The sequence below is a fragment of the Mycena indigotica genome, assembly GCF_014461135.1.
Source record: "Mycena indigotica strain 171206Taipei chromosome Unknown Mind.scaff0009, whole genome shotgun sequence".
In the NCBI taxonomy this organism is placed as follows: Eukaryota; Fungi; Basidiomycota; class Agaricomycetes; order Agaricales; family Mycenaceae; genus Mycena; species Mycena indigotica.
This window is the reverse complement of record NW_023503008.1, coordinates 2106986-2372868: the sequence shown is the minus strand read 5'-3', so window position 1 is coordinate 2372868 and position 265883 is coordinate 2106986. Positions and strand designations below refer to the sequence as shown.

Here is a 265883-nt window from a genome sequence, read left to right as displayed (position 1 = left end):
AAAACAAGGGAAAAGCTGGGGGACGGCGAGTTTGCCTCAAAAGGCGTGCCGACCAGCTTTGGAGGCGAGGCAGGCGCGCGCCCGGCCGGCGCGGCCATACGATTTGCGAGGGGTCGAGCAGCACGCCCGTCCAGCCAGTAGTCGGTAGTTCGCCGTGAGTTGCCAGAGTCAGAAAGTAAGCCGCCGGCATAAGATTTGAAGGAGTGGTGGTTTGGCGTTGCCGTTTGGGCCGGAAAGGGTGCGGTTAGCCTGGCTAGGTCGCCGCTGAGCGCTGGGCATCGCTCGAGAGAAGCAGCCAATTGGTTCGAACCGGGCCAGACTCACCGCTTGGCCCCGGCAGCCCTTGTCGCCACGCCATTTCTCTCCCACCCACAAGTTTCCCGTTCTCCTCCATCTCCACCCCTACACGACGTTCGAGGCGGGCACACCGCTTGTGGAAGGCTGTCGAGTGCAGAAGATCGGGATGAGGGGCAAGAAGAAGCGAGTCACGAGTGTGTGACGACACGCGAAAAGAAGGTGAGCGATATTATTCCATACAACATGTACTGATGTCTATTCAACAAGGCGGATTTACTGACTTGTCATCCAATCCATTTCCTCCATCCTAACTAACAAATAAACCTGAAGGTAAGTCATCGTTGACTTGGATTCAATCTCGCTTACCTCGTTGCCAGATGAATACAGTGTTATACTCTGCGCTTGTCGGAGTTGTCTGCGCTAGCCTCGTTTCGTTCCACACCAGGCCCGCAAGCAACACTACATGCTAGTAAGCATGTTGTTCTTCAATTCATATAAGTCTGGTTTACCTTGCCTTCACTTCCAGGTCGGCTGCGGTGTTCCCGCATTCAGAGTTGACTTGCACGTTGTTCAGTTGTATTTGCAGCGTTATACTGACTCCATTTGCAGATCTAACATACCTCAGCTCAGGCCCGCAAGCGACTTGGTTGTACTGTTTGCGCTCACCTTTACAGCTCAAATAAGTGAGCGCAAATGAGCTCGCAAGATCTCTCGTCGCCGTCAATAGCCGACATCGAGAGCCTTTGAAACAAATAAGTAAGTATGCCAACTCGTTGTTGCTGTTCGTGCTCACCGTTGTTGCTCAACCAGGCGAGCGTCCGGAACGCGCAAGTATGCCTTATCAAAACAGTCAGTCTATATTCTCCAACTAAACGACACTAAACTGACCTGTATACAGTCGGTATTGCTTCCGGTGCAAAAGCCCGGTGTTGCAAAAACAGCGCCAACTAATTGGCCTAGCATTGGTGTCGTTGGCGCGCGCTGCGTTTGTCGAACATGTCGTTCTCGGCGAGTTCGTTGTCGTTGGCAGCAGGGAACAAAGTCCCATGGTCGTTGGCGGGGAAACAGTGAGCGCGCGAGTTGTGCTTTGCTTTGGCCTTGCTGGGCCTTGCTGCATTCAAGTTTCTGCCGCTCAAAACACGCCAGCCGGTTCCATCGTCCCGCCTACCGCTCGCAAACGTGAGTCATGCACCCATTTTCCCCATTCAGATACACTAACGCTAGTCGCAGAGCAGCGTTGCCGTCGCTGCCCAAGACTGCGCTGCCTGCAGCCGCCCGCATTCTTGCCGTTCATGTAAGCATTTTGCTCGTATCCCGTCTTGATGACTGATTTGACCAGTTAGTCGTTGTTGCGAGCGTTGGCAGTCGACACAGCCGTTGTTAATGACAAGGAGGACGCTGGGGCATGGGTTGGCGTTAACACGTTGTCTGTCCCGAGTTGCTGCTGCTGTTGCCGCGAAAGACGCGCCGGCCCTAGCCGCTTGGCCAGTTTTGGAGGCGACCGGGAAAACCGGGAAGTCCTGCACCATGCCGGCCCAGGCCGTAGTCAGTACTTTGTCGTGAGTTGCCAGAGAGGAAGGGGAAGCCGAGTAGGCGCCGGCGTGGTGGTTAAAAGCTGCCGTTTGGGCTGGAGAGGGTGCGGTCAGCCGGGCCAGGTCGCCGCTGAACGCTGGGTGTGGCTTGGAAGAAGCAGTCAACTGGGCCGGACTCACCGCTTGGATACCCCGGCCCGGGCCCGGCAGCCCTTGTCGCCATTTCTCTCCTATCTCCCCACAGTTTCCCGTTCTCCTCCATCTCCACCGCTAGCTGATGTTTGAGGCGCGCGGAAGCCTGTCGTGGTCAAAGAGGCCGCCTGCACGAGCATGAGGGACAAGAAGAAGCGATGCGAGTCACGAGCATGTGACGGCACGCGCAAAGAAGGTGAGCGATATTTATTCAACTTCTACCAAATACAACAAGTACTTCAGTTTACTGACTCGTCGTCCAATCTCCTCACTGGCACATGAAACTGAAGGTAAGTTGTCGTTGACTTGGATTCAATGTTGCTTACCTCGTTGTCAGATGAATACAGCGTGCTTGTCGGAGTTGTCCTCGTTTCGTCCCGCACCGAGCCCGCAAGCAGCACAGTAAGTCTTCATATCTTCACTTCCAGGTCGGGCGGCGGCGCGTCTGCGCAAACTTGAATTCCCGCATTCTGTTGACCGACACGTTGGTCAGTTCTATTTGCAGCGTCATATCCACTTACTGACTTGATTTGCAGCTCTAACATACCTCAACTCAAGCCCGAAGCGAAGCAATTCATTGGAGTTGCTTGTGCTGTTTGCGCACACCTTTACAGCTCAAACAAGTGTGCGCAAACGAGCTTGCAAGGTCTCCCTCGTCGTTCATAGCCGGCATTGAAAGCCTTTTAAACAAATGAGTAAGTATACTAACTCGTTGTTGCTGTTCGTGCTCACCGGTTGCGGCTCAGCCAGGCGAGCGTGAATCTAAAACAAATCAGTAAGTGACTGAACTTGTTGCTGGTGTTCGCGCGCTCACTGTTGCCACTGAACCAGGCGCGCGAATGCGAATGCAAACAATTGGCAACAACGAGCCCTTCTACGCTCAGTGCCGGAAAATGGATGGGGCCGGGCCGGCGGCCCGAGGTGGCGGTGGTTGATAGAATAACGATCCTTCGTGGGCTGCTCTGCGTCCCCGCGAATGAGCCAGGTCGTGGCCGCGCCGGGGCGGCGCGCTGATGTTCGCGAGGGGACCCGGGGGCCGGGCCGGCGCCGGCGGGCAGACCGAGGACATATGATTGCAAACAGGACTACGACAAGAGCGCTACTCAAGGCGCATACTCAACGCCGGCCGCCTTCATTAGATCCACGACTTCCACATCTAGAAAAACTCAGCCAGTGATTGGACAGGGCCGGGGCAGGCACTCACGGTCCTCCGTGTTCTGCATGCGGTGCACAAACGCACAGCTGACGCCCGGGCCGAGGACGAAGTCGCCGCCATTCTGGGACACCTTCCCCGCCTTGAACGCGAGCGCCGGGTACGCGAGGTAGCCCGTCTGCAATATTTTAAATAATAATGATCACATATGTAATCTGCTTACCTTGATGCTGTTGAGCGTGTTGTGCAGACGCGACAGCTTCAGGTAGCCCGGCCGCGCCTTGTCTTTGGGCGTGACCTTGAGGTTGTCCACGAGCCCGAGATGCGTGTACAGCGCGTCGGGTCCGCGTGAGATCGCGCCCGCCCAACCTGCGACAGTCAGCGTGGGTTATGTAAGACCGGTGATGGACCTGTCATTTCTGCGCGCAGATGAGCCCAACTCGCAGACGACTGCTGCTGCTACACACCGTGGTATGCCTGGATGGCCGCCCAGTCGCCGCACCCGATCAGCACAATCCGGGTGCCCGCAGCAGCAAGCGCCGCCCCGGGGGACCTGCGCCAGGTCTTCAACGTACATCTATCTTATCAGCACCATTGGGTGGGGTTCAGAGGACACACCTTGCAGGACTGACAGAGGTTCGCTAATGAGGCATGTGTCTAACTGGCACTCACCCCGCAGAAGAAATGGCCTGCCCACCATTAAGCTCAACAACGAGAGAGGCCGCATACGCACGGATGAACACCACGACCGTCTTCTGCTCCGCAAAGAGCGAGCCGAACGTGACCTTGTTCCCGCCGCCGTCAAACACCTCAAACTTGGCCGCCGCCTCGCGTCGCGGGTCCAGCGTCTCTGCCTGCATCGGAGTGTCCGTCAGAGTCGCACACGCGTGGGAGCGAATCAGGCACGTCATGTGACGGCGTCTAATTTAATTCTTTGCTACCTTCTGTCACGTCATGTAAAGTCCCCGACAAAAAACCTTTTCCATTTGTATTTTTCTATGTATCAGAGCAGTGCAATAGACACTACACAAGCTTAGCTCGATGCTATAGGCACCCAGTGATTTGAGGATTTGGTGAAGGCTACACTTTTCCGCCCTCGAAAAAGTGAAATGTGCATGGGAAAGCTGTTCGGCACGGCCCGGCATTGTCTCTCAGTCGCAAACAGAGCTCAGAACGGTTAAAAAGTTGTCGAATGACTCCAATTATGTATTCTTGGTCCCAGATCGTTCAAGGGCAGTGGGGACATGCCGGACATGATGCGGGGATGTACCATCACCCATCACGCCAGAGAAATCAGCCCTCAAAGATCTGGTGCCATTTAACCAGGCGGGTTTAGTGTTGCCGCGAGTTCGAAGTTGACTCGGCGACGAGTCGAGCGCAACTCGACTCGTTCCTAATTTGGAACGAGTTAACTCGACTTGTTGATGGCTCGTCATCGCGTCACCCCACATCACTGTCAACATACTGGCTGGGGGCCAGCCTGCAGGTCCTGCCTCTCCCTCACAATAGCCACCAAAATTCATGTCTACACATCAACTTATGCCAATCTCAGCCCTCTTTGCCCCACTGACCTGGCACCAGCCTTGCTCATAAATGACATTGGATTATTTGGATGCCCAGTCTTAGTCTACCATGCCTGGGTCTTGGCCGATCAGCAGCCAAGCCAAGTCAACTCGCGAGTTGGCTGATGAGCCATCAACTCGAGTTGAACTCAAACTCGACTCGCGGCAACACTAGGCGGGTTGCGCATGCTTATCAGTTGCTTCTCAAACTAACCAAAATTCCTGGTTTTCTTGCTGTTAAAGCCTTACTGACCCCATTGGGGTAGATTTACTTAGTCAATCTCTCCGTACACCTATTCCTACAAGAAAAAATGGTATCTCCAGCATCTTTGACTGAGCTTTTCATCACTATGTTATTTGACATCATTGGCCAATGTAAGGCCCATAACATGCAAATTGGCTGCTGAAAATTTGCAAAGCTGCTTGAGAGACCCTTGCCTTGAGTATACACCACAAATTATTGGAACTCTGAGGCTTATAGGCCACCACTGAGCCATTCCAAGGTGACAATCAGTAAATGTACGTCATCAGATATAATCATGCGCAACATCTCTGATCAATTTGCACCAGATGTTCGTGAGCAGCCTTTTCCATCACCCCTCCCATCAAAAACTACCCCGGCAACGTCAAGCGTCTGTTCCGGCAAGCTTTGCTCGCCTGCTGCTCACGAACGTCTGGAATCGAGACTACCAATTATGCTATCTATGCACGATTAATAATTGCCGAACCTAAGGTTTGGCTCTATAGAATCATGTTGAAACCAGCCCCCCATATCGGGAATGGCTGTGCATTTCTATAACCCTTTTGGGACGAGCCACGTCATATCACGTGGTGCTGGCGGCAGCTGGCCACGGTCTTCCCTGGCTTATTATGTAAGGTTCAGCACCTGCCGCTTGCGGCCTTATCCCTCCTCATATTAATATCACTCATGATGGCCCGAGGGACCCGTCGATGAGATGAATACTTTTTTACTGCATATGCTGCTTGACGAGGGTTGAGCCCATAGCGATATGCGTCTCGATAACGATTGCAGTGTCGAAAGAAGTGCCAAATAGTGTCAATAGAAATTGCGTCAAGACACTCGGGCACCAATTTTTTTGGCAGTCGGAAATGAGCCGTCAGCCTGTTCACGGAAACCTGATGAAAATTGATTAGAGACAACATCAAAATACTCACGACGCCATTGGTCCGAGATCCGACCCTGGGAAAGTGAAACAAGCGTGGGAAAATTAAGATTGGAGGCATAAAACGTCGTATTTTGGGCGCCTGAGTTCAACAAAAATAGTCAAAAAATCTACAAAATATTTCCCAGCCTTGACGGCTGGGAGCACTGTACCATCTACCCGAACACGTCCTCGCTGTACCGGCCCTCCTTCCGCAACGTCGCGAGCCACGCCTCCGGATCAGAAACGCCGCCGACCTGCTCCGCAATGCTCATCAGGCTATGCCGCACGCCCTGCCCGACCCGGGTCGCCGAGCCGCAGACATACACGTGCCCCCCGTGCACAGGGTCGACCCAGACCTTCAGCGCGTCACGCGTAAGCAGCTGCTGGGCGAACCGGCGGCGCGTCCTCCTCCTCCGAATACACCGCCTCAAGCAGGACGGTGCTGTCCGCGGGCGAACCCGGCGACAAGCGCGCGCAAGCGGGACATGTCGTGGTAGCTCGTGCCGTAGTAAAGCCGGAAGGGCGCGGTCTCGGTGACCTTGTAGCCTTGTGCGCGCCGATGTTCCTATAGAAATCAGTAGCTATTCAAGCAGCAAGGAATCCAGCCCCACCAAAAACCCAAGGAAGGCCGAGATGCCTGTCCCGGCGGCAACCATCGTGATGGGGACCGTCGGGTCGTCGGGGAGATGGAAGGTCTCCTGCGACGCCCAGGGCCGTGCCCAAACCGCATGTCCGACCGCGATGCGTTTCAAGAAACTCGAGCACAGTCCAGCATGGTCGTGGGCCACAACCCGAGGGTCTTCCACGCCAACACACAACTTGGCCACGTGCGCGTTCACCCGAGGACTGCTCGCAATCGAATAGCGACGGGGCTGGGTCGCCCGGAGGACGACCAGCAGACGCGGGAGAGTAAGCACCTGCGAGAGAATGGGATAATTCGCCATGAGCGCGCTGAAGTTCCGATTCTTCTGCGCAAAGGTCGGGGCATCAGCAACCCCAACAGCCGTCAACTCGTCGCGAGTCGCCTTGAACTTAGGTTCGTCAGCCGGAAGGAAAGAGGCCAGCACCTGCAGCGAGCCTTACCCTCCCGCATCCACCTCAACGCTTTACTCACCCATCGCAAAGGCTCGCAGCTCGCTAAGGCTCGCGAGGGCTCTGGTTATATACCCTCAAGTCTTACGTTACAGAAAAAAAAAATCATCTTTTTCAAGGTACGCGACGCTACAACGCGTAAAATACGGGTGTATCTCCTCTGGCATCGCGAGATACGCGTAAACGACGCGTCCAAACGCGTAAAAAACGCGTATCCCCGTGTGCACTTCCCGATCCCGATCCCCACCACCAACTCCATCCCCGTCAAACCAGCCCAGTCGCCGTCCCAACCAACTCCACCATCCCCGCGTTGCAGAACAGCGCCATTTGTCGATGTCCTTGCTGTCCCGCCAGACCACGAAGCTCCCGCAGAATGGGTGTCGCGGAGGGCAAGGAGTTGTTTGTCGGGGGGAAGAGTTGTCCAAACCCGCACCAGGGGCTGTTGGCAGACAGCGGGGCAAGTTGTAGGCCAAATACTGCCAACCACTCCCGCCATAGTTCCGCCCGACTCGATCCCTTTCCCGGGTTGCAGCCTTCGCCGTGAACACCGCCGTTGTTGCCAAACCACGACTGGGTTGGTGATGGAGACCGACCTCCCGCGCAGAATGGGTGTCGGGGGAGGCACCAGCAGACAGTACCGAGGGCGTTGCTGGAGGGTCCAAAGCCGCGTCAGGGCTCTCTCGCTCGCTCGCAACGCTGCCAGACCCCTCGATCACTGCCCACGACAGCCAAGATTGACGCGTTAAGGGAGCATCGGCAGTGTCGGAGGGAAGTCTCGCCCAGTTCAAGCATGCAACGCCAAGCCAACGGGTCCATCGAGGTCGGTAGTGGAGAACTAGCAGCTGATGGCGTTTGGGGGAAGGAGGTAGCGCAGAGGTCGGCTGATAGCGCTCGCGCAAGCAACTGCAAGTGTGGTACGGACAACCCGTTCTGGCAGCAGACAGAGGACTGGGGAGGCGGCAAGGTCGCGAGGACTTGGCGCAGGCGTGGTTGGCGATTTTGCATGGTGCTAAGATGAAAGCTCTTGCTGGCCGGTTCAGGCACGTGCCGCCGGGTCGGCACCGCGGGCTCGAAACTGGCACGGAGACAATGCAGGAAGGGCGTCCAAAGTGCGTGTCCGTTGCTCTTACTCGCTAGTGTTGAATCCGAGCAGGAAAGGATCGTTGCAGAGGTGTTTTAGGAAAAGAATGGTCGCGGAGTCACGTTTTGGTGAGGTTCCCGAGACAGCGCTGTCGCACAGGACTGCAAGTTGGTGAGGCCGACCCGCCTTAACGCGTTGACGAGATCGAGGCCGACTGATAGCGCCAGTTGCGCTGGTCGAAACGACAAGGCAGGCATAGTACCGTAGAGCTCTTCCCAGCCACGTGCCGCGCCAGACGTGCGTTTGGTTAAGGTTGGCGCACAGTCAACGGGCGCGTTTGTCGTTGCTAATGGCGTTGTAGACGGCGGTCAACGGCCAGTTGGGCGCGTGGACACCCGTTCTGGCAGCAGACAGAGGGCTGTGGAGGCGGCGGGATCGAGGGACTTGGCGCTGGTGTGGTTGGCGCATTGCGCATGGTGGTAAGAAGGAAGTGGTGGGTGGCCGGTTCGGGCACGTGCCGCCCGGCGGATGGCCCCGGAGGGGCTGAGGTCAAGCCCGCTCGCGTCATTGTCGAAGTCGGGCATGGGGCGCATCGGGCGGGGTTGGGGTCAACCGGTGACGACAGCGCGCTGGCGCGGTGGGCGAATTTGCTATGGTCGCAAGAGCGGCTGTTTGATCTGGCCACGTGCCGCCGGGCGGATGGCTCCGGTCAAGACCGGGCTCGCGCCGTAGGGCCGGCATGGTCGACGGGGATGCAGGCACGTGCCGCAGACGCCTTGGGAAGACGGCAGGCGTTGGAGCCAACATGGAGGGACAGAGCGGTCGCGCCGTTGGCGCGTTGGGTGTGGTAGTGGGATGAAGAAGCGCGGGGGCGGGGAGGTGCCGCCAGCGGAGGCCCAAGTCGGCCAGAGTAGAGCCCGTCGTGGTGGGAAATTGGGATGGACTGCAATAGTTTGGGCATTGGGAAACAAAAAGACTTGGGTGAAAACTCACAAGGGTGTAGAGTTGGCAGCGCACTGCTGCCAATGTTTGCGTTGAAAGTCCTCCCGTATGTTTGCCTCTGGCGGCAAAATCCTGGAAAAAAATGACCTCTTAAATCGTGTTTTTTGAGGTCCAAATGACACCCCCAAAATTATCGGATAATCGGGTGATCGCATCAAAAATCGGTGATGCGGGCGGTTTGGAGCGCAAACGAGGGCGCGACGCATTGGGCACACTAATATCAATGTCAGTAATGGCACAATGGAGGAGAGGGACAAGGGCTCACCATAGTGAAAGACCACAGGAGGATACCAGCGTTGATGGCGCCTGCGGCGCCAGATGCGGGGACAGCGGAGCGGGGTTGGCGAAGGCAACAGACACAAGAGGGAAGCCAGGGAGCAGAGCCCTGGCTCCGAGGCGTTGAAGTCCAGAGGGACGCTGGGCCTCCGGCCACAAAATCCTGGCGCAAAAGTGAGTTTTGATAAGGCAAAAAGTGGGCCGAAAAATGCTTACGTAATCAGCAATTGATCCATCATTTTCAGTGGAATTGCAGGCGCGATGAGGAGTGCAATATGGTAGGGACACTGATATCAACGTTGGTAATCTTGCAATGAACAGGAAGGACTAGAACTCACCAGAATTACAGTGCGCATGACGATCTTGGTATTGATGCTCTGATTGATGTGCAGCGGTGGTCGGCATTGAGCTGGCGAAGGCAACGGACACAAGAGGGAAGCCAGGGAGCAGAGCCCTGGCTCCGTGGCGTTGAAGCCTAGAGGGACGCTGGGCCTTCGGCCGTCAAAATCCTGGCACAAACGTGAGTTTTTAAGGCAAAAAAGTGGGTCGATATACGCTTACGTAATCACCAATCGAGCCATCATTTTACGCCGATTTTCAGCGAGACTATCACGTTCTGCAAAACAAGTTAGTACATGAGCGAGATTCAGCAGAGACAACACTCACTAATGTTGTGCCTCGGGCGTAAGCCCATGCCAGTGCCATGTGTCCGGAGGATGGTCTGCCGACGCCAGGGACTAAGGCCGTGTGCGTGAAGGACTTGGCAGTAAAACGGCGGGAGGTGAGAGGGAGTCCGATGTGTTGGGCAGCAACGGGCCAAGAAAGACGTGTGTCGAAAGCATCAGCTCCACTGATGCCTTGACACCGGCGCAACGCAGAAGAGCTGATAGTGAAACGGCCCAACGGGAGGTCCTGCGTCGCTGGGTCAGCGCAAGAGTGACATGAATAAGGCAATACATACATGTGAAGGACCACGCCAGACCGGGCATAAGTGCCCAAGTGTTTGTCATCTTGGAGAGAGCAGCGGTGGATGGTAGCGCAACGAGAACAGCACTACAAACAGTATGTGTCAGCAAAAAATTGAGAAACAAATGACGGTGCAAACCTGTTCGCCGCAAGACCGGGAGCCGCAGGCAGGCGTCGGGTTAATGTGACGCAAAATGCTGGAAGCTTCAGGCCTTCAGTCAGCCTGAGCAAGCAGAAAACAACAAGAAGGGCACACACCTTGTTGCGAGCGAAGAATGTGGTGGTGGTGACGCGGGAAGACATGTCTGGGGAGCGACTGGGGTAGGCCGTGGACATCCCTGAAGGGGCACTGCTGCACCAGTGACGAAGAGTGGTCAAGAAGAGCACTACAAACAGTATATGTCAGCGAAAATTGGGGAAGAAGATAATGTGCAAACCTTGGTCAACGTCAAGGCCGGGAGCAGCTGCAGGCAGGAGTCGAGCGAATGTTGGCAAGTCAACGCGACACAGAATGTCGTCCCACATGTTGTGATGAAAGCTTCGCGTCCACAGTCAGCCTGCGCAAGCGGAAAATGGCAAACAGGGAGCACACCTTGTGTTCAGCTGGGAGCGGTGGTGGTGGAGTCAAGACAAGAGGCGGCTTATAGGTCCTTGGGCTGCCAGTCACGGCGAGGGGAAGACAAGACGTGGTGGTGGAGGAGTGAAGAAAAGAGAGGATGCGTGACTTTTGTTGACACGCCCGACGCGTCGCCGACGAGACGGAGGGAAAAAACACGGCATGTAACAGATGTCACATCAGGTCGCCGGTGTCGACCAGGAACATAACATCAGTGGAAAATCAAATCCACTGACATCGGGAGAGAGCACAAGCATCGGCGGAGCATTAGGCGAAGAAATAAGCGGCCGAGCCTGAAACAGACGTCGGCTATGGCCATGGCAGATGTGGTAACATCAAGTGATACCGGCTGCTCAGATTTTCAAACGCTTCTTGGTCTAGCCGCTGCCGGTCGCTGTGCCTGTTTTTCCACAGGCTGTTCATGCCTTTTGTTTTGAACAGTGGCCCCATTTTTTTTCAGGTGCAGTTCATGGGTAATGCACACGGAAGCGTCACCAAACGTCATACTGAATATTTTTTGTACTTTCTGGACGTTCTGAGAGGTGATTCAGCACACGAAAGATAGCATCCCGATAAGGCAACAGTACCAACAACTGCTGGTTTCCCTCTAGTTCAGCCCCGATCGCCCAATTCCGAGCGTGGGAACTAATGTTCGGTTTCAATAAATGTTATCCACGCCTTCATCGCAGCTATCCCTTGCATCCAACTCACTCCTTTCCTCTTGTAAATGAGAAACAAGATAACTCTCTGCTGGAGTCGAATTTGCTCTGATTACCACAGAGGCAAGCACACATGATAGGAATGATGGCCCCAAACGCATGCCCGCGAGGATCGGATGGCCAGACCGCGGCCGCCAGCACAATTTGCTTGGAACGGGAAATACGCGAAATCGCGTATTTGCATCTCAACAAACTGTTCGGCGGTGTGCTTGCCCGCAGTAACGTCACTTGACAGCTGGAAATTTTCATGTGAACTTTTTGTTTGTTGATTCCGTCGCGACGTGAACATGCTTACAAGTGCGCCGCTCGCTTATCCTGCCTATATAAGACCTGGCTTGTGTCGAACAACACAGCACTCCTTCTTTCCCTCTCCCTCCATCCTTCCCCTTGCAACCCCACTGCTGCCCCTGCCCTCGCATCGACATTGGCTTAACGTTCTTTCATTATTGTCGTCTATCAATCTACAACTCATTCTACACACTTGCTCGTCGTCCATTGCTCGTCGCTACGCTGCTCACTCTCAATGTCAACACCATTCCAGCCGTCGATGGAATTGCCGCGCTCATCGTTGCAAACACTCCGCATTGAGGTCAGATTTCCATTCGGGCACTTGATTTGGATACTGACCATGTCTCCCAGCTTGAAGCCTGTGCGCTCGTCGTCGTCTATCGTGACAGGCGCTGTGCGTCGTAGTTATCATCCATTCTGATGCAATCCGCAATCTCACCTTATCCACAAGATTTGGGGCCAATGACCCGTCGTTGTCGTTACAGCGCCAAGCCAGTCGCGAGCTCGGGAGAGGATTTCAGCGTCCTCTGAGATCGGTGAGTTGTGTTGTTTCCTGGGTTGGGGAAACAAAACTGACAGGCTCATAGTCATATTGCGCTTGCTGCCGAAAGTTTTATGACTGCCGTTGGAAGGGCTGAGCAAGAGAGACGAGGGTGCGAGTAATTTTTGATGTTTCTGATCATCTTGGTGAGTCGTTGCGTTCAATTCGGGGGGGATTTGACATCTTGGTTAGTTTTCCCTGCAACTCACCAGCGAGGCCGCTTGGTTCGACGCGTTGGCCGAAATTGAAGTGGTGTCAGCGGCTTCACCACTGACGCGTCGCTCCTGCCGGCTTGCCTCTAGCGCACCCTGTCTGCGTTGCGGAACAGTCGCTTGGGCGAGCTCGTGGCTGTTGCGGTCTTGGTCTTTGTCAAACTTCCCCCCAAATAGATGTCAAATAACAACTCACCTTGTTGTAGCCGACGTTGGGCTCGCACGCGATCCTCCCAGTTGTTGACGACAAGCATGTCGTGGGCGAAGAACTCGTTATCAACCGAGTTATATTTCGACAGCCAGTCGGGGGCTCGCTCGGCAGTTGAAGAGGCCAAGCGCGCGGGAGTTGTGATCGCGGAGGCCAAATTTGAGCTGTTTAATGGTAAGTTTATTGGCAAAAACGAGACACTCGGCTCACTTTTTCCAGCCAATCACTAGTTTCTTCCATATTCGGCGCGACCGAACTGCTTAATGGTGAGTTTCCTTGTAAAATAAAGGCATAACTGACCGTTTTAGGCCCGCCTTCCCCACAAACTCGAGCGCTCTGTAAGTCAGGGTGAGCTCGGCAGCTTCCGAGCAGCGAGTTCGCCGCCTCAGCTGAAAAGCGTGCCGAGCCGCACGGTTTTAGAGGCCGACTCGGCACTGCTCATAGCGGAATGTGTCGCGTGGGCGTTATTCCGAAACCAAACTCGAGTTGGGTAATAGGCCCTCGTATTCCCGTCTTGATGATTGACTGATATCCTAGTTTGTCGTCGTTGCGCGAGAAGATCGCTGGTGTTGACAGTCGACCCAGTCGTGGTCAGAAAACAAGGGAAAAGCTGGGGGGGACGGCGAGTTTGCCTCAAAAGGCGTGCCGACCAGCTTTGGAGGCGAGGCAAGCGCGCCGGCCGGCGCGGCCATACGATTTGCGAGGGGTCGAGCAGCACGCCGTCCAGCCAGTAGTCGGTAGTTCGCCGTGAGTTGCCAGAGTCAGAAAGTAAGCCGCCGGCATAAGATTTGAAGGAGTGGTGGTTTGGCGTTGCCGTTTGGGCCGGAAAGGGTGCGGTTAGCCTGGCTAGGTCGCCGCTGAGCGCTGGGCATCGCTCGAGAGAAGCAGCCAATTGGTTCGAACCGGGCCAGACTCACCGCTTGGCCCCGGCAGCCCTTGTCGCCACGCCATTTCTCTCCCACCCACAAGTTTCCCGTTCTCCTCCATCTCCACCCCTACACGACGTTCGAGGCGGGCACACCGCTTGTGGAAGGCTGTCGAGTGCAGAAGATCGGGATGAGGGGCAAGAAGAAGCGAGTCACGAGTGTGTGACGACACGCGCAAAGAAGGTGAGCGATATTATTCCATACAACATGTACTGATGTCTATTCAACAAGGCGGATTTACTGACTTGTCATCCAATCCATTTCCTCCATCCTAACTAACAAATAAACCTGAAGGTAAGTCATCGTTGACTTGGATTCAATCTCGCTTACCTCGTTGCCAGATGAATACAGTGTTATACTCTGCGCTTGTCGGAGTTGTCTGCGCTAGCCTCGTTTCGTTCCACACCAGGCCCGCAAGCAACACTACATGCTAGTAAGCATGTTGTTCTTCAATTCATATAAGTCTGGTTTACCTTGCCTTCACTTCCAGGTCGGCTGCGGTGTTCCCGCATTCAGAGTTGACTTGCACGTTGTTCAGTTGTATTTGCAGCGTTATACTGACTCCATTTGCAGATCTAACATACCTCAGCTCAGGCCCGCAAGCGACTTGGTTGTACTGTTTGCGCTCACCTTTACAGCTCAAATAAGTGAGCGCAAATGAGCTCGCAAGATCTCTCGTCGCCGTCAATAGCCGACATCGAGAGCCTTTGAAACAAATAAGTAAGTATGCCAACTCGTTGTTGCTGTTCGTGCTCACCGTTGTTGCTCAACCAGGCGAGCGTCCGGAACGCGCAAGTATGCCTTATCAAAACAGTCAGTCTATATTCTCCAACTAAACGAAACTAAACTGACCTGTATACAGTCGGTATTGCTTCCGGTGCAAAAGCCCAGGTGTTGCAAAAAACAGCGCCAACTAATTGGCCTAGCATTGGTGTCGTTGGCGCGCGCTGCGTTTGTCGAACATGTCGTTCTCGGCGAGTTCGTTGTCGTTGGCAGCAGGGAACAAAGTCCCATGGTCGTTGGCGGGGAAACAGTGAGCGCGAGTTGTGCTTTGCTTTGGCCTTGCTGGGCCTTGCTGCATTCAAGTTTCTGCCGCTCAAAACACGCCAGCCGGTTCCATCGTCCCGCCTACCGCCGCAAACGTGAGTCATGCACCCATTTTCCCCATTCAGATACACTAACGCTAGTCGCAGAGCAGCGTTGCCGTCGCTGCCCAAGACTGCGCTGCCTGCAGCCGCCCGCATTCTTGCCGTTCATGTAAGCATTTTGCTCGTATCCCGTCTTGATGACTGATTTGACCAGTTAGTCGTTGTTGCGGCGTTGGCAGTCGACACAGCCGTTGTTAATGACAAGGAGGACGCTGGGGCATGGGTTGGCGTTAACACGTTGTCTGTCCCGAGTTGCTGCTGCTGTTGCCGCGAAAGACGCGCCGGCCCTAGCCGCTTGGCCAGTTTTGGAGGCGACCGGGAAAACCGGGAAGTCCTGCACCATGCCGGCCCAGGCCGTAGTCAGTACTTTGTCGTGAGTTGCCAGAGAGGAAGGGGAAGCCGGTAGGCGCCGGCGTGGTGGTTAAAAGCTGCCGTTTGGGCTGGAGAGGGTGCGGTCAGCCGGGCCAGGTCGCCGCTGAACGCTGGGTGTGGCTTGGAAGAAGCAGTCAACTGGGCCGGACTCACCGCTTGGATACCCGGCCCGGGCCCGCAGCCCTTGTCGCCATTTCTCTCCTATCTCCCCACAGTTTCCCGTTCTCCTCCATCTCCACCGCTAGCTGATGTTTGAGGCGCAGGGAAGCCTGTCGTGGTCAAAGAGGCCGCCTGCACGAGCATGAGGGACAAGAAGAAGCGATGCGAGTCACGAGCATGTGACGGCACGCGAAGAAGAAGGTGAGCGATATTTATTCAACTTCTACCAAATACAACAAGTACTTCAGTTTACTGACTCGTCGTCCAATCTCCTCACTGGCACATGAAACTGAAGGTAAGTTGTCGTTGACTTGGATTCAATGTTGCTTACCTCGTTGTCAGATGAATACAGCGTGCTTGTCGGAGTTGTCCTCGTTTCGTCCCCCACCGAGCCCGCAAGCAGCACAGTAAGTCTTCATATCTTCACTTCCAGGTCGGGCGGCGGCGCTGCTCTGCGCAACTTGAATTCCCGCATTCTGTTGACCGACACGTTGGTCAGTTCTATTTGCAGCGTCATATCCACTTACTGACTTGATTTGCAGCTCTAACATACCTCAACTCAAGCCCGCAAGCGAAGCAATTCATTGGAGTTGCTTGTGCTGTTTGCGCACACCTTTACAGCTCAAACAAGTGTGCGCAAACGAGCTTGCAAGGTCTCCCTCGTCGTTCATAGCCGGCATTGAAAGCCTTTTAAACAAATGAGTAAGTATACTAACTCGTTGTTGCTGTTCGTGCTCACCGGTTGCGGCTCAGCCAGGCGACGCGTGAATCTAAAACAAATCAGTAAGTGACTGAACTTGTTGCTGGTGTTCGCGCGCTCACTGTTGCCACTGAACCAGGCGCGCGCGCGAATGCGAATGCAAACAATTGGCAACAACGAGCCCTTCTACGCTCAGTGCCGGAAAATGGATGGGGCCGGGGCCGGCGGCCCGAGCGTGGCGGTGGTTGATAGAATAACGATCCTTCGTGGCTGCTCTGCGTCCCCGCGAATGAGCCAGGTCGTGGCCGCGCTCGGGGCGGCGCCTGATGTTCGCGAGGGGACCCGGGGGCCGGGCCGGCGCCGGCGGGCAGACCGAGGACATATGATTGCAAACAGGACTACGACAAGAGCGCTACTCAAGGCGCATACTCAACGCCGGCCGCCTTCATTAGATCCACGACTTCCACATCTAGAAAAACTCAGCCAGTGATTGGACAGGGCCGGGGCAGGCACTCACGGTCCTCCGTGTTCTGCATGCGGTGCACAAACGCACAGCTGACGCCCGGGCCGAGGACGAAGTCGCCGCCATTCTGGGACACCTTCCCCGCCTTGAACGCGAGCGCCGGGTGCGCGAGGTAGCCCGTCTGCAATATTTTAAATAATAATGATCACATATGTAATCTGCTTACCTTGATGCTGTTGAGCGTGTTGTGCAGACGCGACAGCTTCAGGTAGCCCGGCCGCGCCTTGTCTTTGGGCGTGACCTTGAGGTTGTCCACGAGCCCGAGATGCGTGTACAGCGCGCGTCGGGTCCGCTGAGATCGCGCCCGCCCAACCTGCGACAGTCAGCGTGGGTTATGTAAGACCGGTGATGGACCTGTCATTTCTGCGCGCAGATGAGCCCAACTCGCAGACGACTGCTGCTGCTACACACCGTGGTATGCCTGGATGGCCGCCCAGTCGCCGCACCCGATCAGCACAATCCGGGTGCCCGCAGCAGCAAGCGCCGCCGCGGGACCTGCGCCAGGTCTTCAACGTACATCTATCTTATCAGCACCATTGGGTGGGGTTCAGAGGACACACCTTGCAGGACTGACAGAGGTTCGCTAATGAGGCATGTGTCTAACTGGCACTCACCCCGCAGAAGAAATGGCCTGCCCACCATTAAGCTCAACAACGAGAGAGGCCGCATACGCACGGATGAACACCACGACCGTCTTCTGCTCCGCAAAAAGAGCGAGCCGAACGTGACCTTGTTCCCGCCCGCCAAACACCTCAAACTTGGCCGCCGCCTCGGCGTCGGTCCGGTCCAGCGTCTCTGCCTGCATCGGAGTGTCCGTCAGAGTCGCACACGCGTGGGAGCGAATCAGGCACGTCATGTGACGGCGTCTAATTTAATTCTTTGCTACCTTCTGTCACGTCATGTAAAGTCCCCGACAAAAAACCTTTTCCATTTGTATTTTTCTATGTATCAGAGCAGTGCAATAGACACTACACAAGCTTAGCTCGATGCTATAGGCACCCAGTGATTTGAGGATTTGGTGAAGGCTACACTTTTCCGCCCTCGAAAAAGTGAAATGTGCATGGGAAAGCTGTTCGGCACGGCCCGGCATTGTCTCTCAGTCGCAAACAGAGCTCAGAACGGTTAAAAAGTTGTTGAATGACTCCAATTATGTATTCTTGGTCCCAGATCGTTCAAGGGCAGTGGGGACATGCCGGACATGATGCGGGGATGTACCATCACCCATCACGCCAGAGAAATCAGCCCTCAAAGATCTGGTGCCATTTAACCAGGCGGGTTTAGTGTTGCCGCGAGTTCGAGTTGACTCGGCGACGAGTCGAGCGCAACTCGACTCGTTCCTAATTTGGAACGAGTTAACTCGACTTGTTGATGGCTCGTCATCGCGTCACCCCACATCACTGTCAACATACTGGCTGGGGGCCAGCCTGCAGGTCCTGCCTCTCCCTCACAATAGCCACCAAAATTCATGTCTACACATCAACTTATGCCAATCTCAGCCCTCTTTGCCCCACTGACCTGGCACCAGCCTTGCTCATAAATGACATTGGATTATTTGGATGCCCAGTCTTAGTCTACCATGCCTGGGTCTTCGGCCGATCAGCAGCCAAGCCAAGTCAACTCGCGAGTTGGCTGATGAGCCATCAACTCGAGTTGAACTCAAACTCGACTCGCGGCAACACTAGGCGGGTTGCGCATGCTTATCAGTTGCTTCTCAAACTAACCAAAATTCCTGGTTTTCTTGCTGTTAAAGCCTTACTGACCCCATTGGGGTAGATTTACTTAGTCAATCTCTCCGTACACCTATTCCTACAAGAAAAAATGGTATCTCCAGCATCTTTGACTGAGCTTTTCATCACTATGTTATTTGACATCATTGGCCAATGTAAGGCCCATAACATGCAAATTGGCTGCTGAAAATTTGCAAAGCTGCTTGAGAGACCCTTGCCTTGAGTATACACCACAAATTATTGGAACTCTGAGGCTTATAGGCCACCACTGAGCCATTCCAAGGTGACAATCAGTAAATGTACGTCATCAGATATAATCATGCGCAACATCTCTGATCAATTTGCACCAGATGTTCGTGAGCAGCCTTTTCCATCACCCCTCCCATCAAAAACTACCCCGGCAACGTCAAGCGTCTGTTCCGGCAAGCTTTGCTCGCCTGCTGCTCACGAACGTCTGGAATCGAGACTACCAATTATGCTATCTATGCACGATTAATAATTGCCGAACCTAAGGTTTGGCTCTATAGAATCATGTTGAAACCAGCCCCCCCATATCGGGAATGGCTGTGCATTTCTATAACCCTTTTGGGACGAGCCACGTCATATCACGTGGTGCTGGCGGCAGCTGGCCACGGTCTTCCCTGGCTTATTATGTAAGGTTCAGCACCTGCCGCTTGCGGCCTTATCCCTCCTCATATTAATATCACTCATGATGGCCCGAGGGACCCGTCGATGAGATGAATACTTTTTACTGCATATGCTGCTTGACGAGGGTTGAGCCCATAGCGATATGCGTCTCGATAACGATTGCAGTGTCGAAAGAAGTGCCAAATAGTGTCAATAGAAATTGCGTCAAGACACTCGGGCACCAATTTTTTTTGGCAGTCGGAAATGAGCCGTCAGCCTGTTCAGGGAAACCTGATGAAAATTGATTAGAGACAACATCAAAATACTCACGACGCCATTGGTCCGAGATCCGACCCTGGGAAAGTGAAACAAGCGTGGGAAAATTAAGATTGGAGGCATAAAACGTCGTATTTTGGGCGCCTGAGTTCAACAAAAATAGTCAAAAAATCTACAAAATATTTCCCAGCCTTGACGGCTGGGAGCACTGTACCATCTACCCGAACACGTCCTCGCTGTACCGGCCCTCCTTCCGCAACGTCGCGAGCCACGCCTCCCGGATCAGAAGCCCGCCCGACCTGCTCCGCAATGCTCATCAGGCTATGCCGCACGCCCTGCCCGACCCGGGTCGCCGAGCCGCAGACATACACGTGCCCCCCGTTGCACAGGTCGACCCAGACCTTCAGCGCGTCACGCGTAAGCAGCTGCTGGGCGAACCGGCGCGGCGTCCTCCTCCGAATACACCGCCTCAAGCAGGACGGTGCTGTCCGGGGCGAACCCGGCGACAAGCGCGCAAGCGGGACATGTCGTGGTAGCTCGTGCCGTAGTAAAGCCGGAAGGGCGCGGTCTCGGTGACCTTGTAGCCTTGTGCGCGCCGATGTTCCTATAGAAATCAGTAGCTATTCAAGCAGCAAGGAATCCAGCCCCACCAAAAACCCAAGGAAGGCCGAGATGCCTGTCCCGGCGGCAACCATCGTGATGGGGACCGTCGGGTCGTCGGGGAGATGGAAGGTCTCCTGCGACGCCCGCGGCCGTGCCCAAACCGCATGTCCGACCGCGATGCGTTTCAAGAAACTCGAGCACAGTCCAGCATGGTCGTGGGCCACAACCCGAGGGTCTTCCACGCCAACACACAACTTGGCCACGTGCGCGTTCACCCGAGGACTGCTCGCAATCGAATAGCGACGGGGGGCTGGGTCGCCCGGAGGACGACCAGCAGACGCGGGAGAGTAAGCACCTGCGAGAGAATGGGATAATTCGCCATGAGCGCTGAAGTTCCGATTCTTCTGCGCAAAGGTCGGGGCATCAGCAACCCCAACAGCCGTCAACTCGTCGCGAGTCGCCTTGAACTTAGGTTCGTCAGCCGGAAGGAAAGAGGCCAGCACCTGCAGCGAGCCTTACCCTCCCGCATCCACCTCAACGCTTTACTCACCCATCGCAAAGGCTCGCAGCTCGCTAAGGCTCGCGCGAGGGCTCTGGTTATATACCCTCAAGTCTTACGTTACAGAAAAAAAAAATCATCTTTTTCAAGGTACGCGACGCTACAACGCGTAAAATACGGGTGTATCTCCTCTGGCATCGCGAGATACGCGTAAACGACGCCGTCAAACGCGTAAAAAAGCGTATCCCCGTGTGCACTTCCCGATCCCGATCCCCACCACCAACTCCATCCCCGTCAAACCAGCCCAGTCGCCGTCCCAACCAACTCCACCATCCCCCGCGTTGCAGAACAGCGCCATTTGTCGATGTCCTTGCTGTCCCGCCAGACCACGAAGCTCCCGCAGAATGGGTGTCGCGGAGGGCAAGGAGTTGTTTGTCGGGGGAAGAGTTGTCCAAACCCGCACCAGGGGCTGTTGGCGGACAGCGGGGCAAGTTGTAGGCCAAATACTGCCAACCACTCCCGCCATAGTTCCGCCCGACTCGATCCCTTTCCCGGGTTGCAGCCTTCGCCGTGAACACCGCCGTTGTTGCCAAACCACGACTGGGTTGGTGATGGAGACCGACCTCCCGCGCAGAATGGGTGTCGCGGGGAGGCACCAGCAGACAGTACCGAGGGCGTTGCTGGAGGGTCCAAAGCCGCGTCAGGGCTCTCTCGCTCGCTCGCAACGCTGCCAGACCCCTCGATCACTGCCCACGACAGCCAAGATTGACGCGTTAAGGGAGCATCGGCAGTGTCGGAGGGAAGTCTCGCCCAGTTCAAGCATGCAACGCCAAGCCAACGGGTCCATCGAGGTCGGTAGTGGAGAACTAGCAGCTGATGGCGTTTGGGGGAAGGAGGTAGCGCAGAGGTCGGCTGATAGCGCTCGCGCAAGCAACTGCAAGTGTGGTACGGACAACCCGTTCTGGCAGCAGACAGAGGACTGGGGAGGCGGCAAGGTCGCGAGGACTTGGCGCAGGCGTGGTTGGCGCATTTTTGCATGGTGCTAAGATGAAAGCTCTTGCTGGCCGGTTCAGGCACGTGCCGCCGGGTCGGCACCGCGGGCTCGAAACTGGCACGGAGACAATGCAGGAAGGGCGTCCAAAGTGCGTGTCCGTTGCTCTTACTCGCTAGTGTTGAATCCGAGCAGGAAAGGATCGTTGCAGAGGTGTTTTAGGAAAAGAATGGTCGCGGGAGTCACGTTTTGGTGAGGTTCCCGAGACAGCGCTGTCGCACAGGACTGCAAGTTGGTGAGGCCGACCCGCCTTAACGCGTTGACGAGATCGAGGCCGACTGATAGCGCCGCGTTGCGCTGGTCGAAACGACAAGGCAGGCATAGTACCGTAGAGCTCTTCCCAGCCACGTGCCGCGCCAGACGTGCGTTTGGTTAAGGTTGGCGCACAGTCAACGGGCGCGTTTGTCGTTGCTAATGGCGTTGTAGACGGCGGTCAACGGCCAGTTGGGCGCGTGGACACCCGTTCTGGCAGCAGACAGAGGGCTGTGGAGGCGGCGGGATCGAGGGACTTGACGCTGGTGTGGTTGGCGCATTGCGCATGGTGGTAAGAAGGAAGTTGTGGGTGGCCGGTTCGGGCACGTGCCGCCGGCGGATGGCCCCGGACGGGGCTAAGGTCAAGCCCGCGCTCGCGTCATTGTCGAGTCTGGCATGGGGCGCAGACCCTGCGGAAAGACGGCGGGGTTGGGGTCAACCGGTGGCGACAGCGCGCTGGCGCGGTTGGCGAATTTGCTATGGTCGCAAGAGCGGCTGTCTGATCTAGCCACGTGCCGCGGCGGATGGCTCCGGTCAAGACCGGGCTCGCGCCGTAGGCCCGGCATGGTCGACGGGGATGCAGGCACGTGCCGCAGACGCCTTGGGAAGACGGCAGGCGTTGGAGCCAACATGGAGGGACAGGGCGGTCGCGCCGTTGGCGCGTTGGGTGTGGTAGTGGGATGAAGAAGCGCGGGGCGGGGATGTGCCGCCAGCGGAGGCCAGAGTAGAGCCCGTCGTGGTGGGAAATTGGGATGGGCTGGCGGTGGAAGTGAATGGACTGCAATAGTTTGGGCATTGGGAATCAAAAAGACTTGGGTGAAAACTTACAAGGGTGTAGAGTTGGCAGCGCACTGCTGCCAATGTTTGCGTTGAAAGTCCTCCCGTATGTTTGCCTCTGGCGGCAAAATCCTGGGAAAAATGACGTCTTAAATCGTGTTTTTTGAGGTCCAAATGACGCCCCGAAATTATCGGATAATCGGGTGATCGCATCAAAATCGGTGATGCGGGCGGTTTGGAGCGCAACGAGCCGCGCGACGCATTGGGCACACTAATATCAATGTCAGTAATGGCACAATGGAGGAGAGGGACAAGAGCTCACCATAGTGAAAGACCACATGAGGATACCAGCGTTGATGCGCCTGCGGCGCCAGATGCGGGGACAGCGGAGCAGGGTTGGCGAAGGCAACGGACACAAGAGGGAAGCCAGGGAGCAGAGCCCTGGCTCCGAGGTGTTGAAGTCCAGATGGACGCTGGGCCTCCGGCCGTCAAAATCCTGGTGCAAAAGTGAGTTTTGATAAGGCAAAAAGTGGGCCGAAATATGCTTACGTAATCATCAATTGATCCATCATTTTCAGTGGAATTGCAGGCGCGATGAGGAGTGCAATATGGTAGGGACACTGATATCAACGTTGGTAATCTTGCAACGAACAGGAAGGACTAGAACTCACCAGAATCACAGTGCGCATGACGATCTTGGTATTGATGCTCTGATTGATGTGCAGCGGTGGTCGGCATTGAGCTGGCGAAGGCAACGGACACAAGAGGGAAGCCAGGGAGCAGAGCCCTGGCTCCGTGGCGTTGAAGCCTAGAGGGACGCTGGGCCTTCGGCCGTCAAAATCCTGGCACAAACGTGAGTTTTTTAAGGCAAAAAAGTGGGTCGATATACGCTTACGTAATCACCAATCGAGCCATCATTTTACGCCGATTTTCAGCGAGACTATCACGTTCTGCAAAACAAGTTAGTACATGAGCGAGATTCAGCAGAGACAACACTCACTAATGTTGTGCCTCGGGCGTAAGCCCATGCCAGTGCCATGTGTCCGGAGGATGGTCTGCCGACGCCAGGGACTAAGGCCGTGTGCGTGAAGGACTTGGCAGTAAAACGGCGGGAGGTGAGAGGGAGTCCGATGTGTTGGGCAGCAACGGGCCAAGAAAGACGTGTCGAAAGCATCAGCTCCACTGATGCCTTGACACCGGCGCAACGCAGAAGAGCTGATAGTGAAACGGCCCAACGGGAGGTCCTGCGTCGCTGGGTCAGCGCAAGAGTGACATGAATAAGGCAATACATACATGTGAAGGACCACGCCAGACCGGGCATAAGTGCCCAAGTGTTTGTCATCTTGGAGAGAGCAGCGGTGGATGGTAGCGCAACGAGAACAGCACTACAAACAGTATGTGTCAGCAAAAAATTGAGAAACAAATGACGGTGCAAACCTGTTCGCCGCAAGACCGGGAGCCGCAGGCAGGCGTCGGGTTAATGTGACGCAAAATGCTGGAAGCTTCAGGCCTTCAGTCAGCCTGAGCAAGCAGAAAACAACAAGAAGGGCACACACCTTGTTGCGAGCGAAGAATGTGGTGGTGGTGACGCGGGAAGACATGTCTGGGGAGCGACTGGGGTAGGCCGTGGACATCCCTGAAGGGGCACTGCTGCACCAGTGACGAAGAGTGGTCAAGAAGAGCACTACAAACAGTATATGTCAGCGAAAATTGGGGAAGAAGATAATGTGCAAACCTTGGTCAACGTCAAGGCCGGGAGCAGCTGCAGGCAGGAGTCGAGCGAATGTTGGCAAGTCAACGCGACACAGAATGTCGTCCCACATGTTGTGATGAAAGCTTCGCGTCCACAGTCAGCCTGCGCAAGCGGAAAATGGCAAACAGGGAGCACACCTTATGTTCAGCTGGGAGCGGTGGTGGTGGAGTCAAGACAAGAGGCGGCTTATAGGTCCTTGGGCTGCCAGTCACGGCGAGGGGAAGACAAGACGTGGTGGTGGAGGAGTGAAGAAAAGAGAGGATGCGTGACTTTTGTTGACACGCCGACGCGTCGCCGCACGAGACGGAGGGAAAAAACACGGCATGTAACAGATGTCACATCAGGTCGCCGGTGTCGACCAGGAACATAACATCAGTGGAAAATCAAATCCACTGACATCGGGGGAGAGCACAAGCATCGGCGGAGCATTAGGCGAAGAAATAAGCGCGGCCGAGCCTGAAACAGACGTCGGCTATGGCCATGGCAGATGTGGTAACATCAAGTGATACCGGCTGCTCAGATTTTCAAACGCTTCTTGGTCTAGCCGCTGCCGGTCGCTGTGCCTGTTTTTTCACAGGCTGTTCATGCCTTTTGTTTTGAACAGTGGCCCCATTTTTTTTCAGGTGCAGTTCATGGGTAATGCACACGGAAGCGTCACCAAACGTCATACTGAATATTTTTTGTACTTTCTGGACGTTCTGAGAGGTGATTCAGCACACGAAAGATAGCATCCCGATAAGGCAACAGTACCAACAACTGCTGGTTTCCCTCTAGTTCAGCCCCGATCGCCCAATTCCGAGCGTGGGAACTAATGTTCGGTTTCAATAAATGTTATCCACGCCTTCATCGCAGCTATCCCTTGCATCCAACTCACTCCTTTCCTCTTGTAAATGAGAAACAAGATAACTCTCTGCTGGAGTCGAATTTGCTCTGATTACCACAGAGGCAAGCACACATGATAGGAATGATGGCCCCAAACGCATGCCCGCGAGGATCGGATGGCCAGACCGCGGCCGCCAGCACAATTTGCTTGGAACGGGAAATACGCGAAATCGCGTATTTGCATCTCAACAAACTGTTCGGCGGTGTGCTTGCCCGCAGTAACGTCACTTGACAGCTGGAAATTTTCATGTGAACTTTTTGTTTGTTGATTCCGTCGCGACGTGAACATGCTTACAAGTGCGCCGCTCGCTTATCCTGCCTATATAAGACCTGGCTTGTGTCGAACAACACAGCACTCCTTCTTTCCCCTCTCCCTCCATCCTTCCCCTTGCAACCCCACTGCTGCCCCTGCCCTCGCATCGACATTGGCTTAACGTTCTTTCATTATTGTCGTCTATCAATCTACAACTCATTCTACACACTTGCTCGTCGTCCATTGCTCGTCGCTACGCTGCTCACTCTCAATGTCAACACCATTCCAGCCGTCGATGGAATTGCCGCTCATCGTTGCAAACACTCCGCATTGAGGTCAGATTTCCATTCGGGCACTTGATTTGGATACTGACCATGTCTCCCAGCTTGAAGCCTGTGCGCTCGTCGTCGTCTATCGTGACAGGCGCTGTGCGTCGTAGTTATCATCCATTCTGATGCAATCCGCAATCTCACCTTATCCACAAGATTTGGGGCCAATGACCCGTCGTTGTCGTTACAGCGCCAAGCCAGTCGCGAGCTCGGGAGAGGATTTCAGCGTCCTCTGAGATCGGTGAGTTGTGTTGTTTCCTGGGTTGGGGAAACAAAACTGACAGGCTCATAGTCATATTGCGCTTGCTGCCGAAAGTTTTATGACTGCCGTTGGAAGGGCTGAGCAAGAGAGACGAGGGTGCGAGTAATTTTTGATGTTTCTGATCATCTTGGTGAGTCGTTGCGTTCAATTCGGGGGGGATTTGACATCTTGGTTAGTTTTCCCTGCAACTCACCAGCGAGGCCGCTTGGTTCGACGCGTTGGCCGAAATTGAAGTGGTGTCAGCGGCTTCACCACTGACGCGTCGCTCCTGCCGGCTTGCCTCTAGCGCACCCTGTCTGCGTTGCGGAACAGTCGCTTGGGCGAGCTCGTGGCTGTTGCGGTCTTGGTCTTTGTCAAACTTCCCCCCAAATAGATGTCAAATAACAACTCACCTTGTTGTAGCCGACGTTGGGCTCGCACGCGATCCTCCCAGTTGTTGACGACAAGCATGTCGTGGGCGAAGAACTCGTTATCAACCGAGTTATATTTCGACAGCCAGTCGGGGGCTCGCTCGGCAGTTGAAGAGGCCAAGCGCGGGAGTTGTGATCGCGGAGGCCAAATTTGAGCTGTTTAATGGTAAGTTTATTGGCAAAAACGAGACACTCGGCTCACTTTTTCCAGCCAATCACTAGTTTCTTCCATATTCGGCGCGACCGAACTGCTTAATGGTGAGTTTCCTTGTAAAATAAAGGCATAACTGACCGTTTTAGGCCCGCCTTCCCCACAAACTCGAGCGCTCTGTAAGTCAGGGTGAGCTCGGCAGCTTCCGAGCAGCGAGTTCGCCGCCTCAGCTGAAAAGTGCCGAGCCGCACGGTTTTAGAGGCCGACTCGGCACTGCTCATAGCGGAATGTGTCGCGTGGGCGTTATTCCAAAACCAAACTCGAGTTGGGTAATAGGCCCTCGTATTCCCGTCTTGATGATTGACTGATATCCTAGTTTGTCGTCGTTGCGCGAGAAGATCGCTGGTGTTGACAGTCGACCCAGTCGTGGTCAGAAAACAAGGGAAAAGCTGGGGGGACGGCGAGTTTGCCTCAAAAGGCGTGCCGACCAGCTTTGGAGGCGAGGCAAGCGCGCCCGGCCGGGCGCGCGGCCATACGATTTGGCGAGGGGTCGAGCAGCACGCCGTCCAGCCAGTAGTCGGTAGTTCGCCGTGAGTTGCCAGAGTCAGAAAGTAAGCCGCCGGCATAAGATTTGAAGGAGTGGTGGTTTGGCGTTGCCGTTTGGGCCGGAAAGGGTGCGGTTAGCCTGGCTAGGTCGCCGCTGAGCGCTGGGCATCGCTCGAGAGAAGCAGCCAATTGGTTCGAACCGGGCCAGACTCACCGCTTGGCCCCGGCAGCCCTTGTCGCCACGCCATTTCTCTCCCACCCACAAGTTTCCCGTTCTCCTCCATCTCCACCCCTACACGACGTTCGAGGCGGGCACACCGCTTGTGGAAGGCTGTCGAGTGCAGAAGATCGGGATGAGGGGCAAGAAGAAGCGAGTCACGAGTGTGTGACGACACGCGCAAAAGAAGGTGAGCGATATTATTCCATACAACATGTACTGATGTCTATTCAACAAGGCGGATTTACTGACTTGTCATCCAATCCATTTCCTCCATCCTAACTAACAAATAAACCTGAAGGTAAGTCATCGTTGACTTGGATTCAATCTCGCTTACCTCGTTGCCAGATGAATACAGTGTTATACTCTGCGCTTGTCGGAGTTGTCTGCGCTAGCCTCGTTTCGTTCCACACCAGGCCCGCAAAGCAACACTACATGCTAGTAAGCATGTTGTTCTTCAATTCATATAAGTCTGGTTTACCTTGCCTTCACTTCCAGGTCGGCTGCGGTGTTCCCGCATTCAGAGTTGACTTGCACGTTGTTCAGTTGTATTTGCAGCGTTATACTGACTCCATTTGCAGATCTAACATACCTCAGCTCAGGCCCGCAAGCGACTTGGTTGTACTGTTTGCGCTCACCTTTACAGCTCAAATAAGTGAGCGCAAATGAGCTCGCAAAGATCTCTCGTCGCCGTCAATAGCCGACATCGAGAGCCTTTGAAACAAATAAGTAAGTATGCCAACTCGTTGTTGCTGTTCGTGCTCACCGTTGTTGCTCAACCAGGCGAGCGTCCGGAACGCGCAAGTATGCCTTATCAAAACAGTCAGTCTATATTCTCCAACTAAACGACACTAAACTGACCTGTATACAGTCGGTATTGCTTCCGGTGCAAAAGCCCGGTGTTGCAAAAACAGCGCCAACTAATTGGCCTAGCATTGGTGTCGTTGGCGCTGCGTTTTGTCGAACATGTCGTTCTCGGCGAGTTCGTTGTCGTTGGCAGCAGGGAACAAAGTCCCATGGTCGTTGGCGGGGAAACAGTGAGCGCGAGTTGTGCTTTGCTTTGGCCTTGCTGGGCCTTGCTGCATTCAAGTTTCTGCCGCTCAAAACACGCCAGCCGGTTCCATCGTCCCGCCTACCGCTCGCAAACGTGAGTCATGCACCCATTTTCCCCATTCAGATACACTAACGCTAGTCGCAGAGCAGCGTTGCCGTCGCTGCCCAAGACTGCGCTGCCTGCAGCCGCCCGCATTCTTGCCGTTCATGTAAGCATTTTGCTCGTATCCCGTCTTGATGACTGATTTGACCAGTTAGTCGTTGTTGCGAGCGTTGGCAGTCGACACAGCCGTTGTTAATGACAAGGAGGACGCTGGGGCATGGGTTGGCGTTAACACGTTGTCTGTCCCGAGTTGCTGCTGCTGTTGCCGCGAAAGACGCGCCGGCCCTAGCCGCTTGGCCAGTTTTGGAGGCGACCGGGAAAACCGGGGAAGTCCTGCACCATGCCGGCCCAGGCCGTAGTCAGTACTTTGTCGTGAGTTGCCAGAGAGGAAGGGGAAGCCGAGTAGGCGCCGGCGTGGTGGTTAAAAGCTGCCGTTTGGGCTGGAGAGGGTGCGGTCAGCCGGGCCAGGTCGCCGCTGAACGCTGGGTGTGGCTTGGAAGAAGCAGTCAACTGGGCCGGACTCACCGCTTGGATACCCCGGCCCGGGCCCGGCAGCCCTTGTCGCCATTTCTCTCCTATCTCCCCACAGTTTCCCGTTCTCCTCCATCTCCACCGCTAGCTGATGTTTGAGGCGCGCGGAAGCCTGTCGTGGTCAAAGAGGCCGCCTGCACGAGCATGAGGGACAAGAAGAAGCGATGCGAGTCACGAGCATGTGACGGCACGCGCAAAGAAGGTGAGCGATATTTATTCAACTTCTACCAAATACAACAAGTACTTCAGTTTACTGACTCGTCGTCCAATCTCCTCACTGGCACATGAAACTGAAGGTAAGTTGTCGTTGACTTGGATTCAATGTTGCTTACCTCGTTGTCAGATGAATACAGCGTGCTTGTCGGAGTTGTCCTCGTTTCGTCCCGCACCGAGCCCGCAAGCAGCACAGTAAGTCTTCATATCTTCACTTCCAGGTCGGCGGCGGCGCGTCTGCGCAACTTGAATTCCCGCATTCTGTTGACCGACACGTTGGTCAGTTCTATTTGCAGCGTCATATCCACTTACTGACTTGATTTGCAGCTCTAACATACCTCAACTCAAGCCCGCAAGCGAAGCAATTCATTGGAGTTGCTTGTGCTGTTTGCGCACACCTTTACAGCTCAAACAAGTGTGCGCAAACGAGCTTGCAAGGTCTCCCTCGTCGTTCATAGCCGGCATTGAAAGCCTTTTAAACAAATGAGTAAGTATACTAACTCGTTGTTGCTGTTCGTGCTCACCGGTTGCGGCTCAGCCAGGTGAGCGTGAATCTAAAACAAATCAGTAAGTGACTGAACTTGTTGCTGGTGTTCGCGCTCACTGTTGCCACTGAACCAGGCGCGCGCGGAATGCGAATGCAAACAATTGGCAACAACGAGCCCTTCTACGCTCAGTGCCGGAAAATGGATGGGGCCGGGGCGCGGCCCGAGCGTGGCGGTGGTTGATAGAATAACGATCCTTCGTGGCTGCTCTGCGTCCCCGCGAATGAGCCAGGTCGTGGCCGCGCTCGGGGGCGGCGCGCTGATGTTCGCGAGGGGACCCGGGGGCCGGGCCGGGCGCCGGCGGGCAGACCGAGGACATATGATTGCAAACAGGACTACGACAAGAGCGCTACTCAAGGCGCATACTCAACGCCCGGCCGCCTTCATTAGATCCACGACTTCCACATCTAGAAAAACTCAGCCAGTGATTGGACAGGGCCGGGGCAGGCACTCACGGTCCTCCGTGTTCTGCATGCGGTGCACAAACGCACAGCTGACGCCCGGGCCGAGGACGAAGTCGCCGCCATTCTGGGACACCTTCCCCGCCTTGAACGCGAGCGCCGGGTACGCGAGGTAGCCCGTCTGCAATATTTTAAATAATAATGATCACATATGTAATCTGCTTACCTTGATGCTGTTGAGCGTGTTGTGCAGACGCGACAGCTTCAGGTAGCCCGGCCGCGCCTTGTCTTTGGGCGTGACCTTGAGGTTGTCCACGAGCCCGAGATGCGTGTACAGCGCGCGCGTCGGGTCCGCGTAGATCGCGCCCGCCCAACCTGCGACAGTCAGCGTGGGTTATGTAAGACCGGTGATGGACCTGTCATTTCTGCGCGCAGATGAGCCCAACTCGCAGACGACTGCTGCTGCTACACACCGTGGTATGCCTGGATGGCCGCCCAGTCGCCGCACCCGATCAGCACAATCCGGGTGCCCGCAGCAGCAAGCGCCGCCGCGGGGACCTGCGCCAGGTCTTCAACGTACATCTATCTTATCAGCACCATTGGGTGGGGTTCAGAGGACACACCTTGCAGGACTGACAGAGGTTCGCTAATGAGGCATGTGTCTAACTGGCACTCACCCCGCAGAAGAAATGGCCTGCCCACCATTAAGCTCAACAACGAGAGAGGCCGCATACGCACGGATGAACACCACGACCGTCTTCTGCTCCGCAAAGAGCGAGCCGAACGTGACCTTGTTCCCGCCGCCGTCAAACACCTCAAACTTGGCCGCCGCCTCGAGCGTCGCGCGGTCCAGCGTCTCTGCCTGCATCGGAGTGTCCGTCAGAGTCGCACACGCGTGGGAGCGAATCAGGCACGTCATGTGACGGCGTCTAATTTAATTCTTTGCTACCTTCTGTCACGTCATGTAAAGTCCCCGACAAAAAACCTTTTCCATTTGTATTTTTCTATGTATCAGAGCAGTGCAATAGACAAGCTTAGCTCGATGCTATAGGCACCCAGTGATTTGAGGATTTGGTGAAGGCTACACTTTTCCGCCCTCGAAAAAGTGAAATGTGCATGGGAAAGCTGTTCGGCATGGCCCGGCATCGTCTCTCAGTCGCAAACAGAGCTCAGAACGGTTAAAAAGTTGTCGAATGACTCCAATTATGTATTCTTGGTCCCAGATCGTTCGAGGGCAGTGGGGACATGCCGGACATGATGCGGGGATGTACCGTCACCCATCACGCCAGAGAAATCAGCCCTCGAAGATCTGGTGCCATTTAACCAGGCGGGTTTAGTGTTGCCGCGAGTTCGAGTTGACTCGGCGACGAGTCGAGCGCAACTCGACTCGTTCCTAATTTGGAACGAGTTAACTCGACTTGTTGATGGCTCGTCATCGTGTCACCCCACATCACTGTCAACATACTGGCTGGGGGCCAGCCTGCAGGTCCTGCCTCTCCCTCACAATAGCCACCAAAATTCATGTCTACACATCAACTTATGCCAATCTCAGCCCTCTTTGCCCCACTGACCTGGCACCAGCCTTGCTCATAAATGACATTGGATTATTTGGATGCCCAGTCTTAGTCTACCATGCCTGGGTCTTCGGCCGATCAGCAGCCAAGCCGAGTCAACTCGCGAGTTGGCTGATGAGCCATCAACTCGAGTTGAACTCGAACTCGACTCGCGGCAACACTAGGCGGGTTGCACATGCTTATCAGTTGCTTCTCAAACTAACCAAAATTCCTGGTTTTCTTGCTGTTAAAGCCTTACTGACCCCATTGGGGTAGATTTACTTAGTCAATCTCTCCGTACACCTATTCCTACAAGAAAAAATGGTATCTCCAGCATCTTTGACTGAGCTTTTCATCACTATGTTATTTGACATCATTGGCCATTGAATGTAAGGCCCATAACATGCAACTCGCGGCCGCGCCCAAACCGCATGTCCGACCGCGATGCGTTTCAGGAAACTCGAGCACAGTCCAGCATGGTCGTGGGCTTCCACGCCAACACACAACTTGGCCACGTGCGCGTTCACCCGAGGACTGCTCGCAATCGAGTAACGACGGGGCTGGGTCGCCCGGAGAACGACCAGCAGACGCGGGAGAGTAAGCACCTGCGAGAGAATGGGATAATTCGCCATCAGAGCGCTGAAATTCCGATTCTTCTGTGCAAAGGTCGGGGCATCAGCAACCCCAACAGCCGTCAACTCGTCGCGAGTCGCCTTGAACTTGGGTTCGTCAGCCGGAAGGAAAGAGGCCAGCACCTGCAGCGAGCCTTACCCTCCCGCATCCACCTCAACGCTTTACTCACCCATCGCAAAGGCTCGCAGCTCGCTAAGGCTCGCGCGAGGGCTCTGGTTATATACCCTCAAGTCTTACGTTACAGAAAAAAAAAATCATCTTTTTCAAGGTACGCGACGCTACAACGCGTAAAATACGCGTGTATCTCCTCTGGCATCGCGAGATACGCGTAAACGACGCGTCAAACGCGTAAAAAACGCGTATCCCCGTGTGCACTTCCCGATCCCGATCCCCACCACCAACTCCATCCCCGTCAAACCAGCCCAGTCGCCGTCCCAACCAACTCCACCATCCCCCGCGTTGCAGAACAGCGCCATTTGTCGATGTCCTTGCTGTCCCGCCAGACCACGAAGCTCCCGCAGAATGGGTGTCGCGGAGGGCAAGGAGTTGTTTGTCGGGGGGGAAGAGTTGTCCAAACCCGCACCAGGGGCTGTTGGCGGACAGCGGGGCAAGTTGTAGGCCAAATACTGCCAACCACTCCCGCCATAGTTCCGCCCGACTCGATCCCTTTCCCGCGTTGCAGCCTTCGACGTGAACACCGCCGTTGTTGCCAAACCACGACTGGGTTGGTGATGGAGACCGACCTCCCGCGCAGAATGGGTGTCGCGGGGTAAGATTTTGGAGGGGAGTTGTCGAACGCGAGAGAGCGGGAGAGGGTGTTGTCGATACCCTTGTTGCCGTCACTGTAGATTCCTCGCCGACAACCGTCGCTCTCACTCCCGTTAAGGATAAACAAGGGGCCAAAGCCCGCGTCCGTTGCTCTTGCTCGCAATGTTGCGGGAAACAGACCCCTTGACAGCCAAGACTGACGCGTTAACGATGGCGAAGTCGGGAGAAATGGTGTTGCGCGACGCTTGTGAAGATGAAGGGGAGCACGCGGGCATGGGAAGCGTCGCCCGAGTCAACCCTGCGGCGCCAGCGAAACGAGCCGATAGAGGTTGGCATCAAGAAGCAGCAGCTAACGCTGCAGTTTGGTGATGGGGTTTGGGGGAACGAGTTGGCCGTGCTCGACATGTGGACAACGCTGAGGCCAGCTGAGAGCGCCGCGTTGAGCTGGTCGAAATAGAGCGGGCCATGCTCTGCCCAGCCACGTGCCGCGCCAGACGCGCGTTTGGTCAAGGTTGGCGCACAGTTCAGCAGCGTTTGTCGGTGCTAATGGCGTTGTAGACGGCGGTCAAGACGAAGCGCCGGCCAGTTGGGCGCGTGGACACCGGTTCTGGCAGCAGACAGAGGGTTGTGGAGGCGGCGGGGTCGAGGGACTTGACGCTGGTGTGGTTGGCGCATTGCGCATGGTGGTAAGAAGGAAGTTGTGGGTGGCCGGTTCGGGCACGTGCCGCCGGCGGATGGCCCCGGACGGGGCTAAGGTCAAGCCCGCGCTCGCGTCATTGTCGAGTCTGGCATGGGGCGCAGACCCTGCGGAAAGACGGCGGGGTTGGGGTCAACCGGTGGCGACAGCGCGCTGGCGCGGTTGGCGAATTTGCTATGGTCGCAAGAGCGGCTGTCTGATCTAGCCACGTGCCGCGGCGGATGGCTCCGGTCAAGACCGGGCTCGCGCCGTAGGCCCGGCATGGTCGACGGGGATGCAGGCACGTGCCGCAGACGCCTTGGGAAGACGGCAGGCGTTGGAGCCAACATGGAGGGACAGGGCGGTCGCGCCGTTGGCGCGTTGGGTGTGGTAGTGGGATGAAGAAGCGCGGGGCGGGGAGGTGCCGCCAGCGGAGGCCCAAGTCGGCCAGAGTAGAGCCCGTCGTGGTGGGAAATTGGGATGGACTGCAATAGTTTGGGCAGGCCCCGGGAAGCTTCACTCAAGGCTTGTCCGAAATTTGAGGTTTTTGAGGGCAGAAAATGGCTATTTCCTTGTCCGAATTCAAGGTTTTTCAGGCGAAAATTTTGGAATCCTTGTCCGGTTTTGAGGTTTTTGAGGCTTCTTTCTGGTCAGACTGGTCAGTTCAGTCGGCTCATGGAAAAATATTCTCAGATGAAGGCAGGCACAATGTAAACCTTGCAATCTGTGCTTATCATCGCAAAGTGAAGTCGAAATTCTGACCCAAGCATTGAATTTGGGGGTGCCATTTTCCCGCAAAATTTCCCCTTTTGGAAAGCACGTGACGACCCTTGTCCGATTTCAGGTTTTTGAGGCCCAAATCGTAAGGTTTTTGAGGCCAAAATTGCTGATTTTCTCGGACAAGGCTTTGGTGGAGCTTCCCGGGGCCTGTTTGGGCATTGGGAAACAAAAAGACTTGGGTGAAAACTCACAAGGGTGTAGTTGGCAGCGCACTGCTGCCAATGTTTGCGTTGAAAGTCCTCCCGTATGTTTGCCTCTGGCGGCAAAATCCTGGAAAAAATAACGTCTTAAATCGTGTTTTTTTGAGGTCCAAATGACGCCCCGAAATTATCGGATAATCGGGTGATCGCATCAAAAATCGGTGATGCGGGCGGTTTGGAGCGCAACGAGCGACGCGACGCATTGGGCACGCTAATATCAATGTCAGTAATGGCACAATGGAGGAGAGGGACAAGAGCTCACCATAGTGAAAGACTGCATGAGGATACCAGCGTTGATGCGCCTGCGGCGCCAGATGCGGGGACAGCAGAGCGGGGTTGGCGAAGGCAACGGACACAAGAGGGAAGCCAGGGAGCAGAGCCCTGGCTCCGAGGCGTTGAAGTCCAGAGGGACGCTGGGCCTCCGGCCGTCAAAATCCTGGTGCAAAAGTGAGTTTTGATAAGGCAAAAAGTGGGCGGAAATAGGCTTACGTAATCATCAATTGATCCACCATTTTCGGTGGAATTGATAAAGGTTCAGGCGCGACGAGGAGTGCAGGACACTGATATCAACATTGGTAATCTTGCAATGAACAGGAAGAACAAGAACTCACTAGAATCACAGCGCGCATGACGATCTTGGCATTGATGCTCTGATTGATGCGCCGTATGCAGCGGTGGTCGGCATTGAGCGGGGTTGCCCAAGGCAACGGACACAAGAGGGAAGCCAGGGAGCAGAGCCCTGGCTCCGTGGCGTTGAAGCCTAGAGGGACGCTGGGCCTTCGGCCGTCAAAATCCTGGCGCAAAAGTGAGTTTTTTAAGGCAAAAAGGTGGGTCGATATACGCTTACGTAATCACCCATTGAGCCATCATTTTACGCCGATTTTCAGCGAGACTATCGTGTTCTGCGAAACAAGTTAGTACATGAGCCAGATTCAGCGGAGACAACACTCACTAATGTTGTGCCTTGGGCGTAAGCCCAAGCCAGTGCCATGTGGACACAAGAAATGGAGGATTGCCAGGGACTAAGGCCGTGTGCGTGAAGGACTTGGCAGTAAAACGGCAGGAGGTGAGAGGCAGTCCGATGTGTTGGGCAGCAACGGGCCAAGAAAGACGTGTCGAAAGCATCAGCTCCACTGATGCCTTGACGCCGGCGCAACGCAAAAGAGCTGACAGTGAAACAGCCCAACGGGAGTCCTGCGTCGTTGGGTCAGCGCAAGAGTGACATGAATAAGGCAATACATACACGTGAAGGACCACGCCAGACGGGCATGAGTGCGGCCTAAGTCTTGGAGAGAGCAGCGGTGGATGGTAGCGCAACGAGAACAGCACTACAAACAGTATGTGTCAGCGAAAAATTGAGAAACAAATGACGGTGCAAACCTGTTCGCGGCAAGACCGGGAGCTGCAGGCAGGAGTCGGATGTTGGCAAGTTAATGTGACGCAAAATGCTGGAAGCTTGAGGCCTTCAGTCAGCCTGAGCAAGCAGAAAACAACAAGAAGGGCACACACCTTGTTGCGAGCGAAGAATGTGGTGGTGACGCGGGAAGACAAGAGGCGGCTTGTCGGGTCTTGGGCTACTGGTCAAAGCGACGAAGAGTGGTGGGGGGGAAGACAAGAGACGTGGTGGTGGAGGAGTGAAGAAAAGAGAGGATGCGTGACTTTTGTTGACACGCCGACGCGTCGCACGAGACGGAGGGAAAAAAAACACGGCATGTAACAGATGTCACATCAGGCCGGAAGCTCCGGTCGCCGGTGTCGACCAGGAACATAACATCAGTGGAAAATCAAATCCACTGACATCGGGGGAGAGCGCAAGCATCGGCGGAGCATTAGGCGAAGAAATAGCCCCGGCCGAGCCTGAAACAGACATCGGCTATGGCCATGGCAGATGTGGTAACATCAAGTGATACCGGCTGCTGAGATTTTCAAACGCTTCTTGGTCTAGCCGCTGCCGGTCACTGTGCCTGTTTTTCCACAGGCTGTTCATGCCTTTTGTTTTGAACAGTGGCCCCATTTTTTTTTCAGGTGAAGTTTGTGGGTAATGCACACGGAAGCGTCACCAAACGTCATACTCAATATTTTTTTGTACTTTCTGGACGTTCTGAGAGGTGAATCAGCACACTAAAGATGGCATCCCGATAAGGTAACAGTACCAACAACTGCTGGTTTCCCTCTAGTTCAGCCCCGATCGCCCAATTCCGAGCGTGGGAACTAATGTTCGGTTTCAATAAATGTTATCCACGCCTTCATCGCAGCTATCCCTTGCGTCCAGCCCACTGTTTTCTCGTTGTAAATACGAGACAAGATAACTCTCTGCTGGAGTCGACTTCACTCTGATTACGACAGAGGCAAGCGCATATGATAGATATCATAGCCCCAAACGCGTGCCCGCGAGGATCGGGTGGCCAGACCGCGGCCGCCAGCGCAATTTGCTTAGAACGGTGAATACGCGAAATCGCGTATTTGCATCTCAACAAACTGTTGGGCGGCGTGCATGCCCGCGCTAACGTCACTTGACAGATGGAAATTTTCATGGGAACTTTGTGTTTGTTGATTCCGCCGCGACGCGAACATGCTTACAAGTGTGCCGCTCGCTTATTCCTGCCCATATAAGACCTGACTTGTGTCGAATAACGCACAACTCCTTCTTTCCCTCTCCCTCCATCCTTCCCCTTTCAACCCCACCATTGTCCATCATCATTGGCATTGCTGCCTATTAATCTACAAGTCGTATACAACAGTCTGTCGTCCATCGCTAATGCCTCTCGTCGTCGCTCAATTCTCGCGCTTCGCTCTCAGTGTCAACGCCCGCGATGGAATCGCCGCGCTCGTCATCGCAAACACTCTGCATCGAGGTCAGTTTCCATTCGGGCACTTGATTTGGCTACTGACCATATCTTCCAGCTCACAACTGCGCTCGTCGTCGTCTACCGTGACGGGCACTGTGCGAACCCCAATCTCACCTTATCCCAAAGATTTGCGGCTCGTGTCCTTGCTGCGCTGGGCAGACTCGTCGTTGTCGTTACAGCGCCAAGCCAGTCGCGAGCTCGGGAGACGATTTCATCGTCGTCTGCGGAGATCAGTAAGTTGTGTTGTTGCCCGGCTTCAAGAAACAAAACTGACAGGCTCATAGTCATATCGTGCTTGCTGCTTTTTGATGTTTCTGATCATCTTGGTGAGTCGTTGCATTCAATGCGGGGGATTATTGACATCTTGGTCAGTTTTCCCTGCGACTCACCAGCGAGGCCGCTTGGTTCGGCGCGTTGGCCGAAATTGTAGTGGTGTCAGCGGCTTCACCACCGACGCGTCGCTCCTGCCGGCTTGCCTCTAGCGCACCCTGTCTGCGTTGCGGGACGGTCGCTTGGGCGAGCTCGTGGCTATGTCCGTTGACATTGCTGCGGTCTTGGTCTCAATCAAACTGCCCCGCAAATAACAACTCACCTTGTTGTAGCCGACGTTGGGCTCGCACGCGATCCTCCCAGTTGTTGACGACAAGCATGTCGTGGGCGAAGAACTCGTTATCAACCGAGTTATATTTCGTACAGCCAGTCGGGGGCTCGCTCGGCGGATACCGTTGCGTCAGAGGAGTTGCGATCGCGGAGGCCAAATTTGAGCTGTTTAATGGTAAGTTTATTGGCGAAAATGAGACGTTCGGCTCACTTTTTCCAGCCAAATCACTTTATTCGGCGCGACCGAACTGCTTAATGGTGAGTTTCCTTGTAAAATTCGAGCGCTCTGTAATTCGGGGTGGGCTTGGCAGCTTTCAAGCAGCGAATTCGCCGCCTCAGCTGAAAAGCGTGCCGAGCCGCACGGTTTTAGAGGCCGACTCGGCACTGCTCATAGCGGAACGTGTCGCGCAGGCGTTATTCGGAAACCAAACTAGAGTTGGGTAATAGTCAGCCTCGTATCCCGTCGTGATGATTGACTGACTTCTAGACTAGTTTGTCGTTGTTGCGCGCGGAGATCGTTGGCCCAGTTGTGGCCTGAAAACAAGGGGACGACGAGTTTGCCTCGAAAGGCGTGCCGACACCCCCAGCCGCCCGCCCAGCTTCGTTGCCGTCGCTGCCCAAGACTGCGCTGCCTGCAGCCGCCCGCGTTCTTGTCGTTCATGTAAGCATTTTGCTCGTATCCCGTCTTGATGACTGATTTGACCAGTTAGTCGTTGTTGCGAAGCGTTGGCAGTCGACACAGCCGTTGTTAATGACAAGGAGGACGCTGGGGCATGGGTTGGCGTTAACACGTTGTCTGTCCCGAGTTGCTGCTGCTGTTGCCGCGAAAGACGCGCCGGCCCTAGCCGCTTGGCCAGTTTTGGAGGCGACCGGGAAAACCGGGGAAGTCCTGCACCATGCCGGCCCAGGCCGTAGTCAGTACTTTGTCGTGAGTTGCCAGAGAGGAAGGGGAAGCCGAGTAGGCGCCGGCGTGGTGGTTAAAAGCTGCCGTTTGGGCTGGAGAGGGTGCGGTCAGCCGGGCCAGGTCGCCGCTGAACGCTGGGTGTGGCTTGGAAGAAGCAGTCAACTGGGCCGGACTCACCGCTTGGAATACCCCGGCCCGGGCCCGGCAGCCCTTGTCGCCATTTCTCTCCTATCTCCCCACAGTTTCCCGTTCTCCTCCATCTCCACCGCTAGCTGATGCTTGAGGCGCGCGGAAGCCTGGCGTGGTCAAAGAGGCCGCCTGCACGAGCATGAGGGACAAGAAGAAGCGATGCGAGTCACGAGCATGTGACGGCACGCGCAAAGAAGGTGAGCGATATTTATTCAACTTCTACCAAATACAACATGTACTTCAGTTTGCTGACTCGTCGTCCAATCTCCTCACTGGCACATGAAACTGAAGGTAAGTTGTCGTTGACTTGGATTCAATGTTGCTTACCTCGTTGTCAGATGAATACAGCGTGCTTGTCGGAGTTGTCCTCGTTTCGTCCCGCACCGAGCCCGCAAGCAGCACAGTAAGTCTTCATATCTTCACTTCCAGGTCGGCGGCGGCGCGTCTGCGCAACTTGAATTCCCGCATTCTGTTGACCGACACGTTGGTCAGTTCTATTTGCAGCGTCATATCCACTTACTGACTTCATTTGCAGATCTAACATACCTCAACTCAAGCCCGCAAGCGAAGCAATTCATTGGAGTTGCTTGTGCTGTTTGCGCACACCTTTTACAGCTAAAACAAGTGTGCGCAAACGAGCTTGCAAGGTCTCCCTCGTCGTTCATAGCCGGCATTGAAAGCCTTTTAAACAGACGAGTAAGTATATCAACTCGTTGTTGCTGTTCGTGCTCACCGGTTGCTGCTCAGCCAGGCGAGCGTGAATCTAAAACAAATCAGTAAGTGACTGAACTTGTTGCTGGTGTTCGCGCGCTCACTGTTGCCACTGAACCAGGCGCGCGCGCGAATGCAAATGCAAACAATTGGCAACAACGAGCCCTTCTACGCTCAGTGCCGGAAAATGGATGGGGCCGGGGCCGGCGGCCCGAGCGTGGCGGTGGTTGATAGAATAACGATCCTTCGTGGCTGCTCTGCGTCCCCGCGATTGAGCCAGGTCGTGGCCGCGCTCTCGGGGGCGGCGCGCTGATGTTCGCGAGGGGACCCGGGGGCCGGGCCGGCGCCGGCGGGCAGACCGAGGACATATGATTGCAAGGACTACGACAAGAGCGCTACTCAAGGCGCATAATCAACGCCGGCCGCCTTCATTAGATCCACGACTTCCACATCTAGAAAAACTCAGCCAGTGATTGGACAGGGCCGGGGCAGGCACTCACGGTCCTCCGTGTTCTGCATCCGGTGCACAAACGCACAGCGGACGCCCGGGCCGAGGACGAAGTCGCCGCCGTTCTGGGACACCTTCCCCGCCTTGAACGTCAGCGCCGGGTACGCGAGGTAGCCCGTCTGCAATATTATTAGTAAATAATGATCACATATGTAATCTGCTTACCTTGATGCTGTTGAGCGTGTTCTGCAGACGCGACAGCTTCAAATAGCCCGGCCGCGGCTTGTCTTTCGGGCGTGACCTTGAGGTTGTCGACGAGCCCGAGATGCGTGTACAGCGCGCGCGTCGGGTCCGCGTAGATCGCGCCAGCATAACCTGCGTCAGTCAGCGAGGGTTACATAAGACCGGTGATGGACCTGTCATTTCTGCGCGCAGATGAGCCCAACTCGCAGACGACTGCTGCTGCTACACACCGTGGTATGCCTGGATGGCCGCCCAGTCGCCGCATCCGATCAGCACAATCCGGGTGCCCGCAGCAGCGAGCGCCGCCGCAGGGACCTGCGCCAGGTCTTCAACGTACATCTATCTTGTCAGCACTTCACACATTGGGGTTCAGAGGACACACCTTGCAGGACTGACAGAGGTTCGCTAATGAGGCACGTGTCTAGCTTGCACTCACCCCGCAGAAGAAATGGCCTGCCCACCATTAAGCTCAACAACGAGAGAGGCCGCATACGCACGGATGAACACCACGACCGTCTTCTGCTCCGCGAACAGCGAGCCGAACGTGACCTTGTTCCCGCCGCCGTCAAACACCTCGAACTTGGCCGCCGCCTCGAGCGTCGCGCGGTCCAGCGTCTCTGCCTGCATCGGAGTGTCCGTCAGAGTCGCACACGCGTGGGAGCGAATCAGGCACGTCATGTGACGGCGTCTAATTTAATTCTTTGCTACCTTCTGTCACGTCATGTAAAGTCCCCGACAAAAAACCTTTTCCATTTGTATTTTTCTATGTATCAGAGCAGTGCAATAGACAAGCTTAGCTCGATGCTATAGGCACCCAGTGATTTGAGGATTTGGTGAAGGCTACACTTTTCCGCCCTCGAAAAAGTGAAATGTGCATGGGAAAGCTGTTCGGCATGGCCCGGCATCGTCTCTCAGTCGCAAACAGAGCTCAGAACGGTTAAAAAGTTGTCGAATGACTCCAATTATGTATTCTTGGTCCCAGATCGTTCGAGGGCAGTGGGGACATGCCGGACATGATGCGGGGATGTACCGTCACCCATCACGCCAGAGAAATCAGCCCTCGAAGATCTGGTGCCATTTAACCAGGCGGGTTTAGTGTTGCCGCGAGTTCGAAGTTGACTCGGGCGACGAGTCGAGCGCAACTCGACTCGTTCCTAATTTGGAACGAGTTAACTCGACTTGTTGATGGCTCGTCATCGTGTCACCCCACATCACTGTCAACATACTGGCTGGGGGCCAGCCTGCAGGTCCTGCCTCTCCCTCACAATAGCCACCAAAATTCATGTCTACACATCAACTTATGCCAATCTCAGCCCTCTTTGCCCCACTGACCTGGCACCAGCCTTGCTCATAAATGACATTGGATTATTTGGATGCCCAGTCTTAGTCTACCATGCCTGGGTCTTCGGCCGATCAGCAGCCAAGCCGAGTCAACTCGCGAGTTGGCTGATGAGCCATCAACTCGAGTTGAACTCGAACTCGACTCGCGGCAACACTAGGCGGGTTGCGCATGCTTATCAGTTGCTTCTCAAACTAACCAAAATTCCTGGTTTTCTTGCTGTTAAAGACTTACTGACCCCATTGGGGTAGATTTACTTAGTCAATCTCTCCGTACACCTATTCCTACAAGAAAAAATGGTATCTCCAGCATCTTTGACTGATCTTTTCATCACTATGTTATTTGACATCATTGGCCAATGTAAGGCCCATAACATGCAAATTGGCTGCTGAAAATTTGCAAAGCTGCTTGAGAGACCCTTGCCTTGAGTATACACCACAAATTATTGGAACTCTGAGGCTTATAGGCCACCACTGAGCCATTCCAAGGTGACAATCAGTAAATGTACGTCATCAGATATTGTAAGGGCAACCCCGGAGGCCTGAGATCAAGGTCCTAGCAGGGGAGGATCCAAAGCGTGAACATTGGTAAGCGAATACAAATGAAGCTGACCTAGCAGGGGAGGATCCAAAGAGAAGAAACTCTAAGGGTCCGCCTGCTAGGTAGCTGACTATATACTGCTTGTCCGTAGCTGCCGCTGTCGGGCACAGAAGGCTTGGGCAGCGTCGCAGGCGAGGTCCCAGGGCGACCGTCGGGAAGGCGTTGACGGATCGGTGATTGTGCGGGCGAGATGGAGGGCCGGACCGGAGACGGAACCGGAGTCGGACCGGAATCGGAGGCGTCTCCGAGGGGCCGAAAGGGAGGTTCCCCTGACATCACCCCCCTTTGAATGCGGCGTCCCGACGCATAGACCGGAACGGAATCGAGTCGAAGGTCGCGGAGGCGATGTGTCGTGGCTTGCCAGGGTACTTACGATAGAACTCCGCAATTTTCTCCGGGCGAAGACGCGGTCGAAGCGGACCCATTGGTCGTGCGATGCGTCGTAGCCTTTCCATCTGACGAAGTAGTTCAGCCGCTTATACCTCACCCTTGCGTCCAGGATTTCCTCTACTTCCCACTCCGGGACTCCGTCCTCGAGGTCCGGAGGGGGCTGGTCGTAGCCGGGCGCGTCCGTCGAAGGGGGTCGTCCTGAGCGAGCTCGAGCTTGACGACGGGGAAGACCGGGTGGAGCTTCGAGTAGCGCGGAGGGAGGTCGAGCTTGTAGGCACCTTTGCTGATCTCCGCGACTATCTTGAACGGTCCAAGGCGGCGATGGGAGAACTTTTCCGAGGGGCGAGTCGTCCTGATGTCAGAGGCATCCAGCCAAACACGGTCGCCAACCTTAAACTCCGGAGACGGAGTCCGTCTCCGGTCGTAGTAGCGCTTGTACTCCTCTTTGGCCTTAGTGAGCGCGGCCTTGGCTTCAGCAACACCAGTGGCGATCCGGTCGCGGAACTCGTTCACTGACTCCATGGCGGAACGGACTCCGGGTTCGAAGCCCATGCGGGGAGCCGTCCCGTGTCCGTCATGAAGGGGACCTGCTGCGTGGAGGAGTGAACGTGGTTGTTGTAGGCGAACTCCGCGGCCGGAATCAGCTCATCCCAGTCGTCCTGCTGGTAGTTGGTGAAGATCCGCAAGTACTGCTCCAGCTCCTGGTTGACGCGCTCTGTCTGACCGTCTGTCTGCGGGTGGTACGCGGTGGACGTGGCGGGCTTGATGCCGATTAGACGCCAAAGTTCTCGGGTGAAGTCCGCGATGAACTGCGAGCCGCGGTCGGAGACGTACTTCTCCGGAGTCCCATGGTGCCGCCAGACATTCCGGTAGTAGAGGCGGGCTGCCCCTACTGCATCGACCGTCGTATGACACTCCGAGAAGTGGGCGCGCTTTCCGAGGGTGTCAACGACGACCATGATCGCGTCGTACCCATGGGCTTCAGGAAGCTCTACAATGAAGTCGACGGAGACGGTATGCCAGCGTTCCGGGGGCGTTTCCGTGGGGTGCAGTTCTCCGTGGGGCAGTCTCCGGAGTGCCTTGGTGCGACAGCACAAGTCACAGGTCGCAACATACCGGCCGATATGGCGAGACATCTGAGGCCACCAGTAGTTCCGGGAGACCAACTCCAAGGTCTTGAAACGACCTGCGTGTCCGGCGACTCGGGTGTCATGGCAGAGCTCGATGATGCGTCTCCGGAGGTCCTTGTCTTTTGGTACGACGATCTTTCCTCGGAAATGGAGAAGACCGCCGGAGACGGCCCACTCGTCAGAGCGTGAGGAGCGGGGGCCTCGAGCTTGACCTTGAACCTTAAGAAGTTGCCGGGCCGCTAGTGCGACGGGCTCCTCCAGGTCAGGCTCACCGGAGAGGGCATCACGGATGTCACGGAGGAGTTCAGAGCCGGGACCGGAACGGAAACGCCCTCGAGTGCGCGGACGTGGAAGAGTTCAGGCCGCAGAAGGACGACGTCGGAGTTGTCGGAATCGACTCCGTGGTCGGGTCTCCGGGAGAGGGCGTCAGGCCGACCCATATCGCGGCCAGGCTTGTGGTGCAGCGTGAAGTCGAACCGGGAGAGGTACAGAGACCACCGGGCCTGTCTCCGGTTGAGGTGTTGCGTCTTCCTGAAGTACTCCAAATTCTTATGGTCAGTCCAAATCTCGACAGGGTGCGCGGCGCCCTCGAGGAAGTGTCTATACTCCTCGAGTGCGCGGATGATGATCGCGAGCATCTCCTTGTCGTGGATTTCGTAGTTGCGCTGGACATCATTTAAGCTTTTGGAATAGAATGCTACAGGGTGCCACTTCCCGTCCGGGGCGGATTGTGAAAGAACCGCCCCGTCGCATAATCAGAGCTGTCCGCTCGAGTCGGAAAGGCCGTGTGTCGTCCGGAATCGCCAGGACCGGTTCCGAGGTGACCGCGTCCTTGATCGCTTGGAACGCGGAGGCCTCCGCGTCGCCCCCCAAGTCCATTGCTGGTCCTTCTTGGTGAGCACGAAAAGAGGGCGTGCAAGGGTCGAGAAGTCCCGAATGAACCTGCGGTAGAAGTTAGCGAACCCGAGGAACTGCTGAATGTCCTTCTTGTTTTCCGGAGTCGGCCAAGCGGAGACGCCTGCGACCTTGACGGGGTCCATTTCGACGTGGTTGTGGGAGATGATGACTCCGAGGTACTCGATTGACGATTTTTCAAAGTCGCACTTCTCCGCTCGGAGGTACAACTTGTGCTCCGGAGTCGCCGCAAGACCTCCTGAACAATCTGCCGGTGTTTCCGGAGGTCGGAATGGGCGATCAAGATGTCGTCAAGGTAGATCATGACGTCTCCGGAGAGGATGAGGTCCTGAAAAATGTCATTCATCATCGTTTGGAACGTCGGGGGAGAGTTTGTCAGGCCGAAATACATCACCAAGGGCTCGAACAGGCCTCGGTTAGTCCGGAAAGCCGCTTTCCACTCGTCACCTTCCTTGATCCGGACGTTGTTGAAGCCCCAACGGACGTCGAGTTTGGTGAAGTAACGAGCGCCTTTGAGCCGGTTGATGAGGTCGTTGATCAGCGGAAGGGGGTACCGGTTTTTGACAGTCATCGCGTTGAGAGCACGGTAGTCCTGGACGAAGCGGAGTCCTCCGTCCTTCTTCTTGACGAAGAAGACCGGAGACGCCATCGGAGACTTGGAGGGGCGAATCCGGCCCGTTGAAAGCCCTTCCTCGATGAACGCGTCGAGCTCGCGTTGCTCGAGGGGCGAGATGGGGTACACCTTGCAGTTGGTGGGCTTAGCATCGGGGACGAGTTCAATGGCGTGGTCCCAGGCTCTCCGCTCCGGTAGCGTGTCGAAGGACTCCTTGTTGAAGACGTCCTGGAACTCCTTAGCCCAGTCCGGGATCTCGGAGGGCGGAGGGGCGGAGTTCCTGGCGAAGGCTTCGGCCAGGCGTTGCGAGACAGTACTGCCAGCGCGTATCTCCTCCGAGGGGCGGAACGAGGTGTAGAAGATGCGGTCACTATCTTCAAGCTGACCATCGTCATCGTCGTCGTCGGAGTCCGGCGTCAGATCAGGCAGGCCGGAGTCGTCACCGGAGACGGAATCGTCTCCGTCATCAGACCCAGAAAGGTCCATGGCGCAGACCGAGGGGAACGGGCCGGAGCGGAGACGCTTCTGAAGCGACCGGAGTCGCCGCAACTCAGTCCGTTCGACCCGCTCTTCCTCACGGCAGGTCGAGCAATTGCGGGGGCACCGTGTCATCTTGACCTCCTTGGTTTCCCAATTGATCTCTGGGTTATGTTTCCGCAACCAGGAATACCCCAGGATGAGGTCTTGCTTGCCAAGATGGGTGACGGCCAGCTGAACTCGTTCGGCATGGCCCTTGTAGCGCAGGACCAAGTCCGCGATCTGTTTGATGGAGCCAGCGTCATTGGGGGTGCCATCGACATTGAAAACCGGAATCGGCTGATCGAGGGTGCGGACCGGAATGCCATTCCGAGCAACATAGTTCGTGTCAATGAAGTCGGAGGTGGCACCACAGTCGACAAGCCCAGAGAGTGAGAGCTTCAGCGCTGGTGGTGGACTCGAGCTCTAACGGGAGGTGGAGGGAGTTTGCCCCAGGGGCAGCGGCAACGGTGTACTGCTTGGGCAGTTTCTTTTCCCAGGCAGTGAGGCGGCGGAGGACGATGACTGGAGTCGCGGGCGGAGTCGGAGACGGAGTCGAGACGGGGGGCAGGAGAGGGTGTGTCTTTCGTTTCGGGCTCATTGTAGGGCAAGGAACTGCATTCATCATACAAAGAGGCAAAACGATTTATAGACGCGAACGAGGGCACACCAGTCACTCGTCGCGGGGACAAAATCCTCTCCGGCCATCGACTCCGCTGCCGTCTCCGGCAGGGCAGCTGTGTCCGTGTAGCGGGCGATCAACTCCGCTAACATCTCATCACCGAGTTGTTGGATCACCTCGTCGAGGATGTCCATTGAGCGGACATCGGCGGGGAGGGGGCAATCCCGGGCGAGATGGTTTGGGTCGCCGCACCTGAAGCAGGCGCGACGAGGGGCACCCCGAGCCCTGGTGCGATCCAACTCCATAGGGACGGGAGCTGGAGGCGCCGGAGCGGGGGCGCGGGCCGCGGGTGGCACGACCGGAGCCACCGGGCGGAAGGGGGCCGGAGCCGGGATGCGGTTGACTGGAAACGGAGTCCGAATCAAACCGCCAGGCGTCTTGGGGGCGGCTGACTTGATCAGCTTGGCCCGGACCAGGGCCTCGTATTGACGGAAGGCCCGGTGCGCCCAGCTAAGGTAATCCCGGAGGTCCGGGGGGTCGTTCGAGGACGTGATTCCGTTGTTGATCAAGGGGTCAAGTCCGTGGCGGAACTTGGTCACCTTGACCAGCGCGTCTTCGAATCCGGCGAGGTCCATCAGGTCCTCGGTCGTCGGTGTACTGGTAGACATCCTTTGTGCCCATGTGATAGGCGGAAGTCTCCAGCTTGGAGAGCGTGATCTTGCTCGTTCTCCTCAACGAACCGGAGTCGAAACTCGGAAACGAACGAGCCCCAGGACGGAAACGGAAACGGGGCTTTGCTTCCGTGGCGCTCCGCCCATTGCTGAGCGGGTCCTTCTGCCATAAACGACATGGCATAGCGGACAGCCTTTTCCTCGCTCGCCTCTCCGTTGACCACGAGCCTCAGGGGCAAGGCGGGCGTAGGTGCGGACCGCGTAGAGGAACGCGCGGCCGCGCTTTCCGGTCGCCATTGAAGGTGAACGGGGGGTTTGGTCGCAAGACCAATTTTGAGGCGAGGTTGATGTCGCCAAAAAGGGCTTCGAGTCGCCCTGGACCGGAGTCGGAGTCGGAATCGACGTCTCCGGCGATGGTGTTTGGGGTCCGCCAGCATTATTAGCGGCGGCAGCGGCAGCGGAAAGCCTGGTTGGTGAGTAAAGCAAGGGCCTCAGTTAGGCTATCGATTTTCGCCTCGAGTGAGTCCAGCCGGGCGTCTGCGGTAGGAGTGACTCCGGACGGCATGACGGGTGCGGGGACCACAGGAGTAGAGGAGGAGGGGACAAGTGGCAGGGGCGGTGACGAGGGCGGAACGGACTCGTACTCCGAGCCTGAGTCAGCGCCGAACCTGGCAATCTTGTCCGGTTGATCCCGTAGAGAGTTTCTTCTGCTGTAAGGGCAACCCCGGAGGCCTGAGATCAAGGTCCTAGCAGGGGAGGATCCAAAGCGTGAACATTGGTAAGCGAATACAAATGAAGCTGACCTAGCAGGGGAGGATCCAAAGAGAAGAAACTCTAAGGGTCCGCCTGCTAGGTAGCTGACTATATACTGCTTGTCCGTAGCTGCCGCTGTCGGGCACAGAAGGCTTGGGCGGCGTCGCAGGCGAGGTCCCAGGGCGACCGTCGGGAAGGCGTTGACGGATCGGTGATTGTGCGGGCGAGATGGAGGGCCGGACCGGAGACGGAACCGGAGTCGGACCGGAATCGGAGGCGTCTCCGAGGGGCCGAAAGGGAGGTTCCCCTGACAGATATAAGCATGCGCAACATCTCTGATCAATTTGAACCAGATGTTCGTGAGCAGCCTTTTCCATCACCCCTCCCATCAAAAACTACCCCGGCAACGTCAAGCGTCTGTTCCGGCAAGCTTTGCTCGCCTGCCGCTCACGAACGTCTGGAATCGAGACTACCAATTATGCTATCTATGCACGATTAATAATTGCCGAACCTAGTGTGTCCCGGGGGTCTGCAGTCCAATTACACTGCTCTTTCACCATGGCTAACAACGACAAGCAAAGGACGACGAAGAAAGAAGGAAAAGGTAGCGACAGGCTTGAGTCACACCGGGTGTCACTCCCCTGCGATCTCAAGCGACCTTGCTGACTTGGCAGCTCACGACAGCTCACGACAGCTCACGCGCTCCCGGAGTGGCTCTAAGGTTTGGCTCTATAGAATCATGTTGAAACCAGCCCCCCCCATATCGGGAATGGCTGTGCATTTCTATAACCCTTTTGGGACGAGCCATGTCATATCACGTGGTGCTGGCGGCAGCTGGCCACGGTCTTCCCTGGCTTATTATGTAAGGTTCAGCACCTGCCGCTTGCGGCCTTATCCCTCCTCATATTAATATCACTCATGATGGCCCGAGGGACCCGTCGATGAGATGAATACTTTTTTACTGCATATGCTGCTTGACGAGGGTTGAGCCCATAGCGATATGCGTCTCGATAACGATTGCAGTGTCGAAAGAAGTGCCAAATAGTGTCAATAGAAATTGCGTCAAGACACTCGGGCACCAATTTTTTTGGCAGTCGGAAATGAGCCGTCAGCCTGTTCGCGGAAACCTGATGAAAATTGATTAGAGACAACATCAAAATACTCACGACGCCATTGGTCCGAGATCCGACCCTGGGAAAGTGAAACAAGCGTGGGAAAATTAAGATTGGAGGCATAAAACGTCGTATTTTGGGCGCCTGAGTTCAACAAAAATAGTCAAAAAATCTACAAAATATTTCCCAGCCTTGACGGCTGGGAGCACTGTACCATCTACCCGAACACGTCCTCGCTGTACCGGCCCTCCTTCCGCAACGTCGCGAGCCACGCCTCCGGATCAGAAACGCCGCCGACCTGCTCCGCAATGCTCATCAGGCTATGCCGCACGCCCTGCCCGACCCGGGTCGCCGAGCCGCAGACATACACGTGCCCCCGTTGCACAGGTCGACCCAGACCTTCAGCGCGTCACGCGTAAGCAGCTGCTGGGCGAACCGGCGCGGCGCGTCCTCCTCCGAATACACCGCCTCAAGCAGGACGGTGCTGTCCCGCGGCGAACCCGGCGACAAGCGCGCGCAAGCGGGACATGTCGTGGTAGCTCGTGCCGTAGTAAAGCCGGAAGGGCGCGGTCTCGGTGACCTTGTAGCCCTGTGCGCGCCGATGTTCCTACAGAAATCAGCGGAGGTCAAGCAGCAAGCAAATCGAGCCCCACCAAAAACCCAAGGAAGGCCGAGATGCCGGTCCCGGCGGCAACCATCGTGATGGGGACCGTCGGGTCGTCGGGGAGATGGAAGGTCTCCTGCGACGCCCGCGGCCGTGCCCAAACCGCATGTCCGACCGCGATGCGTTTCAAGAAACTCGAGCACAGTCCAGCATGGTCGTGGGCCACAACCCGAGGGTCTTCCACGCCAACACACAACTTGGCCACGTGCGCGTTCACCCGAGGACTGCTCGCAATCGAATAGCGACGGGGCTGGGTCGCCCGGAGGACGACCAGCAGACGCGGGAGAGTAAGCACCTGCGAGAGAATGGGATAATTCGCCATGAGCGCGCTGAAGTTCCGATTCTTCTGCGCAAAGGTCGGGGCATCAGCAACCCCAACAGCCGTCAACTCGTCGCGAGTCGCCTTGAACTTAGGTTCGTCAGCCGGAAGGAAAGAGGCCAAAACCTGGACACTGCTGCGCTGGAGCGGGCCAGCGAGGTCGGCGTAATAGACCAGCAATTCCCGCAGCGTGATGGGTCCGCGGCCGACGAGCAACGCCGCAAGCGACTTGGGGTTGACGCCGTCCCCTATCTCCTTGACCGAAAACGAGGCATCCGCAACAAAGTCGAGTGACACCAATAATTTCTCGACGACAGCGGGATCATTCTCAGGGAACACCTCCATATGATCCCCCTCGCGATAGCTGAACCCTTCAGGAATGTCGAACGTGATTAGGCGCATACCACGAGGAAGCGGTGTTTCCGAATCCACAAGTTCCAGGTTTTCTGCAACATTGATCTGGACAAACCCGGACACAGGTGGTTGGGCGAGGATAGAGGAAGTCGAATTGCCTTGGGCCACGAACTCCACTTGAACCTGGTCTGCGTTGTGCTCAGGCGGTTGTGTAAGGAGACTTTCCCCAGTGAGAGAGTTGCCGTGGACATCGACGCCGAAGTTGGCGGCTGTCGCAGCCCACAAACGGGTAATCCACTCCGTGAAGTGAGCATCTTGGTCACCGTTGGCGTCGCCACTGCCCTTCTCGAAAACACGGTTCCCGCCCAACGCAGCAATGTTGGCGTCAACTTTCTTGGGCTGATGACACAAGATCAGCCCGGGATCTTCTCCGAAGATAACAAGGGTTTGCTTACGAAGGCTTGGTATGTGGGTCCCCATTGAGTATTGCCCGCCCCGAACACCGAGAAATTGATTCCGGCGAAACGACTGCCATTCGCTTGCTTCATTTCTTCATCCAGCATATCCGAGAATGCCAAAGCTGCGTCTGGGGGTTCTCCATTGTAAGTGGACACGAAAATCAAAAATAGATTAGAGTCTCCATCAATAATTTCCTTGGTCTTCTCCGCGTTGGCCAGAGGCGAATCCTCTAGTCGCACAACTTGAACGTCTGTGAAGCCAAGTCGTCGAGCACGAGCAGCGACATCGCCTGCCATGCCCAAACAAGTACCGTTGTTTGAAGCATGAACAGCCCACAGACGAGGCAAAATTCTTGTCCCCACACGTGGCTGCGGAGCTTCAGTGACCTGCTCCGCTTTGGCAGCCTCTGGGATCGACGTGGTCGTTTCGAGAATAGAAAGATCGACTGAGGACGGATCAACTTGTTTGTGAAGTCGCATTCGGAAGTTGAGTGGTCGGTACAGCGAGAAGTCGGGATCGTAGATCACAGCACCTTCGGTCACATTCTCAATCTGGAAGTTGAGCACGACGCGAGAAATGACAAGCTTGATTTCCTGGAGAGCGAAGTTGAATCCAATGCAACCACGTCCACCAGATGCAAAAGGAATAAAGGCATGCTTGTGGCGTTTGCGGACTTCTTCGGTGCCCCAACGATCAGGGTTAAATGTGAGTGGGTCCTATTGGAACAGAAGCTTTAGTTGCAGTTACAATGTAACGCTCTCATCGCACCTTCCAGTGTTCGGGGTTGACCATTACGGAATGTAAAGCGACAGTAACTTGAGCGCCTTTCGGGACTAAAAATCCACCCGGCATGATCACGTCTATTGCGGAGTTAACCAGTGGCCTGGATAAGACGAAATCACATACCTTTTTGTGCTTGGCGGGTAGGTTGGAACGCAGGATTGTACAGTCGCTGGGTTTCCTTGATGAACTAAAATACCGTCAGAAATGTGAAAATGATTCGAACTCTGATGCATACCCAGTCCAGATACTCCAGTTTGTTCAATTCGTCCGCCGTTATCTCTTTATCCTTGGTTATACCAGCCGCAATTAAGGAGGCGTACAGTTTGCGCGCGTAGTAGGGGAATGTGGCCAGACAAAACCAGAGCTTGAAGTAAGGATTAGACGCGAAAATGGGACTCTTGGTGCTACATACCCATCCCAAAGCACTCGAAGTCGTGACCTGTCCAGCACCAAGGAAGGTCATCACGTTTTCGTGGACTAGAGAAACGTCCATTTTCTTGCCCTCCTCATCCGTTGCGTGCAGCTGAGAATCCATCAGATGATTTCTGGGAAGGAAGAAATAAAGCTCAGACCATGTACTCCAGAAGACTCGATGTCTCCACTGCTGCTTTGGCATACGGCATGTCAGGGGTCTCGGTATGCTCCTTCAAGGTTCGCTCCGACTCAGCGCGGACGAACTCGGACTTGACAGCTCATTAGTTTAGTTGGCCGGAATATCGAAGAAAAAAAAACGCACGAATTCGAGAGTCGCGCGTTTTTGTGCACGTGCTTCGGGATTTGGTAGTGCGCGATAGACACGACCTTTGCGGAAGAGTGTTTGCGCAAGCGCGAGATTCTCACCGATGATGTGGAAAATTCTGGCAATAGAACTGTCTGAGCTGAGAAAGGTCGCGGTCAATAAATTCCTTTTTTTTGTGAAAAAAATAACAATATAGACTTACTTGGTGACCATCCCGAAATCCATTCCAACGGCGACCTCTCCGATAGTTTGTCCAGCCACTCTCAGTCCCCACCCAAACGCATCAACACTCTGCTCTTTCTCGCAGATCCTGGAAAAGACTTTAATAAATCGAAGGTCAGCTTGCCGAACAAGCCTCACTCGTCAAAACATTTCACTAGTCGATTAGCAGTGTTGTCCATGATACGAACATAGTTCCGCATGGCCTTTGCGCCCATGGCGGTCATCATAAACTTGTGGGACGTCGACCAGGCGGGGTTTGTAGAATCGGCGGTGAAGAGCCCGTTGGGAATGCTCGACTTCAACGGGAAAAGTGGATGATTGTCGCCGACCTAATAATCCCAATAAGACGAATCACTCTAGACAGTTCGCAAATCACTTACGAGTTTACTATAATATTCGCTCTCACTTAGAACATACGAGGCACAGTCGGGGTCGTCGGTGAGGTAGACGTCCTACTTGACTATCAGAACAATCGGAGAAGACAGATAAAAACACACCTTTCCGAGGTAGCTGACATGAACGATATGGCCAAATTTGGACAGTAGCCGCTGGTAATTACCAATGAAGTCGGGATAAATCTCTCCGTAGCTGCCTATAATCGGCAGTCCACCGGTGGGACCAGGGACTGGTCGAACCTGGTTTATATGCTTAGTCATCGGAAAGGAGGAACGAAACGCAGGGCACCTTTTTGCCACTGATCAGCAACGCGACAGTTTTTTCCCCGAGGATGGCGTCCACAGTATCGAGAAGTTGGAGGTCATTCGGGATAGTCTCTGACGGTGCTGCCTTGTGAAACGAAATCGAGTTGGGCATCACGATGCTGAATTTCTGAGCTACATCGTTGCGTATTTGTTCAACAGTGTTGGTAGAGGAAACGACAATGGAGACGCCATCCGCCTCGGGCGATTTGCCATGAAGATAGAAGATAACTGAGGCCATTGGTGTTGACTCCGTCCGAGCAACGCACTATACTTAAATAGCTCGTTTGGCAGCATTGCGAAAACGTGGCCAGGCAATCCGGGCAGAGCAAGGGTGAACTGGGACATCGAAGCTGCTGAAGGGTAATGTCGATTATACCCTGCCGGCGAGAAGACGGGCAGCAAGGGAGTTTCGTCATTCTGTCTTGAAGGATAGTGGAGAAGCAAGGCGACTCGGACCGTTAGGCGACCATGAAGGTCGAGAACAAACGTCGTGTCATCGGTGTGACTAACATATTTTCTCTCGTCTTGCCCTTTCTATCCCCGACGATGCGCCTGCCCGCCCTCTCCAGCTGGACTATTTATGTCGGTCATAAGTGGTTCAAGCACTAAGACAACATGCCCTACGCTCAACCCACTTCGCTCGCTGGAAAGCCATTCGTCATTCTTGGTGCAGGCACTTTGGGTCGTCGCATCGCGTTGATGTGGCTTACCCAAGGCGAAATAGTCCACCTTTTGTGAGTGTTAAAGTCTCTCTCCCTTTGCTCGCTGACGAGAAAAAGTGACCCGAATGCCAAAGCTCTTCAAGATGCTGCTACCTTCATCGCAGAAAATATCACGGACGTAATTTCGGCTCGCGTTGAAAACGGAAAGCCCGGCACGCTCAAAACTTTCCAAGACCGTACGGCTGCCGTCGAAAATGCGTGGATCGTCGTTGAAGTTGGTGAGCTTGTCCTCGTTTTCAGGACACTTATTTTGCGCGCTAAGGGAATCCACAGTGCCAGAAATTCTTTCCCTCAAGATCGACCTTCTCGGAGAACTCGATGCTCTTCTTCCCAACGACTGCATCCTGGCGAGCAACAGTAGCTCGTACACCGGCTCGGAAATGTTTGATAAAGTCAAAAACAAAGCTAGGCTTGTCAACACGCACTATTATATGCCTCCGAACGTCTTGTCTGTGTCCTTTATTACTCCCTCCACCCATTTGACGCGCTTTAGACCTCTGGAAGTAATGCCCAATCCATACACTGACCCAGCAATTGTTTCGCTTCTATTGAAGGAAGGGGCGCGACATGGCTTACGAATGTACCACGTGTAGGTTTCCTTGACTCGCTTGTATTGCAAAGTCTCATCTCAACTTTAGACGGAAGGAGTCTGTTGGACTTCTTTTCAACCGTATCTGGGCTGCGATCAAACGCGAGGCACTCTATGTTGTTGCTCAGGACGTCGCGGGACCCACAGAAGTTGATGGCATTATGAAGGACGTGCTTGGTGTCCATCGTGGTGTCTTCGAAATGCTTGATGGTGTCGGGCTTGATGTTGCACTCGACATCGAAACACATTACGCCCAAGTTAGAGCTGGTCAGATCCCTCCCGAACCTGCCGCTCTGCTTCAGTCCATGGTAGCTAAAGGCGAGTTGGGAGTGAAGACAGGCAAAGGCTTCTACGTTCACCCGCCTCACCAGGCTATTGCTGGCAAGGACCATATCGTTTTCCTCGACATCATCAAAGGCGAGATTCGTTCGCTTTCGATTGATGGAAGAGAGGGAAAAACGCTTGTGAGCGGGCTTCGTAGCCTTCCGGATGGTGTGCAAATCGATACTCGTCCCGGAAAAGGTACATTTATGCCTCTTTTCTCGCACAATCTCAGGCTAACAATTTCTAGGACATATCTACTGGACCAACATGGGCACCAAAGCAAACGATGGATTCCTCAGCCGCTCTAACCTGGACGGCTCGGAAATTACAACGATTGTTGCGCCTGGCCAGACCCACACTCCCAAGCAACTTGTTCTTGATGTCAATGGAGAGCATTTATATTGGGCAGACCGCGAAGGTGGACGAATTCAACGTTGCTCGCTTGACGGTTCCAATCTCGAGACGCTCTATGTATCCGCCTTGACCCCTGAACAACACAGCGATCAGCGTACTTGGTGTGTTGGTATCGCCATTGACACTGAGCGTCGGCTGTTATATTGGACTCAGAAGGGCGGTTCCAAGGGTTATAAAGGCCGCATTTTCCGTGCTGCATATGATCAACTCGCGGGTGGTCAGCCAGCTATTGAAGTCCTCTTTGACGGGCTTCCCGAACCCATCGATCTGGAACTACATGGCTCATGGTTGTATTGGACTGACCGTGGCGATCCACCCTTCGGAAACAGTCTCAATCGAGCTGACGTCAGCGCCCCGTTCGACCAATCTCGTCCTCCCCGTGGACCCAGCGCAGATTTGGTCATAGCCGAACGCTTCCACGAAACGATCGGTCTGACTATTGACGACATCGGGAAAAAGGTTTGTGTATCATCGGTTCAATAACCCTGAAGACTAACGCATTGACAGGTCTACATCTCCGACCTGTTGGGCTCGTTATGGGTGACGGAGCTGGATGGCAGTAACAAGACGGCGATTTTGACAGACGCAGGAAACTTCTCTGGCATTACTTTCCATCGTAGTGCTTGATTTGTACAACGTATTGACATTGCAAACAGTATCGAGACTTTTGTTATGAGTGATCGCACAGGACCATTCCACTCCACTTCGTCTTAGACCTTCATGCTCATCCGCGCGGAAGTGGACCACGGATGTTTGGCCATGATTTAGTATAAAACGGCGTCATCCCTATGGCCTTGACCCAAACACCCACAAGACACCCCGAAATTACCATGCGATCAACCAGTCTCGCTCTTCTCATCGGCGCACTCCTCCTCCAGGCCAATGCGGCTCCCATTGATGGAGAAGGGGCAGCAGCCGACCCAGCGCCCTCTGAATCAGTACTATTGTTCAACTTTGCTGGGTTCGAGCGACCCATCCGGCTTCCTTTCAAAGGCGGAGCCCCGCCTTCCCCTCCTGCAAGCTTAAGCCTTCCATATGACCCCAGTGGAGCCACCGGAATTGCTCTCCCAGCGGTTGGAGCAGGAGGAATAGAACCAAGCCTGAGCTCCAGCGCACACAGCCGCCGCCCGAGACCAACCTTGCCGCCGCCAGTGGCCCCCAGCGCGTTGCAGTAGAGAAACACCAAGATATAGATTCGCCAACCAATTTTGCTCATTCAAGTTGTGTTTAGTCTTTGAATCAGTGTTGAAACTCAGGAATGTGGCGTTCGAGATCAATTTCTAAGATCATTCAAGTGTCCTACGTTCAAGGTGCATTTTCTATCGTGTTTACGCGTACAAAGCGGCCGCTAACAAGCGCTCGTAATCCGGAGTGCCCATCCCACCTGCAGATCGAGTCAAAACATGTGTGATTAGACAGGGAGTCAAGACTTACTGAGTGGGTCCCACCCCGCAGCTGCATCAAAGGCTTGCTAGAGGACAATCAGTCAAGTTATAAAAGGAAGAGAATGAAGTTGACCGTTGATTCGTCACAATCAAAGCCCGAGTTGTGGCCAATCTTGATATCGTTGAACGCCGAGGGATTCGCATAGATGAACGGGTTGAGGAAACCGAGGGGAGGTTTACCAGCCGCGATAAGTTGGTCGTTGACAAGAGAGATTATAGCAGCAGCACTCGGCGATGAGGCTGAAGTTCCACTGACATCACCAGTTGTTCCATCAGCTGTAATGAGGAAATTCCAGCCCTGTAGAGTGGTGAGCGTTTGGAGCGAACATTTGGACACCTTTATACTTGGAGGGACATATCGGGGTAGCCCCGTCCAGTCCGGTTAAAGTCGCCCGTGGAGTTGGCAGGAATGGTTTTGAAGAATGCAGCGACGGCCTCTGATTGGTAGGAAGGTTGAGGGAAGACATTTGAGAACCCGCCTCCAGTGAAATTCACGGCGACCTCTTTCAAGCGAGTGAGAATCGGGCTCGAAGTCTGGGAAATCGAACAAACCAGGGCTAAAGCCAATAGTCGAACCAACCGAGGTCAAATAGGGGCAAGACGCTGGGAAGACTGGGATAAAGAGGCCACAGTCGAAACCATCGTCGTGGCCGCCATTGACGCCGCCCTAAAGTGACATGAGACGAGGTAAATACGGCTGCGACTCAGATATGACGCACATCTCCCGAAGCAAATAGTACAGAGATGCCTCGAGCTGTAGCAGCAGCGTAACCATCGCAAATCTTACTGTTGTCTATTAGCTTGCGAGTCGGGAACAAAAAAGCGAGGCTTCACGTTGCCAAAGAAGGGCCGAAGTTTTCCTCGTTGTCTCCGTATCTAAAGGATGTTAGCATGAACATTAATTCATCTAGTAGAAATTTACGAGGTCGTCATGACTGTGGGTGGGAATGGGTCGCTCGCGAGGAAGGTCGTAGTGTCTAGCAATGCAGTTGGGAAGTCGAATCCGCCAACGGTGAGGAATTGCAGTGGGACTCCCGTTGCCACGCCTAGAGAGAGAGAGTTCAAAAGCGTTGAGAGATAGGATAATGAACACTAACCTGCCGTATATTCGATATCAAGCTGAGCCTCGATGCCTGCAGAGTTAGGGAACTGCACGGGTTAATTCGGAGATGAGCTGGATGCGATGCGTATTACCTGAGGGTTCGTTCCACCTGGTATGCTGTTAGCTTGTTTCGATTTTCTCGCTGTTCAACTCACCATCAATTGCCAGACGGAGGAAAGTTTGATTTGAGCCAGCTGAGTAGTCGGGACGGAACTGCTTCATGAACGCCTAGGAGAAATCTCAGAAGGCGCGCATGATAAGATAGAGAAAGATGACCTGGAGGTCGTCGATTTCAGCCCATTGCTCTTCGTATCCAGTGACAAGTAGCGCGTTGTTTTCTTGTGTTGCAGCGGTCGTGGGAATACGGTATAGAGCCTGTAAGCATGCTGGTGTGATCGAGTTGTTTGGGTCATCCGTGTTGCACTCAGTAGGAGCAGTCGCATCTCGCTTCGCGGTTCTGTCGAGTCGGATACGTTGCCCCAGACGCGTTTCGGGAACTGTGAAGGCCGTGCTTGGGTGAACGACATCGATATGGCCCACAAGTTCAGAAGGTAAGGAAATGGACAGGGTACGCGTAATTGGGGCTGCCAGATCGGTGTGTGTAAAGTTGGTGTATTTGGCGGCGAAGAGTTTATTGGCTTTGGAGACGGGCAACGCGACGGTCACCCATTCTCCGAATGGCGAAACGGCAGTAGTCTTGAGCCCATTTGCGGAGGCAAAAGAGTTGAACGCTTTCACCGTATCAGCGGAGGGTGCAACGAAAGATTTGACCTGGAACTGTTCAGTCGCGGACCTTCGATGGGACTGCATAGCACAAACCTCGTCTTGAGTGAGCCATTTCCTGAACTCGGGACTTCCTGGCGTTGAGATAGATAAGAGCTTATCGTGGAGGCCAGGAATATTGTTGGAAGTCAACCCGAAGCGGAGGGTGAGTGAGTGGCTGTCGGCAGTCGCTCCTTTGTTGGTGAATCCGGGGGGAGCAGACTTGCGATGTTCATGTTGAACTAAACTTCCGGCGGAGACAATGAGGACCAAGGAGAGAAGGCTGAAGAGACGAGGGAAGGACATGACCACCCAACGACTGCTACTCTGTCGCCAAAATGACGAGCTGAGTTTATAGAACGCAGTACATCGGGGTCTGATTTGAAGATTGGGCCCGACTCGCTTCTCGACGTATGTAAGGATTAAGAAGTCGAAGCTTGGAGCCTCGATGAATTTGCACACCGCCGATGGATTTCTGTTGCGCTCCCGTAACATTTCTAGTTGCGCAGCACTTTCAGCACAAGAACTCATTGAAACAATAGACGCCAGGATGCCCCGCCTGATTCACACAGCGGTTGCCTGTGGCCGCTCCATAGGAAAGCCCGCATGGTGAAAGGAGATTTGTGTGTTGGCGGAAATTTCCCACACTCATCGATCTCAGATCGTGACTGTGACCCCCGTGACCACGACCACCGCAATGTTAAAGGTCATCCAACTTCGCTATGGGTAGGCCACCCAACGATGCTCTTATCTAGCGCTATTGCTGCGGCTCTCTTTGCTACAACTGCTCTTGCTTTAACTCCGGCAGGCCATACACCTGATGGCAAACCCATCTACATCGCACCCAGTGGTTCGCGTGTTCAGCAGGTCAATGCTAACATGTTGGTTTTTGCACCCAATGGAAGTCTCATCCATACATTCGAGAATGTGATTCCAAAGGGAGCTAGGTCGAAACGCGCGCCGTCCATCATCAATCCTCGCCAGGATCTTAGTGCGACACAGGCCTACGCATTGCTAAACACGACGACAGACAACCTGATTCAGTCATTCAACACCACTTTCGTCGTTCCTCCTGCTCCTACCACATTCAAAAGCCAAATCATCTTCCTGAGTGCCAATATTCAGGTGTTGGATCCAACTACTGGCATTCCGTTTGGCAATCTTCGAGCTGCTCTCCAGGTCAGTAAAACCACTTATCAGTGAATCAATCAGTCATGAGTGCTTTAGTACGGAGGCAGTTGGGTCCAAGGAGGCTCATTCTGGACATTTGCCATCCAGCTCGAAATCCCCCCCGCTGGTTTCCTTCAAGTTACTCTCATCGGAGCCGATCCTACCCTTCAAGTTGGGCAGAATATTATCAGCACAATCGTCCACGATCCAGAGCTCGATAGCGAGGAACCAGGCGTCTTCTGGTACATCGCTGGCTTCCCTAACGTGCCCAATTCGACCACCCTTGAAGTCGGTTGGCAGATTCCTCCCAGCATTGTTGCCCTCGAATTGGAGGAGGAAGGCGTCTTGCAGTCGAGCGACTACCCGGCAGGTTCCTTCGTATTTGACCAAATCAATCTCAACTTGACGAATAATACACCCCCGATCTCGTGGAAAACGAGCGTTGACCCCACAACGAATGTGGACATTCAAGTTGATGTGGATGGGGCAGAGAATGGAAAAGTCTCCATTATCTTCCCGACCGATTAGACCAAATCGAAGCTCGCTTATCTCTCGATGTGCATGTTTTAGTTGTTTTAGTTAGGCGAATTCAGGTTCACGCTGAGTGAACTTCTTTTGGTCCTTGTCTCATGTACCGCAGTACTTCGTCGTGATTGAGGATTTGAAATCTGAGATCGACAAAGACGAGTTACAATCACCTTCAGCGCGAACTGGAATTAAAGGCTCGAACTTGGCCATGAGATCTGCATGAGAGGCAAGCTTCCCAACGATGCTCTTCTTTCATTGACTCCAGCGCGTTATGCTCCTGATGTTCGACCCGTCTACCTTGCATTGAGTGGTTTGCGTGTTAAACAGGACAAGACCAATATGTTGGTCTTCGCCCCCAATGGCACTGGCACTCTGATCCATACGTTGCAAAACGCAATTCCGAAGGGGGGCTTAGGGGGCTGGATCGACGTCCATCGCCAGGCGCCAGGATCTCAGCACGACCCAGGCTTACGCAGAGCTCAAGAGTCAACGCGACGAAAGACAACTCCAGTCGTTCAACAGTGACGCCACTTTTGTCGTCCCCCCTGTTCCGACGACTTTCGAAAGTCAGATCATGTACTTACTTCAGCAATATTCAGGTCTTCAACCCAACTAATGGTCTTTTTATTAGTAATCTTAGAGCTGCTCTCCAAGTGCGCTGGCTATGAATGTTTTATTTTGAAGAAACACTAACGACACATTTAGTATGGCGGTAGTTGGGAGGAAGGAACAGGCCCATCATGATTTTGGACATACTTATGCTATCCAACTTCAAATTCCGAATGATGGTTTTCTCCAGGCGGTTTCAGATGTGGCGGACCCAAGGCTGCAAGTTGGGCAAACTATTATATATTGTTCACAACGCAGAGTTTAATGTCGAGACATCTGGCGTCTTTTGGTACGAGGTCAGCCTACCAGCGATATCCGACGCTCCTACCCTCGAAATCGGTTGGGAGATTCCTCCCAGTGTCGTTGCTCTAGAGCTTGAACAACAAGGAGCCTTCCAGCCGAGTGACTACCCCGCAGGCCCCTTGGTTTTTGAGAATTTTGACCCAATCAACATCCGCATGACCAACAACTTGAATACTCCTCCGATCTCGCGGAAAACAAGTGTCGATTCCAACCCCAACGTGGAGGTCAAAGTTGAGGTAGATGGGGCAGAGAATGGTCGGGTGTCAATTGTGTTTCCGACTGATTAGACCGTATATCTCATATCGATTACCAAGGAGTTACTGTAAAGTTATTCTCTGAATTCCACAAGTACATCAAAGTGAACTTATCTTCAAACTTCGTTCAAGTTCAAGTTCTATCATCTGATTCGACAGTGACCGACGTGACGCGGCCACCACAGGCTGTGAGCACTAAGCGCACATGTGAGGCTTCATCGATGCTTCATCCCCGATTCGAAGATTGTCAACAACGCGAGCGCCGTTCAAGTTCCAAGCGTGAAATGAAGTAAAAGGCTGGAATTTTGCCATGCACGCCTCAAGCGGCTTCCAAGGATGCTCGTCTTTCGCCCTGTGGCTGTTGCTCTCTTTGCCCAAGTTGCCCTTGCTTTGACTCCGGCGGGTCATGCTCCCGATGGTAGACCCATCTACCTCGCACCTGGCGGCTCTCGTGTTCAACAGGACAATGCCAACATGCTGGTCTTCGCACCAAACGGAACTCTCATCCATAAATTCGAGAATGTTGTCCCGAAGGGAGCTTGGTCGAAGCGCGACGCCCCGTCTCATACTGTCGCCCCGCGCCAGGAACTTAGCGCATCAAGGGCCTACGCAGTAGTGAACGCAACGACAGACAACTTGATTCAGTCGTTCAATGCTTCCTTTGCTGTCCCTCCTGCTCCAACCACCTTTGAAAGCCAAATTATATTTCTTAGTGCCAATATCCAACCGGTAGACCCAACTACTGGCATTCCATTCGCCAATGTTAGAGCTGCTCTCCAGGTTCGTGCGGATAACCACTTGTCACCTTGTTCTAAATCTTGCCATAGTATGGAGGCAGTGCGATTCAAGGGGGGCCCTTCTGGACATTTGCCCTCCAGCTTGAGCTCTCGATGATGGGATTCCTGCAGTTCACCATCCCCGGTGTTGACCCGACGCTCAAGCCTGGGCAGACGGTGCTCAGCTCGATTGTTCATGACCCAGTGCTTGATGGATTGACACGACCCTTAAACCTTACGTGGTACATCGCTGGCTTCCCCAACCTGCCCGACGCGACCACGATCGAAATTGGCTGGCATGTTCCCGCTAGCATCGTTGCCCTCGAGGTCGAACAGGAGGGCGTTTTCCAGTCCAGCGACTTCCCCGCACTGCGCAGGCACTTTCATGTTTGACCACATCAAGCTCAATATGACAGAGACAGGCACCGCACCCCCCTAGAGTGGAAAACGAGCGTCGATCCTGTCACTAATGTCAAGTTCAGAGTCGATGTGGATGGGGCAGCGGATGGTCAGGTCTCGGTTGTGTTTCCAACTGATTAGATCAGATTGGTAGTTATCTTATCTTCGGTTCTGCGCAAAGTCAACTTGAACTTCCTTTGACATTCAACCAAGTCAAGATTGTCGACATCTCGGTCGCCGTACGAGTTTTGAGCGCGCGCGCATGGAGTTGCTATTAAAGGCTGAAAAACCCTCAAACCGAACAACGATGCTCTTTCGTTGTACTGCTATTGTTGCTCTCATCACTCAGACCGTTGTCGCTCTGACTCCGACGGCTCATACTCCTGATGGTCGACTTGTATACGCTGTGCCGAGTGGTTCGCGCATCAAGCAGAAGAGCACAGATATGTTGGTGTTTGCCCCAAACGGAACTCTCATCCATACTTTTCAAAATGTGATTCCCAAAGGAGCCGGGACCAAGCCATCGCTGGACAAGCGCCAGGAATTGAGCTCGACAATGGCGTCTACGTCGTTTACACCGTCAGTAGAAAATTTACTCCAATCGTTCAACACCACTTTCGTCGTCCCGCCTGCGCCAGCAACATTTGACAGCCAAATTATCTACTTTAGCTCCAGTGTTTCAGTGCTGCACCCAACAACCGGTGTGCGCTTCGGCAATGCCAAGGCTGCCATTCAGGTTAGCTAGCCATAGTCACTCCGATTATTCCAATTTCAACGCTCTTCTTCCAGTATGGTGGTAGTTGGTTGTATGGGACGGGACCGTTTTGGACCTATGCTCTCCTGGTCGAAATCCCAGATGGCCATGTCCTCCAGGCCATTACTGACGAGAAAATCACCGTTGAAGTCGGGCAAAAAATCGAGAGCACCATCTTCAGCGACGCAGAGTTCAATGAGGAGGCGCCAGGTCTCTTTTGGTATATTGCCAGCTTGCCGAGTGTGTCTAACACTACCTATCTCGAAGTCGGCTGGGAAGTTCCGCCGAGTGTTGCTGCTTTGCAGCTCGAGGAAGAAGGTGTCTTTCAGGCGAGTCATTACCCCCCGGGCCCGTTTGTCTTCGACCACATCAATTTGAATATGACCCACGATAACCCCGCGGTGTCCTGGAGCACAAGCGGGGATCTTGACACTAACGCGGCAGTCAACGTTGATGTGGATGGGGCGAAAGATGCTCGAGTCTCTCTCGTCTTCTAGTATCATTGACATTATGGAAATGAATGCCCGCAGTTTACTGTGTCTTAGCGAGAATGACAAAAATAGTCCGCCATAGCACGTGCCCGTCAACTTCATCCTCCCGACGTTCATCTCGAATTCTCAACAAATTCTCAATCATATCTGCATTTCGCCATTCAATGGTTGCGGTCCGTGCGTATAATTCGCTTTCTCTGCTCAATGCAGCAAGCGCGACGAAGCCTTCTTCGATCTGCCAACAGAATAGTGTGTTGGAACTTCGAAGCATTCATTTCACCTACTTACACTTACTTACAGCTATGCATCCGCACGTCTGAGCGGGATGCCGAAACTTCTTTTATTTGCTGTTCAGTACGCATTCGGAATTATCAGCGGGAGCCCAACGCAACAACAGCATCAGAGATTCACGCTTCCTATCTTGGAGCCATTGGAAGTTCTGGACAAACGGCACAAACGGTCCACGAGGAACTGGCTCAATCTTCGCTACACGATGCGCAGCAATGCCCTCACGAAACTCAAGGCAGCATTACCCCGCCGTGTGATGGAGATGCGGATACAGGAAGCTGGGGAGTAGGTGTGTCAATAATAAGTAGTCGTATAAGCCTCTCAGAGTCACCTCCCAAGCATCATGGTTCTCTTGCGTCTCTCTTTCGCCGCAGTTCTGCTTGCGGTCGCAATCGCGACACCAACGGAGCGGGCGGCCCTCATTGTCCATGAACATAGAGCGAAACCAGCGAAAGGCTTCACGAGTGTTGGCCCAGCCCCATCCAACGAAGAACTCACTCTCCGGATCGCACTCAAACCCAACAACATCGCTGGCTTGGAGAGTGAACTCTACGCCGTGTCAACTCCCGGCAGCTCGCGTTATGGCCAACACCTCACACCAGAACAGGTAAGTTTTGTGCATAGACCGCTAATCGTTATGGCTTGACACGTTGAATAGGTAGCTGAATTCGTCAAACCCCCAGCCGACGCGCTCTCTGCTGTCAACGCGTGGCTGAATACCAACAAGATCGTCGCGAAACCCATTTCACCCGCAGGTGATATTTTGGAATTCAAAGTCCCCGTATCCCAGGCCAACTCGCTCATCAACGCGCAATTCACGACATTCACTCATCCTGACAGCGAGGAGCCTAGCATCCGCACCCTGCAATACTCGCTGCCCGCCGACTTGTCTCCTCTGGTCTCATATGTCCACCCAACAACCAGTTTCTCGAACCCATTTGCCATTCCCAAGACGAAGGCTGTTCCCCAAAAGAACAAGCGCGACATCGACCCTTCGTGCGCTGACATCACGACCATTTCATGCGTGCTCGGCGAGTATGGCATTCCAACCACGCCAGCCACACAGAAGAATAACATCCTCGGCGTCTCTGGATATATTAACCAGTTTGCCAACTTCCTTGACCTCAAGGTTCATGACTTTCATACCGTCGTCTCAAGGCTGACAATAACTCCAGGATTTTTTGACTGAATTCCGTCCAGACATTCCTCCAACAACCAAATTCGATGTGGAGCTTCTCGACGGGGGCTCGAACACACAATTGAGATCTTTTGCGGGGGCTGAAGCGGTTTGTGATGCCCTATACCCTTAAAAATTGGTCAACTAACCATGCTGTCAGAGTCTTGATATTCAATACACTGTCGGTTGTATCACACCACATCATATTTCCAGCTAATGGAGAACTACCAGGTTGGACTCGCTACCGGCGTTCCTGTCAGATTTATCTCGGTCGGGCCGTTGAACAACGATGAGGCTGGAGGGTTCTTGGATCAAATCAATGCTTTGATCAGCGACAATTCACGGCCAACTGTGCTCACAACCTCCTATGGCTTCAACGAGGATGATCTAAGCTTCCCTGTTGCTGATGGGCTATGCAACGCTTATATGCAGCTTGGCGCCCTCGGAACGTCGATACTGTGATTTGAACCACTCCTATTATTGCCACTAATAAATTTCCTAGGTTCTCGTCTGGCGATGGAGGCGTCGCAGGAAATGAATTCGACTGCACTACATTTGTGCCCACTGCTCCTTCAGGCTGTCCCTGGGTCACCTCTGTCGGCTCTTCGCAGACGATCCTCGAAAATTTCACCAAGAACAACTTTTCTGAGATTGCTGCTGCGTTCTCTTCTGGTGGTGTGTAGGAACTCCCCATCACCATGGCTTGATATGATCTCCTTTAGGCTTTTCCAACTACTTCCCGGTCCCCGAATACCAAAAGAACGACGTTGATACGTATGTTGCGAGTCTGAACGGTCAATACAGCGGTTTGTTCAATGCCACTGGACGCGGGTAGGTCTTCGCCTCTCCGCATTCTCTTTGATTGAATCCTTGCAGATTCCCTGATGTCTCTGCTGAGGGCGTTAACTTCCTCATCATCTCCGGCAACTTTAGTGGCCTTGTCAGCGGCACCTCTGCATCGTCGCCCGTCTTTGCGTCGGTCATTTCCCTGCTCAACGACGAGCTTATCAGCGCTGGCAAGAGCCCACTCGGGTTCCTCAACCCTTTGCTATATAGTCCTGCTGGTCGCGCAGCACTGAATGATGTCAAAGAAGGCAAAAACCCCGGATGCGGAACTAGGTTTGTTTGTTCGCCCGCAGTTTATTCGTGGCTCTTATTTCTATGTAGTGGATTCAACGCGACTGCTGGCTGGGATCCAGTCACGGGGCTAGGCTCACCGAACTTCGCGAAGCTGAGGGCGGCTCTCGGTCTCGCATAACTATTGATGTTGTAGATGAAGGAAATAGCATGGCTCACGATTTTGAAGATGAAGAAAATAGCATTCCCCGATTCCCGTTCTTCACAGACAATATGATGGAGGAAGAGACTACTTTGAACCTGCAATTGGCCGGAAAGACTTCGCCACCATGGCCGCGGCCACTGGTCCGGTACGGGCCGAATGACGACGTGACATCACTTGACCCTCCGACACTCTTCCGGTACCACAACCACACCAAAGAGATGCGCGTCGTACCCACCGCACCCCACGCGATCATAGGCGGACCGCTGGAGCCAGCGTCGATGACCACTTTCACGTTGACACGGGACCGGAGGAGCGGGTAAACCTGGTTGTATAAGTAGCAACCCCAACGAAAAAGTATGGCAACCTACGAAAACAATGATCCAAGCATTGCTCATAGCTCTTGCGTCTGTAGCTATTGCGACGGCGCAGACGTGTGCTCTTCCCTCGAGCTACAAGTGGAACTCGACTGCTGCTCTTGCGACGCCAAAATCAGGCTGGGTGTCGCTCAAAGACTTTAGCCATGTACCATTCAACGGCCAGCATCTCGTTTATGGCACCAGCCACGACACCGGCTCGACATGGGGCTCTATGGGCTTCAGCACATTCAGCGATTGGAGCCAGATGGCATCTGCTACTCAGACCGGCATGTCTTCAGGCTCAGTTGCGCCGACGCTGTTCCTCTTCGCCCCGAAAAACATCTGGATCCTTGCTCACCAATGGGGTCCGACCACATTCTCTTACCGCACATCCAGCAACCCTACCAGCGTCAACGGCTGGTCAGGCGATAGCACTCTCTTCACTGGGTCCATCTCTGGCAGCGGCACTGGCCCGATTGACCAGACGCTGATTGGAGACAGCTCCAACATGTACCTGTTCTTCGCTGGCGACAATGGCAGCATCTACCGTGCCAGCATGCCCATTGGCAACTTCCCCGGTAGCTTTGGCTCGTCGTTCACCACAGTCATGAGCGGCGCCACCAACGACCTCTTCGAGGCCGTCCAGGTCTACAAGCTCAAGGGCCAGACCAAGTGGCTGATGATCGTCGAGTCTATCGGCGCCAACGGGCGCTACTTCCGCTCCTTCACCGCCACCAGTCTCAGCGGCTCATGGACAGCGGACAAGACGAGCGAGAGTAACCCATTTGCGGGCAAGGCGAACAGCGGCGCAACCTGGACGAACGATATCAGCCATGGCGACATCATTCGCGACACTGCCGACCAGACAATGGAAATCGACCCGTGCCATTTGCAGCTGTTGTACCAGGGTCGGGCTACATCTTCTGGTGGTGACTACGGTCTATTGCCATATCGACCTGCCGTGTTGACACTCACCAATCCTGGTGCAGCCAGTTGAGCTGGATGGTTGTGTCAGTAGTAAAAAATGAAATATCTTCCTGTACTTGTAGTTGCGGAGAAGTTGAAGATGTCTTGGTGGCTGAACCTGATACAGTCTGAGAACAGCAAAAAGGTAGTGCCAACATAAGTACACTAACATGTCTAAGATTGCCTAGTGTGGGCCAACATGATCCAACTATGATTCAACCATGATTCAGTTATATGTATGGATAGCATCAATAACAGATTGCTGTATGTACTATATAATGAACTAGTATTCACTGTACCACAAGCTTGGGCAGTCTTTTACAAACTAATACTTGGCCTGTGATAGACTCTAGTAGAAGGTAGTAACAAATACTCGCTTAGCACAGTGGTAGGGCCAGAAAAGGCAATAAATTGTGATTCAGCATTCTCTTGCAATCCAGTCATGCCAACTCTCTAAAAATCAGATAAACAAGTAGACTCGCTTAGCACAGTGGTAGTGCTGTAATTACATAATCAATATTAATATTCATTATAGATAACACTCATGCAACAAGAACCAAGGCACTGCAGGAGTTCGGGAATAAACGGCGCCCCTTTCGATCGATTATACACTTAAAATCCATGCACTAAAAAAGAAAAAAAATTATGCCTCTATTTGCACCCAAAAAAGATTGTTCCAAATTTGCCTGCTTATATAAGAAATAGATACTATAAACAGACTCAGTTTTGTCACCCACTTTGGGGGCAGATCAAACACCCTTTTCTAGACCAGCTTTTGCATCAAAATGGGGACCAAAAAATATGGTCCAGGGCCCTGATATATATTATATAAGTGAATATACATGAATATTTTTGGTTCTTGTTTTGATACAAAAGTTGGTTTAGAAAAGGCTGTTTGATCTGCCCCAAAACCGGTTGACAAAACTGAGTCTGTTTATAGCATCTATTTCTCATATAAGGAGGCAAATTTGGATCAATTTTTTTTGGGTGCAAATAGAGGTATAAACAATTTATTTTTTTTGGTACATTGATTTTATGTATATAATCGATTGAAACAGGCACTGTTTATTCCCAAACTCCTGCAGTGAGGGGGTGGTATGATGGCATCAATACACACACACATGATGCCAGTCAGTCCCTCTAACTGGCCTTATAAACTTTTTTGTTGATGATTTTTTGAAGTAGTCAGTAGTAGTGCGGCCTTATATTTTTATAGAGTTCCAATGTAATATAAGCTTACACATCTAACATCAGCCATCCCATTAGCCAATTACCTTATTTATTTAGTTATAGATTTATAATAGGAATGCTCAATTTCATATTTAATAATTTTAAATAGGTATCTAGATTTCATATAAAAGGCAAGTAAACACTATACAAGGCTTGTGATATTTATAGATAGTACCTAAACTTTCTTCTTTGAACTGTCTTAATGATGTTGCTTGTAATAAGTTGTAATCTGTCTATGTGACAGTGCATTTTCAACCTGTGGCTTGAATATCAGATACTGTAGTATTTTACTCAATCTGAATACCATTTTTGGCTAGATAACTATGCTGTGGGCCTCGGATGAAAAATAAATTCATTGTCAGGGGAACTGTTAAGTGCCGTGTCGACCAAAGGGACGGAGACGGAGACGGAGACGGAGACGGAGTCGAAGTCGGAAACGGAATCGAAGTCGTAGAGCACTTGGGGCGGAACACCACAGAAGGATGTTTGGGTGACCGGGGCTTCCAGTTGACCAAGACAAGACAAGAAGAGAAGAGCGGAGTCGAGACGACGCTGGGAGATAGAGACCAGCAACGTTAATTTACAAACTGAAGTATGTAGTAATACATCAAAGTATTTATAGTACGAGAAGTAACGGAAACAGAATAAGGGATAACAAAGTAAGTAACGAGATTAGAACAAAGTCAAGTAAAATAGAAGGGGAGATGCATACGAGGAATAAGGCATAGATGATTGCATAGATCATAAGTCGGGGTAATTGGAAACGCTCAGTAAATCTTCATTGCATAAAAACCAAATACCGGAAACGGATATCGGAGACGGATGCCGGAGTCGGCACGGATATAACAGTATCCCCCTCTTGCGTTTCTTGCCCACAAGAAACAGGAGCAATAGTCGTAGAGGTAGGAGTCGGAATGAGAGAGAGTCGGAGTCAGAGTTGGACTTGTGAAAATTTTGAGTCGAAAGCCGGAAAGGCCGAGATCACTGAGGAAGCTGGTGAGAACATGATAATAGCAAGGAGGATGAAAAAGGAAAGGGGTGACAAGAAGCACGTCACCGATTGACATCAATCTCTCTATCTTTACCACTTCCCACCATGTCGCCTAAACGCCAGAACGCCAAAACACCGAAGAAGGCCAAGAACCTCTTCACAAATGCGGTGGAGCAGGTCGAGGAGCTGTCGGAAACGGAGAGGGTTAGTGGCTGGGTTGGGGGGACCGATAGAGACCCCTTGGCTGACGTGTTACCATCAGGTCGTAACCGACACGTAGATGTGCGGAGGGAGCTGGAGGAATTGGAGCGCAGAGCAGAAACGCTGCGTGCGCTACTGGCGGAAACGGCTCCAAGAGCACCGTCACCGGGTGGTCGGTCGGAGTCGTATGATCCCGACGACCCGGTTGACAACGAGCCAATCGTTGAGGAATCGTCGGAGCATGGGTCCGTAGTGGCGCCGCTGCAGTGGGTTCCCAACGACGAAGAAGAGCTCATCGAAAGAGCAGCCGAGTACCATAGGAGCCGAGCCGAGCGCCAGCGAGCCGCAATGCTCAGAGGGCAAGAAGACGAGGCTGAGCCTCAAGAACAAAATCGCCGGGGCCGGGCCTTGTTGGCCAGAGATCGGGTCAGAGCCTGCCGGGAACGCGGACTCGCACCGCTGACCCTTGCCGAGACGGCTGAGGCAAATGCCCGGGTTGGCCGCCGGGTCATGCGACACGTTGAGTCATCTGCGGAGCCCGAGCCGGCTGATGTAGCCAAAGAACCCAGAAAGGCGGAAGAAACCGAGAACACCGAGAAGGCCCAGGCTGATGGGCCCGATGCAGACGGCGATGCAGAAGAAGAAAGTGAGTGCAAGTAATATTTTCGGTTATGAACCTGACCCGTTTTGGCAGAAAAATGCGCCAAGTGTGTCAAGCTGGGGAAAAAATGCGTGTGGAGCGACCCTAAAGCCCAACACAACTTGGCACGGAAGGCTTTCTTGCGATAATTGCCGCAAACTCAAGGCTCGTTGCGAGGACGGAAACCCACCGTTGCGCTTCCGCAAGGACGAGAAGGAAGCGGGTATGGTCAAAGAGAAGGGAAAGAAGAAGAAGGTTACGGGACCGTCGCGGGTACGGGTCATGGTGCCCAGAGTGGTTGAGGAGGAGGTTCCTGCGGAGACACCAGCAGAGTCGTCAGGTCTGACGCTCAGCAACGCGGGGGTTGCCTGTAAGGGCAACCCCGGAGGCCTGAGATCAAGGTCCTAGCAGGGGAGGATCCAAAGCGTGAACATTGGTAAGCGAATACAAATGAAGCTGACCTAGCAGGGGAGGATCCAAAGAGAAGAAACTCTAAGGGTCCGCCTGCTAGGGAGCTGACTATATACTGCTTGTCCGTAGCTGCCGCTGTCGGGCACAGAAGGCTTGGGCGGCGTCGCAGGCAAGGTCCCAGGGCGACCGTCGGGAGGGCGTTGACGGATCGGTGATTGTGCGGGCGAGATGGAGGGCCGGACCGGAGACGGAACCGGAGTCGGACCGGAATCGGAGGCGTCTCCGAGGGGCCGAAAGGGAGGTTCCCCTGACATCACCCCCCTTGAATGCGGCGTCCCGGCGCATAGACCGGAACGGAATCGAGTCGAAGGTCGCGGAGGCGATGTGTCGTGGCTTGCCAGGGTACTTACGATAGAACTCCGCAATTTTCTCCGGGCGAAGATGCGGTCGAAGCGGACCCATTGGTCGTCGAGATGCATCGTAGCCTTTCCATCTGACGAAGTAGTTCAGCCGCTTATACCTCACCCTTGCGTCCAGGATTTCCTCTACTTCCCACTCCGGGACTCCGTCCTCGAGGTCCGGAGGGGGCTGGTCGTAGCCGGGGCGTCCGTCGAAGGGGTCGTCCTGAGCGAGCTCGAGCTTGACGACGGGGAAGACCGGGTGGAGCTTCGAGTAGCGGAGGGAGGCGAGCTTGTAGGCACCTTTGCTGATCTCCTGGACTATCTTGAACGGTCCAAGGCGGCGATGGGAGAACTTTTCCGAGGGGCGAGTCGTCCTGATGTCAGAGGCATCCAGCCAAACACGGTCGCCAACCTTAAACTCCGGAGACGGAGTCCGTCTCCGGTCGTAGTAGCGCTTGTACTCCTCTTTGGCCTTAGTGAGCGCGGCCTTGGCTTCAGCAACACCAGTGGCGATCCGGTCGCGGAACTCGTTCACTGACTCCATGGCGGAACGGACTCCGGGTTCGAAGCCCATGCGGGGAGCCGTCCCGTGTCCGTCATGAAGGGGACCTGCTGCGTGGAGGAGTGAACGTGGTTGTTGTAGGCGAACTCCGCGGCCGGAATCAGCTCATCCCAGTCGTCCTGCTGGTAGTTGGTGAAGATCCGCAAGTACTGCTCCAGCTCCTGGTTGACGCGCTCTGTCTGACCGTCTGTCTGCGGGTGGTACGCTGGTGGACGTGGCGGGCTTGATGCCGATTAGACGCCAAAGTTCTCGGGTGAAGTCCGCGATGAACTGCGAGCCGCGGTCGGAGACGTACTTCTCCGGAGTCCCATGGTGCCGCCAGACATTCCGGTAGTAGAGGCGGGCTGCCCCTACTGCATCGACCGTCGTATGACACTCTGAGAAGTGGGCGCGCTTTCCGAGGGTGTCAACGACGACCATGATCGCGTCGTACCCATGGGCTTCGGGAAGCTCTACGATGAAGTCGACGGAGACGGTATGCCAGCGTTCCGGAGGCGTTTCCGTGGGGTGCAGTTCTCCGTGGGGCAGTCTCCGGAGTGCCTTGGTGCGACAGCACAAGTCACAGGTCGCAACATACCGGCCGATATGGCGAGACATCTGAGGCCACCAGTAGTTCCGGGAGACCAACTCCAGGGTCTTGAAACGACCTGCGTGTCCGGCGACTCGGGTGTCATGGCAGAGCTCGATGATGCGTCTCCGGAGGTCCTTGTCCTTTGGTACGACGATCTTTCCTCGGAAATGGAGAAGACCGCCGGAGACGGCCCACTCGTCAGAACGTGAGGAGCGGGGGCCTCGAGCTTGACCTTGAACCTTAAGAAGTTGCCGGGCCGCTAGTGCGACGGGCTCCTCCAGGTCAGGCTCACCGGAGAGGGCATCACGGATATCACGGAGGAGTTCAGAGCCGGGACCGGAACGGAAACGCCCTCGAGTGCGCGGACGTGGAAGAGTTCAGGCCGCAGAAGGACGACGCCGGAGTTGTCGGAATCGACTCCGTGGTCGGGTCTCCGGGAGAGGGCGTCAGGCCGACCCATATCGCGGCCAGGTTTGTGGTGCAGCGTGAAGTCGAACCGGGAGAGGTACAGAGACCACCGGGCCTGTCTCCGGTTGAGGTGTTGCGTCTTCCTGAAGTACTCCAAATTCTTATGGTCAGTCCAAATCTCGACAGGGTGCGCGCGCCCTCGAGGAAGTGTCTATATTCCTCGAGTGCGCGGATGATCGCGAGCATCTCCTTGTCGTGGATTTCGTAGTTGCGCTGGACATCATTTAAGCTTTTGGAATAGAATGCTACAGGGTGCCACTTCCCGTCCGGGGGGATTGTGAAAAGAACCGCCCCGTCGCATAATCAGAGCTGTCCGCCTCGAGTCGGAAAGGCCGTGTGTCGTCCGGAATCGCCAGGACCGGTTCCGAGGTGACCGCGTCCTTGATCGCTTGGAACGCGGAGGCCTCCGCGTCGCCCCAAGTCCATTGCTGGTCCTTCTTGGTGAGCACGAAAAGAGGGCGTGCAAGGGTCGAGAAGTCCCGAATGAACCTGCGGTAGAAGTTAGCGAACCCGAGGAACTGCTGAATGTCCTTCTTGTTTTCCGGAGTCGGCCAAGCGGAGACGCCTGCGACCTTGACGGGGTCCATTTCGACGTGGTTGTGGGAGATGATGACTCCGAGGTACTCGATTGACGATTTTTCAAGTCGCACTTCTCCGCTCGGAGGTACAACTTGTGCTCTCGGAGTCGCCGCAAGACCTCCTGAACAATCTGCCGGTGTTTCCGGAGGTCGGAATGGGCGATCAAGATGTCGTCAAGGTAGATCATGACGTCTCCGGAGAGGATGAGGTCCTGGAAAATGTCATTCATCATCGTTTGGAACGTCGCGGGAGAGTTTGTCAGGCCGAAATACATCACCAAGGGCTCGAACAGGCCTCGGTTAGTCCGGAAAGCCGCTTTCCACTCGTCACCTTCCTTGATCCGGACGTTGTTGAAGCCCCAACGGACGTCGAGTTTGGTGAAGTAACGAGCGCCTTTGAGCCGGTTGATGAGGTCGTTGATCAGCGGAAGGGGGTACCGGTTTTTGACAGTCATCGCATTGAGAGCACGGTAGTCCTGGACGAAGCGGAGTCCGCCGTCCTTCTTCTTGACGAAGAAGACCGGAGACGCCATCGGAGACTTGGAGGGGCGAATCCGGCCCGTCGAAAGCCCTTCCTCGATGAACGCGTCGAGCTCGCGTTGCTCGAGGGGCGAGATGGGGTACACCTTGCAGTTGGTGGGCTTAGCGTCGGGGACGAGTTCAATGGCGTGGTCCCAGGCTCTCCGCTCCGGTAGCGTGTCGAAGGACTCCTTGTTGAAGACGTCCTGGAACTCCTTAGCCCAGTCCGGGATCTCGGAGGGCGGAGGGGCGGAGTTCCTGGCGAAGGCTTCGGCCAGGCGTTGCGAGACAGTACTGCCAGCGCGTATCTCCTCCGAGGGGCGGAACGAGGTGTAGAAGATGCGGTCACCATCTTCAAGCTGACTATCGTCATCGTCGTCGTCGGAGTCCGGCGTCAGATCAGGCAGGCCGGAGTCGTCACCGGAGACGGAGTCGTCTCCGTCATCAGACCCAGAAAGGTCCATGGCGCAGACCGAGGGGAACGGGCCAGAGCGGAGACGCTTCTGAAGCGACCGGAGTCGCCGCAACTCGGTCCGTTCGACCCGCTCTTCCTCACGGCAGGTCGAGCAATTGCGGGGGCACCGTGTCATCTTGACCTCCTTGGTTTCCCAATTGATCTCTGGGTTATGTTTCCGCAACCAGGAATACCCCAGGATGAGGTCTTGCTTGCCAAGATGGGTGACGGCCAGCTGAACTCGTTCGGCATGGCCCTTGTAGCGCAGGACCAAGTCCGCGATCTGTTTGATGGAGCCAGCGTCATTGGGGGTGCCATCGACATTGAAAACCGGAATCGGCTGATCGAGGGTGCGGACCGGAATGCCATTCCGAGCAACATAGTTCGTGTCAATGAAGTCGGAGGTGGCACCACAGTCGACAAGCCCAGAGAGTGAGAGCTTCAGCGCGGGTGGTGGACTCGAGCTCTAACGGGAGGTGGAGGGAGTTCGCCCCAGGGGCAGCGGCAACGGTGTACTGCTTGGGCAGTTTCTTTTCCCAGGCAGTGAGGCGGCGGAGGACGATGACTGGAGTCGCGGGCGGAGTCGGAGACGGAGTCGAGACGGGGGCAGGAGAGGGTGTGTCTTTCGTTTCGGGCTCATTGTAGGGCAAGGAACTGCATTCATCATACAAAGAGGCAAAACGATTTATAGACGCGAACGAGGGCACACCAGTCACTCGTCGCGGGGACAAAATCCTCTCCGGCCATCGACTCCGCTGCCGTCTCCGGCAGGGCAGCTGTGTCCGTGTAGCGGGCGATCAACTCCGCTAACATCTCGTCACCGAGTTGTTGGATCACCTCGTCGAGGATGTCCATTGAGCGGACATCGGCGGGGGAGGGGCAATCCCGGGCGAGATGGTTTGGGTTGCCGCACCTGAAGCAGGCGCGACGAGGGGCACCCCGAGCCCTGGTGCGATCCAACTCCATAGGGACGGGAGCTGGAGGCGCCGGAGCGGGGCGCGGGCCGGGGGTGGCACGACCGGAGCCACCGGGCGGAAAGGGGCCGGAGCCGGGATGCGGTTGACCGGAAACGGAGTCCGAATCAAACCGCCAGGCGTCTTGGGGGCGGCTGACTTGATCAGCTTGGCCCGGACCAGGGCCTCGTATTGACGGAAGGCCCGGGTGCGCCAGCTAAGGTAGTCCCGGAGGTCCGGGGGTCGTTCGAGGACGTGATTCCGTTGTTGATCAGGGGGTCAAGTCCGTGGCGGAACTTGGTCACCTTGACCAACGCGTCTTGAATCCGGCGAGGTCCATCAGGTCCTCGAAGTCGTCGGTGTACTGGTAGACATCCTTTGTGCCCATGTGATAGGCGGAAGTCTCCAGTTTGGAGAGAGCATGATCTTGCTCGTTCTCCTCGACGAACCGGAGTCGAAACTCGAAACGAACGAGCCCCAGGACGGAAACGGAAACGGGGCTTTGCTTCCGTGGCGCTCCGCCCATTGCTGAGCGGGTCCTTCTGCCATAAACGACATGGCATAGCGGACAGCCTTTTCCTCGCCGCCTCTCCGTTGACCACGAAGGCCTCAGGGGCAAGGCGGGCGTAGGTGCGGACCGCGTGAGAGGAACGCGGCCCGCGTTTCCGGTCGCCGTTGAAGGTGAACGGGGGGTTTGGTCGCAAGACCAATTTTGAGGCGAGGTTGATGTCGCCAAAAAGGGCTTGGAGTCGCCCTGGACCGGAGTCGGAGTCGGAATCGACGTCTCCGGCGATGGTGTTTGGGGTCCGCCAGCATTATTAGCGGCGGCAGCGGCAGCGAAGCCTGGTTGGTGAGTAAAGCAAGGGCCTCAGTTAGGCTATCGATTTTCGCCTCGAGTGAGTCCAGCCGGGCGTCTGCGGTAGGAGTGACTCCGGACGGCATGACGGGTGCGGGGACCACAGGAGTGGAGGAGGAGGGGACAAGTGGCAGAGGCGGTGACGAGGGCGGAACGGACTCGTACTCCGAGCCTGAGTCAGCGCCGAACCTGGCAATCTTGTCCGGTTGATCCCGTAGAGAGTTTCTTCTGCTGTAAGGGCAACCCCGGAGGCCTGAGATCAAGGTCCTAGCAGGGGAGGATCCAAAGCGTGAACATTGGTAAGCGAATACAAATGAAGCTGACCTAGCAGGGGAGGATCCAAAGAGAAGAAACTCTAAGGGTCCGCCTGCTAGGGAGCTGACTATATACTGCTTGTCCGTAGCTGCCGCTGTCGGGCACAGAAGGCTTGGGCGGCGTCGCAGGCAAGGTCCCAGGGCGACCGTCGGGGAGGGCGTTGACGGATCGGTGATTGTGCGGGGCGAGATGGAGGGCCGGACCGGAGACGGAACCGGAGTCGGACCGGAATCGGAGGCGTCTCCGAGGGGCCGAAAGGGAGGTTCCCCTGACATTGCCGCCATGATGGCCAATCTTCTGATGCGTCAGCAAACTGACCACCGGCAACTCAGCCGCGTGATCATGGGTTTACAAAACCTTGGTCGCGAGCTGCGCTTCAACGTCGGCACAATCAGCTCGTCGAGTACACCCGAGCAACTGGACGAGCGCCTACAGGGGATCGACAAAACCCTGAAGCACTGGGATGTCTTCATCCAGCAAGAAGGACAGAGGTGCCGGGATGCAGACGAATCGGAGTTGGAGGACGCAGAGGGTGAGCCATACAAGGAGGAACCAGAGGAGGTCGAAGAGGATGCGATGGATGTGGACGAGGAGCCCCCGGTGAGGGTTGACAAAGGGAAGGGAAGAGCCGAGTAGCGGAGACGGAGACGCCTCGGAGACGGAAACGAGAACGACGAAGATTAGAGTCGCAATGTAAAATAGAATAGTAATTTTCCTTATCTCGATAATCCGGAACGGAGTGAGAGTGATTTGAGTGACGTTAATCCAACTTAGGCTTGTTGGGGTATTGACGATGGAAGGATTCGATATACTCTTCAGCTTCCAAGTCAGGTGCACCAACCCAAGTGAATTGTTCATCAGTATTCTCGTAACCAAGCCATTCGACCAGGTAGCGGAGTCGAGCCGGACCCTTGAAACAGCGATCAATCTTGGAGTCAACGATTTATTTGATTTCCGAAGTGTTCTTCCCCATCGACTTCAATTGCCGCAGGTGGTGGCTCTTCGCGACCAGGGAATTTGTTGGGTGTGTGGATTTCGATTTGGGAAACGTGAAAGACGGGATGAACTTGAGAAAGGGATTTCGGGAGACGGACTTGATAGGACGCAGCACTGGGCTTTCCGATGATCTTGAAGGGACCAAAATGCGTTTCCGAGAACTTCGGAGTCGGACGCTTGTGTAAGGGCAACCCCGGAGGCCTGAGATCAAGGTCCTAGCAGGGGAGGATCCAAAGAGAAGAAACTCTGAGGGTCTGCCTGCTAGGTAGCTGACTATATACTGCTTGTCCGTAGCTGCCGCTGTCGGGCACAGAAGGCTTGGGCGGCGTCGCAGGCGAGGTCCCAGGGCGACCGTCGGGAGGGCGTTGACGGATCGGTGATTGTGCGGGCGAGATGGAGGGCCGGACCGGAGTCGGAACCGGAATCGGACCGGAATTGGGCGCGTCTCCGGGCCGCAAGGGAGGTTCCCCTGACATCACCCCCCCCTTTGAATGCGGCGTCTCGACGCATAGACCGGAACAGAATCGAGTCAAAGGTCGCGGAGGCGATGTGTCGTGGCTTGCCAGGGTACTTACGATAGAACTCCGCAATTTTCTCCGGGGCGAAGATGCGGTCGAAGCGGACCCACTGGTCGTGCGATGCGTCGTAGCCTTTCCATCTGACGAAGTAGTTCAGTTGTTTATACCTCACCCTTGCGTCCAAGATTTCCTCTACTTCCCACTCCGGGACTCCGTCCTCGAGGTCCGGAGGGGGCTGGTCGTAGCCGGGGCATCCGTCGAAGGGGTCGTCCTGGGCGAGCTCGAGCTTGACGACGGGGAAGACCGGGTGGAGCTTCGAGTAGCGCGGAGGGAGGTCGAGCTTGTAGGCACCTTTGCTGATCTCCGCGACTATCGTGAATGGTCCGAGGCGGCGATGGGAGAACTTTTCCGAGGGGCGAGTCGTCCTGATGTCAGAGGCATCCAGCCAAACACGGTCGCCAACCTTAAACTCCGGAGACGGAGTGCGTCTCCGGTCGTAGTAGCGCTTGTACTCCTCTTTGGCCTTAGTGAGCGCGGCCTTGGCTTCAGCAACACCAGTGGCGATCCAGTCGCGGAACTTGTTCACCGACTCCATGGCAGAACGGACTCCGGGTTCGAAGCCCATGCGCGGGAGCCGTCCCATGTCCGTCATGAAGGGGACCTGCTGCGTGGAGGAGTGGACATGGTTGTTGTAGGCGAACTCCGCGGCCAGAATCAGCTCATCCCAGTCGTCCTGCTGATAGTTGGTGAAGATCCGCAAGTACTGCTCCAGCTCCTGGTTGACGCGTTCTGTCTGACCGTCTGTCTGCGGGTGGTACGCGGTGGACGTGGCGGGCTTGATGCCGATTAGACGCCAAAGTTCTCGGGTGAAGTCCGCGATGAACTGCGAGCCGCGGTCGGAGACGTACTTCTCCGGAGTCCCATGGTGCCGCCAGACATTCCGGTAGTAGAGGCGGGCTGCCCCTACTGCATCGACCGTCGTATGACACTCCGAGAAGTGGGCGCGCTTTCCGAGGGTGTCAACGACGACCATGATCGCGTCGTACCCATGGGCTTCAGGAAGCTCTACAATGAAGTCGACGGAGACGGTATGCCAGCGTTCCGGGGGCGTTTCCGTGGGGTGCAGTTCTCCGTGGGGCAGTCTCCGGAGTGCCTTGGTGCGACAGCACAAGTCACAGGTCGCAACATACCGGCCGATATGGCGAGACATCTGAGGCCACCAGTAGTTCCGGAAGACCAACTCCAAGGTCTTGAAACGACCTGCGTGTCTGGCGACCCGGGTGTCATGGCAGAGCTCGATGATGCGTCTCCGGAGGTCCTTGTCCTTTGGTACAACGATCTTTCCTCGGAAATGGAGAAGACCACCGGAGACGGCCCACTCGTCAGACCGTGAGGAGCGGGGGCCTTGAGCTTGACCTTGAACCTTAAGAAGTTGCCGGGCCACTAGTGCGACGGGCTCCTCCAGGTCAGGCTCACCGGAGAGGGCATCACGGATGTCGCGGAGGAGTTCAGAGCCGGGACCGGAAACAGAAACGCCCTCAAGTGCGCGGACGTGGAAGAGTTCAGGCCGCAGAAGGACGATATCGGAGTTGTCGGAATCGACTCCGTGGTTGGGTCTCCGGGAGAGGGCATCAGGTCGACCCATGTCGCGGCCAGGCTTGTGGTGCAGCGTGAAATCGAACCGGGAGAGGTATAGGGACCACCGGGCCTGTCTCCGGTTGAGGTGCTGCGTCTTCCTGAAGTACTCCAAATTCTTATGGTCAGTCCAAATCTCGACAGGGTGCGCGGCGCCCTCGAGGAAGTGTCTATACTCCTCGAGTGTGCAGATGATCGCGAGCATCTCCTTGTCGTGGATTTCGTAGTTGCGCTGGACATCATTTAAGCTTTTGGAATAGAATGCTACAGGGTGCCACTTCCCGTCCGGGGCGGATTGTGAAAGAACCGCCCCCGTCGCATAATCAGAGCTGTCCGCCTCGAGTCGGAAAGGCTGTGCATTGTCCGGAATCGCCAGTACCGGTTCCGAGGTGACCGCGTCCTTGATCGCTTGGAACGCGGAGGCTTCCGCGTCGCCCCAAGTCCGAGCCGTAGGTGGAGTTTTTTGACAAGTGTAGCTAGCTATTGCTAGTGAACAACTTGTCAAATCTGGTAGCTTTGCTCATGAGCTGAAAGTGTCACTTTGGTGACTATATTTTCAATACTTTATTTAATTACTATTGACCTTAATAGGTAGCTTATTATGATGTAATTGATGATAGTGAGGCAAAGTCATCCATGTGGAACGATTTTTGATTGGCATCAATGATTTCAATCACTACATCAAGTTACATCATTCTAGTCCTAATTGGGTTTTAGCCTTATTCACTATATACCGGGTCATCGGCCTGAAGAAAAGGAGTTAAAAGTACCATATATGGTGCCTATTAGTCATACTATTAATATAAATATTCAATTAAGTCATTATTTCAAAATTAAGTGCCAGCATTTGTCAAATGTCACTAACTATTGCTAGCCTGCTTATAGCTGGCTTTTTTGACAAGTTTTCTGCTAGCTTTAGCTAGACATTTGTCAAATTGCCCCCTCTACGGGTGCAAGTCCACTGCTGGTCCTTCTTGGTGAGCACGAAAAGAGGGCGCGCAAGGGTCGAGAAGTCCCGAATGAACCTGCGGTAGAAATTAGCGAACCCAAGGAACTGCTGAATGTCCTTCTTGTTTTCTGGAGTCGGCCGAGCGGAGACGCCTGCGACCTTGACGGGGTCCATTTCGACGTGGTTATGGGAGATGATGACTCCGAGGTACTCGATTGACGATTTTTCAAAGTCGCACTTCTCCGCTTGAAGGTACAACTTGTGCTCCCGGAGTCGCCGTAAGACCTCCTGAACAATCTGCCGGTGTTTCCGGAGGTTGGAATGGGCGATCAGGATGTCGTCAAGGTAGATCATGACGTCTCCGGAGAGGATGAGGTCCTGGAAAATGTCATTCATCATCGTTTGGAACGTCGCAGGAGAGTTTGTCAGGCCGAAATACATCACCAAGGGCTCGAACAGGCCTCGGTTAGTCCGGAAAGCCGCTTTCCACTCGTCACCTTCCTTGATCCGGACATTGTTGAAGCCCCAACGGACGTCGAGTTTGGTGAAGTAACGAGCGCCTTTGAGCCGGTTGATGAGGTCGTTGATCAGCGGAAGGGGGTACCGGTTTTTGACAGTCATCGTGTTGAGAGCACGGTAGTCCTGGACGAAGCGGAGTCCGCCATCCTTCTTCTTGACGAAGAAGACCGGAGACACCATCGGAGACTTGGAGGGGCGAATCCGGCCCGTTGAAAGCCCTTTCTTGATGAACACGTCGAGCTCGCGTTGCTCGAGGGGCGAGATGGGGTACACCTTGCAGTTGGTGGGCTTAGCGTCGGGGACGAGTTCAATGGCGTGGTCCCAGGCTCTCCGTTCCGGTAGCGTGTTGAAGGACTCCTTGTTGAAGACGTCCTGGAACTCCTTAGCCCAGTCCGGGATCTCGGAGGGCGGAGGGGCAGAGTTCCTGGCAAAGGCTTCGGCCAGGCGCTGTGAGACGGTGCTACCTGCGCGTATCTCCTCCGAGGGACAAAACGAGGTGTAGAAGATGCGGTCACCATCTTCGAGCTGGTCATCCTCGTCATCCGAGTCTGAGTCCGGTGTCAGATCAGGCAGGTCGGAATCGAGACCGGAGTCGGAATCGTCTCCGTCCTCAGGGCCAGAGAGGTCCATAGTGCAAACCGAGGGGAACGGGCCGGAGCGGAGACGTTTCTGAAGCGACCGGAGTCGCCGTAACTCGGTCTGTTCGACACGCTCCTCCTCGCGGCAGGTCGAGCAATTGCGGGGACACCGTGTCATCTTGACCTCCTTGGTTTCCCAATTGATCTCTGGGTTGTGTTTCCGCAACCAGGAGTACCCCAGGATGAGGTCTTGCTTGCCAAGATAGGTGACGGCCAGTTGAACTCGTTCGGCATGGCCTCTGTAGCGCAGGACCAAATACGACTTCGACAGTCTGGGCCCGTTCCTCTTTGGCGGCCTCATCGCCCTTTGTCAGTTATTTTTGCTATGCACTTACCCTGACTCACAACCCCCCCCAGGCATGACCGGCTTCATCGGCCTGATCATCCCGTTCGGGCAGACGATGGACCTCATCTACGCCTGCGGCGGGTGCCTGATCTTCTCGGGCTACATCGTCTACGACACGTACCTCATCAACGCCCGCCTCTCGCCCGACGAGTACATCATGGGCGCCGTCTCCCTCTACCTCGACTTTATCAACCTTTGTGCGTCCCCGTGCTCTGTGTGCCTGCTTGCCGCTGACCCATCGCAGTCCTCAGCATCCTCCGTCTCCTCAACAACTTGCAAGAGCGTTAAGACCTGCTTGTGTTTCCGTCGTCTGAATAATAAACTTTCCTGCTTTTTCACAACTGAGATCTAATAACGCTCACATATATATAAGTCGTAGCAAACAAGTGAACATAAAGATACACGGTACTCTACATTAGAACCATCTACTGGGGTTGATGCCTATCCTATTGAACGCTTCCTTGAGCCCGGTGGTGACAAAGGCGCCCAACGCGTTCGAGGCCTGCAGTTTTACGGGGCTGCCAATCAGCTCCTCACTACAGACGTGTCAGTCTGGTCCATAAGCACCAAATGGCCGGAACGCACCGGTAGCGGACTTTGCCGCCAATGACAACGTCGACGCGCAGGGTTGGCTGTGTCAAGTTTCTTGTGTCGATTTCGAATGTGGACCTAAGGAGAGAAGTTCAGATTGAAGCATCAGCGGGAGAAGATTTACGCACCACTTTATGTTTCCACGCGCCAGATACTTGACCACCCTCTCCTTCGGCACCTCCACGTCCTCCGTCGACTTGACGCCGTCCTCACTCACGACCTCTCGCGCTTGGGCAACAGTCTCCGCAGACCGCTTACTCAGCGTGCGGTAAAAGGGAATGTCGAACATGTTGAGCGGCGATGTCGAGTATTCGCGGACAGTGTGGAAGTGCTGCGCGTTGAATTCGATCGACGCAAACTCGTGTCGATCTCCACTTAGGATCACAACATTGGGGACTGAGTGGAGCGCGGCGAGAACGGCCGCCTTCTCTGCAGGATAGGCGGCCCAGGAGTCTGAGGCGGCGTCGTGGCCCCAAAGAGACGTGAATGGCACAGAGCTGATGATGAACTTGAACGAGGCGGTACTGTTTGCCTGAAGAAAATGAAAAAAAAAAAAACAGAATTACGTAAGCCAGCAATGAACGCACATGTGAGAGCCATGCGTGGAGCGCGGCGAGTTGGGTGTCTCCGAGCATTGTGGGGGACTCAACATCGCCGCCGGTGCGGTAGCGGCGCGTGTCAAGAACAAAAAATGCAACATCGGCGTAAGTAAAGGAGTAGTAATTCTGATCCTTTGGGGAGTCGAAATTAGGGTTCGCGTTGTAGATCTTGTAAGCAGAAGATGCATTAGCAAATGGTGGAGGGTCTAAGCCAGCGCCGGCAAAATTATTCCTAAACTGTGAAATGTGAGCTCAAATAATTGTGTAGCAGGATGCTTACTTCGTGGTCGTCATAAGTGTGGAAAATGGCTGGGATAAAAATCACTTAGAATTGCCGAACAATGACAACTGTCCTGGGACTCACGTAGACGTTCGTAGACTTTTCTGAAGCTTGAGCTCTGGTAATTGCGACGATAGAGACGTTGATAGGCTTGTTTGTCGTCCGCAATGCGCACAGGAACATCACTGCTGTTGACAGATAAGCATAATGTTAACTAATGGCAAGACTAAGAATCACTAGATGAAGTCACCGAGAAGGAGCAGGAACTCGGCCAGCGGAGAGGAGTCTGGTGTCGGAAAGAGATAGCGAGCTAATGCATCAAAACCTTTGATTGTGCGGCCGTGGAAGGGGACATAAGGGAAGTTGGGGGTTATGCAAGACGAAGCGACAAAGCGGAAGTGAGAGCCAGTTGATAAGCGTGCGTCAGGGAAGGTCTGAAAGCTGAAGGGACCCGAGAGAACAGTGCGATTGACGTCAGCGAGAGCGTCTGTGTGGAGATGGTTAACCCGAAGGCGGAAAGCAAGCCGAAGGGCGTACATTGATATGAAGTGTTGGGCCACAGACCGGTCAGCTTCACTGTGCTAACCCAGTCATCTTCTTCGGTAAAAGACAGGAGAGGTCCTGTTTTCCACGACAATTCATTGTCCATGCGGTACTCTCGATAGAGCAGTTGCTTGGTTTGGTTTTGTTCGGCGGAGCGTACCGATATCTTGGCCGTCGATGAGGACACAGCTCCAACACGCGAAAAGTTGAGAGCGGTGGCGGGGTCAAAGAATGGAGTGAGTACGAACTCAGCAACCATCAGGAGCATGAGTCCGGTGATAATCGCATTAGCACGAAGTTTTGAGGGGTATGAGAGCAAGATTGCACGGTATGGTCGACTTTCGGTTGTGGTGTTTGCCGGGAGGAAAGGGACGGTTGTCGCATGTGCTACAAAAAGTAGGGCGATAGCACTGAGAGCAAGTGGGGAGGGGATAACGCGCAGTAAAATGTAGCATGCTAGTCGAAAAGCAACGCCCGTTACAGAATACACAGTGGCGACAGCCTCGACTGCCATAGTCGCGTGAAGTGAGGCAGACGGAGAGACGTCAGAGTTGGTCACAGAGTGTGACGTCAAGACGCCTGAAGCAACCTGTCATATTCTTTCCTCCACCTCCAGAACGCCATAGATGACGGCGGAGCCACCGAGATACGATCCTGTTGATGCGTTTTCTACATTACGGATCGACGATTCAGAGCCAGTTCTAAGGGCTCCTTCTCGCGGACCCCCCCTTCCCAGAACACCTCGACATGCTCACACTGTACCTGCAACTCAACAAGAATATGCGGCGTATGAACCTCAGCAGCAATATGTTCAGCCAAATAACGAAGCGTATCACGCCCAGCCATACGACCCCCACCAACAGTCATATGATGGCCAGAGCTACATTTCGCAGGATTCCTATGAGACGGCCTACGAACCTTCCTATGAATCGCCAGTATCGTATGGCCCCCCACAACACCAACAGTGGCAGCCTGCTCCCCAGCAATTTAATCCATTATATGCTGCTGCATCGAATGTGCTAGGAATGGGTCCTCCACCGGGCACCCAACAGCCATATCAACCTCAACAACCACCACCACCAGGCCCATATACCCACTACGCACCGAGCCAATCATCACTTTCTTCCTCACGATCAGCCCCATACCCTCCGTCGACTTACTCGGGCAACTCTTCTTACGCACTCCCCCCTTCCAACTACCAGCCAGAACCTTCGGAATTCGACCTCCGTCCCCCGCTCAATCGTGCTGGGACTACATTCAGTGCTACGCCAACTTCGGTAAAGAGCAAAGCGGTCGATTTGAGTGCACCGCCATATACCAAGGAATACATCGACCAATACCGTCAGCGCATCAAGGCTGACCCCGATCCAGAGGCTCATTTCCTCTACGCCAAATATCTCGTTGATGCCGCCAAACATATCCGCATGAACTCCAAAGATCAGCGCTCCGCCAAAAAGTACACAGAGGTGCTTGTCCAAGAGGCCCTCAAAGTCATTCGTCGACTAGCTACCCAAGGAGACGCTTATGATGAAGCACAATTCTACCTGGCAAATTGCTATGGAACGGGTGCTCTTGGGCTCCAAGTCGACCATGAACGTGCCTACCATCTCTATCTACAAGCTGCCAAACAAAATCACGCTGCATCTTCCTACCGTGTTGCCGTCTGTAACGAGATTGGCGCGGGGACTCGCAAGGAACCGTCACGTGCCGCGTCTTTTTATCGAAAAGCCGCATCGCTGGGCGACACGCCGGCCATGTACAAGCTTGGAATGATTCTACTTCATGGGTCATTGGGAGAACCGAAGAATCCTCGAGAAGCGATCAATTGGCTGCGACGAGCAGCGGAGCAGGCTGACGAGGAAAACCCACACGCACTTCATGAGCTTGCCTTGCTGCATGAGCTCGGAGAATATGTGCCCATGGACGTTATGGCTTCGAAAAACTTGCTGACGCGGGCGGCTCATCTCGGCTACACACAGTCGCAGTTCAAACTCGGCCAATGCTATGAATACGGCAATTTAGGTTGCCCAATCGATCCTCGACGCTCAATTGCATGGTACACCAAGGCGGCAGAGAAAGGCGATCCAGAAGCTGAGCTGGCCTTGAGTGGGTGGTATTTGACTGGAAGCGAGAACGTGCTCAAACAGAGCGACTCTGAGGCTTATTTATGGGCCCGTCGTGCTGCCAATAAGGGTCTCAGTAAAGCTGAATATGCTGTTGGTTATTACGCAGAGGTGGGGATTGGTATCAAGCAGGATATTGAATTTGCCAAGCGATGGTACATGCGGGCAGCAGGTGAGTTCCTTGCAGACAGTTGAAGCGAAACTAAACGTTTCTAGCTCAGGGAAACAAACGGGCCATGAATCGACTGACGGAGATGAAGCGAATGGGCAACAAGCGGATGACTGGTGCGCGTCCAACTCGACAGCAGGCCAACAAGGAGGACTGCGTAATATCATAGCTACTTACTTATTGGAATCTTAATGTTTTGGGTGGTCGAAACTTGGTCTGTGTGACTTTCTGTGACAGACGCGTGTCGCTTGTTCGTTCCAATGTCCACAGAGGATGTTTCCCTGCTTCAGTTCATAGATCTTTCTCAGGTGCCCTCGATCGACAAAATACGCGTTTTACCAAGAGTCTTTCTAGCTGCATTGTCTCAATGAATCCACCAAACATACTTTCGCCTCCATTGTGTCTTCCAAAGCGCTGAACTCGTCGTCGAATTATTTGGAGAGCGATGAGGGCGATCCTGAACTGTTGCTCAATATCCAAGCAGGTCTTCTTTCGAGCGGCTGGTGGTCAACTCATCGCTACTAGTTCCACCAAACCGTCCGCGTGCGATCTATTGTGTTTAAGGCGACAGGCGAGCAGGCACCGAAGAAAGTGAAGCTTCTGGTCAACCGCATGGCTGTCGGGTTTGAGGATGTCGCGGAGGATGCTTCGGCTGCCCAAATATTAGAGCTTTCGGCTGACGATGTTGCCAACGGCCGGCCGACAACACTTCGCTTTGTGCGCTTCCAATCTGTGAACAGTATTCACGTCAGTCCCAGTTCTCCTCCCATTAACATCGCTCAAATTGGCTCTCAAGATCTTCATTGCCTCTAACCAAGGAGATGCTGACGAGACCAGGCTCGACGGACTCGATATTCTGGGGGTTCCAGTGGAGTTAGTACGCCTGGAATCAGTGCTTAGACTATGCTCATCCATCACCTAGAACCACCAAAGATTTGAGCGGATTGAAGAAGCAAGAGGAACACTGATCTACATTTGTACAGTACACACCAGACCAAATCTTAACGCCTATGTCGAGGAGAACGAGAGCGTGACCGACGCGATGTCCTTTCCCTTTCTCTATCGCGACTACGGCTTCGTCTTCTCGACGAGTGTCCATCCCTCCGTCTCCCAGAGTCCGCGACATCAAACACCATTGCATAACTATCGCGCGCTGGACGGTCTGCCTCTTGTCTGTACCGTCTCGTTTTCTCCAGGTCATCCCTGCCAGCAAAACCGCTCGATTTAGTTCGAGCCGGCCCACGCTTGATGTCGTTAGACCAGGAATTGTTTATCCTTGCCACTGATTGGGAGCTATCGACAACTGTCAGTATTTGACGCAAGTACAACCAAAAGAGTGCTCACAAATCCACCCAAATTCTGCGGTCGTCAACAAGGACATTCTGCATTTTAAAATATGCTTGCTCTGCGTCTTCTCTGCGGTCGAACTCGATAAAGGCGTATTGTAACGAGTCGCCAGTCCTCTTGTCTCTGATAACCTGGCAACTCATGATGACCCCAAATCTCGAAAAGATAAGCTCGAGGTCTTCGTCACGTGTGACTGGATTGAGCTTGCACACGAATAAGACGTTTTCTGGTGGTCTGACATTCGCAAAAGGCAAGTCTCCGACCATTTCCAAGGTCAGCGCCGATGCAGCAGCAGCCTTTTCGCGTCGAATGCGCTCCTCTTCCTCTTCAGGTAAAGTTGCTAGTGGATCTTCATCCTCTGCAATCCGTGTTGAGTTATCTGGAGGACGTGTAGGTGAGGATGGAGGCTGGATAAGCCCAGGCGGGTCAGGGAAAGGGTCATCTAAATAACAATAGTTAGATGGAGGTTACAGAGACTTGGTTGAACACAAACCCAGAATAACAACGTGCCGTATACGAACATCTTTGAATGGTCGACCCTCCTTGTCCGTGAAGACGTCGTTCAGTTTCTCGAGGGTGTCAAGACCTTCAACGACATGGCCGAATACAGCGTGTTTCCCATCCAGGTAGTCGATGTTGTCGGCCAGAGTAATGAAAAATTGACTCCCGCAGCCGCCTTTTGAGTGGCCTTCCAATGCAGGAGCTACAGCCATAGAGAGCGTACCTCGAGAGGTGTGTTTTAGCTTGGGTCGAATTTCGGGTTCAAAGTATCGCGTTTGCGAGCCTAAGTGCGCCCATATGGACTCCCCGCCAGTTCCCGTTGCAGTAGGGTCCCCAGCTTGGGCCAGGAAATCCTTGGAGACTACAAACGCGTCAGAAACAAGATGGCTGGCAAAAACACTGAACCATTGAAGAAAGCGTTGAGATTGTAGTAGTATACTTTGCAGAGCTTGAGAAAATTCTCCGAAGTTTTTGGGCAAGCTTCAACTTCGAGGTCGATTACCAGGTCCCCAAGACTGGTTTCGAAAAGGACCGACATCAGTGTGTGACCGCGTGTGTCACTCTGAGCCATCGCTGTCGTTCTGCTCACCGCGGGCAGCACCAAGCCAGTTGGTCTCTCCCACCACCACCTGCCGTGTTATCTGGCGTTTTCCATTCGACCTTGTTCTTCTTCCCTCTCGGCACGTCATCTGAATTCGATCTTCGCGCTCCTGGGCTGTAGAGAATCATGTCTGTCCCAGTCGAGGAGGGCAAATTGCTCGTCGACTCATTGAGCACTGTCCGGTCTCAAACCCAACAAATGAAGCGCTATCTGGTACGCCAAAATACTTTTCACCGGTCACTGAAACCTAATATTCAGCAGGAGCTTGACCAGCTCATGGACGCGCTGAAGAGTGCAAGCTTAATGCTTGCTGAACTACGCACTTCATCCCTGTCTCCAAAGCAGTACTATGAACTATGTATGTGCTGCCCGGTTACTTTGAAATTTGTTGACAATTGTTAGACATGGCGGTATTCGATGCCCTCCGCCATCTTTCTAACTACCTATACGACGCCCACACCCAGTCCCGCCATCACCTAGCGGACCTCTACGAGCTTGTACAATATGCTGGCAACATCATCCCCCGTCTCTACCTTATGATCACTGTTGGCGCCGTCTACATGTCAGTTCCAGAAGCCCCAGTGAAGGAAATCATGAAGGATATGATGGAAATGTCGAGAGGGGTCCTCCATCCTATTCGTGGCTTGTTCCTCCGCCACTACCTTAGTGGACAGACCAGAGACCATCTACCGCTCGGAAACGATGATGGGTGCGCAGTAACCTCTCGTCAATACGGCCCAACTTATCTCCTTTAGACCCTCTGGAAACCTACAAGACTCCATTTCCTTTGTCCTCACAAACTTCATCGAGATGAACAAACTCTGGGTACGACTACAACACCAAGGGCACTCAAGAGATCGCGAAAAGCGCGAAATTGAACGACGCGAATTGCGGATTCTAGTTGGAACCAATCTTGTCCGGCTCAGCCAACTTGACGGCGTTGACCTTGACATGTATCAAAACATAATACTCCCTGGAGTTCTTGAGCAAGTGGTCAATTGCAAGGATGTCATTGCGCAGGAATACTTGATGGAAGTCGTCATTCAGGTCTGTTAGGATGCTGCTTATTTTCATCCTCACTTAACTGATTAGGTCTTCACCGACGAGTTCCACTTGCACTCTCTGGGACCGTTCCTCTCTGCGACTGCCCAACTCCATCCGAAAGTCAACATCAAGCAAATAGTTATTGCGTTGATCGACCGCCTCGCTGCTTATGCTGCTCGGGAAGCAGAAAATGAGGATCCTGAAGAGACCAAGAAACAAGAGGAGGCCGCCGCTCGAAGACTTGCTGAGAAAGTCAAATCTCAAAAGGCAAGAGTGAGAGAGCACGGCAATTTTGCCAGCTCACCCACGACCGACACAAGCGAGTGGGGCCAGTCCCCAGCCAGTCCTGTTGAGTCAACGAAGGTGGCCTCTTCGGTTAGTGAAACCGTTGATGGCGAAAAGCCTGTGCCCCCCGCTCCAGATGTGCGCAAGTTCCGCGGTGTCCCAGAGGATGTCCAGCTCTTCGAGGTCTTCTGGCAGCAGGTTGTTGAGCTTATCAAGGTAGTTAATCTGCTTTTGGCTCTGTCTCAGGTTGTTGACTTCATTTCAGGCTCGTCCAGATCTATCGATACAGGACATAACAGCGCTATTTGTCTCACTGACCAATCTTTCACTGAGCTGTTACCCCGATCGACTCGAGTACGTTGATCAAGTCCTCAGTTTTGCGGCAGACAAGATCAAAGAGTATTCCGAGAGGTATGTCTGCATATAGCCAATCCACTATGGAGCAAACATTTTCATAGTCCTGATTTACATGCTCCTCAAACGACCACGAATCTCGCTGCTTTGCTAGTAGCACCAATCAACTCCTACCAATCCGTACTCACCTTGCTCGCCATTCCCAACTATGCGCCATTGTTGACAAAACAGTTATTCTCCACACGACGGTCCATAGCTCACTCCATCGTTTCGTCGGTACTCAAGAATGAGACCATCATTGAGACACCGGAGGATGTAGATGGGGTTTTGGAGTTGTGCCATGTCCTCATAAAGGACCAATCTGATTCAGCTCCCAACGGACCCAGTGTAAACGGCAACCAAGGGAATGGCAAAGACATGCGCCGACACGGTCCATATACCGTTGAGCGTGAAGAAATGGCAGAAGAACAAGGCTGGGTTGCAAGAATGGTCCACTTGTTCCGCGCAGAATCATTAGATGTTCAATTCGAGGTCATTTTTTTTTTTCTTCCGAGGGCTTACCCATCTAATATCCCCAATAGCTCCTGCAAATCGCCCGACGTCACTTTGATGCAGGCGGAGAGCGAATGCGGTTTACTTTCCCCGCGTTGATCACATCCTCCATCAAATTGTGTCGACGTTACAAGACTCGTGAACATGTCGTAGGAACTTCATCGTCCGTATGAAATAGCAGACTGACTACGTGTAGGAAGCTGACTGGGAGACGAAAGTTTCCACAATTCTCAAATTTTGTCGGCAGCTAACATTTATTCTTGCTTCCCAAGTCGATGCACCCACAATAGCCCTACGACTCTTCCTTTTGGCAGCTCAAGTAGCTGATGAATGCGGATTTGAAGACCTCACCTATGATCTCTACGTCCAAGCATTCAGCGTCTATGAGGATAACATCTCCGAGTCACGTGCGCAGCTGCAAGCCATCACGCTGGTTATTGGCACACTGGAAGGCGCAAAGGTTTTCGGCGTTGACAATTACGACACCCTTATCACCAAGGCGGTCCTCCATGCTGCGAAGCTCCTGAAAAAAAGCCATCAAAGTACGGCCGTTGGGCTCGCTAGTCATCTCTGGTGGCAAGAAAAGGCTGCCGGCGGGAGTGAGGATACGGCTGCGAAAGAGACTGAGAAAGGGGAAGAGTCCGCAGAAACCGCTAAATCAGTAGGGCGTCGCACTAATAGTTCAACACCTCGCTAATTCTCTTCCTTTAGTTCCCACACCAAGATAGCAAACGAGTGCTGGAGTGCCTACAAAAGTCACTCAGAGTAGCGGGTGCTGCAATCGAGGAGATCGTGACGGTGCAGCTCTATTGCGACACTCTGGACCACTACCTGTATTATTTGGATCGCGGAGCTCCGGCGGTGGGTCATCTTTTGGTTGGACTGTCTCCTTTCTAAGCAATTTTAGGTCGCACCCAAGTTTGTGAACAGCTTGGTCGAGCTCATCACTTCAAGCATCGACAACATCGCCTCACCCGACATCCACCCTTCCCAGCGAGCGCCGCCTGGGCTTATCGAGGGGGTCCAAACGCCAGAAATGATAACAAGGCATTTCAGAAACACTCTTGCTTACATTCAGAGGAGGAAGAATGCGGTCACGGAGGGTTCTGCAGACTCGCGATGGAACGAGGTCGATGTGACTGGGGCTTCACTCAAGATGGGCATTAACCGGTGATCACTTATTTTTTTTACTTTCCCTATAATTTGATTTTGTGTGTATCATGAACGCCCTGTTTCGAACTTGTGGTGACCGTGGTCTACCAGCCAGTCGGGTTCAATCTCGGTGATGATTCGAATTCTTGGTGACAAGTCAATGAAGAAGTAAAGTATTGGTGGTCGGCTTACTGAGTTTTCGTTGTTTCCTCCATTTCGTGGAATACGACCCAGCCTGAACGCGGCTTTCGGGTGAATAGTACTGATGTCGGATGAACATGGAGTGTCTGTGTTGATGATGAGCTCAAACTCATTGAGAAGGAATCACAAAACGAACTCGATTGCCTCGAACGGATCGGTAGGTGCCATCTGCTACCCACCGAGCCCCGTTACGCCAATACCCACTGACAAGACAACGCCGCAAACGTGCAGCGTCTCCCTGGCAGCTTTCTATCGGCAGATTGAATCGCTGCATATATTTTTTCAGTTGAGCGCGTATGGAAACCGCTCGAGACATGGCCCTGAAAGAAAGTGCGTGTGATTTGCACCAGCCTGACGAGCGGCCGTATTTTGTGAAGGCGTTATATGCTAATATTGGAATTAGTATTCTGACGTGACGCGGAGAAGGGGTGTACCGTTTAGGAGAGTAAGATGGTCCTAGAACGGACTAAGAACTAGCGGTAGATAGATGCAACGAGACTCACCCCTTCCTCAGCAGTAAATTTCCGACGCTCTAATTCTGCTAATGCGCCAGGGGCACCATCAGGAATAATGAAGACATCCTTTGACCGTCATTAGCGCTGATAGTCATTGAGCTAGAAACAGCCTACCTGGACCGCAGTCATTGCGGCGATAGTCAAAATCTCATCACCACATTTGTGCTCCTTCGAGCTGAAAAGCTAAACGAGTTAGAGTGAGACGGCTGGGAAAGGGAACAACTACATACCATCCGCGCGATGCCGACTTCGACTGGACATTCGGCTACTTGCTCTCCCATAACCGTCAAGCGACCGTCTTCTCCAATCATGCCAGCGGCGACGAGGCCCTCCAATGCACGCAGCACGCTTTCAGCAGGTGGCGCGGAAACCCACTCAAACTTCATGAGATCGTCGATTCCCAGGGACTTGAGTTGCAATATCGGCGTGGTCATGTCAGTGCGCGTTATTTCTGGTGGTGTTGCGAGCGAAAGAGTATCTGATATCGCTTTCGGGTAAAGCCGGTAGCATATGCCCGGCGACGTCCGACCGGCACGTCCTGCTCGTTGGGTGGCGGACGCTTGGGACGTAGGGACGGTTGCTAGTGACGCGAGGGCCGTCGTAGGATTATATATTCGGATTTTCACGAAGCCACTATCAACAACGAATTTTACGCCATCAATTGTGACGCTTGCCTGGAGCGAAAACTTTAGTAGGCAATTCGGGGAGACTAAAGCGAGGTCACCTCAGCAATATTAGTGGCAATGATGGCTTTTCGTGTGCCGCGATCTGCAGGTTGGAAAACTCGAAGCTGCTCATCAGTCGTTAAACCGGCATGGAGCGGTAATGGAATCAGTCGCGTCGCAGTGCGAGGTAACCTGGATAGTCATTAGCGAGAGCATGCTCATGAAAGGACAGTGACAAACGTTGGCAGAAGCTCAAGCAACTCTTCCGTACAGCGTACTATATCGTCACGTCCAGTCAAGAACACGAGAATGTCCCCTGGTCCTGACTAAAAGACCATGTTGAACGGGACTTGGCTTTGCTGGAACGAAATCTACCTGGAGATTTATATTCCAAACCACTTGAGCAGCGGTTTTGACGTAGTCTGGCGTAGGCGTGTCAAGATATGCGACCTCCACGGGGTACATTCTGCCTTCCAGACTGACTATTGTCGCTTCGTCAGGGGACGTGGATGCGGTGAAATAGTGCAAGAATGATGTAGCATCGAGCGTAGCTGAAGATACGACAATACGCAACGAGGGTCGTTTCCGACGAATCCTAGGGAATCGTAAATACTGGTCCTCGCCGTCAAGCAAAGTGAACTTTTTCAGCACACCGAGAAGGAGATCGGTGTAGATGCTTCTTTCGTGGGCCTCGTCAATCTGAAGAAAGCCGAGGTCAAGCGGTTGTGCAGCTACTGTTAATCGGCATTTACCATGATAACACTATACCGACTGAGAAGAGGGTCGACCAAAGTCTCACGAAAGAGCATTCCGTCGGTCAAGTAGAGAATTCGTGTGCGTTGTTTGTCGCTAACGTCTTCAAAGCGGATTGTGTAGCCAATCTAAAGTCGCTTGTCAACAATTACTCAAACAGAAAAAAAAAAAAAAGTGCCCACCTCGTCACCTAGTATTGAGCCGACTTCATTAGCAACACGAGAGGCAACCGAAGTTGCTGCAACACGTCGAGGTTGTGTGCACGCGATGACATTGCCATTCTGCGCCCAACCAGCTTCCATAAGATATTGAGGTAGTTCTATTGATCGCTCAAGTGAGGTCTACTATGCTCCAGCAAGCTGGACTCACGCGTAGTTTTCCCGCAGCCAGTCTGGCCAACAAGAATGACGACTCCGTGCTTCTCGATGGCATAGAGAAGTTTGTCGCCTGAACGGAGGTTGGCTGATGGGACGAGTGGACAGAAAGAGTCGAATTACGATGCTTGAATATAGGCAGTTGCTCGCGTTGCGTGTTGAGAGAAGAGGCTACTGCAATACCGTCTGAGTCCCCTGTCTCTCTGTCGAGACTACTGCCGGGCGCAAGCGTGCCAGGCTTCCAGAAAGCCATGATGGTTGGGGACAACAGAATAAAATAAGAAAAGTACAATCAAAATATTACCACCCTCTCCCTCTTGGTGCGCCTCTCCCGCCACCACGAGAGAAGCCTCTGCCTCGATCACCTCCGAATCCGCCTCGTGACCCGCCTCTGCCTCTGGGCTGGAATCCTCTTGACCCACCACCTCCCCTTCCTCTGGCTTGGAAGCCACCTCTCCCACGATCACCACCCCGAGCACCCCCACGTCCTCGACCGCGTTCTAAGTTATGCAAACTTTAGTTACCTGGCGTAGAGTAGAAACAGTAAACTCACTAGTAACACCACCGACGACTTTTGGTTTGGGCAGAAACCTCTCGATTGGTAGCAGTTTGTCGCCGCCAATGTAGACCTTGTCTCCCTTCTTGAAGCTGCTCGCGACCATTCCATCGCCCATTTTGACTGAGAAATAAACCTCATTTATTGGCCCAAGGATTTCGTCCACCTTGCCGATAACGGACTTGTTTTGCAGATAGATTGGGGCATTGAAGTAGGGCACTTTGTCGGGCATTAGAGACGAACAGAGCATCTCATCCTCAACCGCATGGATGAATGAACCCATTTCTGTTTTCATCGTCAGTTATTTGCCCTCAGATCACACAAAATAGATCACCGACCAAGGACAGTTTCTGGAGGTCCAAAATCGCGCTGTTGAAATCCCCCCCGTCCGCCGCCGCCACGCCCTGGGGTTCATGTGAGGAGAAAGAATGTCGCACTAGGAGCATACATACCACCTCCTCGACCAAACCCGCCGCCTCTTGGTGCACCGCGACTCATGATGGGCAGGAAGGAAAAAAAAATCAAATCGGGAACGTGACCTCCGTTCCGCTGCTTGCCCCTCCAAAAAAAATGGGTCGCGGTATCCTGCTAACGGCCAACCTTCCACAACTTCAGAACCTGATAAAACGGGATCCTCAGGGCTACAAAGAGGAGTTTCTACTGCAGTACAATCATTATAACTCCATTCGCCGCATCTTCGCAACAAATCCAGATGAGCAAGCTGCTCATTTTCGTGAATTGGTCAACTTCATCTCGCAGGCACGCTTGTCTATGTGCTTGTTGCGCCTCTAACTTTGCAATCAGGTCGCAACATGCTACCCGAAGGAAACTGCAGACTTTCCCTCGCAGATCTCAACGCTTCTGCTCGAAAACTACGGGATCTTGTCTCCCGACACCCGCAAGACACTTGTCCAGAACCTTGTTATGCTAAAGAATAAGGAAGTCATAACTTCCATTGAGTGTGTTGGCTTGTCCATCTACTTTAGCATGTCTTGACTTATTCGTTCTAGGCTGCTCAAGAGTCTGTTCCCGCTCTTGCCTCGGACAACTTCTTCGCAGCTCAGGGCCTTCATTCGGAAGACAATATTGTCCGATATTAAGACCGCAAATATGCGCTCCAAGAACCACAAGCTCAATCGCGCAGTCCAGGCAATGTTATTCGGGATGGTTGAGCGGGGAATGGATGGCGAGGTCATGGGTGATAAAGGCAAGCTAAGAGAATCGGCAGGGCCAACCAGCGATAAAGTGGCGCACAATGGTGAGGAGGCTATGTGGGCAGTTATTCTTACCAAGGAACTTTGGCGCAAGGGCGTCTGGTGCGTGTTTCCCATTCGATTGATGCGCCTATTCATTGTGACAGGAATGACGCTAAATCTGTGTCTATTCTCGCTCTTGGATGCTTTCATCCTGTGATCAAAGTCCAGAGCGCATCCGTTCATTTCTTTCTGGGTAGCGACGAAGAGAAAGCAGATAGCGATGATGAACAAGAACAGGTCCCTCTTTGAGTCTGCCTCAGGCTGGTTTAGTCTCATACCAACACTATAGGAAGTCGATGTCAAAGCTCTTGCTCATCGCCGCGAAATCAACAAGAAAACTCGCAGCGGAGACAGGAAGCTAAGGAAACAGCTTGAAACTGCAAAAAAGGCCCGTTGCTGTCTCTGGTCCCCAATATTATCTTATTTGCCTTCCAGAAAAAGCACCACAAATCCACGCCGACGCCGAATTTCTCCGGTCTGCAGCTACTAAATGACCCCCAAACATTTGGCGAAAAACTGTTTGACATTGTCAACAAGTACGACAAGCGCTTTTCTCTGGACCACAAGATACTGCTACTGCAATTGCTCTCCCGCGTAATGGGATCCCACAAGCTCTGCGTCCTCGGCTTTTACACCTATATCGTCAAGTACCTCACTTACCGACAACTGCGAGTCCCGGCGATTCTTGTTTCGTTGGCGCAATCGGTCCACGACTTGACCCCACCAGACGCAGTCACACCGGTCATTCGTAAACTTGCGCACGAGTTTGTGCATCCCGGAGTCGCAAGCGAGGTTATCGCTGCCGGAATTAATGCTATCCGCGAAGTCTGTCGACGTCAACCGTGGGCGATGGAGGAGGATCTTCTTGGAGATCTGGTCGAGTACAGGAAAAGCCGCGACAAGGCGGTAACCTCTGCTGCACGTGGATTGCTCCAGTTGTACCGTGAAGTGAACCCAGGGATGCTCAAACGGCGGGAACGGGTATGTCGTTTTCGAATAATATACAGTTTTGTCATCATTTTTTTTTTCGCAGGGCAAGGAGGCGAGTATGGGCATTGCAAGCGGGTCGCAACCCCTTCCATTTGGACACAGCGCCGATGCCGCAGTGGATATCGAAGGACTGGCCGTGAGTTTTGCTTATGCTACCGAACATTGTTAACAATTCTCCAGCTCCTCGAAGACCATTTACAACAACTGCGCGACGAAGAGAACGGAGATGTTGATGCTGAGGAGGACGACGAGGCGGCATGGAACGGGTGGGATGTTGACTCAGACTCAAGTGACTCCGAATCTGAAGGCTGGATCAACGTGGAAGACGACGATCAGGACCTCCATATCTCAGATAGCGAAGACGAGGACAACAAATCAACAGCAGCACCGCCAGACGGCCCAGCTCGAGTTTCCACCCTCGCGACGACCAAAATTCTTACTCCCGCAGACTTCGCTCTATTAAACGATCTGCGAATCCAAGCAGCCGCCACAGCTGTTGAAAAGGGGGGTGGGTCGCGCGCAAAAAGAAAACTCGCGACACTGGAGGCGAATAAGAAGGCAATGCAGGCTGGCGACCAGCTCGAAGACACGTTTGTCTCCGAAAACGACATCTTGGGTCCGCGCAAGAAAGCAAAGGCCGACTATGAAGAACGCATGGCTTCGATTGCAAAGGGGCGAGAAGGGCGCGAAAAGTATGGGTCTCGTAAGGGCAAGAAGAACAAAGAGGCACCAAGCAGCTCCACGAACAGAGAGAAGGCGCGAAACAAGCCCATTATGATGATTATGCATACCGCAGCGGTGAGGGGAAAGAAAAAGGCATCGCTAAGGGAAAAACAGCAAGCTCTGCGAAGAAAGGCCAAAAAATGATGTCATGATTAGTGGTTTTTATAGAGCAACTAAATTCCCCAAGTAAAAAATACAAGTCTAAATGCACTCACGCTGTGAGGAAGAGCAGTGAAAGGGTATGATACACAAAAATGGTAGCAGTAGGTAGGTCAGGATATCAAGGAAGTCAGTATAAGCTTTTCAGAATCGATTCGCACCAGCGAGAAGTTCTGGGGGAAGCCTTGGCACAGGAGGGGCTGCAGGCCGCTCCCTACCAGTCGAATCAAACATAGCGCCAACACGGTCAACAAGTCGACCACGGGCGACCTCACTCTTGCCGTTGTCCATGAAACTAGCACGGCTATATTCGGAGTAGACCGTGCCACGAGCCCCAATAGTGTCGTCCTCGTTTCCACTCGAACTTTTGTCAAACAGAAACATGGTTTTGCGACCAGCAGTGCGCTCATCGTCAGGATAGAGCGACGCGTCATCATCATCTTCCTCTTCTTCTGAATATGCTTCTCTCGTTGGCGACCTTTGGGGTGAAAATCTGACCCGACGCGTATTTGTACCTGGTCGCAGGGCTCCCGAATTGTTTCGTTCCAACGCTGCTGCATCACGCTCTCGGTTGACAGGCTGGCGGAAACGCCCCAACACACCAGTAATTTCCGGATCGTCTTCAACTTCCTCATCGCTTCCCTCTTGTACCCGGATGTTCACACTTGTTTCATCCTCATCACGGTAGCGGTCACGTGTTTGATCTGGGATTTGAATCGCGTACAGGTCGCGATAGCGCTCGACCTGGACACGCGCTGCAAGACCGGGACCCAAACCTGTATTAGGGGCAGAGCGTGATGGGATAATTGGCTGGGAAGGGAATGGGGCAGCTCTTCCGCGTTGGGTAGGTGAAATGGGGCTTCTTGCCCCTGGACTGAGGGGTAATGGGCTCAGTCGTCCGCCCGTTGACCACGGTGAAGATATAGGGCTAGGACTGACAGAGCGACTGCCGGGGTCACGTGGAATGGGACTGAGCCCTTCTTGAACACCGTTGCGGTCACGACTCATGTTTCGCAAACGAGCAATACCAGGGCCAACATCACGCGAAGGTGGAGGGCGAGGGAGGGGGCCGGTGGGCGGAGGACTCGGTGGTGGCACATCATAGTATGACAGAACATTTGGAGAAGGAGGGAGTGGTGATGCAGAACGTGACGGGACAATGAAATCCGTTGACGGGATTATATCTGTAGACCCAGAGTTTGCAGGGGAATGGACTCGTGGATTACTAGAAGTGTTGATTGGAGTGAGTAGCACAAATGGTGAACCCATTGGCGATGGTCCTGGTGACACTGATCGTGAGTTTAAGCCACTCATGGGAGGATTTGGCGACAAAGATATTGGCGCTAAATGGGTCTTGGCTTTGGATGGGCTAGACTGCTCTCCAGTCCGAGTGAGGGGAAGTGAGATCAAGAATTTGGATTTTGAGTTGCTAGCAACCAGAGGGGAAACGGGTCGGTCCATACCAGTGCTATGGCTTCTGTCATGAAGACCATCCTCATCGAAGCGGGAAGAAGTGGTGCTGATGAGAGGCGAATTTGCAGCAGAGCTATCTGGGTCGTTGGGAGTCAATAGTGAAGAAGCTGACGAGGGAGACGATGATCCGGAGGCAAAGGGCCGAGCTGGCGGCATGAGGGGTGTTTCTGCCCTACTGCCAGATGGGGGTAACGTTGTCGCAAATCTGGAAGCAATGGGGAGGTCGAATGCTTCATGCTGAGGCAATGGGGGAACTGGCTCTGGCTCAGGTGCAAGCTCGGATGTCGACTCCTTTTTGCGAAGGCTGAAAAAACGTCGCGTTTTGGCCTTTTTGCCGCTGGACGAGACATATCCATCGTCGGTCTCATAGCCAGCGCCAACATCTGCAGACCCTTTCTTAGTCTTTTTTGTTGACTTGGCCTTGGCAGGTTTGCCAGGAATATCCTCCGTGTCCGTTTCCGCATCTTTGAGCCCACCCTTTGCTGCCTTCTTTTTTCGTTTACGTTCCTCCTTGCTCAGAGGAATAAGCTCCGTGGGTTCGCTGATCGGGAAAACGACCACAGGGTCAGGTTTGGTTGGTTTCGATTTCGTCCGAACGCGCGCTTTCTTGCCCCCGTCGCTGACATAACCACCACCATCGCTATCATTGCCATTTTCGCGACGTTGTTTGCGAAGTTTGTTGAGTTTGCTGGGCGGTTGTAGGGGGGGAGCTGGGTCTGGTTGGGGAGGGAAGTGAACTTGTGGGGCCACGGCTGGGGGTGGTCTTGGGTCGGAATAGGATTCATGAGAGGTCGGCGGAGTAGAGTACGAGATAGACTCTTCAGAGGTAGGCGACAACGGTGCTCGGCTGGGTGTGTCCTATAGCCGCGTGTTCGGTTATGTAAAAAAATGTGGGGAGAATTGAGCAGATACCTCTTCAGGCTCCTCCTCGTCTTCGGCAAGGGTGTTATTGAGCATCCAGTTCGCCATTTTACTCGAACCAAGGCCAAGTTGTAGTGCTGCGTCGAGAACAGAGGCGCGCAAGGCATTCGATTCTCGGTTTACAGGCTCAGATGGTGGTTCAGCAGGAGGTGGCCGGGGCATAGCCTGGGGCCTTTGGCGCGGAAAAGTAAAATTGGGATCCATGATTGGTGAAAATGAGAGTGAGACCGTCGACCGCCTGCGACCGCGGATACGGGGGAAGGTGAGAAGGTAAAGCCAAGCAAATAAATGCCTTGATCTAGAAACGGCAACTTGTCCTCGCAACCGTGACGTCACGTACTTCAACCTGAGATTGATTCCGTCGTCCCACAAATTGATACTGTCCTACAACTACAGCTCTCCAGCAGCAATTCGTCGCGCCATCTCATATCCTGATGCCCAATGCATCAATTTGGCATCCACAACATAACCCTGTCCCGTATAAGGCACACTTCATAGAGAAAACCCAAATATGTAGGCAAACCTTGGAATCGTATTCTGCATCACCCATGAACAAAGGAAAGAAAAAAAAAGATGGTCATCCACACCTTTCAAAATTTGATCGAGTTTGGAAACCTCTACGACACGCTTGACGATAAATTCGCCTGCCTCCAATTTTTGCTCGGGAGTCTCCATTTGGTCAGGGAGGTCCACGCGCACAACAACGAGCTTCATGTTTGCATTTGTCATTCCTGTAGGCTCGAAACTTTGACGTTTCTAAGAGTATTTGGTAAGATTCTAACCTGGATCCGCCACCAGTACAGGTGTTGATTCAACCACAGAGTTGGCCTTGAAGCCTGTCTCCTCTTCGAGTTCACGGATGGCTGCTTGATCAGGTGTTTCGCCTTCGTCGATCAGACCCGCCGGCATCTCGACGATAAACTTGTCTATTGGCGGTCGATACTGCTCAATGATGATTGTACTCAGAGGGAATGCGTTTGTTTTGGAGCGTATCAAAGCAAGCACAGCGACTGCGTCGATTCCAGATGATTTCCGAGTTGTACGCTCTGCCCTATGATTCTCGTATTTGGAACGGGACTAGTATTGGAATTCGCGACATGGCTTACGACTCCCAAAGTCGCTCTTTCCCTTCCGCATCGCGATAAACAAGTTTCTTGAGGGTTATCCACTTGGCTTCAGAAGCTGACATAACCGAAGACGAGATGACTGAGGGAGTTGAAGACATTGCGCTGAAATGAGAGGAGAATCGAGTGCCAGGTAGAAGTAGGAGGATGCAAGCGCGTCGAAGCGCCATGACGTGTGGTCATGCCCCTGGCTGTCACAGGATAAAATAATAATTAGGCCATGAATTATCTACAGCGATTCACCCGTTCCTTCCAATAGTACACTTTTCACTGCTCATTCACAAAGACAGCCGCCATACCCATCCCCCTGAAAGTAGCGGTTAATTTAGGGGTACGAAAGCAAGGCCAACACTTACGAGCCAATGCACATTGAAGTGGCAAAGATTTTCTCTCCGTACTGCTTCGCGATGTTGAGACCAGTGGCGACCTGACGGGCACCAGCTACGCGTTGCAATTAGCCATCACGAACCTGAAAAGGAACGAATAACATACTGCAACCAAGGGGGTGACCGATAGCAATGGCACCACCGTGTTTGTTGACTTTCTTGTAGTCGAGGCCAAGGTGGTTGACGGAGAAGACAGCTTGCGACGCAAAGGCCTCGTTGATCTCATAGAAATCAACCTCATCCTTGGAAAGCCCAGTCTTCTCAAGAACCTGACGATTACAGTGAGAAATGAGCCTAAGATGAGACGAATATTTCAAACCTTGGGGATAGCATACGCTGGGCCAACACCCATGATCTTGGGGGGGACTCCGACGACCGCAGCGCTGACAAACTTGCCAACGATAGGCAGACCGAGTTTCTTGGCCACACTGCGACGGGCTAAGAGGACAGCGGCCGCGCCATCACTGACTTGTGAGGCATTTCCAGCATGTGTGCTGCCTTCTTTGGTGAAAGCCGGCTTGAGCTTAGCGAGACTCTCTTTTGTGACACCATCCCGGACACCGTCGTCGCTGTCGACAACAACTCTCTTCTCTTGCTCCGTCTTGGGATCTACCCATGTGACTTCGATGGGTAGAATTTCGTCCTTGAAACGACCCTCCTTCTGTGCCTTGGCGGCCTTTTGGAAAGAAGCGGCGGCGAAGGCATCCTGTTCGTCACGGCTGATCTTGTATTGGGCGGCAACATTCTCTGAGGTGATACCCATAGGAATAAGGCAGTCTGCAGCTTCCAAGTTGGATAGGACATCGTCAGAGAAGCTGGCGGGCATGACACCGGCACCATAGCCTTTGGTCATGCTCTCCACACCAGCGCCAATGCCAATGTCAATCTCGCCAGCCTTGATTTCATTCGCAATCTGGTTGATGGCAGTCAAGCCACTGCTGCATTGACGGTTGACCGTGTTGACCGCAGTGGTGTTAGGGAGACCAGCATGGAGCTTTGAAGAACTGAGATTTGTACCCTATCGAGAGCAACGAAATAATGCTTACCGCGGCCATACGAGCAGCGCTGGCTCCTCCGCCTGGTGGAAGGACATTGCCAACAGCGACATCCTCAATCAGTTTGGGGTCAAGGTTGACCGACGTGTAGACATGACGAAGAACACGGGAGAGAAGCTCCTCGGGATGCGTGTCCTTAAAACCGCCCTTTTTGCCCTGGAAAAGCGTCAACGATGGGTCTGGCAGGGATAGAGCGGCAACTACCTTGGTCAGCGCTGAGCGAATGGCCGCAACTATAACAACGTCGTCGTCGTTCTTCGAAAGGACTGCTGCTTTGGCTGAGGGACTCATGGCTAGGTGGTCTTGTGTCAGGTGGGTACGCTCGTGAGCGGTGAGGGCAAACCTTGGCAAGGGATGTCTGGGGAGTTGGGGTAAAGAGCAAGATGCGATTTTAAGTAAGTTGGATTGAAATCACAGAGGTCGGGAAGGTCAAGAGCCGGACACCGAACCTTCGGACTGTGTGAGGTAATTACTTAGGTAATCACTTCTGACTCAGCTTCGGCGACCCTCATCTCCACCAACTCGTCTCTGCTTTGACCCACATCTTCACCCCGATGGGTAATGACGGAGGCAGTATCCCCGATCGCCGAGACTTGGTTCGCAGCAAGAAGAAGGCTGAAGCTGTCGACAAGGCAAATCAGACTCGAGCTCGTTGGGGATTCTGTGCGCTCTCCAAACGTCGACTTCAAGAACCAGTTGTCTCTTGTGCCCTGGGAAAGCTCTACAACAAGGATGCCATAATCGAGTTTTTGCTGAATCGTGACGCATATGGAGATGGAGAAAACATATGTGGCCACATCCGCTCATTGAAGGTGCGTGTTATTGGTATATGTGGCACGGATGTGGACTCATTATATCCAGGATGTCAAAACTCTCGTTCTTACGCCAAACTCCGCACCTGCGGCTTCTGGCACCGACCCCACTGAACGTACTTTGTTTGTCTGTCCCTTGACTTACAAGGAAATGAACGGTCTTACGCCGTTTGTCTACCTTCGGACTTGTGGATGCGTCTTTGCTGCCGCTGGACTCAATGCGGTGCGTTCATCGCCACCAGAAAGTCAAGGGGAGCCCGAGAAAGACACTTGCCCAAATTGCGCTACCAAGTTCACCCATTCCATCGACTGCATTCCGCTCAACCCTTCCGCTGACGAAGAGGAGCGGCTTCGGGAGCTTATGGCTGCGCAACGGCTTGTTGAACCAGTCAAAAAGTCCAAGAAACGAAAAGCAGCTGCAGCCGACATAACAAGTGAACCTGTTGCTAAAAAGTCGGCGGTTCCGACCATTTCTACCGCCAGCAACTCGCTTCGCAGTACTTTGGCTCTAGAGGAGGCTAAGCGCAAGGCGAATATGAGTGATGCCGTGAAAACCTTGTATAGCTCTCAGGAGTTGGGTCGGAAGGAGACATTCATGACCAGAGGCACCTTTACTCGGGTGAGTCCATTTTTTGAGAGTCTTTTCTTAGCTGACCCCGCCTTTCCAGTATGCTTAGTAATTTGTAACTCTCTAGCTGTATTTTTGGTGAGGTGGCTCTAATGTAAGAATTAGATGTGGTGTTGCCTATATGCAAACGAGCGTGAATGAAGTCTAACAAGTCCCAAATCAACTATCAAAACATTGTCCATGCTGCCCAACCCCATATGAGAGAACCTAACCCGACTCCCAATAGTGGTGATGCTCTCCGTCGGGCATCGCTAGCAACGAGCGGGAATGTAGTCGCAAAAGCTTGAGTAGGATTCGGCGAGCCGCTAACGGTGACAGTGGCTGCCTTCGGGTTGGTGGTTGATGATATATTGCCGTTTGAACCGGCTGGAAGGATTGTGAATCGAGGCGAGGTACCATGCATGACGCCGTGGGTCGAATTCAGAAAGAGCAGAAAGTAGTCGTTTCCTGGGGGGACATCTTGTAGTAGGATGTTTATTGACTTTTGGTCACCGTCAGAGGAAGGAACTAAGCAAGATCTATTCTGAGCAAATCTTGCGTGGGCCGGGAAGACACGCACCATTCTTGGCGATCAAGGTAAGGCCGGTGGCGCTGAGTTGGGACATTTCAATGTCGAAGGAGGTTACGCCGTCTTTGGCTCCCTTGCTCCATGAGACTTGGTGAGTTTCGCCGTTAACCCATTGGTCGTTCAGAGATGGAGATGTGACGACAAAGTATCCTGCAATGCACTCGTAAGACTGAGCCGTCTACGGGTTTAGACGGCGAACCAGACGCAGGTGATAGGGCAGATGCAGCGAGTAATAAGGAAGCCGCGAGTAACTTCATCGTGGTCGTCAGAAGAGTGGTGTGTAACGGCCCGTTACATCAGTATCTACCCTTTCAACTACGATGACATGAAATGCTTGGACTCTACCCCTCTCAACCGCGCTGCTGCTTGTTCTGGCGTGAGGTCCCTCTGAGCCTCCGCCATAAGCTCGAATCTACGGCAGCTATCAGCAAAGTGGCGTGTTTGTGATTCTTTGACCACCCACCCAACGAGGAACTTTCTGACAGTGGCACTCCGCAACAAGGGTGGCGCGAAATGTAGATGAAGATGGGCAATGTCGTCTCCACTCCGCGTAGGGCGCTGATGCATTCCCATTGAATAGGCAAACATGCAGGAGAAAAGGTTGTCGTAGCGGATGGTGACTTTCGACAAAATGTCGGCGAACGCCTTCTTTTCCTCGGCCAACAGCTCTTCAACGGAGGGAATATGTCTCTTATATGGAAGTACTAAACTGTCTCAGTGGCGTTACTGCGTTGTTTCGACACTCACGGAGGATTTCAAATGGCCATGTTGCCCACCATGGAACGAGGGCCACCCAGTGGTCATTCTTGACAACAACCCTCCCATCGTCATCTCCAGCATTGACCTCGATGTGGGAATACTCGCAAAGCATGCACGGCCTCCCTGAACGACGAATTAGCATATTTCTCTTGTCACAACGGCACTGTCAACAACCTTGGGATCCTCTTGGTGCATCGGTGCTTGAGGTCTCGGTCTCCGCATAATGCGCAAGTGAAGCCAGTTCAGTCGATGGTATACTGGGTATTTCTGACAGCGACCAGACTTGACCGTGGGGATGAGGGTTTGAACATCCCATCATGGAACCTTTGTTCTACACCACCGCCACCGTTTGCAAGTTGTTTTCCAATAAGCGTCAATGAACATACCTCGAATATCTGCACGTACTTGATTCCCTCTTGCATGCTGCGTTTGACGTAGATTGCGATCCATTCCTCGATAATATGCCCAATGTCCTCCAAAGCAAGCCGCGATAGCGTCAAGTCATGTCGAGGGTGAAAGAGTATGACATCGCAACCGCCATGGACGGGCTGCGATATAAGCAGAGGGTGTGATGGAACAGGTGGCGCTGGTGCGGGAGGAGGGAGAATGGCTGCAAAGTCATTCTCGAATGTGAAGGTCTGCTCGTAGACGGGATTGGTTAGGCCACCGGATCGGGTATTTCCTGGGCATAAGTAACATTCTGGATCGTATTGCGGGAGGTTTGTTGGCTGTAGCGTCTCCGTTTGACCCAGCCAGGGTCGTTTTGCTCGATGCGGAGAAACGAGAATGTACTCATTCAGCAATGGATTGACTGCGATTGGGTCAGAGAGATTTGGCAGCGAAATAGACTGTTACATCTTCGATGAGGATGAGAAGTGGGGTCAAAGTCCATGTTTGTGGTGATTAGAGTAGGCCAGATAGCGATCTCATCGTCACGCATAATCCTGCTGACCTTCTGCTATGTCCTCATCCTCGAAACGTCGCCGCGTCGAACGTTCGCCTACGCCTACCTATAACCTCGATGACGACTACGAGCCTTATATTCCTGTGGCACAGCGTCGCAAGGAAAAGCTTGCAAAACTTACTTCTTGGACTGGACCAACAACTCAGACAACTGTGAACAAACGGCAAGAGTTGGAGGATAACGAGGATGTAGAGCGAGAAGAAGAGAGAATGCGAGAAATAGAGCGTAGAGAGCGGACGTTACTCGTCGAAGCGCAAGAGGTACTCTCAAGAAAAGCTGCTGAAGGTGTGTTGTTATAATTATATGACATCCTGTCCATCGCCTCAACTGCTTCAGACGCACAAAAAACAGAGCTAGAGAAAGCTCAAGAGGCTGACGCGGAAATTCTCGCCGCCATTAAAAGTCGCCGCAAACTCGCGTCAGACCTTGAACTGGCACGAGGCATATCATATACCGAGTCACTCAAGACGAGGCACATTTCTTGTTCGTTTCTGTTTGTTTATTTCTAACCTGTCTTCAGTTGGCGACCGCCTCGATACATCAGAGAACGGTCGTACAATGAACACGAGCGAATCCGGGAAAAGTACCATGTCATTGTGGAAGGCGAGGACGTTCCACCACCTATAGAGCGGTTTGTTGTAAGTAGGAATACTGGTAGCAACTTGTGCTTTGTTGCTCAATTGCGCTCCTAGGACATGAAGGTACCAGAACCACTCATCGAACATTTCAAGTCAAATCGCATCGTATCCCCAACTCCCATCCAATTGCAAGGCATACCTGCGGCGTAAGCAAATGAACCGTTTTTCTGTGCTCCCACCGACCTTTCAGTTTTTCAGGACGTGATTTAATCGGCATTGCCTTCACCGGTTCGGGCAAGACATTGTGCTTCTGCCTTCCCCTCATCATGATGGCACTTGAGGAGGAAACGAAGCTCCCTTTTATACGCGGCGAAGGCCCTGTTGGAGTTATCCTCTGTCCGTCACGAGAACTGGCCAACCAGACATACGAAAACGTCGTCAGTTGGTGCTCAGCTCTGGCCAAGTCTGGCAAGTACCCACAACTCAACACATTGCTCTGCATCGGCGGCATATCAATGAGGGACCAGAGTCACGTTATGAACAAAGGCCTCCATATTGTGATCGCGACACCAGGAAGACTTATCGATATGCTGGAAAAGAAAAGGTTCACATTCAACAACTGCAAGTATCTTTGCATGGACGAGGCTGACCGAATGATTGATTTGGGCTTTGAGGACGACGTTCGTAACATCATGAGCTTCTTCACAGTAAGTGCCAAACTTGTGAAAGTGGTGTTGGCTCAGCAGCAACAGGCTCAGCGACAGACATTACTATTCTCAGCTACTATGCCAAAGAAAATTCAAGACTTTGCCCAGCAGTCGTTGATACGACCGGTATTGGTCAATGTCGGACGTGCTGGTGCGGCGAATTTGGATGTTTTGCAGGTGGTGGAGTATGTCAAGCAAGAGGCTAAGATGGTCTATCTACTTGAATGCCTTCAAAAGACTGCGCCGCCCGTCATAGTCTTCAGCGAAAACAAAAATGAAGTCGACGGTCCGTGGATCACACACTTATTCCTGATTAATACTAAGCCTCGTTAGATATCCAGGAATACCTGCTTCTGAAAGGAGTCGAGGCTGTTGCGATTCATGGGTCAAAAAGTCAGCTCCCGCCAGCTCTTCCCGTCGAGTACTGACGTTCCGTAGCTCAGGAGGAACGTCAATACGCCATAAAATCCTTCAAGTCTGGCGCAAAAGATGTCATGGTTGCTTCTGGTGTCGCTTCCAAAGGACTTGACTTCAACGACATCCAACATGTTATCATCTTCACGATGCCGAAGGAAATTGAGGACTACGTTCACCAAATTGGTCGCACTGGTCGAAGCGGCAAAACCGGCATCGCCACTACATTTGTCAACATGAACACCCCAGAGCCAACACTGTTAGACCTTAAATATCTGCTTCTGGAGGCTGGGCAGAAGGTTCCTCCCTTCCTCTCCACGATCGAAGACCCTCAAGGCGGCTTCATGAAAGGATGTGCCGTTTGTGGAGGTATGCTCAAGACCATCCTCGTAGAAATAGTAAGCTCACAACACACAGGACTTGGGCACAGTGTCGTGAACTGTCCAAAGCGCGAGGATGCCCAGCGCAGATTATTAGCTAGTCACAGAGGAAACGACGACAAAGGATATTGACACTTCCTTCTCCGCTTCCCAGTCCAAAAGGTAGTTTAGATTGTGCGTTGTAAGAATGTACATTAATTTGAAGCAGGTGTGCGCTAAGTAGTTATGTTGTCGTACTCTCAGTCCCGATAAATAGTGTCACGCAACCTTGGCTGGTTTGAACTTGAACTTCCTTTGGCCAATGGGCGTCGAGACTGACTCTGGCTTGAAAGCGTACTTGTCCCGCAAGGAAGCGGGGTTATCGCCGGCTTGACCTTGGCAGATTTGCAAGAATCCGTTCCCAAATCTCCTGAAGCGCGTCTCCGCCTCATCTTTGGCTTCTGTCAAGTCTGCTCCAAACTCTTCAAAGATGTCCTGCAAAACCTTCTTGAACGCGAAGAAGTCTACGACGCGGCTGTTAGTATAGAGCCATCATTCAATAAGCGATCCTTCACCTTGTGGAGAACAATCGCTGATGCGGGTTAAGGCATTGTCATCCAAAATCTCGTCGGCGGAAAGTGAAGGATCTTGGGTCAAAAGAAGTTGGCGATGAGCAACGAGCTGATTGTGTAGGCTCCCAGTCGCGCGAACGGGTCTCGGGGGAGCAATAGTAGCGTTAGATTTCGGTGGAGCAGACACCACATTCTCGCCCTCGGACTCGGAGGAAACGACATCCACCACATTGACAACCACGGGGAGTTTGCTTTTCTTGGGGCTCCACTCGATCTCGTCGTCGTCGGCATACAACTCCTGAAGTCGTTCAGGTGGTTTCTGTGGAGCAGCATCGGCAGCATTTCGACCCTTTCGAGGTCCCTGTATTTTTTTGCCTGCCGTTGTTGATTTCGGTGTCTTCGGTTTATAGTCAACCAGGGTCTCTTTATCCTCCCGAAGGAATGTTGCAGCTTGAGGGCCGAGCTAATTGAAGATTAGGGCAAGTCAGCCGTTGCGTTGATGTTATATACCTTGAGATAGTTGTGGTGCCATTTCCCATTCTGCACCGGTTTTTCTTCCAACACGCCAAGATGGATGCATTGGTGGAATACTATATCTAGCAGCTCAGGCGGAAGGTGCCGTCCTGCAGCGTAACCGGGAAGCCTGTCGTGCTGCTTATTCTTGATGGCTGAAGCAGATGAACCTTTGTAGATACTGCGGCACTGATCTAGAGTGACTTTTTCTTGGCCACGCTCGAGTGTTTGCACCAATGAAATGACCGTTTTGACCTCTTCAGTTATGTTCGTCTGAATTCGCGATCCTTTCTCTGCACAATTATTGCACCTTCCTCGACAAAGACTGTCGTCAAAACGCTCGCCAAAATGTTGGAGAATTTGGGTGCGCCGGCAGACGGTGTTGTTGGTGCAAAAGCGGACGACGACGTTGAGATCCTGGTCTTGCCTGGTTTTGGCAGCGTGAGTCGTCTGCTGATCTTTGTGAATCATATTCCGAATGGGTTGGACGTCGCGGTATGCATAATCTGTCCAAAGGTCAACAAAACACAGTGTGCTTATGAAAACTGACGAAGAATGCATTCTGCAGGCTTCCCGTCACGGCCAGCACGACCAGTTTCTTGATAGTACCTGACCACCGTCGCGTCATCGGCAGAGCCAGGTGACTGTTAAATAATACCACTCACCCATCCATCGACTTTGGGAGGTCAAAATGAATCACAAAGCGAACTTGAGCCAAGGTGAGATGACTTCAAACTCTCAAAGCCGGATTTGACATACCATCTGGTTTGTCGATACCCATTCCTAGGTAATAAGCTCAATGGTAAATCTAGTGGATAGTCTGTCAAAGCACATACCAAATGCTATCGTAGCAACAATGATGTGCCCCTGCTTACGCTTCCATTCGTTCTGAGTCGCTTCCTTTTCTGTCTTGTCTAGTCCGGCATGAAAATGCTTCGCTTTTAGTCCTTTGGTCCTGAGCTGGTTGGCTAGCTTTTCACACCCATCTCTAGAGCGGCAGTATATGATTCCGCTTTGGTCTGGGTGCGATTGGTTGATGTATTTGGCTAACTCCTCAGCATTTGTCTTCGTGATGACGCGGTAGAAAAGGTTGGGTCGATCAAATGATTGCGCGAAGATCGCAGGCTTTTCAAGCTTCAGACCATGAAGGATGTCGGATTTGGCTCGTTCATCTGCCGTTGCCGTAAGCGCCATTATGGGAACACCAGGGAAATCTTCTCGGAGTTTGCCCAGCTCTTGATACTTGGAGAAGGATCAGTGTTGCTATCACGTTTACGAGTACTGCTTACTGCAGCCCTAAAGTCTTGACCCCATGTCGAGATGCAATGCGCCTCGTCGATTACAAAGCGAGCCAACTCTCCACGTTGATGAAGATAGGCTAGCGTGTTTTTGAGACTTTCGCTAATTTGAAGCCGTTCTGGGGAAACATAGAGGAGTGATGGCTTGTCGTTGCCATAGATTCGTGACCGAACCGCTTTGTTATCTCCTTCACGAGTCTCAGAGGTCAGACTATCCGCTATGATGCCTTTCTCTCTCAACGCCTGGACTTGATCGTTGATCAATGATAATAGAGGCGAAATGACAATTGTGACGCCCTTCGTTTTGCCACCTTGACAGACTGCTGGTAGTTGATAGCACAAGCTGAATGGAGAGGTGAGCTTGGGGCTGCAGGTCAATTCGTTTGTCGTCACCTTTTCCCGCCTCCCGTTGGCTGTAGAGTATTAGTTCGCAATTATACCTTGAGGCAGAAGAGTTACCATAAGTACGAAGACATCTGCCCCACTCATGGCAGCGTGAATCGCTTCCGACTGGTTTGGTCTAAACTTCTCCAGACCGAACAAATGAAGCTTGCTCATAATCTCTGAGGTATAAGGACTGTCCTTGATATACGAGCTTGTCTCTGCAGGTGGGCCACGGTTGCGGTCCAGCTGGGAGTTGTCTTCGAGGTCTTCCATTGTTACATCATCAACGTCAGCCCACAGTCCATCGTCGCAGTCAACATCAATTGTGGCGGTTGACGAAAAACTCGAAGCCTGTATTTCAGTGCGGGTTCTACTCGCCGATGTGCTAGCGAATGAAACAAAGGATGTTTCCTCCAGCACGATCGTTGAGCGTGAAATTGGTAAGTTGGAGGAAGACGCAGAGTTGGCTGAAGAAGGAAGATGAGGCTGGTCCCGAGCTTTGTCTGATTTCCGTGTGGCCGCCTTGACAGCAGCGATTCGGGCGTCAACAAATTTCCTATAGCCCTTGAGCAGTTGAGAATCAACCAAAAGTCAACTTTACTTGATTGCTTCGAGCAGGAAGATGTCTGCCTTCGAGTCGTCATCCTCCTCTGCATTGCGACTAGCGGAGTGGAATCTAACGATTAGATCCATGTTGCTGCGACTGTAGTCGTGAAGCCATAAGAGCATCTCTTGGAGGTGGGAGCTCGTCATCTAGGGAGATGAGGAATCTATACAAATCATTTGGACAAAACTCACAGATTCAATGTCAGTAAACCCGGTTGGGAGGCTTAGTGTAGACGCGGTGGGTGGAGAGGCGTCCACAGCTCGAGCCTTGCCCTTTCCTTTGTTGTCGTTCGACGTCGGAGGCAAGCCTTCAAAGTGGTTCTCCTTCTCTGCCTTGCGCCGCTTGGTGGGTGGCTGAGCATCGGCGGTAAGACGCGAGTCTGACGAGGAACGCTTTATAGGAGGTGACGAGATGGAATCGTTGGATATATCAATAGTTTCGCTTGAGCCACTGGGCCGAGGCGCCTTGCGATGATAACCTGACGTGGAGAAAGCGGGTAGTGCTGGCTTGAACTTTGAAGGCTAGAGGTGGATGAGATGGCGCGCCATGGGTAGCTTTATACGCACTTTGGCGGCATTGCTCATGGCCGCGACACGGACGGGTTGGGGAGTTTATTCTGAGTGAATCACATAAGCTGGTCACGCGACGTGACAGACGCGACGTGACTTTGTTGATGCCACTCTCCCTCAGACGCGATGGGTAAAGGGATATTTCCTCCTCTCTCATCCAACGATATAATCAGCTCCCTCAGCGCATGGGGGTATGACATCAACAAAGAACAGCTGCGTCATCCTACACCGGACTTCGTACAAGGTTGGCCACCAGAACAGAGACGACTATTCTGCTGATCGTTTCCAGGCGTATTCTGCGCGTGTCTCAAGCAGGTCACCGACATAGATGCAGAGGCCCTCCAGGACCCTGTGACGCGGGCGTTGAATCATACCCAACTTGTAGACAAGGTTTGCAGATGCCGCCATTCAATACTACGTCTAACTTGTCTCGAGGACCTCTACGCTACATCCCTTTCGAACCATCTTCTACTTCGCCACTTGTAAGTGACCCTGCGCTACTGACTCACTCCCTTTCATACTTGCTAGAACGCGCTTCGCCGATGCAGCGCGAGTAGATCACTTTTGCTCTCGAGACATATATATGCCTGAGCGGGAACGCACGCTCTTTGTGCTGTCCGGTTTCATCAATTTCATCAAATTCACCCAGCAATATTGCGAAGACGTCGTCAGAAAGCTACGGGACAACTCAGAAGGCATTATCGTCGAACGAGAAAAAGTTTCGAAGAAATTGAGCCAGATCACCGAAGAAATCGAACATATCAAGTGTGTGTCTTTTTTGTTTGTTTGGCTCCAACCGCTAACAATGCGCAGAGCCAAATTCGCCCTGGATGAGCCCAAATGTGTGCAATTGAGGGAAGAAAATGCTGCTATCCGAGCGCAGCTCTTTGCATCTAAAGAGATGCAAGTTCAGGCGCTGGAAGAAATCAAGAATTTGAAGATCGAAAAGGCGGACATCGTGAAGGAGAAAGTATCTAGCTGTCTCTTCTCTGTGCCTAACCTAATCTCGCTCCAGGAACTTATCAACGCAGAGATTGTCAGCATCTCAGCCTTGAACACACGGGCCCAGTCTCGCATTGTTAAGTCACCAGACCGCATCAAGCAGAAGATTTCTACGATGGGCTTTACCTTGCAACAGGATAAACAAACTGTTGCAATGCAGGAATCGAAGGCGCGAGATCTCCAAGCCAAGATCACAGCACTGACAAACATTGAGAAGGTTTTGACGGTCGCTCATTTGAGAATTTGGCTAACAATGGTGTCAAAGGACGTTCGGGGGTGCATCGAGCAACTGCAGACGATAGAGAAGGAAGTCAGATCATTGCAAGAGTCCCAAAAGGAGCTCCATCAACTCAAGGATTTGGTGGAAGGACAACAGATCCGACACAAGGAGCTGCACTTGCATCGTGAAGTTCGTAGTCTGGTTCTAGAAGCTTTCTGGGAACTTAACCAACTTTTTGCAGCGGCTGTTCAAACAGCTTTCGAACGCTCAAGAGAAGTTGGAACGCGCTCAGAGGCACGCAGAGGATCGTAAGGTAGCCAGCCAAAAAACGATTGAACGGTTGCAAGCGGAGTATGACGACATGGTTGTGGAACGGCGAGATACGGACAAGCAAGTGGAAGACATTCGAGCCCAGGCAAACGAGATTGAGGGAAAGGTTAACTGCCTATCTGTGTCAGATTTGGGGCACTAGTTAACGCCTCTTCAGATCAACGAACACCTGAAGACGAGTGAAACGGAGCTCAACCAACTACTGGCGGAGTATTGGAAGCTGCGACATAACACTGGTTCATATTCTCGATGCTTCGTTTCCAACCACTGACGTCTCTCTCTCTCTCAGATGTTTATATGCACACTTTGGCCAACAAACTAGACATGAAAGTGGATTTTATATAATGTGTACTTCTGTAACTGTAAAGCTTGTAACTTAACCCTTGCGTTGCTTTTTCCGGAGCATGCATTCATCGCAGAACCACTTCTTTCTTCCTTCTGGCGGCGCCTTAAGCGACGTACAAGATAGGTGGAACTGCAACAACTTCAGTCACGACCATAAATTGGCACTGAAAAACGCACCCATTCTCGCTGACATCGAGCGTCGTCACAAGCGATCATCTTAGGTGAGGATTCAGTGTTAAAGAGCGATACGCTGATAGTCCAACGACCAACCTCGCCGAACGACACTTGGTCGCAGTAACAGTAGCGTTTCTCGTTGGGATCGGGATTTGGAATATAGGGAGGATCTGGACGGGGCTGAGGGGAGAAACTCTCAGCCTTCTTTCTCCCCCGTTTCCGGCCTTTTTTGCGAGCTGGTTCAAGTGGTTGTGGTGTGCCACCAAGAGCTTCATCGAGGTCGGGGCTGAGCGACACGCGGGGAGGTTTTGCCCATCTTGGAATGACCAGCTCTGGCTGAAGTGGTGGGGCAAAATGGGTGCCAGGTCGAGTACCAAGCTTAATCGCATGGTCTTGTTCAGTGATCGCATGGTCAATGAGACGCACACATCGCTCGACCTATAAAGAATTCAAGTCAAATCCTATTACTTCTGTAGTACCACGGACCAGTTCAAATGCCGCTCTCGTCTGATTCACTTTCTCCTCACGAGTGTGAATCCATGTCTCAGCCAACTGAGCGATTTGGGCAAGGCCGTCACGACAAGTATGGGACGGTTCTGTTCGACGCAGTTCGATATATTTCATGAGAGAAGTGAGGAGGGTTTCGCCTTGCTCTTCGTCTTGAACGGCAAGCTCGCGTACTAGGCCATACTTTCTGGGGAGCGATGATTGGAGGTCAAATACTTCGACATGCTCATCCTTGAATGCCAGCCAAATATCGTTCTCTTTGTCGAGCAAGTCCTGTTCTGTCGTGTCCTCCACGATCGTGTCTTCGGGTGAAACCTCTACGCGTCGTCGCTTGCCCATTGTGCTGGTGTGCTGGTCACAAGTCAGAGCAAAGGCGCGTGTGTGGCTGTCCACCTGTCATTTCTTTGTCCTTGCTCTTTCCTGAATGTCGTTGTCCAAACAAGTTGAAGCGGCCTTCAGCCTAGTTGGAGTTCCCGTCGACGCATCGTTAGAAGAAGCTACAAAGGCGTACAAAACGAAAGCTCTCCGATGTCATCCAGACAAACGTCCCGACGATCCAAAAGGTTAGGCAGACCGCATAGTTTGAGCTCCAGCCTTAAATATAAAGCCACCGAGGAATTTCAAGAACTTGGAGCTGCATGGCACACTCTACAGAGGCACTACGAAAACCCCTCCCAGTTTGTTCTTTTTTTCAAATCCCACATTTAACCCTAGACGGTGTTTTTTTATTTGCGTAGGAGCTATATTCCCGATATCTCGAACGACTTCGACCCCGAGGACATGGCTGACTTTTTTGTGTACGGTGAACAAGACTGCGCAAATTCTCTTCCGGATTAATAGTTTCAAGCTTCATATTCGAGGAGTTGATTATTGGCCGATTCGCGACGCGGGGTGGTCCGCATGCCAACTAACCAATCCATCACGCTACTCACATTCAGCAGATTTCCGTCGTGCCAGGAGAACAGCTCACAGCCATCCGCCCTCTAATTTCTTTACTTTTGCCTACAACTCCAACAGTCCGGTCATCACAAGTGCTTGGGATGATAGCCAGGCAAAAAGGAATGAAGAATATCAGAAGCGGCTCAAGGAGTTTGGTAGGAAGCTTGGCGTTGGTTGATACCTTGCTGATGCTGGTCTTACATTTCCAGAGCTTCAAGTTGCAGCAGAGGAACGAGAGGTCAAGAAGAAAGCACAAGAAAAGGCTCGATTTGAACGCGAGGTGATTGAAGCTTATCATCAAGCGTTTTCCGCGGCGAGAACTGGCGACACTACAACCGTCTTGCGTCTGTTCGAACAGTACTCTCTTGATGTCAACAGCCCGGAGAATATACCAAAAAGCAAGAACAACAAATCCACAGAGAACCGAAATTTCACCACGATACTGCATGCTGCATGTCGAGCCGGCGATGAGCCCCTCGTTCTTTTTCTCCTGGATAAGGGTATTCTCCATTTTTGTCGTCTCTTTCCACTTACGCTCACGACAGGCGCGAAAACCGAGGTCATGAATGATGCCAAACTTTATCCCTTCCATATTGCGTTATCATATGGGAATGCTCCAGCGGTCAAATTACTTCTCTCACGTCGACTACACGGGAAACCTCTACCTGGCTGTCATCCTTCAAAGGCAGCTCCTGACGGTCGAACTCCACTACAATTGGCCATAGAGGGAGGGAGTAGTGAGGTGGTAGAGCTTTTAACTAAAGAAGCCACCGTTTCACAAGTGGAAAAATCCTGGAGCTTGCCTACAGCAGCCAAGTTTCATCATATCTTGACGAACAAGGCAGGTGTGATATTTTGGGAAACGGAGACTCACTGATGATGAGCAGAAAGGGTTTGTTGACCCCAACACAAGAGAGATTCTTCAAGAGGCAGCAGAGAACGAGCGTGCCGAAGCGGAGAGAGTCGCTGATGCGGAACGCGCGCGCGAGAGAAAAGAGCGCAAGCAACAAAAAAATGTAGAGCGATTAGCTCGGCGACATCAGAAGGGATTACTGGAGGCCAAAGAAAGAGAGGAAGAGCTTGCTAGAGAGCGACTGGAATTGCAACAACAGGAAAAAGTCAAAGCAGAAGAAGAGGCGGAGCATTTGCGAAAGCAAAAGCTAGCCAAGGTTGAAGAAGAGAAGCGACAAAAAGAGCAACGGCTGCAAGAACTAAAAACCCGAGCGCTTGAAGCTAAACAAGAAGCTGATCGTATCAAAGAGGAAACGGAAAAGCAGAGACAAAAGGATGAAGTAGAAGCAAGGAAACGGGAAGCCAAGCGAGCTGAGACGCTTCGGCGTCTGCAAGCCCAAGCGGAGGAACATCGTCGATTGGTATGTTCAGATGCCTGTTTCCGTTGCGGAACAAGGTAGCTGACTAATCTGCAGGCTGAGAACCAAAAGAAACTGGTTACCAAACCCACTAAACCTACCATTCTCCCAGAGGTGAGTACAAAATTGACGACAGGTTCCTAGTCACATATTGACATGGTGTTGAAGGAGTTGAAGAAACGGGCGGCACAAAGTGCAAGAGACAAAGCAAGACACCGAGAGCAAAAGTCAACGAGTAGTGTAGCTTTAAGCCCAGGATGGGGTATTGTTGAGGACGTGCAAACTTGCGCTATGACGGATGATCTGTTTAGTCCTGAGGCCATAATCTAAAGTACCGTGACTAAATGATGGGCCTCTGAGAATTCCGTGATCCAATCCTTGCCTCAAGACTTCAAGTAACGGTCCAACCGAGCTGGCCTCGACTTTCACCACGTCGTCGTGCCACTCTGTGTAACTACCATGTCCACCAACGATACCAAGGCTCGTCAACGCCCGCCAGCTCTTGACATTGAGCAATTACCTCCCCCACTACGCGCCCCACAGGTTATTATCCTTTCTCTTTTACTTCTGTCAACCGCTGATTTCTTAAAAGCCTAGCGTGTTGGTGACGCCTACGGAACAACGGTCTGAATCAGCCACCTCTGGCTCATCTTTGGCGTATTACTTTGGGATTTCCGAGTCGCCAATTCCACCCCTACCCAGTGCTCAACTCAGCACGACTCCCGACCAACTACATTCCAGCGACCCAGTCACGCCTGCCAGATCAGATCCAGCCTCGATTGACCGACGAGGCCTTGTTGGCGTTGGAGAGCTTGCAACACCTCGCTGGACACGGTCCCGTCACGCTAAGGACGAGACTGTCACTCCCCTCCTTGACTCGCTTGGAGAAGACGCAGAAGAGCTTCCAGATGTGCCAGACAGTCCTTGGACCATCGAAGCAGTTGAGTCCGACAAAGAAGAGGTCATTTTTGTTGAATTTATTCTTTGATATTTGCTCACAATGACCCAGCTTGTCCCACGCACAATTCGGGAAAGACCTTCCATGACTGAAGAGAGTGGAGGCGAGGAAATCCTTTATCCACGCAAAGCAAATATCGCAGAACTCCCACCACCTCCTACCGACCAGCCCTCCCCCCCTCCAAGCGCATTTTCCCAGCCAAAACGCGCTCGCAAACGAACTTCGGACGAGTTTGAACTCGACCAAACTGGCTCTCTTGTCTCTAAGCGGGCGGCAAAGTCGCCCAAGGAGGAAAAACCATCTGCTCGCAAACATCGCAGTTTGAATGTCACCAGCCCAAACAAACCTAAAGACCGTCGTCGCGAGAGTTCAGGACTCTCTCACAGCAGTAGTCTCAAGATCGTCTCACACAGTAGACATGCATCGACAAGCTCATCATCCTCCAACCATGCTGACAACACCCGGCGTGTCCATACAACTGACTTTTCTCATCTTCCACCTTCGCCTTCGTCGACATCCATATTAAGCTTTCTCAAACAGCCCAGTACTTCCCAGACTCCTCCTCTCGTCAGCCGAGATTCTATTCAATCCCATACATCCCCCAACGTCGCCCACTCTCTACTTCGTGGAACCCAGGAAGGCTGGTCTGGTTTGGATGATGAAGCAACCAGTGAAGCTCTTCGCAAACTCGATGGTCTCAGTGGAAAAACAGCACGTGCCCGCGCTAGCATTGGCAGCTTCACAGCTCGTTCTTCCAACAGTCGGCCAGGTACTCCAGCCAAGATAAGCACCCAATGGGAAGGCATTGGACCGATGGATCTTGGCCGGCGCGCAAGTGCATCGTCCACCAAAGAGCGGGTTGCAGTTGAAGGGGTTGATGCGAATGATTTGGTTGGGACTGCAATCAGCAGCGACGAACAGCCGCTAAGTCCCTCTGTTGTCATTGACAAAACCCCCAAGAAAGGCTCCGGCAGTGCGCGCTCTAGTTTCACTCCCAAACGTGGCTCTACCTCGTCAACTACATACGCGAGCACTCCGACAACCAGTTCGCGTGACTCGGCCACGATGTCCGTCACAACTACTGCAACCTCTGTTTCCGCCGCTTCTAGTCGTCATTCGCTTGGCAAAGCTCGTCGAAACAGCGCTGGGAGTGATGCGTCGAGTATACATTCCAGCGATGCCACCTCTCTCAAAGACCGGGTCGCATCGTTGGCTAGCAATAGTGATGCACCAGAGGAAACTGTTGTCCCCCCTGTCCCGCCGCTCCCCAAGAATTTAACGACCTATCGATCACCTACCGGTGTGACCTTTCCTTCTATTTCCCAGTCCGATGAAGAGAAACCACGAACGAGTCATGACAGCGAACGAGCACCCCCTTTTATCATTGGTCCCGGCGCATGAACCAAGTATGTCTGATTCTCGACGACGTAGCCAACCCTCCTCGGGATACTCTAGTCACGCATCTACTGGTCTGGAGCCCATACCAGCTGTAGTCAAGACACCATCAAAGAAATGGAGTTTTTCGAACGCTCTGAACATTAGGTTATCCGGCTCTCCCTCAACAGCCTCTGGGAGTCCCAAGTCTCCTCGAGCTGTGACATTCGGACAACAGCTACGCAAATCGACGTCGAAAGATCAAGCTTTATCGCCAGCTTCCGTAATCGTCGGTAATCCATGGGAGCAGCCAGCCGCCATGTCATCTGCGGCTTCGTTGACCTCAATGTCTTCTGTTGGATCGGTCCGGAGTCCCGGCCTCCATCCTCCGTCAACATCCAAGACGCCAGACCGAGGGGCAGTGACGAGTCGCACTGGCACTGATTCCAGTGCGAGCACTCATAATATGACTCAAGGCGGACCACTCAGCCCTACGTCTTCCGTCCGGAGGAATCCATCTAAACGACTCACACCATCGTCCATACCTTTTTTCCGTCGCTCGTCTTCTCAGTCTATGCAGGTTCCTATCACAGCACCGAACCCGGCGTCTCCCACTCAGTCTACCAGCTACTCTACTGTTTCAGCGCGAAGCAAAGGAGATAGTGACCACAATCCGACCTCGACTTCTACTCCTGGCAAAAAATCGTCAGTACTCTCGTTGCTCAAGTCTTCATCGCGCCGGAGCTTGCATGCCGACGCAAAGGAGGCGGCTCGAGAGATGGAGAAGATCAAAGAAGCAGAAAAGGAGAAAGAAAAGCACGCGAAACTCGAAAAACAGAAGAAGGACGATAAGGACCGCAGCGAGAGTAGAATATCTGCGTTGATGGGCAGGAAACGCGGCAAGGTACGCGTTGACCCTCCCACTACTTCCTCAACCAATCAGCTGCAGACTCTGTCATCAACGGACCCTCCAAGCCGGAAAAATAAGTCACCAGTACAATTACCTCCTCTCCAGATAGCTGCGTTGGAGCCTGTCACAGCACAACGAGTTGCTCGCCTCAAATCAACCTCCTCTGCTAGTTCCACACCTTCTTCGACACCAAGCAGTACCACGAGAACGGTTTCAAGCTCCAGAGTGACCTCGCAGACTGTCAGCTCAATGCAGAAACAATCTGATAGCTCTCTCCGTTCACGGAATCTGTTGCCTACCATTGCGGGCTCACCGTCTGTTGGCACGAACGGCGTTGCTGCTGCCAAGGAAGCAAAAGATGCACCTCCGTCTTCTCTCAGTACTTCTGTTTCCGGTCTTCCTAAGGAAACCCCGACCAAGATTCCTCGCATATCGAGTAGGACCTCGACCGTTGGTTCCCCGATGCAAAAGCCAAATGCTCGTCGAGCTAGTGCCAGCATCGCTGGAACATCTTCGTCGACAAATCCTTCACCAATCGGTACCAACGAATTTGGTGTGTTGGAATCCGAGGACGGACAGGCCAAGACTGTTTCTGGGGCGAATCGCAATGCATCGGTTAGGGCATCCCCTGCAACTGTTTCAACGTCACGTGTCCCTCGACAATCAGTTGGTCAACCGACATCCTCCTCCAGTGTACTCCGAAAATCAAACCGTGATTCCATCTCCTTTACGGGACTGAGAAAGTCGTCTACTAGTTCAATTGCAACCTCATCCACGACGCAAGCTGCCCCAGAAACAACGTCGCATCATCGATTCTCCGCTCTTTCTCCCTCACGAGGTTTAAAGCTTCTCAGTCCCAAGATTGGCCTGTCATCCAAGCATGCATCGAATTCATCCTCGACCCATAGCATACAGCAAGTTGTCAGCTCACCCTCGTCAAGTCGGCAGTCGTTGTCAACACCATCTCCTTCCCCAAGCTCCGTAGATGACGAGGAAGTGCAGGGTGATGAAGAGATGATGCATTATATTCGTCGCCAGCATGCTAAGAAGCTAGCGGCCGGGGCAAATCAAGAAGAGCTGGACGAACTGTTACAGTTCCCTGAACCTTTGCCTCCAGGAACACCTGCATCTCCTTCTGGTACGGTTGTTGCTTGTGATCTACTTTTCCCCCAAAGGCTGATGACCCTTTTAGCTATTCTCAAAGGCTCGCAGAACCAGTACCTCTCAGAATACGAGCGCAAAGAAATTCTCGACTACCCTTCTGTCTATTGCATTGGTGCAAAAAGCAACAAGAAGCCCGCCGTATTAGACAATTCGACGAATAACTATGGATACGACGACGAACGCGGAGACTACTTGGTCGTAAACCGAGATCACCTTGCCTACAGATACGAAGTCATTGACACGCTTGGGAAGGGCTCCTTTGGCCAAGTGCTACATTGTCGAGACCATTGCACAGGAGAGTCTGTTGCTATCAAGATCATTCGAAACAAGAAGCGTTTCCACCACCAGGCCATCGTGGAAATCAAAATTTTGGATAATCTTCGTAAATGGGTATGAGCTTACCTCGAATACGCCATGTCTTACTTAATGAGTTGCTAGGATCCAGAAGAAAAACATCATGTTATAAAAATGACAGAGAACTTCTACTTCCGCGGTCACCTTTGCATTGCAATGGAGCTACTTAGTATCAACCTCTACGAACTTATCAAAGCCAACGGCTTTGTTGGGTTTACGACTACATTAATTCGCCGATTCACTAGTCAGATGCTACTTTCACTTTCCCTCATGCGCCATCACCGCATTGTCCACTGTGATCTCAAACCAGAGGTGAGAAATCGATGCTTGAACTGGTCGATGATATCTGACGCTGCTATTAGAACGTGTTGCTTAGGCATCCTGCGAAGAGTGGCATTAAGGTCATCGATTTCGGCAGCAGTTGTCTTGAGCACGAGAAAAGTCAGTTCTGGGTCTTGTTGAGGTTTTTCCTGGTGCTAATGACTCGTAGTTTATACCTATATTCAAAGTCGTTTTTATCGCTCACCCGAAGTCATTCTCGGTATGAACTATCATATGGCTATCGATATGTGGAGTTTAGGCTGCATTCTGGCGGAACTGTACACTGGGTTCCCCATCTTCCCCGGGGAAAACGAACAGGAGCAGCTTTCTTGCATCATGGAGGTTCTCGGTGTGCCAGATAAGGAGTTTGTTAACCGCAGTACTCGCAAAAAACTCTTCTTTGGTAAGTATTGTCAATTGCTGCATTCATTTTTAACCATCCTGCAGACCCTAATGGCACTCCTCGAGTTGTGGTTAACTCGAAAGGGCGTCGACGACGGCCGGGATCCAAGACGCTGGCCCAAGTTTTGCGCTGCAACGACGAAGACTTTGTTGATTTTATTGCGAAGTGCCTGGTTTGGGATCCCGAACGCAGAATCAAGCCACAAGCTGCTATGCGACACCCATTCATGACGGCTGGGAAGCGTCCGAAAGCTTCACCAACTTCAACGACCCCCAAGGCAACTTCGTCGACATTGGGCAGCAGTCGCACCAAATCGCTATTAGAGACCCCGAAAAAGTCGCTAATCAGTGCTCCGACTCCCTTGACGGCAAGAACCACACGAACTACTGGGAATAGTCTTCAAACGACACCAGGAAATTCATCGCAATCTGCCACGCTTGGAAGTTCACGAACGTATCGAACAACACAAAGTCAAACTTTGTCCAACTACCACTCAAGCCGGACATTGAACGGCATTGCTGTGAGTGCTCATCGTCGGGTCACATGACAAAGACTAATCGAGTCTTGTAGACGACCGCTGGAAAATGAAGAATTTATTATTTCGGGCATTAATAACTACTCTTGTCGCATATCTGTTCCTCTTGTTGTCGTTTTACACCTCTTTCTAATTTCGCACATCGCATCTGGAACTTTTGTGTTCCCAGAGCATGTGACCGTGCGCTTGTGACGTCACTGAAATGCTTTCTGCTCTTCGAGGGACGTCCACCGAAATTTTGCAGAGATATGCCCAGTCTCCTCCTACTGTCTCTCTCAACCTTGCCTCTCTATTATCTTTCGGTCGACCGGTAATTGAATAGTCGTTCTATCAGTCGGTTCTAATCGACTTGAAAGGCAACATCAAGTTCAGTCCTTTCCTCTGTAGCTATTGCACTGGAAGAGATTCCTCGACGACTGGCAATGCGGGTTCACTCACTTCAATCACTACCATTCATTGTTGGGACCAATCCATACATTGCCAACACACTCAATGCCTATCGCGACAGCTTTCAGTTACTTGCGACGTGAGTTGTGTGCTAATTCCGTATTCTTCCCTCAGATATTTGCAGTTATCCTCCAGTGCGTTACCGTTTGGTTAGAAAGCGCCAAATCACCAGAATTTCAGGTGAAAACGCTTGAGGACAACAAACGCTTCACGCTTCAGGTAAAGCAGTCTCGAGTTGCAAAATATATCCAACAACGACCACAGCTAGAAGCGTTAGTGCAAAGGCATGCCAACGATATTCCCACGATGGCGAAAGGTTTTCTGGAGAGTGCAAAGTATATGTCGCCAACACAAATCAGCAACTTTCTTGACGGCGGTAAGGAGACGCGTGGGGCGATCCGATGCCTTTATAACGATTTTTGCAGCAATCCAGAATCGAATATCGGTGAGACTGATAGCGGAGCAGCACATCGCTGTTTCACGAGCATTAGAAGAAGCATCAACAGGCGAAATCGGCGTTGTCGACACTAATCTGAGAGTCGAGCGAATGATTCGTATGTGCGAGTCTTATGTTGCCGAGTTGTGCTCTGCCACCCTGGGCGCAAGTCCGTCGGTTGTAATTGATGGAGAGGTCGACGCAACGTTTGCGTGAGCTCCGGTGAATTTCCTCTGGCGCAGCCCGTATTGATGCAGCTAGACAGATATGTTCCCGTCCGTGGGTATTACTAATCTTCCTATGGGTTTCTTCTGACTGGATAGACCTCGAATACATGCTGACGGAAATATTAAAGAACTCGTTCCGAGCGACGGTAGAGCACCATAAAAAGGCACTGCCGCCTGTGCGGATAACGTTGGCGCCGTCTGTTTCAAGCTTTTTCTCGATAAGAATTCGAGACGAAGGCGGGGGGTGTCTCCCCCAGCGACATGGCGCGCATTTTCTCGTATGCATTCACCACCGCGAAGAGCAATGACGACGAAGATGCTGGTGGCGGACCATATGCAGCCCAGCATGTTGGAGGACTCGCTAATATTGGCGGAGACGATCCACATCTCTTCAGCGAAATAACATCCAAAGGACTGCAAACTGGGCTCGGCTCTATCGCAGGGTTGGGTTACGGCAAGTCCTCAATTCGGATCGTCCATTAGTTTCTCAATATCCATCAGGTCTTCCTATGAGTAAACTATACGCCAAGTAGGCGATTAGCGAGCGAGTTTTCATCAGCAACTAAACAGCCCTCAGGTATTTTGGCGGCTCTCTGGAGCTCGTGTCGTTGGAGGGGTGGGGTGGGTATCGTGAACAGAGTTATGCACTTGGCTAACGGGTTTGAAGGCAGCGATGTGTTTCTCAAATTACGATGTCTCTCAGACGAAGCCGGAAGCTCTGTTATCTGACTCTATTATACCGCGCCAGAAAAGCGTTGCTGTACTTGTTTGTAATGGTCCATCTCCGACTGACTGACACTTGGCTCCAAATTCCGCAACGCACGGTCGAAATCGGCCTGGGAGACCAAAACGTCGATATCCTCTGATGAAGCCAGTTCAGCGAGGTAATACTGGGCAGTTAGCGGGTGTGGATGTCCCTCCAACGGGGTGACATTCAGTTGAGCCAGTTTGGCTTCCAACGCGTCAGCTTTGCGAGACATTGCGTTCAGCATCGCATCTGAACACAGGGCGTAGAAATCCGCGCCAGTGTAGTTGAATGGACACTGCTCAGCCAGGGCTTGAAGATCTAAGGCTGGATCCAGCCTGAATTTACGAGTGAGAGCCTTGAGGATGTTGAGTTGGGCCTCATGCGTGTCGCTGACTCCGAGATATAATAAGCGGTCAAACCTTGCGACAAAGTTAGGGGAGTTAACGGGGGGTGCTACAAGGACGAACCGGCCTGGCCGAAGAAGAGCTGGGTCGAGGAGGTCGGGGCGATTTGTGGCGCCAATAACGAAGACATCAGGGCCGCCATCACTGGACATGCCATCGAGTTCCGCCAAAAGCTGGCTCACGATGCGGTCCATAACACCGCCAGAGTCGCCGTGGTTGCCTCTCTTCGGTGCAACAGAGTCGAGCTCATCAAAGAAGATGACACACGGGCGCGCATCCCTCGCTCTCTGGAAAACGCGTCGCACGTTGGCTTCTGACTCGCCAATGTACATGTTGAGCAACTCTGGTCCTTTGACCGAGAAAAAGTTGAGGGAGCACGAGGTCGCGACTGCCTTGGCCAACAATGTCTTGCCTGTGCCCGGCGGGCCATACAGCAGTATGCCTGCAACCCCCAGTGAGCGGAATTGATGATCAGACGATGGCATCACCTACCTGATCGCTTTTTTAAGCCGTCGGAAAATAGCTCTGGGTGTTCCAAGGGCAGTTGTATCGTGTCGAGAATGTCCGACTTCACAGAGGCCAGGCCACCGACATCGTCCCAAGTCACATTCGGAATCTTCGGAGCCCCTATGCTCTCTGAATGTATGGTTCGTATCTTTTCTAGAGCGCTTTCAAAGTCTTGTGCGGTCACCCCCACCCTTGCCTCGATGACCTCTTTCTCCGTAGAATTTCTAAAAACGCAAAAAAAAAAGTTAGAAAAGGGTATTAAGAACAAATTTATCCCTACGTCACGTTGGCGGCTCGCGCAACAGCACGACTCTCTGCGGTTTGGACTAGACTGGTGAGATCACTGGCCACAAGTGCCGCGGTTTCAGTAGCCAGTCGAGAGAGGGACACGTCCGGCGCCAAAGGCGTCCCCGAGAGGAGTATGCGCAGCATTTCTCGCCGTTCATCCTCATTCGGTGCCTGAAAGAGAGCGGAAGTAAATCCAGCCCCAAAAGCTCAGAATAGACCCACCTCGAAGCTGATGTCGTGTTTGAAGGAGGCTACGAGCTGTATGGGAAGCCGGTCGGATTCGTGGGTGCTGCCAAAAACCAGGGCTGGCTGACCAGCCAACCTCCAACTGCTTTGTAGATTTCCGATGCACTCCTGGAGGACGTTCACGATTGGGAGGTCTGATAACGAGGGTTAGCTATTTGAGATCAACCGACACACAACTTTTGACCTTTGCCGGGCTCCAAATTTTGGGTGGTCTGTATGAAAGCGTCGATATGCCTCAGGAACAAGATGCAAGGCGAGCATTCTTCGAGCTTTTCGAAGCGAGCCCGAAGAGTTCCTTCGGTTTTAACTTCGCTTTCGCCCACAATGTCATAGCAGTTGATCTGCGTCAACTAAGCAATCAAGTGGAGACAAGTCAAGCCGCAAACCTCCATAAAATGGATCCCCAGCGTTTCTGCAACCCACCGTGCGGTCGTATATTTACCTATACCGCTGACACCCTTGAGTAGGATGGACACATTCAGATTGTAGTCGACCGCGTCCCGCAACAGTGTCGCAGAGCATAAAGTAGAGAGTTTGGAAAACGGACTTGCTGGACCAAGCAAACACGATGTCGAGTTGAGATCGGCAAGAAGAGCAGAAGGACTTCGACGATCTGAATGCGCAACTCAATGATGATATAAACTCTATGCAGGCAGTACATACGCGGTCTGAAATACCTTCCCACAGAAGGAACACGGCAATGCTCCACCCCAGCCTGAATTAGTCGCGTCGTTGTAGGATCAACATAGCAACCAAGCTCTCCTCCAGCCAAGTCAAGATACGAGTCATGAACAGGCACGACATCGTGCTCTGTGTTGGTAATAATGAAGTAGACAACCTCGTCCGACCGCTGAGTTCTAGGTTTCCTGGTTTATTTTCTGGGCTTCACAAAGTAAAGTTGACTTACTCAGGAAATTCGTCGGTGTCCCTCCTGTTCGTCGTATCGATACCCACTGCAACTAGATCTCCTTTCTTGACTATGCGCTTTGACGCGTTGAAGTGATGTCGTAGTGCTTTCAAGAACGCGGGTTCATGCGTTTTGTCAACCGAGATCGGAGAAGCAACACGAGCAACCGTAACAGACTTGGCGGTCGGGATAGCAGGAGAACCAGAGCCGAAAGGGCTCGAGCGCAAGAGGATGGAAGGGGTTTGGCTCTTGCATATGTTGTGAAGAAGAAGCGGCGCCATTTGAACCACATTGCTAGCCTCCATGATGAAAATTCAATTGGGCGAGCCATAAGGGAGGCACACCTATGTTGTATGACAGAGTCATCCGCTAATATCCGCACGAGACGACGGTAGTTTGTACCACCGAGTTGCGCTACTGCCTGCTTTCTAGGTCAACGGCTTTCACATTCCGGGAGAACCAGCGATCACCCAGTCCCCATTTAACCCTCCGACGCGACTCAGGTCTTGAGTCTTCAGATATATAGTACAGTCGTCGTATTCTTGAGAAACTGCGTCTATTAATGGTTTGCAATCGAAGGTGTTTGACGCGTTTTGAGAGGGCAGTCCTAACGTGGCGGAGGCGAGAAATTGTTCGTCGATTTCAACAAAGTCCGGTTCGATATCGGCACTCTCTAGAGTACCCTCCGAATTGCCTAGAGTAAGGACAATTCTAGTGGTGCCTTTTTGAGCAAAGCCTTGGAGGACCGGACTGAGCATGTCGAGCCGGTAGTGCAAATTGGGTCCATCAAGGGAGAAAATATCTCCTTGACGCAGAATACGGTGCTCATTATAGAGCCAGTTCTCTAGGTCATCTGGAAGAGTCTCGTAGGCTTCATGGGACAGGGCAGAGATGAAGACTTCTGTCAAGAGGGTCATCACGTTTGTCACGCAACCTGTACTTTATTTCTTGACCGCCATGGCCACGGTCAACACTCCAGCTGCACCAGACTCTCCACGCTCTTCCCAATCGCCACCACCAACAGGAGTACAGGGTGACCTGGAGCTGGAACTGATGGGACTCGCACATGCCCTCTATAACCTTGGCACTACGGTTATCCACGACTCGACAAAGGATCGCGACAAGCCGGGAGGTGGCAAACAAGTCGGACTGCGTGTGAATGAAGTCATTGGGCATCTTTCCACCATAGAAGAGATGGCGCAAGGCATTCGCACTATGATTCCGATTCAAGTACTCATGGACATCGACAACGCTCGTAATCCCATGCAACTCACACGTGAACGACTCGAGCGCGCAGCCACAGAAAACCAATTCATAAACGGAAAAATAGTCGCCATTGACACGTATCGAAACTACCTGAATAACGCCATCGCACAATGCTTTCCCGAACTCGAGCAGGTGTTGGATAGTGAACCGACACCTACTCATCCTCCAACAATGCCTTCCGAGACGCCCCAGCGCTGACCAATGGAGACGAGCAACTTGCAGCACGACGTCCCGTGTTTGGCATAGGTTGTCGGCGTGTTTCGAGAGGCTGGCTAACATGACGGGTCATCTCCAGCGGCTTGCGGCTCTTTGGAAGCTTTATTTTGACAACTGCATGGTCTACCCTTGGTTTGGTGGTTGGTGATTGACTGGAAGTGTTGTGGCGGGAGGCAATAGGCGAGGAAGCATCTGGTTCTGGTGTCTTCATAACAAGTCGCTTGCGACGCACTGGCTCTTCTACTTCTTCTTCGACCTCAGCAAGACGTTCGAGCATAGGCGTTGCCGGTGTTCCATAGATAACTCTATGTCTCTTTCTGGAAACTGAAGTAGGAGTTGTAGGGGGAGGTGTTCTGTGTCGTGTTGTTGTGACTGAGTGGACATGTGTTCTGTTGTTGCGCAAGCCCACAATGAACTCTACTTCGTTTCGAATAGCAGTGTCCGTCCGAGTACGACTGATAGAAATACGCATCGCGATGGGAAGTTTCTCGTTGAGCGACTCTGCTACAGCAACCAAACCCGGGCGAGACATAGTCAAGAGATCTTCATGGCAGCAGAAAGGCAGCGTCGAAAGAGCAGTGATGACAACAACATCTTCAGTCAAGTCTTCGTTCTGGAGGGCTACGCGGGCTCTTGGTTTTTCGGGAGGCGTATCTACAACTGGATCTGGATCTGGTCTACCATGACGGACGGGTTTCTGGATTGGAGAGTTGGCGAGCTGGCGAGACTTGACTCGGGATAGCAGACGATGGAATGGGTTTGAGTTTGTGCCTGGCGGGCTGTGGGATAGGCTGCGCGACTTGCTGACTTTCGGCATGGCAAAACAGAAGAAAAGGGGAATAGCGTGACTGCCTACAATATAGATCGAGAAAAGTAAGTTACTTGCTACGTCTTCACTTTCTTGTCCTTTTTCTTCTTCTCTGGTTTACCCTCCTAAGTAATGTTGAGCTTGAAATATTGAGCGAGTAACTGTTATGCTTACTGGTGCGGCTGCAATGGCTTCTGCTTTTGCAGCTTTTTTCAAAGCTTTCTTTTCCTCCTTGGAAAGTTTGACCTTTTTCGGGGCAGGCTCCTCTTCCCCATCAACTTCCATAGCTTCACTCTTTCGTTTCTTCTCCTTCTTTTTCTTGGGCGAGGGCTCCAAAGTTGTCAAGGGCATTGGCTCGTCGTCATCTTCTTCGTCTTCAAGCGCTAAATCCTGCAACACCTTGCGCATCGCATCGGCATTTTTGGACGGCGCGGCGCCGGTCTCGAAGAAGTTAAGCCTCTCCTCAACTTGCTCCCGCAGAGCCTCGCCAAATTTGGGCGTTGGGTTGTCCGAGTAGCAGTCTATACGAGATGCGATCGAACACTTGTTAGCCAGGAACCGTGAAATCCGCCCCTTGTGCTTAGGGCCAGCGCGTCCGATGAAAGTTGAATGGTATATAAGGCCATACTACACAATCTTGAGTCAATACTTTGAAGCCACAAGGAAAGATGAAGTACCTTGGGAGTATTTCCTTTGGTTTTGAGGGCACGGAATAGAGCCTTTTCTGCACCGAGAATTTGAACCGTGCTAGCAGGGTACTTGCTCAGATTCGTGAGACTACCAGCGTGGCTGATGAGACGAGCACCGATTCGCTCGCCCAACAAAGCGGTCAAGCTTGGGGCCACAACGTTCATTTTCTCGGACAAGTACGACACTAGTGACTTGCGGTATTCGGATATGGACACAACACGAGTGGCGAATGCAGAAATGTTGAGCATGTCGATGTCGGAGAGAGAAGACCCCATTGACCCACGCGCGGCGTCGAGAATATTTTGTGCTCTTGTTGAGTCGTCGTCGAGAATTGCGGCGAGCTCGGGAAGTTTTTCTTCGTCCAGGGTATCCTTGTCGCCAATGAGTTGAGCAACGCGCGCGTACTGGTGGTTGTCTGGTACAATTCTGACGAGCTCGGGGAAGTGGTAGCCATACCATTCCCGCATCCGCATCGAGAATAAGTTGACGTCCTTGTCGAGCTGGTCGAGGAGGGCAATGGCCTGGATGATCATGTTGTCCACGCGATTCACGTTGAATTTTAGCTTTGACCGAGAGTACGAGTGCCCCAAACCAAGCTGGGCCTTGGTCAAGTCGTCCTCCTGTAACCCTTGCAAAAGTTTCGAGGCATGGAGCCGAATTCCGCGAATGATTTCCTGGGCCTCCTCCGAAGCGTCGCAGTTCACATTCACCCCATCCTTGATGCTTTTTCCAAGAGTAGGATCCGAGATAGCCAGCAAAACGGGTGTTTTTTTGGATGTTTTCGAAAGCGACAGCTCAAGGACGGATTTGAGGTGGTCATTCAGAATGCCTTCAAACGATATCAGTTGAGCTGGTGAGATACACCAAGTCCCCACCACACACCTTCCGAGACATCATTGGCATTCTCCAGTGCCTGAGCAGCGCTCTTGAACGGCAAGAAACTGACGAGCTCAACGATTTTGTTGAACTTTGCCAAGTCAGAGATGGATTGCTGGACAGCAGCGGAGCGTGCAGCAATATCGTCCGTGAGTTTTGTTTGGAAGACAGCATAGCCCGACGCAGACTCGAAGAGCGCGTGGGTTATCCGAGCCATGGCCGTGAATCCACAAAAGTTTTAAGTTACATAATAATGTCACATGCTATCTAAGGGAAAGGACGCCGCTGCGAGTTGCTCCTTCTAAACGAGCGGTCTTGGTCTTCTTGGTCTCTGAAGTAGTATCCCAAATACGCCAAAATTTGAGGCTTTCGTCTCCTGCCCCAGTAACAACCATGTCCCCTCCAGGCGATATAGCGCTGTAGAGAACGCGCGAGTCATGGGCATCTCGAATTTCGGCAACCTTTTCAAGACTAGGGTAGGACCAGACTCCGATGGCATTAGTAGGATAGCCGTGGGTGCTCAAAAGTTCCTTTTTATGTGGTGAAAAGTGGAGACTCGTGATTTGAGACGGTGTCGTGACTGTGTGAAGACGTGCACCCGTCGTGCTATTCCAAACGTTGATAGTCGCATCGTTGGTACCTCCGCCTGAAGCCAAAAGGTTGGGCTGCCACGGGGACCACGCGAGCGCCTGGCAAAGTCAGTAATACGATAACACAGAAAATATTGAACTCACCTTGACGGCCGCAGTATGGTTTCTCTTGGTCCATTTGGCATTGCCTGTGGCAACAGTGTCTCCTCCAACCGGCGTATCGCCCACTCTCCCATCCCAAATGTTGACCACATTGTCGTTTCCGCCACTGGCAATTAGTTCACCATCTTTCCTCCATTGCAGACCACAGACTTCGCCATTATGGCCCAACAACTCCATGACTTTATGCCTCGGGACACGGACATCGTGGTGCCAAACGCTCCCATCTCCACATCCAGAGCTCAGTAAATGGCTGTACCAAGAAAGAACGGCGATTTGGGCCTGATGGCCAGCCATAGTCCGCAGCTTAACGCCCCTCTCAACATCCCACAGCTCGACTTCTCCGGTTCCAAGTCCTATACCGAGAAAGGCGCCGTCCGCTGAGAAGTTAACACTGCTGACATAAGTGCCACTCGGTGCTTCGCCCATTTGCACAACAGCCCCGGTGTCTGCCTTCCAGATATACGTGCTGGTGTCGAGAGAAACCGCAACGCAATTGAGAGACGACCAGCTGACTAAGTTGAGGTAAAAGTCGTCGACAAGACCTGGAGCATCGAGGACTCGTTCAGGCTGTGTCGAAATTTTCCGCGTCTTATTCGTGGTTGAGCCAGTAGAGGTGGCAAGCGACCCCGGTCGGTTGGCATATAGCGGACGAGCAAACTCGCGTTGGAGGGCAAGAGTTGTGTCTGATGAGGCGGTTGGAGGAGGGAGATGGTATCCAAGAATGCGACGGTTGAGAGGTACACCAGTCGCTTCCACAAGTCGCGCTGTGTGACCAGGCGAAGCAGATTTGGTATTGAGTGCCATAGGGTCAAGTGTTTCGAGGTTGTGTTCACGGGATGTGATAAAGCGGTCGCGGTCAGCCACGTTTTTCTGCAGACAATCAGATTTTGTGAGCTTGACGTCAAAAGGAACATAACACACAATGGCAGGAGTGGAGCGTGACCGTTTAACTTCAGCAGGCTTCGAGATGGGAGGCGGCACATAGTCGAGAACGACTACATCGATTCTGCTCTCGACGCCACCCTTGCGGATTACCCCGCTGCTGGCTTGTCGTTGGAAAGCATCTGTCACTGGAATCGAAGAACTGGAGCGTTTGACGGGGCTGTCGAGTGTGACTCCGTTTAATGCAGAGGCGAGAGAGGGTGTCAGCGGGGTCTTCACTTCAGAGCGGACCCGGCGACGAGAGGGTGTTTTGAATGCGGACATGGTAGCGCGAAGAGAAATGTGTGACACTATTGTGACTTGGCGCGAAACAAACGTAACGTGACTTGAACGTGATCGCCTCGACGTGACTAAGCTACCACCAAGCCCAAGACTCAACTACCCGTTCTATCCGCTGCCTCTCTAGTCCATCGTTGGTCAACCGAACACGTACTATTTTGTCTGTCCGTCGCTTGAGTCGCACTTCGTCACCATCTTCACCCTCTTCATTAGCCCAATCTATCCAACGCTCTTTCCATCCAGAGTCTTGCTCAGTGGGTTTGGGTGCATGGAGAACCTTGGGCTCCTCTTCTGCCGTCTGTTCGACCATATTGTCCCACCTCCTAGGTCTGAAGTTCTTGAATTTAACGTGCTCTTCCTCTTCTCCTCGCTTCCTTTTAACACCCGAGCCACTGGGTTTGACGGTGTTGCTCTCATCGTCACTCGTATTACCTGCCGCAAGTCGTACCCGCCATCTGAGTTCCCGCGCAACAGTGGCTGCATCTTTGACGCGGTCTGACGGTATTTGCTCTCGAACCTCCTTCTTAGCTTGCTCCGTCCCACGCTCGAGAATACGAACTTCGGACACCAGAAATTCAGCCAACGCGAGCAATGAGCTCAGTACTCGAGATGGATAAGAAACATTTGGACCCTTCAAGTCTCGCAGATACTTGTCCCCAACATACCAACAGAGCCTGATGCTAGTGAGTATGACCAAAAAAAGATTGATTCATGGATCGCACTTGGTGAATAAAGGAAATCGGAATTTCTTGGGGACGTGGGTGGCTATTTCGATTTTCCGGATGTTCAACTCTGCGAAACCGATGAGAAAGAAAGACAAAAAGATAGGTTTTTTGACCTACGCATTGATGCAGCATATGAATGTAAGAAGTTACCCCCAAAGACGATAGTGTCTACAGGAGTAAAGACAGCGTGAATCCAGCCACTGCCAATGGGTCAACTTGGACGAGATAGGCATAGACGAAAGGAACCTGGGTATGATCATTGTGTTACCCGCTGTTAACACGACTTTGACGACCTCATCGACCATATCGCCCAGCCAAGTGTTCTGGAGCTCAGTCCCAGACCATTTCTCATATGCCGCCAGGTTTGCCGGGGTTGGTTTGATGAAATAGAAGACCTAATCATGCGTCATTGGCATTCTCTGAAAAACGAATGGGATCACTTTAGAGCCACTAAGAATGTGGTAGTACACAGACGACCCAGCAAAGTCTATGTGCCAATCCTAGAAAGAGAGCGTCAGAGGTTATTGGCAAAGATGGTGTTACACACCGTCCAGGCATTTTTAACGCCCATCAGACAATATAGCTGGACTTTGGGATAAGGGTGGCCTTTTCCTTTTCGTGTGCTGGGCCAGAAATTATCAACCCAGTCCAAGTCTCGAACAAGTTTGGGAGGGAGAACGAGGTTCCCTAATTCCGTGCCAGAGACTTCGAGCGAAATGACGTTATATATCTTCTCGCGCGCTGAAGGTTCTAGTTCGACATAGTCTGCCCATTTCCCGAGATTCCACCCAGGCGAGGCTGACTGTGTCGCAACATCTAATTTCCGATATTGGATGGGAGTAGAGTTTAGTGGACAACTCACCGACGACTTCAACTGGGACGTCTTCGCCAACCAGCTGAGCAACATCTTCAACCGACAGGCCTTCATCGGGCATTTTCATTCCCAGACCATCAGGTTTCTCGATCAGTATTGGCTCCGTCATGGCGGTATCGTCTTCTTCAAGCCAGTCCAAATTCACGTCTGCACCTTCCATTCGCTTGAACTGGTCGGCCTTGAATTTTTTGTTATCCAGCATTCGTTGCCAACGTTCAGGATCCGCATTCAGCCCGAGACTCAAATTTGCGTAGTCCTGATAATTGCGCTTCCGGTCTGACCTCCTTGTCGGTGCCTTGAAAGTGATAGTCCGCGTTGAATCTTGGCCCAAACAGGTTTTACAGAACCTATAGTTGTGTCAGTTGGGCAACGAACCGATGTCGAGGCTACTCACCACTTGTCGATTTTGTCCATGCTCAACGTTTTGTCTTCCTCTCCTGCGACTGCACATCGCCAATGATACCAGTCCTTGCACACGTCGCAACATATCCTGGGCGTCGTCAAGGGATGAAAGTGTGGCCTAAAGCTACTTACCAGTTCTCCTTCTCGAACTGGTTGAATGTGGCGCGCGATTCAGAGGTGCAACCTGGACAGCTGTCAGTTGGACCAGTCTTTGGCTCTGGCGCTGGTTCTGGTGTGGATGGGGAGGAGGATAAAGGTGAAGAGCCGGAAGCCCGTGTAGTTGTCGCAGTGTTGCGGGTAGAACGGCGGCGCGCACGAGCCATTACAAGAAGTATGATAAAGGTGAGAAGCGAGTCAACCTTGATCTCTAAAATTCGTATATGTATTACATGACACCTGTACATTTTTATTCCTTCTTCACTTTTCGCTCAACTCAGCAACGCCAGGTAAAACCTTGCCCTCCAACAACTCTAGACTGGCTCCACCACCCGTGCTCACGTGGCTCAGCTTTTCTTCTACACCATGCTGAGCGACAAGCGTCGCAGTGTCACCACCACCAACAATAACAACCGCCCCATTCTTAGCAGCGTCGATATTCGCCTCTAGAAGAGACGTGGAGCCTTCAGCAAAAGCAGGGAATTCGAACACGCCAGGAGGTCTGCAGTTTTTCGGTGAGTTCAAAAAACCCCCAAGTTACCGTCAAGACTCTCACCCATTCCAAAGAATTGTTTTGGCTTCCAAAACAGTTGTGCGGAAAAAGTTCTCGACTTTTCGGACCGACGTCGAGGCCTAGCCAGCCATCCGGAATACCTTCGGCATCTGTGGCATTCCCCGTCTAGATCTTGCGTTGACGGATATGAAAAAGCAAATACAGCACAAACAAACCTTGGCATTCTTGTCAAACTTATCAGCGGTGATGTGGTCAATTGGGAAAACCAGCTTGACGTTGTTCTTCTTTGCCTTTTCAATGAGCCCGGCGACTTTCTCGGACCCAGGTGCATCGAACAGAGAGTTGCCAATCTTGGAAGCGACAGTTGGACGCTTGGAGTAAGAAAACGAGGCGTATTGTGCTTACAGACATGTTGTCCAACGTCTTCTTGAAAGTGTACACCATGCCGCCACAAATGATGAGTGAGTTGACCTGGAGGGAAGGTAAGCAACGTGAAAGCTGGGGAATCAAGAAAAACGAGCCTTATCGAGCATGTTATCGATGAGTTGGATCTTGTCTGACACTTTGGCCCCACCAAGGATGGCGAGGAATGGACGGTCGGGGCTTTCGAGGGCTTTGGCGAAAAATTCCAGCTCCTTTTTGACGAGGAAACCAGCAGCTCTCTGGGGCAGCTTGATACCGACCATACTCGAGTGTGCTCTGTGGGCAGTACCGAAAGCGTCGTTGACATAAACATCGCCCAGCCGAGTAAGCCCCTCCCTAAACTCCGCAACCTTGGTGGGGTCAGCTTTCGTCTTCGTCCCGTCCTTGTTCTTGACAGAGCCCTCTTCCTCAATGTGGAAACGCAGATTCTCAAGGAGAATGATTGTGCCGTTGGATGCAGAGTTGACCGCTTTTTCAACTTCTGGGCCGACGCAGTCGGGAAGGAAGGTCACAGACGAGCCAATTAACTTCTCGAGTTCTGCAGCAACCGGCTTGAGCGAGTACTTCTCAACAACCTTGCCGTCTGGCCGACCCAAGTGGGACATGAGAGTGACGACAGAAGCGCCTGAAAGTAGCTAAGGATGATGGTCTGGTCGTATGCAGTGGATCTGACCATTTTTGAGCGCGTATTGGATTGTGGGGAGAGCTGCGACAATGCGCTATCGATGCCTCCGTTAGTTACGATGAAGGGCGATTTCGCAGGCAAACTTACCGCCGGATTAGTAATTTTCCCATCTTGCTGAGGCACGTTGAAGTCGACGCGGATGAGGACGCGCTTGCCATTGAGATCCAGCTCACTTATCGAAAGCTTGTTCGCGAGGGACATGGCAAGTTACAGGAAGGTTACGTGGTGTGACAACTTAGTTTTGGCTTCGTCTTGACCCCATCGTCTTTCCTTCCTATGGCCAGTCCAGCTGAGCCTGAAGGCCCTCCCAACACTCTTGGTCTTGATTTCGAGCAGAAGACGCAAGAAACTGAAGTGAAGAAGGACGATCTACTTGACAAGGAGAAGAAGAAACCATATGTCAATCCAGAACGCGTCAAGACTGGTGGTCCCCAACGCGTATGTGCCTTTCTTCAACGAACCACTGTTTACCCAACCGAATCTCTAGGACAAAATCACGGAGGAGGAACTCTCTGAGCGAATGGCTCGAATGCGGGAACAGAACGAAAAGATCAAGCAACGAAGATTGGTAGGTAACTATGTTTTGTCCAATCGTTGTCTCACCAGCAACCTCCAGGACGTACAAGCAGATGAAGAGGCATTCAAGAAGACCCAAGAGAGCGAGCGTGTTAGACTAGCTCAGATACGAAAGATCCAAGACGGTGCGAAATTGAGGCTGCCCTCAACCTGACCATACCAACACAAGTCCAGGCGTAGACCGCACGCGAGAGCAGAATGCTAAACGCAAACTTGACAAGATGCAGAACAGAGAATGGGACTCGGGCAAGCCGGTTGGCGGAGGCGATTCGAAGCAAAAGGCAGCAGCCAAAGTGGAGAGTCAGGCCCCGAAGGAGTCAACAGACCAAGTCACGGAAGAAGGGACTAAAGAAGAAACAACTAAATCGAGCTCTCCAAATGATTCAGGTAATTGGACTCGTGGTGGCGGACCTCGAGGATCATCAACTCGTGGACGTGGTCGTGGTCGTGGAAGAGGCATCTCGAGTCCGAAGTCGTCTCCGAAAGAAGAAACAAAAGCAGCAGCAGCAGAAACGAAGGCCGACTAGTCGTATGTATTATTTGTTATGCTTCATCTACTACATTTCCTGTACCGATACCACACACACAACTTTGTGTCACCTCCTCACAATCGTACGTTTGCCTTGCATTGACACTGGGAGACGCGTTGGCGAAACAGATGCGGTAGGAGTGGATTTCTTTCGAATGACCAATGGAGCAACCACCAGTGACTCTGTCTTGGTCAGGGATAGTCGATTGAGTTGACGCAAAACGGGTTTAGGAAGCCGTGATGCTTTAGTAGGGGTGACTGTTTGGAAAGAGGAATCGGGGTGTTCGACCAGCGACCAGGACTCTTGATCGTTATCCTCGCTTTCTGTCACCCTGGTAGGTGGAAACTCGTCGTGCTCCTCCTCGATTCTTCCTAGAGGTCCTAGATGTGTCGAACAAAGACTGTGTTTGGAAAATGAGGGAACCACATTGGCAATAGCGAGTTCACGAGGCCGTTGACGGGGCTTGGATAGGAAGTCGTCGTCCTGCTGGAAGGCAGCGAGGTTTTCCTTCGGCTGATGGATGTGTTGCTTGAGACCAGATTTACTGCGAGAATACCCTTGTTTTGTCGACGGAGGTATGTTAGAATCTATCTGGCCCAATGCCACACGATTTGGCTTATGAGGAAGTCGTTTGAACAGTCGTGAGCCATTCGATACTGTCGCTAGCTCGGACTTGAACGACTCGCTGGCTAATGGGGAGAGTGGTACAGCACTAACGTCGGTCTCGACCTGTGTTGACGGTTCAGTAGGACATGAAATCCCGCTCAGAGTGTCTTGTTGTGGCGGTTCAACAGTTGGAAGTGAAGCACGCCTTCTTGCGGAAATAAGTTCGTCGACAGCTTTCTGGCGGTCAGGAGGTAGCGGCTCGTGAATGCTGGAGATGCTAGACACAGAGGGCGTTACGGTTCCCACTTGCGAGCTTTCAAGGGCGAGCTGCTTCCAGTACTTTGCAATCTTCTTGATATCGCGAAGTTCTCTCCTCGCTTTGAGCGTCATGCTGAGAGATGCTCGGTATTCCTCCTGTGTGCGTGGGCCAGTAACGCTTGGGATAATAGTTGACCAGGGACTACCAGGAATGGCGGCAGCATCTTTGATCGCATCGACCAAGGCAGCGTCAGGGTCAACACCGGCGCGCAAAGCAGCATGAGCGTCGCCAAGTACTCGTTGATGAAGACCAATGTTGATCATGAGATTCAGAAAGCGTTCGTATTTGGCCAGTTTGTTGAGTGTCTCTTCCATTTCGAGTCTGTCTTTCTGGATCTGTCGCTGGAGAAGGGAGTTTTGATAAAGCTGAGTAAACAGATCTGCGTGAATAGTATCGAGCTGAACACGAAATTGTTGTCTTTCGGTTTGGCAGATGGCGAGGTCATTTTGTAGCCGAGTATTGGTCGTCTGAAGCTCGAAAATGGTGTTAGACGTGTCGGCGGGAGTTGGATATAGGAAGGTTTGTGGACAGGCAGTTGCGAACAAGGCGGTTTGTGCCGCATCAAGAGATTTTGGCCGGTGTAGGGTGTTGTCCCATGATGTGGGCGTGGGGTTAGGAATGGCAGAATCTGACTTGGTGCGCCTGTGGAGGAAGCGGAAGAAACGCATTTGTGTCGCGTCACACCGTGACAAGCTTATGGCAAACACTACTGTTGCAGGCGCGCTTTCGATTCACGGTCAAAATCCACAGGTAAACGCGTCTCTCCTTGTACTGATTTGATTGAACTTTATAGTTTCTAGTCGAAACCGTGATTAGGAATCGTATCTGGGAGTCAGTCTTTTGGAAAGAGCACTGTTTTGCGCTTACGGCTGAAACGCTCATCGACAAAGCTATCGAGCTCAAGTTTATTGGCGGCGTCTATGGAAACCAACGGCCGACCGAATTCCTCTGTCTTCTTCTAAAATTACTCCAAATTCAACCGGAGAAAGAAATTCTGGTTGAATATCTGCGTGCAGACGAGTTCAAGTTTGTGGAACTTTGTTTTCACGGATGCTGGCTGACTTGAACAGGTATCTTCGTGCCCTGGCAGCATTCTACATCCGGATGACATTCCGAGCTGTCGACGTCTATGAGTTGTTGGAACCTTTACTGAAAGACTATCGCAAGTTGCGGTATCGGAATATGGGTGAGTATATTCACTGTTTTACTCGGTTGCTGACTTATATATGAGCATCAGCGGGCTACTCGTTAACATACATCGACGAATTCGTTGACCAGCTGCTCACTGAAGAACGCGTCTGCGACATCATACTTCCCAGAATGACCAAACGCGGTATTCTGGAGGAGAACGGTGAAATAGGCCCTCGTCAGAGCAGATTGCTGGACGCGTTAGAAGGAAAGAGCGAGCACGGGAGTTATCGCAGTCGGAGCGAAAGCAGAAGCCGTAGTCGAAGTCGCACACCACAGTCAGATGCTGGCTCTCGCTTCGTTTCTCGCTCACCGTCTCGCTCAAGGTCGCCTTCCCTGCCGAGATTTCGCTCACGAAGTCGTAGCATCTCGCCTGATCGTATGGAGCTTGAGTAGTCTACTTCATTTTCTCTTTGTCCTACCGGAGAACGATTGATTTTTCCACACGCCAAGTTGTTCCCCAAGCAATCTCCACCTCTCCTGCACGAACGGCATCTTTTCCGCCAATGTAAGGGTTCCCTTGGAGAGGTACCCTCTATTTCTGAAGTTGCCATACCACACTGGTAAAACGTGAGCTAACTTTTGCAAAAAAAGCAATACCACAATCACCAATGTCTTCCCGACGTGTGGGCGCAGCTTCTATCCGGTCGGTGCGCCCTTTCACGCAATCACGAAGGGCCAATCTGTTGTAGTATTTGCAGACGACTTTACCACCATTCTTCTCAATGGCAGTTATGGCGCTCTTGGATGCACGGGAGGGGGTAATGTAGATGGGTGTTTTAAACATTTGTAGGCCCTAGGCTGTTTTGAGAGTCACGAAAAACTTTGGTTCCGCAGAGCTTACGTCTCCTAGCACCTTGATTCCATCGTGAACGTCATGCACACACCCGCTCAGAAGAAGTTCACGAGCAGTTATTGGTTTTTCGGGTGAAGAAGAAAGTCGGCCTTGGTCTATCCATTGTTGTATTCTGTCCAGATTGACAACTGCCCATTGCTTCTCATTCCTAAAACGTTCAGTTTCAGTAAGAGGATTCACCTCTGAACGACATACCGGTTCACAAAGCCGCGTTTAGGAAACAGCTTCGTTATGGGGGTTTGACCACCCTCGAATCCAGGGCGAATGCCAGGCCCTGAACGCGACTTTTGACCATTTGCTCCGCGTCCAGCTGTTCCGCCATAGCCTGACCCTTGACCGCGTCCCACACGTTTGGGCTATAAAAGAAAGAATCAGGAATGGAAATAGGTCGAAATATGGAGCAAAAACATTTTGCTGGGATCCACGTTGAGGCTTGAGATTGCGTAGGCTTATGCGGGAGACAATCCGGGTCGAAGACATTTCTGCGAGTGACGCGCTGTGACTGAGACTGGTATGGCTTTCCGACCACTGATTGCAGTTTTTGGCACAACTGGCGTTGGAAAATCCAACCTTGCAATCGAACTTGCCCTTCACTTGGCGCGTTCTCCCCATAGGAAGGGAGCGCGGATTATCAATGCCGACGCGATGCAAGTTTATGCCGGTCTTGATGTCCTAACAAACAAAGTCTCCGAAACAGAACAGCAGGGCATCCCTCATCTTCTGATGGGATTCAAGCAACCAGGAGAGCAGTATGTTGTAGGGCAATGGGTCAAAGACGCGATTGACGCGGTCAGTTAGCGGTTAAACCGTCCGTCTGTTAGCCAACCGCTTCAGATCGACGAAGCCCACCGAAATCAAGAAATACCTATTGTCGTTGGTGGAACTTCATACTGGATGCAACATCTCATGTTCCCTGATCGACTTTCTGGCATGCAACGCGGCGAGACCCCACCCATGTCGGAAAGCATCATCGCCTCCCTTGCGACTCTTCCCCCTGAACTTTTGAACTTGTTCAACTCTCTACCCCCGCAACCGCCAGATGCTGCTTTGGATCCTGACGGGGCCTCTGCCCTACATGCTCTACTAAAGCATCTAGATCCACAAATTGCAGCTCGTTGGCACTGGAAGGATACTCGCAAAGTCTTTCGGAGTTTATCTATCCTCAAGGAAACGGGTCGTCGACCCAGTGAAATAGTCAATGAGCAATCAGAAAACGTATTGAAATCGAGGTTTGTTCAATTGTCAGGTCACTCGGACTCAGATTAAACCCTTTTCAGATATAACACTCTTTGCTTTTGGTTATACGCTGAGCCGTCAGCCCTCCATCCACGATTGGACGAACGGGTTGATCAGATGTTGGGCGTGCGTTTACTGCTTGTAGCTTTCTATCGCCTCTGACTAGTCATCAGAAAGGGCTTTTGGATGAGGTTCGCAGTCTCCAAAGCCTTTCAGAGGCAGACTATACTCTAGGCATCTACCAGTCCATCGGTAAGTCGAATAAAGATGACGCTCTGTTTATTGAATCAAATGTCAGGTTATAGAGAATTTCACCAGTACCTCTCCACGGAAACCCCGACCGACAAATTATTCAAAGAAGCAGTGGAAAACATGAAAGTCTCAACGTGGCAATACGCTAAACGGCAAATATCTTGGATTAAGAACAAACTTCTTCCGGCCGTCCGCGCTGCTGACGTTCCCACTTATCTTCTCGATGCAACTGGTAAGAGCATCATTCCTATCGGAGGCCTGAACTACTATTGATTATTAGACCTGGACGAGAATTGGACAGTTAACGTTCGAGAGCTCGCTGTGTCGATCACTGACAGTGAGCCTGCAAATAGGAACTGGATGGTTAACACAGTACCCATAGAATTCCTCCGCCACATCGAGCTTCCAAACCCATCAATATTGTCCCAGCTTGCGGCAACGATGCTATTTGGTAGTGACAAGCCTGTAGCGTGCGTTCACAGTCGCCTAAATTCTCGTCATCAACCCAGTTCCGCAGACCTACGGCTGTGTTGAACGCGCAGCGCAAGATCATCTGTGAAACATGCACAACTGATTCGACGAGGCCAATAATGATTGACGAAGATCGTATGACTGCTCACCAACAAGCTCGAACTCATAGGCGCCTAGCTCGCAGAATGACGCCTGAGCAACATCGCGCGGCTCAATATAGTAAACGAGCAGCAAGACACCCTCCAGCTGAGTCAGCGGTCAAGGGAGAATCGGAAGAAAGCCCGATGTCGTTATTTGCGTAGCCTTTTCGATGCAAATTCTAACATTAAGTGTCGTGAATAATACTAAAAGTCCATGGATACAATTATTCGGCCATTTGACGGAATTTGTCCTGAATCTCGGTATACAAAGCATCCAACTTCTGCACGATGGGCTCCTTCCCTTGTGACGGGGACTGGTCAACAAAGATGAGACCAAAATCTAGGCAAAAAAAACTGGAATAAACACACCTCGAACTTCATCTGCGAAAGTTTGAACATCAGATCGCTAGCACCCTCCTTAATCTTTGCAAATGTGATGTCTCCTTGACTCTGACTAACGGCACGGATGGCTGCGTCGTGGAAACCGACGAAGCATTTCAACATGCCACTAGTTTTGTAGAAGGGGCAGTATCGGTCGTACTCGCTCATGCCATTCTGTTGCAAAAAGTCGTCTTTGAGCATACGAGCGACTTCAAGAGTGATCTTGTCGTTTTCTCCAAGGGCACTCTTTCCTACAAGCTGAACAATCTCCGCCAAATCCTCCTCTTTCTGTAGGATTTCTTTCGTCTTCATCCGTAATTCGATGAAGCCTTCAGCGTTGTTCTCGTAATAGGGCTCCAGCACCTTCATGTACTTGGAGTACGAGAGAGACCAGTTGACAGAGGGGAAATGTTTGCGTTGCGCAAGTTTCTTGTCAAGACCCCAGAACACCTGCACAATACCGAGGGTAGCAGACGTTACAGGATCCGAAAAGTCTCCACCCGGCGGCGAGACACTGGAAAGACGAGCATGAATAGGATGAAATAAGCGATTAAAATGGACTCACGCTCCAACGATAGAGACAGTTCCCTGTCTAGCAGGATTACCGAGGCAGACAACTTTGCCTGCGCGTTCATAGAAACTGGCAAGTTTCGTGCTGAGGTATGCAGGGTATCCAGAGTCTGCTGGCATTTCGGCCAAACGACCTGAGATTTCGCGAAGAGCTTCAGCCCATCGAGAGGTAGAATCAGCCATCATCGAGACATTGCTGCCCTGGTCACGGAAGTATTCGGACAAAGTAATGCCAGTATAAATTGAGGCCTCTCGAGCAGCCACGGGCATATTGGAGGTGTTGGCAACCAAGGTTGTACGCTTCATGATAGGTTCTTTGCGATCTCCGACCTCCATCGTCAGTGTAGGGAAATCAGCCAAAACTTCAGCCATCTGGAATGATTTAGCACAGTCAAGGAGGTAGATAACTGTAGACCTCGTTTCCACGTTCGCCACAACCGACATAGACGATGATGTCGCTATTTGAATACTTGGAAAGAGCTTGCGAGATGACTGTTTTGCCGCATCCGAAAGCACCGGGGATAGCAGTCGTACCACCCTGGACACATCTGTGCTGGCTCGTGGTCAAATCATAGCTATTCAGAAGGCGACATACGGAAACAGAGCATCGAGGATGCGCTGGCCAGTTAGCAGAGGGTAGTCAGCTGTTTGCTTCTCCGTCACTGGTCGCGGAGCTCGAACAGGCCACAATTGCATTAAGGTGTGTTTAGTCGTCTTGCCCTCGAATTCGGTCTCAAGTACCACATCCTAGAGAGTTTGAGTACAAGAGACCAAACGGAAGGAAAGATCTCACGTTGACGGCGTAGCTACCTTTCTCCGCAATGTGTGTGATGGTCCCAAGAGCGCGCGGTGACAGCATAATCTTGTGGTTGTCGACAAGAGAGTTCTCATAGACACCGCCGAAAATGTCTCCACCAGTTATATGATCACCAACCTGCCACAGGATTCAGCGATGTGAAGAGGGGCTTGAATGGCCCACCTTGAACCCGGCAGGCTTGAAGTCCCATTGGATCTCTCGGTCAAGGGCGTCAGTATTGATTCCACGCGGAATATATATCGATTTCGAGCGCTCTTGGATAGACTGCACATCGTCAGCACAGGACATGAGCTTGATGTCATTCAGCCTACTCGTAGGGGTCGTTGAATACCGTCGACGATGTTACCCATGAGGCCTTCTCTTTGTCAGTTGGGTATGCGGTTGGTTAGCTGATTGACACACCTGGACCAAGCTCAACACTGAGCGGTTTGCCCGTTCGCAGTACAGGGTCTCCAACAGTAACGCCGGAAGTCTCCTCATAGACCTGGATCGTGGCTTTATCTGCTTCTATCCGAATAACCTCTTTAATGGGTGAGCGACGATTATAAATCGAGCAAGGAGCACTGACCGCCAACGAGCTCATCGTGCCCAACTCGGACAAGTTCATACATAGCCGCTCCGACCATATTTTCGGCGACAACAACAGGGCCAGAGACACCATAAACTTGGCCGAACAGACTCTCCCGCTCTTCATCTCGAATCTTGGCTAGGTCCCGCTTTGCGTTCTGAAGTCCGCCTGCCATGATGAGATTGAGGGTTAACCGTGTGACGCGCGTCACGCGAAGTAACGCGAATACGCGTCTCCCTCGACCCCCACTCTTCTTATAAACCAGAATCGCCGAACTCTCCCTTCAAGAACCATGCCACCCAAAGCGTCAGTCAGCCTTGCTGCCACTATCTCTTTGCTCACACAAAGTAGCGACTGGGAAAAGTACGAGAAGAAAGCTGACGAGAAAGATGAAGAGAAAATCATTGCGCTCGACGATAGCGACATACAAATTCTCAAGACATACGTATGCGTCTCCTACTAGGTGCTAATACTTTGCTTATGGCCTCAGGGACAAGGGCCTTACGCGGCCAAACTGAAGACGGTTGAAACAGACATTAAAGACGTGCAGAAACGGATAAACGAGCGACTCGGAATCAAAGAGTCAGACACAGGTCTCTCGTCGCCAAACCTCTGGGATCTGGCAGCAGACCGAGCACGTGAAGAGCCACCTCTTCAAGTTGCTCGTTGTACCAAGATAATTCCTGTGGATTCCGCTGCTGCTGAAGCGGCAAAGGCTGTCAACCCACTTGGGGCTCTCCAGGGTCAGAAAGGCGCGGACGAACAAGATAAATACGTCATCAACATTAAGCAAATCGCGAAATTCGTTGTTGGTCTCGGTGATCGTGTAGCTTCGTCTGATATCGAGGAAGGGATGCGGGTAGGGTATGTGCCTTTAAATGCACTCGCTCAGCAACTACTCACTTGCGCTCAGTGTCGACCGCGTCAAATATCAAATACAGATTCCCCTCCCTCCGAAGATCGACGCGTCGGTAACCATGATGCAGGTAGAGGAGAAGCCCGACGTGACATACTCAGATGTAGGAGGGTGCAAAGAGCAGATTGAAAAACTGCGGGAAGTAGTGGAAACCCCTCTCCTTTCTGTGCGTGTCTCTTGTTCAACATCGAGGTTCGACTAATGCCCATGGCCAGCCGGAGCGTTTCGTCAACCTTGGTATTGACCCGCCAAAAGGCGTGTTGTTATATGGACCTCCTGGGACTGGGAAGACATTGTGTGCGCGTGCTGTTGCCAATAGGACAGACGCGACATTCATCCGTGTTATTGGCTCTGAACTGGTCCAGAAATATGTTGGTGAGGGTGCTCGAATGGTGCGAGAACTTTTCGAAATGGCCCGGAGCAAGAAGGCTTGCATTATTTTCTTCGACGAAGTCGACGCGATTGGGGGCGCTCGATTTGATGATGGCGCTGGTGGTGACAACGAAGTCCAGAGAACGATGTTAGAACTAATCAACCAACTCGACGGTTTCGACCCAAGAGGCAACATCAAGGTGCTTATGGCTACCAATCGGTATGTGGGCCTCTGAAAGTTCACTTTTGATATTCGTTGACATTCCTCAAGTCCTGACACACTAGACCCTGCTCTTTTGCGACCAGGGCGTATAGACCGTCGTGTCGAGTTTTCGCTACCAGATGCCGATGGCCGTGCTCATATTCTGAGAATCCATGCTAGAAGGTTTGCATGTCCTTGTCTTTTGATTGTTAATCTTAACTTGGCTCAGTATGAGTGTTGAACGCGACATTCGGTTTGACCTTATTGCCCGACTGTGTCAAGGCACAACAGGTGCAGAACTGCGGTCGGTTGCTACTGAGGTATCTTATTTTACCCTATTCGATCGAGACTCTAACAATGTTTATCTAGGCTGGAATGTTTGCCATTCGCGCTCGACGAAAGGTTGCCTCTGAGCGCGACTTCCTTGACGCTGTCAATAAGGTCGTCAAGGAGGGGACGAAATTCTCCAGCACGTGAGACCCAGTTTCTTCCTTCTGCTGAATCTCCATTGACTTGTGCCCCAGGCCCTTATACCAAGTTTACAACTAGAGTACATTGTAATAATACAAACGTTTTTCGAGCCATGACACGTGACGCGTCCGAGATGGTCAACGCTGACTTCATTGACGCTATAGCCGATATCAGTCGCGAGCTTGAAGACCTTTACGACGCCAAACCAGACTTCCCAAGCCGAGTATGGTCGCATTTCTCGTCGATCTTCGCGTCAAAAGACGCGTTCTCTGAAATACCTAGCATTCATGCGATCAACCCAATCCACACCGACAGAAAACTCGTCAAAGGTGGGTTGCATTCTCTCATTCCAAAACTGATTTATTCTAGGTCGTTTCATGATCCAAGACACAAGTCCTTCTCCAGAAATGTACCTCGCCCATCGCAGTGAGGGCAAATGTGGGGGCTGGGGCCTTGCTGACGATATCCCAAACTCGGGTGGCGAGATTTTAGAAGAGACGCGTCTCGATTTACGCGAGAATGTCGTTGTTTGGGCAGTCCAAATCCCACATGAAAGTGACTGGGTCGGCACAGAGATCGACGGGCCAAACAGCAAGTTCAAGTTTCTGGTATTATGTAATTCACGTCTAACTCTTCCAATAGCTACTCACTTTACCGAGCCCCATGTTCCTGAGACTCATCCGCACAAATTCCCCACACGAGCAAGACATCTTGGGGTCCAAGTCAAGGTAAATCAACGCTTGTAGCCCGATTCACGACCACAACATTTGTGCAGATCTACGACACCATTCGGGGGGAGTCCCTCAAGTCCACAGAGATTTATACGCTCGTTGGAATCTACACAATGGAACAGTAGGTTTTTGTTTCTTTTTCCTATGCTTGCGCTTACTTTCGTCGAGAATGACCGGGGAACTAGATGCTCCAGGCCCAATCTTGGTTCCAACTCTACACGTCCTCTTCTTTCAACCACTAACAACTACTCTTGTGCCCCGTACGTTTCCATACTACACCGATCTTTCAAAATCGGAGGCTCTGCGCGAAGAACTCATCGCCTGGATCTCAAAAGAATCGCTCGGCGGCGACAAGCACGTTGCCGAGTGGGTCTTGTTGGCCACAATAGCACGAGTGTATGGTTGATTTCTCTTCAAGGTTTCTCTAATTTATTGACCATCTCAAAGGCAATCTAGGTCGCCTCCATTACTGCCTCCTTCACTAACGATCTCAAAATTCCCTTCTCCTTCTGGGGAGTTCAAAACCCCAAAGCTGTTAGCAGTTTTGTCGCAACTCTTCCCGATGGTAGACGCGCTCCCTCTTTCTCTGGACACCATCAATCACTCCTCCTTCTCGCCTGAATCGAAGAATGAAGACTTGCACAGTGGCCGCCTCCAGCTCCCACGTGGCAGTATTTGTGTTGTAACCGAAGGAGGTGTCACAGAAGGAGGTATCGTCGAGCGGGGCGTCATGAACATCCGTGCGCTTCAAGTCGCCATGACCTCTCAGACCTTGGATTATGTCTTCCCGTTCAGTCGGTTCTCCTTCGAGACTGATATTGCGTTTCTCGTGCTCGCAGAAGGAAGAAAGAGCACATTCTTCCAGGTGTGTCCATTCAAGTTTCCCTGTTGTGCGAATGCTTTTCTGGATGGAGCATAGACACATAGCACTGTGCCTCTCCAACATGACACATCGAGCAACCTTTATGGCCCTGCCGAATCGATCAATCTGCCCAGTCTCCAGAAACTGGCTCTCTTCAGACAACTCGTGGGAGGGGCCAAAATCGGCAATGTGACTGTTGAGCAGGCGGTTGCTGAGGTAAATTCGTCTTGGGCCATCAAACTACAGTCTCATGCGATGCAGCATATCCAAGAGGATTTTGTCTCAGAGAGGAAAGCGACAAGTGCTACTGCAGAGACAGTGACTTCTGAGGATCTCATCCATCGCATGACAGTCGCTAGGTGAGCGCTCTTAATAAAAACAGCTAATTCGTTGACTTCGAATCCAGGTTGATAGCAATGTCGATGCACCAAACTACAATATCCCTCGACGTTTGGAAGCGTGTCAAATGGTTGGAAGCAGCGAGAAAAGCACGTCTGGATGTCATAGGAGAACCTAAAACCAGCTAACTCGTTTATGGTCTACCGAGTTGATTCTTGTCGGCTTCCATCCAACCACTCGCAAGCTCGTTCACGACTTGCTTTAAAACCGCGTGAACCGTGTCAGTTTCCTGTCCCGTTGCTTCAAGATAATACTTGATCTTGGGTTCAGTGCCGCTAGTTCTTTAACGGCGGTCAGACATAGTTTCAACGGCATGAAACGCTAACCGGATAGTAAGAACGATTTTAGTGTCATTCGCAGAAGCCCTAAACTGGACCATATGGCCTGATGAGAGCGGCAACGACGGCTCGTAGCTGGGCGGGTTTGTGCTGTCGTATCCAGTTGTCAGATCGACCACACTGGTTACCTTCAATCCAGCGATTGTTGGAGGGTATGAGCGACCAGTATCTGTCTGTCCAAACATTTCAGACATCCAGGTCAAACGAAAAAAAGTTCAGTAACCTCGAAGTTGCGAAGGCGCTTGAATATCTTGTCGATTATAGTGGGGTTTCGACAGACAAAGTAGCTGTTGCTTGTCTAGAAACATTCAAGTTTCAAGGGAAAAACCGCAAATCAGAATTATGTACCTGGAAGTACCCGTATGTTTGGTAGAGCTCTTGCAGATACGAGGACACAGTTTTCCCTTGACTTTCAAGAAGAACAGCCAGTTCAGCGAACGCCATCTATTGAATTCAACAAGATGTTGTTGGTCAAGCTGTTCAAGGCGTACAGTGGCTGCGACGCCATCCTTGTCCCTTATTCGAGAGCCAAACATGAAACCAATGGCTTCCTCGTACCCCATAGGCACTTCGTAGCCCTGGTCCACCAGATTCAAGGCTGTATTGCCAATAAACTTGAAGCCTGGTAGAGTGTTACATACCAGTGGCAGCGATAACGACGAGATAAGCTGACCAGTCAAGCATTCAACAAATTTAAAACCCTCTATTTGAGCCATTTTTTCAAGCATCTTGCTAGAAACCGTGGATGCTACCATAGCAAGCTTTGACAGGGGCTTATTCTCAGCTTTATAACGGTCCAAGGCTTGGGCAGCGAAGAGAGTCCCAAGCTGATCACCAGTGAAGATGATCCAATCGCCATTTCTGGTCAACCCGTCAATACAATTAGATAAGATTAGATCTGATCAACCTGCGTTCAGCTGCACAGAATCGATCCGAGTCAGGATCTTGGGAAAGGACATAGTTCGCTTGCTGGGTATCAGCAGTCTTAATAGCGAGATCTAATGCGCCTACGGAGGATCAGTTGACGTCATGAAGCAATGAATAATATACCTTTCTCCTCCGGATTTGGAAAGGTAACGGAAGGAAAGTCTGGATCAGGACGCTGCTGTTCGTGGACCGGAGCATATGGATGGAACCCAAAGATCTCGAACGCTCGAGAAACAAAGGCGTCACTAACTCCATGCAATGACGTGTTGACGAATTTCAGTTTTGAAGCCTGGTTCAAAGTTCTGGCGATGATTAGATAGCTTTGACTGGAGAACACAAGGGTTGAAGTACTTGGTCAGGTTCAGTGTGAATAAATTTGTGAAATATTGATTCTTCATGTCTTCAGTGCAGTCCACGCAAAGAGAGGACGAGTCAAGCTGGTCGTTCAACCATGTCTTGGGCACCAAATTGACTGCGATCGCTGCTGATATTCCTTTGTCATGGGGTCCAATGATCTGTGGCGCTGAGAACAAGCGTTAAGGGATTCGCAGCAGAACGCACTTGAACCGCATTCTCCCAGTAGACCTATGGAAATGATGTGATTCTAAGCTACGAAAAAAGGCGAACAGTTCTAACCTTGTAACCGTTGTCATCCTAGCCACATATCAGCAAGTTGAGCCTACAACCAGGTAAGGCACTACCTTAGGGTTGTGGGACGCCGTTATCATAACGCCACACGACGCATTCAAAGCCTAGGAGGGTGAGGGACGCATCTACTACCTTGGTTGGCATACTTGAACGCTGAATGGGACCAGTGGCGTATGTACAAGGCCTCTGTGAAGGTAAACTTTGAATCCAGAGTTGATGAACACGGAAGCAGTCAGCTTGGCCCATCGTTCCGAGTTGTGTCTGTGATCGTGGCCAATGACAATTCCTCGTGTCGGAGCTTGATCAATGGTGGCCCGTACATATTCACAAAGGCCCTGTTGGTGGTTCAAATTGGTTCACTCGGCGAAAAAAGAGCATACTTGAGACGCTTGGATGACGATGATATCTATGACCCAGTCAAACTTTGCAAGACATAAGTGGAACAGATATTCCAGACCATTCATGCAGGCCCATCCAGCCGCCATTCTTCCGCGGAGACCTACGCATAGTTCAGAATCAACCATCGGCCCCACCCAACGACTGACCCGCGGTTCCAAATTCAATACGGGTCCGCAACCTGCGCTCCAGTTCCTTGGTATTTTTTTCACGCACTAGTTCCTCGATTTCAGCACGGGTATCAGGATTCTGAGACGGTTGGACGATTTGCCTATGCACTATCAGGTTTATTTACCTGATCCAGCCGCAACCATTCAGCAGCGAGCAGCTCAATGGTCGACATGGTTGAACACGGAGTTGCGCCGGATTACGTCAGAGTTGATGTAAATAGGGGCTCTCGCTATTTTTCTATGATACATGATACTTCGCCTCTATGGACATTGCGTTCAAAGCACTCTTTCAACGAGTCCCAATCCTTCACTTTCCAGCCTCTCTCTGATGGGATCGCATATCTCCTTTGAGTATGGAGCATGGACACCCGGAGTTTTCAGTATCCCATCAAGGACAAGTTGAGTCGCAATTCCACACGGAAGACCGACTGTTAATGCCATCGCCGAATGACCTCCAGGGGTCCCATATGCTTCCAAGGTTGATGTGAGGGTTTGCTGGACACGAAGACGTTAGTGTGAAGCAGAAGATGGGTTTGTTACGCGTTACCTTGGAACCGTCCGCCCATTCGACGATGAACTTGTGCTGAAGCATAACAAGATCTCGCTCCCCCGCTTCATACTTCATCAACCCTTCCAGTCGAGCACAGAGGGTATCGAGCAAGTTGCCACTACGTATGACCACTTTCTCGGCCGAGAACAAGCCGATCCAGCGTAGCCCGGAAATGATCCTCTCGCTCTCAAATTCATTTGGGAAGGAGCAAAGCTGCTTGATTTGGGAGACAAGGGAGCTTTATTTATGATCAGCATCGGCAAGCACAAAAAAGTTCACATCCCATACCTCTCGCTACTATCGCTTGCCCCGCAAGCCTTTTGTGTAGCCGTCTTCCAGTCAATACCATCCACAAGCCAGTCTCGAGTTTCGCTGTTGAGCCATCCGAGCTTGACCAGAGCTGCGATGAACTCAGGGAAGCCTTGATAGCGCAAAGTGCCCCGAACAACCGTCTCAGCCTCTGGTATGTTGTAGAATTGTTGGAAAGGAAGAGAGTCTCGGTTTGGATATGCGACAAAGGCGAATGCAGGAGAGATGAAGTAAGGTTTTGCGTGTGACATCAACTCTTCTCCAGGAATATGGGTCGCTGCTCCAGATGACAAAAATGAGGCCGAATTGAGTAGAGCCAGGAGGACTCCTCGTGATGACCAAGAAAATTTATATCCAAGCGGATTGCCTGATGCTTCTGGCGCCGGGAGTCCACCACAGTAGGAAAGGAAATGCTTGATCTTGCCCCCCTTCGCATGTACCTCCTCGATGGTCTTGACCGCATAGAGATGATCAATACCGGGATCTAAGCCGACCTCGTTGAGAACGATAATACCGGCTTCACGCGCTGCAGCATCCAATTCCCTCATCGCAGGCGAAACATAAGATGTGGTAACGACGTTGGTCTTGCCCTTGATGGCAGCTTTGATAACTGCTGCATGGTGAGTGTAGGGGATAAGGGAGATAACTAGGTCATGGGCGGCAACGGCTGCTTCTAGAGCGGCAGCGTCATTGACATCGAGGGAAATGGCAGTGGTAGACGGTAAATTTTGGCTGAAAGCTTGGGCCGTTGCAAGGGTACGACATGCTTATGGGACATCAGCCAAGAGAAATAAAAATGGTTTGAACACTGACCTACGGTGAGGTGATTAGAAGGGTCCCTCGTCAGGTATTCGGCACAGGGCAGTGCAACAAAGCCTTTAACAGTTTGAGTAGATGAATCAAGAGTTCACTAGATATATACCTGAACCCAAGAGCAAGATTTTGTGGCTCTTTCCGTTGGTTTGAGCTTCCTTAGCGGCACGACCAAAGACTGGTCTGACATCTTTGCCCTCTTCCAAGATCGCCCGCCCGAATTCAGGCAGGGTAAACGCAGCAGAGTGAACAGCGCGATTATAATAACGAGTGCCTTGCACGTCTCGAATAGGCTTCCGCAAATCTCGAGAAGCGTCCTTAGTCGCAATCACGAAGCCGATCTGGCCAGAAGGGTAGGTGGGAATGGTAGTGTAGGCATATTCGCAGACGGGGAAGAGGCTTTTGACCGTCTTGTGATTTTGGGTGATGAGTGGTAGATGAAGCCAGAGGCATTCACCCTATGAGAAGTGAGCCGAAATACTTGGGAGAGGGAGGTACTGACTTGCGTCGAGATACTCCCGCCATCAGAGAGAGCACCATGAAGCAATTCAAAGTACGGTTTTTGGAAGAGGGCTTCAGCGGGGCCCACAGGGTCGGACGAATCGGTGACGATCACATCGTAGGAAGCTTTGTTCTCTTCCAGAAATTTGAATCCATCGCCGATAAAGACAGTCACTCGGGGATCGGAGAGTAGTGACGACATGTGAGGAAGGTATTGCTTGGAGACGCGAACGACTGCCTACTATAACATGAGCACGATTTCTCTTGCAACACTTCAACGGCTCACCTCATCGATATCGCAAAGAACAACTTTCTGAACGGAGGAGTGCTTGAGTACTTCGCGGACCACGCCTCCATCACCTCCGCCGATAACTAGGACATTTTTGGGGTTAGGATGGCTTGCGAGAGGAAGGTGCGCAATCATTTCTTGATAACTGTCGCTCAGTGAGTTCCAACTGAGTTTCTTGCTCAAACCTTACGAAAATTCATCGCGCTCAGTGCACTGGATGACACCATCGAGAACCAAAACGTTTCCATAAGTTTCCGATTCAAATACGAGTACATCTTGATAAGCGGATTTTTCGACGTGCAAGACTTTGACGACACGAAGGGTCATGGCTTGCCCTGGCCATTGCGAAGAGATTTCCCGAAACCAGCCATCTGGAAGAATGAGCTCAGGGAGAGACGCAAACGTCTACCAACCTCGAATCGCAGGGTGGCTCAAAGGCGCCATCGATGTTGAGAGGAAAAAAAAAGTTGCGGTCACGCGTGGGATCTAATTACATCACACCTACATCTACGCGTTTATTATTGAGCTGTGTTCATTTTGTCGACTCCGTCACCCAGAACTTGCAACTTGGCAACCCAGTCTCCGAGTGTTGTGGCCAGTGTCCCAATTTGCTCCCTCGACAGTACTCTGGGCTGAACCCACGTGATCTGGGCCTTTTGGTCTACCTGATCCAACGAGCCTCTAATCAGCTTCAAGCTAAGCGCTTTCATCACTAGATGCTCGACTTCATCCAAAGGTAGCCGCGTCTCTTCTGCGATCGTCTGGAAAGACATGGTACGATCATTCGCCGCTCGCTTGAAAACGCTTTCAATGAGAGCCATCAGACAGATCTTTTGTCGCAAGAACGCGTAGTTGCTTTGAAGGATCGGCTGTCAACGATGAGTTAAGGAATCCCTGTTAGAGCTAATCCACAAACCTCCTTGGGAAATAATGGCGCCAGAGCTTCAAACTTACCAATGTTACCTTCATTAAAGGTGAAGAGCAGTTTTTTTATCCACTCGTGAGGTGTTTTGTCGAGAGAGTCAAGTATTGGGTGCATGAGCTGTTCAACCAGGTGAGAAACGATAGGTTTATAAACGATGAGCAGTAACGCACAAGCTCTCCGAAATTGTAGATGGTATCACCAAGGAAAGCAGAGATGGCAAGATCGTGGGCACGAGCTAACCGATCCTCAGAGGTCAAGTCCGTTTCCAGATTGGGCACGCAGGCAAGGTAAAGCAAAGAGTGTCGATAGTATGGCGCGTATTCGCCTTTCGCCTTTTGGCTGTGAGTTTACCTCAGAATCCATGTTGGATAAATATACCTTATAATAGTCGCCTGCGACCTGGTAATAGGCAGCGTTCACGCCATTGTCCACATCCTCCAATCGGTCTAACACGCTCCACGCCTTATCCATGTCTGCCTTGGTCCCTTCCAAGTCTCCGTAGAGAAGTTTTGCGCGGGCAATCGTAGCTAGAAGGAGAACATGGGCCTCTTCGGATTTTGAAGGTGCAGCAGTTATGCGGGATAGTAAGGAAGTGAGAAAATTAAGGTGTGTTTGAGGATCTAGACAGACGCATCGGATGACCGAAGAGTGAAAAAAGTAGGCACATACTGTCGATTTCTTTCGAAACTCGTACTCCCATCTCTACCAGACGAAGTGGATTGATCTTGGTCTCAAAGTCGCGCACGAACGACTCGAAGACATCGACACGATATGGCTTAGACGCTGGATGGTCGAGAAAAGTGAAAAGCTTGAGAGTCAATTGGTGCCATAGCCTATGGGATAACTTGTTGAGCCACAAAGCAGGTACAGATGAGCAAACCAACTTCTTATTGTAGAGCACTCGAAAGTCGTCGAAGAAGGGATGAAGTTCGGACGGTGTGGCTGAGGTAGCGGTCGCAATAAATTCATCCAGATTGAGCTTGTAGGGCTTTGGGTCGACAGACATGGCGGAAGACATTGCGCGTTAGTATGTGACGACGCGCGTACTGTCCCGTGACCACCATAAGTCTTCCACCCAGAAATTTGACTATAATTCTATAATAATAGTACAGACTCAAGATAGCTAACCATGAGCATTAGTCTCAGCTACCGGTTTTGATACTGCAGGCAATGTGCGTGCCGCGACATCACTTAGCGGTGGTAACCGTATCTTGAGTGAGGGTGTCGTTTGTGTTGAAGTTGAAGGGACCTTTCTGGGGCTGGACAGTTTCTTGCCCGATGACCCTTTCTCGGTTCGACTCTTCTTGGGTTCGTCCAACTCGACAATATCATCCTCAGAAGACTCATCTTCGCGCTCTTTCCGCTTTTTCCCGCGCTTTGGCTCGTGTTGGTTTCCGCCTCTGTGTGACGCGCGGCGTATCGACCGACCACGAGAGCTTGTTGCGGCCTATTCCAACTCATTAAGGGCCGCGCGAGGTTACTAACAAGTTACCTTATGGGAAAACACATTGGGCTCTTTTTCTTCTAGCTTGATCCGGACAGAGGGTTGGGAACTGAACGGATCGTCTAAACTGCTAGAGGAAGTATGTCGCTGTGAGCCGTTGATATCATGTTTCCGCTTGGCCGTAGATGTCTTGGAACCCGCGTCCACCGAAGAGGCAGGAGTAAAGCTTTGACCATTTGTAGCACCAGAAGAAGAAGAGGATGTGGCGGGCTTTTGGCTGCTTATAAATGCAACACAGAGCAGTGGGACAAGTGCAGACCTTCAGAGTGTCAGGTCTCGATGATCGACTCGTGGAGGCAACGGTATCGTCTGTATGACTTGCAGGCTCGGAATCATGGTGCCTTGTTCCTCGCTGGAAATTGCAAAGCATCTAAGAAGGGTGAGCAGAAAAAATTGGGTTCATGGTGTACGCACTTGGGCTACCCGTAATTGCTCCTCTTCGGCCGTTCTTGGAGGGTTGTCATCACATTCATCAAGCGAACTTAGCGAAGTAAGTGGTGATGACATCTCCGAGGGCGACTCATTGCCATCCGTTCTGAATCTCGTTAGGAAAGCGGGGCACAAGTCCAACGTCGGACACGCACTTGGTTGCAGCTTTACTGCTAACCTTATTCCAGAAATCGAGGATCACGATTCTTTCAGGGACCCTATACTTTCGACCGTTGATGTAGACCTCTTCAACCTGCACATTCTTGACTCGACTGGTTGAGGGTTGAGCATGAATGATTTCAATGTTGCCGTTGTTGGACTGCCTCGGTTTCGTTATATCGATGGGAGCAGCGGTTTTCGGAATGCGGAGCTTGGGAAGCTATGAACGAGTTCGCATTCGAGTTAATTTCAAGGAAAACGTCACGCACAAGGATTTTCTGAACGTGGTTTGGGCACATCCACTTCTTGTTTATCGGGGGCATCGTGGGTAATGGGGGATCAAGACAGTCAAGATGCCAATGAAGGTCACAGTAGTCGCATGATACGATGGATTTCCACAATTCGTTATTGGCAACAGTAGCAGCCGCTCTCTGTGGCCGAGAACTGGTGGGTGGTGGCGGTACCAGGGCTGTTGGAAGAGAGGAAGTTCCACACTTGAAGCAGAGAACGGGGCCCCCATTTTTATCACGCAGTCTTTGAGAATCTCGATCGTCGACGAGGCCGAAACGGCTACCGGACCAGTTGGTAAGAACAATACTGATGATGAGATACGTACTTTAGTCGAGGTTGCCTGACCACGGAAGTGTCAACATAACTGCCCTTGGGACCAGTTCCCACTATTGAGTTTAGAGGGGGGCAAACGCTAAACATCCAACCGCACCGTCTTTAAAAAATGATCGAAGGTCTTCTGGCAGTTGAAACTCCGTAGGAAAAGAGGCCTGAAGCTGACTGATGAGTGGCGAAAAGAGGCCAGGAGGTGGTTTCCGTGGAGGATGCTGACACGTCACGTTAGCGAATGGTAAGAGTCGGGCGATATGGACAGCACCTTGCGGATGACACAAGCTGGGCAGAACCAACGACTATCTCCTTCATCAATATGGTCCATGGGTGGATTGAGACACCAGAGGTGAAAGGCACGAGGGCAGCCGTCACAATAGACGAGTGCCCCATGTGAGCGACATGAAGAGCAATGGTCATCGTTGTTGATCTGAGGGGGTATTCAGGTGTCTTGTCAGCACCGAGAAAGTATTGTTACGCACTTGGGGGGTCGGGAGTGGCATGCAAAGACATGGTCCTTGGTTCCTCCTTCACCCTGACTGCCGGCTCAATCTCTCTGCCTTTCCCTTTTTCCCTAAGACGAGTCTTGTCTGTCGCAGCAATACCTGCGTCAACCGCGGGTAGTGAATTCGAACGGGATGGGGAGGTATCGTCATCGACGACCATGATGTATGGCTCTGATACAGGTAGAGACGGTTCTGGCACCTCGCCAGAGACCGCCCCGTTATGGTTACGAGCAGAAGCGCGTTGCGCACGACCTGAGACAGCACTGCGAGATGACAGGTTGGATTTTGTCGTGAAATAGTTGAGTAATACGCACCTGCGCTTGCCTTTCAAGGCTTCCTCCTGGGCGACAATAGTACCGTGAACAATACCAGAGTATGTTGAGCCAGGGTCTGTTGGATGAAGATACGAGTAAACTGGTTTCTTGGGGTCGCGTTTGTGAGGCTGCTGGACGGAGAGAATTGAAGGGGGGCCTGGCAAGATTTCGGTGGCTAGAGAAGGATCGCCGTCGAGATGAGAGGGTTGGTGGACAGGAACTCCTGGTAAGAGATATGCAGCCTGAGCCATGCTGGTGGAAGCCATGCAGAAGCCAAGAATCTGTCTCGATGGTCGTTCAGAACAAGGAAATCCGATACCCCACTAAACACAACTCAAAACGTTCAGACAGCAACAATTCATTTCCTCTATCGACTCTGGGGACAATCTTGGACTACAACGTCAATCATGAACTTGCTCGTTGAACGAGAAGATGCAATTTTCTGGGGGGCACAGCTTCCACAACACAGTAACCCTTGTACCATGCCTAAAAAATCAGTAATAGAGGTCCAAAGTCCTAAGAGAAACGCCCACACGCTTTTCTCAGAGCTCTCCGAGACCCAAACTAAACCTCGTGGGTGTTGGACTTCGGTGGTGAAAACCGGTCTTTGCAGATGTGCTCTACGCCCATGTCGCTTGAGATTTGATTTGGATGAGACTCTGAGCCATTCAGACGAGCTTGAGCCGACATTCCGGCGACAAAGACAGAGTAGTGAAAGCAACCAATAAGGACAGAGGATAGGATCGCGGAACGTCGGTTCATGGTTTGTGCTAGCCACCAGGAGTTGCGCAGCAAACATTCTTCCAGTATATGGTTGTTTAGCATCATAAAATCCTTGCGAATTGTGCTTCAGCGAGGTAGTGGCCTCCGCAGAGCTCCGAGTTTGAAGTCAAGTACAGATTGTGTTCACATGACACGACTTGCCTCAAACTGCCACCAAATGAAAATATGTATGGTTCATCCTGACCTTGGAATAGGTACGCAGTGGTATTTCCGCTATCGCCAGTCAGTTCAAATAGTTTCAGGCGGCGCTGAGCGACTTGTCGTTGACGCTGCAATCGGCCTTCAACGACGAGGTCATTCTGTCGTCTTTTACACTTCACACCATGATCCCAACCGATGTTTTATTGAGACAAAGAATGGCCAGCTCCAGGTTAATCATATTCGCCCTCCTTTTCCCCCGTTCCTTGAAAGGAAAACTCCATATCCTCTTCGCCCACGCAAGACAACTGCATTTAACTTTGCATCTCCTCGCGCCTTGGGCACCACAATACGACGTCTATTTCGTCGATCAACTCTCAACATGTGTTCCATTTCTTCGTTTCTTTGGTCGGGCACCAGTCGTGTTTTATTGTCACTTTCCAGACAAACTGCTGGCGGAAGGAGAATTTGTCGAAGGAAACCTCAGACGAGGTCGCACAAGCCTGTTGAAACGCATCTACCGCTATCCCATGGACTGGTTTGAGGAAGTCACGACGCGTAAAACCAACTATCAGACTGACTACTCATACTGAAGGTCTCCAGGACAGGCCGACGTCATTCTATCCAATTCCAAATTCACCGCTCGCGTTTTCAAGTCTTATTTTACATCAATCAAGCAAACCCCGACAACCGTATACCCTGGAATCAATATCTCCGCGTATGAGCAAGAGTTCGACACATCGAAACCAGACATTGCCGCCATTGTGTCGTGAGTATTGCTTGTCTCCCTGCAGTCTTGCTCAACTTTATGAAAGGGATCAACTAACCTTGCTATCACTGAATCGCTTTGAGAAGAAAAAAAACATAGCATTAGCTGTGGAATCCTTCGCTCAGCTGAGACAAGCAACCCAAACAACCAAACTGGGTACGATACGTCTCGTTCTTGGGGGTCTGTTTTGTACTTTCTCCTTCATTTGCGTTGATCAACTGCATCAAGGTGGTTACGATCCACGACTAGAAGACAATGTACAGACTCTGTCGTCTCTTGTGGCACTCACTATCGCGCACACCCTTACGTTCAACGTCATCACTCCCTCAACTTCCTCTATTCAACTTCCTCACTTTGACGGCGCTTGTTCAAACGCTGATATCTTGTTTCTCCTCAATTTTTCCGATGAACAACGAACGGCTCTCCTGACTGCCCCGTCGACACGCGTTCTCCTCTATACTCCATCCAACGAACATTTCGGCATAGTCCCTGTCGAGGCTATGTGTTGTGGCCTTCCTGTGCTTGCTTGCGACAGTGGGGGTCCAACAGAAAGTATTGTAGATGCCCCTCCTGCAGAAAAGACTGGTTGGCTGCGGCCACCAGATGCGGACAAGTGGGCCAGAAGCCTGTCGGAAATTCTTGCTCTCAGTGAAGAGGAGCGTGTTCAGCTGAATCGGAGAGCCAAACGGAGAGCACGCGACGTATTTGGCATGGAGACAATGGCATCACAACTGGAAGTTGCTCTCGAGGAAGCGGTGACGATCGGACCTCCTAGTCTGCGCATAGTATGGATGTCTCTTTGCGTATTGCTACTCGCACTTGTAATCGCTGTTAAGTTTTGAGCTGAATAAAATACGCGTGTTATCAAATCTCGGTCTTCGCTCTGGAATTGATCCTTGATGCCATCACTCCTTACCTCCAACCAATTGGCATCGCGTTCTTCGTCAACGACGTTGACGCTGTCGAGCCATGCTTCGTATAGTCGCGTCTGCTTCTCGTCCAACTCGACTTGCTGTAGCAAGTCCGTAGTCCCTATGCCTGTCTTCACCACTCTCTTATTTCCTCAGACCGTAGGAATATCGCATCCACATCCGCTCGTCAGGCCGACATCACCCTTACCGTCGACGGTAAAGAGGTGACTGTACCGCAAGGTGTGTCTTCTTTCTTCGCAAGAAGCCTCCTCCTAAGTATTTTCAAGGCTCCGCTCTCATACAGGCCTGTGAAGCGGCTGGATCACCAATACCCAGGTTAGTCCCCGTCGCGTTTTCTTCGACGAGGTTTGCTTATTTCCTCCAGATTCTGCTACCATGATAGGTTCGCATTCAAAATATTCGAATCTGTAGCCTAACTCTTCCTAGGCTCGCTATAGCTGGCAATTGCCGGTGGGTCTTGAGGCTAACCCACCACTCATTCTCCAATCTAATGACCTGATGATAGCATGTGCCTCGTCGAGGTACAACGCTCACCAAAACCCGTTGCGTCATGGCTCGTTCTCTCCCTTTTTTGGTGTCGAGTTTTTTTTACTCTTCCTCCAGTGCGGCACCTGCCATGAACGGTCAAGTGGTTTTCACCAACACCCCGCTTGTCCACGAGGCCCGTGAAGGAGTAATGGAATTTCTTCTCGCCAACCATCCCCTCGACTGCCCCATTTGCGACCAAGGTGGCGAATGCGATCTACAAGACCAGTCCATTCGTTATGGTTCCGACCGCACTCGTTTCCATGAGATAACAGGCAAGCGCGCCGTCTCGAATAAAGACTTGGGGCCCATCGTCAAGACCTCTATGAATCGCTGCATCCAATGCACTCGTTGTGTCCGCTTCGCTAATGAAGTCGCTGGGGTTGAAGATTTGGGTACAACTGGTCGCGGAAACGATCTGCAAATTGGTATGTATGTGGAGAAAATGATGGATTCCGAGCTTTCTGGCAATGTCATCGACCTTTGCCCAGTCGGAGCATTGACGAGCAAGCCCTATGCTTTCCAAGCGCGACCGTGGGAATTAAAGAACACGGAGAGCATTGATGTTCTCGATGCTGTTGGCAGCAACATTCGTGTTGACTCTCGTGGCGTTCAAGTCATGCGAATCCAGCCACGCACCAATGACAATGTCAACGAAGAATGGATTAGTGACAAAACTCGTTATGCTTACGATGGCCTGCGCACACAGCGGCTCACAACACCTCTCGTGAAAGGCCCCGACAACCGCTTCGTTGCTGCGTCTTGGCCTGACGCCCTTTCCGCCATTGCTGACGGCCTCAAACGTACTGGCGCATCAGGTAACGAGATTAAAGCTGTTGCTGGCCATCTAGCAGATACCGAAAGTCTTGTGGTCTTGAAGGACTTGGTCAATCGGCTCGGCTCGGACAACCTTGCAAGTGACTTAGCGGACAAATCTGGTGACGCTCCACCAGTTCACGGTGTTGACATCAAGTCGAATTATTCTTTCAATAGCAGCATTCCGGGTTTAGAAAGTGCTGATGCCATTCTTCTTGTCGGCACCAACCCTAGACATGAAGCGGCCGTCCTCAACTCACGGATACGCAAGAGCTGGTTACACTCAGAGCTCGTGGTTGGAATGGTTGGGCCCCGTGCCGATACCACATATGCATACGAACATCTAGGTGAAGACGCCAAAGCCCTGCAGAAATTCCTTGGTGGCAAGACCAATGGCGACTTCGCTGAACGCTGGGCGAAAGCCGAGCGACCAATGATTATCGTTGGAAGCGCGATTGGAGAGCATGTCGATGGAGAAGCTGTCTTCAGTATGCTTGCTCAGTATATCCAGTCTGCGGGAACTCGTTTGGTTCGTGACGATTGGAATGGATTCAACGTTCTACAAAGGGTGCGTATTACCGCAAGTTGTGCCTTTATTTTTTTTCATGAGTTATAGGTGGCCTCCCGACCTGCTGCATACGAAATTGGCTTCGTCCCGTCCCGTGCTGCCGCGTCTACCACTCCTAAATTCATATATTTGCTCAATGCCGATGAAATTGACCCTGCATCTATCCCGGCAGATGCGTTTGTCGTCTACCAGGGACATCACGGTGACCGTGGAGCCGCTTTGGCTGATGTCTGTCTACCTGGCGCAGCTTATACCGAGAAAGGCGCCACTTGGGTGAACACCGAAGGCCGTAGCCAACTTGGACGCGCCGCAGTCCCTCCTCCTGGTGCGGCACGTGACGACTGGAAGATTGTCCGCGCGTTGGCTGAGGTTGTCGGCGTTGATCTGCCATATGATGATGTTGTAAGCGTCAGGGATCGGATGTGGGCGATTTCTCCTTCGTTGGTGAGATGGGATGCGTTGGAGGAGACCTCGTTGCCGGTCGCCAAGGCAGGCCTCGCTTCTCTAGCGGGAAAGAAGAAAGCGGCCACTGGACAAAAATTAGAGCTGCCCATCACGAATTTCTACCAAACGGACGTCGTTTCCCGAGCGTATGTCTATTCCCTTCAACATTTCCGATTTGTGCTAATAACGCGACAGTTCGGTGACTATGGCCCAGTGCACACGAGCATTTGTGACACGGGAAAGTGAGCCATTAGCAAAGGGCGCCGTAGAAATGCATGCATAGCACTTGGTGAATTAGAACAAAACTATTTTTATACCAAGTCCCAATATGGTTGCTAAGAGATACAGACGAAAAGATATGTGTCGCAGGTAGAGTAGAATATGAAGCAAAACTGCTGTTCACTGTTGAGCAGACCGAGCCGTCTGACGAGATTTAACCCCAAATAGTAATTTGGGAACTGCTGCTTCGTCAGGTTCGAAATCAGGGTGTTCGGGCGGGAGTTGTGAGTTTGGGTTAGGTGGTACACCATAATGGGGGTTTGGAAAGTCACGACGGATCCCTCGGCTGTTTATGGACTGTTAACAGTGCTTGCGGAAGCATAGAAAGACATACAAGACATAAGTCATTGTCGGTTTTTCCTCGCGCAACACAGATTCCGAGGTCACAATGACTTCATCGTCTGGTCCGATGGGAGTTGCGAGGAATGGATTATCAGGCGAGTCTCTGAAGGTAAGATTTGGCGCCGGTTTGGACGGTGGGGTGGTCGGCGGTGATGCAAAATGAGATTTGGTGGTTGGTGTGTGGGGAGGAGATTCAAGTTGTTTAGTGAACGGTTCTTGTTTACGCGTGAAAAGGAGGAGTGAATTGGATTTGGAGGGACCCTGGAGCCAAAAGGACTCTTCAGACTCGGCATCTCTGACTCTCTTTGCTCGAGCTCTGGTACTGTTTTCGTCTTCTTCGTCGGAGGTGAATGAGCCACCTTCGACGTCATTGACCCTTTTGCGTTTATGGGTAGTTCGAGGAGGAGTCGGTAATGATACCGATATCTGGTGATGTGGGAATCGTCCCGCCATAATGTTCTATGTATCGCTTGAGTAAGTAAGGAGTGCAAGAGTAGAGAGGGAAGTAGGTGTCACGATGTCACATCAGCACATGATCGCGAGTGTGCCTACCCTGAACCACGATGAATCTTCTCGCAGACGCGACGAACATAATCAGTGATGCAGTATTCTCTGGGGCCTGGCTGTATCCTATACTAGGCATTCTATTCTCGCTGTCGCACGCGTCGATCGCCCATAGTCTTGCGCCGTTGATTCTCAAATTCCTGCTTACTGCTTTTTCCATCACGACTGCAGCCTTCTTCTTCACCTATTTGCCTCTGGTCGCATTCTGCGCGATGTTGGGTCCGTTTGCGTTTGCTGCTGCCGCAACAATGGTGCTGGGTGAAGCATACGTCCTCACTATGTTCGTGTGTCGGGCCTTCTTCCTTGACCAGGCGCAAGAACAACTATGCTGGTACCTTCCTTTGATTACATCCGATATTACTCATACCGCCTAGTCAACGCAGTTTTCCGGATCAAGGGTATTCCCCTCGTCCATGTCGAACGAAAGAGCCGTAGTCGCGGTTTGCTCAAGTCACTCAGCAAACCACTCCGTCGTTTCAGCCGAGAAGGAATCCTTCGGTATATCGTGTCCCTTCCGTTAAATCTGGTTCCGGGTCTGGGAACCATTTTGTTCCTGCTGTACAATGGTATCCAGCTTCCAACATTCCTCAATTCCAGTCTAAAACTTTCCCTCAACAGGCGCCAAGTCTGGCCCGGCATTCCATTCGCACTATTTCCAGTCCAAATCCATGGGTCCCGCCGCTCGCGACGCCTTCGTTACACGTCGAAAAGGATCGTATTTAGCGTAGGTGCTTCTGCACCTATCATTTCTGTATGCTACTTGTTGTCCAGGTTTGGAACATCCGCTCTAGCATTAGGCCTTATTCCTGTCATCGGACCCGTGTTCACCCTATCTTCAACTGTTGGGGCTGCCTTGTGGGCTTGTGAGATGGAGATGGAACGCACGAAGGAAATAAGAACCGATGACAACAAATTGTAAAGTATATTCGAAGCTTACGAATCCTCTACAAGCCTCAGCGTGGCAACACTTTCGACATGAGCGGTCTGGGGAAACAAGTCAAAGCCTCTCAGGCTCTCCAAGACATATTTCCCGCGTCCTGCCTCTCTGTTCTCGTTCAGGATCATGCCAACATCTCTGGCCTGTGTGTGGACGTTGCAGCTGACATAAACAACTGTGCGAGCTCTGAAGGCCAGCAGTTGTTTGATGAAAGGCTCGTCGCAACCCTTCCGTGGGGGGTCGATAATCACGACCGTGTCTTGTGGAGGGAAATCACCAACAGCCGAAAATATGTCTTTAGCGTCGCCCGCACGGAAAGAGATCTTGCTAGCAGGTATAGAATTGAGGGTGACCGCATTACGTGTTGCAGCACGAATGGAGTCGGCTGATAGTTCTATACCGGCAACGGTTTCAAAGTGTGGAGAAAGTGATATGGCAAAGAGCCCGGCACCACAATAGGCGTCTACCAGATGGGTTGGCTTGTAGGTCTTGTCTGCGAAAATTTGTGCCTCGACGTAAGATGTGAGCGATGGAAGAACTGAGTTGTTGTTCTGGAAAAAGGAGCTCGCAGGATATTCGAACAGCAATGACCCGACTCTCTCGCGGATTGTTCCCCTGTGGTCTGTAACACACACATGCTTGTCAAGGTCTGTAGCCAAAGAGTCGACCACCGAATCAGCGGAGGGTATTGGAAGGGAATCACGAAGGATGAGTGATACGCCCTTTTTGTAATTATACAGGTTTCTTTGAGCCACATATATCAGCCGTTACGACTTGTGGTGGTCGACTGAGTACGAACCTGACGGCGTTTGCCCGAACTTCTGGTAACGCTTGACGGATTGTAGGCGATGCAATCTGGCAGTCTTCAATATCGACAACTCTCTGGCTGCCGGCTTCGTTCATTCCGATCCTGAACCAGTCGGGCTTGTCGATATCATTTTGGGGATTGTTTGGATCATTCCGTTGCTTTTTCGTGGGCGCCTCGAAGTGAGGGGTAATTTTGGTGCGGTATTCGTATTGCAACGGAGAGGGAAGCGTGGATCCTATGGGGGGTAGTGCTGTTTGCGGGAGTTCTACGATAGAATAAACTTCAGTGTCGAAGATCGACAAAAAAACGCACTGGAGAATTTTTGGTAAGCTTTCACTACCACATCCCGTTTGAGTTCAAGTTGTGTATCATAGGAAAGCATCTAAAAATTGAAGGCTAGGCTAGACTTGGAATTACGACTTACCTGATATTGACAACCCCCACAGCGTCCAAAATACTGGCACTTTACACGACTGTCGTCCCGCAGCTCTGAATTTGGTTTCACGAGCTCGATGAAGTCACCAAACGAGTGCAAACGGGCGTTCCGATAGATTTTTAGCCGCACAATTTCGCCTGGAAGTGAGAAGGGAACCACAATAACCCATGGTCGTGAGCTATCTACAGCTGTCGCAAGTGCAGAGCCTGCCGCATTTATATGAGCGGAAGAAGAAGTAATTTTAACGTATGAGCATACCAGTCGAACTCAATGCAACAATTTGTACTTGAAGCTCTTGGTGGAATTCGAACGGAGAGTCGCGTTCAGTTCCTTGCTCTAATGCATCGTCGACATACTGCTCCCCAAGAACTTCCTTTATCTCCTGCCAGAGGACATCTTCGTTGGAACACGGTTCCGGAAGTGAGTTACGCTGGTCTTTGCGATGCTGTCGTTTGGAGTTCTTCTTCGCAGCCTTCTTTTCTGGGGGATTTAATTTCTGTTTCTTGGCCGGAGGACCGTCGATGTCGGCCATTTTGAAGGCTGGGAGTATAATCCGAGGCGGATATCGATGGTAGAGACGACGAAGCACGAAAAAGCAGGCTGGAGTGCGTGACATGATCATGATAAAGCTCGATTTTTGGTGGCACGTGGAAGGCAATGGGATATTGCCCTGAATATGCGAGTATTTTGTCAGATTCTGAGTCTTTCACCCACCTTCCACGCTCTGCAGTTTTTCTTCTTGGAGGAAACATTTACAGTCCAATAATATGCCAACGGATCAATGATGGTGGGTTCCCCACACTCGGCCCGCACTCACCGAATCCACTGAAAGGTTTCTCCCCGATAGCATTTGGCAGTGCTGTAATGACGCATAGACCGCGCCAATGAGTAGAGCTCGTTCACGATGAGCACAAATTATTGCCATTTTTTTTGGCAATCGTAAACGAGTTTACCAGTTGCCAACCAAGAGACTGATCCCCGCACGTGACTAAAAGGTTGCGAATATCAGACAACTACGTGTCGACAAAATCTGAGGGCTCTCAAAAGGCGCCTGTTTGAGCCCGGGATTGCTCGCGGAGAAACATGGGCCGCTCGATACAATTACGTTCACGGTGTGTGAATGTGCTAAGCAGACACGCCTAAACCACCTGTCTCCTCTTGTCATGGCTCGCATTGAGGAAGGTTCGTCGATGTTGCCAGACGAAGGGACTTCTGCCGGCCCTCCCAAAAAGCGGAGACAAGTTAAGAATGCGTGCACGAAGTGTCAGAAAGCCAGCAAAGGTTGCGATGATTCGCGGCCATGCAGGTCAGTCTCGCTAAACAAGAAAATGGACTGGTATTGATCTCCTGCAGACGCTGTGTGAGATATGGGTTTGTGTCTTCCTTTGTTCCTTGAATAGGTCTTATTGGTGCTAGGTTCGGTATCGAGGAATGTGTTGATTCTCCTGTAAGTCATTTTAACTTTGACGGTTCAAGTACCAGCTAACTAGTTGCAGAGAAAGGAACGTAAGAAGGGTGCCAAACGTGGTCCTTATAAGAAGCGGAATGCAATAGGTTTTGCAGGTCTGCCCAGCTCAATTCAGGGTGCTAATGGATCCAGTAATTCCACTGCCAGGCGTGGCCACAGAAGAAAGTGCGATCGGTTTCGCCTATTCAACTTTCTACGCTGGCCCGAATGACCCAACGCCAACGACTCAAACGAGCCAGGACGCTTGCTATCCAACATATTACCCTCAATCGATCATGGAGCCCTTGCACAACCCTCTAGCTATTCCACAACCAACGTTTCCCGTCGCTCCTCCGCCAAACATTCATGCTTTCAATCCGTATGGTCTGCCTTACATGAAGCCTCCAGCGCCACCTCAGTTGTTGCCCCCGCCTCCCGTCGATTACACGCTACTCGACAATGGCGAATCAGTTCGAGATGGTCAAATCCACTAGCTGTGAGATCGGCTGGGTGGTAGAAGGCAGACCATACCGCGCTGCCAAGTCTGGCGATACTTTTTGGAGTTGGCCCATAACAATCTAGATGGGCGGGCGAGTGGAGTCAGCGCCGTGGTACAGGGAGAATGTTTCAACAGTGGGTCAGGGAGAAGGAAAAGTAAGTATGATTACCGTATTGTCTACATTAGTACAGGCCGAATAACAAGTTAAAACCATCGTCAACAACCGTCTGCAGCACTTGCTGTGCGTAGATCGAGAAACAAGATCAAGTTGGTTCCGCTGCCACAAATCAACGGATCATAATTTGATGTCAAGACTTGACTCCGTCTCCAATGCAATTCATCGACGGCAGCATCCTCGAAGGAGGAGGCCAGATTTTGAGAAATGCAACAAGTCTATCTGCTCTTCTGGGAAAGCCGATCACAATCCAAAAAATACGCCAAGGACGACGCCCACCGGGTTTGAAAACTCAACATCGCACTGGACTCGAGCTTGCTGCCCGAATCTCCTCTGCCCACATAGTTGGGGTTGCCAATGGGGCAGAAACCATAGAATTCAGCCCTGGAGAAATTATACCTGGAGATTATCATGCTGTCGGTTGAAGTTAATCCTCGTCTTTTTCCTTTCGCGCTCAATCGCATTGTGGAAATAGGACCCACAGACTGCTGGAGCTTCGGCTCTTTTACTTCAAATAGCCCTCCCCCTGCTGCTCTTTGGTTCGAAATCATCGACCCTCACGCTTAAGGGTGGCACAAATGCCACAGGCGCCCCTCAGATAGACTACATCCAACATGTTTTCCTCCCATTTGCCAAGCGTCATTTTGGGCTTACGGTCGAGCTCAATCTGCGCCGAAGAGGCTACTTTCCTAAGTATTGCTCCACCGGCAGCCATACAAGATTCCAGCTGACCTTGCACCAGAGGTGGAGGGGAAATCCACGTCACTGTCAATCCTTCGCATCGTCTGAAAGCGGCCAGTGTCATGGAACGAGGAAGCGTGACTTCTATTCAAGGGATTGCTCATGTTGCTGGACTTCCTTCTCACCTTGCTGACAAGATGCGGGATTCCGCCATCGAACGGCTGAGTCGACAAGGCTTCGTTTCAGACTCTATACCTATCCAAATCCGAGGCACTCGGGAAAGAAATGATAATACCGTGGGCGGAGGCAGTGGAATTGTGCTCTGGGCTGAGCTGTCCGGTGGGGGTATCATTGGTTTGAAGTTGCTCGTCTTTGCCAAGCTCGAGTCTAACATCGACTACTCAGGAGGAAGCGCTGTCGGAAGCAAGCAAAAGGATGCTGCTACGGTAGGCTCAGAAGCTGCTGAAGAGTTAATTCGAGGCTTGGACAACGGTGGAGTTGTCGATGAGTACCTGCAAGACCAAATTGTGATATTGATGGCCCTTGCCAGCCCAGAGAATTCTTCAGAGATCCAATGCGGCACAGGTGGTCTCAGTTTGCATACACGGCGCGTATTTTATATTACTAGATGACAAATATGTAGGAGCTAATGAGCGACAGAACGGCCATTTGGGTCGCAGAACAACTAACAAACGCAAAATTCAACGTTTCGGTTGAAGCGGGCCAAACAGTCATCCGCTGTAAAGGAATAGGATACTCAGCCAGTACCGAATAAATATGATATATGCCTCTGTACAAATGATAAGGTCGTGACTCCTTCTCACCGATTCCACGAAAGTAGCGACATGTCTCCAAGACGCCTATTTTTGCCAGTCAGAACTGTGTTCAAGATCCAAGTGCAGTCTTCTTACCTCGGCTTGATGAGATGGCGGGCAGTGCCTGCGATGGCAAGCAGAACGAAGAGGGACGCTGCTGCGACGTACGCCCACCCCAAGAAAGCATTCTTCCCGCCTATCCACGACACCGTAGAAATGACGATGGACTTGGTGCCCTTGTAGGGTGTGACAGGGAAATCTAGACATACCAGTCAGTGTCCGCAGAAAAGACTTAGAATCAACGGACTAAGACCGATTATGATTCGATAAGTGCCTGAGGTCATTTTGTCTTTGTCATTTCGGCCATACAGCTTGGTGAATGTCGGGAGACCCGCAGTTCGCATCCAGTTCTGGAATCGTTCGTCCGTCTTGAGGTTTGGGAAATTGGACTCGTTGTAAGTGGTCCCGTAACGTAACACCCAGTTAGGAGGAGGGACGAGCTCATCATAGGATTTGTAAACTCCTGCCTTGACGGGGTCTTCCGTATATTTCTTGGCTTCTCCGGGCCAAGCAATCCCATTGGCGTGGAAAGGATAACTTGGAGCATCATTCTCGCCAGGGTTGAGCAGAACAGGGTCGGAGAAGGTGTCCGTTGTAGAGATCAGAAAACATTCGGATGCGGGGAAGGCAACACACCATTGAACATCGAGTTGGCAATAAGACCACAGGGATAGATGGCCGTCCCATCTCGACTCGCAAGGGGTTTGCAATCGCCGCTCTCCAAAGAGCTGGCGGTAACATGTTTGCCCTTGAGCTGGTCCGAGTTCAAGCTCTTGACATAGCGACGATGGTTTTGGTAGAAATTCGTGAGTTTGTAGTAGAAGAATATGGAGGGTTCGATGGTTGCAGGTACATTGAATTCGATGATGCACTGCTTCTTGGCGGATAGGTCGGTAACAGTGTCGTTACTTGTGTTATCGAGAAACGCATAAGTTGGCGCAGCAACTGACTTCTTTGAGTCTGCAGAACGGAGGTTATAGTTGAATCGATTCGACGGCATTGTGGAAAATGAAAGCGTTGAATTGGATTCAGAGGGAGTGAGCCGTTCGCAGTCAGTGTAGTCAAAGGTCATCTCGGAGACGAGGGAGGAACCCCATATGAGGAGACCGCCAATTGGCGCAAAGAGAATTCCGACAATAAATAGGGTGGGGAGGACGGTTTTCGGGGTGAGGATCGGCTGCCATGCTTTCAATCGCTGCTGTTTGAAGGCCGTATCTAAGAGGGTCAGTCTAATGCGGTTGTTCAAGGGAGAAGATACGTACTGGCCGGTCTCCGCCAACCACCCTTCTCCTTCTTGTTCTCGTCGTCACTGGATTTGCGGTTAAAGAGTCCCATAATGACGGCGTAAAGGAAGTCACAGTGTTCTGGTCACGAGCAGATTCGTGTTTCTTGCGAATTGCTTTGGAATGTAGATTTCTTGACCATGGACTCTGTGGTCCGTATCGCCCGTCTTGCCTCCGACCTTGCTTTGGAAGTTCAGCCCTCCCTTTCCCCATCACCCAACGTGGTCCCCATTGCTGCCAACGCCGACCCCACTTCTGCGTTGGTTTCACACAGTCGAAATTCATCTCTTGTCTCTCTGACTACCACAGTGACCCCCAAACTCGTGGCCCAACTTATCCTTCATCTATCCCAACTTGCAGACGCTCCAATTGTCTTACATCTTCGAGCAACTGACCTTTCTGACGTTCTTCTACTCCGCCCTGCTGCCCCGTATTTCATCCTCTCGTGGTCTTCACAGCAGGCTCACGACAACGCCCTTCTTTCCTCTCGCCTGGCTCGTGCAGAACATAGACTCGTCGTCCATGTCTATAACTCTGGCTTTCCGATTGAGGACGAGCTCCCTGAAGAGAAAGTCCTTCCATTTGTCGTAGCCCCCGTCATAAACGGGGTTCCGAAGGGCAAAACCCTCTCCCACCAACTCTTTGCTGCTTATGAAGCCGCGGCTCTTGCGACTCTCTCGTTGGTTCGACGTCCGTTCCCTCTATTGGTCAGACGAGGATCACCAAATCCCCACACAATAGTGTTTGTTCTCGGTCTGCAAGATTTGGCGCTTAATGTCGAAGGCGTGTCTCTCGCATTTGTCAGCCTGTTGAACCCCCTTCCTCCCAGACACATTCTCCACGCAATTCCCGAGTCAGTTTCGCGCGTGGTTGTTCTTGAACAGATTGGTCATTGGGCGGTCAAGTGGACGCCTTTGTATCTTGATGTTGTCGCTGCCCTCCAAGAGCAAGAAGCAGCCCACAAACTCGTGATCCAGAGTGGCATTCTGGGGGATGTCACCCATCTTACTCAAGCCGACATAGACAGCTTTGTACAGGCCATAGAGCACAACGCTGCTCCATTGCAGCTCGGGACTATTACCACCGCTCCCACGACTTCTGTCGGCCCTCATGTGCCCAAGCACGAACAATCCTATACAAAGATTCTCTCACGATTATTTGGCAAGCGACTTGAAATCTCCAACTCACCTGACCTTGTTGCTTCGGAGGGAGAAGTAGCGACCACCCCCGAGTATGCACTCGGCAGAGTTCGGGGACAACTGGAACAGCGGGAAGAATTGGTCCAAGCCATCCAAATGCTCTTACAAGCAAAAGGCCTGGATTCCGACCTACATGCTCTTCTAGCTAGCTGGGTTCTTTCTAAAAACGACCCTCAAAAAAGTTGCCAACTCGGTGAGGACATCGTCAAAAGTCTCGAACAATCACCTGTTGTCCATCCTGCCGCTACTACTATCTTGGCTTTGCGTTCCAATTTCCCTGCTTTGTCTCGATGGATCATTGGGTCTGATGCATGGTCATACGATATCGGAGCGTCCGGTCTTCATCACGCTATTTCCTCTGGATTGAACATCAACCTTCTCATTCTTGACACTCTGCCCTATTCGACCCGTAACACTGCAGAGTCAAACCGAAGGAAGCATGATGTTGGACTGTACGCCATGAATCACGGAGACGTGTACGTTGCCAGCGTTGCCGTCTATTCTTCTTACTCTCAAGTCCTCCAATCGCTCATCGAAGCAGACCGCTTTGATGGTCCCAGTATTGTCTTGGCGTATCTTCCGTATCAGAGCGAAAGTTCGTCTGCACTCGATGTGCTCAAAGAAACCAAGGTCGCTGTCGACACTGGATATTGGCCACTGTATCGTTGGAACCCAAGTGAGGAACAACAAGGGAGAGAACCGTTCTCTTTAGACTCTGATGCTATCAAGCATGATCTACAACAATTTTTGGACCGCCAAAATCATCTTTCTCAGCTTGTTCGCTCAAAGCCGCAGATTGCTAGCGACCTCGTCAGCAGTTTAGGCGAGAGTGTGAAGGAATCGAGACGTATGAAAGCGCAACAATCCTACAACGACTTGCTGCAGGCCTTGGACGCCCCGCCTCTACTTGTTCTATATGCCTCCGACGGTGGGGCCGCAGAAAAAGTGGCTAAACGACTGGTTAATCGCGGGAAAGCGCGTGGTTTATCAGTTACCATTGGGATCTTAGACTCGGTCACGCTTGAAGATCTCTCCAAAAAGCACCATGTTGCATTCATCACTTCAACGGCAGGCCAGGGAGAACCCCCGCAAAATGGGCGAAGTTTCTTCAAGTCTCTCAACGCAGCAGTGACGCGTGGAGATCGTATATTGGCTGAACTTCGGTACTCCGTCTTCGGAATGGGTGATAGTCATTACTGGCCCCGTCCTGAAGACTCGCACTACTACAACAAACCCGGAAAAGATCTCGATGCTCGGTTGGAAAAACTCGGCGGCGAGCGGTTTGCTTTTCTGGGGTTGGGCGACGATCAAGACGCGGACGGCGCTCAAACGGGATATAAGGCTTGGGAGCCACTCCTATGGAAAGCGATGGGTGTGGATGCGGTTGAGGTGACCGAGGCAGAACCAGAAACTATAACAAATGAGCATATCAAAGCCGCATCGCGTTACCTCCGTGGGACAATCCTCGAAGGTTTACAGGACACTTCGACTGGCGCGCTGTCACCGAGCGACGGTCAACTTACCAAGTTCCATGGTATTTATCAGCAAGACGACCGTGACATTCGTGACGAGCGACAACTGCAGGGCGTAGAACCCGCATATTCGTTCATGATACGAGTTCGGATGCCTGGTGGGGTCTGCACACCCTCCCAGTGGCTCCAAATGGACCAGATTGCGGACGAGCATGGTTGTGGCACGTTCAAGATTACAACGCGTCAGACCTTCCAATTCCATGGCGTTATCAAAAGACATCTCAAGCCAGCGATCCAAGACATTAATCGTGTCTTGCTGGATACTCTTGCTGCTTGCGGAGATGTCAACAGGTGAGTCCATTGCATCGGAAACTCGTTTTGCTTGACCATTCTGTAGAAATGTCACGTGCTCATCAATACCAACTCTCTCCAAACTCCACAAGCAGGTTCACGAGTTTGCGAAATCAGTCAGCGAACATCTTATTCCGAGGACAACTGCCTACCATGAAATCTGGTTGGATAAAAAGCTTGTTGCGGGTGAGGCCCTCAAAGACTTCGAACCCATGTATGGAGAATTTTATCTCCCTCGTAAAGTGAGAATAAGAAGCCAACACAAATAATCGAGGCTCACATAACCCATCAGTTCAAGATCGCAGTCGCAGTTCCTCCTTCGAATGACACTGACGTATTTGCCAATGACCTAGGTTTCATCGCTATTGTTGATGCCCAAGGTCAACTGGCCGGATTCGACGTGACTGTTGGCGGAGGAATGGGTGTTACTCACGGCAACAAAAAAACGTATCCACGCATTGGAGACGTAATCGGATTCTGTACCGTCGAGCAAGGAAGATACGTGGCCGAAAAGGTCATGCTTGTACAGCGAGATCATGGGAACCGTCAAGAGTGCGCTTACTCATCTGTTCCTCTCATATCTTAACGCATTTCCTTTAGCCGCAAGGTATAACCGATAATCTGGCCGCTGTAGTGCTGAAGTACGTTAAGAATGCGCGCCTCAAGTATACCATCGACCGAATGGGCCTCGAAGTCTTCAAGGCCGAGGTCGAAAAACTACTTGGCTACCCTCTTCAAGCTGCCCGGCCCTTTACCTTCGAAAAAAACACGGACGATTTTGGTTGGCATGTTGGAGAAGATGGAAAACATCATTTCATGCTGTTCATCGAGAACGGACGAGTGCAAGATGAACCCAACCGCAACTTCAAGAGCGGTTTAAGGCGGATAGCTCAACTGCACAAAGGCACCTTCCGGCTCACAACAAACCAGCATCTCTGTGTGTCAGACATTGCGCCAGAGGACTTGCCGCAAATAAAGCGACTGCTTGCACAATTCAAGCTCGATAATCTAGAGTATTCTGGGCTACGATTGGCCTCTTCGGCTTGTGTCGCTTTTCCCACTTGTGGTGGGTTATTTTCACTCCCCTATCCATAACTGATGGGTTACAGGTTTGGCCATGGCGGAATCCGAACGTGTACGTGTGCCTCCATCGTTGTCTCTCTCTCTCTCTCTAACAAGAACAGTACTTGCCAATTCTCATCGATAAAGTTGAAGCTATCTGTGAAGCGAATGGCCTGCGAAACGATGAAATTGTCATGCGCATGACAGGCTGTCCCAATGGTTGTGCACGGCCATATGTTGCAGGTGATGTCCTCGTACTTGCATGGATCAACGACTTCTTACTTTCACCGACCGCTAGAAGTGGCCTTTGTTGGGAAAGCCCCGGGTACGTATCTGATGCTGTTGGGAGGAGGGTACTATGGACAGCGGATGAACAAGATCTACCGCGGTCAGCCCTTTTTTTGCTCTTGCTTTCTCGCTCGATCTTACCGACTGCAGAAACTGTCACTGAGCGAGAGATTCTGGCCATCCTTGGGCCGATGATCAGACACTACGCGTCAGAGAGGTTACCTGGAGAGCGTTTTGGTGACTTCACAATCCGTGCTGGCTACATTTCTCCCACCATATCTGGTAAAGAATGGTACACAGGAATGGGCGGCCAAGACGTTCATCGAGAAATCCAACTGTAAAACATTCTAGAACTACTTGCCCTTCACTTTCCCAAGCTTGCGTTCCCTTCGTTTCCTTCCGATCAAAGAGCCAACAGGATTGTGCTCTGTCTGCTTTTTCTCTGGCCCATCCTTTGATACGCGTCGTTTTTTAGTGGGACGCTCTTCAATGGCCACTTGATCGGATTCTTGTGTCACAGCCTGCGAAGGTTAGCCGGTACACAACGCAAGTTTCCAGCATACCTGTTGTGTCTTTTCCTTTCGATCTCGACGCTGAATGGTCGTGATATTCTCGATTGAGAATTCAAGAATTAGAGTGCCTTTAGTTTTCCTACTCTCAATTTCCAGCTCACTCTGCATTTTCTTCAACCGCGTATCATCCTGTTCGTTTTCGCCCTTCGCCTTTTCCGCCTTGATCAGATCTTGCAACTCCTCCTTCCACCACGTCTCGAACAAAGACATCACATTAGGGTTGTTGTTTGCCCAACGGAGAAGCCGAAGCGCGTCGGCATGTTTATTCATTTCGACGAACCCATAGCCCTTGCTTTTAGCTTTTCCCGTGACTGGATCGACTCGTTCAGATTGCCGTACAATTTTGGCTTGCTTGACGCCGGTCCGTCTCCCGAAGAGCTGTTTTTTGCTCAGCTTCTTGGGTTCTTCGCCATCAGAATCCGGCTCCGCAAGTTCATCGGTGCTCAATTCCAGTCTCGTTCCATTTTTGACGTCGTCCTGGAATGCGCGGACAGCATGGATGGCAAGGCGTTTCAGGCCACGCTCTGTCACGAATAGAGGAATTTGCCTAACGCTCAGCCGAGTGCGAGAGATGAATAACGCAGGATTGGACTTGAGAAGGGCTTTGCGAGTGTTGAATGACGTAGTTCGTCGCTCCAAGTCGGCTGCTGAGAGTGCCTCGGCGGCAGGAGTATTGGCCAGAATAACTGATCAAGTCATAAGTAAAGATCGAGGCTCGAGCGACAGTGAAACGAACCTCCTTCACGTAACAGGTACATGTCCCTTTTGTCTGCTTTTTCTCTTTTCCGCTCGCCCTCTTCTTTCAGCTTTGTGGCAACATCTCGGGTCACGGCACGAACAACATCGAGAGTTCGACCATGCAAAACGAGGCTTTGAGCAAGAGTGGATGAGGGGTCAGCAGTAAGAAGAGACGGCATTGCAAAGGGGTTTTTGGGGGGCTACGCAAGTGAGTTTCGCTGTGCGATAAGATGCTGATAACGGACTTACTTGCTCTGATCCTGTCGCTTCTAATCGAAGAAGGTCACTCTGTTCGATTACTTTATCCGCATCTTGCTTATTCCAGAAGCAAGCAAAACCGGTCCCTCTGGATCGCCCAGTCTCTGGATCCATTGTCACTCTAGCATATCGCAGTGGTCCAAATGCACGGAACCTGAGAAAATAAGAAAAAAAGTCCTCGTGACGAGAAGTGTCGCTTACAATATTCGCAGTTCATCGTCTGTCGCAATAAATGGCACATTGCGGACGAACAAGGTCGTGCCTTCTTCAGGCAAAGGAAGTTGCGGCTTTCCTATCTCTTGATTTTCATTCTCGCTATCATCTTGGTCACTGTCGGAGCCATCGTGGACCCCGACATGACTGTCTTCCGAGTCGCTGTCAGAGTCACTCTCGGACTCGGTTTCCATGTCTTGGTCGGCGACCTGCTTTTCTTGTGCTTCCTGCCATCGATCCTTGCTTAGTGCCCAATCGACAGCGATGACTCGTGCCCTTTTATTTTGCCCTGTTTCCTGCTCATCGTCCTCTTCCATCTCCTCGGCCGCTAGTTTCTTGGACTTCATCTCCACTCGACGCTGTTTCTTCTTCTTCTGTTTGTCAGAAACCAAATCCTCTGCCACGCCTGCTGAGAGCGTAATTCCATTACAAGCCTCCATTGCACGCTCCGCATCTTTTCTACTCAGCATCCAGACAAAACCATACCCCTTGGTGCGGGGCGGAGATGATTCAGTTGTCTCGTCGGCTAGAGGAATATGGATCGAGTAGAGAGGACCATAAGGTAAGAAAATAGCACGCAAATCTTGTTCCGTAGCGTCGAAAGGGATGTTGCGAACGATCAGACGACTAGCATGGCTGGGGGCACCAGCAGTTTTGAGTTTCTTGCCCAGAGGTTTGGAGAGCGCGTCCTGTCGTTTTTTTAGGGTCACTGAAAGAAGACTTCCTTTGAAAACATGGGCGTGAAGTTTGCCAACAGCAGAAAGTGCATCAGAGGGTGAAGAGAATAAGACATGAGCTGGTGGGTATCAGCATATGGACTTGTTGCGGCCAACACATACCCAACGTTGGATCATCTTTATCGTCGACAGTTACTGGCCAATCGACTTTTACGGCACCAGGACATTTGCGGAACTTTTTCCATAGAGTTTTCGAATCGACCCCGGACGGGACACCTGATACGATTATGGTACGAATGGCAAGAGGGTCAATGGGCGTAGTAAATTTCGTCGGTTTGTGGTCTACTTTTGGACGTGGACCTCTTTCTTTGGGCTGCAATGGATCAATTCATTGAGAAAGGGCACAACGGAGAAAGTAGTTGCCTTCGAATCTGCCCACTGTACCCGTAGACTCCGTCCCACTAATGAGATTCCGTTGGTCGATATCGTTTCAAACGCCGATTCTGCATCTTCTTTAAGGGTAAACGAGACATATCCGACACCTTTGGACACCCCGGTTCCAGATTCAGTGACTACGAAGGCTGAGCGGACAGGTGCAATGTCAGAAAATAGAGTTTGGAGGTCGGTAGAGGTCGCGGTATAAGGCAAGTTAGAGACAAAGAGTGTTGAACCATGCCCATCGGGATCGCGCTCTTTGCGTTTTCCGAGTGTCGAAGACATCAATTTCAGATGACTCAGCGTGACAGGAGCGTTACAAACACATTACGCGTCGCGTCGACTTTGACTTTGGCCATGGCTGACAACCAACCTTCTACTTCGACTGGTGCAATCGACGAACGCAGAAAGAATGCACTCAAGAACTACCGCGAAGTGCGTGCTTGTCCTCTGCTCTTCCAAAAACTTATCAAGCTCAGAAAATGCAAACCCATGAGTCCGCCAGTGAGAGTCTCAAGAACTGTACGTGTTGAGTCTGCTGGACACACTTCTCTGACACGGACAGTGAGATTCTCATTAAAGGACCTGGGGAAAGCATATGAGAAGACTGAAGAGGACATCAAAGCCGTGCAGTCGATTGGTCAAATTATTGGCGAAGTCATGAAGCAGTTGGACGATGAACGATGTAACACTCAACTCCTTCTTGTTCAGCTGCGATACTCAATGAATTATCAGTCATAGTCAAAGCTTCATCGGGTCCCCGCTATGTTGTTTCTCACCGACCAACGCTTCCCGTAGCCAAACTCAAAGCTGGCACACGCGTCGCACTTGATATGACGACCCTCACGATTGTTCGTATATTGCCTCGCGAAGTCGACCCGCTCGTATATAAGATGAGCTTGGAAGACCCCGGCGATGCCTCGTTTGCAGGGATTGGAGGGTTGGGCGAGCAAGTCCGAGAACTTCGTGAAGTGCGTTGCATCCTAATTTGGGGTACATTTTCTTGACGAGACTCGCATCTAGATAATCGAGCTACCTCTTATGAACCCTGAACTGTTCCAACGCGTTGGCATCAAACCTCCCAAAGGCGTTTTGTTATATGGACCCCCAGGGACGGGCAAGACACTTCTTGCTCGAGCGGTTGCGGCAACGCTACAGACCAACTTTTTGAAAGTTGTCTCATCTGCCATTGTCGACAAGTATATCGGTGAAAGCGCGCGCGTTGTTCGAGAAATGTTTGGTTATGCCAGAGACCATGAACCATGCGTCATTTTCATGGACGAGATTGATGCTATTGGTGGTCGTAGGTTTTCTGAGGGCTCTAGTGCTGACCGGGAGATCCAACGGACGTTGATGGAGGTGCGTTTGCCCATTTGACTGGTTGCGAATATGTCTCATTTTGTGGTCATAGTTGCTGAACCAGATGGATGGCTTCGACTCGCTTGGTCGCACCAAGTTGATAATGGCGACTAATCGTCCAGACACATTAGACCCGGCTCTGCTCCGACCAGGTCGGTTGGACCGCAAAATTGAAGTACCCCTGCCAAATGAGCAAGCTCGTCTGGAAATTCTGAAAATTCACGCTGCACCCGTGAATAAGAACGGTGAAATCGACTATGAAGCTATTGTCAAGGTATCAACCACTTTTTTCCAGCCGAACCTTCGCTCACTGTTTATAGCTTTCGGATACTTTCAACGGCGCGGACCTACGGAATGTCATCACTGAGGCGGGTATGTTTGCCATCCGGGACGATCGGTTTGTAGCTCTTTTCCTTCATCTTAACGGAAGCTTACCCTCCTCAGAGAGTACATCATCCAGGAGGACTTGGCAAAAGCTGCTCGCAAAGTTGGAGAAGCCAAGAAGCACGAATGTGAGCCCATTTTTGTCCTCGAGACTTTTGTTTGACAGTCTATTTCAGCCAAGATAGAATACTCATAGCTATAAGTATTAGTCTTGCTTAGATTTCGCGTTGTACCTGATCGAGTAATGACACATGATCGAGAACACTTGCCCTCCACTACTATGAGCCGAGATGATGCTCCTTCCAGTCTCGAGCGCATCGTCAGTCCAACGCCGTCTGCTAAGAAACGGTTGTCGGCGCTTCAACGTGTCAAGAAACTTGGGGGGAAGCTAAAGCCGAAGTCGAAAAAGACGGCGGAATTGATCGTTGAAGAGCCAGAACCAGAACCAGAACCAGAGCCAGAGATCGTCATTGAACAAGTGGAGATACCAGACCCTCCCGAGCCAGCTACACTTGCACAGCGAATTCGTGCTCTCATAACTTCACTGCCAACTCCTAGCCCCACCCCACCTCCAGTCCGCTCTGATCCTCCGGCAGTGGATGCCGATGGTCGTCCAATACCTCCTCCAGGGGCATTTCGCATTAAAGACGAACGACTCATCGCACTCTTGAGCGATCCTGACTTTATGAACGGCGCCGCTGAAAATAGTCATGGTAGTGTCTGGGAGGCACTGGACTCCCTTGCCCCACCAGCTTCTCGCAAACCTACCAGCGGTGACGACTCTCCTGATTCGCCTGACCATCACTCAGACGGCGACACGGTTCAAACCCTCAGCGATGTCATGCTCTATTGTCCACTCTTTCCTACTGACAACTCGGAGCTTGAGCTTGCTCACACGAAGATCATTAACCTTCCAGTTTCCGCGTCATCTCAATCGCGTTGGAATTTTCTTTGGTCTATCACCGTTGGACTCGTCAAATCGGTCCCACAGGAAACTAAACAGGTCAAAGTTTGGGTTCCATCCGCGACCAAGATCTCCTTCCAGGCTATGTGGTGGGGCTACAGACTGTAAGTAAATCGTATGCCAGGTTTGGGGCAGTTCTGACAGAGTATCAGCTATCTCCCTCCCCCTGTCATGGCTCACCTCAACGCACAGCAAGCTGAAGCGGTCAAGATTGCCGGAACCATTACAGCTGCGCTGACTTGGCTTTTGGCTCATGTCGATCCGTCACAAGTTCCGCCAGCTCTTCTCCCAGTCTTCCTTCTGGTCCAGAAGCTTGGACCATACGTTGGGTATCTAAATTTGTCCTGTCTCGATCTGCTTTGAACACTGTCCAGATATATCGGCACATTCATTGGATGGATATGGGGTACCATTCAAGGCAAAGACAAAGGGAATGGCGTTTGTTTGACCGCTACTTGGCTTGCACCCGTGGTATTGATTCCCAGCTCGATTGAGGCCTCTGCGCCTGAAGAGCCGACACCCCCACAACCTCCCGCCACAGACCCACAAACCCCGGCCACGGACCCGCTCCCCCCCACGACCACGCCTTCCCCTACTGGAATTTAACGACGTTGACGATTATATTTATGATATACCTGATCAATTCAATTATAATAATATATATATCTATCTTATGTCAGCAATGCGGTACGTACTGGATGGGGTAACGAAGACGCGTCGCCCTTTCACCATAACCATGTCCGACGACGTTGTCCTAGCCATTCCTGACCTCTCACTTGCACAGAATCTCTTCACTATTTCCAGCCCTTCGCTGGCCCGTTACCACGATGAAGCCCGAAAAGCCTTGCTCGATGGTGTCAAGGCCAACGAAATGGGGCCATGGTATCGGTCGTTGACCCAAGTTTCGTCACCAGACTCTCCACTATCATCCTCGTCAACCTCCCAGACATCATCCGTCATTCCGTTAGACGCGACACTTCTGGCTGAACTGGATGAAAAGAACAAGTCTGCGCTGGAAAAACTCGACGAGCGTCTCAAACACGCGCAGGAGACTGAAGGAGAGTCTGAGATCAGCGATGCCCTGAGGGGTCGTGCAAACTACTTGACCAAAATCGGCGACAAGGTATGTTCGCGTTGGTCTATTAGTTAGCTGTCGGGAATTTATTGTGTGTTGTTAGGACGCGTCAGCGGCTCAGCTGCTCGCTTTTGAGAAGACGCCTGGCTTAGGTTCACGGATTGACATCGCACTCACACTTGTTCGGATTGCTTTCTTCTGGGGAAATCGCGAAGACATCATCAAATATCTGAGCAAAGCAGAGACGCTCATAGACGAAGGTGGTGATTGGGACAGACGCAATCGACTGAAAGTCTACCGCGGGCTTTACCTACTTTCCATCCGGCAGTTTGTGGGTAGCTTGGTTGTCCTGCTCTCTCTATCTACTTACCACCGCCTTAGAAAACTGGGGGCGACTTGTTCATTGATGCCTTGTCCACTTTCACCGCAACAGAACTCATTAGCTATAATGACTTTGTGGGTATGACAGTCATCGCTGGTGTTCTTGGGCTTTCTCGTGTGGATCTCAAGAAAAAGGTGATTCAAATTCACTTGATATCCTTTTCTAACCCCCCCATGCTTGCTAGATAATCGCCTCTTCGGAAGTGAACCAGGTGCTTCCGGAGATTCCTCTTCTCGGCGAGCTCATGAACAACCTCTACGCCTGTCACTACGATAAGTTTTTCGTCGCGTTAGGTCTGTGGACTTTTCTACAAGGTTTACACATTCTCATCGTCTTGAAGCCGAATTGGAACAAACGCATCTGCTTCCGTCTCGAATTCTGGCTCCTCACACGCGGTTTTACGTCCGAGAGATGCGAATACTTGCCTACACCCAATTGCTAGAGAGCTATCGGAGTCTTACGCTTGAAAGCCTCAGTGGAGCATTCGGTGTTAGTGTCGAGTTCATTGACAAGTATGTCCTGCAAGAGTGCCAGGTGATTCTACTGAGTATTCTTATAGTGAAATTTCACGCTTCATCGCTGCTGGTCGTTTGCACTGCACGATCGACAAAGTCCACGGGACCGTTGACACGACAAGACCACTGAAGAAGAACGCGCAGTATGAGACGGTAATAAAGCAGGGGGACATCTTGCTGAACGAGGTTCAGAGATTGGCCAAGGTTCTGTACTAATAGAGTACGTACAGTCAGAGACAAAAAAGTACATTCAAATCTCTTCCTGCTGTCTACATGCAGCATCAACCCTTCGACTAACGAGGATTCGGAATAAAGGACCAAAGAGCGGAATTAACTATGCAACAGGAAAAAAGGGAAGTGAGGAAGGTTCTATCGCCATGTTCGTGAAAGTGGGGGAGTAGTAATCAAGGCAGAGTTCTGGGGAAACTCATCACACGAAGCCGCGGCCACCTCGTTTAGCGTCGATCCTCTTGAAGCGCTCTTCTTCTTGTCGCTATAGAACGGGTGGTTAGGGTTAAGTGGCAAGGTGCACATGGATGGTCATACCTTCTTGATGACACACAAGGAACAAACGAGGAGACTCAGAACGACAGAGATGTAGCCGTATATCTGAAGAAACGTCAGTCGATAGTGACAGATCGACGCCAAAATGCTCACAGTCGTGAAGGTATTCTCCAATGTGTAATCGGTGAATTTGGTGATGGGTGTGACACAGAAATTTGCGGTGTTGTTGGTCGCCAAACCGTTGGCGAAGTCCTGGGAGACACAGAAATTGCCTCCGACGGTAGTGTCAGTGGCATTGAAGTAGCCGCAGCATTTGAACTATAGCGAAACTTAGAAGATGGCACAAGGATTGGGAGAACAGGTATACCTCATCCTGCAGTGTGATTCTCTGCTCGTTGGATAACGCATTCCAACGGAGGTGCATCTCCGCGCGTTGGCGGAGGGAGAAGAACCAAATCATGGTCCCTACAACAACGACAATGATGGCGTCGACGATGAGCAGATAGTTGAGGATGACGAAACCCATCGTGACGTGGTTGCGCTGGACAACGGCCCCAATGGAGACCAAAAATGTTATGCACAAGGCGATACCCAACACCATTCCCGCTGCACAGCGTCAGATTAAGCTGGACGGAAAGGTTTGACGAGGACGCACCGGTCAGGAATTCGTCATTCAGGGCAAGGTTCATGAGAATGTCTGGTTTCCGCCACACAATGGAGAGAGCGATGGACATGCCACCTGCGGCCAACAACAAAAAGTCAAGCAGGGCCCAAAAGCCCATGAGACCCTTCGAAACCATAGCTTTCCTGGGCGAGTTGAGGGAGGAGACGATGAATGATAAGGATGCGCACTTTGTTAACTACTAGCGCTGCAATAACAATGCTCAGTGGCAAGACAAAGCATCGGAGGGAGGCTCACATATAATGTATTCCGGTGCTTCAAATGGGTGGCTCTCACAGAGAGATTGTTGCAAGCCTAGCCACGGGAGAAGAGATTGAAAAGAGGGACGTTCAACGTCTTGCGCTCGCGCAACAGCACTGGCAAGGCAGAAAAAGAAAGTGAGCCCAAAAGGACCTTTGAACGAATCGGGAAGGGGAAGGGAGGAAGGAGAAAGAGATGTGGACGCACCCAAGTTGATGATCCACAAGGGATGAAACCGTTGCTATAAAAGTCACTGAATGGCCTCGGCCGCGATAGACCCTTTGACAACAAGACCACCAACAACACTTCTCACAAGTCATTTTCTTTGCTATCCTATACTGCCCATAGCTAGATATAGTCCCCAATAGTAGCTACTTGGAGTGAAGGAAAGGATCGAGGTTGGGTATCTAAATTGAATTGGAGTACGAAACAGATGGTCCCCATTCCGCGTTGGCCGGTGAGACTCCCAGCATCCATAGAATTCAGGAGTGGACAGGAGCCAAGCGAGAACAGTCCAAACGGCTGCTAGCGGACAAGTTGATTGCTCGACTGGCTGCGTGTACCTCGTTCACTGCGGGGAATCTTCCGGACAACGGCTTCCGCGCAGCTTGAGAGGGATGACCCAGAGGAATAAGCTTACATACAACGTACGCAGACAATGTTCGTGACGAAAGTTCACACCGATATATTAAAACCCAAGGCACGTAGGAGTCTCGCCTCCTCTGCCAAAGTCTCCGGCTTACAGTCTTTGAAGAGCCAAGGATGTGACCGCAAGACAGTGGTGCTCTCGGATTCGTCGCTGCTGTTGGCGAATTCGTCGCTATCATTGGCGCTTTCGTCTTCATCATCATCACCGTCAGCACTTGGCCCTGGGCGGCCACCGCTATGACTTGGGCTCTCTCCTCTGCTACCTGGATCCCTCCCATCTTTGTCTTTCTTCTCTGGCTCTCGATCCTCCTCTGAGACAGGCCTGGGAACCATTTTCGCCTTCTTCCCAAGAGTTTCGACTGGAGATTCTGCGTCGGTAACATCATCCTGGTCTTCGTCAGCTGGTAGTGAAAGGCTACCAACATAGTCTGGAAGCTTGATCCTTCGAAGTAATTCTGACCGTCCGTATGGGCTAAGTCGTTCAGCCTCCAACACGTCTCGGATTTGGAACAGATAGCTCAGCACTGCACCACCAATGGAGTGGGAGTTGTACTTCATTCTGACGTCGCCAGCACGATGCAGAGCCATCACAAACAAATTAGCGACACCTGCGTGATCTGGCAATTGCCACATCCGATATGGATGGAGGCGGTCTTGGAGCGAAACGACATTGGAGGGATCGCCTCCTTCTCCTGCTGTCACCCTATACCTCTTATGCTTGAGGACAGCTGAGAAGACATGGAAGGTATCCCGCCCAGGCAGTTGTAACGCCGGATCAGCAGGTACATCTGTGGGTCTTCGGACTCGTAAAACAAAGTCGGGATGCAGTTGGATGAGGTGGTACAAGTTGTCATACTGGGGGTACTCTTTTTTGATCCAGTCGGTAAGGTACAGACGCTCGTTTTTGGGGCGCAGGAGCCATTCTGTGGCAATGGCTTTCAACATCCGGAGGGGTAGGGCAAAGATGAATCGACTGTTATCCCAGGCCCAGTGACACCTTGCACACACTGAGAGAGCAATTAGCACCTAGCTGTGAGTATGGACTAACAATAACTCACAAAATATGCCGTTAGCCTCAGAAACCTGGGAGATCTCCTCGGCAATTGCCCAGTCATGAGCCTTGACCCACTGCCATTATATGTTTCAGCATGTTTCATGAAGCGCAGGTCAATGGTACAGACCAGCTCCTGGAACATCCTTTCGCTGGCTGGTGTAATGTGGGCCGGTTGGCCGTTTAACGATTTTACCAGGCAGACGCTGCATAATCCGGTACCGGCGTTGCTGATGATTTTGACCGCTTTAGTGGACAATTCTCGGGGGCTTCCAAGTGTTTTCGCATCGTTTGCTTCGGTCGCTCTCTTTGCTTTACCATCAGTCTTCTTTGCCTTTTTCCCGGGCCGCTGCTCGATATCATCCGGATCCTCCGCCCGTCGCTTGCCTTGAACCTTTGAAGAGGGTTGCCGCTGCTCCACTTCTTCATTACTTTCGGTAACTTGGGGAGTTTCTTCGTTGCTGTTCTCAGCCATTAGTATGGAGAGCGGAGAACCGTGTCGTGATCACCAACGTCAAATTTTTCGTCGATCTCTTCTGAGAGGCCCTTCTACGTTTCTTGTTATTTGGCGGCTCCATTGATTGAGATATGTTCTGGTCGCTGTGCAGCATGATTAGGAGTGGACTGAGGTGAAGGGTGTCACCGACACTGCTGATTTGGCTGTGGCCCTTGTAGTCCGTTTCGACGGCTCGGGGGTCTGTGGTTCTACTTTGGCCGCCTGTGGCCATGGTTTCTTATTCCGCGATCCCATCGCAATGGATGGTGAAAGAAGAATTTGAACAAGGTATATGATGGTCACATCGCAAAGGCGAGACTCCAGAGAGAGTGGTCTGAGTGGAAAGCGGGGAAGAGAGAAGGTGGCAAGTTTGGAATTGCGGATCGACTTCCGAATTCAGAAAAATGTGAGTAGACACATAGCCACACTGGCAGGAGCCGAGTGAGAACAGTCGAGTCAAGTCACAACGTTACAAAAGCAGTTCGTTCTTGACCACTCAAACCATGGCTGAAGTTGACTGGGATTCGAAGACAGTGATCGGTAGGGCTGGCGAGCTCAAAATCCTCCGACTAACGCAAGCTAGGGCAGAAGCGCACTGTAGCGAAAGTGACCAAAAAGGACTCTGAACTCAATGCTGTCGGCCCACTTGTACCTCCCATAACTGCTCATTGACGGACTTCAGGCACGAAGAGCTGGTGCTGTCGTTGGGACAGACAAGAAAGTGGCTGCAGGAGGCAATAAAGCCCACCAGGGTGCGTCGAGATGACAAGTTGCCTCAGCACTCGCTGACCAACCCACAAGGCACCGACCACCAGCGAATAGCGAAATTAGACCGTGACAACGAGGTTGCTCCACCAGCCAAAGTCGCCCCATCGGTTGGCCGAGTGTGTCGATAATAAAATTCACGGTGATGTGCTGACGAAAATTCCAGGCGATGCAAGATGCCCGAATGGAACTCAAACTGTCGCAGAAAGACGTCGCCCAGAAAATTAACGAGAAGCCCTCAGTTCTCCAGGACTATGAGTCTGGCAAAGCTGTGCCAAATGCTCAGATCCTCGGTAAATTGGAACGTGTGCTGGGCGTTAAACTTCGAGGTATTTCACGAGTTCACATTTCACGACTCACATTGACCTTCTTTCGCAGGATCAGATATCGGAAAGAAGTTGGAGTCGAAAACCAAATCGACATAGCGTCCATGCCCTTCTGTTCCTTCCCTAGACAGCATATCATAGAGGATAACGTGGCTACAGTACAGTTGATAATCGAGAGCGAGCAAGCAAGTCCAAGACCACATCATACCGGCTGTTCTGCGTCCTGCGATCCCTAGACGAACCCAGTCAGTAGTTGAAGACCTTGAATGTGAACGTACATAGGTGATATATTCGGCGCTTTCACACGCCTTATATTCCTTCATGAGCTCGTCGCATACAGCCCTGCAAGGGTCAATGAACCTTTGTCAGCAGACACTAATACACCGACCGACCTGGCATCGTCGAATTCTTCCAGACCATTAGCAAACATTTTTTCTTTCTTGTACTGATCTAGAAATGCATTTTTCTTTCTCAGCTTGTCAAATTGATCCAGCATTTGTTTAAATAACTGCATAATGCTGTTGGGTGCTTTTACTGGGCAACTGGTAAAAAAACTCACAGAGGCAATGCTTGTGTGGTTCGCTAGCATCAGTCCACTGACACGATGGCTCGTGGTGACATATGGCGACCGGCGTGTCAAAGCCACTTGAATCGAGGCAGGTCCCCATGGGATGAAGTTTGCCAGTTGACGCTCTCGTATTCGGAGCAATGATTGGTGGACCTGCAGACCGATAAAAAAACCTCGGCCTGAAGGCAACCTGAACCTACATCTGTTGGGTCAACATCTCCTTGGATAATATTCATTATTGAGATGTAGCAGGCGGTTTTGCTGGGACGCGTTGATACCATCCTGTTCTTCGGTTGGAGGAGACGTCGCATGACGTCGAGAACTGTCGTTCGCCGGATCGATTTTGCCTAATTCTGTTCAGAGACACTCAAGGCTTCATTAGAAATGGACCTTGTCGATGTTGTCGCTCGTGAATGGCGTATAAGATGTCATGAGAAAATGACATCTCGGTGTTGGTATTAACGAGGCGACCAAGCCAACGAGGTCGTTATTCATATAACCGGGGTATCGCAGAGTCTGCGTGCTTGCAGCCATAACGGTCGCAACCTTGAGCGATGAATCGAAAGGACGAACTGCAGATAAGTAACTTACTAGCTGATTAGTTTGATCAAATGTCGGGGTTTGAACATGGAGTCGGTCCGCCGATATTCTGGCCAACGCGCCATTGTCGAGGACCACGACGGAGTCTGCATGGTTTACAAGCCGTTTGAGAGTCAGGATCGAGTTGTAGGGTTGGACAACAACATCTCCTTCTTGCGCATTCGGAAACACGCTATATGTTTGAATGAGTTTCTTGGGAAATTTGTCGTTGAGCCGTTCGAGCAAGAAAGAACCAAGGCCCGAACCGGTCCCTCCTGCAATTGAGTGCATCGCCATGAATCCCTAAACGGTGATCGTTCACTCCAACTCTTGCTCCAGGAAACTGATATACTTCGAGCGAATCGCTCCCCTCGGCTTCACGATCGACCATCTCCATAATTTCTTCGTATATTCGTTCTCCTGCGGAGTGGCCCTGTGCCCAGTTATTACCTGCGCCACCACCATCTTTTGAAACGAATATGTTCTCCGGGTTATAGAGGTTGGCGTAGGGTGAGGTAAGGATACCGTTGATGACCTGTGGCAGAGTATCAAGTCTTAAATCTGTGAGAAGTAAAGGAGACGCACTCTGGGCTCGAGGTCAATTAGTATCGCTCGTGGAATATAGTGTTCATCGTCTGCTTGGTAGAAGAAGACGTCCTTGCGGTCGCCTCCTTCAGTCGCCCACTCCTCAAGAATCCCATCTTTATTGATGCCATGTTCGGCGCATAATCGCTGCCAGAAAACAGAACCCATTTGGTTTCCGCATTGTCCTACGGATAGACCGATTAGCTCTCTTGAAAAGGAAGTGAGTTAGAGACCGCTTGAATAGGATAGAATACCTCGGCATCCTTTCTCAACCCAGAGGACGATCCGGTTCGGATGCGTTGGACGCGACTTTCGCGTGCTTGCGCCAAGGTAAGCGTTCACGAAGTGTCACGCGTGACATTGTCACCTCCTTCTTTCTTCCATGTCGCAAGCGATCGGAAATGTAGGTGGTTAATTTCTCACCCATGCATAGACTAAAGCCTTGTCGTAGACTGCACTGGCATATGCGAGAGTATGGCACCATGTCGATGCATCCGACCGCATCCTCGGAAAACTTGCTGAGCGAATAGCGCTCGTGCTCATGGGTAAACACAAGCCCATATATGACCCAGGAGGTACTTAGTTTTGTCATTTTGCTGGTGAATTTGTTGTCAACCCCCCCGTAGTTGATTGTGGTGACTATGTCATCGTAACAAATGCTCGAAAAGTCCTAGTAACTGGTCGCAAGAGCGAAACAATACTCTTCCGCAAACACTCTATGTATCCAGGAGGAATGAAAGAAACACCTTACCAAACAATGATGCAGAAGAATCCTGACGAGGTCTGTCCCGTTCATCGCTGTTAATGCCCTTTCCTCATATAAGCCTTTCAGATCATCCGTCGTGCTGTTTCTGGGATGCTGCCCAAAAACAAATTGCGGGAGCGTCGTTTAGACCGTTTGCGAGTCTTTCCTTCGTATCAAATGGGCAAAGTCGGGGGAAATATTTTGCGAAGCTGGGAAGATGGGACCCTTGACAGTAATTGGGATCCCAGTATACCAACGACAACGATGACCCTGCAAACGAAGCCGTAACATAGTTTGACTAATACATGATGTGGGCGTGACGCGTGATCTTTCGCGTTTTGCCTCTTGCTGGATGCCTCCCAAATCATCTCAGTTAGCGTCAGGAAATGGAGCTTCTGGCCCCAAGCAGAAAAGCTTGATGTCTTTCTTTGGAAAAGGTCAATCTCAGTCGACGCCGAAAACCAAGACTGTGCCACAAAAGCAAACACCCCAACCAACGACCCTGAATTCTTCTGAGGCGTCTTCCAGACAAGGAAGCAGCTCTAGAGACACGCCTCCGACCAGCGACGCGGTGGATATAATCGATATTGATATGTTGTCCGACCGGGAGAGTGAACCCAGTCGTGTTCTGACTGTAAGGTCTTCATCCCAACTACCGCTCAAGCCCCTCATTCGCTCAAGGGTAAACGGAAAATGATAGTGTTAGATGACTCGGATGAAGAGCCAATACCGTCGGAAGCGAGTTCGATGCCGCCAGAGTCGTCGCCTGCGAATGTCAAGAAAGGTGTGTTAGACTGTAGGCTTCTTTATCGACGCGACTTTTCATGCCTTATTCAGCTGCGAAGAAAGCGCGTCTCTCTGCGCTGCTGTCGGATGAGGAAGAAGAAGATGAGGCCAACAAAAGTGCCTCTAGTTCGTTCTCCCAGCGGCTCAGTCATTTCAAAAAGGTACCGCTCAAATCCGGTATGCACCATGGGCTATGAAATTTCTTCCCTAACGCTTTGGGTAAGGCCGTAAAGGCTCTACTGCCTCAGATGACTATGCAGACTATGTTCTCTCGGACTCGGATGTGGAAACCAAGTCAATCAAATCAATGAAATCCACAGCATCTTCCTCAGGCTCTCGTTCATCGGCTTTCTCAGACGTAGACGACGAAGACGAGGATAGGCCTAAAAAAGCCAAGACCTCAGCAAGGCCCAAAATCACACCCACAACGTCCAACCCAACCTCTAGTACGCGGAACTTCCTCACTGCCGCCGAGCAACGCCAAATAGAGAAGAAAAACGGGAAGAAGGACGAAGAACTTCCGTTCTCGTTTTTGCAGAACGTCAAGGATGTATGGTTCACTTTAGGGAAGAATATCAGCTTCTAAGCGTCCCACAGAAAGACGGCAATAGTCCCGGCGATCCCGGGTACGACCCCCCGCACACTCTACATTCCTCCGAAAGCTTGGAAGGATTTCACTCCTTTCGAGAAACAATTCTGGGAAATCAAGCAAAATCATTACGACACAGTAAGCTTTGAGCTAAAAATGATTACATTTCATTCATAAACTTGACACAGATATTGTTTTTCCAGAAAGGGTATATATTTCCCTCATTTCATTCTTCTTTCTGACCCATATATAGCAAATTTCTGGAGCTATATGAAGACGATGCACGCATTGGTCACCAGCAATTCGACCTCAAGCTTACGTCGAGAGTCAAAATGTCAATGGTCGGTGTGCCAGAAACGTCCTTCAACTTTTATGCTGCGTAAGGCGCCTTCTAACCGTGGTTCTTGGCTAAATCTTCCGTAGTAAATTTCTTGGTCAAGGCATGGATTTCGAATCGTCGTTGACTTGAACTGAAGCTGTTACTTGTTAGGATATAAAGTCGGACGAGTGGATCAGGCAGAAACGGCGCTTGGAGCTGAGATGCGCGTCAAGGCAGATAAATCGCAAGGCAAAGTGGCGGCTGACAAGAACAAGGAAAAAATTGTTCGACGGTATGTTGTAGCTCTGCTCTCCCGGGAGGACTAACGTTGGTTTAGTGAATTAAACAAAGTTTATACTAATGGCACGCTTATTGACCCTGACATGATATCTGACGATCAAGCTGGTCACTTTATTTCCCTATCCGAAACCTTCAACGAAGGAGATGATACGAAAAGCACCTTTGGCCTGGTTGCTCTGGACTGCGCTACGTCGCAATTCCACTTGAGTACCTTCCAGGACGACATCTGTTGTACCAAGCTTGAGACGTTCATGCGCCAACTTCGACCAAAGGAGCTGCTTTTTACCAAGGTTCGTCGTCCTCCTTTACTATAACGGAAAATCTCCATGTACAGTAGGGCAAGTTATCAGTGACCACCACCCGCACACTGAGTGCGTTTCTCTGTGGTTATTGTTATTATTGTGTTGAATGTTTTCTAGAGGCAACACTGCCTGCCTCTTGCCTGTGGACCTCGCTACGGGAGGTTGAAGGCTTTAACTACGAACAGACCCTCGTGGAACTCCGGAAACTCTACGGCTCTGAGGGCAATGAGGCCATGGACGATAGTGAAGAGTCACTTCCCTCAAGCGTCCCGGAGCCAATTCGAGATATGCTGCATTGTCGTAGTGCAATTGAGTCGCTTGGATCAATGATTTGGTTTGTCCCTCCAGCGTCGCATCGATCCACTGTTAACGACTTGAGCAGGTATTTGCGCCAGCTCAACATTGACAGTGACATCCTGAGCATGCGCAACTTCAATGTGTATGATCCAATGAAACGTGGTCAAGGACTTGTTCTCGATGGGCAGACACTTGCTCACATCGAGATACTGCTGAACAACGAGGGCACAGAAGAGGGCACCTTGTTGAAGCTGTTGAACCGTGCAGTCACGCCCTCCGGCAAGCGGCTGTTCCGAATTTGGTTGTGCATGCCGTTGAAGGAAATATCTGAAATTAACACTCGGTAAGGATTTACTGCTGCCAAAATTCATTCCGTCGGGAGGCTCACTTTCCGTAGTCTTGATGCCGTCGAGGATATCATGGACCACCCGGAATTCGAACAGGACTTTTTGGACTTGACAAAGGGTCTTCCTGACCTGGAGCGAATCGTCTCCCGTATTCATGCAAAAAACTGTACGATCAGAGACTTTTTGAAGGTGCTTGCGGTATGTCATTTTCTGGTTGTGGGTACGCCTTCCCTTTACTAAAGGCTACCAGGCTTTCAAGAAACTGAGCCATGGGTTGAGCCATCTGGCAGATGTTTCCGAGAGCTTCAAATCCAAAACAATTTTTGGTCTGCTGCGTGGTGCCCCGGATCTCGTCCAGAATATCACCAAGGTTCAACGGATGTATGAAAAGCCAGCGTCGGAAAAGGGTCAGTTCTAGCCATCAGCCATTGCCTATAATCGTTGACCATTTCCTTAGATGCTTCTGAGCTGGTGCCCCAAATCGGTCAAGACAAGGTTTACGACGAGATCATGGAGGAACTGGCGGATCTGGAAAAGGAACTCGATGATGAGCTTGAAAAATTCCGAAAGCAGCTCAAGTTGGTTGCTTTAGTGTCTCAAATCATATTGCTCACGTGGTATACAGGTGCAAAAGTCTGGTCTACTATCATAGCGCTATTGGAACCAAGGTTGGATGAATTATTTGTCATGCAGCTGATACTTATCTTCCGTTTTAGGATATCTACCTAATCGAGACCGACGCCAAACTCAAAGTTCCCAAAGACTGGACCAGGACACATCAGCTCAAGGTAAGAAAACTGGCACTCAACATCGTATTCTGAAACTCTTCGACAGAATAAATCTCGCTGGACTCCTGCATCAATCCAGCCAATCGTCAAGTCGCTCAAAGAGGCGCGCGAGAAGCGCAATGCAGCAATCAAATCATTTCGTCTGCGCCTCTTTGCAGAGTTCGACACGGACCGTTCAATCTGGTTACGCGCCGTTCGCGTTCTGGCCGAAGTTGACTGCCTTTTCTCTCTTGCCAAAGCTTCTCAAGCTATTGGAGAACCATCTTGCCGCCCAATTTTCGAAGAAGGGCATTCAGCCTGGGTTAATTTCAAGGAACTGCGACATCCCACCTTGTCAATGAACTCCAACATCGAATCATTCATCCCCAACGACATCAAGCTAGGTGGTGAAATGGGAAATGTTGCCCTGCTAACCGGCCCCAACATGGCGTGCGTGTTTGAATGACCGTCTCTCAGCAACTTAGCCTTCTCTCTAGGGGCAAGTCAACGGTTATGAGGATGACTGCGACTGGGGTTGTGAGTGTTTTGTGGGTGTCGTCTTTTCTTGGCAAACCTTATATCGTGCCAGATTATGGCGCAACTGGGGATGTTTGTTCCAGCTGTGGAAGCACGGTCAGCATCTATTCCGCCTTGTGCTTCTATTCTCATCCTTCCAAGCCTCTCTCCTGTGGATGCTATACTGACACGCATGGGTGCGTACGATAACATGTTCTCGAATGCAAGCACTTTCAAAGTCGAGCTCGATGAATGGTAAGCATGCACGACCATTCTCAGCTGCTGTAACGAGATTTTCAGCTGCAAAATCCTCCGCGATGCTTCACCCAAGTCTTTGGTCATTTTAGATGGCGAGCAAAAAAATGTGGCTTGATTCAATGTGACTAATTGCCACCTCCAGAGCTAGGCCGGGGGACATCGACCTACGACGGAATGGCGATTGCAGGCGTGAGTGTCTTTGTCCCTTTCCACGCAACTTATTGATGAGATGAAGGCTGTTCTTCATCAACTCGCAACCCATACGCTTTGTTTGTCGATATTTGCCACTCACTATGGCTCCCTGACCGACGACTTTACGTATCATCCGAACATTCGGAATGTTTTCATGAAAACCATCGTGGACGATGAAAAGCGAGAGGTACGATCATATCAGCCGCATCAGTCATCCAGCCTTCATCGAAATCCTAGATCGTCTTCCTCTATAAACTTGTCGAGGGAGTCGCGACTTCCTCGTTTGGAACTCACGTCGCCAACTTGGCTGGTCAGTATTGTTATGCTGAGACAAGTCCCTCACTAAACATCTGTAGGCGTCCCGTTATCCGTTGTCGAGCGTGCCTCTGTCGTGTCCAAGAACTTTGCCCAACAGTTTTCAGAAAAAATGAGTCGTCAAAAAAGCGACGTGGCTGGTCGACTTCCTCTGGCTGCCCGAGCAGACTTTGCATACCTTTACGGGTTGGCGTCAGGGAAGATTAAAATGCCCGCGGATACCGCTCGAGCACATCTAGTACTCCAGCAATTGAGAAAGACAGTAAAATCCTACGTAACCAACAACTGCTAGCTGAAGTGTACATACTACCAAATAATAATGCGATTCTCCGTGACATGACGCGCGTGATCGCGCTCAGGCTTATTTGAGCCCGCCGACAAATCTCTCGGTTGCTACCATGGAGGCCGCTCAGAGGAAGGAGCTCGATGCATTCTTCAATTTCTTTGCAACCTTCGAACTCGCCCGGCCTGTAGCCACCGTTGCTGATCTGAGTGACGGGGCTGCTCTTTTCGAGGTCTTGTCGGTAGTGTAAGTTTCCAAGTTCGTCAAGGTCAATCCAGTCTTGACCACAACTCTCATCAGAGATGCGGAATACTTTCGACAGTCAACTAGACCCTCCTCTCAGCCGTCTGACAACTGGGTCCTCCGTTTCAGCGCACTCAAACGGCTTTATCGACTTATGACCCAATACTTTGCGGATATACTCCAGAAGCCCACGAGTGGACTTGAAGTGCCAGACCTCCAGGCAGTGGCAAAGGACCACTCCGTTCTCCCTACGCTGGCAATGTGCCGGTTAACCATTGCCATCGGTGTGCAGTGCGAACAGAATAAGCAGTTCATCGACAAGATCCAAGGCTTGAGCGAAACAGACCAACACTACCTCATGAAGGCCATTGAGCAGGTGCGTCATCATACCACCGGCTACCAACTATAACATCTATCTAGGTCATGGCTCGAATCAAAGACTCGGAAGGAGATGTCGGGGACACAAACATGACTGAGTGTGTGCCCCTTGATAAACCCGGCTTTTCCGTGCTCTTACTTCATTTCAGGGACGACCATTATTATCAACTCCAGACCGAGAAGAGCCAGATCCTGTCCGAGAAGGAGACCCTCGAAAAGGTGTATCAAGCACTGCTGGAAGAACACCGCACCTTACAGACAAACCACGATGACCTAATTTCCGAGAAAGAGGATGCGGTCGTTAAATTACGGGAGGCGCGCAGAGAGGCCGATACGCGGAGGAGCGACAAGGGAGATGGTATGTTGCGGGGGGAGATTGACCGACTTCGAGCAGATCTGTATGTGCCCTTGCCAGACTCACGTTTGTTGACTGATCAAATCTTTATAGCCAGAAGAGCGAAGACAATCTTGCTATTGCTGAATCCGAAGTCGACAAGCAAAGTCGTGTGCTTGCTGATCTGACGAAAAGAAATGAAGAACTGCAAGATCAGGCAGATGAGGCGGTTCGACTTAAGGACAAGCTTGACGAGTAGGGGTCGAGCAAATAAAGTCTAGCTTTTCACTCACGATTCACAGATACCGACATGCCGCCGACAAACTGCAGAAAACAGAGAATGTGATGGAAAAGTACAAGAAAAAACTTCAAGAAAGCGCAGATCTACGTCAGAGCGTCAAATCCCTCGAAAAGCAGAACGCAGAACTTGTGGACGTGAATGCTTCGCTGGAGGAGGAATACCGCAAAGTCGCTGCATTCAAGCCCCTGATGGAGTCCTACAAGAATCAAATCGCAGAGTTGGAAAGCAAACACTCTGCGCGGGCTCAAGAGCTTGATGCGCTGCGATTCGAGCTGTCTGAGAGTAAGAATAAACTGAAGATTGCCACGGACGAGCGAACACGTGACGCGGAAACACTGGAGTTGTATCAAGAACGGGTCCGTGAACTGGAATTCGCATCACAGAGGCCGGTTGGCTCCAGGAAACCTGCAGAATCGGGCGCGTCGACTGAAGAGTTTACTGAGGCTGAGCTACTTGGGAATGAGTTGGGCAATGCTGATGCTGATGCGGATGATCCCGCTGTTCATGGACTTGGGGGAGAACTGGACGATGCCATTTCCAAAACGACGATGACTGATCTCAAACTACAAGTCAAGAAACTGCAGAGAGAACTCGAGGCTGTGCGCAAGAACGAGGCGGATGCTAGTCGCGTGCTTGTCCTCGAGAATCTCCTCGAAGATGCCAATAGGATGAAGGCCCGATACGAGAGCGACTATCTGACTGCCCATCGGGAGAAACTTGTGCTGCAGCGCGACTTGGAAGAGATTCGCAGTGGCAAGTCTATGGGTGACGGGTGAGTGACACTGGCCAAGCACACTGTTTCTCATTCCTCTCTAGTGCGGAGGCTGCAATCGCTCTACGACAACGCCTCAACGAGACCGTCGATGAACTTGACCTCTTGCGCAAACAGCATGCTGAACTCGAAGTGCGGTTCGAAACGATGGACCGGGAGCTCACTATTGCCAAGTCTGACTGTGAGTGGCGTTGTGCACAGGAAACAAAACGCTTGTCTAAACGCTGCAATCAGTGACTCTTGTCAACAAGGACCAGCTCGATATTCTCGCCCAATTGCGGGATTCCGTCAATGAGGACAAACTCGGGTTAGAGGCAGATTTGACCAAGCTGAGGCAGCAGAACAAGGAACTAGCAGACAAGAACCGGATGCAGCTCGAGCAGGTCAATGCGCTACTGTTGGAGAAGGTCACACTGCAAAGCGAGGGAATTGGGCATCGGGAGAAGATGTTGCAGAGAGAACGGGATTTCGGGTAAGCATCAGTGGTATCAGTGAGACTCTTCTGACGAGGCTGGATAGCGATTTGCGGGCGTCGTTGTCGGGCAAAGATTTGCCAGAAGACATCAAGGCGCGACTGCTGGCTTTACACGAGGAAAACATCAACCTCAAAGAGTCCAACAAGACACAACTGGCTCAGCTCCAAAAGGCCAGAACGGTGCGATCATTTATTGTCGTAGTTGCAAAGGCTGACTTGATACTCAGTTTATCAAATCGCAGGATAAGCTTTTCAAAGAGCAGCATGCTGCCCACGCTCTCTCGGTTCCCCCTGGAACGTTTGAAGAAGCGGAGGCGAGTTTCCGCACCCAGATCAAGATACTAGAGGAGGACCTTGCGCGACAAAAGGTCGGTCCAAGTTTTTGCCTTTTTTCCATTGGATCTCAAGAACTGGCAGCGATTGATGAGCGACTCCATAAAACGTTACCGAAGGGAGCAAGAGCTAATGCTCGGGGCCGTCCATGCCATGGGAATGCGAACTATGCGTGGTCATATCGGTGCGACTCAGCAACAACCTTCCAGCTGGCTCGGTACACAGAGAAAAACAGTGAGTGTCTATTGATGACCATATCCAAGAAGTGACTAAGTAGACTTTTAGACATCACATACCCTGACACGGTGACGAAGACTCTCCGGAAACCATCCATTAATACCCTTGTAATCAAAATTTAGAATGACATAGTTTGCGCGGCGTTTTCTAGCTTCCAGACTGAAGGAGCTTCGCGACTGGCTTTGACGCCGAGTGACGCACAGAGCGCGCGGTATCGTGAACTGATTTGTCGCGAAAGCTTGAGAATATCCAACTCAGAGTCAGTTGCCGAGGGATTCACTTGCGGAAACTGGGCAAGCAGTTCAAGCAGATGGCGGATATGGTGAGCGGTGCGACTAGGTTCAAGTTTTTTTTTAGTCATTCTCATATTAAAGTCAACATACTCGTCATTTCGTGGGTATATAGCTAGCCAAGTCCTCGCAAAGCCTTGGTAGAAAGCGAGCTCCTCCCACATTTCGTAGCCTTTTTCACGACCAAGCGCCCGTCCTTCGATCAAGCCATGGATCCGGCCATGAGCATGGCCATCTTTATAGCCAGCATCGTAGAAGCTAGAAGAACAAGCTGAGGTAAAAACCACGATCTTCGTCGTCGGTCGACCTACGTCGCCTCGACATTAACAAGTGCTTCCAAATCGAACTCCATTGTGTGACAGTCACTTTCTTTTTCTGCACTGATGATTCTGCATGAAGCGATCATCTGTACCTCGACACCCGCAACGGGCTCTGGGTCAATTGCGATTCATGATATTCAAACTGGCTCGACCCTAGCTTCTTTCAAGCAGACGACGGCTGGGCTACATTCGACTGTTGTCGTTCCTACGCAGCGCCAGCTCGGAGGCCTGATCCTTGCAGTTCAACAAGATAAAGCGCTCCTAAATGTTTATAACTTTCAAAAGGTTCATATGCTTTACTTGCTCCTTTGCTGTCCTTAGCTGCCCCCCAGGATCAAGTGGCTGCGAAATCGCTGCTTCCAGAGAAGCTATCGTGCCTGGCAATTGACTGCGCGGGACAATATATTGCAGGTGGGACTGCTCAAGGCCGCATCTACATCTGGGAGGTAAAAAAAAAAAATGTGGATTTCATTTGGTCACGTTTGACTGTACTTCAGCTCGCCTCCGGTCTTCTATTTAATGCTTGGGACGCCCACTACCGCAAGATTACGGTCCTCAAGTTTACCAACGACAATGCAGCGCTGTTATCTGGCAGCGAAGACTCTGGCTTGAGCGTATGGTCCGTGTCCCGGTTAGTATCTCCTTCGACTAACCGATGCTCGTTTACTCTCGACAGACTATTAGACGATGACACCCAGTCCGACCCACCTACACCGCATTGCGTGCTCTCAGACCATACATTGCCGGTTACCGACATTGTGTGTGGTATAGGCAGCTTTCCTCGTTGCAGAGCACTGTCTGCTTCCATTGACCATTCTGTCAAGGTAAATCGCGCCATTATTTCTCGATTACAATGACAACTCGCAGCTCTGGGATCTCTCGTCGGCCACGCTTTTGACGACCTTCCAGTTCCCGCAGCCAATCTCCGCGTTAGCGTGGGATACCGCTGAACGCGTTTTCTTTGCTGCGGCCCCAAACGGCTCGGTATTCCAAGTGAACATGTTCAAGGAGAGAAATCCCCCCCGTAGCTATACGGCTATTGGCGGGTTAGGGTCAGCTGATGCTCTGCATGTTGATGACGACGAGCAAGCCGCCCAAGCACGACGGCGCCGGTTCTTTTCGGTCGGGTGCGGCTCTGATTTGGTCGCTGCATGCGTGCTTATCGATTTTTCAGGGAGCCTGTTGTGGCGTTGGCCATCTCACTAGCTGGCACCTTGCTCTTAACAGGCACTTCTGCAGGCTCGATACACCTGTTCGACATCACCTCCAACCAGCTTCTACGCACGATTTCAACCCACAAAGGCACGTCAATAACCCACCTTTCGACGATGATCAGGCCCCCGGATCTCTTCGGCCACGTGAATCTAGCTCTCCAACCCACAACCTCCGAGACCGTCCCAACGAGAAGCGTCGGAGCACTCCAACGGATGCGAGACAGTAAATCGCGCGAGGCGCACGAGATTGCGAGCATTCTGTCGAGTTCTAGTGTCCGTTAGTTTGTTTCCTCAGTCGACGTGGTTGCTTATTCCCCCAAAACAGCATCTTGACACACTTGACATGACTCAAGACATACTTCGTGACCACGAGTTTTTTGTTCAGCACAGCTCATCCGCCTCGCAGGACCCCGCGTCGTTGCAAGCGCGGGTCAGCGAGCTGGAAACAGAAATTGACTCTCTTCGAGACCAACTGAGCAAAGCCAAGGGCTTGAATGATGCGATATGGGAGGGTGTCGTCCACAAGGTCGTTCTTGGTAAAGACAAGGACGACGAGGCACCCGCGGGGCGCAAAAAACGCGGACGAATATCATAAAAATAATACAACATTATTCTACATAGATCACCAAAAAGTACATTTTTATGCCGCTTTTCGCCGGGTTTCTGGTGAATGGCGTGAGATATTGGAGAAAAGAAAAAAATTGATTTACTTCGTTTCTTCTGCTGGACCCTTTTCTCGAGGTCTCGGTCTTGTTCGCCTTGTGTGCGGTGCTCTTCAAGAATCTGTGATGGTCAATTTTTGCGGAGCTGATGCTAAGATCGACCTGCCTGCTCAAACTCGGCCAACTCAGTATCAGGCTTGGTGGCTGATTTGTTCTGTCGAGCCTAGCCAATAACAGATCAGCGCCGCAACAAGATGAGATGTGCGTATGCTTACTTTGTTCAAAATTTCAGTGAAACGGTCATACACAGTCTCCTCGTGCAGCTTGTCGCGATAGAAAGGCAGGCCTTCGATGAGCTTCTTGACCGACCGCTCAGATTTGAAGGGCAGTAGGGACAAGCAAAAGGCGATATCGCGCCATTGCCGTGGATCTTCGGAGAGCTGGAATCGTTGGCAAAGCTTTTCGACGATGCTCTCCGCCTGTTTCTCCTACACAGGATAGTCAGAACAGCTGCTGGTTCCGCGAGACGACCTGCCTTTTCGATGAAGGAGAAGATGTACGTCAGGGTGCGTTTGAACATCTCTTCGTCGACAGCATGTTCACCAACCCCAAGATGGCTAATAACTAACCGGCTTTTTAGAGCACCAGGAAGACTAGCAAAGGAATCATACCGTCCGGAAGATTGTTGTAAATCGCGTTGTCCTTGGTGGACAGCTCCTTGAAGAACAGTTTGGCAAGGTCGGAAATGCGCGGTTCTGGATCCTCGATGCACTTGGCCATCTCTCCCAGCTGGCCCTTGACCTTGATCATACCGTTCAATATCAGGTGCGTGAGGACCATGAGCGTGTTCTTCTTGACGACCAGGTGTCTGTCCGACAGACCCTTGTAGAGCTCGTTACTGTTTTCGTCGATTATGCTGCTGAACGAAACGGCGACGTCCCCGAGAGCGATGACAATGTTGCTGCGGATGCTGGGGTTCTTGGATGTCTCCAGAATTTTGAACAAAACCAGGTGATTGTCGCTGCAAAATCGTGACGAGACACACATAAATTTGCTGAACGAAAGTGTCGCAGCGGCCTTCAGTGTTCGGTTCTGGCAAGGCATAAAAAGGGTAGCAAGATGTTGGACAAGCTTTTACCTTGTACTTGTGTGGACTTCCACAGATGTGCTGGAGAATGGGTCCATAGAGCGCGAGCAGTGAATCTGGACCATGGAGAAGTTCGTCCTCCCGAACGGCCGCAATCCGGTCGCCGATTTCGTCTTCAGCGTTCCCGGCAACCTGATCTAGCTCTTCCCTTTCTTTGGCTTTAGACTGAGCTTGTTTGTCCGCTGAAGGTCACGTAAAACGGTGTCACAGCGAAATGAAAGCAAATAACTAACCCCCATCTTTCTCGTCCTTCTGGCGTTTCCATTCACGTTCGACAAGCTCTAGATAGACGATATGCTTGAGAGCAACGTGGCCAACGACAAATAATAGTTGACTGAGGGCAAAGACGTCGCCCAGATCGCCACCCCCGTTTACTGCTGATTCGGGAGACACATCGGCGGGGTCCTGTTCCATAGCCTCCACGTCCCTCTCTTGAGATGGGGTGTCTTGCTTCGTCGCAAACGCTCTGCGAGTCAGCCTCTTGATCAGCTCATTACACAGAACATCCGGGTGATCTCCAAGCGCATATATCGTATTGATCGTCTGCTCTGCTAATCCGAACCACTCTTTCGAGCGAGTGGGATGTTCAAAGGCCTCTTGGAGATGGCGAAAAATGGGGTTGTTCATTTCCAGTCGGATCGTCTTGTCCAGCAACGAGCCTGATGTCCGATATGAGGCAAAGCACTACTTAGGGTTGGTTGAAGATGAGCTTGCCTTTGACCTTTTTCGCGCTGCCGTTCAATCGTTGCAATGCAACGCATGTGTATCTCGCCAGTTTGAGATCTTCCTGAAACGAAATGAGAATGTTTTTGCATCGAGATGCGATACCAACTCTGCCCAAACGCCCCAGGCCAACTTGCAGCATGACATTCACGTGATCCGCGACAACGCTTCGTCGGGCCAGTGCGAGCATTCCGAGAATCATAATGGCGCCTTGACGTTGTTCAGGCGGAATGTTTTGCCGAGCACCTGGGATCCATTGAACGGGGAAAAAAGGACGACAAACAAGGGTCTCACTATAAACTTGCCATAGTTTTGCGATGACATCTGCATGAATCTGGTCGTCTTCCATCATTATACGCATCATTTCTTCTAGACTTGTCAGCTCTGCCAGAGTTGCGTTTTCTGTGAGCCTGCGGCGTTATGTGAGCAATGGTGCCAAGAGGGCCGGTCGAGGAGAACTTTACTCTATCATATTTTTTGTGATGCGTTGTACTTGAGCTTTTGGATCCAAATCAGGCACTGGATCGAAATACAAGAATCGATAGGCTTCGAGGAGTCTTTGGCGAATGCCCTTGAGATCCTGTCCGTCTTCGGAAGTCGAGCTTGTGTTGTCTTTGTTCCAAATGAGATGCATCATTTTCTTGATCCCCGCCTGTGTGTGCCATTGATAAGTCGAATCTGATGATGCCGAGTTTACGAACCTCAGCCCAGTGGAACTTGTACTCGTGGGCAATTCTGAAAAACTCCATGGCTTCCAGTACTTCTGGCTTGTTTTTGCTACCCAAAAGTTTATCCATCGTCTCGAATGTCCCATCGATTTGGCGAATGAAGTTGAGGGCTTCGGCGAAGTATTGTTTGCGGAGCCGTCGTTCCAGCAATATGGCTGTATCGTGATGGTCCATCGCGACCTGCTGATCCGTCATTTCGGCGGCGACCTGAGATTTGCGTGGCTTGAGTTTGGCCGGTTTCTTTTGGCCCTCGTCAACCATCATCTCATCGTCGTCTTCTCCCTCCACATCGGTATCTCCCTCAGACTGTTGCTGCACGGCCTGGCGATCGTCCATCTGTGCTTCTCGAGCAGCGACGTCCTCCTTCAACTCCTTGTAGCCTTTCTGCCATTCATCGATGTTCAAATGACCCCCAAAAGCAGTCCCATACGGATGAGTCGTCAGCAGTTTGATGAGTAAGGTCACTGCAGCCTTTCTGACGCTAGCCCCTTTGTCTTCTAGTGCTGCTACAGCAACCCGAGTCATCGCAAGCCGTTGTTTGGGATATTTCCCTTGCTTTATATCACAGAGATGAGTTAAGACAGTAAGCACTTTAGCACGGACATAGGAGTTGACATCGAGTGCTCGCTCCAGTAGTAGGTCATACAAACCATTGATTTGTTTTTTCTGCGAGCCCTCCGACTCATCGTCGGGCTCCGTCGCAGCCAAATCATAAATCAGAGCACCAAGCACCTCGACGACAGCAATCCGCATGGGATAAGCCTCCGAGTCGAGTTGTCCAAGTAAAAGGGCCATTTGCTTGAGCATTAACCGCGGAGCAAGTTCCGAAAACTTGATAAGGAATTTCGAAAAGGTACGCGGGCCTTTGTTATCTTGTCCGCTGAAATTCATGCCAGAGATTTCGCGCAGAATTTCGTCGCCTAGCTGCGAATGGTCGTATTCCTTCGCAAGAACGACCAGGCACTCGGCGATAGGCTCTGAGGAGTGCTCGTGAAATTGGAGGCCTTGGATGAGGGAAATTTGAGCAGCAAGTGCATGGCTATGATGTTTGACGGCAAGACAAATGACTTTGAATGCGCAGAGTTTGATTTCCTGGGACTTCATGCATTGCTCGTTGTCCATCACGTGGTACGCAGGACGCGTTATGCAACTAGGAGAATTATATAATTCATATGCAAAAAACAATGATATTAGCTCACGAGATGAATGCATCCTTTTCTGCTGTTGTGGTCCATAGTCGTTGTGAGGGCAAACGCAGGAGGACTTTACTGATAAGGTTGAGCATAACCGGAGTCTGATCGACCCAGGTCCACTCTGTCGCTTTCTTTGTGGTGGTGCGTGACTTCGTTGTAGGCTTTCCTCCCCGAGGTTTACGAGCTTTGGGAGCGGGAGTGCCTGGCAAGTCGGGATCTGGTTGCTTGACCTTCTCCGCGGCGGAGACGAACCACGATAGCAGGAAGGCGTACATTTCAAAAGGTGTTTTGTGGGCCATGTATACGTTGGTTGGTTCCTGGTCGTCTCGAAGGGTGGCATCAAGCTCTGCTTGTAGTCCAGAGACAAGCGAATCTAAGAGTTTGCTCATGACAAGACCGGGAACAAGGTCGGAGTGTCTGAGCAAGCTGCGATACGTGTCGAACACTTCAGGTTGTGCGATTGCCTCGCTCGCATCTGCCACAGCTTCGACCGCAGCTAGCCATGGAGGTGAGCAACGGTTGGAGTGGCTAGAGACAACAGACCTTCCAGAAGTTGTCCAGGGTCTTCAGTTGAAAGATCATGCTCATTTTCGATGTTGTACGTGTCTAAATCCAAGATTGCTTGGAGTTCGTCGCGTAACTCGAACATCTGCGCGTATTCAACACTAGGAAAGGAGACAGACGCGGTTGGCAGGTCACACACGCGGCGCACGTGCACGTGCTGTGCTAACATAAGCAGCCAGAAGATTGATTTGTTATCACATTTAGGTAAGTAGAGTATGGAAAACAATGCTATGCGGATGGCCTTGAGCCAAGTATGTAATAGTAGTAGTACGAGTGGCCTTGAGCCAGGAAGTGACATCCTCCTATGCGATACAGATGAACCAGAGATTGAGACACAAACTTATATAATATATATGGGGGGGGGGGCTAGTTCTTTCGACGAGGGAGCTTCTTCATCGCTCTCTGTTGGGTGGGTGCAGCACCAATAGTGAAAAGTGATCCGCCACCACCACCCGCGCCAAAGCTAGGCCCACCACCAAATCCTCCTGGGGTGGATGGTTGAGGGAGAGTTGAAACACTACCTGCTGGGGAAGCTGGTTGGCTCGTGGCACCAAAAGTAAAAGCGGTCGAAGAAGACGACGCAATACTTGTGCCACCGCCAAATGAGAATTGTTGACCAAAGGTCGACGGACTACTTGGCGCAGAACCAAATGCATTTGGCACTGGACCTTGTGATGATGTGGTTGACGTTGGCGCACCAAAGGTGAAAGGGCTGGAAGATGAGGGGGCAGGAGCGAAGGAGAATGATCCTGCAGTTGATGGTCGAGGCGGATCTGTAGATGTGTTGTTTTGGCCAAATGAAAATGAATTCGATGAGCTGCTCGACGGCCGGCCAAAATCGGTATTACCGAAAGGTTTGCTTTCCGTAGTTACTGATCCAAAAGGATTGGAAGTCGAGCCACTGAATGAAAATGGCGCTCCTGGGGTAGCAGACGCAGTAGCACCAAATATTGATGTAGAGTTGGACGCAGAGTGTCCAAACGAGAATGGCGAGCTACTTAGTGAGGGCCGCGTTTCGATGGGTTTGGTCTCCATACTGACTGGATCCCTTGTTGGGCTTTCGTCCATCTTAAATTCAGGTGCTTCATTCCGAGGCGGTGTGACTGGTCTTTCTGTCGCACCAAAGGAAAACATCGCAGCGGGGGATGGCTTTGGATCGGGGGCGGCACCAAAAGAAAATGCTGGGGTTGACGTGGTAGCAGAAGGTGTCCCGAAACTGAATGAGACAGGTTTGGGAGGGTCGCTCGCTGGCGTTGCGGCGCCAAATGACAAGGTCGGTGGGGGAACTAGTGTCGATTTAGGGGCACCTAAGGTAGGTTGCGCGAAGTCGCCGAACTTGGGAACGGTGGTCGGTATCGACGATTGCCCAAAGCTGAATGGCTTGGGGGCATCGGCAAGCTTGGTGTTATCGGAAAACGAGAAAGCATTGGACTTAGACGAATCTGCACTGGGGAGCGCAGTAAAGCTTGACGATGGTTTGGGTTCTTCGCCTTTTGTGGTTTCTGCTGGCGCGGGACTAGAAAAGGAGAATGCTGGTATCGCTGGGCTATTGTTGACAGTGTCCGAAGCCATGGGTTGAACAGGGGTAGCCGAAAATGACATGAACCCACTGTCGTTCTTGACCGCACCATCTTCCGCTTTGGAGGGAACAAGACCATGATCATCAGCCTTTCCTTGATTGCCGTCCACCCAAAATGGGTTCTCTATGTCCCGGATAGGCATTGAGGCAGGCGGATGCTCCACGGGCTTAGATGGGATAAAAACGTTGGTTGACGGTGGTATGATGAACGACGGCGTTGTGACAGTAGAGAGAAGAGGTGTATTAGCTTCAGAAAGCAGTTTGCTAGAGCCAAAGAAGTTGGGAACACTTCCTTCATTGACCGTCGACTGCGGTTTCATAGGGAGAGAATCAAACGATGGAGCGGCAGATGTGGCCAAGGAGGGAACTGAGAGGTCGGCAGTATTGACATCAGGAGGGACGACTGACGCGACCGCAGAGGGCTTCACGAAGGAGAACGGCAAAGCAGGTATGGGAGGTTCTTTTGCATCAGTTTCTTCAATAATCGGAGGTTTTGTATCCTGAGAGTCAAGGTTAGACATTGTAAGCAGCTGCATGCTATGGAGACGGACTGGTTCCTTCGCAAAACTGAAGCCTGCAGGCACATCGAATGTGGGAATCCTCTTGGCAGCCTCCTCAAGTTCTTGCCTTTCCTTTTGACGCTCCAACTCATCCGCATCATCATTGACATCCTCAGTCTCTTCATAGGCGGCTGAGAATTTTTTGCTTGGGCGAGAAGGTCGGGTGAAATGATTACGTGACGTTTTCGTGCGACCAACACGTAACGAGGAAGTGGACGTTGATTGCTGTGGTTCATCTGGGATAGTCCAAGGAGATTTTGGAGGAGTCAACGCTGGCTCTATCACTGGTTGCACCGGCGACTCTTCTTCCACCTCCTTCATCCGACGTGCAAGTAACTTCTTCATGCCACCTTCACCGGCATATGGCTTGGTGTCGTTGACCTGCTTCGTTTGTCGTTCCTTGGGTACCTCAGGGTCAAGGAAACCCAACTCTGTCTTCCGGCCTAGCCGGCTGACACGTCTGTCATCTCGCATGAGCAATAGCTGAGATGCACGTCGTGGTCTAAACAGGTCAGAGGCATCGCCTGAATGTGATACAGCGTTAACACCGATTCGACTGCGTGTGGGCAGAAGAGGTGTCCGATATACATCAAGTTCATGAAGAGCGCGCTCAGTTCTCGCTGGATGACGAGCTAGTGGCAAGTAGGATCAGTCCGACTCCCTCAAGGAAATGATGTCTTACCAGCAATCGGGTCATGCTCCTGCGATCCTATGCCAAACAGGAGGGAGCTGCTTTGGTGCATTGGGGAACGATTCTTCGAAAGAGTGAGATTAAGAGGAACTCTAATAACTAGACATACGCGTCTTTGGGATTCAACTAAGGAGCCAAGGGTAGACGTCGTTGACGACTGATTCAAAAGAACATGACTTGATTCGATCGGCGGTCGAACAAACATAGGTTTTTGAGCCAAAGCAGCAAGTGGCGGAGGCTCTGATAACTCTCGGAGAATGGCTGGTTGAGGGGTAAGGGAAGTACCAAGACGACGAGGCAGAGAAATATCGCGTGGTAGAGCAGAGAAAGAGCGATCTATAGAGGTATCGCGTTCGAAAGGTGTCATATTCAAGGAAGGTTCGCGAGATAGGTTGTGTGGCGGGTCGATAGACATTGTCCGAAACAGGCCACGGGTGATGGATGTTGAACGGGGTAATGAATTAGTGAAGACCATTTCTGGAGGGTCAAGATAGGATGTCGGAGGACTTGTGTAGGGTGGCGCGACATATTGAGGCTCAGGATGAAACTGGATCTGGTCGTTCACCCGCATTCGTTTTGGAGGTGGTGGGCCCTCGCTATCATTCATCGTCATCGACGAAAGACCCGTGGCATTCCTTCTACGCTTTCCCTTTAGGTCTGGAGGACTATCAAAGTCGTCTTGGGCTGCAAACCAATTCAGCGGCGCAGTGACCATATTTTTTATAGTGCCAAGTAACGACGAATTTGAACGGGCTAGTGGTCGGCGGTGGGGTGCAGAACCTTGAGCAGGCCTCCGGCGAGAGTGATTATGGACGGTAGAAGCGGCCATGGGCGTCATCTCGCCGCCTGACTTGCGAGTGGGTGAGCGCAAGAGTCAGGATTTGAAGCCGAGGAACCTGATTTGTGACCTGATGTGACACCGAGTCCACTTGAGGTCTTCAAGTTGAAACAATTGCAACACTACTGTACAATAGCCACAAAATAAGATATGTGTACAATGATTAATATATTTCCAAGAGTTCTGCGGCAAACTGCTCCAAAGCCACGATACGGAAACGACCTAACGTCTCTCCCTCCTCGATTCGAGGTTTGGCCCATTCACCGAACTCCCGCATCCAAGCCCGACTTAAGCCTTCCTCCCAAGCGTACAGCTCTACCACCCAGCCCTTCTTGAGGGCCGTCCGGACGGGCCCCAAGAAGCCGTCTTCGTTGAACTGCCCAACATTGCCGTCTCCCGTGGCAAGGACGATCGTGGAACCACTTGGTGGGGGTCCATCAATAGCAGCCAAAGCCTGATGTAGCTTGAGCTGCAACAATTCGTCAACACCTTGTTCACGATAACGAATCTTTGTCGGCGTTCCTGTTGAAGGAGATGGAAGAGATGTCGTCGTTGGAAGGGACGCCGAGCTTTCACCAAGACCAAGACTCCGGATGAAAGCTTGAGGAAACCCATGAGTGTATTCGCTTTCAGTGGAATTACTTCCTGATGTTCTGCGGACATGTCCCTTGCGCCGTTTCCCTTCATCTACCGCGTTTGACGCCATCAGATTCGTTGATCCGATCACTCCTGTTCCTGCACTTAGGCTCCTGCCGTGGTGGCCAGGCCTCGGATTCACTAGACCACTTCTGTCGGCACCATCCCCGAGATCAGGTACTCGAGCATAAATTCTAACTTCATAGCCAAGGCTCTCCGCAACAGCCATGGACTGGTACAACGGGCTCGAGGTTACAAGGACCCGTCGAGAGATAGGCCGTCCACGTTCAAGGATGAGAGCTAATGCAGAGTGAGAAAGATGTCGCAAACGTTGACCCGATTTGAGAGGAAAGGTAAAGGCAGCATTCGGAGCAGGTGTGGCGACAAGAGTCTGACCCGCATTTGACGGCGTCGAGTTGAGTACCCGGGGATTCCTCTTGAGGTGGGAGAGCAGGCCGATAAGAATGTTGGAATGGTCAATGAAGACATGGATAAGCGCGTCATTCTCTCCCGGCGGTAGGCCACGAGGGTCAACGTCATCTTGCCCAAAGTCATCGGAAATGATACTGTTAAGCAGTGGTTCATCAGCAGGGAAAAGTTTTCCTAGCTTCTTGGCCAGACTACGCAGTCTAATGACACGGGCATGGCGCGGATGAGTCTCGTCTAATAATGCTATTGGTCGTAATTGCGGGGTACTCTTGCTATGAATAAGGACGCGAGTAGGACTGCCAGATGTGGTAGCGAGTGCCTGTTGTCTCCGTTTGTCCTTGCGTGAGCGCGCGGGGGTGGAAGGAACGGATTTATGGGTGGTCGTTGTAGTTGTCGTGGTGTAATCGAATGAAGACGAAGAGTCGACGTCCTCAGTTATTTCCATTTGGGAATTATCGTCGGGTTTGGCACTGCGGCGTTTCCTACGGCGCTTGCGACGTGGTTCTAAATTACATCAACGTCTGAAAGAGAATAAACAGAGAAGTACTTACCAACAACATGCTTCCAGGTTGCCTCGTTTACGGCTGTGCCCGCCTCGCGCTGTGCAGTCCATCGCGCACGTTCTGCAGCCAAAAAACTAAGTGCGCCATCTAATAGTCCCAATGAAGGTTGAGTGTCTAATTCAACATCAGACAGCTCGTAGTCGACAGGGTCAACCAGGTCGAGTTCAAGTGTGTGAGTGTCGCCTTCAGTATTTGACCCTGAGCCGGGGCTGGAGGAATGTGTATCGATGTCAATCGTAGAGACACTGTTGAGATATGAAGCTATTGGTCGACGGGACCAGACCGTGGAGCCATCTGGAGTAGGAACCAGAGACACCTCAGATGACTCGAGCTCCATAGAGGAGGAGGTAGCAGAGCTGGAAAGCTGCGGCCGGTGTGCACGTGGAAGTGGTTGCTGGTTCCATGCTCGAACTTGACGAAACACAGCTGTGAATTCACCAAGATCAGGTAGTTCTGAGTTACTACGTTCAACAATGCAAGACTCGTAAGGAAGAAGCGCACCGTCAGAAGTGGGGTCGCTTTGGATGGAGTTGGTCGTGAAAGGACTGGTAGGGCTCGTAGAAGCCGAACTGGATTGCATTAACAAATAAAAAATTTAGATGGCACAGAAGTTTAAGCAACGCGGTCGTATGCGCAAAGAGACCATAGTGTGACGAGTTGTGTGACGAGTCGTATCATGGATGCGTCTCGCAGCTCTAGTCCTCTTCCGCCTGCCTATGAGGTAGCTCAAATTCCAACAGAGACAGAAATATATGCCCTATCTCCGGAAGGCTTTAACACCATACTCGTACTTCCGCCTTCTTCTTCGCCTGACTCGCGGTACGGCCACGCTTTATTCGTCCATAATTGGTGTTCAAGTATCTTGATACTCAAGGCCCAAATACCACATCTCCGTTGCGCTCAATGTCTGTGGTGTCTATCGCTTCGGAGCTGATTCTCTTTGATTCTAATGGGTCAGGTTTTGAATCCATTCTCATTCATAACGACAGTGCGGAAGGGCGCTGGGGAATCAGCTCTTGTGATTGGAGAATTCGAGTAAGTACTTACTACTTATGGTCTTTTTTCTTTTTGCCTACTTCTACTCCTGACAGGATGGGCATCTCTACACTCCCTGGTTGGCTCATTCATTGGTTCGTGTATTGGCACTAAAAGCTATCTAGGTACCGTTTCTATGCAGGGGGTTACCAAGTTTCTCCAACAAGTTTGGGGGGAACATGAATGGAATGTCCATGTTTGGAGGTTTGCAGCAGATTCTGGCCGTCATATTCGGTGGGTTCAGGTTTCGTCAGATCCTGGACTCTACAATGTGCTTGATTTCATCCCCAGCCCGATAACCAACTCATGACCATAGGGTGTACTTGCGAAAAACCATCATGTCAAGATTGCTCAATACCAAGGCGCAACTCTGAAACGTCGACCCAAGTCCACGTCTCTTACGGTGTATCGTTTGTGTTGTCTCAATAGTTCTGACCTGGCGCTTAGTTTTCGATAGCGGAGGGTCAAGTAATTTTTTGCGTCTAAACCCCAACCCCCTGGTTCATCACAATACTAGGCTTACTTCGACGACATCATCCTTTCGATCCTGATCCTCGAAAGGAAGCGGTTCCGTCCTCCTGCGCCGAAGGTGGGCGGTTTGAACGAGAATGCTTGGTGGAGTTAAGTCATCTGATTGTTTCGAACATTTTGTATTGAGGGTTATGGAATGGAAATGGGTCATCATCGACACCTTGCTCACTAAAAAGCGTGTCAGTAGATGAGTGCCGAGTGAACAATGACGCACTCCACTGGTCCGAGAACGCGTAAACCCCGGACATGAGTATCCTTTCCCCCCATATGGTTGGCCACGACAATAACTTGAAGGACGTAGGCAAAGACTGGTTTCCTATGCAACACAGTAAGCCCGAAATGTGAAGGAATTGGCGAGCACCAACAAGCCATCGCCTTCTTCGGCAGACTCTGACGATACATCGAAGGTTATCCAGCCGTCCGGTCGGTCGAAAGTCACCATTCTGACATCCTGTAGGTCGCTCGGCCCCGTTCCTGCACGAATAGCAAGAGCTGATGGCGTATACGAGTCGTCTTGAGGATGGCTGAGATAGATGCACAATTTCTACCCAGAATAGTAAGGCATAGACAGTGATGGTGGACCTCTCCGCACAATACCTGAATGGCAACTTTCGAAGGAAACTCGATCGTCACAAAGTGAGGCTGGGGGCCATCAGAACTGCGAAGCAGAGATTTGAGCTTTGGAAGCGCGCCGAACGTGTTGAACACATACTGCCAGAAGGTATCTGGATCCCCATCGCACAGGCATTCCGCACCAAAGCCAAACTTGAATGAAGACACGGACCATTTGCCACGCGACGAAATATCAGGCCAAGGAAGTTGTGGTGGCGTTTTGTGAGCTGATCCTACAAAGTGCATTGGATACCGATGACCAGAACAAGTTCACCGAGACCTGAATGAAGGACGTCTGCTGGCCGGTTGTCTACGGTCGGAGCTGCCATAGATAGGGAATGAACAAGATTTGATCATGGTGTGACCGCGTTATCAAGAATGCTTGCTTTTGACGAATATGCCCGTTATGGGCGGCAAATGATTCTCGAAGGCATTGGCCTTGAAGGTCAATTAAAGCTACAGGCTGCATCGGTCGTTGTCGTTGGTGCAGGTGGTCTAGGTTGTCCTGCTCTCCAATACCTAGCTGCTGCGGGGGTCGGTTGGTCGCATTGATTTTGAACATTAACCATCCCATTCAAAACCTCGCAAGGCAGAATCGGGATCATTGACCATGACGTGGTGGAGCTCTCCAACCTTCAACGGCAAATTCTTCATGATGAATCCAAACTTGGGCTGGCAAAGGCAGAGTCAGCATCACGAGCCTTGAGACAGTAATATTTTGCAGCTCATCCGCCGAGTTCAAGAACTTAGAGCGTCTAGAATCAACTCTCAAACCAAGTTGGATGTGGTTTGCCAAGCTCTGACTCCAGACAATGCTCTAGAATTGCTCACTCCTTATGATGTGATTCTTGATTGCACTGACAATGCCCCAACAAGATATCTTCTTTCGGACTCTGCGGTCACGCTAGGAAAACCGCTCGTTAGTGGAGCAGCACAAAAATATGAAGGTCAACTCTGCATCTATAATCTCGGCGACAATGGGCCCTGCTACCGTTGTTTATTTCCTTCTCCACCATCACCGAGTCTCGTGAACTCTTGTGAGGAAACTGGCATTCTGGGGGCCGTCACTGGCTTGATTGGAAATCTGCAAGCTCTCGAAACAATCAAGCTTGTTGTCGGCTTGCATGGTTAGTCTTTATCCCACTTCTCACCGCTAAGCTCAAGGGAGCAGACAAAACTGTCCACCTGCTTTTATTCTCTGCATTAGCAACACCGCCGTTCAGAACTATCAAACTCCGCAGCCGAAAGCCAACATGTCCAGCTTGTGGGACCGAAGCACAGAAAATGGGTGAAATTAGATCCATTGACTATGTCCAATTCTGCGGAGGTCCTCGCCCTGACTGGGAAAGTCTCGGACTTTCTCGTGGGGAACCAAACCAACGAATATCTGCCCTTGCACGTTCATCTGGGCTTCCTTTTTCGTTGGCTGATCGTGTGTCAGGAGCTGCGCAAAACTTGGGACGAACATCCGAACCTAACCATTCTCGATGTCCGCCCGTCTATCGAATTTGGTATATGCGCCCTCCCAGGATCCATCAGTGCGTTCCCCAATTACGGGTAGTGTTTGGTATTCATTGGTAGATGTCCCTTTACGAGATCTAGTAGCAAACCCTCGCATGCATGTTTCCGCACTGGCAGACCGTGACATCTATGTCATCTGTAGACTAGGCAATGACTCTCAGATTGCCGCACAGAGCGTTAGAGAAATCACCCAGAGCATCGTAGTGAAAGACGTTGTCGGTGGACTGCGAGCATGGACGCGTTTTGTAGACCCCACTTTCCCAGAGTACTAGCAACAAAAATAAGTATATGATATCATACCCGTGATCACCAAGATTAGATCAGCGGAATCAATGTGGTTTTGCCGTCTGCAACCACAAAAGACTTTGCGGTTCACTCCATTGCTCGTCCCTCGAACACGATTCTTACAGGAACCTGGCCGCAGAGCTCTTCAGCACCTGTCATCTCCAAAGAAAGAAATTCCAAGTCGACTGGAGCAACGGCAAACCGACTGGAAGATTGTGAAAAGCCTCGTGAAGCATGTGTGGCCAAAGAATGACTGGCAGACAAAGGGCACCGTCGTCTTCGGGTTCGGACTCCTCTTCTCTTCCAAGGTGCGTGTCGGCGCTGTGACTGGTAAAATAGCTTAGGCTTGTTTAGATTCTAAACGTCCAAGTGCCATACATCTTCAAGAATGTTATCGACTCGTTAAACTTGGACGTTACTGCCACCTCAACTGTGTGGACCGTCGTTGGAAGTCTTGTTCTTGGATGTGCGCTTCATTACTTGCATCAACTCTGAATCATCTTGGTTCGCTAGACGGAGCTGCGAGGATTGGATCAACCGTATTTTCCGAGCTGCTCAACGCCGTCTTTGCCAACATTGGTCAAAGCGCAATCAGAAAAGTCGCGAGAGAAACATTCGAACATTTGTTGAGCCTCGACCTACGTTTCCACCTTTCACGACAAACTGGCGGATTGACGAGGGCTATTGACCGAGGAACCAAGTATGGCGTCATTATTTCCGTTGAGCACACTATAGACTGACGATATGAAGAGGGATCACGTTTCTCTTGCAAGCAATTCTATTCCGTATTGTCCCGACCGCCCTAGAAATATCTCTTGTCTGTGGCATTCTGGTGGGTTTCCTAGTTGTCTTTTATTCCTCAATATCCGACTTTCTCAGTAGACATATAAATTCGGTTGGGATTTTGCTGCACTTACGGTCACTACTCTTGCCGCCTATACCTGGTTTACTATTCGGACTACGTCGTGGAGGTACACTCGACGGTTCGGTGGAAGCTGCTGCCCTGATCGCTCATTCTTAGGACTCGTTTCCGTCGGGAGGCTAATCAAGCAGATAACAAAGCTGCTTCCTCAGCCGTCGATTCGTTGATGAACTTTGAGGCTGTCAAGGTCATCCAGTGTTTTCCTACCGTAGTCACTAACTCACACTGGATGCAGCACTTTAACAATGAGTCATATGAGATTGCGCAGTATGACAAGCACTTGAGGGAGTATGAACAGTCCTCGATCAAGATAACCACCTCGTTGGCTTTCCTCAACTCTGGACAGGCGGTTATCTTCTCAAGTGCACTTACGGGTGCCATGTTGATGGCTGCACAAGGGGTTGCCAACGGTATGCTTTGAGAATGTTTTATTCCTCACCAAACCTCAATCTAGGAACAATGAGCGTTGGCGAGCTGGTCATGATAAATCAGCTCATATTTCAGCTGTCTCTACCTTTGAACTTTCTGGGCACAATTTATCGTGAAATGCGGCAAAATCTTCTTGACATGGAAGTTCTGTTCAGGATTCGTGACGAGAATTCGCCATTGATTGTGCGTTCTTCCTCCTCATAGCCTCTCAAATTTAGGCTAAGCTTGTATAGGACAGGCCAGGAGCTCGTGCCCTTGATTTGACTCGAGGCTCCATTCGATTCGACCATGTCAATTTTTCGTATCACCCCGACCGGCCCATTTTCCGAAACCTATCTTTCACTATTCCCGGGGGTCAGAAGGTTGCCATCGTTGGCCCGTCCGGTTGCGGCAAATCCACCATTCTTCGTCTGCTGTTTCGTTTCTATGAACCCGAGTCAGGCAAGATCTCTATTGACGATCAAGACATACGCAAAGTTCAGATCGAGAGCCTACGTCGCTCGATTGGTGTAGTTCCACAGGAGACACCACTTTTTCACTCGGATGTCATGCACAATGTGCGATATGGTCGTTTGGACGCGACTGATGAACAGGTCATTGAGGCAGCACGCAAAGCAAATGTCCATGATACAATTTTGCGCTTACCTCAAGGTTATAGTACCAAAGTTGGTGAACGGGGCTTGATGATCAGTGGGGGAGAAAAGCAGCGATTAGCCGTTGCCAGAGTGCTTCTCAAGGATCCCCCAATTCTCTTCTTCGATGAAGCGGTCAGCTTTCTAGTCTCTTCTCGTTCAGATTTTCGTTTAATTGCTACCAGACGTCCGCTCTTGACGCTCACACTGAGTCCGAATTGATGCGAAACATCAACAATATTCTCCGGGACCAGGGTAGGACCAGTATATTCATTGCTCACCGATTGCGGACTGTGGTTGAAGCAGGTTAGTGGCGCACTCGGACGTTCTGACATCGTGACTTGCCATATCCCATAGACTTGATAATTGTTCTGAAGGAGGGGCAAGTGGCTGAGCAGGGTACGCACGAGCAGCTCCTGCGCAAAGGGGGGCTATATCAGTCGATGTGGGTAGAACAAGCTCTTGCTGAAGTTGATGACAACTTGAATTAATAAGTACAATAATAGTATAATATCCAATATTCTATTACATATTATTATCCCACGTACGTCGACGGTAACGTGACGTTGTTGGGTTCGTCCTTCACCTCTTCGGCCAACCGAAAATGTGGACGAAACTGAGTTCCACATTCAAGTCGAAGCAGGCTGACGACGAACACCCGATGGCCGGTCCCTCTTCCTCTCCTTCGAAGCGCAAGTCAGCTGGATTTCTGCATCGAGATGGAGGCTCTCTTCGCCTCAACTCAATTCCTCACAAAGTCAAGTCCACGTTTAATCTTCACGGAAACTGTTGCGTACCTTTGTCTGTCTGACGCGTAATAATCTTCTAAACAAGTGAATAGCATCCCAACTGACTGTCGCGTCCAACCCTTCTCAAGAAGCTCTCAGTAACACCGCTCTTCGTCCCAAAGCGACCCGCAGGTCCTCGTTCAACCTCCTTATGCGACGACCTTCAATCGATGCTCTCAGACCAGCCCCGAGAAGACAATCCATTGACGCCTTGCGCTCGCCAATAGACTATTCTACTAGTCATAACACCCGACGAGAACGCGCAGCCACTGTTAGTGGATCTGTCCGTTCTATTCTCAGGGAACCCAACACCCCTGTCGCAGGCAAGAACGTCCGGTTCTTCGCCCACGGAGAGTTCGACCTTGACAATCGAGCTATTATTTCCCATTCGACACCTCCAGAGCAGGTCATATTCCACCACTCCAGTCCACCTAAAATCACTTCCCATCGCTCACCCATAAAACCGAGTCGGCCTTCCGTGGTCGACATATTTGCACCCTCACATGACAGCAGTAATCCGCCTGGACAATCAACTTTCGACAACGCACTCGACCTCGCAACTTATCGTCAAGATCACAATAAAACACCGACGACTTCGCATAGTCGAAATGCTTCCCTCAGTAGCCAGAGCGTGCTGTCGTCGAAGCGTTCTTCAAGCAGCAAATCCTCCATTTCCGAGGCAGACACATCGTTCACCACCACCACATCCTCGTCTTCATCGATTGGGCTCGACCATTTATTAGCTAGCGCACCGGAGGTTTCCAGCCCCAACGATCCTTTTGGTGTCCACGCCAAAACCTACTATACGCCACAAACGCTTATTCCCAATACATCACCTGGCAGGCGCCATATACGTCGTGCATCCAAGGAAGAAAACATTATCTTCTCCTTACAAACACAGCTTGCAATGCAGGGTGAATTGTGTGGACAATACGAATCGGATCTACGTGCTAGAGATCAACAAGTCGTTATCTTGCGCCAGAAGCTCGAAGAGGCAGAGGAGGAAGACGCGAAGAAAAGGAAATACCTCAAGGCGTGGAAAAAAAAGGTATTGGACCTCGAAAAAACTTGTCGGTATATGGAGAGTGAGATCGAAACGTCCCATCAAGAAAGCATGGAACGCAGTGTTATGGATGAAGCCAGTTCAGAGGCGCTACGAATGTTGCATCGCCAAATTTCAGCCCTTGAACGCGAGCGAGACACGTGGAGAAAAGCAGAAACTTCTCTTGGCAATGAAATACGCAGGCTGGAAAGCTTAGTGACCGAGCAACGGAACGAGGCGAGCATTAACGATGAAGATGCGACGCAACAACACGGTTTGGAGGAGTTGGGCAGCTTGGTGACCACGCTCGAAGAACAACTGGCAGCAGAGAAACTCGAGAGGGAACAGACAACGAAGGCATTAGAAAGCCAAAACGCGAAGCTGCAGGCGATCACAGAAACTGTCAAATCTCGAGGCGAAGAAATCGCCAGATTGAGGCTACAGCTTGATTCAGCGGAAAAGACTAATCAGTCCCTCAAATCTGCGGAAGCCTCTGTGTGCTCTCTGGCAATGGAGCGGGATGCGCTGAAGATGCAGTTGTCGAGGTTTCAAGTGGCAGACCGCCGAGTCGGTGCGCTTGAGCACGATTTAGAACAACTACAGGCCCTCAACGTTTCTCTCAAGCATCAGGTACGTAGCCTGCTCCTTTGTCGTTCTTCCGTCTCAATCCCATATCTATAGCTTCAGTCTCGTATCGACGCTGAGAAGGAAATGGAGGATCGTTTTGAAGAGAGATTCAGTCAACAAGCTATTCTCGGTCAACAAAAAGAGGAAACTTTGCTCAAGCTTATCGAAGATCTGAAGCAAGAATCGGCTACTGTTGCCATTCAACTCAACGAACGCCAACTTGTTTTGGAGAACGAAAATGCGAAAATCAGGAAAGACTGGGCTCGGGATAAACAAGAGTGGGAGGCGAAACAGCATGAGCTGGAATCGGTAGGCGAATGTTTCAGAATAGTGGAGGGAAGTATGGCTGACCTGAGTGACAGCTTAAACGGCGTAGCATTGGAACTGCACCACCACCCTCCAAGATTTCCACCATTCCCCGCCGACCATCTATCCTTCAGGCAACACCCACACCCCGCCATCGACCATCGTCCATTGTCTCTGAATCGGGGTCTGAAAGTATCAGAGAACGTAAGGCGTCAGCAGAGAGCGTCAGCAGGATCCCAGTTTCGTCGCGCTCTAGCCCCAAAGTGACCCACAGCACTATGGGACCACCACCGCTTCGCTCGCGTCCGTCCTTGATTAGTAATAACGCTCCTAAACCGCCCATCCGCTCACCATCCATTTCGCCACTCAACAAGACCCAGGGACTGGGCAAATCCAAGATTGTAAAGGTAATACCTTGTGACTCGGAAAATAACGAGAAGGAAAATGTCGTTGTCTCAACGCGGAGGCTTTCACGTATACCAACACTCCCTATTTAATATCTTTAAGCGCACTGTAATTGTACTGCTTGTAAACCCCCGTCATTCCTTTGTTATCATGAGCATCATGTTTATTCACGAATATTCTGTGTCATCTTCGTCGTTTGGCTCTACTTTTGTCTAGGGCTTCTCCCTTTCTCGCCTCAACGCGGTTCAAGAAATCAACTTTTTCGAGGTATCCGCCGCCGCGTCGGTTGGCAACAAGCTCCTCTTCTATCTCAGAGGGAGCTTGAGCCAAGTGTTGCTTCCAATCTAACGCGGATTTGTCGAGAGTCGAGAGTTTCTGCGGCTTGCGTGTTGGCAACGGAGCAAGAGATGTCTTGGCTTTACGTGGACCAGGTTTACGCTTCGCGGTTGAGCCTGCAAGAGGCCAATTTTTCGCCTCGGTAGAGTCCTGAGGCACTTGAACTATCTGTGTAACTTCTTCTCCAGCAAACGAATATCGTTTTTCGATGCTAACTACGGTTTGTGTGGAGGTTGATTGTTCAGGTCCCTCTGCGAGGAAGCGTTGCCAAAGAGCTTTCCCAGCTCTGTCGAGTAGGTCAGACGCGTTCAAGCCACATAGCAACTAACACGCACTCCTGGTCCACCGATTTTGGAGGGCTCTCCACTCTTTGGCGCTTCAGCTTAGGCTCTTCGTCATCCGAGGAAGACTCAGCATCTGTGGCCCATCAACTCAGAGTTCGTCCGAAAGGGTTGTTGAATCGAACCGACGATAGGCGGTAAAAAGTCGGGATCGTCAGAGTCCGAGTGAGACATACAAGTCCGTCACATGACTATATTGGTTTGCTGTTGTCCAACATGTCCGAGGTTGAGGAGGGCTCTTTACAAGCCCTCTTTAACTCATTCGCGATGATTATTGCATCGGAGATTGGGGACAAGACTTTCTTAATTGCGGCCATCCTTGCTATGCGTCATCCACGACTAATTGTCTTCGCGGGGGCGTTTGGCTCTCTCGTTGTCATGTCTATCCTCTCTGCAGAAATGGGTCATATTCTTCCGACCCTCATACCCAAAAAATGGACACAGGCGGCAGCAGCGGCGCTATTCCTTGTGTTCGGTGGGAAGATGTTGATGGAGGGTCGCGCGATGAAGTCTGGGAACGACAAAATCCAAGAGGAGATGAGAGAGGCCCAAGAAGAAATAGAAGGAGACGAATCGCCAAACAATGCTATCCCACTTGAACACATAGAAGCTGGTCTCGCCGCCACCACTCGAATATCACCTTCGCAGCCTCGCTCATTAGCTCAAGGCGCTAGAAATTTCTTCAACCTATTCTTTGGACCCGTCTTCGTGCAAGCATTCATCTTGACTTTCCTTGGCGAGTGGGGTGACAGAAGCCAAATTGCTACGATTGCTCTCGGGGCTGCCCATGTGGGTCATTCACAACTCTATTTTGCTTACCAACCGTCCTCTTTAGAACGTATACCTCGTCACTGCTGGCACAATCTTCGGTCATTCATGCTGCACAGCGCTAGCGGTCATTGGTGGACGCTATGTGTCGTCAAAGATATCAGTCAAACACGGTGGCTTGGTTTTCCCCCGTTTTTTCCAGGAGATGTTGACCTGTTGTGTTTAGTGACGCTTGGCGGCGCGTTTCTTTTCCTGCTATTTGGGCTCATCTATCTGTATGAAGCCTTTGGTAGAGAAAGAGGACCTGATATCGAAATGACCATTGCCTCATAGTATATTTGTCATCATCATTTGTACATTATAATAAAATAATCAAAAAATAATCAGCAACTTTCCTTTTCTTTTGATGACGACAGAAAACATTCGCGATGGTCCTGGGCACTTGCTCTCGCTCAAAGTCATGCGGGTTTCTGTACGCTAGCTCGTTGTCGCTAGTCGTTTGTCATTCACTTGCTTTCAGCGACCATCACTGGCTAGTGCATGGCAGCCGTTCTACTCGAGCTCGCCATCCTTTTCAGTGTGTTGACAGACCCCTCATTCACATCTAAGCCTCATTTCCAGTCTAGACACACTCAACGACATCCATTCTGTCTCTTCAGGCAACCGATCCCTTGCCTGGCCATCCCAAAACTCTACGAGATCTCCATGTGTCAGAGCTCTTGACCCTCCCTTCCTCGTTTGGCAAGATCGAGCTGGGCGAAACCTTCTCTAGCTGTCTCTGCGTTAATAATGAAGCCCAATCCCACGTCGAGGCCGTCCATCTCAAGGTCGAAATGCAGACCGTCACTTCCAAGGTGTCACTTGGCGAATTCGGAGGCGCCGACACGCGTCTAGCAGTGGGTGACGCGTTGGAGGATGCTGTAGTTCACCATGAGGTCAAGGAGCTCGGGCAGCATGTTCTGGCATGCACGGTCAGCTATCGGTTGCCTTCAACCTCGTCGCCCAACGATACTGAACAAATCATACAAACTTTCCGCAAATTCTACAAGTTTGCCGTATGGTTTTTTACTATTCTAACAAAAGCTTTTGTTTATTCGTTCCCTAGGTCACGAATCCGCTTTCGGTTAAAACCAAAGTTCACACCCCACGATCTCCCTCTGCTCTCCTCTCGCGCGCCGAACGAGAAAAGCTGTTCCTTGAAATCCACATTCAAAACTTGACGACGGATAGTCTGTGGTTTGAGCGGATCCAATTCGAAAGTGCGGGGAATTGGGATGCGTTTGATGCTAACGAGGGAATCTTCGCTGGGTCGATGCAACCTCAAGATATGCGACAGTACATCTATGTTCTCAGTCGACCAATTAATACTCTTCAAACCCAGGCAGATGAGCCTGGTAGCGTTATTCCTTTGGGCCGGCTGGACATATACTGGCGGTCCGCATATGGTGAGCCTGGCCGACTCTTGACATCCATGTTGTCCAGGAAAATACCCCCCGTGGTACAGCCCGCGCCAGCGCTACCTCTGCATCTAAAGAGAGGAGTAACAGGGCCACACTCACCTCAACTTTCCATGTCGCGACCTGACTCTCCCATATCATCTCAACGGCCGGCATCACCATTTCGGAATCGTCCACCGTCCAGCATTATACCCAGAACACTGACTCCTCCACCTGCACCGTCGATATCAGACATTCAAGTGAACCTCGTCGTGCGCCATCTCGCCACAGACAACATTCGACTTAATGTGCCTTTCAAAATCGAGCTCACAATGAGTGTTTCCGCGCACGTTTCCTTGGGACGGCGGCGCAGTTTGTTGATAGCACTTCAACATCTGGAACCGTTGACATCTTCTCCTGCTCCTGCCATCCCACGACCACCAGCTTCAGAATCCTTCAGTCCGAGGATAGCTTCTTCCCCTGGATTTTCCACACCTTCGCCAATGTCTGCTACATTCAACGTTCAGCTTGCTCACCAAAAGTTGTCCGGGATTTCTTCTGCGGCTCTGATAAGCTCTAGATCTGCCGATGTTATCGAGGCAGACACATATACTCTTCCACCGCCATATTTTTCAAGTTCAGATCCGCTGAAACCACGGACTATATTTTGCGGCTCATCCGCCATCCAACTAGAACCAATTGAGCTGATTGGGGACCAAGACGATGATATGATTGATGTGGTACGTGAACTTGAACTGCAGTACATGCCTGTGTCAGTTGGCTTTTCGTCCGTTGGTGGTTTGCGTGCTGTTCTATTGCACGACAGATTCCTCGATTCCGACGACATCGACAAACGCGCTGAACCCAAGACATTGAGACAGTGGGATGTGATTGCGGAAGTTTGGATAGCAAACTAGTTGATTATGTTATACGTATACAGTGATTGTCCGTCAAAGGAAATTTAAACGGTTACCCACGATTGACTGACAAGTTGCTGGACACTCAAGAGCGCTCGATAACGCACATCTGAGTTCGCATGGGTCATCAGCTCCATGACCCTTGTCTTCGCCCCGAGATTAGTCGCGAGCCTAGATTTGCTCAGTTAGGAACACCAAATCTTGTTAAAAAAAGCGAAGCCCACTTTTTGCCTTTGTCGCAGTGCTTGACGTACTGTCCGATGTCGTGAGCAGCAACGGCTAAGACGAGAGGATCGGTCGATTCTTGGAGCAGCTTGACAAGTATCCTAAACGCAGCCGCTACCGTGAGTGAACCCGCAAATGATGGAATGGTTTACTTCAGTTGCTCGCAGTCTTTGTCATTGAGTTTGATCGCATTTTCCTTCCAGAAATCCTCCGATTCGTGCACTGGGGTCCAAGACAGATGACCGGAAGTCAACTGGGAACTGTATTCGTCGTATGTTCTAGTTAAAGCTTGGTCAGAATGGGTTCAAGACCGTAGAAGTCTACGTACGTGAGACTCTGAAAGTTGGCAGTCAGTTCATCACGAAGGAATTGTACGTCCTCGACGATATCCTCATCCGACCATTTTCGGCTGCATAGATTCTTCGCAAAGGGCAGTAGCTGAGCAACGAGCATTGCTGGAAGGTTTGCTTGCGGAGCTTTAGAGACTAGGTTCTTCGCATTGGGGTAAGCGCAGTTCACAAAAGCTTGAACGTGGCACCGTACCCTAAAGGTGGCGACGATCACTCGAATAACCTTCTCCTTCACGGCGGCCTGAGCGACGCTAGTCAGGAGGGGTATTATGTCGTGTCTCTTGTTGATCTCTTCGGCGACATTCTGCTCGAAGGAAAGTAACCACAGGCAGAACGCAACCTGATAGCTCATTTGAGGGCTTGGGTTGTGCTTGAGAATTTCGACCAGTCTATGGAAGATGTCGTTGAGTGTTATGCGTTGCGAGCAGGGACAGAGGCTTACCCCGCGATGATACCAGGAATCTCCCAAATAGCCTGTCGACATTCGGGGCGTGCGAGAAGTGCCTCTAAACACTGCACTGCAATATCACACTTGTTGTGTGCTGATCCTTGGACAAAGTTTGAGAGTGTGGCGAGGAAGGGCCGAACTAGTGTTGGTTGTAGTAACGTGGATTCGGAGCTGAGCTATTAATTAAAGACAGGAGAACAGGAAACAAGCGATTGACATACCAAAGCAGGACCGTGAGGATTTGGGCAGCCTTGAGTTGGACGAAGTCATCTTGAGTTTCGAGTGTCCTATGCACGTAAGCCTTTAGATTAGCGATGGCTAGATTGAATGCCAACCGCAATAAAGGATGATAAGGGAGTTCAGGGTCGACCTCCACAGCGCGAGTGAACAAAGGTATGCGCTCATCGTGGTCTGTCAGGAAGTTTCAGGGTTCGAAGGCAGCTTTATGAATAGATGGTCAACCGGAGACTGAGTCGGCAATAAGGACGAGGATGGATTGCATGGTGTCAACACGTTGAAGCTTTTTAAGCAGTTGAAGGTATAGTAGGGCATATGTAGGCGATTCCGAAAGCAGCAGCGACTCCGTCTTTGCCTTTGGTTGTCTGTCGACTTTCTTGATGAGGGAGAGCTCCTCTGAAGTGATCAGACCTGCTCTCTGGTAGCCCTACTAAGGGTGAATTCAAGTTACTGAAGTTGCGACGACTGATACCTCCCATGGAACGGGCTTGGCCCTGATCTTTGCAGAGTTCTCTTCAAGATACGAGCTGGAGACAAGTGAGAGAGACATGAATGTGACTGGCCCGTGATCCGTCCAAATGTTGACAAGAAAAGCTATAAGCCTCAGTCGTACATTTGCAACTGAGGCCCATTCAAGACTCAAACCAGCGCTCTATACGGCGGTTATTCTCAACCGAGCGCCAATCCTCACCCCAAGTCCAACACCATTTGAAAACGCCTTTTATGCGTACCAGCAGCGCATCCAACGCGCCCTGCATAATCCGTTTCCATCTGAATTCTATTTCAAACCAGGTTCTCTATTGGAGGCGCGGTTCAACGCGGAGGAGAGAATCCGAGAGCGGATTGCGTGGGGTCCGACCTACGTAAAAAACGACACGGAGCGAACGGTGGCAGAAGAGGCCGCAATTGAGCAAATGGAAATGCAGGAACAAACTGACGACAAGCTTATGGCTCGCGTCCATGCCTCCGATTTGGCGAAAGACTATCATAGCCTCGACCGCAAAGGGCGACGAAATTTATATCTCCTTGTCCAACGAGTGGATATGACTACTGGTCAAGTGGTTTGGGAGTTCCCTTGTGGAGAGGTGGGCAAGGAGGAATTACTCCACCAGGCTGCCCAAAGAGAGCTTGTCGAAAACTGCGGTGCCCACATGGACACTTGGGTTGTCGCGCGGAAACCAATCGGGGTGCATAAATCATTCTCAACGCCTCAGCAAGAGGTTTGCATACCGTGTTTTTTTGTTTCACTTGGCTGACCTTTCCTCCCCGCAGAAAGTAACGTTTTTCTTCAAGGCCAACATTATGGCTGGGCAAGCGCGTATCGGCAACAAGTCTATCCAGGATTTCGCATGGGTCACCAAGCAGGAGATTGAAAAGCGGGCAACAGAGGAATATTGGACGAGTGTCAGCGACATGCTTTCAGACCACTGATAGGTACAATAGTAATTATAATCTAATACTTCATTTCTCTTGACGTTTCTTATCGTCGAACTTGCGCACAATAAGCTCGCATTCTGCCGTGGTGCAGATGTTCTTAGCAGCGGCCTTGATTGCTTTTGAGAAGAGAAGAATACCGGCTGCATGTTCTACAGCCTCAACTGGCAAACTTCATTAGACCGAGGAACGCTGGGACTAACAGTAACCTACTGGGCATCATGAAGCTCTCCATTGGTGCATTATCAGGTATAATTGCATTGGGAACAACGAAGGCACCAGCCGACAGTTCTGGTGCCGAGTCTGGCGACGACTTGGTCGCCAAAACGACCTTGGCAAAATGGGTGGGCACAGAGACATTTGGTGGAGAACCGATAACTTCGTGAGTCTGTTTTTTTATGAGTGGAGTCGACCAGAGACGCCGAAAACTTACAATACGCCATTTTTTATCTGCACCTTGGCGGGGAAGGTATAAAGGCACAGTAAAAACATAAACGTCGGAAAATTTGGATGTCAGACGACGGCACCAGTCTTCGAGGTAGGCCCAGTCTTCAGTCTTGGGTTAGCATGTTGCCAAAGAAGAGGGATGGGGAAATACAATGTCGATTGAAGCCATCGCCTACTTGAGGTGCGATGTTCGAGAGCAGAAACGTTTCATTCATCGCGTCCTGGTATTTTATGAGGTTATGGGCTGGTGGAATAGAGCAAGAGCTGACTTGAGAGAATTTGGCGTCAGCCGCAGGAACCCTTGTCGCATGAGATGCCTCCCTCTCTCTCTCGAATACCTAACACCACTTACATATGACCACGATCATATCCGCTCTTGAAATAGTCTGCCAGACGAGCACGGAACGGTATAGGTAGCTCCTCGTCCTCGGTAAACTGTGACTTGGAACGGTTGACACCGGGATTGTGTTGCAACGAAGCAGCAGTGAGGTGCTGTGCGGTCTAAAACACGTCAGACAGGGCACTGAGATGAACCCTCAAATCATAAGCTACCCATGATGGATGGCGGAGACGTCGGTCATATGCAGCAACATATGCCTTTCGCACAAGCGCGTCAAAAACAGGGCCTGTAAGCGTGTTATTGGACCGAAGAGAAACCCGAAACGCGCCCACCAGGGTTGCCATACTTTAACACCTCTTTAACATGTGGGTCCTTGGAAATTTGCACCTTGTCTTCTGTTGGCCCAAATTCAACTGCAGGCGGATGAAGAACGTTCAGGTCGGCTTTTAGTATTTTCAAGTTGTTGTGATGGTGGTGGGTTGCAGCCATCGAGCCAGCAAGGCCTCCAACGAAAAAAATGCCCCCCTTGAAGAGAATATCATATAGTCTCGGGCTGAACGACATTGATCCTTTCACGTGACACATAGACTTAGATTTTACTTAACTAGGCATACGATATGAAAACAAAGCACAAAAACTATTCCGCTGGAATGAAGAGCAAAAGAGAAGAGAAGATTCTTATATACAAGACTGACGAGAATTTGTAGTTCAGTTGCCTCGACCATCGGCTCCTTCTAGAGAATCAGAGCGGGCTGAACGCCTGAATTAGATCTCCAACGGTTCATAAGTACGAGCTTCGAGCCCACCTCGAGTCGCCGCCGCTGCCGCCGCTTCATTCAACCCAACTCTACTGTCTCGACGACCGAAACCGCCTGCCCCTGGCCCGCGTGGTTGCCGCACTACTCCACTGGGAGTCTCATGTCCACCAGAGTTGAGGGAGCTGGCCAACGCAACCGAAGGCACTGGGGGAACGCCTCCAAATGCCCCACCATTAGAGAACAGTGACGTGAATGCAGTGGACTGTCGGCGTGGGGTAGAAATAGTTGCGTATCCCTCCCGAATGTTGCCATTCGAGGAGCGTGGATTCAGTCGCGGAGCTTGTTGCGACGGCAAAGTTTTCATATCTGGCATAGATTTCTTCACACGCAGAGACTGGGCGGCAGTTTGAGAGGCCTGCTGAGCCAGATAAGCAGAGGGTGCGCGGGAGAGGGTGTGCGGTGGACGTTGTGGCTGCTATGGAAAGGTGAATGTGAATATTGCACTGATTAGGTGTGAAAACTTACTCTGGCAGGATCAATGCGGGTGACAACTGCATACCTCTCTTCACCTTCTCCCACCGAGTAGTGGTACACCCCCAACTTCTGAGCAACAAGATGCACGACACGACGCTGCTTGGGGTTGAGGGTTCTCGAAAACGCAAGCTCATCTCTCATCCGATCATCCTTGAAAAGAAGGATTCTCGAATAGATTTCGAGGGTTGCTGGATCGTTAAGGTCTAGTTCGTTAGCCGAACCCTTGTCTGAGGTGCTTGGAGGGGATGAGACTGTAGCGTTTTGGGAGACAGGGGGAGTCGACGATGCAAGCACGTGATTATACGGTGGCATCGGAGATACGTTAGTAGGTGAGTACTGCTGAGGCTGGTATGAAAAGGAGCGCTGTGGAGTATATGCCGAAGGAATTGGGGAGCCATAGTCCTCATAGGTAACCTGTTCCTTCTCCAATTGCATTGAGCGCATTCGCCGAATAGCCTTTTCGCGTTCGATGCGCTCCTTTTCCCCGGCTTGCAATACTTTCTTGTATTCGACCCGAAGTTTACGACCTTGGACATCAAATCCGTTGAGAGCGACGACAACAGCATCGGCGTCGGCTGCCTGGCGGAAATTAGCAAAAGCAAGGCCACGGAAAGAACCCTGCTGGTCAAGGTGGTAGTTGAATGCATAGGGAGTGGGGATAGCTAGTGATGCCTGTGTGTGAACATGAGCGAGGACGAACGTGAGACATCGAAACATACGATGATATCGAGGAGGGTTTCACGCTTAACATTGAACGGTATGTTTTTAATGACAATCGCGGTAGGAATGATCTCGTCTTCCGGGTTCTGGTTTGGACTCGAGCCAACAGGAGCTGGAGGCGACGACAGGTGGCTGACTGGAGGCGGAGAACCGCCCGTGGAAGAGAAGTCAGAGTTGTTTTGGGGTGAGAGAGAGCGGTTATCTGAATTATCGAGCCATTGCTGTTTAATCGTCAGTGCCATCGCGGACATAAAAGATTGACAGTGACAAACAGCTGGTAGGCCACTTCGAGCCGCGGGCTTCATTTTGTGAGGAGACTGACCCACACCTAGGGGCGGGTACTGTGTTTGGGCTGGAATACCTGTCGACGTTGCGAAGTGATATTGAGGGCGAGCGGTGGTTGAACCATCAAAGTCGTAAGATTCATGGAGGCGGGCATGGGACGAGGACAGTGTCAGCGATGAAATGTCTGGTGGGGAGCTGGTCATTATAGGCTCGTGAAGGAAGATGGATATGGTAGTAGAGAAGAAGAGAGGAGTGCAGAACGCAGTTGTTTGATCAGAGTCACAGACAATGTACTACGTACAACCCCCCCACTCAAACTTAAAACGAGGACGCAACAGGCTCCATCGGCGCCAAGAGCTCTTCAACGTCAACCCGACACGAACTGTGGTCCCATGGTCCACGAAGACTTCCTTTGCCTGTCACACTAATCAAGAGGGCAGGCAGAGCATCAAACTTGAGGGATTCCTCTCTCAAAACCTGTTGACGAGGCGCCGGGCCTCTAACAACGGTAGCGGGTTGCGAGAATGTTGGTCGGGGAACGGATGGAAGGGTATGACCGGCTTTTGGCACCCTATTCAAGTTTATTAGAGTCGAATTACTCGCAATAAGTAAACCGACATTCGGGAAGGCACAGGGCCCTGAACGAGACGCAGCGAACTTGGGGGCGAACGTCGTGGCATTGAAAACTGGCTGGACGGTCAGCATGAACTTGGAGATGAACAATACCAATGGTCGTCACACGAGTAAACCAGTACTCAAGGAAGTTGGAAACAAGTTGTTACGCATTCATCAGTTCCATCCATAAAATTTATTAAGGCTACAGAGTACTATACAAATCACAATGGTCGGTAATGCTTCATGAGCTGTGCTTTGAAGTCTATTTCATTTGGTCAGCCACGCATTTCTTCCTAACTAACGGCAAGTACCGGTTGGGGAATTCCAGATAGCAGCGGCATCCGGGTTTAATGGGGATGCATTGTTAGGTTCTGTTGGTAGACTGATCAGTTGCGCAAATCTAAGCGGGAACACTAGAATTACCTCCAAGTAGAGACTGCAGCGAGAGAAGAATAGTATGCACGCTGTAAACTGCGGACCATTTGTCCTGGTATACCGAATTAATAATCACATTTTTAGTCAAAATAAAAACGACGCACCTGAAGAATGTCGAGACAAATCGCACCAGAAGATATGTCAACATTTGGGTGATAGCATGGAGTATCAAACTTGATGGATGGCGCTCCGTAGGGATAGTTTGGGCTACCAAAATTGAGTGCAATAGGCAAGAATAAATATAGAACGCACCCGAAGGCGATGGATATGCGAAACTTAAGACCGGAATATATTGTTTCTTTCGCGCCCTCAATGGTCCCAATCCATTCAAACAAGTTTCCATCACTTTTGGGAAAGGCAGACTGTCCGAACAACGTTGAGTCCAAAAGGTTGAGCACAAACAGAGGACCGCACAATACCCGGAGAAGACGACATCTGATATGAATGAGGCCACAGACAGCCAGCAAAGTCAGAGAGAACGCACCATAAGAGTCATCAATTCGTTGGTGAGGCTGAAAGCAGAATGAGAGTGTAAATCTCGTTTATAGATGCCCTGTCTAACCGTTTGGTTACGCTGCCAAGGGCGGTGGTTGACGACGCGTCCGCGACACTCTTGCGAGAAACGGAGGCAGGAGCGAGGGAGCTCGTGAGTTGATCCATGTGGAAGAGAGAGAAAGTAAACTTGTGGCACGTGTACGCGACGAGTGTGATGGGTCACATCACCACAATCCAACTAAGTCCTGCCCGCTATGGCTGCGAACTTCACTCCTTCTCCGTCCGAAATGGCTCTTGTGTCACAAATATTTGCTACTGCCGACCCCAATAAACTTGGTGCATTAACAGGAGAAGTTGCGGTTCAGGTTTTCGGTGGGGCACATCTATCCCCACTCGTTCTGGGAGAGATTTGGCAAATTGCGGATGAGACGAACAACGGCTGGCTTTCAACAGTATGTTCTCACTTCGCATATTAGGCATTGTTATTCGAACTTGCAAATTCTCTAGAAAGGTGTAGCTATGGCTGTTCGTCTAATGGGTCATGCGCAACAAGGGACCAAGGTGTCGGCGGCCTTACTTAACAAGCGTCAGCCTATCTCAACTTTGCCATCTCAATCTTACAAAACTAGCCGGTCCTCTCCCTACTATCGCTGGTATCACCCCCGTCGTTCCCCAAGGGACAGGCAATTCGGCCTCTCGGGCCAAGTCACCGCAACCTACACTGCCGCCATTTACGCCTCAGGACAGAGCCAAATTTCTGAACATGTTCACCAAATCGGGCCCCGTTGATGGTCTTCTCAGCAGTGCGTTCATTTTATCTTGATGCAGACCATTTTCTGTCTTACTTTGCACAGGCGAGAAGGCTCAGGGAATTTTCCTCAAATCTAAGCTTCCGAATGAGACTCTGGGACTGATATGGTACTTTCCGGCCAACAAAACCTTGGCCACAACTTAGAGACATTCCCAGGAATCTCGCCGACACTCAAGATCGCGGCAAGCTTGATTCAACCGACTTCGCCATCGGGATGTACCTCATCCAGGCCGTCATGACTGGTCAATTGGCGTCTATTCCAAACTCATTGCCACCCGGCTTCTATCAGCAAGCGGCTGGAAGCAATATCCGTGCTCAGACAACGGGTGGCGCATACAGTCCACTTGCTAGTTCCTTCTCTCAGCGTAGCACTATCCAACCCCAGTACACTGGCGCGAGCCAACAAGCGCTTCAGCCACAGACCACTGGCCCGTGGTCTTCAAAGCCCCCCTCAACTTCCTGTTCGACCCAATCCTTCCCCTTCCATCGTTGGCACTGGTGCTTTCGCCTCTTCTCAGGTTGCTTGGGATATCACACCTAGCGAGAAGGCAACATCCGACCGTTGGTTTGACTCTTTAGATACCCACAAGCGCGGTTACATCCTAGATGACGTCGCTGTCCCTTTCATGCTCGAGTCGAAACTTACCGGCGAGGATCTAGCGCAGATTTGGTATGTTCCTTTCGCCCTACACCTCCGAGTCTTGCTGACCCTCGTAGGGATCTCGCGGATGTCAATAACAACGGACAGCTCACACGAGATGGTTTCGCTATCGCTTGGTATCTCATCCAGAAGAAGCGTGCTGGTGTTGCTATTCCAGCGACTCTCCCTCCTACCTTAATACCACCGTCAATGCGAGGCGGCGCAGCCATAATGCCTGAGAAAGATTTGTTTTCCTGGGATGATCCAGTGCCAACAATGTCTACGTCTCAAACTCCTTCCCAGTCTTTCGCAATTGCGAGCGCAGGTATGTTTCATGGGTTAGACCACTGATTTCATTCAAGTTCCCTTCCACAGATCTACTCGGAGACGATGAGGATACCACAACTCCTTCACCTCCACTCGACGATAAGTCAGCAGAAATCGGGAATGTTCAAAACCAAGTCAACTCCACAAGCAAATCGCTTGCAACAGCGCAAGCTGAGCGTCAAACCCTGGAGACTACGCTTGCTAATCAAGCTGCGCAATTATCGGCCCTGCAGACCCAGCTCTCGACCGCAAAAGCAGCGTATGAAACTGAGAATAAACTCCTGGCCGGCTTGCGGGACCGGCACACTGCTCAGACCACGGAGATGCTCAAAACGCAAGAAGAATTAATTCGTGCTGAGAGCGATCTCAGCGCTCTACGGGTGGAAAAGGCAGAGATAGAGGGTGCATTCCTTCGCGACAAGGAGGAGGCTCGCACATTGCAGAAGAAGATGGTTGAAGCTGGCCACCACATCGACATGATCAAGGTTGAAATCGACCAATCCAAGAAGGAGGCAAAACAGCAGAAGGGCCTCCTTGCTATCGCCCGAAAGCAACTAAGTAGCAAAGAATCTGAACGTGGTAGGACGGAGAAGGAACTCGAAGTGGCACAATCCGAAACCGAGAGCATTGTTGCAGAGAAAAACCAGATCGAGGCGTCCATCGCTAGTTTCGCAACTTCTCCGGAGCGTACCACATCCTCCGACTCCGTTTTATTTGCAGCCGCTCAGACCCTACCAGCTTCACCGGTCCCTGACGTCAGCAGCCCATCCCTTGCATCTAGCATCAAGAGTAACAACCCCTTCGATCGACTCATGGGCAATGCAACTCCTCGTTCTCAATCCCCTTTCCCACTTGGCAAAGATCCTGCAACTGGTGATCCGTTCGGCTTTGCTCAGGCCTTCGATTCCGAGACCCCGGCCGAGCACACCGATCTGGTCCCTTCTTCAACTGAACTCACTGTTGACGATGGCGGCGCCAGTGATAGTGATGTGTTCTTGACACCAGTGACCACCACAGCGTCCACATTTCCCGCAATCGACAACGTTATGGCAGGAGCAGTAATAGAAAAGCAAGATGCCAAACCTGAGGCAGAGACAACTGAAACAGACCTCGGTACTCAACTCAAAGAACTTGATGTCGAGGATTCAGACAGCAGTGACAGTGAAGATGGCGTTCCTCTTGCTGCTCTCGTCCAGTTCAAAGCTACCGAAGCGTCTGATGCCCCGAGCAAAAATGATGTTGAACAAGCCCAGTCGGCATCGGATGATGCATTCGTGCAACCGTCTGTCGGTACTATCCAGAATATGCCACCCCTCACTGACGCATTCGGCATGCCAATGACTACTTTCGCCCCACAAAGCACTGGTTCAGCGGTCAACGCCTTCGACGAAGCCATGAACCAAACAACAGTCCCGTCTACTCAATTTAATGCTTTCGACTCTGCATTCGATGATAATTTTGACTTCGGTGGTTCACCGCCTCTGGAGACACCATCTGCTGTTAACGGCCATGCTATACAGCCTCCTTCCACTGACCCAAGTAATAATAACGAGTTTGATCACATTTTTACTCCTGAAGGCTCACAAGCCGTGATCGCAACACCAATTGGTCCAAGCATACAAAACAACGTTGAGACAGTCATGCCTGTCACTGCGACCCAGCCTACTGTTTTGGCCGCCAATGGAACAGCCACGTCGGTTGAACACTCATTATTCGGAGAGTCATCCACAGGTTCAAACACGGAACCAGAAACCAGGTCGACAAAGCAAAGTCAACCCTTCCCCATCAATTCACCCACATCGTCGCCCAAAAGTACAGCTCCTTCTCAGACTACGTCGAGGCGCTCCGTTTCCCCGCCTCCACGTCACAGGTCTCCACCTCCACCGACCCGCAGTGGCTCCAAAGGCAGACCATCTACCGGTTCTTCAAAAGATGAAAAGGTTAAAGAGAAAGAAAGCCATCCAGCCCGAAGCTCCAAACTCAGCGTATGCTATCTCCCAATGGCGGCGTCCTCACTGCTGATCGACTCCAGATTCGTTTACCATTCGGCAAGAGGAAAAATAAAAGTTCTGAACCACTTCCTGGTGGACCATCGCACCTTCTGACCCCTCCTCAAGAAGAGCCAGCGAGAATACCCACACCGGCAGTTGATGATGATGTCGAAGCCGTCAAGCAGTTGACGGCGATGGGCTTCAGTCGCTCACAAGCCGTGGACGCACTCGAGATACATGGATACGACGTTCCCAAGGCTCTCAATAGCTTACTTGGTGCTCAATGAGCTCCCATCGCTCGTTTAATTAGTATTATGTTATGTAATATCTGGTAACATGGAGGCTCCCGGTTTTACCAACAACAGTTTGTGACATGTGTGACACACAAGGGTGTGATCTTTCGTTGATTATGTCTGAAAATCCAGAAGTCAAGGCCAGGAATGATATGAATGTCAGCTTGCTGGACCAAAGTATCCGAACTAACCTATATTCAGTGTGTTGGAGACCCTGAAGGCGAAGCTCAGTTCGCCCTACGCGTATATTGTGAGAGAGCAATGAATGACTGACGGGTTTTTGGCTAATTGAATTGTTCAGCCCAACTCCAAGAAGTTTGGAAAGTGGCTCGACAGCGATAAAGCATACTACGTGAGCCATTCTTGAAACCTTTATACCCTCGATCTCACGGGTATTGATTGACTTTGAAGCTCGAGGCGCGAATAAAGGTTGACACACATGACTATATCTTTGGGCGTCGTGTCCTGACTTTTTTGCACCAGATCGTAGAGACTCTAACGGTGCGGCCAAACTTGCATCTATACTGAACGCGAACCCACCATTACATAGGTGGCAGAACACACCTTGCGGCGCGACCATGCAGTCCTTGTCGCAGAACAGCGGGCTAAGTTGTGTCAAGCTTTTCTCGCCATAGTAGCCATTATACGTCGGTACATGCACCATTTTACCGAACCAGATCTGTTAGGTGGGTCGGCTTGATGCGTTTCCACAATTTCATCATCGTATAACTTGGCATAGACCGTCTCCATAAAATCTTGTCAACCGTCCCGGAATGGGAGCAATTTTTGCCTCCTCATCAAATGTAACCTATATTCACGGTTGGTTTCGTCCCAGCTAATCTCCAGCAGAGATGCATCTAACTCTCCCACTCCCACTCCGACTTCCGTCACGCCTCCTATCGGCACAGCATATACCGACTCAGTATGATATCCATTTCGGAGCAAACCGAGCATTGAACTCTGCGTCGAGGTTGTCGAACCATCTGTTCTACCAATATCAAAAACTCTCCGCAAAACGAAACGAAGAAAGACCGATCTCGACAAATTGGTTGAGGAGGATGCTCGTAGCTACAAGCAGCAACGTAATGTGCATCTTCAGAGCGCTCCCGTATCTGATGCTTTTTGTGCGCCAGGAAGCGAAGCAGTTGGGGACAGTGGGATTGCTTTGGTTGATTCGGAGGTACGGTCATAGTTATTACCACGTTGCAACCTTCAAGTTCCCAGGCTGTCCCTGAAAATACGCATTTTACGAACATCAAGGTGGATCATGCTCAGCACGAACCGGCGAACGATCCGTCAACAGCACACACAACAACCCTCGAGCCCCTTGACTCGGGAAGCCCGATCATTGAAGTGGCATCATCACTCTTGGATCACCCAGCGAATCTGGACTCCGAATCTCTTGAAGAAACCGAAATAACTGTTGGCATGCAAAACTTTGCAAGAGATGTCGTGATGAAAGTGAATGAGCATATATGCCTTAATGTGAATCCCTTTGCCCCTGCTCAATCCACACATTTAATCATAGTTAACAGATACCGATAACACAAACACAAACACAAACACGCAAGTTTCACACATCAATTGAGAATGATGTGTGTCCGAGTACTTCTTCTCAACTTCAGCCGTTCCAATTGGTGCTCACATTGTTTTCAAGGTTCCATGACAGAAAACACTATTATCGGAACATATCGAGGCTCATCCCAAGGACCATTGACCATGAATTTCTTCATCAAGCAGAGTCAGCTTGATGCAATCACTTTATGGAACAATCGGGATAAACACATGCAGTTTGTATCAGCTGTGTATTATCATGAAACACTACTAACACTATATAGAAGTCTTCATCATTCATTGTGTCTATCTTTGTTCTGCTTTGAAGAGGCCTATATAAAAGCACAATTAGATCAACCTAACCAATCAAACTTCCTATCTTTTGTCTCTAACTTACATTCCTCTTGGCCTAAGTCAGGTATGAACTATTAATAATGATTTCAATAGCTTATTGCTCTTATCTAGAAGACTTGTTATTGATGGGTTTACCCCTTTCATTCTCTTTATTTGTAAGAATCTTTTTATAACAATAATAAATTACTTAACATAAAATAATCAGTCTTCTAAACAAGCTATTCTTGATATCTCTCCTTTTACAACTTTAGGCAATAATTGTCTACATTTTATACAGACTACTGATTTGACAGGCTTTTACTTTATTCTTTGTGCTCACCATCCAAGTCTTTTACAGATTCATCTGTTAGAACAACAGTATGAAAATCAGCTTGACTGGCTGGAAAATCTTTCTCTTCCTATTGATATACAATTTCAAGTACCTAAAGCCTAGTAGTATTTTTCTGGTTATTAGCTTTATATTAGATGATTTTCAAGTTTTAAGTTTTAAGTTTTAAGTTTTAGATGTTTTTGAATATATATAAGAACTGTTTATAATCTATTAGAGAAATATTTGTTTCTGGTCTCTCTGACCTCTCTGGCCTGCCTAAGTTTCTCTGGTTCCTTCCTACATCTCCAGACTGTCACCATATTAAGTGCTGTGTCAACCAGGGGACCGGAGTCAGAGTTGGAGTTGGGAACAGAATCAAAGTTGGAATATACTTAGGGGTGGAACACTACAGAAGGATGTTTGGGTGACTGGGGCTTCCAGTTGACCACAAGACAGAGAGAAGAGCAGAGTCGAGACGATGCTGGATAATAGAGACCAGCAATATTGATTTACAAACTGAAGTATGTAGTAATACATCAAAGTATTTATAGTACAAGAGGTAACAGGAAGAAAATAAGGGATAACAAAGTAAGTAACAAGATTAGAACAAAGACAAGTAAAGTAGTAAGGAAGTTTGTCAAGTGCCGTGCAGAACAGGGGGAGTTTCCACTATAGCTAACAAGCCAGTAGCTGCCTGACACGAATGAACACAAGACCAACCGGAGCGGAGCGGAGTTTGAGCGGACAAGGTCCACAAGCGAAGTGAAGTCCGGTTGAAGGACAAGAGAAAAAAGAAGAGTTATCAGAGTCGTTCCGCATAGAGGAGGAGTGCAAGTAACATTTATAATCAAGCTAAAGTACCGTAGCTACTTTAGCTGTTTAAATACTAATAGTAAGTAGAAAGGGAAGACCATAAGTAAGTACAAGAAACGGAGTGCATATGGAAAGTAACAAGCATAAGGACATATGGAGATATAAGTAACAAGGCGAAAGACATACAGAGTACAAGGTCGCTGGAGTGACCAGATCGGATCGGGCTAGAGCCTGGCAGGCTGTGACCAGTCCGCGGGTCACGGCTCTTGACGGATGCACGGATATGACAAAGTTGCATATAAGGAATAAGATATAGATGATTGCATAGATCATCAGTGATGTGCCGGGCATGGGGGCGGTATCAGGAAGGTCACGGAAGTGACCTCTGTAACGTTTACGTGACACGTCCAATAACACATCGAACCAGGGAAATGGGTGGAGGCGATGAACAAGTGCCGCAGTGTCCGCAGTGGCGCTGTAGTAGTGAGGGGAGGCAACAGGCGGTATGCATAGCTGCAAGAAGCGGGGTGGTGTTGGCAATGGGGAGGGCGATGCTGGTAACGAGCAGAGGCAGTGACAGAGACGGGGGGCAGAGGACCGGCAATGGCTGTGGGCTACAGATTGATGCCAAGCCCGTCAGTGATCTATAAATTTAGCACATATGTTAGTAGTAGATAGACAGTGAATCCCTAATACTATTGTGGATTGCATTCATTGGCTGATTATCAAAGGATAAGGCCTCCACAAAATGACTACGAAACAGCCTGCTTACCAAAGGGTAGGGACATTCATGAAACAGCCTGATTATCAAAGGATAAGGACACTCACAACAATGATAATAATTACAATAATGACCTCACCAATCCGGGGTAACTATATTAAAAAGTGCCAAGACTTTTCGATTGATACTGGACCCAATAACACCGTTGGTCTGACTTTAATTCAGCACTACCGACTATACTTTCACGACCTTTGCCGCTGCGCATCAATCAATTTGAAGAACCTATGCTAGTATTAGTTGAGAACAGATACTTGGCTAAGAAAACATGCCTTAGAGTTCAAGCCTTCAAGATAAAGCTTGCAGGGATATTTGTGAAATAGCTTTCGTAAACTGGAATTTAACTTCAACTGGTCTAGAGGATTTTCCTCAAGCACTATGAAGTCAAAAGACTCCAAATGTGTTGTTGGAAGATTCTTGTTGCGCTTTACAAGGAATGACGCAATAGCAGTAGTAGGAAGTTGATTTTGTGTCATTGCCATAGTCAACCCAGAGAGATTAGGACAGCTTCCCATGGCCAAAAACTGCAGTAATGGCCAGTCACTCTCCCAATCAATATCATGAACTTCAAGATTTATAAGTTGTTGCATTGTCTTGTCTCTTAAAAGAAGTATAGCATAATGCTGTGATTCCACCTGCTGGAGGCATAGATTGGTCAAACAGCAAGCTGAACGGTTGCAAAGAGATATAATATTTTTTTCAGTTTCGTTGTTCACAAGATCAACTTCAAGATAATCCAGAGCTGGTAGAATCAGACTATTCATAGCACCAGAATCTTGGTTTTCCATTGTCTGATGGACAACTAGAGTTGTCAAAGATTTTAAATAGATTGTTTCAGTTGTTGGTGTGTCAAGTGACTGGACAGCAATTTCTAGCTGCTGTAGATGAGGTGTATTTTTCAGAATGGAAAATAAAGCATCTGCTTTATGGTCATGAAGAGTGAGGGATATCAATTGATTCCAAGGAATCTGGACCTCAGCTGCTGATAGACTCTTCAACTCAAGAGAGTCAAGCCGAGGACAGTTCTGAAATGCAGATATCATATTGGTAGAAAAGAACTCTTGAGAATCAGCCTTTAAAGTAAGGCTCTCTAGGGTAGACAGCCTTTCAATATCCAACTGTCTAAGACTTTCAACCATAGCCATGTCAACAGTGCATGAAAAGCTTCTCCATGTCCTTTGATTTTCTAGAAGGATATGGAAAATTTTAATATGGTTCTCAGCATTGAGGATATTGATTGTCAAAGGAAATGTGCATGGCTTGGCTAGCCAAGAGTAAAAATGATCACAATCTCCTTTAGAGCTGACAGAAAGAGTTGCCCAGATTGGGTCCTTGATGAGGATATTATTCCAGTGTGAACAGACAAATAGCAGAGCTTTAAGCTGCTGAAAGAGTTTGTCCTGTGCTTGAGGATGTAGCAGAAGCTTGAAGATATAGCTTATAAGCTCTGTTGGAACTTCAAGAATCTTGCCATATGGTATCTTAGAAAGTTTTACAGCTGTCTGCTTTCATTTCATAAGATAATAATTCAGCTTCTCTTGGAGTTGCAGAATATCCTTGTCCAGGATAGCCAGGTCTGATCGTAAGGACACAGCTGATAAGTCCATTCGATATGGTAAGAAAGAAGATTTGATTGATTATATAATTGTATTATGTCTTCAGCAGCTCTAGAAGTAGTTGCAAGATTGAAGATGCTCCTCCATTTCCAGACATTGACCAAAGCCATACTGGTCAAGCTTGTAAGGGCAACCCCGGAGGCCTGAGATCAAGGTCCTAGCAGGGGAGGATCCAAAGAGTGAATAGAAGTAAGCAAATACAAGTGAGGCTGAACTAGCAGGGGAGGATCCAAAGAGAAGAAACTCTAAGGGTCCGCCTGCTAGGTAGCGGAACTATATACTGCGCTCTTGACGCGCCAAGGTTGATCGTTGCTCCGTGCAGTATGCCTGCGCCATGTCGCAGGCCAGGTCCCAGGGGGATCGCCAGGCGGGGCGGCGATGCGCCTGACGGAGGCGGTGATGCGATCACCGGAGTCGGAACCGAGTCGGACCGGAATCGGGATCGTCTCCGAGGGGCCGAAAGGGAGGTTCCCCTGACATCACCCCCCTTTGAATGCGGCGTCCCGACGCATAGACCGGAACGGAATCGAGTCGAAGGTTGCGGAGGCGATGTGCCGTGGTTTGCCAGGGTACTTACGGTAGAACTCCGCGATTTTGTCCGGGGCGAAGACGCGGTCGAAGCGGACCCACTGGTCGTGCGACGCGTCGTAGCCTTTCCATCTGACGGTAATTCAGCCGTTTATACCTCACCCTTGCGTCCAAGATCTCCTCTACTTCCCACTCCGGGACTCCGTCCTCGAGGTCCGGAGGGGGCTGGTCGTAGCCGGGCGTCCGTCGAAGGGGTCGTCTTGGGCGAGCTCAAGCTTGACGACGGGGAAGACCGGGTGGAGCTTCGAGTAGCGCGGAGGGAGGTCGAGCTTGTAGGCACCTTTGCTGATCTCCTGGACTATCTTGAACGGACCGAGGCGGCGGTGGGAGAACTTCTCCGAGGGGCGAGTCGTCCTGATGTCAGAGGCATCCAGCCAAACACGGTCGCCAACCTTGAACTCCGGAGACGGAGTGCGTCTCCGGTCGTAGTAGCGCTTATACTCTTCCTTGGCCTTAGTGAGCGCGGCCTTGGCTTCGGCAACCCCAGTGGCAATTCGGTCGCGGAACTCGTTCACAGACTCCATAGCGGGCGGGCTCCGGGTTCAAAGCCCATGCGCGGAAGCCGTCCCGTGTCCGTCATGAAGGGGACTTGCTGCGTGGATGAGTGGACATGGTTGTTGTAAGCGAACTCCGCGGCCGGAATCAGCTCATCCCAGTCGTCCTGCTGATAGTTGGTGAAGATCCGCAGGTACTGCTCCAACTCCTGGTTGACGCGCTCTGTCTGACCGTCCGTTTGCGGATGATACGCGGTGGACGTGGCTGGCTTGATGCCGATTAGACGCCAGAGTTCTCGGGTGAAGTCCGCGATGAACTGTGAGCCACGGTCGGAGACGTACTTCTCCGGAGTCCCGTGATGGCGCCAGACATTCCGGTAGTAGAGGCGGGCTGCTCCTACTGCGTCGACCGTGGTATGGCACTCGGAGAAGTGGGCTCGCTTCCCAAGGGTGTCCACGACGACCATGATCGCGTCGTACCCATGGGCCTCGGGAGCTCGACAATGAAGTCGACGGAGACGGTATGCCAGCGCTCCGGGGGTGTTTCCGTCGGGTGTAGCTCTCCGTGGGGCAGTCTCCGGAGCGCCTTGGTGCGACAGCACAAGTCGCAGGTCGCGACGTACCGGCCGATATGGCGAGACATCTGAGGCCACCAGTAGTTCCGGGAGACCAACTCCAAGGTCTTGAAGCGACCGGCATGTCCGGCGACTCGAGTGTCATGGCAGAGCTCGATGATGCGCCTCCGGAGGTCCTTGTCCTTGGGCACGACAATCTTCCCACGGAAGTGGAGAAGACCACCGGAGACGGCCCACTCGTCGGAGCGTGAGGAGCGGGGGCCTCGAGCTTGACCTTGGACCTTTAGGAGTTGCCGGGCCGCTAGTGCGACGGGCTCCTCCAGGTCAGGCTCACCGGAGAGGGCATCGCGAATGTCGCGAAGAAGTTCGGAACCGGGACCGGAAACGGAAACACCCTCGAGGCGCGGACGTGGAAGAGTTCGGGCCGCAGAAGGACGACGTCGGAGTTGTCGGAATCGATTCCGTGGTCGGGTCTCCGAGAGAGGGCGTCAGGTCGGCCCATGTCGCGACCGGGCTTGTGGTGCAGCGTGAAGTCGAACCGGGAGAGGTAGAGGGACCAGCGGGCCTGTCTCCGGTTGAGGTGCTGCGTCTTCCTGAAGTACTCCAAATTCTTATGGTCAGTCCAAATCTCGACGGGATGCGCGGCACCCTCGAGGAAGTGTCTATACTCCTCGAGTGCGCGGATGATCGCGAGCATCTCCTTGTCGTGGATTTCGTAGTTGCGCTGGACATCATTTAAGCTTTTGGAATAGAATGCTACAGGGTGCCACTTCCCGTCCGGGGCGGATTGTGAAAGAACCGCCCCGTCGCATAATCAGAGCTGTCCGCCTCGAGTCGGAAAGGCCGTGCGTCGTCCGGAATCGCCAGGACCGGTTCCGAGGTAACCGCGTCCTTGATCGCTTGGAACGCGGAGGCCTCCGTCGCCCCAAGTCCATTGCTGGTCCTTCTTGGTGAGCGCAAAGAGAGGACGCGCGAGGGCCGAGAAGTCGCGAATGAACCTGCGGTAGAAATTAGCGAACCCAAGGAACTGCTGAACATCCTTCTTGTTTTCCGGAGTCGGCCAGGCGGAGACGCCTGCGACCTTGACGGGGTCCATTTCGACGTGGTTGTGGGAGATGATGACTCCGAGGTATTCGATTGACGATTTTTCTAAGTCGCACTTCTCCGCCGGAGGTACAACTTATGCTCTCGGAGTCGGCGCAAGACCTCCTGGACGATCTGTCGGTGTTTCCGGAGGTCGGAATGGGCGATCAGGATGTCGTCCAGGTAGATCATGACGTCTCCGGAAAGGATGAGGTCCTGGAAAATGTCATTCATCATCGTTTGGAACGTCTGGGAGAGTTCGTCAGGCCGGGTACATCACCAAGGGCTCGAACAGGCCTCGGTTAGTCCGGAAAGCTGCCTTCCACTCATCACCTTCTTTGATCCGGACGTTGTTGAAGCCCCAACGAACGTCGAGTTTGGTGAAGTAACGAGCGCCTTTGAGCCGGTTGATGAGGTCGTTGATCAGCGGAAGGGGGTACCGGTTTTTGACGGTCATCGCGTTGAGGGCCCGATAGTCCTGGACAAAGCGGAGTCCGCCCTTCCTTCTTCTTGACGAAGAAGACTGGAGACGCCATCGGAGACTTGGAGGGGCGAATCCGGCCCGTCGACAGCCCTTCCTCGATGAACGCGTCGAGCTCGCGTTGCTCAAGGGGCGAGATGGGGTACACCTTGCAGTTGGCCGGGCTTAGCGTCGGGGACGAGTTCGATGGCGTGGTCCCAGGTTCTCCGTTCCGGGAGCGTGTCAAAAGACTCCTTGTTGAAGACGTCCCTGGAACTCTTTTAGCCCAGCAGGGATCTCGGAGGGCGGGGGAGCGGAGTTCCTGGCGAAGGCTTCAGCCAGGCGCTGCGAGACAGTACTGCCAGCGCGTATCTCCTCCGAGGGACGGAACGAGGTGTAGAAGATGCGGTCACCATCTTCAAGCTGACCATCGTCATCGTCGTCGTCAGAGTCCGGCGTCAGATCAGGCAGGCCGGAGTCGTCGCCGGAGACGGAATCGTCTCCGTCATCAGACCCAGAAAGGTCCATGGCGCAGACCGAGGGGAACGGGCCGGAGCGGAGTCGCTTCTGGAGCAGCCGGAGTCGCCGTAGCTCAGTCCGTTCAACGCGTTCTTCCTCGCGGCAAGTGGAGCAGCCGCGGGGGGCACCGTCATCTTGACCTCCTTGGTTTCCCAATCGATCTCTGGGTTATGCTTCCGCAGCCAAGAGTACCCCAGGATGAGGTCTTGTTTACCGAGATGGGTGACGGCGAGTTGAACGCGCTCGGAATGGCCTTTGTAGCGTAGGACCAAGTCCGCGATCTGGTTGATGGAGCCAGCATCATTCGGAGTGCCATCGACGTTGAAGACCGGAATCGGCTGCGCCAGGGTGCGGACCGGAATGCCATTCCGAGCGACGTAGTTCGTGTCGATGAAGTCGGAGGTGGCACCACAGTCAACAAGCCCAGAAAGGGAGAGCTTCAACGCACTGGTGGTGGACTCTAGCTCCAACGGGAGGTGGAGGGAGTTTACTCCAGGGGAGGCAGCGACAGTGTACTGCTTGGGCAATTTCTTTTCCCAGGCAGTGAGGCGGCGAAGGACGACAACCGGAGTCGCGGGCGGAGTCGGAGACGGAGTCGAAATGGGGGCAGGGGAGGGTATGTCTTTCGTTTCAGGCTCGTTGTAGGGCAAAGGAATTGATTCGTCATACAAACAAGCGAAACGATTTATGGACGCGAACGAGGGCACACCAGTCACTCGTCGGGGGACAAAATCCTCTCCGGCCATCGACTCCGCAGCTGTCTCCGGCAGCGCAGCTGTGTCCGAGTAGCGGGCGATCAACTCCGCTAACATCTCGTCACCGAAGTTGTTGGATCACCTCGTCGAGGATGTCCATTGAGCGGACGTCCAGGGGAGGGGGCAATCCCGGGCGAGATGGTTTGGGTCGCCGCACCTGAAGCAGGCGCGACGAGGGGCACCCCGAGCCCTAGTGCGATCCAACTCCATGGGGACGGGAGCTGGAGGCGCCGGAGCGGGGCGCGGGCCGCGGGTGGCACGACCGAGGCCACCGGGCGGAAGGGAGCCGGAGCCGGGATGCGGTTGACCGGAAACGGAGTCCGAATCAAACCGCCAGGCGTCTTGGGGGCGGCTGACTTGATCAGCTTGGCCCGGACCAGGGCCTCGTATTGACGGAAGGCCCGGGTGCGCCAGCTAAGGTAGTCCCGGAGGTCCGGGGGGTCGTTCGAGGACGTGATTCCGTTGTTGATCAAGGGGTCAAGTCCGTGGCGGAACTTGGTCACCTTGACCAACGCGTCTTCAATCCGGCGAGGTCCATCAGGTCCTCGGTCGTCGGTGTACTGGTAGACATCCTTTGTGCCCATGTGATAGGCGGAAGTCTCCAGTTTGGAGAGAGCATGATCTTGCTCGTTCTCCTCGACGAACCGGAGTCGAAACTCGAAACGAACGAGCCCCAGGACGGAAACGGAAACGGGGCTTTGCTTCCGTGGCGCTCCGCCCATTGCTGAGCGGGTCCTTCTGCCATAAACGACATGGCATAGCGGACGGCCTTTTCCTCACTCGCCTCTCCGTTGACCACAAAGGCCTCAGGGGCAAGGCGGGCGTAGGTGCGGACCGTAAAGGAACGCGCGGCCGCGTTTCCGATCGCCGTTGAAGGTGAACGGAGGGTTTGGTCGCAAGACCAATTTTGAGGCGAGGTTGATGTCGCCAAAGAGGGCTTCGAATCGCCCTGAACCGGAGTCGGAGTCGGAATCGACGTCTCCGGGGGTGGTGTTGTTTGGGGTCCGCCAGCAGTATTAGCGGCGGCAGCGGCAGCGGAAGCCTGGGTGGTGAGAAGAGTAAGGGCCTCAGTTAGGCGGTCGATTTTCGCCTCGAGTGCATCCAGCCGAGTGTCAGCGTCAGGAGTAGCTCCGGAAGGCATGACAGGTGCGGGGACGACAGGAGTGACAGAGGAGGAGGGGACAAGTGGTAGGGGCGGTGACGAGGGCGGAACGGACTCGTATTCCGAGCCTGAGTCAGCGCCGAACCTAGCAATCTTGTCCGGTTGATCCCGTAGAGAGTTTCTTCTGCTGTAAGGGCAACCCCGGAGGCCTGAGATCAAGGTCCTAGCAGGGGAGGATCCAAAGAGTGAATAGAAGTAAGCAAATACAAGTGAGGCTGAACTAGCAGGGGAGGATCCAAAGAGAAGAAACTCTAAGGGTCCGCCTGCTAGGTAGCGGAACTATATACTGCGCTCTTGACGCGCCAAGGTTGATCGTTGCTCCGTGCAGTATGCCTGCGCCATGTCGCAGGCCAGGTCCCAGGGGGATCGCCAGGCGGGGGCGGCGATGCGCCTGACGGAGGCGGTGATGCGATCACCGGAGTCGGAACCGGAGTCGGACCGGAATCGGGATCGTCTCCGAGGGGCCGAAAGGGAGGTTCCCCTGACAAAGCTGCATTGGCTCGACTCAGAAGAAGCTTGATAGACAAAGCTCTGACAATAGACAAAGCAGAACAAGAACTTTCTGTTGTCTCTCAGGAGTATACAGCTCAAATTGAGCTGCTTTTTCACAAGATATCATTCTGTATTGGTGTAGCAGAAGCCCAATATAAGAAATTTCCTGGGCAATTTATGTGAGCTTGAATCCTGATTCAGATATTTGATTTTACTTCACTCTAGACATGAAAAGGAAATACAGCTGCAACCAGAAGTTATCCAAAAGCTTCAGACAACAGAAGAAGGAAGAGTCTTATTAGAGTCTATTTTCTCTAGTAATGCTCAAACCACTGAGTATGAGTCTATGCTTGTTATAGTGTGATATTGATATATAATAATAGGCTGAACAACCTCTATACTCAGGGTGATATTATTCTGACACAGCTCTATAAACTCAAGGAGGTATATTTTCAACTGCAGCTGCTATATAAGCCTCTGAGTTATTTCCAGAATCTAGCTTTACTTAATGAGGAATCCACCAAGATGTTTACAGGACAGATATAAATTGAATAAAGTTGTCTTTAAAATTACAAACAATGTTTTGAAAGAGATAGAGGCAAAGATTGAGATAATTTATCTAGAAAATCTTTGATATGGTTTGCTTGTTCAGCATTCAGTATAGCAGTAGGTAACCATTGTACTGATTGAATAGTGGGATGCTGACTGAGGGCCAAGTCTAGAGAAGACATGTCAGATATGGTATGCAACTCTCCTTCAAGATCTTCCAGTTCATGTTTGAAGACCAGTGAATGTAACTGAGGAGTAGTGGTGGCAGAAAATCCATCCCTGATAAGCTCTGCATAGAAGTCAAAGTTCTCAACAGCAAATGTTTCCAATGTGATCTCTTTCAGATCAGGAAAGGTGCCAGAGAATAAGGCCAGTAACTGTTGTCCACTAGCTGATAAATCCTTATCTACTTTAGTGTTAGTAAGATATCCCTCAATTATAGTTAAAGCATACTATGAAAATATAGATGCAGATGTTTCAAAGTAGCAGCAAAATGCTGGCAAAATGCCAGATTGGCTACTGCCTGATCATTGTTGCCCAGATCAATGCTCAAACTCTGAAGAGCAGATATAGATTCCAGGACAAATGGCTGAAGAAGCCACTGATAGACTGTTTTGGACATGGCCACATCAAGATCCTCCAGCTGCCCATATCTAGATCTGTTAGAAAAAGGGATATTTGTCTTCTTCTTCTTTTCCAGATCTAGATCCAGATTCTCTATCTTCACCACCACCATTTTCAGAGACTTGGCTGCCCCAAACACAATTGGAAGGGCTGAATAAGGGAGATTGGTGATTGTGGAAAGTGACAAAGAGTCAAGAAGAGAATGTTGATGAGAAGGTCTGGGGTTTTTGAGCCAATTCAAAATGGCAGTTTCTGTCTTTGTTGGGACAGTATTCCATTCAGGACCTTTTTCATGAAAGCCAATTGAAATGTTTTTGGCATTTATAAGCTGTTTAAAAACAGTTTGAGCATTGCCAGTTGCAGTTGATACAGGAGGAGCAGGCTCTAGAACGATTGTGATGTTTTGGACATAGAGTGCCAGGGTAGGATGCTTTTCAAAGTGATTCTGAGCTTGTTTGTAGGATCGTTTACGGTTGTGAGGGCCAGATGTTTCAGAGAGTATTAAGTCTTTGAATAAGACCATTTGACTCTGTCTCTGGAAACACTGAGCAGTAAGAGAGCAGGCTGCAAGGGTTCTATGATCATTTGGAGCAATGCTCTCAATAATAAGATCATAAAGTTCCTGTGCAAGAGCCATTATGCAAAGAAGAATTGATGTGACTTTCACATGATCATGGCTTTCTTTCATAGAAATGGGGCTTCTACCAAGTTCTTTGTGGATTTCCAATGTGCCAGCTATATTGGAAGTATAGCTCATCGCAGATTGATACGTGCTATTATTGCAGCAGGAGGTACTATTGTTGGTGATCCAAAGGTTTTTTTTTCAAGTTATATTTTCTCACTTCTTACTGTCTTTATTCAAAGGAATCTGATCTTATATTGGTCTATGAGCACTCACCAAGTGGAAAACAATTCATCCAAGACTGGGGATCTGAACATATTGTACTAAAGGTAACAAATATTGCAATGATACAAATAAATTCTGAAGGATTCTTAGTTACAATGGGTTAATTTGTGTTTGGCTCAAGGTTCTTGGATACAGAAGGTAGCTATACCTATTCATCTAGAGAAAATAATGCTTATACTCTCTAGAACAATTGGGAATGCTGTCTTCTACTACCTTTCTAGTCGTACTTGTTACTAGTCAGAGTTGTATTCAAACATCCACCCATCCACATCCTCTAAATCTTCAACCCAAGCATCTACATCAATTGGATTTGCTTGAGCCACCTCATTTGCCCACTGATCAACATCAATTGGATTAGCTTTAGCCTTGTCATTTGCCGACTGATCAACATCAAATGGAGCTCTCTTTGACCCAGGTTTGGGAGGGGGTTGTTTCCAGAGATGAAACCAAGCCTTTGATTCCCACTCTTCAGAATCTTCATTCTCATTTGTTGAGTAGATGATCTGAAGTGGAATATGCTTCATAAAGGAAAATATTTTGTCAAATGTTTCCAGCTTTGAGACAATGAGACAAGTTAAATTCTGTGCTGCCTGATAGAATGGAATAGGAATTGTATTTTTTGCAAAATCAATCTGCATTGTGGTCTTTAAAATTCAGTAAGATATAATGAAAAAAATGATAATAGCTACTCACCAGGTTAGACCACTGTTTAATCACATTTCCCAAAATGTTGAATATCTCCTTTTGCTTTTCCATAACTTTTTTTTTCTCTTCCTCATTAAGTGGAGGGGTAATTACTGGTGAAGAAGTATCCCACAAGATGAATTTCCTTGGTTGAACAAGATGAAGGCTCTGCATGATATAGTATCTTGACTTGCTGTCTATGTTGATGTCCAGGGAAATAGCAAGCACAGATAGTAATGTGCAGGCTGAGAGAATTTTAGGCATGGTCTGTTGTCGATATTCTGACATTCTAGAAGCCCTAATATAAAGATAGCGGACACAAGCACCATATTTCTGGATTCTGTGGAATAGAATAGACCAGTCATAGCTGCCTATCCCATTGATAACTACAGTGTTAAAAACCCAGCGTTGTCCAATGCGATGCCATTTTTTGTTTACCAGCAGAGATGGTATTGCTCTTCTCAGAGGAGGGTAGGAGGGTGGATCATCATCAACAAATAGCTGATTGTTTGGAAGGGTAATAACATATTTGAGAATCTCAGACAAGAGTTCCTCTGGAGCTTGGTCAATGGGAGCAGTATGAGGGTGCATCTTAGAAGCAATCTGATGTGACCATCATCATTTCTGTGGGAAAAAGGCATGTGCTCTCAAAACTTGTCTTCAGAGCACATGACCAGCATAATAATTTCATAGACTATGCTCAAAAACATTCCAAATGAACTACTAAATACATACTTGTAGGTACAGATACTAGAAGGTAGTGAAGAACCAAACAGGCAAAAGCCTGAGGCAGTTGTAAGGGTAATGGAGGCCATTATCACCCCAGCTCTAATACAGCCTCCTTGATCAAGACCAAACAAGATTGCACGGACATGGCTATTGCCAAGGTTGAACATGGATTGGATCGGGGCAGGTGGAAGTGTGTTGGTGGTACAAAAACAGTGTTGTTGTGCGCAAGTATTGCGCTGATCGCGGACTATTTCCAGCTTGTGAAGTCAGAGAGAAACAAGCCGTCGTGGGCAATGGTGGGCACGAAGAGCGAGGTTGGAGTTTCAGATCGTTGCTGACGCAATTGGCGTCCTGGAACGCTTGTGACGTCATTCTACCTCCATCGCCATCGCCAAAACCCGAGCGAACGCGATGCCAAAACGCAAATGAGACTTGGTCGAAGACAAAAAACAGTGAAGACACTGGTGTGTTGGCAATGGGCGAAGCACGCAACCACAGTTAAGTGGTCGTCGCCTCAAGCCCGGATGAACAGTTGAGGATTCGGGGATGGTGGCAGGACAAGCAACGATTAAAAAAAGGGGGGGGGTAGGACAAGAAAGTTCCAGAGGCAGGCGAAGCAAGCACTTCCAACAGAGCAGAAGATATTGGTGAGCTGGATCTTGGTCAAACGTAATAACGGCGGCTTTCTTCTCGAGGTCTCAGATCTTCAGAACTTGTCCACAAACACTTTCGTCTTCCCCCACTGTCACGAGAATACCGGGAAGCCGGAGAGGCATCGGTGTAAGTTGTGGCGGTGGTCAAATGCTGCCATCTGGGCCAGAGAGCGTGCGGTTGGCCTGGCCAGGTCGCCGCTAAATGCTGGGCGTGGCCTGGTACAATTCTGAGCGCTGGGATAGCAGGCTGACTGAGCCGGACTCACCGCTTGGAAATCCCGCTGCCCTGCCATCTTCCGCTGGTCCACCAGTAAGCATCCGAACTCGTTGTTGCTCTCCGCCCTCACCGTTGCAGCTCAACCAGGCGAACGGGGAACAACAAGGCCACTGAGATTGGCGGCTGGCTGTTGGCGTGCCCGCAAGGAATGGCATGTCGTTTCCGGCAAACGGCGTGGGTGTGGCTGGCTGTAAATTGGCCAACGGGACCCGTGCTCAACAATGACTTATCCCCGAATGCCCTCCAACTCCCTCTACCCCCTCCAACAAAAACAGAGAAAATCGGTCCAGAATTGGCTGAGAATGCCATTTGATGGGAGGTGGAGCAGCAGCGGGACGTCGTCTCGAGACAAGGCGCACGAGCACCCGCACCTAAAATACCACGGCGGGGGGAAAAATATAGTGTTAGTAGAGGGAATGGTGTGTCTTTCACTGGCACCAGCAGGCAACCAAGTCGAAAGCTGTAAAGAATAAGTAAATAAATCAAAGTCAATGGGACAAGGCTCGAGCGCACCAGCAAGCTGAATGGCCAGCAAGTCATTTGTCGTCCAGCGCTCGGATCGCAACAGCATAAGACTGAGAAAAATGCAACCACTCGGCCCAATTTAACATCCCTCCTTGCTTGCACCCCCATCTCTAGATGCTGACGATGCAAGACTGAGAAAAAAGTTGGCAACACGCCATTGTTCAGCCAGTCAACCCGAGCAATAAGTAGTCGGGCATAACAAGAGCGCGGGTTCGATTCGATGGCAGGGTCTCAACAGCGAGCCGGAAGGGGGAGGGGTTCGGTGAGTGAGGCTAGTGCCGGAAGGTACTGCGGGCAGATTGCCATAATGTCGCACTTGTCAATGGCGGTCCTGAGCACGCGTGGCCGGGGCGTGGCGGTCATACGCAGGATGGTTCGGTAGACGAGAAGGACGAGGCGCCAGTGGTGGTGGTGGGAAGAGATTGTGAACGAAGTCTGGAGAAGATATGATCTCAGACACAATGCGGCTCAGCGCTTGCCTCCGGCTCAACACGTTGTCGGATACCACAATAAGCAAAGAGCATTGGTGGTTGCTGAAGAGTCCGACTGCGTGTTAGGTTCGTGCCAAGCATGGCGATGGTAGGAAAGGTGTTGGTGGAGGTAAACCCAGTCGCTGTCTCGGTCGGCGACAGCACAAGACTGAGAAAAGTAACGACGCGAGAGTCGCGTTCGGGTGTTCTCGGGGTCGTTGTTGTGAGAGTGTTGCCGAAAGATTTGATGGGCAACGCAGCGTTCATGCAGAGGGATGAATTGGGGCAGCAGTTTGCGCGGAAGCAAAACAGCAGACTCCTATGCAAACGGTTGAACGGCGAGGGAGGCTAGCATGCTGGATGTCGGGAAAGACTGACCAGCGACGTCCAGCGTGAACGTGCTGACCAGGCCGTGCAGACCAAGCCGTGCAAGCCCAAGCGCCCCATCGTTCCGCGTGGAACTCGCTGGAGACGGAGGGCACCCTGGAGATCCTCGACGCGAGCTTCGCGCAACGCAGCTCGCAGCTCGGAGGTGCGGGAAGCGGGAAGCGGGAAGCAGGAAGCGGGAAGAAGCAGTGTAGATGGATGTGGTGGTTGACAAAAAAGAAGTATTGATCCGGCATGCGGCGCCAAGCCCCGGAGGGGATTCCCACATAGCCTCTTGAAGTTTTTCTTCGTTCGCCTCACACACCACACCGCGCGGCGTTCGCCTGCATATACCAACGATGCGGGGTGAGACTGGGCCCCAGGTTGATGCTTGGGGCCTATCTCGCCGGACGCCAAATTCAAATCCGCGTCTGAGTTACGTCTGACTCTCCAACGAAACGGACTGCGCGTAAGCTCGGCCATGTCGTCGTTGAAAACAGTGGGTGGAATCTCCCGCTGATTGTTTGGCAGTGCATTGTGAAGTATACACACGCCGGAGCGCGGCTTGAAGAGCGAAGCAGGAGGAGGGATTGGGGATATCGCAGCTCGACAAGCCTCACGCGGACGCGCGGCAGCAATGGGCTTTTACTGCCTCAGCGCAACGTGGGCAACGTGGACACAAGGCCTAGTATGGCCTCTTTCTTGATGCGTGCTCCTCTGCTTGCGCTGTGTTTATATACTTACTTGCAACTTTTAAGTTTTGCAATCATCGCCTCATGCAAAGCTGCGACCTCACCATCTTGACAGTCCGCGGCCCTCACACACAGGCGCGGCGTTCGCCTGCATGTACCGAGATTCGGTGTAGCAAAATGAAGCTGTAGAGGATGTGCTACAGACCAAGGTGCGTTGATAACCCTTCTTTTGCGTCTCAATTTGCTCATGGCCCATCGTCTAACCCGTCCGCCCACTAACCATGTCGTTCCGTGGCCTAACATATCATCAGCGACCATCACCGCCGCCACTCGCCAGCCCCAGCGACCAAAGGCGCCGCGCCACAGGCCGGGCATCAAGATTCTCGATATCCCTTGCGGCGCTGTTGGGAACAAAATGAAGCAGTGGGTGGAGGAGATGAATCACGGTGCTCGGGGGCAGCTCTTGTTGTGGGGAATGTGAAAATGCCAATAGAGCCGAGGGCAAAACGGGCGGGTAGGAGGAACCCAAATTCTCAGACCGCGCCATCCTATGCTACGGTTATATCCCCACCCCCATATCATGTATATTAGCTCTATATATGTACTCTATACTATCTGAACCAGAAATTGTTGCATGCTGTGTGCGCCTCGTTGTCATCGCATTTTGTGTGACTATAACCATCTTGTTGACCAACCACCACCACAACTCCCAACTCTTCAGCCTCACACCTGCTGAAACCATAGCTCCTCTGTTGTTACTGGTCACTCAGTCCCAATTACCAGCAGCAGCAACTAGAAATTGCCAACAACCAAAGGGACACTAATCCTGGTATGTCTCTTGCTTACCAAATATCCGTCGTAGAACGGATGTTACATAATCAACAGATCTCTGACTGACAATAGACATTCAACGATTTGATCATGAAGCACCTCCTATCTCTAAACTGCTGCTCAATCCTATGCTAGGCATTAGATTCCGTCATCCAAAAACTGTGCAGTTCCTGGAGACAGGTGATCTCAGCCTGTTGCCTGCTGGCTTTAACTCGGTCAAAAAGGCCTCTGATGTCGCCTCTGGTCTGCGGCTGTCATTCCAAGTGTTTTCTGGCATGGCCAACACTACAACTCATGTCTCAGCTCTTCGTAGATATATAGTGCAGAGGTTACTGGATGACTGAACACTGCTTGTTCGGAAACAGAAAAGCCGGCCCTTCTCCCAGACAATGCTGACAGGGCTTTTGTTGGATGCCCTGATAGAGTTTCTGCCTGGGCTAGGAAATCCTGAAGAAAATGAATCTGAGCGCAATTACTGGCAGCTTAATACTACCCATCCTGATCTTGAGAAGATACTAGGTCCAAAACTAGTAACTGAAGGAGGTTATCTTATTGCCCGCATCAAGAGTGTAAGTATTCAAGTTTTTATTATTATTCAACTTCAAATCTGAGTATATATAGATCATTGCTGTCGATACTCTTGAGGAGATTGCTTAAGAAGCTGTAGATTCATTAGACCAGATTGATACATCTCGTCAGACCAAGAAGACAGAAAAGACAAAAGCCAATATGCAGGGAACAGAAACATCTCGTCAGCCTAAGAAGAAAGAAGCCAATATGCCAGGAACAGAGTCTGAAATTGATCAAGTGACTTATCTTGGTTTATTCCAGAAGTGCCCACATGCAAAGAAGAGTCAACTGCAGCATAGCAACATTTCTCTTGTTATATTTGTTGCTTATCTGATTACCTTGGTATTTCATCTATATTTATATTTATGATAAACTCTAAAGTACTTTAGCGGGTTGACTTGACTAAACCAGAAGTTGTGGCAAAGCACTTGAAGCAATATCATGAGCAGATGGGATATAAAATTCAAGATTCCTCTATTCTTACAGAGATTGATGAGGCAATTGCTGGGCCTCTTGTCCTTACTCTAGGAGGGAGCCCACTATTCCTTCTGAATAGTACTAGAGACCTCAGACAAGAGTTTTTAGTAACAGAGTGTGCTGCTTTTGATGTAAGTGATAATCAAGTTGATTATTTATTATACTAATTCCATTTAGCTTCACCATGCCCAACAATATCGCAGTCATAAACCAACATTGGTATGGAAAATGGAAAGGGTGATATTACAGTTGGTGTGGCGTTCTGTTCAGGGAGAATTCCATCCAGCAATGTTTATGAAGCATCTCAAGGCATCTCAAGAGTTTACCAAGCTAAAGCAGCTCTACCAGCTACTTATGAGCCCTCGCCGGGTACCACTTGATGTCCGGAAGGCTTGGTACCTAATATTTCCTTCAAAACGCAAATATTTGCCAGATTCAAAGGATGATGAACACCCTGCAAAGCATCAAAAGACATCTGATGTTACTGTAAGCTTCTTCTTTTATATATTTATAATATATAACAGCTCTAAACAGGATGGATCTCAAGATATCAATATGCAGGAGCAAGGGCTTAGTTTTGTACTTTCTCAAAACTTGCTGACACTAGAGCCAATCTCAGTACCAACAATACAGTCTCAGCCAGAGCCCCAGCCTCAGCAACAACCCCAACCTCAGGCCCAACCCCAGCCAGAGACTCAACCCCAACCCCAGCCAGAGACTCAACCCCAGCCCCAGCCAGAGACTCAACCCCAGCCAGAGCCAGAGCCAGAGCCAGAGCCAGAGCCAGAGTCAGAGCCAGAGCCAGAGCCAGAGCCAGAGCCAGAGCCAGAGCCAGAGCCTCAGTCCCAGTCCCAGGACCAGGACTAGGACCAACCTCAACCTCAGTCACAGGCCCAACCTCAGTCACAAACCCAGCCTCAGCCTCAGCCTCAGCCACAAACCCAGCCTCAGCCTCAGCCTCAGCCTCAGCCTCAGCCTCTGCCACCTCAACCTAAACCCCTACCACCCCTGCTTAAGCCCAACTTAAGCCCAAGCCTAACCCCAAGCCCAACCTCAAGCCCAACCCCAAGCCCAAGCCCGACCCCAAGCCTAGACCCAACCCCAAGCCTAAACCAACAGTAGAAGTTGGAGGAGTTGTGTTTGCAAAAAGGGCATACCAATTCCAAGAAAAAGATTATCCAATCTGGGCAATTTATGGGGAGGTGCCTCCCAGCGATGATCTTCAGGGTGCTGCTTCACTGCAGGCTCAGTATAATTCTGGAGGGAAATTGGTTAATTTTACAAAGGAGAACTTACAAGGTTGGAGTTCAGATCGTCAGTGGCTGGCTACAAGCGAAGAGGAATTGGTTACAAAGGAAGTTAAGCTACCCTTTGGAACAACTTTGATAGTGATAGTTATGGTTATAATCCTGATAAACAGAATCACCTATTCCGATGTTTGCAGTACTCAAACATTCTGACACTGGATCTGCGCTCTAGTCTCAGTGAAACAGCATTGGTCATTTTGGCAAAGGCAGCACCATTTTCTATCAAGTGGAAGAGGTTGTTCAACCCTATATATTACATACAAGATATGGTTTCTACTTTTCAGAGCATTCTTCAAGATTGCAAACTTGATAAGCTGGATACTCTGACATTTGGAATATCAGAGAATCCTGAGCAAGTACCTATTATTCCTTCATTGGCCTTGCATACACATGTACTCAAAATCCTGGAGCTCGTTTCTCATTATTTTCTCATTATTTTCCCAACTTTTTCCAGCCTGGAAAAAAGTTTTTTTCCAGTGCGGAAAAAGTTGAGAAAAAGTTGCAGAAGCATTACCAAATTAGGTATAGTTAGGATTCTTAGGATTCTTTTAGGATTCTCCTTATTGGGATTAGCCTTATTAGGTAGAAACAAATAGCCATATATGGTAAATATGCTCAACTTGTTGTTAGAAATAGAAGACATTCATATATTGCTACTAGCACTGAAAAACTCAGTATCACTCTCTGAACTGCTGCTACTAACATTATCTTGATACCATACTTTCTCTTGACCGTGGTCCAGATAAGTAAATGCAACATATACTCCCTGAAGTTTGTTCATCTTGCTCGCCTTTTGCCTTGCTTGTTTCTCTGTTCTCTCGTTTATAGGCAAATGGCTAATATAGCGAAGAGTTTGCAAATTAGGCTGCATAATCAGATCTTCAATAGCCTTTAGTAGGGATATCTGAGTTTGGCTGTCTTGTTCTATAGCGATAGAGGTAAGGCAAGGACGCTGCTCATACATTCCTAATGCATGAGCACTACTAAGTGCAAGTTCAATTTCTTTTTCTGTCTTTGCACTTTTACTCTGAAAGTAAGTTAGTTAATTGCAACACACCAATGATACATACCTTCAAAACATGAATCTTTTTATAGCTTTTCTCCAATGCATTGACTGCTGTATCATAGCTAGTTTGAGATCGCTGTAACTGTTCTTGAAGGCTAGCAGTAGATATCTATAATTATCAACTACTCTAGATTTTCTTTCTTTATGCAATATTCTTACCTCTGAGGATTCTTTGTACTCTGCAAAATTTTCCTCAATTTGATGATATTGTCCCTGAGCAAAGTTAATTATAATTAGAGGAATAAAATATAATATCAAAGAACCTGAAGTGCATTATAGCCCAATAATGTCTGCTCTAATTGGATGGAAAGCTGGGATATTTCTTGCTGCTGAGTCTTGAATATAGATAAGTTTGACTGACATAATTTTCTGAGCATTGACATACTTGGACTCGATCTTGTTCCTCAGCTAGTCTTGCTTCAAGAGCACTGATTTCAGTCTACAACAGTTTAGGCTTGCTCTTTTGAGAGGCATAGAACACACATTGGCTTATAAATGATCAGAATTGATAATAGTAGACATATATAATCTGACCTTCTTGGAGTTGGCTCTCAAGTGTCTGAATGTATTCTTGTAGCTCAATATCCTGATCTTCCATAGACACAGCTTGGGATAGCATACTGATAATATCTTCAGACATTTCAGCAGTCTTTCTCCAAGCTTCCTATATGTAATGTCAGCAGACTATTTAATGCAAAGATTTCTTTTAAGTTTGCATACCTGCATAAGTGGATTATGAAATGTAGGAAAGATAACTTCCTCTTTCTCCTCCTCTGTAGAAGTTGAAGTCTGAGAATGATGAAGCAGTTCCTAAGAGCTACTATCCTGAGCTGGTATATCCTGCTCTAGGTCTTTGGAACTCAAGGTTTCAGTTTGATCTGATCGCAATAAAAGCTCATCAGAACTGGTATCCTCTTCGTTTTGCATAGTAGATTGTAGCAGAATTTCATCATCATCACTTTGTACTGGGCTGTGACCTCTAGATATAGGAGGATGCAATATAAGTCCAGGGATAGATGTAGATGTCTTCAGAAGTATCTCATCATCCGTAGTTTCACTTGAAGACTCTTGTTGAAATACTGAAATCCGTGTGCTTTCCATATTGAAATGATCTGTGTCCCAAGATTCTGATAGAGGTACTCTAGCCAGCTCATCGGCTAGATTGGATACTACTTGATATTCTGAAGAATGAGTTTCTAGACTTCCATCCTCTAGATCTTGAATTGTTCTGAGTGACTCCGATTTCTCGGGCAGGATAATAGGAGTATTTGTTGGTGTTTTAGACAGGAGTATAGCATTCTGCTTCAGCTGTTCATTTTCAACCAGCACCTCTTGATAGTCAACTTGTAGCTGAGCAACAGCCTGCTCTAGACTGCTACACTTGCTTTCCACTACTCAGTTCTCCTCAGCAATAGTACTGATTTTGCTAGCCAGTGCATCCTTTTGGTCTGCAAGTTTTTCATAGTCTGCCTGATGTGTTTCTATAATGCTTTTATAGTCAGAGTTTTCTTCCTGTAAAGCACGGCTTTTCTAAAAAAAGTATAAATGACTTTCTCTATATATCTCTCTTACTTACTTTCAGGATAAGAATTTGCTAGTTCTGGAGTAGGTTCTGGTTCTGGTTCTGGAGTTGCTCTGGGGGGAAGGTTGTTGAAGACCATCAAAGGTGCTTTCCCCCCTTTCTTCTCTCTTGTCCAAGTCAAAAATGCAAGAAAGTCTTCATCTTCTTCTTTACCCTTCTTCAGATGTCCACTTAGCTTATTCTCTCCATTGGATTTTGTTCCTGGTTTATAGCTCTTCAGAGTCCCTCCCTGTCTGACATGATCAAAGGCACCAATCATTTGACCTAGATATTTGTGTAGTCGTCCAGGTGTAAACTGAGACTCGGTAGTTTCTCCTTGAGGTGGGTTTAGTCGATAAAGATAGCAGAATGCTGCCATATCAAGTAAAACAATCTATAAAGTATTTTAGAGTCTTATAATGATAGTCAAAAAGATATACTTACATCCAACACCTCTGAGAATGACTTGTGTCCATGAGGAAAGCTGATAAGATCTGGAATCTTGTTGACAAGCTTCTCAAAGTCAGCTATTCTTTGCCAAATATAGCCCAACTCCGTCAATCTGTCTAGATGAATGGGGAGTGCACCAGGGAAAGCTGCATGCTGGGTCTTGATGCTATATGCATTGCGATTCAATGCTGGCATAAGAATAGTGAATGATATAAGGGCCATGAATTTCTGCAGAGAATCACTGTTGGTAAGATCAAGCAGATGAATGTTGGTCTTTGGACTCTCTCCATGCATGATCCTATTCAGCTGAATAGTGAGAATTCGAGACAAGAGCCAGCTAGCCTCTGAATGATCTATGTTGGTAGAAAGTCGTCCAGCAAAAACATGATGCAATTCAGCCGCAATAGCTCGATCTATGCAGCTGATAGGCAGATCATGAGTACCCACAATTATTGTATCTTGGAAACCAAGAACATAATGAGGAATAACAGGGCGCATGATTCTGAAAATAGATTAGATAAACTAGGAAATCTAGAAAATTGACCTACAGAATCATGCCCTTAGTCAATATAATGCACTCCATTACATATTGAGATGCATTTGTACCATCAGGCCTCCAATACTTGAAGAAATAACGAGTGCGCCAATTATCAGAGTTTGGATTTTCTTTCTCCTTCACTCCTAGCTGAGATTTCTCCAATGGGCAGTGAGCATTTCCTATCACCCACATTTTCTCTCCTGTGATAACCTGGAGACTTGTGGAGCCCATTGCATCTACATGCTGATCTGTTTTCACCCCTTTGTTACCAGCAATAAACCATTGCAAGTGTTCACGAGGAAGATCAGCTTTTTGGAGTTCTGGGATATCAGCTGTATGAGTGACAGCATAGACTTGGGTGCTGAGTTCACTAGTTCAATCAATACTTAGAATGCATAAGCAACTTGAGAAAGAAGTAACTCTTACTTGTATTTGGGTATAGGTGGCATATTATGATTGGGCATAGGGTTCATGAGTGCATTGGCTCTAGGGTCTCCCTCACGAAAGGCAGGGTCAGGAAGAAGTTTTCGTAAGTAATCAACCAGAACTCCATTAGTCCCAGACTGATGCAAGTAGTTATCTAATAGTTTCATTTTAGAAAGAAGAAAATATACAAAAGGATTCAAGCATACCTTGTATTTCAACAAGTGCCTCTAAATCCCGCAATCTTTCCAGAGCAGCTTCAAATTCCTCTGAATCAGATGGACAGTCAATGATAAGAATTGACCGGGCTGTTAATATGCCTAGTAAAAACCCATCTGACTGTTGAATAAAGTCATTATAGGAGATAACAAAGAGTTCTGAACATCTTGGATTTAATCATCTGGAGAAATCTCTGGCTTCTGAGCAGATTTGAGGAGATGCAATGGCTTGGATGTTCCATCTTCATCTGTGCCATAAGGTGTGTTGGCTACTAGTTTCTCTGCAACATCCATTTCCTAAAGATTATTTTATTATTAACTTTCAAAGGGGAGGATATCAAATATACTTCATTACTCAGGCCATGCCAGGTATACTGAACTTCATTTTCTTTATCCATATTGCCTGCAAGATTTGCCTTGTATAGCTTGATATCAAGACTACGAGCCAGTGGTTCCATCTATCAAATGTGTAAGCTTGGTATCAAGTATAGTACAAGAACTTACAGGTGCACTCTTTATCTCCTCCTTTTTATCTGCAATCTTGGACTTGAGTTCCTCAATCTCTTTAGTTAGCTTTGCAATCTGCTCTTGTAGCTTCTTTAGCTTCTTGACTGCTGCAGGCCTGAGTTCAGTATCTGTGTCCTGGATTTGATCTGCTTCAGAAGTAGCCTCCTCTAGCTTAACTTCCTTTGTAACCAATTCCTCTTCACTTGTAGCCAGCCACTGACGATCTGAACTCCAACCTTGTAAGTTCTCCTTTGTAAAATTAACCAATTTCCCTCCAGAATTATACTGAGCCTGCAGTGAAGCAGCACCCTGAAGATCATCGCTGGGAGGCACCTCCCCATAAATTGCCCAGATTGGATAATCTTTTTCTTGGAATTGGTATGCCCTTTTTGCAAACACAACTCCTCCAACTTCTACTGTTGGTTTAGGCTTGGGGTTGGGTCTAGGCTTGGGGTCGGGCTTGGGCTTGGGGTTGGGCTTGAGGTTGGGCTTGGGGTTAGGCTTGGGCTTAAGTTGGGCTTAAGCAGGGGTGGTAGGGGTTTAGGTTGAGGTGGCAGAGGCTGAGGCTGAGGCTGAGGCTGAGGCTGAGGCTGGGTTTGTGGCTGAGGCTGAGGCTGAGGCTGGGTTTGTGACTGAGGTTGGGCCTGTGACTGAGGTTGAGGTTGGTCCTAGTCCTGGTCCTGGGACTGGGACTGAGGCTCTGGCTCTGGCTCTGGCTCTGGCTCTGGCTCTGGCTCTGACTCTGGCTCTGGCTCTGGCTCTGGCTCTGGCTCTGGCTGGGGTTGAGTCTCTGGCTGGGGCTGGGGTTGAGTCTCTGGCTGGGGTTGGGGTTGAGTCTCTGGCTGGGGTTGGGCCTGAGGTTGGGGTTGTTGCTGAGGCTGGGGCTCTGGCTGAGACTGTATTGTTGGTACTGAGATTGGCTCTAGTGTCAGCAAGTTTTGAGAAAGTACAAAACTAAGCCCTTGCTCCTGCATATTGATATCTTGAGATCCATCCTGTTTAGAGCTGTTATATATTATAAATATATAAAAGAAGAAGCTTACAGTAACATCAGATGTCTTTTGATGCTTTGCAGGGTGTTCATCATCCTTTGAATCTGGCAAATATTTGCGTTTTGAAGGAAATATTAGGTACCAAGCCTTCCGGACATCAAGTGGTACCCGGCGAGGGCTCATAAGTAGCTGGTAGAGCTGCTTTAGCTTGGTGTTATATCCGTGCCGACTCCGGCATCCGTCTCCGATATCCGTCTCCGGTATTTGGTTTTTACGCAATGAAGATTTACTGAGCGTTTCCAATTACCCCGACTTATGATCTATGCAATCATCTATGCCTTGTTCCTCGTATGCAACTCCTCTTCTACTTTACTTGACTTTGTTCTAATCTTGTTACTTACTTTGTTATACCTTATTCCGTTTCCGTTACTTCTCGTACTATAAATACTTTGATGTATTATCACGTACTTCAGTTTGTAAATTAACGTTGCTGGTCTCTATCTCCCAGCGTCGTCTCGACTCCGCTCTTCTCCTCTTGTCTTGTCTTGGTCAACTGGAAGCCCCGGTCACCCAATCATCCTTCTGTGGTGTTCCGCCCCAAGTGCTCTACGACTTGATTCCGTCTCCGACTTGACTCCGTCTCCGTCTCCGTCTCCGTCTCCGTCTCCGTCTCTCCGTCCCTTTGGTCGACACGGCACTTAACAGTATTTACAAACTCACTTCCTTTTGACCATGTCAAACGTACGCCTCTCTTCTGGCAACATAGACCCCGCCAATACTGGTCAACGGCGTTCATCCCGCTTCTACGAACAAATGGTTCCTCTCACTTCGCCTATGGCGAACCTCACCTACAACGCTGGCGCTCCCGTCACTTCGGTTCCTGTTCCCGTTCCTCGGACACCTACTGGCACGACCAACCCTTTCCGGCCTGGTTTTGTCATGTCTCCGCAGGATCCTGATCCAA

The 265883-nt window shown here is 51.2% G+C and overlaps 80 protein-coding genes across 80 annotated transcripts; 37 read left to right on the top strand and 43 right to left on the bottom strand.

The window, feature by feature from the left end:
• Window positions 1–3124: 3124 nt before the first annotated feature.
• MIND_01060400 (uncharacterized protein) lies at window positions 3125–4034 on the bottom strand (the record flags this gene model as incomplete). Its single annotated transcript, XM_037367185.1, has 7 exons — window positions 3125–3177; window positions 3226–3352; window positions 3398–3543; window positions 3585–3593; window positions 3642–3727; window positions 3793–3801; window positions 3847–4034. 7 exons carry the CDS (start codon window positions 4032–4034, stop codon window positions 3125–3127), a joined length of 618 nt encoding a protein of 205 aa, XP_037216579.1.
• A 26123-nt stretch (window positions 4035–30157) lies between these two features.
• On the bottom strand, window positions 30158–31060 carry MIND_01060300 (uncharacterized protein; the record flags this gene model as incomplete). The annotated part of the gene is made up of 8 exons (XM_037367184.1): window positions 30158–30198; window positions 30247–30373; window positions 30419–30567; window positions 30609–30617; window positions 30666–30774; window positions 30816–30824; window positions 30870–30886; window positions 30931–31060. 8 exons carry the CDS (start codon window positions 31058–31060, stop codon window positions 30158–30160), a joined length of 591 nt encoding a protein of 196 aa, XP_037216578.1.
• A 9394-nt stretch (window positions 31061–40454) lies between these two features.
• Window positions 40455–41373, bottom strand: MIND_01060200 (uncharacterized protein; the record flags this gene model as incomplete). Its single annotated transcript, XM_037367183.1, has 9 exons — window positions 40455–40507; window positions 40556–40682; window positions 40729–40749; window positions 40805–40878; window positions 40920–40928; window positions 40977–41085; window positions 41129–41137; window positions 41183–41199; window positions 41244–41373. The coding sequence occupies 9 exons, from the start codon at window positions 41371–41373 to the stop codon at window positions 40455–40457; spliced, it is 549 nt and encodes a 182-aa protein (XP_037216577.1).
• Window positions 41374–49876: 8503 nt separating this feature from the next.
• MIND_01060100 (FAD-binding FR-type domain-containing protein) lies at window positions 49877–53886 on the bottom strand (the record flags this gene model as incomplete). Its single annotated transcript, XM_037367182.1, has 15 exons — window positions 49877–50014; window positions 50061–50147; window positions 50517–51143; window positions 51200–51919; window positions 51972–52063; window positions 52110–52173; window positions 52222–52350; window positions 52399–52509; window positions 52559–52669; window positions 52723–52864; window positions 52928–53035; window positions 53086–53276; window positions 53328–53399; window positions 53445–53582; window positions 53632–53886. 15 exons carry the CDS (start codon window positions 53884–53886, stop codon window positions 49877–49879), a joined length of 2985 nt encoding a protein of 994 aa, XP_037216576.1.
• Window positions 53887–54263: 377 nt separating this feature from the next.
• On the top strand, window positions 54264–56324 carry MIND_01060000 (3-hydroxyacyl-CoA dehydrogenase; the record flags this gene model as incomplete). Its single annotated transcript, XM_037367181.1, has 7 exons — window positions 54264–54382; window positions 54428–54588; window positions 54644–54818; window positions 54864–54959; window positions 55009–55481; window positions 55531–56156; window positions 56205–56324. The coding sequence occupies 7 exons, from the start codon at window positions 54264–54266 to the stop codon at window positions 56322–56324; spliced, it is 1770 nt and encodes a 589-aa protein (XP_037216575.1).
• A 701-nt stretch (window positions 56325–57025) lies between these two features.
• On the bottom strand, window positions 57026–59537 carry MIND_01059900 (Family S53 protease-like protein; the record flags this gene model as incomplete). Its single annotated transcript, XM_037367180.1, has 13 exons — window positions 57026–57081; window positions 57132–57168; window positions 57216–57440; window positions 57488–57645; window positions 57695–57809; window positions 57862–57928; window positions 57977–58018; window positions 58065–58188; window positions 58240–58291; window positions 58337–58353; window positions 58400–58472; window positions 58521–59015; window positions 59064–59537. 13 exons carry the CDS (start codon window positions 59535–59537, stop codon window positions 57026–57028), a joined length of 1935 nt encoding a protein of 644 aa, XP_037216574.1.
• A 210-nt stretch (window positions 59538–59747) lies between these two features.
• Window positions 59748–60704, top strand: MIND_01059800 (uncharacterized protein; the record flags this gene model as incomplete). The annotated part of the gene is made up of 2 exons (XM_037367179.1): window positions 59748–60185; window positions 60234–60704. 2 exons carry the CDS (start codon window positions 59748–59750, stop codon window positions 60702–60704), a joined length of 909 nt encoding a protein of 302 aa, XP_037216573.1.
• Window positions 60705–61444: 740 nt separating this feature from the next.
• On the top strand, window positions 61445–61903 carry MIND_01059700 (uncharacterized protein; the record flags this gene model as incomplete). Its single annotated transcript, XM_037367178.1, has 1 exon — window positions 61445–61903. One exon carries the CDS (start codon window positions 61445–61447, stop codon window positions 61901–61903), a length of 459 nt encoding a protein of 152 aa, XP_037216572.1.
• Window positions 61904–63307: 1404 nt separating this feature from the next.
• MIND_01059600 (uncharacterized protein) lies at window positions 63308–64296 on the top strand (the record flags this gene model as incomplete). Its single annotated transcript, XM_037367177.1, has 2 exons — window positions 63308–63781; window positions 63835–64296. 2 exons carry the CDS (start codon window positions 63308–63310, stop codon window positions 64294–64296), a joined length of 936 nt encoding a protein of 311 aa, XP_037216571.1.
• Window positions 64297–64783: 487 nt separating this feature from the next.
• MIND_01059500 (Family S53 protease-like protein) lies at window positions 64784–68390 on the top strand (the record flags this gene model as incomplete). Its single annotated transcript, XM_037367176.1, has 11 exons — window positions 64784–64863; window positions 64918–65185; window positions 65237–65707; window positions 65754–65864; window positions 65916–65936; window positions 65987–66213; window positions 66258–66430; window positions 66478–66586; window positions 66632–66878; window positions 66923–67329; window positions 67373–68390. 11 exons carry the CDS (start codon window positions 64784–64786, stop codon window positions 68388–68390), a joined length of 3132 nt encoding a protein of 1043 aa, XP_037216570.1.
• Window positions 68391–83525: 15135 nt separating this feature from the next.
• Window positions 83526–85637, bottom strand: MIND_01059400 (uncharacterized protein; the record flags this gene model as incomplete). The annotated part of the gene is made up of 8 exons (XM_037367175.1): window positions 83526–83646; window positions 83696–83779; window positions 83830–84233; window positions 84289–84537; window positions 84581–84609; window positions 84665–84768; window positions 84818–85067; window positions 85118–85637. The coding sequence occupies 8 exons, from the start codon at window positions 85635–85637 to the stop codon at window positions 83526–83528; spliced, it is 1761 nt and encodes a 586-aa protein (XP_037216569.1).
• A 112-nt stretch (window positions 85638–85749) lies between these two features.
• On the top strand, window positions 85750–87584 carry MIND_01059300 (Chitin synthase regulatory factor 3; the record flags this gene model as incomplete). The annotated part of the gene is made up of 2 exons (XM_037367174.1): window positions 85750–87418; window positions 87463–87584. The coding sequence occupies 2 exons, from the start codon at window positions 85750–85752 to the stop codon at window positions 87582–87584; spliced, it is 1791 nt and encodes a 596-aa protein (XP_037216568.1).
• Window positions 87585–87675: 91 nt separating this feature from the next.
• On the top strand, window positions 87676–88383 carry MIND_01059200 (PITH domain-containing protein; the record flags this gene model as incomplete). The annotated part of the gene is made up of 5 exons (XM_037367173.1): window positions 87676–87723; window positions 87770–87895; window positions 87941–88162; window positions 88212–88288; window positions 88338–88383. 5 exons carry the CDS (start codon window positions 87676–87678, stop codon window positions 88381–88383), a joined length of 519 nt encoding a protein of 172 aa, XP_037216567.1.
• Window positions 88384–88416: 33 nt separating this feature from the next.
• MIND_01059100 (Peptidyl-prolyl cis-trans isomerase) lies at window positions 88417–89801 on the bottom strand (the record flags this gene model as incomplete). Its single annotated transcript, XM_037367172.1, has 5 exons — window positions 88417–88708; window positions 88760–89204; window positions 89256–89438; window positions 89487–89624; window positions 89669–89801. 5 exons carry the CDS (start codon window positions 89799–89801, stop codon window positions 88417–88419), a joined length of 1191 nt encoding a protein of 396 aa, XP_037216566.1.
• Window positions 89802–89990: 189 nt separating this feature from the next.
• On the top strand, window positions 89991–93273 carry MIND_01059000 (Vacuolar protein sorting-associated protein 35; the record flags this gene model as incomplete). The annotated part of the gene is made up of 11 exons (XM_037367171.1): window positions 89991–90077; window positions 90126–90222; window positions 90267–90573; window positions 90620–90911; window positions 90957–91409; window positions 91459–91604; window positions 91652–92078; window positions 92129–92248; window positions 92296–92760; window positions 92811–92960; window positions 93007–93273. The coding sequence occupies 11 exons, from the start codon at window positions 89991–89993 to the stop codon at window positions 93271–93273; spliced, it is 2811 nt and encodes a 936-aa protein (XP_037216565.1).
• Window positions 93274–93317: 44 nt separating this feature from the next.
• MIND_01058900 (uncharacterized protein) lies at window positions 93318–96813 on the bottom strand (the record flags this gene model as incomplete). Its single annotated transcript, XM_037367170.1, has 19 exons — window positions 93318–93396; window positions 93444–93538; window positions 93589–93839; window positions 93887–93908; window positions 93956–94033; window positions 94082–94150; window positions 94198–94641; window positions 94692–94824; window positions 94873–94958; window positions 95008–95331; window positions 95385–95513; window positions 95568–95704; window positions 95755–95832; window positions 95883–95997; window positions 96050–96195; window positions 96245–96259; window positions 96313–96600; window positions 96654–96719; window positions 96768–96813. The coding sequence occupies 19 exons, from the start codon at window positions 96811–96813 to the stop codon at window positions 93318–93320; spliced, it is 2601 nt and encodes an 866-aa protein (XP_037216564.1).
• Window positions 96814–96885: 72 nt separating this feature from the next.
• Window positions 96886–99428, top strand: MIND_01058800 (Protein SDA1; the record flags this gene model as incomplete). Its single annotated transcript, XM_037367169.1, has 8 exons — window positions 96886–97074; window positions 97120–97274; window positions 97326–97631; window positions 97676–97808; window positions 97861–97959; window positions 98007–98552; window positions 98605–98697; window positions 98742–99428. 8 exons carry the CDS (start codon window positions 96886–96888, stop codon window positions 99426–99428), a joined length of 2208 nt encoding a protein of 735 aa, XP_037216563.1.
• Window positions 99429–99587: 159 nt separating this feature from the next.
• On the bottom strand, window positions 99588–102041 carry MIND_01058700 (uncharacterized protein; the record flags this gene model as incomplete). The annotated part of the gene is made up of 2 exons (XM_037367168.1): window positions 99588–101774; window positions 101829–102041. The coding sequence occupies 2 exons, from the start codon at window positions 102039–102041 to the stop codon at window positions 99588–99590; spliced, it is 2400 nt and encodes a 799-aa protein (XP_037216562.1).
• Window positions 102042–102227: 186 nt separating this feature from the next.
• MIND_01058600 (Nudix hydrolase domain-containing protein) lies at window positions 102228–103131 on the bottom strand (the record flags this gene model as incomplete). Its single annotated transcript, XM_037367167.1, has 5 exons — window positions 102228–102308; window positions 102361–102374; window positions 102425–102568; window positions 102620–102888; window positions 102944–103131. The coding sequence occupies 5 exons, from the start codon at window positions 103129–103131 to the stop codon at window positions 102228–102230; spliced, it is 696 nt and encodes a 231-aa protein (XP_037216561.1).
• Window positions 103132–103228: 97 nt separating this feature from the next.
• MIND_01058500 (Acetyl-CoA acetyl transferase) lies at window positions 103229–104693 on the bottom strand (the record flags this gene model as incomplete). The annotated part of the gene is made up of 6 exons (XM_037367166.1): window positions 103229–103268; window positions 103318–103402; window positions 103454–103616; window positions 103667–104341; window positions 104394–104558; window positions 104607–104693. The coding sequence occupies 6 exons, from the start codon at window positions 104691–104693 to the stop codon at window positions 103229–103231; spliced, it is 1215 nt and encodes a 404-aa protein (XP_037216560.1).
• A 263-nt stretch (window positions 104694–104956) lies between these two features.
• Window positions 104957–105891, top strand: MIND_01058400 (Rtf2 domain-containing protein; the record flags this gene model as incomplete). The annotated part of the gene is made up of 3 exons (XM_037367165.1): window positions 104957–105214; window positions 105264–105833; window positions 105883–105891. 3 exons carry the CDS (start codon window positions 104957–104959, stop codon window positions 105889–105891), a joined length of 837 nt encoding a protein of 278 aa, XP_037216559.1.
• Window positions 105892–106008: 117 nt separating this feature from the next.
• On the bottom strand, window positions 106009–106685 carry MIND_01058300 (uncharacterized protein; the record flags this gene model as incomplete). Its single annotated transcript, XM_037367164.1, has 3 exons — window positions 106610–106685; window positions 106402–106560; window positions 106009–106349 (listed from the first exon to the last, which is right to left on the bottom strand). Exons 1-3 carry the CDS (start codon window positions 106665–106667, stop codon window positions 106009–106011), a joined length of 558 nt encoding a protein of 185 aa, XP_037216558.1. The 5' UTR covers window positions 106668–106685.
• A 40-nt stretch (window positions 106686–106725) lies between these two features.
• On the bottom strand, window positions 106726–108061 carry MIND_01058200 (Galactose-1-phosphate uridylyltransferase; the record flags this gene model as incomplete). Its single annotated transcript, XM_037367163.1, has 6 exons — window positions 106726–106822; window positions 106874–107114; window positions 107158–107292; window positions 107344–107500; window positions 107556–107980; window positions 108025–108061. The coding sequence occupies 6 exons, from the start codon at window positions 108059–108061 to the stop codon at window positions 106726–106728; spliced, it is 1092 nt and encodes a 363-aa protein (XP_037216557.1).
• Window positions 108062–108129: 68 nt separating this feature from the next.
• On the top strand, window positions 108130–110344 carry MIND_01058100 (DEAD-box ATP-dependent RNA helicase 35; the record flags this gene model as incomplete). The annotated part of the gene is made up of 9 exons (XM_037367162.1): window positions 108130–108418; window positions 108470–108626; window positions 108654–108771; window positions 108826–108917; window positions 108962–109418; window positions 109464–109704; window positions 109752–109811; window positions 109857–110201; window positions 110250–110344. 9 exons carry the CDS (start codon window positions 108130–108132, stop codon window positions 110342–110344), a joined length of 1854 nt encoding a protein of 617 aa, XP_037216556.1.
• Window positions 110345–110470: 126 nt separating this feature from the next.
• On the bottom strand, window positions 110471–114149 carry MIND_01058000 (ATP-dependent helicase; the record flags this gene model as incomplete). Its single annotated transcript, XM_037367161.1, has 13 exons — window positions 110471–110715; window positions 110767–111226; window positions 111274–111782; window positions 111827–111885; window positions 111942–111984; window positions 112036–112059; window positions 112113–112518; window positions 112566–112917; window positions 112968–112987; window positions 113034–113514; window positions 113560–113711; window positions 113757–114086; window positions 114132–114149. The coding sequence occupies 13 exons, from the start codon at window positions 114147–114149 to the stop codon at window positions 110471–110473; spliced, it is 3099 nt and encodes a 1032-aa protein (XP_037216555.1).
• A 111-nt stretch (window positions 114150–114260) lies between these two features.
• MIND_01057900 (uncharacterized protein) lies at window positions 114261–116031 on the top strand (the record flags this gene model as incomplete). The annotated part of the gene is made up of 10 exons (XM_037367160.1): window positions 114261–114378; window positions 114424–114524; window positions 114570–114616; window positions 114663–114899; window positions 114948–115104; window positions 115150–115353; window positions 115402–115545; window positions 115598–115792; window positions 115844–115922; window positions 115976–116031. The coding sequence occupies 10 exons, from the start codon at window positions 114261–114263 to the stop codon at window positions 116029–116031; spliced, it is 1338 nt and encodes a 445-aa protein (XP_037216554.1).
• A 31-nt stretch (window positions 116032–116062) lies between these two features.
• MIND_01057800 (PHD-type domain-containing protein) lies at window positions 116063–117084 on the bottom strand (the record flags this gene model as incomplete). Its single annotated transcript, XM_037367159.1, has 4 exons — window positions 116692–117084; window positions 116302–116643; window positions 116209–116247; window positions 116063–116161 (listed from the first exon to the last, which is right to left on the bottom strand). The coding sequence occupies exons 1-4, from the start codon at window positions 117049–117051 to the stop codon at window positions 116063–116065; spliced, it is 840 nt and encodes a 279-aa protein (XP_037216553.1). The 5' UTR covers window positions 117052–117084.
• Window positions 117085–121309: 4225 nt separating this feature from the next.
• On the top strand, window positions 121310–125093 carry MIND_01057700 (CMGC/DYRK/DYRK2 protein kinase; the record flags this gene model as incomplete). The annotated part of the gene is made up of 8 exons (XM_037367158.1): window positions 121310–122257; window positions 122303–123401; window positions 123456–123817; window positions 123866–124093; window positions 124144–124222; window positions 124272–124505; window positions 124550–125025; window positions 125076–125093. 8 exons carry the CDS (start codon window positions 121310–121312, stop codon window positions 125091–125093), a joined length of 3444 nt encoding a protein of 1147 aa, XP_037216552.1.
• Window positions 125094–125242: 149 nt separating this feature from the next.
• Window positions 125243–126879, top strand: MIND_01057600 (Protein-serine/threonine kinase; the record flags this gene model as incomplete). The annotated part of the gene is made up of 12 exons (XM_037367157.1): window positions 125243–125350; window positions 125397–125566; window positions 125612–125621; window positions 125668–125706; window positions 125752–125863; window positions 125913–126135; window positions 126189–126202; window positions 126247–126346; window positions 126408–126604; window positions 126652–126679; window positions 126728–126771; window positions 126818–126879. The coding sequence occupies 12 exons, from the start codon at window positions 125243–125245 to the stop codon at window positions 126877–126879; spliced, it is 1107 nt and encodes a 368-aa protein (XP_037216551.1).
• A 5-nt stretch (window positions 126880–126884) lies between these two features.
• Window positions 126885–130167, bottom strand: MIND_01057500 (AAA domain-containing protein; the record flags this gene model as incomplete). The annotated part of the gene is made up of 11 exons (XM_037367156.1): window positions 126885–127317; window positions 127366–127744; window positions 127795–128033; window positions 128090–128268; window positions 128320–128477; window positions 128528–128684; window positions 128730–128956; window positions 129007–129200; window positions 129251–129544; window positions 129595–129671; window positions 129721–130167. 11 exons carry the CDS (start codon window positions 130165–130167, stop codon window positions 126885–126887), a joined length of 2784 nt encoding a protein of 927 aa, XP_037216550.1.
• Window positions 130168–130192: 25 nt separating this feature from the next.
• On the top strand, window positions 130193–130714 carry MIND_01057400 (Mediator of RNA polymerase II transcription subunit 10; the record flags this gene model as incomplete). Its single annotated transcript, XM_037367155.1, has 1 exon — window positions 130193–130714. The coding sequence occupies exon 1, from the start codon at window positions 130208–130210 to the stop codon at window positions 130712–130714; it is 507 nt and encodes a 168-aa protein (XP_037216549.1). The 5' UTR covers window positions 130193–130207.
• MIND_01057300 (Glutamine amidotransferase type-2 domain-containing protein) lies at window positions 130671–131549 on the bottom strand (the record flags this gene model as incomplete). The annotated part of the gene is made up of 1 exon (XM_037367154.1): window positions 130671–131549. The coding sequence occupies one exon, from the start codon at window positions 131547–131549 to the stop codon at window positions 130671–130673; it is 879 nt and encodes a 292-aa protein (XP_037216548.1).
• Window positions 131550–131617: 68 nt separating this feature from the next.
• MIND_01057200 (uncharacterized protein) lies at window positions 131618–133332 on the bottom strand (the record flags this gene model as incomplete). Its single annotated transcript, XM_037367153.1, has 4 exons — window positions 133113–133332; window positions 132218–133059; window positions 131715–132167; window positions 131618–131665 (listed from the first exon to the last, which is right to left on the bottom strand). The coding sequence occupies exons 1-4, from the start codon at window positions 133321–133323 to the stop codon at window positions 131618–131620; spliced, it is 1554 nt and encodes a 517-aa protein (XP_037216547.1). The 5' UTR covers window positions 133324–133332.
• A 37-nt stretch (window positions 133333–133369) lies between these two features.
• On the bottom strand, window positions 133370–135064 carry MIND_01057100 (uncharacterized protein; the record flags this gene model as incomplete). Its single annotated transcript, XM_037367152.1, has 3 exons — window positions 133370–133795; window positions 133841–134728; window positions 134780–135064. 3 exons carry the CDS (start codon window positions 135062–135064, stop codon window positions 133370–133372), a joined length of 1599 nt encoding a protein of 532 aa, XP_037216546.1.
• A 91-nt stretch (window positions 135065–135155) lies between these two features.
• On the bottom strand, window positions 135156–137403 carry MIND_01057000 (Jumonji superfamily protein; the record flags this gene model as incomplete). The annotated part of the gene is made up of 9 exons (XM_037367151.1): window positions 135156–135753; window positions 135802–135871; window positions 135922–136004; window positions 136051–136199; window positions 136245–136304; window positions 136352–136620; window positions 136667–137025; window positions 137073–137168; window positions 137213–137403. The coding sequence occupies 9 exons, from the start codon at window positions 137401–137403 to the stop codon at window positions 135156–135158; spliced, it is 1875 nt and encodes a 624-aa protein (XP_037216545.1).
• A 94-nt stretch (window positions 137404–137497) lies between these two features.
• Window positions 137498–139065, bottom strand: MIND_01056900 (Phosphoglycerate kinase; the record flags this gene model as incomplete). The annotated part of the gene is made up of 8 exons (XM_037367150.1): window positions 138946–139065; window positions 138847–138892; window positions 138272–138798; window positions 138156–138221; window positions 137966–138100; window positions 137891–137915; window positions 137793–137847; window positions 137498–137738 (listed from the first exon to the last, which is right to left on the bottom strand). Exons 1-8 carry the CDS (start codon window positions 139057–139059, stop codon window positions 137498–137500), a joined length of 1209 nt encoding a protein of 402 aa, XP_037216544.1. The 5' UTR covers window positions 139060–139065.
• Window positions 139066–139134: 69 nt separating this feature from the next.
• MIND_01056800 (uncharacterized protein) lies at window positions 139135–139961 on the top strand (the record flags this gene model as incomplete). The annotated part of the gene is made up of 4 exons (XM_037367149.1): window positions 139135–139296; window positions 139346–139426; window positions 139475–139559; window positions 139609–139961. The coding sequence occupies 4 exons, from the start codon at window positions 139135–139137 to the stop codon at window positions 139959–139961; spliced, it is 681 nt and encodes a 226-aa protein (XP_037216543.1).
• A 1624-nt stretch (window positions 139962–141585) lies between these two features.
• Window positions 141586–142473, top strand: MIND_01056700 (uncharacterized protein; the record flags this gene model as incomplete). Its single annotated transcript, XM_037367148.1, has 4 exons — window positions 141586–141639; window positions 141683–141915; window positions 141960–142075; window positions 142127–142473. The coding sequence occupies 4 exons, from the start codon at window positions 141586–141588 to the stop codon at window positions 142471–142473; spliced, it is 750 nt and encodes a 249-aa protein (XP_037216542.1).
• Window positions 142474–142479: 6 nt separating this feature from the next.
• MIND_01056600 (Ribosomal-L18e/L15P domain-containing protein) lies at window positions 142480–143431 on the bottom strand (the record flags this gene model as incomplete). The annotated part of the gene is made up of 5 exons (XM_037367147.1): window positions 143342–143431; window positions 143129–143289; window positions 142922–143081; window positions 142687–142873; window positions 142480–142637 (listed from the first exon to the last, which is right to left on the bottom strand). The coding sequence occupies exons 1-5, from the start codon at window positions 143411–143413 to the stop codon at window positions 142480–142482; spliced, it is 738 nt and encodes a 245-aa protein (XP_037216541.1). The 5' UTR covers window positions 143414–143431.
• A 15-nt stretch (window positions 143432–143446) lies between these two features.
• Window positions 143447–145194, top strand: MIND_01056500 (tRNA dimethylallyltransferase; the record flags this gene model as incomplete). The annotated part of the gene is made up of 8 exons (XM_037367146.1): window positions 143447–143722; window positions 143768–144162; window positions 144211–144295; window positions 144343–144421; window positions 144468–144653; window positions 144702–144758; window positions 144804–144891; window positions 144939–145194. The coding sequence occupies 8 exons, from the start codon at window positions 143447–143449 to the stop codon at window positions 145192–145194; spliced, it is 1422 nt and encodes a 473-aa protein (XP_037216540.1).
• Window positions 145195–145256: 62 nt separating this feature from the next.
• Window positions 145257–147555, bottom strand: MIND_01056400 (TFP1p-H+-ATPase V1 domain 69 kDa catalytic subunit; the record flags this gene model as incomplete). The annotated part of the gene is made up of 10 exons (XM_037367145.1): window positions 147369–147555; window positions 147203–147322; window positions 147112–147155; window positions 146963–147064; window positions 146777–146917; window positions 146579–146730; window positions 146399–146531; window positions 145979–146355; window positions 145402–145927; window positions 145257–145346 (listed from the first exon to the last, which is right to left on the bottom strand). The coding sequence occupies exons 1-10, from the start codon at window positions 147541–147543 to the stop codon at window positions 145257–145259; spliced, it is 1860 nt and encodes a 619-aa protein (XP_037216539.1). The 5' UTR covers window positions 147544–147555.
• A 105-nt stretch (window positions 147556–147660) lies between these two features.
• Window positions 147661–149407, top strand: MIND_01056300 (AAA domain-containing protein; the record flags this gene model as incomplete). The annotated part of the gene is made up of 8 exons (XM_037367144.1): window positions 147661–147813; window positions 147859–148232; window positions 148282–148450; window positions 148500–148876; window positions 148928–149041; window positions 149088–149178; window positions 149228–149331; window positions 149383–149407. 8 exons carry the CDS (start codon window positions 147661–147663, stop codon window positions 149405–149407), a joined length of 1407 nt encoding a protein of 468 aa, XP_037216538.1.
• Window positions 149408–149441: 34 nt separating this feature from the next.
• Window positions 149442–151449, top strand: MIND_01056200 (uncharacterized protein; the record flags this gene model as incomplete). The annotated part of the gene is made up of 8 exons (XM_037367143.1): window positions 149442–149658; window positions 149699–150057; window positions 150105–150181; window positions 150229–150456; window positions 150508–150925; window positions 150980–151138; window positions 151184–151281; window positions 151329–151449. 8 exons carry the CDS (start codon window positions 149442–149444, stop codon window positions 151447–151449), a joined length of 1677 nt encoding a protein of 558 aa, XP_037216537.1.
• A 5-nt stretch (window positions 151450–151454) lies between these two features.
• MIND_01056100 (uncharacterized protein) lies at window positions 151455–153982 on the bottom strand (the record flags this gene model as incomplete). Its single annotated transcript, XM_037367142.1, has 16 exons — window positions 153926–153982; window positions 153780–153879; window positions 153615–153733; window positions 153381–153569; window positions 153288–153338; window positions 153223–153240; window positions 153148–153171; window positions 152938–153101; window positions 152710–152888; window positions 152567–152666; window positions 152333–152520; window positions 152151–152281; window positions 152008–152103; window positions 151883–151957; window positions 151648–151832; window positions 151455–151602 (listed from the first exon to the last, which is right to left on the bottom strand). Exons 1-16 carry the CDS (start codon window positions 153971–153973, stop codon window positions 151455–151457), a joined length of 1815 nt encoding a protein of 604 aa, XP_037216536.1. The 5' UTR covers window positions 153974–153982.
• Window positions 153983–154076: 94 nt separating this feature from the next.
• MIND_01056000 (Saccharopine dehydrogenase) lies at window positions 154077–158205 on the bottom strand (the record flags this gene model as incomplete). The annotated part of the gene is made up of 15 exons (XM_037367141.1): window positions 154077–154295; window positions 154348–154588; window positions 154639–155425; window positions 155473–155535; window positions 155582–155930; window positions 155975–156211; window positions 156260–156407; window positions 156453–156633; window positions 156676–156748; window positions 156808–157131; window positions 157179–157304; window positions 157358–157519; window positions 157566–157807; window positions 157857–158020; window positions 158072–158205. 15 exons carry the CDS (start codon window positions 158203–158205, stop codon window positions 154077–154079), a joined length of 3450 nt encoding a protein of 1149 aa, XP_037216535.1.
• A 105-nt stretch (window positions 158206–158310) lies between these two features.
• Window positions 158311–160968, bottom strand: MIND_01055900 (Histone deacetylase associated PHD protein-2; the record flags this gene model as incomplete). The annotated part of the gene is made up of 3 exons (XM_037367140.1): window positions 158311–160327; window positions 160380–160666; window positions 160718–160968. The coding sequence occupies 3 exons, from the start codon at window positions 160966–160968 to the stop codon at window positions 160314–160316; spliced, it is 552 nt and encodes a 183-aa protein (XP_037216534.1). The 3' UTR covers window positions 158311–160313.
• Window positions 160969–161657: 689 nt separating this feature from the next.
• MIND_01055800 (uncharacterized protein) lies at window positions 161658–163249 on the top strand (the record flags this gene model as incomplete). Its single annotated transcript, XM_037367139.1, has 5 exons — window positions 161658–161672; window positions 161743–162196; window positions 162242–162407; window positions 162454–162587; window positions 162636–163249. 5 exons carry the CDS (start codon window positions 161658–161660, stop codon window positions 163247–163249), a joined length of 1383 nt encoding a protein of 460 aa, XP_037216533.1.
• Window positions 163250–163376: 127 nt separating this feature from the next.
• Window positions 163377–165975, top strand: MIND_01055700 (NADH-ubiquinone oxidoreductase subunit; the record flags this gene model as incomplete). The annotated part of the gene is made up of 8 exons (XM_037367138.1): window positions 163377–163428; window positions 163475–163558; window positions 163606–163654; window positions 163704–163721; window positions 163766–163793; window positions 163845–165248; window positions 165297–165838; window positions 165888–165975. 8 exons carry the CDS (start codon window positions 163377–163379, stop codon window positions 165973–165975), a joined length of 2265 nt encoding a protein of 754 aa, XP_037216532.1.
• A 116-nt stretch (window positions 165976–166091) lies between these two features.
• Window positions 166092–166766, bottom strand: MIND_01055600 (uncharacterized protein; the record flags this gene model as incomplete). Its single annotated transcript, XM_037367137.1, has 2 exons — window positions 166092–166257; window positions 166306–166766. 2 exons carry the CDS (start codon window positions 166764–166766, stop codon window positions 166092–166094), a joined length of 627 nt encoding a protein of 208 aa, XP_037216531.1.
• A 1044-nt stretch (window positions 166767–167810) lies between these two features.
• On the bottom strand, window positions 167811–169680 carry MIND_01055500 (S-adenosyl-L-methionine-dependent methyltransferase; the record flags this gene model as incomplete). The annotated part of the gene is made up of 5 exons (XM_037367136.1): window positions 167811–168558; window positions 168614–168887; window positions 168935–169004; window positions 169047–169264; window positions 169317–169680. 5 exons carry the CDS (start codon window positions 169678–169680, stop codon window positions 167811–167813), a joined length of 1674 nt encoding a protein of 557 aa, XP_037216530.1.
• A 541-nt stretch (window positions 169681–170221) lies between these two features.
• On the top strand, window positions 170222–170999 carry MIND_01055400 (Zn(2)-C6 fungal-type domain-containing protein; the record flags this gene model as incomplete). The annotated part of the gene is made up of 5 exons (XM_037367135.1): window positions 170222–170364; window positions 170412–170429; window positions 170475–170505; window positions 170555–170621; window positions 170659–170999. 5 exons carry the CDS (start codon window positions 170222–170224, stop codon window positions 170997–170999), a joined length of 600 nt encoding a protein of 199 aa, XP_037216529.1.
• Window positions 171000–171319: 320 nt separating this feature from the next.
• Window positions 171320–172635, top strand: MIND_01055300 (RNA terminal phosphate cyclase domain 1; the record flags this gene model as incomplete). Its single annotated transcript, XM_037367134.1, has 4 exons — window positions 171320–171595; window positions 171655–171872; window positions 171922–172471; window positions 172504–172635. Exons 1-4 carry the CDS (start codon window positions 171335–171337, stop codon window positions 172633–172635), a joined length of 1161 nt encoding a protein of 386 aa, XP_037216528.1. The 5' UTR covers window positions 171320–171334.
• Window positions 172636–172680: 45 nt separating this feature from the next.
• Window positions 172681–174088, bottom strand: MIND_01055200 (Transcription regulator; the record flags this gene model as incomplete). Its single annotated transcript, XM_037367133.1, has 5 exons — window positions 173998–174088; window positions 173346–173950; window positions 172983–173286; window positions 172772–172934; window positions 172681–172720 (listed from the first exon to the last, which is right to left on the bottom strand). The coding sequence occupies exons 1-5, from the start codon at window positions 174068–174070 to the stop codon at window positions 172681–172683; spliced, it is 1185 nt and encodes a 394-aa protein (XP_037216527.1). The 5' UTR covers window positions 174071–174088.
• Window positions 174089–178743: 4655 nt separating this feature from the next.
• Window positions 178744–181568, bottom strand: MIND_01055000 (Ribosome biogenesis; the record flags this gene model as incomplete). Its single annotated transcript, XM_037367132.1, has 7 exons — window positions 178744–178911; window positions 178954–179648; window positions 179699–179900; window positions 179950–180112; window positions 180160–180967; window positions 181011–181221; window positions 181254–181568. 7 exons carry the CDS (start codon window positions 181566–181568, stop codon window positions 178744–178746), a joined length of 2562 nt encoding a protein of 853 aa, XP_037216526.1.
• Window positions 181569–181640: 72 nt separating this feature from the next.
• On the top strand, window positions 181641–183189 carry MIND_01054900 (26S proteasome regulatory ATPase rpt4; the record flags this gene model as incomplete). Its single annotated transcript, XM_037367131.1, has 8 exons — window positions 181641–181718; window positions 181763–181805; window positions 181849–181968; window positions 182019–182254; window positions 182307–182642; window positions 182695–182916; window positions 182963–183039; window positions 183087–183189. 8 exons carry the CDS (start codon window positions 181641–181643, stop codon window positions 183187–183189), a joined length of 1215 nt encoding a protein of 404 aa, XP_037216525.1.
• A 117-nt stretch (window positions 183190–183306) lies between these two features.
• On the top strand, window positions 183307–184596 carry MIND_01054800 (uncharacterized protein; the record flags this gene model as incomplete). Its single annotated transcript, XM_037367130.1, has 3 exons — window positions 183307–184094; window positions 184143–184319; window positions 184365–184596. 3 exons carry the CDS (start codon window positions 183307–183309, stop codon window positions 184594–184596), a joined length of 1197 nt encoding a protein of 398 aa, XP_037216524.1.
• Window positions 184597–184726: 130 nt separating this feature from the next.
• Window positions 184727–186178, top strand: MIND_01054700 (uncharacterized protein; the record flags this gene model as incomplete). Its single annotated transcript, XM_037367129.1, has 6 exons — window positions 184727–185113; window positions 185169–185396; window positions 185447–185581; window positions 185632–185740; window positions 185788–185959; window positions 186007–186178. The coding sequence occupies 6 exons, from the start codon at window positions 184727–184729 to the stop codon at window positions 186176–186178; spliced, it is 1203 nt and encodes a 400-aa protein (XP_037216523.1).
• A 214-nt stretch (window positions 186179–186392) lies between these two features.
• MIND_01054600 (uncharacterized protein) lies at window positions 186393–187266 on the bottom strand (the record flags this gene model as incomplete). The annotated part of the gene is made up of 5 exons (XM_037367128.1): window positions 186393–186455; window positions 186509–186571; window positions 186620–186784; window positions 186834–187072; window positions 187122–187266. The coding sequence occupies 5 exons, from the start codon at window positions 187264–187266 to the stop codon at window positions 186393–186395; spliced, it is 675 nt and encodes a 224-aa protein (XP_037216522.1).
• Window positions 187267–188063: 797 nt separating this feature from the next.
• On the bottom strand, window positions 188064–189838 carry MIND_01054500 (uncharacterized protein; the record flags this gene model as incomplete). Its single annotated transcript, XM_037367127.1, has 5 exons — window positions 188064–189043; window positions 189095–189164; window positions 189218–189548; window positions 189601–189687; window positions 189735–189838. The coding sequence occupies 5 exons, from the start codon at window positions 189836–189838 to the stop codon at window positions 188064–188066; spliced, it is 1572 nt and encodes a 523-aa protein (XP_037216521.1).
• Window positions 189839–190086: 248 nt separating this feature from the next.
• Window positions 190087–190773, top strand: MIND_01054400 (MBF1-domain-containing protein; the record flags this gene model as incomplete). The annotated part of the gene is made up of 6 exons (XM_037367126.1): window positions 190087–190123; window positions 190167–190219; window positions 190266–190335; window positions 190385–190467; window positions 190515–190677; window positions 190727–190773. The coding sequence occupies 6 exons, from the start codon at window positions 190087–190089 to the stop codon at window positions 190771–190773; spliced, it is 453 nt and encodes a 150-aa protein (XP_037216520.1).
• Window positions 190774–190876: 103 nt separating this feature from the next.
• MIND_01054300 (Tubulin gamma chain) lies at window positions 190877–192668 on the bottom strand (the record flags this gene model as incomplete). The annotated part of the gene is made up of 10 exons (XM_037367125.1): window positions 190877–190906; window positions 190953–191016; window positions 191067–191182; window positions 191234–191395; window positions 191443–191589; window positions 191633–191788; window positions 191834–192124; window positions 192174–192356; window positions 192407–192614; window positions 192661–192668. The coding sequence occupies 10 exons, from the start codon at window positions 192666–192668 to the stop codon at window positions 190877–190879; spliced, it is 1365 nt and encodes a 454-aa protein (XP_037216519.1).
• Window positions 192669–192788: 120 nt separating this feature from the next.
• Window positions 192789–198431, top strand: MIND_01054200 (DNA mismatch repair protein; the record flags this gene model as incomplete). Its single annotated transcript, XM_037367124.1, has 32 exons — window positions 192789–192809; window positions 192858–192981; window positions 193033–193187; window positions 193239–193383; window positions 193535–193785; window positions 193833–193935; window positions 193989–194114; window positions 194162–194487; window positions 194535–194547; window positions 194600–194664; window positions 194715–194734; window positions 194780–194905; window positions 194950–194966; window positions 195017–195137; window positions 195183–195435; window positions 195483–195516; window positions 195565–195781; window positions 195830–196087; window positions 196142–196289; window positions 196342–196498; window positions 196549–196669; window positions 196717–196759; window positions 196808–196879; window positions 196926–197308; window positions 197356–197395; window positions 197448–197491; window positions 197537–197629; window positions 197675–197724; window positions 197775–197821; window positions 197868–198011; window positions 198062–198134; window positions 198181–198431. 32 exons carry the CDS (start codon window positions 192789–192791, stop codon window positions 198429–198431), a joined length of 4041 nt encoding a protein of 1346 aa, XP_037216518.1.
• A 106-nt stretch (window positions 198432–198537) lies between these two features.
• Window positions 198538–201567, top strand: MIND_01054100 (uncharacterized protein; the record flags this gene model as incomplete). Its single annotated transcript, XM_037367123.1, has 12 exons — window positions 198538–198668; window positions 198723–199041; window positions 199086–199141; window positions 199193–199441; window positions 199492–199632; window positions 199680–200450; window positions 200495–200631; window positions 200685–200922; window positions 200970–201105; window positions 201153–201293; window positions 201343–201492; window positions 201544–201567. The coding sequence occupies 12 exons, from the start codon at window positions 198538–198540 to the stop codon at window positions 201565–201567; spliced, it is 2493 nt and encodes an 830-aa protein (XP_037216517.1).
• A 46-nt stretch (window positions 201568–201613) lies between these two features.
• On the bottom strand, window positions 201614–202137 carry MIND_01054000 (DUF1715-domain-containing protein; the record flags this gene model as incomplete). Its single annotated transcript, XM_037367122.1, has 3 exons — window positions 201614–201830; window positions 201879–202043; window positions 202097–202137. 3 exons carry the CDS (start codon window positions 202135–202137, stop codon window positions 201614–201616), a joined length of 423 nt encoding a protein of 140 aa, XP_037216516.1.
• Window positions 202138–202168: 31 nt separating this feature from the next.
• Window positions 202169–203914, top strand: MIND_01053900 (WD40 repeat-like protein; the record flags this gene model as incomplete). Its single annotated transcript, XM_037367121.1, has 7 exons — window positions 202169–202390; window positions 202438–202551; window positions 202603–202736; window positions 202782–202929; window positions 202973–203232; window positions 203280–203592; window positions 203645–203914. 7 exons carry the CDS (start codon window positions 202169–202171, stop codon window positions 203912–203914), a joined length of 1461 nt encoding a protein of 486 aa, XP_037216515.1.
• Window positions 203915–203959: 45 nt separating this feature from the next.
• MIND_01053800 (Condensin complex subunit 1) lies at window positions 203960–208421 on the bottom strand (the record flags this gene model as incomplete). The annotated part of the gene is made up of 15 exons (XM_037367120.1): window positions 203960–203982; window positions 204030–204102; window positions 204148–204204; window positions 204257–204469; window positions 204517–204605; window positions 204653–205073; window positions 205120–205310; window positions 205362–205787; window positions 205843–205915; window positions 205961–206097; window positions 206146–206261; window positions 206316–206503; window positions 206553–207729; window positions 207779–208268; window positions 208316–208421. 15 exons carry the CDS (start codon window positions 208419–208421, stop codon window positions 203960–203962), a joined length of 3780 nt encoding a protein of 1259 aa, XP_037216514.1.
• A 3746-nt stretch (window positions 208422–212167) lies between these two features.
• On the bottom strand, window positions 212168–214212 carry MIND_01053600 (uncharacterized protein; the record flags this gene model as incomplete). The annotated part of the gene is made up of 3 exons (XM_037367119.1): window positions 212168–213573; window positions 213621–214085; window positions 214134–214212. The coding sequence occupies 3 exons, from the start codon at window positions 214210–214212 to the stop codon at window positions 212168–212170; spliced, it is 1950 nt and encodes a 649-aa protein (XP_037216513.1).
• A 1081-nt stretch (window positions 214213–215293) lies between these two features.
• Window positions 215294–216154, bottom strand: MIND_01053400 (Anaphase-promoting complex subunit 10; the record flags this gene model as incomplete). Its single annotated transcript, XM_037367118.1, has 5 exons — window positions 216091–216154; window positions 215796–216043; window positions 215564–215742; window positions 215413–215514; window positions 215294–215366 (listed from the first exon to the last, which is right to left on the bottom strand). Exons 1-5 carry the CDS (start codon window positions 216137–216139, stop codon window positions 215294–215296), a joined length of 651 nt encoding a protein of 216 aa, XP_037216512.1. The 5' UTR covers window positions 216140–216154.
• Window positions 216155–216188: 34 nt separating this feature from the next.
• MIND_01053300 (uncharacterized protein) lies at window positions 216189–220090 on the top strand (the record flags this gene model as incomplete). Its single annotated transcript, XM_037367117.1, has 17 exons — window positions 216189–216348; window positions 216400–216520; window positions 216570–216937; window positions 216982–217205; window positions 217252–217348; window positions 217392–217596; window positions 217651–217924; window positions 217971–218082; window positions 218130–218316; window positions 218367–218448; window positions 218499–218587; window positions 218638–218725; window positions 218774–218948; window positions 218993–219150; window positions 219201–219734; window positions 219785–219905; window positions 219957–220090. The coding sequence occupies 17 exons, from the start codon at window positions 216189–216191 to the stop codon at window positions 220088–220090; spliced, it is 3129 nt and encodes a 1042-aa protein (XP_037216511.1).
• Window positions 220091–220167: 77 nt separating this feature from the next.
• MIND_01053200 (uncharacterized protein) lies at window positions 220168–222859 on the top strand (the record flags this gene model as incomplete). Its single annotated transcript, XM_037367116.1, has 4 exons — window positions 220168–220387; window positions 220441–222059; window positions 222111–222365; window positions 222419–222859. The coding sequence occupies exons 1-4, from the start codon at window positions 220204–220206 to the stop codon at window positions 222857–222859; spliced, it is 2499 nt and encodes an 832-aa protein (XP_037216510.1). The 5' UTR covers window positions 220168–220203.
• A 91-nt stretch (window positions 222860–222950) lies between these two features.
• MIND_01053100 (Craniofacial development protein 1) lies at window positions 222951–223618 on the bottom strand (the record flags this gene model as incomplete). Its single annotated transcript, XM_037367115.1, has 3 exons — window positions 222951–223389; window positions 223439–223520; window positions 223570–223618. 3 exons carry the CDS (start codon window positions 223616–223618, stop codon window positions 222951–222953), a joined length of 570 nt encoding a protein of 189 aa, XP_037216509.1.
• A 42-nt stretch (window positions 223619–223660) lies between these two features.
• MIND_01053000 (uncharacterized protein) lies at window positions 223661–226565 on the top strand (the record flags this gene model as incomplete). Its single annotated transcript, XM_037367114.1, has 7 exons — window positions 223661–224233; window positions 224280–224385; window positions 224439–224544; window positions 224600–224684; window positions 224733–224789; window positions 224839–225267; window positions 225318–226565. The coding sequence occupies 7 exons, from the start codon at window positions 223661–223663 to the stop codon at window positions 226563–226565; spliced, it is 2604 nt and encodes an 867-aa protein (XP_037216508.1).
• A 44-nt stretch (window positions 226566–226609) lies between these two features.
• On the bottom strand, window positions 226610–228375 carry MIND_01052900 (V-type proton ATPase subunit H; the record flags this gene model as incomplete). Its single annotated transcript, XM_037367113.1, has 9 exons — window positions 226610–226736; window positions 226790–226891; window positions 226943–227068; window positions 227119–227282; window positions 227334–227529; window positions 227583–227759; window positions 227810–227999; window positions 228051–228252; window positions 228298–228375. 9 exons carry the CDS (start codon window positions 228373–228375, stop codon window positions 226610–226612), a joined length of 1362 nt encoding a protein of 453 aa, XP_037216507.1.
• A 28-nt stretch (window positions 228376–228403) lies between these two features.
• Window positions 228404–229256, top strand: MIND_01052800 (50S ribosomal subunit L30; the record flags this gene model as incomplete). The annotated part of the gene is made up of 2 exons (XM_037367112.1): window positions 228404–229045; window positions 229098–229256. The coding sequence occupies 2 exons, from the start codon at window positions 228404–228406 to the stop codon at window positions 229254–229256; spliced, it is 801 nt and encodes a 266-aa protein (XP_037216506.1).
• A 30-nt stretch (window positions 229257–229286) lies between these two features.
• MIND_01052700 (Endonuclease) lies at window positions 229287–230607 on the bottom strand (the record flags this gene model as incomplete). Its single annotated transcript, XM_037367111.1, has 7 exons — window positions 230379–230607; window positions 230259–230332; window positions 230059–230207; window positions 229858–230006; window positions 229693–229808; window positions 229473–229647; window positions 229287–229423 (listed from the first exon to the last, which is right to left on the bottom strand). The coding sequence occupies exons 1-7, from the start codon at window positions 230533–230535 to the stop codon at window positions 229287–229289; spliced, it is 957 nt and encodes a 318-aa protein (XP_037216505.1). The 5' UTR covers window positions 230536–230607.
• Window positions 230608–230754: 147 nt separating this feature from the next.
• Window positions 230755–232546, bottom strand: MIND_01052600 (R3h domain; the record flags this gene model as incomplete). The annotated part of the gene is made up of 5 exons (XM_037367110.1): window positions 230755–230798; window positions 230853–231279; window positions 231330–232010; window positions 232058–232279; window positions 232331–232546. 5 exons carry the CDS (start codon window positions 232544–232546, stop codon window positions 230755–230757), a joined length of 1590 nt encoding a protein of 529 aa, XP_037216504.1.
• A 115-nt stretch (window positions 232547–232661) lies between these two features.
• MIND_01052500 (uncharacterized protein) lies at window positions 232662–233129 on the bottom strand (the record flags this gene model as incomplete). The annotated part of the gene is made up of 3 exons (XM_037367109.1): window positions 232662–232914; window positions 232962–233029; window positions 233083–233129. 3 exons carry the CDS (start codon window positions 233127–233129, stop codon window positions 232814–232816), a joined length of 216 nt encoding a protein of 71 aa, XP_037216503.1. The 3' UTR covers window positions 232662–232813.
• A 50-nt stretch (window positions 233130–233179) lies between these two features.
• On the bottom strand, window positions 233180–234068 carry MIND_01052400 (Ubiquitin-conjugating enzyme E2; the record flags this gene model as incomplete). The annotated part of the gene is made up of 8 exons (XM_037367108.1): window positions 233956–234068; window positions 233878–233905; window positions 233808–233828; window positions 233646–233755; window positions 233498–233600; window positions 233382–233445; window positions 233270–233329; window positions 233180–233220 (listed from the first exon to the last, which is right to left on the bottom strand). The coding sequence occupies exons 1-8, from the start codon at window positions 234051–234053 to the stop codon at window positions 233180–233182; spliced, it is 525 nt and encodes a 174-aa protein (XP_037216502.1). The 5' UTR covers window positions 234054–234068.
• Window positions 234069–234142: 74 nt separating this feature from the next.
• On the top strand, window positions 234143–237944 carry MIND_01052300 (uncharacterized protein; the record flags this gene model as incomplete). The annotated part of the gene is made up of 9 exons (XM_037367107.1): window positions 234143–234340; window positions 234396–234474; window positions 234518–234691; window positions 234743–234806; window positions 234856–235010; window positions 235051–235369; window positions 235417–235664; window positions 235715–237651; window positions 237699–237944. The coding sequence occupies 9 exons, from the start codon at window positions 234143–234145 to the stop codon at window positions 237942–237944; spliced, it is 3420 nt and encodes a 1139-aa protein (XP_037216501.1).
• A 122-nt stretch (window positions 237945–238066) lies between these two features.
• Window positions 238067–240183, top strand: MIND_01052200 (uncharacterized protein; the record flags this gene model as incomplete). The annotated part of the gene is made up of 12 exons (XM_037367106.1): window positions 238067–238108; window positions 238152–238193; window positions 238252–238302; window positions 238362–238379; window positions 238434–238451; window positions 238501–238636; window positions 238690–238753; window positions 238800–238872; window positions 238921–239130; window positions 239175–239435; window positions 239486–239545; window positions 239608–240183. 12 exons carry the CDS (start codon window positions 238067–238069, stop codon window positions 239614–239616), a joined length of 984 nt encoding a protein of 327 aa, XP_037216500.1. The 3' UTR covers window positions 239617–240183.
• Between the last annotated feature and the right edge of the window lie 25700 nt (window positions 240184–265883).